This window comes from Scyliorhinus torazame, chromosome 7 (assembly GCF_047496885.1).
Source record: "Scyliorhinus torazame isolate Kashiwa2021f chromosome 7, sScyTor2.1, whole genome shotgun sequence".
Lineage (NCBI taxonomy): Eukaryota > Metazoa > Chordata > Chondrichthyes > Carcharhiniformes > Scyliorhinidae > Scyliorhinus > Scyliorhinus torazame.
Window position 1 is genome coordinate 253,709,429 of NC_092713.1, and position 205,540 is coordinate 253,914,968.

The 205,540-nt window shown below is 49.7% G+C and overlaps 2 protein-coding genes across 6 annotated transcripts in view; both read left to right on the forward strand.

Moving 5' to 3' along the window:
• The first annotated feature begins 1,475 nt into the window (after positions 1–1,475).
• On the forward strand, positions 1,476–137,650 carry LOC140426959 (glutamine--fructose-6-phosphate aminotransferase [isomerizing] 2-like). 2 transcript variants are annotated; one of them, XM_072512274.1, is made up of 19 exons: positions 1,476–1,586; positions 35,779–35,886; positions 41,385–41,489; positions 48,618–48,743; positions 55,339–55,397; positions 55,491–55,625; positions 56,452–56,513; positions 58,548–58,627; positions 62,299–62,419; positions 68,686–68,849; positions 87,450–87,545; positions 87,708–87,805; positions 94,157–94,277; positions 94,469–94,626; positions 96,810–96,924; positions 108,526–108,653; positions 113,472–113,639; positions 118,962–119,123; positions 136,898–137,650. In XM_072512274.1, the coding sequence occupies exons 1-19, from the start codon at positions 1,580–1,582 to the stop codon at positions 136,940–136,942; spliced, it is 2,058 nt and encodes a 685-aa protein (XP_072368375.1). In that variant the 5' UTR covers positions 1,476–1,579; the 3' UTR covers positions 136,943–137,650. The 2 variants fall into 2 exon arrangements, with proteins under 2 accessions (XP_072368375.1, XP_072368376.1); XM_072512275.1 differs by lacking the exons at positions 1,476–1,586; positions 55,339–55,397 and having other exon boundaries at positions 35,780–35,886.
• A 64,546-nt stretch (positions 137,651–202,196) lies between these two features.
• The window catches only part of LOC140426960 (mitogen-activated protein kinase 9), a 114,150-nt gene continuing 110,806 nt past the window's right edge, over positions 202,197–205,540 (forward strand). For 2 of the 4 annotated variants that reach the window (XM_072512278.1, XM_072512279.1), the window contains exon 1: positions 202,197–202,378. The gene's annotated coding sequence lies outside the window, so the exon portion shown is untranslated. The remainder of the gene's footprint in view (positions 202,379–205,540) is intronic. The other 2 variants (XM_072512280.1, XM_072512277.1) reach the window with 1 other exon arrangement.

Here is a 205,540-nt window from a genome sequence, read left to right on the forward strand (position 1 = left end):
GACCAGACGGGGTTTGTTAAGGGAAGACAGTTAGTGGCCAATGTAAGAAGGCTGTTATATGTGATCATGATGCCCCCGGAAGGTAGGGAGGTTGAGGTAGTGATTGCAATGGATGCAGAAAAGGCTTTTGATCGGGTAGAATGGGACTATCTGTGGGAAGTACTGGGACGGGTGGTGTTGGGACCTGTTGAGTTTGGTGGTGATAATTCCCAACCTGTCAAGCTGGGTGGTAACCATTGTTGGAAGACGTTCTGCATAGCAGCCAGACACCAATCAGTGGCACAGATGTTTTAAAAAAATTATTAATTGGGATGTGGGCTTCACTGACGAGGCCAGCATTTGTTGTCCATCCATAATTGCCCTTGAACTGAATGACTTTTAGGCTATTTCAGAGGACTGTAAAGAGTCATCCACATCAGTGTTTTTCAAGCTTTTTTGCCCAGAACCCATTTTTACCAACCGGCCGATTTTCGGTACCCACGCCGGCTGACCTTTGGGACCCACTCCAGCCAACCTTTGCGACCCACGCCGGCCGGCATTCGTGACCCACCATTTTCACTTCCTTTAATGCAAGAGGTGAGCCTGGCCTTATATTCTATAGTCTAGAATAGAGAAGAATTAGAAATGACCTCATTGGAACAGGTATTATTCTCTCAGGACTCTACAGAGCAGATGTAGAATGTACATTTTCCTCAGATGGGTGGATTACAGCCTGGGGATACTGTCTGCAAATTACAATGTAATGATTTTAGACATAGATGAGGAGGAATTACTTAACTCAAAGTATTGTGAATCTTTATAATCTCTAAAATTTACTCTCAAAGAGAATTCTGCAGGATCAGCCATTGAGCATATTCAAGACAGATGTAGGAAGACTGAATTGAATTTTTAAAAAATCTTCTTCTGGGTCAGGGTGCTGATGTCAGGAGTGGCCGGTGATACTCTCTGGGCTCCGGGCATGCACACTGATGAGCGGGCTTGCATGCACAGCACGTCCGCATTTTTAAAGCCGGTCGCGGGCTCGTTTCTAAAGCCGCTCGCAGGCGGCGTTTTAAAAAACTGGCTGCTGCGACCATTGCGCCTGAATTCCAGCGATCGGGAATACCGCGATGGATACCGCACCCTCCTGACACCCACCCACAGGTCGCGACCCCCACTTTGAAAATGCCCGATCTACATTGCTGTAGGTCTCGAGTCACGTGCAGACTAGTTAAGGATGGCATATTTCCTTCCCTTGAGGTGACCCAGAGTTTCATGGTAGCTTATCACTGATGAATAGCTTTCAATTCCAGATCTATATTTAAAATTAATCAATCGAACTTAAAATCAGCATCTCTGGTGGGATTTGATCCCTTGTCCCCAGAGCATTTAGCCTGGACAACTAGTCCAGTGACATTATCAATATGCCACAATCTACCCTGGTGTTGATATGACGGTCATTTCCACCAAGGGGCGGGATTGAGAGGAGGAGATAAATAAAAGCTCAGTGTAGGGCACACACGGAGTTAGTCACGCAGGCGTTTACCAAAGAGGTCTGGACAGTTTCTTGAGCTTCGGAGTTGTTTCCAATTAACTAACAATGTGCGGTGAGCGAAAATTAACTTTAAATTCTGTGAACGGGAGAACCTTGCCATGAAATCTTGATGAATGATCTCTCACTTCCTTCCCTCTTGTTTGTTTTCTTGGTTACGATGCAGTACTTAAGTTTTTTATTTAATAGTCTTGCTTTTAGCAGATGCACATGCTCTTGATTTTGTCGAGAAAACTTGGAGCAAAAAGTACTGCATGATTGATTTGATTTCTCGTCGAGCTTTCATTTTGTTATTTTTCGCATTTTGAAGAGATAGCAGCGGTAGTGTTTCTCACCAGGACTGATTGATCTGGCGTTCAGAGCTGTATTGATCCAGTCGTCTAAGATGATTTACCCTCCACCCCGCAGAAAAAGTTGCAAGACTGTTGAAATGAATAGAGATGGGGTATCATTTTCTAAAATAACAAAACTGGGGCAAAAGTTTTTTGGTACTGGTACAAAAAAAGCATGTTCTGTAAAGGAGTGTATTCGGTCATGTGTGGACGCAAATGAGGGTTCGTTACAAAAACATTTCCCTCAAAGCACCGAAAGAGCTTTCGAAATGAACGTTACAAAGCTACCTTTAACGTGGCCCCAAACGAGCTTAACTTTGGGTCCATTATGTTATAGGTTTCCTTGTTTCGAACATCGGACAGTATGATGAACTTTTGAATTATGTAAATCTGTATCGTTTTCGTGTCGTGCAAGGTCTGATTTAAACTACTTTGAGACCAGGTTTGAGTTTAAATCTGTTTGTAGACATGTACCTTTAGTATTTTTATAAAGTGATTTCTAGTTCTGTGAGCAAACGGCGCTCAAGGAAGTTGTCTTATAGAATTTACAGTGCAGAAGAAGGCCATTCGGCCCATCGAGTCTGCATCAGCCCTTGGAAAGAGCACCCTACCCAAGCCCACACCTCCACCCTATCCCCATAACCTAGTAACCCCACCCAACACTAAGGGCAATTTTGGACACTAAGGGCAATTTAGCATGGCCAATCCACCTAACCTGCACATCTTTGAACTGTGGGAGGAAACCGGAGCACCCGGAGGAAACCCACGCACACATGGGGAGAACGTGCAGACTCCGCACAGACAGTGACCCAAGCCGGGAATCGAACCTGGGACCCTGGAGCTGTGAAGCAATGGTGCTAACCACCATGCTACCGTGCTGCCCACTAATACTATACTTATACTATACATCAGTTTCCGAACGCTCATATTAAAATAAATAATTTATATCTATCAAAGAACTTTTCATGTTGGAAAGTGCTGAAGAATTATTTTTCAAATGCTGTTGGTGTTATGTAGAAAACACAACAGGCAGCTTTCAAACAACAAGATTCTGGAGAAGACGTATTAGATAGGTGACCATGTAATCTGTTTTGGTGTTAGTTGATGGGTAAATGATGGTTGGAACACTCGGAGAATCACTGCTGCATTACAACATTTTATGTTTTCTGTATGATTAATTTATCCCTCCCAGAAATCTTATATTTATTTTATTGAGTGCTGTGCTTTGGTTACTGCTATCAATTTTTGTGATTTATATTATAGCATTTTGGATGGTGCATTCATCCTGCTCACAATTTATTTCCAATAGTTGCCCATTATTTCAACTTCTATTGTTGTAAGTTCCTGTAACATTTACCATTCAGTTTTTGTATGTTAACCAATGCAAGACAGTTGCAAGATCTGGCTATTTGGTGGTGGCTTTGTAGAATTGCTTCCAAGGAACAGGCCACTCAAACCTTCGAGTCTGGTCCATCATTCAGTTGGATTATAGTTGATCTGTATCAGTTCAACTTTTGAAATTTGCAACTAACCTAACCTCAGCAACATTTTTAAGAGACTCTGGATTTCTGCCACCATTCCCAACATCACCCGTAAACATCCTAACTCTAATTCCCCATAACCACTATATTAGTCATAATAGGCTAGAATCCTTTTAAATCTAATCTAAAAGTACTTAACACAGGAGAGTTCATAGAAGTTCTGTGAACATCTGAAAAATATGTTCACCGTTTTGAGGCGAATCATTGTTAGGCTGCATGTTCTAAATGCTCTGAGGGAAGATGGCGTAATTGTTTTAGCTTCTGCCTGTGGCTTTCAATAATATTATAAAAATGTTTGACTTTATTAGTCATACTTTAAGTATCCTGAAGTGCAAATTGTTAATTAAACATTAAACTGATGGGCGAAACTGTGACGCAGTGGTTAGCACTACTGCCTCATGGCGCCGAGGACCTGGGTTCGATCCCGGCCTTGGGTCAGTGTCTGTGTGGAGTTTGCACATTCTCCCCATGTCTGCGTGGAACTCACCCCCACAACCCAAAAGATGTTCCGGGTAGATTGGCCACATTAAATTGCCCCTTAATTGGAGAAAACAAATAATTGGGTACTCTAAATTTTAAAAATAATTTTGATTGATGATGGAGAAATAATGTACTTCTTTTAATCTTGGTTATGTATTTAATTGAACACGTTAATTGAAAGTAAGTCTTTAGCTTTATCACCCAGATGACACTCCGCCAATAGATCTAGCCAATTGAATTTTAAAAATTTTAAAATGCCAATGGACTGAAATGATTTGGAGCTGATGAATGTTAGCATTGAACTAACAAAGAATTTGCAATTCTTAGTCAATTGGTCTTCACTTAATAAGTTAATGAATATTGTTTGAAGATGTTGGTTTCTAATGTGACATCAGTTTTTAAGTTCAATAATCTTCTAATTTTTTTCCGCCTAATTTTTCTGAATCTTTCTGAAATGCTGTTCGTCTGATCTTTATTGCTTGCTATCATAATGTTAAGCATTTTTTTCTACCTGAGGGGGAATGAAGATGATATGATCTTGGCTGCTGAAAATGTTATGGGGACACTGTGAGGTAACGGTTATATGCTTTTTGGTTGACTCAAATTATATTCTGCAATGATCAATTTGTGTCTAAGCTTAGCTCTAGTTTTACTGCCAGTAAACATGAATACTTCAGACAGTTGCAAGTTGTTGTTGTTGAGTTGTTTTGAATTATTTTAAGCAAGAGGAATAGATTTAGTTTTGGAACATGAAAATGCTACTATTAAAGCCGAGCATGTGCAGTTTCAATGTGAAAAAAGAATGCATGATTTGTTTGACTATAGGCCAGGAAATGTTAATCCAGTCTTTTGGCAGCACACTTTGAGACAAACTGTCTCAGAGAAGTGGTCTCTAGTGACTGGTAAGCCTTGTGGTTTGCATGATGTGGAGGAGCAAAATGAGGGTTCGTTGGAAAATGAAACTTTAGTCAGTCGAAGAATAAAGGTAGCATTGTAAGACAATAAAAAGGAAGGCTTAAAATTAGTCTTTTTGGCCACAAATGCTAGAGTCAATCCACAGTATTTCCCAGTTTGGTGATTATTTCATGTAAAAATTAAACATAGAACAAACAGTGCAGAAGGAGGCCATACGGCCCTTCGAGTCTGCACCGACCCCTTAAGCCCTCACTTCCACCCCATCCCCCTAACTCAATAACCCTATCTAACCTTTTTGGGTACTAAGGACAATTTAACTTGGCCAATCCACCTAACCGGCACATCTTTGGACTGTGGGAAGAAACCGGAGCACCCGGAGGAAGCCCACGCAGACACTGGGAGAATGTGCAGACTCCGCACAGACAGTGACCCAGCAGGGAATCGAACCTCGGACCCTGGTACTGTGAAGCCACAGTGCTAACCACTATGCTAATTTTCTATTTGCTCATTGTGTTACTCCAAACTAAAATGTGATTTGGGGAAAAAATATATCCGCAGTTATTAACCATCTGGACCTGAAATAAGTTATCCCTATTTGAAATAGCAAGTCAGTAATGGTAACCAAATGTTTATAATTTAAAAAAAATTCCTGAGCCCCTCACTGAATGAAGTCATTTTGCATGAGAGGAACAGTAGGATGATTTTTCTCCAGGACATCCTCCCCAGTTACTTGCAAACCAGTTCAAAAACTCTGCAAAAATATTTTGGCTAATAGATACTTTTTACATTGTTAAATATGATCCGAACACTTATTTACAATTTTACTTAAGTTAAGTAGTTATGTCAGGATATATAATGGGAAAAACATTGAAGAGATTTGACATACAAAAATATAAACAAATAGTTTTTAAAAATATACATTTTTATTAAAGCCATTTTATGTATGTACATGAAAATATCAGAAGACCAAACATAAACAGAAACAACATCCCCCGATACTAACACCCCAACCTTCCCCCAAACCACTATGCTGACCCCTCAATTCAGCTTGAAAAAAATCAATGAATGGTTTCCACCTCTGGGTGAACCTCTCTCCTCCGACCCCCTCCAGGCCAACTTGACGTTCTCCAAACGCAGGAATTCTGCCAGGTCACTCACCAGAAACCCCGCCTTCGGCAGCTCCGATGATGCCGGCATCCATCTCAGGGCTATCAGGGAGGCAAAGGCCAATACGTCGGCCTTTCTCACCACCTGGATTCCCAGATCTTCCGACACACCGTATATCGCCACCTCCGGACTCGGCGCCACCCTAACATCCAGAACCTCAGACATCACTTCCAAGAACCCCCTCAACCTCGCACACGCCCAGACATGTGGACATGATTCGGCCCGCCCTGCACACCACCCACACCTATCCTCTACCCTGCTGCAAAGAACCGGCTCATCCTCGCATCCGTCATATGCCCTATGCATCACCTGACGCTGAATGAGGCTTAACCTCGCACATTGCAATGACGTGTTCACCCACCGCAGACCCTGTTTCCATGTTCCAGCGCGCACCTCCCCACCCAACTCCTCCTCCCATTTATGCTTAATCACCTCCACTGGAACGCCCTCCCTCCATCAACTCACTGCAGATACCCTCCCATCCCTAATATCATCCTCCGACAACAAATTGTCCTGCAACACCGGAGGCGGCAGCCCCGGGAAGGACGGCACCTCCTCACAAAATCCTTCACCTGAAACCATTTCCTTTGGGCAACTCATATGTTTCCTCCAACTCCTCCAGACCTGCAAACTTACCCCCTATAAACAAGCCCCTAACGTACTCTATCCCCACCTGCTGCTATCCCCGGAACCTCGCATCCAGCCCCGCCAGCACAAACCTGCGATTATCATATTTCGGTGCCCACAACGACATGTCCTCTAATCCAAAATGTTGCCTGCACTGGCTGTGCACCCGCAAAGCTGAAACCACCACTGGGCTCACAGAGCACCGAATGGGAGCGAACAGATGGGGCGCCAAAAACAATGCCCTCAGACCCGTCACCCTATACGGCGCAACCTCCATCCGCCCCCACGCCAAACCCTCCTCCACAGCTCATTTCCTCACCATTGCAGTGTTTGCTGGCCAGTAATAATTCATCGAACTTGGCAACGCCCAACGCTCCTCACCTGCAGGGTTTTCCCTGCCCCACTCGCCTAAGCCTCATCACCACTGGCTCTATTGCCAAGGCGAAAAGCAAAGGGGAGACCAAGCACCCCTACCCCTGCCGTGTCCCCCTGATGTAGCTCAAAGTACCCCAAGCTCATCCTGTTCGTCCGGACACTTGCCATCGTTGCCCTGTAAAGCAGCTGGACCCAATCTACATACTCCTGGCCAAATCTGAATCGACCCAGTACCTCCAACAGACATGCCCTCTCCACCCGGTCGAAGGCCTCCTGCACATCCATTGCCACTATGCCCTCTACCCCCTGCCCCTCAGAGGGCATCGTAATAACATTAAGCAGCCTGTGCCCATTCGCCGACAAATGCCACCCCTTCAAAAATCAGGTCTGGTCCTCCCCTATGATCCCCGACACGCAATCCTCCATCCGTGACGCTAACACCTTCGCTAACAAGTTTGCATCAAATTTAAGCAATGATATTGGGCGGTATGGCCTACACTGCAGGGTCCTTCTCTTCCATCAAAATCAGGGAAATGGACGTCTGCTACAAGGTGGGAGGGAGCTCCCCCCTATCCCTTGCCTCATTATACATTCTCACTAGCAGAAGCCCCCAACTCCGCACAAAACGTCTTGTAAAACTACACTGGGAACCCATCTGGCCATGGGGCCTTCCCTGCCTGCATCGCACGAACACCATCTATCACCTCCCTCAGCCCGATTAGGGGCCCCAATCTCAGCACCCTCTCCTCCTCCACCCTAAGGAACTCCAACCCATCCAGAAACTGTCTTATCCCCTCCTCCCCAGGCGGAGGCTCCGACTCACACAGCCTTCTAAAGAAGGCCTCAAATACCACATTTACCCCCTCTGGGTCCAACACCACGTTACTCCTCTCATCCTTCACCCTATCAATCTCCCTCTCCGCTGCCTGCTTCCTCAGCTGGTGGGCCAACAGCCTACTTGCCATTTCCCCGTACTCGTGCACTGCCCCTATGGCCCTCCACAATTGCTCTATTGCCTTCCCTATGGACACCAACTCGGACTCCATCTCCTTTAGCAACCCCTCCTCTGGCGCCACCGAGTACTTCAGACCCACCCTCAGAATCTCATCTACCATCCTTTCTCTCTCCTCGCATTCCAACCTCTCCCAGATCGAAATAAGTTCACCCCTAACTACCGCCTTAAGTGCCTGCCACAGCATGGAGGCAGTGACCAATCCTGTATCATTTAGCTCCACATAGCCTCGTATGGCGGCCTTTGCCCTTTCGCATACTCCCTCATCCGCCAATAACCCCACATCCAACCTCCACTGTGGCTGTTGGGCCTCCCGCTGTGTCACCTGCAAATCCACCCAGTGTGGCGCGTGGTCGGAAACCACGAGGGGTGAATACTCCAAGTCGGCCACCCCCGCCAGCAGCGCCTTTTCCATCACAAAGAAATCGATAGTGAATACATCCGATGCACATGCGAGAAGTACGAAAACTCCTTCGCCCTCCACCTCCCAAACCTCCATGGGTCTGCCCCCCATACAATCCATGAACCCCTCAACTCCCTAGTCACCGCCGACATCTTTGATGACTTGGGAATCGACCGGTCCACCTTCAGATCCAGAACCATGTTAAAATCGCCTCCCTCATTATCAGTCGGTGCAAGTCCAGGTCTGGGATCCTCCCTAACACCCGCCTCAAAAGTCCACGTTGTCCCAGTTCAGGACATAAACATTCTCCAGAACTACCGGCATCCCGTCCAGCTTCTCACTGACCATCGCATATCTGCCCCCTGATCGGCCACAATGCCCTGCCTCAAATGCCACTTTCTTATTCACCAGAACCGCTACCCCCTTGTCTTTATGTCCAACCCTGAGTGGAACACCTACCCCACCCATCCCTTCTGCAGCCTCCTCTGGTCCCCCAACTTCAGGTGCATCTCCTGAAAAAACACAACGTCCGTCTTCAAACTCCTCAAGTGTGCGAAAACACGTGGCCGCTTAACCAGCCCATTCAACCCTCACACTTTCTAAGTAACCAGCTGGTTCGGGGGGCTCCCCGCCCCCCCCCTCCCCTGCCCTACCCTTTTTCCCCTTTTTATGCCACCCGACCCATGTCACGCACTCTCCCAGGCCCACCCCAAGATGTCCGTCACCATCTCTCCCTACCCAACTGCACCACACCAACCATCCCCTTGTCAGCAACCCTTCCCTTCCCCACACCCAAACAAAAAACCAACACATTCCCCCCCTCCCCCACATCCTCCTCCTGGTAAACCCCCACTTCACTCCTGTTAACTAGCCCACCCAGCTATCATGGTGGCCCCCGTCCGATGCATCTGACTACCCCTCACCCTCCCAACCCACCCCTTCAACCTTCCCAACAACCAGCAAACAATGAAAATCAAAAGTCGCACTCACCATCTCTGCTCCCCATTCATACCCTGTCCCAATCCACCCACCCAATGTGCCCCACACTTTACACAAAACTTCTCTCCAAAGTTCAATGTCCTCACACACCTTCCAGTCCACGGTCTCTTTCTTGCTTTTGGTGCGTCATCCACAAGCGGGCAGGGTACAAAATCCCGAACATCACCCCTTCTTGTAGAGGTTGGTTTTTATCCGATTATACCCGGCCCTCCACTTCACCAGCTCCGCACCCAGGTTCTGGTAAATCTGCAGCTCACTCTCCTTCCAGGTACACTTCTTGGTCTGCCTCGCCCACCTCCGGATCTTCTCCTCATCCAAGAACCGATGCAGCCTAACCACCATTGCCCTCAGTGGCTCCCCTACCTGCAGCCTCCTCGGCACCCAGTGCGCTTGATCCACCTCAAGGGGCCAGTTAAAGGCCCCCTCTCCTGTCAGCTTCTCCAACATGCTCACCACATACTTGCCAGCCTCCCACCTTCAACACCTTTGGGCTTCCCCACAATCCGCAGATTGTGCCTCCTGTAGCAGTTCTCTATGTCCTCCAGCTTCTCCCTCAGCCTTTTCTGGCTGCTCAACACCAACCCCATCTCCGCCTCCAGATTTCGAACAGATCTAACAACTAAAACTGGGAATCCGAGATGTTGTCGGCTCATCAGCAGCAGAATTGGTATCCAACCATAATTTGTCACATATGGCATATCCCCCACTCTACCATTACAATCAAGACAGAGGATTGACCCTGGTTCAATGAAAAGTGCAGGGGGCATATCAGGAGCAGCATCAGGCATAACTAAAAATGAGATGACAATCTGATGAAGTTACAATGCAAGATGAACTGCATACCAAACCGCAGAAGCTGCATGTGATAGACCCCATAGCAAACAAATCAGATCTAAGCTCTGCAGCCCTGCCACATCCAGTTATGAATGGTGGTGCATGATTAAGTACCTAACCGGAGGAGGGGGCGGCACAAATCACCCCATCCTCCATAATGGAGGATCCTATCAAATAACAGAGTAAATCATAGGCCGTCAAATTTACTCTGCCATAGCTGACCTTGGGGTTCAACTCCACTTTCCAGCCCACTCCCATGTTGACTTATATATTTTGATGTGAACCACAAGCTGTTTCTTATATTGACCGAATGACCACACAACTAGTGTATTAGTTCAAAGAAAGTTTATTGATAACACAAGACTTATTACTATATACAATCATACACACTACTACGAACTAAACTAGACCTAATAACGAAGATGACCTTTACTTAACTTCAGGGTGACTGGCTCTGTGCGAGATAAGGCCTTTATCTGTGTCTACGTGGGTCGGTTGGAAGTCTTCAGGTTCGTCTCGGCTAGGCTTGTCCTTCAGGTAGCGATCGCGGGTCCTTGAACTTGGCTAGTTGATATGGCACACAGGCCGGTCCAAAAGAGGCCATATTGTCGGTTTGCAGTTCTTCTTATCCCCTAGGCTTTTGCGCCATTTGGGGCGGCCCTAACTCCAGATCCAATAGATCGATAGGGTTTCGATCACCCTCATTGATCCTGGCCAATTAGGGGGCAGATACCTCGGTGGCTGGGAGGGTCCTAGTTACCATTGTCATAGGCACGTAGGCCTTTCCAAATAAGGGAAAGTGGCGCCAGTTAGTCTGCTACTGTTGTAACTCCTTGATTCAAACTCTATTGTCCTGGGGGAAATGATGATTGACTCCTAATGGATACAAGTTTCAGTCAAGTCTGGCTTCTTTGCACAATACACAAGGACTAGTCCTGTCTGTGTCCGAGCTGACCACATTTCCCATGGTCCTTTGCAGGTGGCCATTTTAGATGGCTACACCCATTCCCCATGAATCCCTGAGACCATGAATCTGTCCATTCCCACCTTAAATGTATTCAACAATGGAGTATCCATAACCCTCCAGGGTAGAGAATTCCAAAGGTTCACAACCATTTGAATAAAGTAATTTCTTCTCCTCAGTCCTAAATGAACGATTCATTACTCTGAGACTGTGCCGTGAGTTTTCACTAGGTTGGAAATCTGAAACGTTATGAGCAAGGAGTAGGACATTTGGCTCCAAGCCTGCTCCAGTTAATAAGATCATGGCTGTCTGATGGTAACATCAAATCTGCATCACACCTACCCCTTGCTTATCAAGAATCTATCCACCTCTGCCGTAAAAATATTCAAAGACTCTGCTTGCATCGCTTTTTCAGAAGGGAATTCCAAAGACTCACGACCTTCTGAGAAAATATTTTACCTCGGGGCTGTTGTCTGTAAAATTCACAAACTTTGACCAGTTTATTATTCAAACGTTTTACCCAGGTGCCCTTATTTGCGAGATGAACAAAGGACAGACTCAAGATAACAATTCAACCCAAGTTTATTTTCAAATACAACAAAACATCCCCCCCAAAAAAATAATTCCAACGAGGAAATGTCTAAGATTCTTAATACTATGCATGCTGATAAACTGGATCGAGCTGTGGGTCCAATCCTCTGACTCTTGGTCATCTCTAGTCCTTCGTCTGCGAAAGTGGGTCTCTCAAGCAGCTTCCTTTGTACTGTGGTCCACCGTTGAGTCTTCTCTGCCTCCTCTATCTCGATTCTTTGCTGGGGAGGATCTCTGGGTGCCTTCTTCTTATCCCCCCTCTTTGCGCCCTTCTGAACCTTCACTGACACCAGGAACTCCCCCCAGAGGTCCATCCTCAGGTGCGTAGTCTGCACATAACCTTATCCCATATAAGGACATCTAAGTGCCAGAAAGTTTGGCTTCCTCTGGTCAATCCATAACAATTGATCCATTTGAATGGGGCTGATTATCTTCCAATGTCCTGGGACAAGCCCAGATTTGCCCCGGCTGTCTGTCTCTGCCCAGTGTATTCTAACATGGCTGTTCAAATTCTCATCAGGCCTGTCTATGGTTCTGACTGTGGTCGTAACTTAAAGTATCTAATTTTATGTCAGGCCTAAAATTCAGGCCGTTGGCCATTTTACTACGGTCCGTCCTCTTGATCCAGTGAGCATCAGCGAGCCGGATCACAACTCTAACCATGTTCCCGGATGGGCAAGTATCAGAATCTCAAGCAAACGATCCTCATCCCTAACCCAACATATGTACATTTCATAGATATCATAACTAAAATACAAAATTAATTTGCTTATATTCAATTACAATGGTTGAAATACAGATAAATACAAAGAAAATAAATACATAAAACACAACAAATAAACTTTCAGATGTGAGAGTCCTTAATATACCCCTTGGCCACAGTGACTGATCATGGTTTCTACTTTCAGGCGCTGCATTCGTTCCTTTTTCCAGCAGACGATCAATAGTGAGGATGGTTGAATAAATACCATCCTCACACTCGTCCGTGTCTGGTGGGGTGAACCACATGTATCCAAGTTATTTTAGTGCGAATTGTTGGTCGTTGGTACTTCCTTCCGTTTCCATGGGCCTGCATCCTCGTGTCCATTCCAGGGTGAAGAATCCCAGGCAGCATTCCGCGAGTGTGTAATATATTCTGTAAAAGAGATCCAGGTAGCATTTGTTATTATTTCCAATATCTGATCCCTTTTAACTCCCACCGGATGCTGGCTCACGTTCCTACTGACCTCTTTTTATAACATTTCTGCCCCAAAATTTGAGCTGGCCAGGTATCCATGTTTAAATTTGCATCTCCTGGGGACGATGCGTTTTGGGGCTCACATCACAAGCTAAGGTCACGGCGTTTAAGGGGGTTGCTTTCCTGTATTGATGAGTCACAGCTTTTGCCATAAGCGGAAGGCATGGCGGACGAGAAGGCATGGCGGACGAGAAGGCATGGCAGGCGAGAAGGCATGGCAGGCGAGAAGGCATGGCAGGCGAGAAGGCATGGCAGGCGAGAAGGCATGGCAGGCGAGAAGGCATGGCAGAGATGGTGAAAATGATAGCCAAGGTTTGCCGACTTAGCAGCAGACTCGTTCTTAAATGATCAGACTGGAGGTGTGTCTAGAGGTTGTGGTAGGGGTCTATTCCGAATCGAAGTGGTTTAAGAACCCATGTTTAATCGGGTGGCTTTCCTGGCATGATGAGTTATAGCTTTCACCACAGGGCAGCGTTACACAAACGAAAGCCATGGACGAGAAGTGATGACAAAAGAAAGAGACGCAAAGAGGTGGCGAAGCAAAGATTCGCCGACTTCGGGAGAATGTAGAGCCGACTACGTTTTTGTATGATCACTATGGAAGGGGGTGGTGTGACTTCAGGTGACGTCTTGTAAGAGCACGATGCATGAAAAGTGGCTCCCAGTTGGATCTTTGTTTTAGATCCCATTTACCTGTGTTTTCAGGGGATTTTGATGACTACACACCTGTTGTAGGGTTAGAGAACTATTCTTCGACAGTGTCATGTCAAAACATCATAAAAGGGGCAGCACGGCGGCACAGTGGCTAGCACTAGTGCCTCACGGCGCCGAGGATCTGGGTTCAATTCTGGCCCTCGGTCACTGTCCGTGGGGAGTTTGCACATTCTCCCCATGTTTTTAACACGGCCTCTTTTTAACACCAAATCGGCGATTTTAAATGTGGATTTGGGGTTTTTACTTTTGATTGGTATGGTGTGTCGAGGTTGTTGATACATGCTTTATTGTTTGATGCTTTACTGTTTGACTGTTACTAATGCATAAAATGTTAAAAACTCAATAAAAATATTTTTAAAAATGGAAGGGACTCAGAGGGGAGGTGGGTCAATTAAATGGCTACCATCATACTGTACTCTAATAACATGCCGATAATTGATACCAATCTTATCGGACCTTGGAGCTCCAAAGTACAGTTTATTCATTGAGCAGAACTAGAGTCTGCTACTGTTTTTACCAGTACGAGTTTCGGGCAGAAAAGGCAGTGGAAGCCATCTTCTGTGAAATCAAAGGAAGAAGGAGTTATGGGTGATGTGAAAGGGGACAAGGGGCCTGTCCCAGAGCCTAAAGTTAAATACAAAACAAACACTTTATACTATTTTATTTACAATTAGGAACTGCAGAGTCCTGCATTCTTTCTGGGGTGGTGATTTTAAGTGGGCGGGCTCTGGCTCCCTGGGACCTGGTCTGGCACTGCCTTCCTATCTTAGCGCTGTACCAGATGCTTCCGGGGATCCATACGCCAGGTGCCTTCAAGTGTACGTGGCTTAATCACGTCTTGTTTCTTTTTCCTCCCCGACATTGACGAAGTTTTGCGTCTGGGGTCTGTTGGGGTGGGACTTGCAACAAGGGGTTAGGGTCCGGAATCCAGGGTTGGGGGCCCAGGACCGCCGCTTCAATTCCCTCTCGCGTTACGTGGTACTGGTGATAGATGTTTTGGGAGCCAAATGAAGGCATTTGGCTCACATGGTACCATCCGTCTTTCCTGGAATCCATCAGTACCTGGTAAATGGATGGGCCCATCTTATCTACCACCAGTTACGGTCCTGTGTATCGGGGGAATAGGAAGGTGCCTGGCTGGAAAACTTGGAGCATTACCTTCTGCCCAACCTCATACTCCATGGGGTTCCCCTTGCCATCAATGTATGCCTTACTTTATTTCTTTCTTTTACCCATTTTAACAGCTGCTGCCAGTTGTGCAGCTTGTTTTGACTGCAGTCTCATGGCTAAGGGCTGCAAGCTCGGGTTCGGATAAATCCAGCCCTAGCAGGGGTCAATCCTTCTCATTGGTTGCCCTGTCATAAGCACATGTGGAGTGAACCTGATAGAACTGGAGTTCCGTACCATCATGAGAACAAATGGCAGGACTTTGTTCCAACTATGGTTATTCTGCTGGATGGTCTTGCGGATCATTTCTTTGAGGGTGCAATTCATCCTTTCCACTATCCCACTGGATTGAGGATGGTACACTTCATCCTTTCCACTATCCCACTGGGTTGAGAATGATACGCAATGTGAATTTTTTTTTTTTTTGATTCCAAATAACCTCATTATCCATTGCATCACTTGAGCGGTGAAGTGAGTGCTTTGGTCCAAATCAATACTACAAGGGAGATCCCACCTAGTGAAGATTTGCTGCGCTCGGATATCTGCCGTGATGTTGGTCGTATTGGTTCAAGTGGCGAAGACTTCGATCCACTTGTTAAAAATGTCAGTGATGGCCTGGATGTATTTCATACCTCCTGTGCCAGGTGGTAGGAGACAGATTGTAATCAATCTGCAGATTTATCCAGGTGCCTTCTATGGGGCGGGTGTGTCTCCATTCTCCCTTGTGAGTATACTTGTCGCTATCATTTTGGGTGTAGACTATGCAGTTTTCGACGTAATGCCGCTCGTCTTTGTCTGGCCACCAGCACAATCCCTTAATTCGCTCACCTGATGGCACTGGCATCGTGGTTTTGATAAATAATTTGGTTGAGGTCCCGAGTTAGTACCACGTACCAGTCATCCTTAAGGACTAGCCCTTCTTTACAGTAATTGTATCCCGCTACTTATCAACTTGAATCTGTTTCAGGTCCTGTTTGCTGCTCTGAGCGTTTTTAAAAAAAATATATTTTTATTCTCCTTTTTCCACATTTTCTCCCACATTTACACCCATCAACAATAAACAATAATCAGCAAGATATGTCAATCCCCATAATAACAACGATCCCATCCGCCCACCAACCCCCAAACATCAGCCCGCATGTTTACATAAACAAATGACAAAAAGGAGTCCAGGATTACCCGTAGTCACCCTTAATCTACACAGCCCCCCCCCCAACTAATGTTCGATGTTATCCAGTTCTTGAAAGTGCATAATAAATAGTGCCCATAACTTGTAGAACCCCTCCGAGCTTCCCTTCAGTTCGAACTTAACCTTCTCAAGGGTCAAGTATTCCAACAGGTCCCCCCGCCACGTCAGGGCACTGGGTGGAGAGGCTGCTCTCCATCCCAGCAGGATCCGCCTTCGGGCGATCAACGAGGCAAAGGCTATGATATCTGCCTCCGCTCCTGTTTCCAACCCTGGCTGGTCCGACACCCCGAATATGGCCTCCTGGGGACCCGGGTCCAGTTTCACACGCACCACCTTGGAAATTACCCTAAACACCTCCTTCCAGTACTCACCTAGCTTTGGACAGGACCAAAACATATGAACTCCCCCTCCCCCCCGCAATGCTCACACACATCCTCTACTCTTTCAAAAAAATCGGCTCATCCTCACCCTCGTGAGGTGCGCTCTATATACCACCTTCAGCTGTATCAGCCCCAACCTCGCACATGAGGTGGAGGCATTCACTCTCCGGAGCACCTCACACCAGACCCCCTCCTCTATAACCTCTCCCAGCTCTTCCTCCCACTTTGCTTTGATCCCTTCCAGTGGTGCCTTATCCTCTTCCAGAATAGCTCCGTACACAGCCCCCTTCTCCAGTCCCCTTGTCGTCAACACCTCCTCCAGCAATGTGGAGGCCGGTTCCTCTGGGAAGCTCTGTATCTCCTCCCTGGCAAAATCCCGAACCTGCATGTACCTAAACACTTCTCCCTGCTCCAGCCCATACTTCGCTTCCAGCTCCCTCAATCCTGCAAACCGACCCCGAAGAAACAAATCTTTTAGCGTCTTAATCCCCTTCTCTTCCCATTTCTGAAAACTTCCATCCCACCTCTCTGGCTCAAATCTGTGGTTTCCCCCGAATCGGCATTTCCCTTGACCCTAAACCCAACCCGAAGTGTTGGCGAAACTGCCTCCAGATTTTCAATGAAGCTATTATTACCGGACTCCCTGAATATTTCCCCGGAGCTATCGGGAGCGGCGCTGTTGCAAGTGCCTTCAGCCCCGACCCCCTGCACAAACTCACCTCCATTCTGACCCACTGAGAATCAACCCCTCTGACCCAGCTCTGCACTTTCTCCACGTTTGCCACCCAGTAGTAGTACAACAGGTTCGGGAGACCCAAACCCCCTGCCTGCCTTCCCCTCTGTAGCAGCACCTTTCTCACTCTGGCCACCTTCCCTCCCCATATGAATGAGGTAATCCTTCCCTCAATCTCCCTGAAAAAAGACTTTGGCAGGAAAATCGGTAGGCATTGAAAAATAAACAGGAATCGCGGCAACACATTCATTTTAACCGCCTGTACCCGACCCGCCAGTGACAGAGGAAGGCCATCCCACCTTGCCAGATCGGCTTTCACTCTCCCCACCAAACTAGTGATGTTGTACCTGCGAAGCCTCCCCCACTCCCGGGCAACCTGCACCCCAGATACCTAAAATGAGTCCCTGCTCTACGGAATGGCAGCCCCCCCACCCCTGCCCCCAACCCCGGCCGAGACACCACAAAGTACTCACTCTTGTCCAGGTTCAACCAGTACCTCGAGAAAGACCCAAATACCCGCAGTAGCTCCAATATTCCTCCTATCGACGCACTCGACTCCGACACATACAGCAGCAAGTCGTCGGCATATAAGGACACCCTATGCTCTACCCCCCCACCCGCACTATTCCTTTCCATGCTCCCGAACCTCTCAATGCGATGGCCAACGGCTCAATCGCAAGTGCAAACAGCAGGGGGGACATAGCACATCCCTGTCTCGTCCCACGGTGGAGAGAAAAGTATCTCGAACTGATATTATTTGTGCGGACACTCGCCTTCGGTTCCTTATATAATAGCTTTACCCAGTTCACAAACCTTGGCCCAATCCCAAACCGCTCCAGCACTGCCATCAGGTACCCCCATTCTACCCGATCAAACGCCTTCTCGGCGTCCAATGCCACAACTACCCCTGTTTCCTTTCTTTCCGCCGGTGCCATAACAACATTCAAAACCCTCCTAATGTACGAAAACAGCTGCCTCCCTTTCACGAACCCCGTCTGATCCTCCCCTATCACCTTCGGAAGGCACTCCTTTAGCCTACCCGCCAGTCCCTTCGGCAACACTTTTACGTCCACATTCAGAAGTGATATGGGCCGATACAACCCACACTCCGTCGGATCCTTATCTTTTTTTATTAACAGGGAAATCGTTGCTTGCCCCAAGGTTTGCGGCAACACCCCCTTCCCTATCGCCTCCTCAAACATCCCCACCATCAGGGGTGCCAACCTATCCTTAAATTTTTTAATAATATTCCACCGGAAACCCAATCGCATCCTTTATCTCCTGCTCCACTATCGCTCCTTCTAATGTAGCCCTGTCCCCCTCCCCTAGCCTCGGGTACTCCAACCCATCTAGAAATTCCTGCATCTCACGGTCTCCCCCGAGTGGCTCTGACTTGTACAACCTCTCATAAAACTCCTCAAAAATATTGTTAATTAGCACTGGGGCCACCACCAACTTCCCTGCCCGATCCTTCACCTGAAGAATTTCCCAGGCCGCTGCCTCCCTCCGGAGCTGACCTGCTAACATACGCCCCAATTTATCTCCATGTTCATAAACTACACCCCTTGCTCGTCTCAGTTGGCGCACCGCCTTCCTGGTGGACAGTCGGTCGAAGCTCGCCTGTAGTTCCTTCCTCTTTTCCAGCTTCGCCGGGTCCCCATCCTCTGCATACCTCCTATCTACCTCCAACATCTCTTATTACCCTCTGCCGCTCCAACCTCTCCTCTTTATCCACCCTGGCCTTAAACAAAATTACCTCACCTCTCACCACTGCCTTTAGAGCCTCTCAGACGACTGCCTTCGACACCTCACCCGTACAATTGAAACCTACATATTCCTTAATTACCTTTTCAATTTTCTCACAGAACACTTGGTTCCCCAAAAGTCCCACATCCAGTTTCCACCCCGGTCTCTGCGCTGCCCCCTTCTCCACCATATCCACCCAATGCGGAGCATGATCTGACACTGCAATTGCAGAGTATTCCGACCCCTTGACTCCAGCCAGCAAAGCCTTCCCTACCACAAAAAAGTCGATCCGCGAGTATACCTTATGGACCGCTGAGAAAAACGAATACTCCTGTTCCCTTGGGTGCAGGAACCTCCAAGGGTCCATCCCTCCCATTTCCACCATTAGCCCAGCCAGCGCCTTGCTCTGAGCATGTTTAAGGTCTTCAACCTTAGTTTGGCCTACCATCACAACATTGGTCCATTCGGTAAGGAGAGGATGCCATGGTTTCCCCTCCCAGGCACCCTACTTGGACAATTCATCTGCCCTTATGTTCTCAATTGGGGAAGTTCTGTGGTGGGCCTTAACCTTAATGATGCTGTACTTATGTCCATGGGCAGTTTGAAAAATAAATTTAAGCAGGGGTGCAGACGGTAAAGGTTTCCCATCTGTGAATCCTCTAGCTTCCCACAGTGGCAGGGAGTCAGTTAAACTATTGCAGACCTACATGCTGTCCGAGTATATGTCTGCTGGCGTGGGGAACGGGTCAGGGTGGGCTGCTAGCTCTGCAGCTTGCGCGTTCATCTAGGTGGGAAACTTTAAGGCGATCTCACCCGGGGGCTTGCCTTGCTGGTCTTCTGAATGCCATACCCTGTCTTTGTGTACCCATCCTCCACTACAAAGGATCCGTCGACAAATATTTTTAGGGCCTGTTTTTCGGATTACCTGGATCTCCCCCTTTTGGCACAAATGGGCCCTTGGAATCAATTATTGCAGTGACCTGGCACTCCATGAGGCTCCCCTCCTTGGTTCAAGTTGTCGGTTAGGAAGGTGGTGGCTCGGGTACGTTTTACCAAAATGTTGTGGCCCTGGAGCATGAGCGTCCAGTGCGCTATACTGTTTTGGTTAACCGTCCCATCTTCAATCCGGCTGCCCAACAAAAGTGTTGGGGATGTGTTCCGTGAGAATTGATAATGGGTTAAGGCCAAAGATTTAGCTAAAACGTTGTGCCATCCAGGAAACCACTAAAAGGTAATTCTTGCACACTGAGAAACCCTGTTTGACTGGGTTAAGAGTCGGGAGATATGGGCCACCGGCCCTAGTCACCCGTGGCGCTCCTGCAGAAGTACGGCTGCAAGTGTACTTTCCGTGGCCGCTACTGACAGCACAAAGAGAATGTCTGGATTAGGTACTTGCAGTTCTGGGGCCTGCGCTAGGGCCTCTTATAACTCTTGATGTGTTGGGTGCTCTGTGTGTCCCATCAGTGTGAGTGTCTGCACCATGATATACTGGTGTATATTATGACAACTCTGAGGCAGCCTGTGTGTGGTGCTCGGTTCACTCCCATGGGACATTTTTCTTTAGCAGATCTGAAAGGGAGACCGCTTTGATTCCGAAATCATCATTGTGGTTTCGGCAGTACCCCACCAAGCCTATAAAGGAGCGCAATGAGCTCAAGTCCTTTGGCAGGGGAAGGCGTGTTACCGATTCGATCCGCTTACTTCTATTTCCTGCTTCCTCCTCTGTCACTCCCCAAGTATGAGACTTGTGATCTCATAATCTGGGCTTTCTTGGAGTTGAATTTTAGGCCTACCGTAGTGAGGAGATTCAACAATTTCTTCAGCAGTTTAAGATGTTTCCCCCCCCCACCCCTTGGTTTCGGACTGGAGGAGGAGATCATCTGCATACTGAACCAAACATTCGGGTTTGAAAATCCTTCCAGAACCTTTGCGAGTCTCTGAAATATGGAGGGTGAGTTGTGGAAGCCCTATGGCAAGCATATCCAAGTATATTGCTGCTTCTGAAAGGTGAAGGCAAACTTAGTGGAATCGGCCAGAAGCCATTGCAGCACCGTGAAATAATTGGCGTGGGGCCTGCCCCTACATGCCTTTGGAGCTGGTCACGACCATGAGGGTTGTGATCGGGGTGGTTCGGTTCCCAGCAATCGATCATTAGCCTCCATGACCCGTCCGGTTGTCTTACTGGCCAAATCGGGGAGTTATTGATGGAGGCAGCGGGGCACAAGGCTTCCTGGTGCAATAAACTGTTGATTACTTTGGCCACCTCCCTCTTGTCTTGTTCGGGGAAGCAAGACTTTCTTTGGGGTTTTGGATCGTGGCCTTCTATAATGACTTCCCCTATCATCCGGCCTCAGTCATGTTTGTGGCTTGCGAATGCCTGTGTGTGCTTTGCAAGGATTCCTTGTGCCCCAGGGTCATCTGTCATGTCGGTGGATTTTATCCATAACGCCCCGATGGTGGAAATCTTCTATGTAGTGCCCCAGAGCTACTTGTGTCAGTGCCTCATTTGTCTGGGCCATCAACCATATGCAGCAATTCACCGGGTCGAAAGGGGGATTATATTTTCGCATGAATACGGAACCTAGGATATGTTCTGATTTGGGGTGGAAGTTGACTAAGATGGCTGCGTGATAGCACACCAAGTCTTCCAATTTGAATTCTAATGAGTCCGTCTTGGACTCTTCATGTAAGTGTCCTGTAAAGCCACTTAACGTAATCTTCTTGCGGGTACAGGTGTTACCCAAATCGTGGAAGGAATCCTCCTGTGTCCCACAGGAACTTAACAGGGTGGCCTCCTACTTCACCTTGTACCAGGGTTCTCCTTACACGAGACCACTTAGTGGTACATACCCAAATCGGTGAGGTCTGGTTCGATGAGCTCCGGGCCTGCGCACTACTGAGGGGGCATGCATGCGTGGGACGGCTGGCATTCTGAAAGTTGGCCGCAGCTGACATTTTTAAAAGCTGGTCACAGCCGTTGGGCACTACGTCCCACAATTGGGAACACCGCGACCGATATACCGCGACCCTCCCGACACCCACCTGCGGGTCGCAATCCTATGTTTGAAAATGACTGTGCTAGAATATATGGTGACGATTAATATTTCCTTGAAGTGCATCAGTACCTGCTACCAGAAATTGAGGACCTGTTGCTGCTCTAAATGGAGGTAAATTATTCACAAAAGCTTGACCTATCACAGGCATTTAATTCAGTTAAGTGAGGATTCCAGGATATATACAACCATCAACACACACCGAGATCTGTAACAATACAAATGATTATCATTTGGAATTGTGCCATCACCAGCCTTATTCCAGCAGGCCATGGACAAAATACTGCAGGGCCTCCTTGGTGTAATCTGTTTCCACGATGAACATACACTTCACCAGAAAAAGAACACCCAACTGAACAATTCTCATTTGGAATCCAGCACCTTTCATGCACCATTCCATCTGTGGGTTTAGCCTAATCGCCTATTACAGAGATTTCATGTGGACTTTGTTGTACCACTTCTTGGATATATGTTCTTGATTGTGGTGGATGTCCACACAATGTACTCTCACGTTATTCCCATGAAGTTGACTACTCAACAAAGACCATTGATGCTCTGGATTGCCAGAGCAGATTGTGTCTGACAATGCATACAGTTCACATCCTATGAATTTCAAAAGTTCTTGAAAAACATTGGGATCAAGCAGATTCTCGCCTTGCCTTACCACCCATCCTCAAATGGTGAAGAGGAGCGCTTTGCCTAGACATTCCAAATGGCCATATTAAAGGGGAGGACACAAACCGATTGGAAGCTGAAGAAATTCCAATCGTGTATCGTAAAACACCACATTCAACGACAGGCGGATCTCCTGCCGAGCAGATGTTTGGAACACAACTGCATACCTGGATGGATTTGCTATATCCGGAATGATTGGTTCAAAGCAACTTGATCAAAAAAGGTTACATGGCAAGTAAACCAGCTCGTAAACTTAATCTGGATAAATCTGTTTGAGTCAGAAATGACTGTAGAACGCCAAAGTGACTTTTGGGAAGAATCTTCAAGCGCCAAGGAGCACTAACCTATGATGCTGAATGTTCATGTGGAATCTGGAAGAGGTACACTGACCAGATTAGATAAATAAAATTCAAGGAACAAAATTTCCAGGGTTCTTCAGGTCAGTGGAAGATTTCTGGGAAACACTGCTCCAGTTGGTGAAACCTGATTTGCATCGACTGCCGAACCTGTAGAACCTGTAGCTGCAACGGTTGAACTTGAACAGAAATAAGTGGATCAGCAAAACCTTCCATTTCCAAGCAAACCAATTGAGATACCTAGGCCAATTCCTTTCTAGAGCAAAGAAAATTTGTAAACGTGTGTGTGTTTTATTCATTGTTTAGAAGTGACAAAACACTTCTGATACTCTACTGTACTCCAGATGTGGGCTCATCTACTCTATCAAGCCCCGTCAGAATCTTGTATGTGTCAGTGAGAGCACCTCTCATGTTTCCAAACCAGAGAGAATATAGGCCCAATTTACTCCGATTCTCATCATATCTCAGTCCCCACATTCCAGAGACCAATTTAGTGAACCTTTCCTATACCGCCTGCAGTGCAAGTATATCCTTTCCTAAATGCGAGTCCAGAACTGCACACGGGATTCCAGATGACATCTCAACAGAACCCTATACAATAGTACTAAGATCTTTTTATTCCTTTTCCCCCAATCCCTTGCAATAAGGCCTGTCTGCCATTTGCCTTTCTAATTGCTTGCTGCACCTGCATGCCAGCTTTCTGCATTCTGTAAATGGGCGCATCCAAGTTTCTCGGAACATCAATACTTTAGAAGTTTCACAGCCTTTAAAACAAAAAGAAAATTCTGCTTTCCTATTCTTATGACCGAAGTGTTTAACTTTACACCTCCCTATATTATACTCCTATATTATGGCCATTGTGTTGCCCATTCACTTCACCTGTCCATATCTCTCTGCAGTCTCTCCGTATCATCCCCATAGTTCACCTTTCCACCTAGCTTGGTATCATCAGTATGGTTAGATGCATCACACTCTGTCTTTCCATCTAAGTTACTGGTTTAGCACAGTGGGCTAAATAGCTGGCTTGTAATGCAGAACAAGGCCAGCAGCGCGGGTTCAATTCCCGTACCGGTCTCCCCATACAGGCGCCGGAATGCGGCGACTAAGGGCTTTTCACAGTAACTTCATTGAAGCCTACTTGTGACAATAAAGCGATTGTTATTATTATTAAGTCATTAATATAGGTTTTAATTAGCTGAGGCCCCAGCACTGACCCTTGCAACACTTCACTATTCACTGCCTGCTAACTTGAAAAAGCCCTATTTATGCCCAGATTCTGCTTTCTGGCCATTAACTAATCCTCTATCCATGCTACTACCTGCAACCATGAGTCCTGAGCTTGCCATTAACCTACTGTGTGGTAGCTTATCAAATACTTTTGGAAAGCCAGCTATACTACATCTTCTGGTTCCCCTTTATCTACTCTACTAGTTACAAACTCGGAAAATTAATAAATTTATCAAACAGGATTTTCCTTTAGTAACCACGTTGACTTGTTCCAATTATTCTATGCTTTTTTCTAAGTGCATTGTTAAGACTTCCTTAATAATATATTCCAGTATTTTACAAACTGTTGCTGTTAAGCTAACTGGCCAGTAGTTCACGGTTTACTCTCTCACTCCTTTCTTTAAACGTAGTGTAGCATTTGCCAATTTCCATTCTAATGGGATAATTCCTGAACCAAGTAATTTTGGAAAGCATATCTAGCCCATCCTCTATCACTGCATTCATCTCTTTTAGAACCTTGGGGTGTAGGCCATCCTGTTGTGGGTATTTGTCTGACATTATCCCTTGAGTTCTTTGCCAATACTTTGTCTGTGCTCATATTCCTTAATTCCCTCTTGAGCCTCGAGGTTATTGTCTAATTCTGGCGTGAAACTTGTGTCTTTTACTTTGAGGACAGATACAAATTGTTTCTTCGATCCCTCCACCATTTCTTGATTCCCCATGATAATTTATCCTGCCTCTTATTCTAAAGAACCAATATTTACTTTACCTATTGTCTTCCTTTCTATATACTTAAAATATCTTACAAATGTGGTTTTGGTATTTCTGGCTAGTTCACTCATTCTATTTTTTCAATTTTTATCCCCTTTCTGATGGCTCTTTGGCCTAGTAAACACTCAATTCTCAGACTGCTTTTTATCACATTGTAAGCCTCTTTTTTAAAAATCTAATACTATCCTTAGCTACACGTCAGTGCAAAAGGCAATCTGAAGCATTTGCAACCATTTTCATATATGATGGTGGATAATTAAATAACTAACCAGAAGAGAACGCTCCAAAACAAAATTTTCCATTCTGAGATGATGGTGAACTCCAACACATCAGTACAAAAGACATTTCTGAAGTATTCGCGACAATCTTCAGGTAAAAACGTAAAGTGGATGATCTATCTCCGCCACGGCCCAAGATCCCTACCACTGCAGCAGACAGTCAAGGCAATTCGATTCATTCCATGAAGACTTGTGCTACAGAATTGGCTGTGCTTCAAACCGAATCTGTTCCAGTACACTTAAAAACACTGGCATCTACCTAATAATGTAGAAATCTGCCTAGATATGGTCTGTCAACACAATCAGGACATTATTGCATTATATGTATTTTATTGTATTGTGCATGCCTGGGCTTGTCCATGCTGGCTCCGCCTGTGGCTCCTCCAGGCTGGCTCCGCCTGTGGTTCCTCCAGGCTGGCTCCGCCTGTGGCTCCTCCAGGCTGGCTCCGCCTGTGGCTCCTCCAGGCTGGCTCTGCCTGTGGCTCCTCCCCTCGGGTTTATGTATAAAGGTGGCAAGTCTCCGCCTCCGACCCAGTTTGGGTCCAGAGGCAGGAGGCTTGCTGTTTAGTGTATTAAAGCCTCAGTAATGTTCATCACTCATCGTGTGTTATTGATGGTGTATCAATTTAATACACTAAACTCCGAAAGATGAACTCGTCACTCAAGCCTGATCGCTTGGAGCTAGACCCACAGGCAGCCGACGCTACAGAAAAAGTTTGAACACTGGCTAAGCTGCTTCGAGGCGTACCTCGCATCCTTCAACGAAGACCTCACAGACCTCCCAGAAGAAGCAGGTCCTCCACGCACGGATGAGCCCAAAAGTGTTTCCCCTCATCAGGGACACCCCCTCGTACACGGAAGCAGTAACGCTGCTAAAAGAACAATACGTGAAATCCATTAACCAGGTATATGCTAGGCACCTCCTCGCCATGAGACGGCAATGCCCTGGGGAATCACTCGCAGAATTCCTGCATGCCTTGCGCATCCTCTGCCGGAACTGTGACTGCCGGGCGATATCGGCTACCCAGCACGCGGACCTGCTGATCAGGGACGCTCATGTCGCAGGCATGAACTCTAACTATATCCGACAGCGATTGCTAGAAGGGGGGACACTCTGCCTCCCAGAGACGGTACAACTTTCCAACTCGCTGGAGGTGGCCTCCCAGAACATGGGGGCCTACACCTCCGACTGCGCGGCACCCTCGTGGGTGCAGCCATCAACCGACCCGGGTGCGACGCAAGCCTGCGCCACGCAGTGGCCTGCCAACGCCGGAGGCCCGAGGTGCTACTTCTGCGGCCAGGGTAATCACCCCAGACAATGCTGCTTGGCACGGAACGCAACTTGTAACGGCTGTGGGAAGAAGGGCCACTTCGCAAAAGCCTACCAGGCCTGATCCCCCCCCCCCCCCCCCCCAAATCTTCTAGGCCCAGCAGCGCTGCCTGCTGCGTGTCGAAGCCGTCCCCAGCTGCCACGCCACCCGCCATGTGCGACCTATGGGTGCCGCCATCTTTAATTTCGGCTGACACGTGCGACCCACAGGGGCCGCCATCATGGACACCATCGCCGCTGACTCCCGCCACGCGCGACCCATGGGGGCCGCCATCTTGGACGCCATCGCAGATGCCACCCGCCACGCGCAACCCATGGGGGCCGCCTTCTTGGGACCACTCCGCAGCCTCCCGGGAGCCCAGCTCACCCGACCGTACGCTGGCCGCTGCTACCTCCGACCGGCCTACCGACCGCCTTCTGACACTCGCCTCAGTCACACTCAACCAGTCCCGGCTGCACCACCTCATGAAGTCCACGATGACCGTCCGGATTAACGGCACGAGACAGCCTGCCTTTCTGACTCTGGGAGCACAGACAGCTTCATACACCCAGATACGGTAAGGTGCTGCTCCCTCCCCATCCTACCCGCGACCCAAAAAATCTCCCTGGCTTCCGTATCCCATGCAGTAGAAATCCGGGGGTTCTGTGTCGCGACACTTACAGCACAAGGAGTAGAGTACACTAACTTTAGGCTCTACGTCCTCCCCCATCTCTGCGCGGCCCTATTACTGGGGCTCGACTTCCAGTGCCACCTCCAGAGCCTTACCGTAAAGTTCGACGGACCCCTGCCCCCCCTCACCGTCTGTAGCCTTGCGACCCTTGAGGACCCTCCCTCTTCGCAAACCTCACCCCGGACTGTAAGCCCGTCGCGACCAGAAGCAGACGCGACAGTGCCCAGGACAGGGCCTTTATCAGGTCGGAGGTCCAGCGACTCCTGCGAGAGGGGATCATTGAGGCTAGTAACAGCCCTTGGAGAGCCCAAATGGTGGTCGTCAAGACTGGGGAGAAGCACCGGATGGTCATCGATTACAGCCAGACCATTAACCAGCTCGATGCGTACCCCCTCCCCCGCATATCTGACATGGTCAATCAGATTGCGCAATATCGAGTCTTCTCCACAGTTGACTTGAAGTCCGCGTACCACCAGCTCCCTATCCGCCCGGAGGACCGCCAATACACTGCCTTCGAGGCAGATGGCCTCCTCTACCACTTCCTCAGGGTCCCCTTCATCGTTACCTACGGGGTCTCGGTCTTCCAAAGGTAAATGGACCAAATGGTTGACAAGTACGGGCTGCGGGCCACGTTCCCGTACCTAGACAACGTCACCATCTGTGGCCATGACCAGCAGGACCATGACGAGAACCTCCGGCGCTTCCTCCACACCGCTAACCTCCTGAACCTAACCTATAATAGAGAGAAATGCGTCTTCCGCACAATCCGCCTGGCCATCCTCGGCTACGTCGTGGAACACGGAGTCCTAGGGCCCGACCCCTCCTGAAACTCCCCCTTCCCCACTGTCCCAAGGCCCTGAAGAGATGCCTGGGGTTCTTCTCGTACTATGCCCAGTGGGTCCCCAACTATGCGGACAAGGCCCATCCACTGATCAAATCCACCATATTTCCCCTGAGGCCCGACTGACCTTCAATCGCATCAAGGCAGATATTGCCAAAGCCGCGATGCACGCTGTGGACGCGTCCATCCCACCCCACTCAACCAGGCGGCAGGCCCGTGGCTTTCTTCTCCCGTCCCCTCCATGCCTCCGAAATTCGACACTCCTCCGTCGAAAAGGAAGCCCAGTCATCGTAGAAGCTGTGAGACATTGGAAGCATTTCCTGGCCTGCAGGCGATTCACTCTCCTCACTGACCAGCGGTCAGTTGCCTTCATGTTCAATAACACACAGCGGGGCAAGATCAAGAATGACAAGGTTCTGAGGTGGAGGATCGAGCTTTCCACCTACAGCTATGATATCTTATATCGACCTGGGAAGCTCAATGATGCCCCAGATGCCCTCTCCCGCTTTTTCCACTTCATCAAGGCTCGCAACCTGCCCTACTCCATCGAGGAATTCAGGTCCGTGACCAGGGACTGCCAGGTCTGCGCACTTCTCTCAGCCAGACCGACCACATCTGGTAAATGCCTCCCGCCCTTTTGAGCGCCTCAGCATGGACTTCAAAGGGCCCCTCCCCTCCACTGACCATAATGTGTACTTCCTCAACATCGTTCACAAGTACTCAAGATTCCCCTTTGCCACCCCCTGCTCTGACATGACCTCTGACTCCGTTATCAATGCCCTGCTCAATCTTTTCACCCTGTTTGGGTTCCCCGCCTACATGCACAGTGATCGGGGCTCCTCCTTTATGAGCGGCGAGTTGCGTCAGTTCCTGCTCAGCAACGACATCGCCTCGATCGAGGAAGGTCTGTGGGCTGATGCCCTAGCTAGGGTTAATTCCTCCTCCTCGTGTGCCAGGCTCAGCCTGATACAATTTAAGGTGGTCCACAGAGCGCACTTGACGGGGGCGAGGTTGAGTAGGTTCTTTGGGGTAGAGGACAGATGTGGAAGGTGCGCAGGGAGCCCTGCGAACCATGTCCATATGTTTTGGTCATGCCCGGCACTGGAGGGGTTCTGGAGACGAGTGGCGGGAGCAAGATCTCAGGTGGTGAAAGTCCGGGTCAAGCCAAGCTGGGGGCTCGCAATATTTGGAGTAGTGGACGAACCGGGAGTGCAGGAGGCGAAAGAGGCCGGCATTCTGGCCTTTTCGTCCCTAGTAGCCCGGCGAAGGATCTTGCTAATGTGGAAGGAGGCGAAGCCCCCCAGCCTGGAGGCCTGGATAAATGATATGACTGGGTTCATGAAGTTGGAGAGGATTAAGTTCGCCTTGAGAGGGTCTGCGCAGGGGTTCTACAGGCGGTGGCAACCGTTCCTAGACTATCTCGCGGAGCGTTAGAGGAAGGTCGGTCAGCAGCAACCTTGGGGGGGGTGGGGGGGGAGAAAGGGGGGACTGCCTGGGAGGGTGGATGAGCAAGAGATAACATGAAGGGTTGGGGAAACTGGCACGTGAGGGAGAGGGCCAGTGTACAAAGCTGTGTACATATATCATTTTGCCATGTATATATCTTGCTCTGCGCGATTTCTCTTTTTTGTTACGGGGGGGTTATTGTTTGTAAGGGAGAAAAATTGTGTTAAAATTTTAATAAATATATTTTTTAAAAAAGCAAAGGCATCGCCTCCAGCAGGACGACCAGCTATAACCCCCGGGGAAAAGGACAGGCGGAGAGTGAGAACGCGACGGTCTGGAAGGTCGTCCTTCTGGCCCTACGGTCCAAAACTGCCTCTCTGCACAGCTTCTCAAAACTCACTACCTCTCTCTGCATTTCTGCCCCCCCCAGCAATTACCTCCTCTCCCCAAGCTAAAAAAACAAATGATCTAGGCAGGCTGCAAAAGCACATTAACTCCCCAGAGACCTCCCCAATCAAACCACAGCCCATTAGCCTGGACTGAAATATACATTCCTTGTCAATTTTATCTGTTTCCTAGAAGCAAAACAAAATCCTTTTTAAAACACGCTATATCCCCCAGGTTTTCAACCCTTAAATTGCCCAACACTTAGAATCCAAAATTCCTAAAGTCTTCCAATCATCACAATTCCCCCCCCCATTAAAAACAATGAGCCAGCATTGTAAACAGATGGCTTCACTTTTCTAAAGCTCTTTTAACCGTACACATTTCTTAAGATTATATACAATATCATTTAACATTTTTCAACCGACAAACATCAACATGATGAATATAGTCTATTTTAGTCTTCTCACCATCACCATGTTGCAGTCGTGATCATAAATTTATTCACTCCTTGCAGCAAGAGAGATTTGCAAAGACCCGGGCAGCCTCCAAGATTGCATCCATATGGTTACACAACAAAAGTTTCATCAATAATTCAGTTATATAGCCATGCCCGGGAGTGGCAGTCTTCGGGGTATCGAAACACCCAGAGCTACACATGGGTCAGGGGGGTTGGCGCCCTTGCCTTCGCTTCCCTAATCGCACGGCGGAGAATCCTGCTCGGCTGGCGATCAACAGCACCACTCATAGCTGCAGACTGGCTGGCAGACCTGGCAGAATTTCTCCATCTGGAGAAGATCAAGTACACAATGTGAGGGTCAGGAGACGGCTTCCACAAAACGAGGGGGCAATTCGTCTGCCTGTTCAAGACCTGTTCGAGGCCAACAGCAACGAGGGAGGGAGGGAGAGATGGACAGATGGGTGAGAACAGTCAAGAACATACTACAAGGAGGTACAAAGGGGGAGGAAATTAGGAGGAAACCCAGGAGAACCACAGAGAGAAGCATGGAGGGGGAGGAGAGGGGGCAGGAAGCCCCCACGCCACCCCCCCACCCCCCAACCCAGAAGGCCTACAACAAAAACCGCAGAAAAGAGAACAGGAGCTCAGCAACAGAACATCCAGGGTGAAAGAGTGGGATACCGAGGAGGGGCAGGGAGGAGGCGGTAAGGGGGGGATGGGCAGAAGATATACCAAGAAACATGTATGTAAATAAGAAATTGTATAAAATTTAAATACTCTGTAAAATTGAAAAACGCCAATAAAAAACCCAATTCAGTTATATGTAGTTGCCTGGCCCAGCCAGCAAAATTCCTCACTTGATAGTAAGACAGGTTGTTGATTGATGCTGCAGCATTCATAATCAGTTCTTCACATGTACCAACTGTTTTGTATTCTGCTTCCTTTGGGGACTGTTGAGGATAGCCAAAAATAATTGGTAACATCTGGCGCATTCGGACACTTTGTATGCTGAAAGTTTGCTGAATATTCTGGCTAAATTTGTACCAGCGCATCAGCCTCCGGATTCGGTATTCCACCACTGCAGATACTCTGAAACGGTGAGACAATTCCAGCCTTCATCTGTCGTGTGTCACGACCATGATAGGAATTTGACTGCTCTTGGAGCTCCACAGTTCCTGCATTTTCTTTTGTTGCAATCTGTTGTTTAGTGTTTAACTCCCTCTGTTGAGATTATTGTTGCTCCTCCTCTCGTTTATGCAGTCGACTGCTGGTATGCTGACGTTCCTATGCGATTTAATACTGTATCTCCGTTTTCTCCCAAATCTGCCTTTTCAAGCTAGCTTTCTCTTCTGTGTAACCATTACTGATACCTTCTGCTCGATGAGGCTTCAAAGCAAGCTGCTCCGTAGCCTTCAGCTCTTCGTTAACTCTGTCAAGGAGTTCTGTTTGACATTTACATAAATCAGTCATCTCTGTTTGTACCTGTGCTAACTATAGGGGATTGAGTCTGTATGGATGTTTAATGGGAATAGCATTTCCTATATCTACATCATGCATAATTACTTTCGTATTTCCCAATGTATTCCCACATACAGCTCTGTGATTTAGTAACTCTATTAGGCCATTTTGATTTTCCTCCAGAAATTTATTTCAACTCTTTAATGCTTCCTCATTATTCAATTTAATTTGAGAAATGTCAAATTCAGAATCGTCTGGATTTATCTCTTCTCCCTGAGCTACAACGACTAACACGTCCTCCTTTTCTTCCTTCTCTATCAAAACACCTCTTGAGCATATTAACATGACACACGCGAGCATATTAATATGACATGCGAGTTTTCCTTCTGTCTGGCGTTCTTATCAAATAATTCACCTTGCTCAATTTTCTTTCAATTTGATGAGGCCCACCCACTATATCTTGTTCACCTACCATTGGTAATAATACGAGTACTTTCTCCCCACTAACCAATTACAAATTTTTGATTTCTTATCTGCATTTTTTTTCATGGCCTGTTGTGGCAATTTTAAATGTTTCCTAGCCAATTCACGAACCGTAGTTAATCTCTCCCTAAATTTTGACACATAGTCCAACAACGGAATCATAGAACCATAGAATTTACAGTGCAGAAGGTGGCCATTCGGCCCATGTTTGCACCGGCCTTTGGAAAGAGCACCCCATGCTTCTATCCCATCCCAGTAACCCCACCTAACCTAACCTTTTTGGACACTAAGGGCAATTTATCGTGGCTAATCCATGGCTAATCTGCACATCTTTGGACTGTGGGAGGAAACCGAAGCACTCGGAGGAAACCCACACAGACACTGGGAGAACGTGCAGACTCTGCACAGGCAGTGACCCAAGCCGGGAATCGAACCTGGGACTCTGGAGCTGTGATGCAACTGTGCTAACCACTGTGCTACCGTGTCTCCGACCACTGACTCATCAATTTCTCTTTGATCAATTTAAGTGGTCCTCTCACCTCATGACCAAAAAATAATTTGAGCAAACTAAATTTAGTTGATTGATTAGGTGCATCCCTAATTGAAAATAATACAAATGGAATTTCTTTATCATAATCCTGACTATAGGCCCTCAACATGGTCTTCAGAGTTTATTGTCATCTTTCTAATGCCCCTTATGATTCCGTATGGTACACCATTGAGTTGAATTGCTTTATTCCTAAGCTATCCATAACTTTTTTGAATCTGATTGATTGAATTTCTTATGGTAATCCATATCTTGTAAAAATAAATTTAGTTAACTCCTCTACAACCGTCTTAGATGTAATGTTTCTTAATGAAATTGCCTCTGGAAATCTAGTAGGCACATCCATTATGGTCAATAGATTCAGATCCCCACTTTTGGTTTTAGACAGGGGTCCCACGCAATGAGTTGGGACTCTCAAATGCTGGAATGGGTATTAAAGGTGCTGGTTTGATTACTGCCTGAGGTTTCCCTGTTATCTGACATGTGTGACATGTATGACAAAATTCAACTACAACCTTATGCAGTCTCGGCCAATAAAAATATTTTAAAATTTTTGCTAGAGTTTTCATTACTCCCAAATGGAGTACTGGAATCTCATGTGCAATTCACAAAACCTCTTCTATAACCCACTGGTAATGCCACTTGAACGTCTGCCCATTTCCCATCTGCTTGAATATGTGAGGTCTATATTTTCTCATTAAGACATTATTTCTAATGTAATAATACTCTGGGAGACACTCAGATTCCCTTTCCGTATATGCTTTCTGATACAATTGCTTTATCTCTGACTCTTTCTGTTCTAATTCAATCAACTCGCTTGAACTAAAGATGTATGCTTAATCCACCACCTGCTCTTGTTCTTTACTGATCAAACATGGTTTCTGACAACTGAATCTCGAGCCTTCCTATCGGCACTCTTCAAGTTCTCTTCCTCCTTGCTCAACCTGTGGCTTTGGGATCTGGTTACGACAATCAGGAAACACTCTAGGATACACTTCTTGCATCATCTCAGTTGCTTGACTTTCCACTGGCTTTTTAACCACAGTAGGCTTCACTCCCACCTGTGATCCAGCCAGATCATTACCTCGGATAAATTGTACCCCTGAAAAAGCTAATTTTTCTATTACTCCTACTATCACTTCATCACTTTTCACTGGACTCTCTAACCTTACTTCACATAGTGGCACACTACTGCTCTCACCACTAGTTCCACATCTTACCACCTTTTCTGACAATACTCCTTCCAAACTACATATCTCCTTATCTCTCACCATTAAAGATTGAATACTCCTGTATCCCTTAAGATCTTAATCTCCTTACCTACTCCACCTTGTACACACGAGTAAACCTTACCCTCACAGGTAAAATCCTTTAAAAGTTCTGGTTCCTGCTTATCCACCAACCCAAGAAAAGGCTGTATATTCTGTTGCACCTCTTCCACTGGGACAATGTTTTTTCCTCCCACTTTAATAAACCCCACTGGCTATCCTGTTTTACTGAGTCTGTCTTCCCAGACTTTCTTAAGCCACCAACATTGCGACTTCACATGTTCAACTTTATTACAATGAAAACACTTCAGTTTTCTTATATTCCTACGACTATCATAGATTTCCTTTTTACTCTGAGGCACACTCTCCTTAACATCACCCAACTAAACCTCCTTTCTGTTGACCACCTGTGAATTTCTCATTTCCCCAGTTTCTATCCTTCATGGATTGAAGTTGATGTCAAAAAACAAACTTTCCTTTATGAACGAATTCAAAATCATCGGCCATTTCTGCAGCCTGTCCAGCAGTTTTAACTCTTTTTGCCCTCCCACATGAGTTCTCACTACTATGAGAAGTGAATCTTTAAATTCCTGAAAAATAATTGTTTCCGTAAGGGCTTCATACATTTGGTCTATTTTTAATGCACCTATCAAAATTATTTTGTTTAATTCTTTCAAATTCTATGTATGCCTGACCTGGTTCTTTCCTTTGATTTCTAAACTTTTGTCTGTAGGCTTCTGGCACTAGTTCATATGCACTTAATATGGTTTTCCTCCTGCGCAGGGGTTCTACAGGCGGTGGCAACCGTTCCTAGACTATCTCGTGGAGCGTTAGATGAAGGTCTGGGGGACATTTGAGCAAGACATTTTTTTCTGGGGGACATTTGAGCAAGAAAACACATGAACGATCCGGAAAACTGACACGTACGGGAGGAATCCAATGTACAAAGTTCTGTATCATATTGATTTGCCATGTTCATGTCTCGCTATGTGAGCATTCTTTCTTTGTTGTTATGGGGGGGGGGTTGTTTGTATGGTTGAAAATTTTGTTTAAAAACTTTTAATAAACATATATATATTTTTTTTTAATGGTTTTCCTCACCTCATTATAATCCCTAGATACCTCCTCTGGTAGCGATGCAAACCATTCCCTCGCTCTACCTACCAACATTGTTTGAACCAACACTACCTTTGGGCAATTCAATTGTTTAGCCATTTTCTCAAATTAGATGGAAAATACCTCCACATCTTTCTCATCAAATCTTGGCAATGCTTGAATGTATTTAAACATATACCTACTATGTTTTTGACTAGTAAGCATTTCTGCCTCCTCTAGACCTTCCTTATCTTCTGCCTTTAACTCCAACTTTTAAGTTGATGTTCTCCTTGCAGTGTTGCATTGTAAAATTCTATTATTCCTCTTGAAGTCAAGATGAGAGACTGTCCATACTGTTAACTGGTAACTTAACTTGGTGCTTGCAATTCAAAATGTGGTTTTGTCAAAGTTTACTCAGAGAAGAATAGGTTATTTTGTTCCATGTTGTTTCGGGTGTTTGATTATTGTTGGTTTGAATAAGAATAATGTATTTTGCAGGGATCTTTGCATACTTGAACTTCAGAGTACCTCGCAGCAGGAAGACGATCTTTGAGATCTTAGTCAACGGCCTACAGAGACTTGAATACAGAGGATATGATTCAGCAGGTAAAATTTCAAAACATACAATTTTGAATACGTTCTTGTGTATTCTGATACATGCCCTGATACAAGGGGCTGGACTCTCCGGCCATTCAGCCCCTTCTCTGCAGTGCACCGTTCCCTGGCAGAGTGATTTACTACTCCCGCTGCTTCTCAATGGGATTTCCCATTGATGCCACCCATGCTGCCGGGATGCGCTGCCGGCAGGAACAGTGAATCACAACAGCTGGAGAATTCTGGTGAAGAAGTTTTAATTTTTGAGGCAGCAGCCGTCAGTTCGGGTAGTGTAACCAGGAGGACCTCAGTCCAGTGCAGGAAGAAGACCGATGACTCCACCGGGCTGCAGGGGTAAGTTGCCACCAGCGCTCTGGCATCAGTCCTGCTTCCGACAACCGCACCCCCCTGGGGTGGTGGCAAGATCGAGCCCCAGGACGTCCAGAGAACACCTAGAGGGGTCAAAGGCCACAGGGCATGAAAAACAGCAGGCTGCTTTTCTCTGATGCGTACCCTGGGGATACCCCTAGACCTAGCAACAGAACACAGATGCATAAGAATATTGAGGATCACTGAATGAGTACTGGTGGGACGGGATGGGGTGACCATTGTTAACGCGGGACAGTTAGGGTTTCGTAAGTGCACAATTAAAACATTCTACACCTCTTACATGCGAAGCCTCGTCACGTTATTCTGCATAGTGGGCTGACCTGCACCCCCACTGCTCGTTGCCCTCTGCTCCCCATGCTCTCCCCGGGCACAGTAGTCCCAGACCAAGAGCCTCCGATGCATACCACATGCTGGTGATGGGTGTGCGTGTGCTGTCAGAAGAAAGGCGGAAGTCAGACCATGGCTTAGATTGAGGAACACCAAAGCTTACCTCGCAACGCGTTATCATCATCCTCCTGCCTTGTATAGTGACCCGCTGACAGTGCCGACACAGGCCCATCACCCTGGAGTGATGTTGCATAGACCCGGGAAGAGTGAACAGGGTAGTTGGGGGGGGGGGGGGGGAAATGGGTGTGAGGTTGGGTGATGGTATGACAATGGGGGGAGAGGATCATTGGGGAGAGGGAGACTGGTGGAAGGGGTAGGGGATGTGATCATGAATGAAGACTCGTCCTCTGAGAAGCGGGCGAGGATGAGGGCCTCACTGGCCCTCAGTGCATGTTGGACCCTTGCCGCTGCCTGTCTTGCTTCCTCCTTGCTTCCCCCGGCGGCTCCCATAGGTCCTCCCCAAGCTCGTCCTCCAGCCCCTCCTGGGCCTGCCCCTCCTTGTTCTCCTTAGATGAGGCCACATGATTCTCTTAAGGTTAACATGCAGGTTCAGTCGGCTGGTAGGAAGGCAAATGCAATGTTAGCATTCATTTTGAGAAGGCTAGAATACAAGACCAGGGATGTACCTCTGAGGCTGCATAAGGCTCTGGTCAGACCCCATTTGGAGTATTGTGAGCAGTTTGGGGCCTGTATCTAAGGAGTGATGTGCTGGCCTTGGAAAGGGTCCAAAGGAGGTTCACAAGAATGATCCCTGGAATGAAGAGCTTGCCGTATGAGGAACGGTTGAGGACCCCGGTTGTACTCGTTGGAGTTTAAAAGGACAAGGGGGGATTTTATTGAAACTTGCAGGATACTGCGAGGTCTGGATAGAGTGGACGAGGAGGGGCTGTTTCCACTTGTCGGAAAAATTAGATCCATGGACATGATCTCAGACTAAAGTGATGACCCATTAGTACAGAGACGAGGAGGAATTTCTTCAGCCAGAGGGTGTTGAATCTGTGGAACTCTTTGCCGCAGAAGGCTGTGGAGATCAAATCCGAGTGTCTTTAAGACGGAGATAGTTAGGTTCTTGATTAATAAGGGGATCAGGGGTTACGGGGAGAAGGCAGGAGATTGGGAATGAGAAAACTATCACCCATGATTGAATGGCGGAGCAGACCCGATGGGCCGAGTGGCCTAATTCTGCTCCTACGTCTTATGGTTTTATGTCCATCATCCTCCAGCACGTTGCCCCGCTGCTGTGCCAGGTTGTGGAGGGCACAGCAGACACCACAAAGCAGGAAACCCTCTGGGTGGTGTACTGCAGTGCACCACCAGAGTGGTCCAGGCATCAGAACCGCATTTTCAACAGTCTGCACTGCTCGATTGGTAACATGGGCCTCATTGGCAGTTCTCCGCATCAGTGCCTGACCTCTGTACTGGCTTCATTAGCCAGGACCTCACCAGGTACCCTTTATCCCCCAAGAACCCATCCTGGGTGGCCCTCAAAGATGCCGGGGATCTCTGAGTGCCCCAGTATGTAGCTGTCATGCACACTCCCTGGGAAGTGTGCACATGTACATGATCCGGAGGCAGTGGTGGCACACGAGCTGAACATTCAGGGAGTGGAGCCCCTTCCTGTTAATGAAGGGTGCTTCCTGATGCCATTGATGCACGCATGTCGCCTTGCATGCACCGGTGCATACAGGGCATCCATGACTTTCGATATGCTGCACACATCCCCGCCCAAGCCCTGAAATGAACCGGTGGCATAAAGCTTCAAGGCTGCAGTCACCTTGACGGCCACCGGGAGAGGGTATCCTCCTCCATGGGGTGCCAAGTCTGCAAGGACAAGGCTCGAGGTGACACCCCATGTGCAGGGGGCTGCTGCACACCCTGCAGACCCGGCTGCCCATCAGACCAAGGAGAGATGCCCTTGTTGAGGCGGAGCCTCCTGCGGCACATGCTGTCCACCATCTCCTCAAACGATCAAAAACGCCTGTACACCTTGGGCCATTGCTGGCCTCCCCCATTTGATCTCTCCTTGGTCTAATGGGCTGCCGGGTCTGCAGCCCCCTGCACATGGGGTGCTGCCTCAAGCCTGCTTCGACGCTGCTGCCACCTTCTCTGGCGTCTGGTCGCCTCGGCTGCCATCAGCACCATGGGGGAAGCTTCTGCGGGGTCGGCAATACCACCCATATTGTTGTATCTGTAAGGAATTGGAGATGGTGAGAGACCAGCGATCAGTTATAGCTTCAACCCGGGACCCTCAAAGCCCCCAAGCCGACCCCACCCTGCACATGCACTCCGGCCATTGCAGGGGCCCCTAGACCCCGGACAACAAATCCTTGACAGGAAAGTTAGCGGGACCGAGCTCGGGTACCCTCCCCAGGTCTACACAAAACACTCTGGTCACAGGGATATCCCCAGTGCTGAAGCCTAGCTCTAGAGTGTTAGATTGTTGGCTGTTACCTCTGTGGTGCTGACACCTTTAGGGTCCAGGCAGCATGTCCAGGCCTCACAGTTTGATTGGACTGCTGGACAATAACACTCATTGAGACCTGCATGTGTACCCATGGGAATGCACTTGAGAGCTGTGAAGTGCTCACATAACTAACATTGCCAATTCCCTATGAGCAGCAGCCTTCAGTTGTGTAGCCAGAGGCTGCTGACGGTCAGAGGGAGTTAAAGTGTCCTACACTATATTACCATGAATAGGACTCTGTGCTGGAGGTGCTCTGTGGGACACTGGCAACAGCTGTAGTTGCCCCTGTTATGGATACACACAGTCTGGGAATGGCCTACAGGACCCACGGGTGCCCCTCATGCCCCCTGACCAGGCCCACCCCCCTTCCCCTCCCCAAGCACGTCCGGGCGGGGTCCAAAACCCGCCTACGGGAGTGGCCCGATTAGATCAGAAACCGATCGGCTGGCGCGGATACCAATTTCTGGCCTCTTGCGATCTACCCGGTTTACACAGATCCACGATAGGCGCAAAATGCGGCTGTTAGATCGTGCCCAATGTATGACTAGCTCAGGAAGTGTGGCATAAAGTAGGTAAATGTGGAAGCTTAAAAGGACTAACCCTTGCTGATGCTAATTCTGGATGCAAGCCAATCGATTGATAACCTTTCCTTTTCACTTTCTTCCACATATATAATTTATTTTCAACCATATATCTTCCAATTTCATCCCTTACCAGATTTTCACAATTCCCCTGACTGAACCCAAATGAGTCTTCATTCCTCGTCATGCCCATGTCAAATAATGCTGAGCTCATTTTCTGTTGCTTTCACTGCTATGTCTCTTTTTGGCCAGTCGACTTTCTGGCACTGCATTGATCCATCTTTTTATTGAAAGCTGTGATTAGATAGTGATCTCAGTTTCCCCACTTCCTAATTAATTTACATATACCTCCCTCTGAATTTGTGGCATTGTGTGTTCCCTGTACTAATTTCCACATCACCACAAGCTCACTGATGAAAAGTAGGTGCTGTTATTGTATTGCAAAGAAACCTACACTGTGCCAATGCTAAATGACAGCTGTCTGATAACTCTCCATGGACTGCAGACTCACCCCTGACCATCAAGCTATCACTTTCCAGCTTTCCAGATAACAAATGGCTTCATCCGTGGCGATCTAACCCCCCACTGCCCCTCACTAATCCAAGGCCTTAGCACCGTAGTTCCCATCCGGGGCAGCACGGTAGCACAAGTGGCTAGCACTGTGGCTTCACAGCGCCAGGGTACCAGGTTCGATTCCCCGCTGGGTCACTGTCTGTGCGGAGTCTGCACGCTCTCCCCGTGTCTGCGTGGGTTTCCTCCGGGTGCTCCGGTTTCCTCCCACAGTCCAAAGACGTGCAGGTTAGGTGGATTGGCCTTGCTAAATTATCCTTAGTGTCCAAAAAGGTTAGGAGGTGTTATTGGGTTACAGGGATAGGGTGGAAGTGAGGGCTTAAGTGGGTCGGTGCAGACTCGATGGGCCGAATGGCCTCCTTCTGCACTGTATGTTCTATGTTCATCACTGATCAATCTGGGTCTACCTCATCCCAAAGATAGACAAACAAGGTTGTCCTGGTAGATCGACTGTTGCAGCTATCTCATGTCCCAGTGAACTAATTTCTTCTTAGCTTGATTCTTCCCTTCACGCTCTCTTCACTCACTCACTCACACACACACACACACACACACACCCCCCCCCCCCCTTGTTCTCCTTCACAACAAAAGAAGTTGTGAAGGAGAACAACTGGAACAAAGAGTGTTCAAATCGACAGGGGCTGGTTTAGCACAGTGGGCTAAACAGCTGGCTTGTAATACAGAACCAGACCAGCAGCACGGTTCAATTCCCGTACCAGTCTCCGCGAACAGGCTCTGGAATGTGGCGACTAGGGGCTTTTCACAGTGACTTCATTGAAGCCTACTTGTGACAATAAGTGATTATTATTACGATGTTGGTAGATGAGGTGAGTTGGGCTGCTATTTGAATAAGAAGTGCAGAGAATGCAGATGGCCCGGGTGAGGTATGGAAGTGTTCGGTCGTTTGGGGGGTATGGGGGGGGAGGTTCGATGAGTGCATGATAATTTAAATCTATAGGACACAAACTCCAATGGGGTGAGACTGATCACAGTAGAAACAAAAATTATTTACAAGTTCTTTTTATCTGTTGCCTGCATAACCATGTACATGAGTTTATTCAGTAAAACATGATGTTTTGTTCTTTAACCTTTTGAATAACTGCTGTTTTGAATAACAGGGATAGCAGTTGATGAAGATAGTGGCAAAGATCATACAAATGGTGGATGTATTTGTATCTTTCGAAAAAAAGGCAAAGTAAAGGCCCTGGCTGATGAGCTTGATAGTAAGTGACCATGCTCTGTAAATTCTAGTTGTAGTAATTTGACAATACTTTGTGCTTGTATATTTTTTTTCTTTCAGCAGACAATGAATAACAGAAATTGAATTACGTTGATCACTCTTTCGGTCTAATTTTTATATTTTTTTGTATTTTTAGGCTCTTAAGGCATGAACTTTTTTGTCACAGAATTAAAAATAAAGTGAGCTTTATTTTTTCTTGCTGAATATTAGTCTAACCAATAAATATATGATATCAACATGTACCAATCTAGAAAACTAATAAAAGCCAACTGCCACAAACTTCTGTGACTGTTGTTGGCCTCATGACATAAAGATACAGGCCTCAAAATCAAGGTTTACAATAGTGCTGCATTTTGAAATTATTGAAGCAGGATTTGGGGCATGTCACTTATTTCCAAACATTGCCTGAGGGTATGTGCCCCAGAAACCTCACCAACCTGACCAAGGCAGGCCAGCAGCACGGTTCAATTCCCATACCAGCTTCCCCGAAGTTCCCATGAAAGCTGGAATGTGGCGACTAGGGGCTTTTCATAGTAACTTCATTTGAAGCCTACTTGTGACAATAAGCGGTTTTCATTAATGTCTGACTTGGTGCATTTTCAGATTTTTAAAGCCTACAGTATTTTTTTCATGACCATAACCATAATCTACCTACTTTGTATTGATTTCAAAATTCTGGGGCGGGATTCTCCCACAATTGCGGGGCGGCCCGTACCGGTGCCAAGAGCAGCGTGAACCACTCTGGCGTCGGGCCGCCCGGAAGTTGCGGAATCCTCCGCACTTCCGGGGGCTAGGCCGGCGCTGGAGGGGTTGGCGCCGCGCCAACCGTCACCAAAGGGCCTCCTCTGGCTGGCACGAGTTGGCGCATGGGCAGGACCGCCTGCGTGTTCTGACATGTGCAGAACCGCCGGCGTGTTTCCTACACATGCGCAGGGGGTTGCTTCTCCGTGCCGGCCATGGTGGAGCCTTACAGAGGCCGGCGCGGAGGGGAAGAGTGCCCCCATGGAACAGGCCCACCTGCAGATCGGTGGGCCCCGACCGCGGGCCAGGCCACCACGGGGGCCCCCACCGGGGCAGGATCCCCCAACGACCCCCCGAGGGCCCCGCTAACAGCCCTCCAAGCCAGGTCCCGCCAGGATGGACCATGTCTAATCCACACGGGTGGGACTGGCCGAAAACGGGTGGCCGCTCGGCCCATCGGGGACTGGAGAATTGCTGGGGGGGGGCGCTGCCAACGGCCCCCGACCGGCGCGGCGCGATCCCCGCTCCCGCCCGAAAACTGGCGGCGGAGAATTCGGCAGCCGGTGTCTGAGCGGTGGGGCGGGATTCACCGTCCCGGCGGGGGGTCAGAAAACCCGCCCCTGATGTTTCCAGAATAGAGACTGAAATGCTGAAATAAATCCATTAACGAACTTGCATCAAGAACCAATTTTCAGATCTCAGAAATCTTAAAACGAAAAGAAAATCTTAAAGAAAGTAAATAACGCAGCAACTCAGAAGTCCCTGAAGTTTTTCTGAGGAAAATGATTTTAGCAAATTGTTTGCTGTGCAACTTAATTGGGGAAATCGCTAAGTGCACACACTTTGATTATGCAAAATCAACCGGAAACTTTAACATTTTCTGTCTTCTTCATGCACACTGAGCTCAAGGGAAAAACCATACCTGGTTGCTTCTTAACTGCCTCCAGGCAAGCTTCCAAAGATCTGATTTGGTTGATATTGACAACCTGCAATCCTCTAGTCAAATAGGCTGATTTTCTTACAAAACTATTGAAATGAGGATAGATGATCAAAATGCCAACAATACATGTCCAAAATTAATCCCACTTTTCACTCTCTCCCATAGCCCTGCATCTGTTACTGCTTCATATATTATTTTGTTTTAAAGTTGCAATAATATCTGCCTCAGGCACACCATGTGACTGAATATTCCAACCTCCAGCAATCGCCCAGGTCACCAAATTTCCCATAGCCTCTTTCTTTATCATTTCAGTGACCATTTAAAATTGATTCCTCAGCCAATGGATGTTCACAAAGCACCGTATCAAAATGTTTGGTTAAAAAGTGTCTTCAATCTATTCTTTGCCTTCTCAGCTCCATTAACAGCATTCTGAATATCTCAAGTTCCATTTCATCGCTCTTCATCACCGAATTCCTGGTGCTGCTTTTCGGGCGGGGGCGGGGATCGCGCTGCGCCAGTCGGGGGGGGGGGGGGGGTTGGCAGCGGCCCCCCTGGCATTTCTCCAGGCCCCGATGGACCGAGCGGCCACCCGTTTCCGGCCTGTCCCGCCGACGTGAAATAGACAAGGTCCATACCGGCGGGACCTGGCTTGAAGGGCGGTTAGCAGGTTCCTCGGTGGGGGGGGGGGGGGAATCCGGCCCCAGAGGGTGTCCCCATGGTGGCCTGGCCCGCGAACGGGGCCCACCGATTTGCGGGCGGGCCTGTGCTGTGGGGGCACTCTTTCCCTCAGCGGCGGCCTGTGTAAGGCTCCGTGATGGCCGGCGCGGAGAAGAAACCGCATGCGCAGGAAACATGCCAGCGGTTCTGCGCATGCTCCAGAACAAGCTGGCGGTCCTGCGCATGCGCCAACTCTCACTGGCCAGCGGGGGCCCTTCGGCACCGGTTGGCACGGCGCCAACCCCAGCGGCGCCGGCCTAGCCCCTGGAAGTGCGGAGGATTCCGCACCTTCCAGGCAGTCCTTCGCCAGGGTGGTTTACGCCACTCTTTTGCGCCGGTACGGGCCGCCCCGCCCATCGCGGGAGAATCCCAGCCCTAGTTTTTAATTCCTGGTATCATGCTGGTAAATTCATGTGGTATGCTCTCAGGGCTGTTAAGTAATGGGTCAAGAGACATTGCAATTAGTTGTCTCATTTATGTTAAGTGTCCATTAATTGACACTGATATGTAAAGGGGCTTCAGGTGGCCTCTGTCAGGTGATGTATAGTTAAGAGTTTTGTGCAAAGTCTGTTGGAATGAAATAAATGTGTTGGTGAAAAGGGAACAGAAGTTTAGACTCTTCATATCACAGCAACTAAAACGTCTAACAAGGCAACATGCACTCTCCATATCCAGATGCTCAAAAAGTCACACAATGCTCTAATTGGCGTAATCAATATTTCTTACAAATCTGTTCTTGCTTTACTCTTGTACACTATGCCTATTTAATAAACCCAAAGTGCTGAAAACTTTTTACTGTTCTATAGTTTCCTGATTTATCCTTCTCTCCCTCCTTCACCTAAGGTGTTATATTGGTTACTCAGCTGTTCTATTACACAATCTATTACACAATTTGCATATTTAAGGAGGATTGAAAAATTGAGGCCAGAGTTTCTGCCACCTTCTCTCTCCCACTTTTTTAATGCCTCGGATCCATGTCATGAGCACTGGCTGAACTTGTACAGCTTGAATTTATTTTATAGTAACCAAATTATTTTTTTTAGTTATCTCCAACAATTGCATATCCTTTTTTGCACTCACATCCTTGCAAAAATATATTTAATATGTGAGGCCTTCACCTAGAATTAGGCATTTACACTCATTCTTCAATTATATCCTTTCTTTCACTATTCTTTTACTTTTTATCAGCTTTAAAAATATTATTTTCTTTTAGATTTTCTGCTAGTTTTATTTAAATTTCCTTTTACGCTATTACTCTGCTCCCTGCCCTCTTATATTCCACATTCCCTTTTCCTTAATCGTTTCAATTCCTTTATTTATCCACAGTATTTAATAGCTTGATGTAACTCCTTTTTTAACTTCTGGGAATATATTTATGTTTTATATATGTTTCCCGTATCATTTTTGACGGTTTTCCACTGCTGAACCTGTTTACCAAGTCTTCTGCTCAGGTAGTTTGGACTAGATTCTGATCTTGCCTTCACTTTGCCTTTTTCCAATTCAGTACTTTGAGTCTCATCAGTTCTTTGCCTCATTTTATTTTCTAGAACAAAATTTTTTTAAACTCCTTTCCGGGTTGAATCAAGAAAATCCTGGATGCATTCTTATGGTTTTTTTTGCCAATGTGTGATCTTCATTCTAATGTAGCTTGCAATGACTAAAATTGCCCCAGTGCAATTCTTGGTTATGGGCTCTCCTGCTATTCATCGGCCTTGTTGCGCTCTCGCACTAATGAAATGAAGCCACTGAATCGCGCCTTATATTTGCTACTTTCTGTTGTGTTATGCTGCTTCAGATAACACAGGCTGTTACTTGAGGCAGTCTTAACTAAAGGATGCTCCAGACTCTGAAATGAGTTGAAATATTCATAGAATTTACAGTGCAGAAGGAGGCCATTCAGCCCATCGAGTCTGCACCGGCTCTTGGAAAGAGCAACCTACCCAAGGTCAACATCCCACCCTATCCCAGTAACCCCACCCAACACTAAGGGCAATTTATCATGGCCAATCCACCTAACCTGCACATCTTTGGACTGTTTGGAGGAAACCGGAGCACCCGGAGGAAACTCACGCACATTAATGTTTTGTGTCCTTATGACTTCTTCAGACTTCGTTCCTTTTCTAGCATGTTCTGACTTTAGTTTAGATTTCCATCATCCACAATATTTTGATTTTGTTTTAGCATTTGAAAAAAAGTTTGAGATTCATGACCTGGTGACCAAAGTTTCAGTAGGGGAACATTTTGGGATTAGTGACCATAATTCTGTACATTTTCGAATACTCCTGGATAAGGACAAGAGTGCTCCTCGAGTGAGGGTGTTAAATTGGGAAAAAGCAAACTACAACAGAATTGTATAGTAAGTAATTAGAAAGGAAAATGGAAGGTTGGCCGCGATTGCAAGGAGAATGGAGTGAGAGCTGGGGCCTGTGGATTGGGAGCGGCTGGGGCCTGTGGGTTGGGAGCGGCTGGGGCCTGTGGATTGGGAGCGGCTGGGGCCTGTGGATTGGGAGCGGCTGTTTGTGGGTAAATTGACATTTGATATGTGGGAGTCTTTTAAAGACCAGCCGATTAGGCTGCAGGCCAGGCATGTCCCTTCAAAAATGAAGGACAGAAATGGCAGGATTAGAGAACCATGGATGACTGGCAAAATTGAGAGACTAGTCAAAAAGAAAAAGGAAGCATTCATGAGGTTTAAGCAACTAAAAACAGACAAAGCTTTTGAAGAATATAGGGAAAGTAGAAACAACTCAAAACGGGGAGTTAAGAGGGCTAAAAGTGGCCAATAAATATAATTGGCAAGTAGGGTGAAGTAAAATTCCAAGGCCTTTCATACATTTATAAAGAGCAAGAGGGAGAGTAGGCTCACTCGAGGACAAAGGAGGGAAGTTATTTGTGAAGTCTGAGGAAGTGGGTGAGATCTTTAATGAATACCTTGCATCAGAATTCACCAAGGAGAGGGACATGACTGATGTTGAGACGAGGAATGGGTGTGTGAATATTCTAGGACATGTCAGTATAATGAAGGGGGACGTGTTGAATATCTTAAAATGCATTAAGGTAGACAAGTCCCCTGGGCCGGATGATATATATCCCAGATTACTGTGGGAAGCAAGAGAGGAAATAGCTGGGGCCTTATATCTTTGCATCGTCTTTGACCACAGGTGACGTTCCAGAGGACTATAAGAATAGTCAATGTTGTTCCTTTGTTTGTGAAGGGAAGCAGGGATAATACAGGTAATTACAGGCCGGTAAGCCTGACGGGGAAGCTGTTGAGAAGATACTGAGGGACAGGATTTATTCACGTTTGGAAGCGAATGGACTTGTTAGTGATAGGCAACATGGTTTTGTGCGGGGAAAGTCACTTCTTACCAATTTGATAGTTTTGTGAGGAGGTGACAAAATTAATTGATGAGTGAAAGGCTGTGGATGTCATCTGCATGGACGTTTGATAAGGTCTCTCATGGCAGACTGGTACAGAAGGTAAAGTTACATGAGATTTGGGGCGTGCTAGCTAGATGGATAAAGAGCTGGCTTAGCAACAGGAGACAGCAGCAGTGGAAGGGAGTTTTTCAGAATGGACATCTGTAACTAATGGTGTTCCACAGGAATCCGTGCTCACACCACTTGTTTGTAATGTATACAAATGATCTGGAGGAAAATGTAGATGGTCCGATTAGCAAGTTTGCAGATGGACACTAAGACAGGTGAAGTTGCAGATAGTGAAGGGAACTGTCCGAGAATACAGCAGAATACAGATAGATAGATTGGAGAGTTGGGCAGAAAAATGGCAGCTGGAGTTCAAACCAGATAAATGCAAGGTGATGCATTTTGGAAGATCAAAGTCAGGTGTGAATTATACAGTAAATGGCAGAACCCTTAGGAGCATTGACATACAGAGGGATCTGGACACTCAGGTCCATGGTTCCATGAAAGTGGCAACGCAGGTGGATAAGGTGGTCAAGAAGGCAGACGGCACACTTGCCTTCATTGGCTGGTGCATTGGGTACACGAGTTGGTAGGTCATCTTACAGTTGTATAAAACTTGAGTTAGGCCGCATTTGGAATATTGCGAGCAATTCTGGTCGCCACACTTTCAGAAGGACGTGGATGCTTTGGCGAGAGTGCAAAGAAGATTTATCAGGATGCTGCCTGGTCTGGAGGGTGTTAAACTCGGATTGTTTTCATTAGAAAGATGGAGGCTGAGGGGAGAACTCATTGAGGTCTACAAAATTACAAGACGTATAGACAGGGTGAATAGTCAGAAGCTTTTTTCTAGGATGGAAGACTCAATTACAAGGGGGCACAGGTTCTAAGTGAGAGGGGAAAGTTTAGGGCCATTATGTGCGGGGAAAGTTTTTCACGCAGAGAAAAGTGGGTGCCTGGAAAGCATTGCCAGTGGAGGTGATGGAGGCAGGCACGATAGCAACATTTAAATTGTAAATTGATAGACAAATGAACGGACGGGGAATGAGAGATACAGATCGTTTGGGCAATAAGTAATAGGTCTAAATAAGGAATCTGAAAGCGCAGGCTTGGTGGGCCGAAGGGCATGTTTCTGTGCAGTAATGTTCTTTGTTCTTTCTCCCCCCTCGCCCAGCTTGTAAATAATATGGAATACTGTAGAAATTCAGTTGTGAAATAATTGCTTGACCGTCTCAATCATTTACATTTATGTATAAATACAGCATATGGTAAGCAATTATTTTGTTTCAGAACAAACATTTCTGGACTTTGACAAAGAGTTTGAAATACACTTTGGGATTGCTCACACTCGGTGGGCAACACATGGGGTTCCAAGCGAAGTTAACAGTCATCCTCAACGCTCTGATAAAAACAATGGTATGTATTTTTTTAAATAAACCTTTTATTGAGGTATTTATGGTTTTATAACAGCAACAGAAGAAGAAACAGTGTAAATACAATTATAAACATAGTGCAAAAGTCGTCTTCCTCTCTCACAGGTCCCACTTTTTCTAACCCCCTAATCAATGGTATGTGTTTTTAATGCATCAAAAGTGATGAGAAAAGTAAATATAATCCAAATAAATCGGCATATAAATGATTGGGTAGCAAATAAATTTCAGTAGAATGGTACAAGATTGGATTGCAGCCGAAATTAATTTAACCATTTATTAACTATTGCAATATCTACTGAAAGATTTTGCATTTTTTACTATTGGGTGATTGGGGTGCTGAGTACTTGGTTACACAGAGCTGTCATGATAAAAATGAAATGAAGAAAATAATTGTGACAAAAATTAAACCAACTTTTCTTACCTGGTATTTTAAATTTATTAAAACTTATTAATAATTAATCTTTATTTTTCATTTATTAATTCATGGGATGCGGGCATTTCTGGCAAGGCCAGTTATTATTGCACATTCCTATTTGCCTTTGGTGGTGGTCACCGCCACTACCTTAAACAGTTCCAGTTCACATGGTGAAGGTACCACAATGCTTGGTAAGGAGTTCAAGGACTTTGGTCCAGCAATGATGAAGGAAAGGTAATCAAGTCAATGTATGACTTGGAGGGAGACCTGGAGGAGATGGTGTTCCCATGCATCTCCTGACCTTGGCCTTCGTGGTGGAAGGGATCATGGATATGAGAGGTACTGATGAAGAAGTCTTGGTGAGTAGTTGCAATGCATCTTGTAGATGGCAAGCACTGCAGTCAAATTGTGTCGGTTGTAGAGGAAATGAATATTTAAGATGGTGAATGGGGTACTGATCAATTATTTGGCTTTGACAAAGGGTCATCTGGACTTGAAAGGCTAGCTCTTTTCTCTCCTTACAGATGCTGCTGAGATTTTCCAGCATTTTCTCTTTTGGTTTCAGATTCCAGCATCCGCAATAATTTGCTTTTGTTAATTATTCGGCTTTGTTGTGAGTAATGTCTAGGGCGGTGAGCTGTTTTTAAAAAAAAATGTTATTAGGGTTTTCTCAAAATATCAACAACAGAATGGAAAAGCAACCCAATAAAATTAAATACAGAACAAATTAAAACAACCCCCGTGCCCCCCTCTCCCCTATACATAAATAATAAATGAACACCCCGAGTTTAACACAAAGCAAACATAGCAAATATGTATACCCCCTCAGATCCCCCAGGGCAAATAAACAAAAATAAAGTTGAAACCCCCCCCCCCGGGTTGCTGACCATTGTCTATCGTTCTGCCAGGAAGTCCAAGAACGGTTGCCACCGCCTAAAGAACTCTTGTACCGATCCCCTTAAGGCGAATTTCACCCTCTCCAATTTAATAAACCCCGCCATATCGTTGATCCAGGATTCCACGCTTGGGGGCCTCGCATCCCTCCACTGAAGAAGAATCCTTCGCCTGGCTACCAGGGACGCAAAGGCCAGAATACCGGCCTCTTTCGCCTCCTGCGCTCCCGGCTTCCCTGCAACCCCAAATATTGCGAGCCCCCAGCCCGGTTTGACCCTGGATCCTACCACCCTCGACCCCGTCCTTGCTACGCCCTTTCAAAATTCCTCCAGCGCTGGGCATGCCCAAAACATATGGGTGTGATTCGCTGGGCTCCCTGAGCACCTAACACACCTGTCCTCTTCCCCCAAAGGACCGGCTCATCCTTGTCCCGGTCATGTGTGCCCTGTGCAGCACCTTAAACTGTATGAGGCTCAGCCTCGCACACGAAGCGGAAGAGTTCACCCTCCCTAGGGCATCTGCCCACGTCCCCTCTTCGATCTCCTCTCCCAACTCATCATCCCACTTACCTTTCAACTCCGCCACCGAGGCCTCCTCCTCCTCCTGCATCACCTGGTAAGTTTCCGAGATCTTCCCCACTTTAACCCACCCCCCGAGAGCACCCTATCCTGAGCTGTGCGTGGCAGCAGCCGCGGGAATTCCACCACTTGCCGCCTGGCAAATGCCCTTACCTGTAAATATCTGAAAGCGTTCCCCGGAGGGAACCCATACTTCTCCTCCAGTTCACCCATACTCGCGAATTTCCCGTCCACAAACAGGACCCCCAACCTTCTTATCCCTGCCCTGTGCCACCCCGAAAACCCTCCATCTATTTTCCCTGGGACAAACCGGTGGTTCCCCCGTATTGGGGTCCACACCGAGGCCCCAACTTCCCCCCTGTGCCGCCTCCACTGCCCCCAGAATCCTCATTACCTCCGGCATTCCCCCCACCGGGTGTGCCACATACAGCAGCAAGTCGTCCGCATAGAACGACACCCTATGCTCCTCCCCGCCCTGCACCCGCCCCCTCCAATTCCTCGACTCCCTCAGTGCCGTAGCCAGGGGTTCAATCGCCAGTGCGAAGAGCAGGGGGGACAGGGGACACCCCTGTCTCGTCCCTCGGTGCAACCGAAAGTACTCAGACCTCCTCTTGTTCGTGGCCACACTCGCCATCGGGACCTCGTACAACACCCACCTAACAAACCCCTCCCCAAACCCGAACCTCTTCAGCACCTCCCACAAGTACCCCCACTCTACCATATCGAAGACCTTCTCAGCGTCCATCGCCACCACTATCTCCGCCTCCCCCTCCCTCGACGGCATCATAATCACGTTCAGGAGCCTCCGCACATTCGCGTTCAACTGCCTCCCCTTCACTAATCCTGTCTGGTCTTCGTGGATCACCTGCGGCACACAATCCTCAATTCTCGTGGCTAAGACCTTCGCCAGCACCTTGGCATCTACATTTAACAGCGAAATCAGCCTGTAAGACCCACACTGCAGGGGATCCTTGTCCCGCTTCAGGATCAAGGAGATCAGTGCCCGGGACATCGTCGGGGGCAAAGCCCCCCCCGCCCCTTTGCCTCATTGAAGGTCCTAACCAGCAACGGGCCCAAACAGGTCCACATATTTCTTGTAGAATTCGACCGGGAAACCATCCGGCCCCGGTGCCTTCCCCGCCAGCATGCTCCCTATCCCTTTGGCCAGCTCCTCCAGCCCAATCGGGGCCCCCAATCCCGCTACCAGTCCCTCCTCCATCTTCGGAAACCTCACTTGGTCCAGAAAGCGGCCCATCCCTCCCTCCTCCCGTGGGGGCTCGGACCGATACAATTCCTCATAAAAGTCCCTGAAGACCCCATTGATGTCAACCCCACTCCAGACCACACTCCCTCCCCTGTCCTTAACTCCTCCGATCTCCCTAGCTGCGTCCCGCTTCCGAAGCTGATGCGCCAGCATCCGGCTTGCCTTTTCCCCATACTCCTAAATCGCCCATCTGGGCCTTCCTCCACTGCACCTCCGCCTTCCTGGTGGTCAACAGGTCGAATTCGGCCTGGAGGCTATGCCTCTTCCTAAGCAGTCCCTCCTCCGGCACCTCCGCATACCTCCCGTCTACCCTCACCATCTCCCTCACCAGATTCTCCCTCTCCCTCAGCTCTCTCCTCTCCTGGTATATCCGAACCTCCGCGTTCTCCCACCTGCTGCTCCTCTCTTTCTTGGCCCACCTGAGCACGCACTCCCGATCAACAAACCGATGAGCCCGCGGTGGCTCATTAGCCTTGGGCCTCCTCGCCAGCACTCTATGGGCCCCTTCCAGCTCCAGGGGCCCCTGGAAGGACCCCGCTCCCATCAGCAAGTTTAGCATGGTGATCACATAAGCCCCCACATCCGACCCCTCCAGCCCCTCCGGGAGGCCCAGAATCCGCAAATTCTTCCGCCTCGACCGATTCTCCATCTCCTCGAACCGTTCCTGCCATTTCTTGTGGAGCGCCTCGTGCGCCTCCACCTTTTCCACAAGGCCTAAGATCTTGCCCTCGTTGTCGGAGACCTTTTGTCGGACCTCGCGAATCGCCAGCCCCTGGGCCATCTGGGTCTCCAGCAGCTTGTCTATAGAAGCCTTCATCGGCTCCAGCAGGTCCGCTTTAATCTCCCTGAAGCAGCGCTGGATAACCTCCTGCTGCTCCTGCGCCCACTGCATCCATGCTGCCTGGTCCCCGCCCGCCGCCATTTTGCTCTTCTTCCCTCGCACCTTCTTTGGGTTCACCACCACTTTTTTAGTCGCCCCGCTCCTGGTCCAAGCCATACACTGTATATGTTGTATATTGTACATTGCATACATTGTATATGTTGTGTTGCCCTATTATGTATTTTCTTTTATTCCCTTTTCTTCTCATGCACTGAATGATCTGTTGAGCTGCTCGCAGAAAAATACTTTTCACTGTACCTCGGTACACGTGACAATAAACAAATCCAATCCACTGTCGGGGAACTATTGCAATCTCCTTCCCACACCGGGAAACGTCGAAAAAGTTCCGTTGGTGGCCCTGAAAAGAGCCCAAAAGTCCTTTTTCAGCGGGAGCCGCCGAATGTGTGACTTAGCTCCGCATAGCCGCAACCGGAAGCCCCGGTGAGCTTCTTGGGTGTGTTGAAGATAAGCTTGTCCAGGCATGTGGAAAATATTCCATTATATCCTGACTTGTGCCTTGCAAGTAGTCAGTGAGACTTTGGAATGGATAGGGTGACTCACTAGTTGCAGAATGGCCAGCCTCTAACCTACTCTAATATGATTTCCCTTTCATAAATCCAAATTGACTCTGTCCGTTCCTGCCAATTCCAGTATATTTGTCAAACATGATTTCCCTTTCATAAATCCAAATTGACTCTGTCCGTTCCTGCCAATGTTTTCCACATGCTCTGCTATAGAATCTTTTATAATGGAATTTTGCATTTTCTCCACTACTGATGTCAGGCTGACTGGTGTTTAATTCCATTTTCTCTCTACCTCCCTTTTTACATAGTGGGGTAAGATTAGCTAGCCTCCAATCTATAGGAACTGTTCCAGAGTCTATAGAATCTGTGCAGACGATCACCAATGCACCCACTATTTCTAGGGCTACTTCCTTAAGCACTCTGGGAGGTTTGCGGGAAAACTCCAGCATGGCACAGAAAAGTTGGCAATTCATCAGTGTTTGCTGCTTCCCGGAAGATTTGGGATATTAATTACTAGCCTTGTATGACTATTGGTAATCCAGATGTGGGTAATTGCATTTCTGACCTAGCTACAGAATGGTATCAGCAGAGCTTGGGGATAAGTTGCCTACATGCCTGTCCTGTCTGCCAAAGATAATGAATGAGATGAATAAAGCATAGAAAGGGAAAAGTAAATCTTTAATTTTTTTAAAGTACAAAGTTTTTTCAATATTAATTCTCTCCGAAGCCCTGCCTGGAAAATCTGAGTACAAATTGTAGTTTATCTTTCATTGGCCTGACATAAAGACAGCTAACCTGGCACTGACCAGGAAGTGAATCTTGGATCTTATTCGCTTGTGTGATGAGCATAAGGATCAATTGTGGGAAAAGTAATCTATAATTAAATAAGGGATTACGGAGCTATTTTGGAAGAGGAGAAGGCACCACTGGAAGGGATCAAAGCAAAGTGGGAGGAAGAGTTAGGAGAGGATATGGAGGAGGGGTTCTGGTGTGAGGTGCTCCGGAGAGTGAATGCCTCCACCTCGTGCGCGAGGTTGGGGCTGATACAGCTGAAGGTGGTATACAGAGTACACCTCACGAGGGCGAGGATGAGCCGATTCTTTGAGGGAGTGGAAGATGTGTGTGAACGTTGCGGGGTGGGGGGGGGGGGGGGGGGGGCGCTAATCACGTTCGTATGTTTTGGTCCTGTCCAAAGCTAGAGGATTACTGGAAGGAGGATTTTAGAGTCATTTCTAAAGTGGTGCACGTGAAACTGGACCCGGGCCCCCAGGTGACCATATTCGGGGTGTCTGACCAGCCAGGGTTGGAAGCAGGTGCAGAGGCAGATGTTGTAGCCTTTGCCTCATTGATCGTCCGAAGGTGGATCCTGTTGGGATGGAGAGCAACCTCTCCACCCTGTTCCCTGGCGTGGTGGGGGGACCTGTTGGAATTCTTGACTCTTGAAAAGGTTAAGTTTGAACTGAGGTTAAGGATGGAGAGGTTCTACAATTCATGGGCATTATTCATTATGTGCTTTCAAGAACTGGATAACATTGAACATTAGTTGGGGGGGTGGGTGGGAGGGTTGGGGGGAGGGGGGTGCCGTGTGTTAATGGTGACTATGGGTGATTCCTGATTCCTTTTTGTCATTTGTTTATGTGAACATGCGGGCTAATGTTTGGGGTTTGGTGGGAGGATGGGATCGTTGTTATTGATATGGGGATTGACATATTTGTTACTGATTATTGTTTATTGTTGGTGGTTGTAAATTTGGGAGAAAAAGTGAAAAAGGAGAATAAAAAATATTTTTGAAAAAAATTAAATAAGAGAAAATGTCCAGATTTCTGTCACTAGCATCCTGATGTCTCATGAAGATCAGTAAATCATTGGGTGAGGCATACAAGACAGAATTCATATCCTACGATTTTGATTCGCTAATGTGCTGCATGTTGTTGAGATTTAAACATGTTCTTATAACTTTGTAGAAGTGTAGATATGAAGGATTGATCGCTAACAGAATTAACAGTGCTATTTTTATGTACAGAATTTGTGGTAGTTCATAATGGAATTATCACAAACTACAAAGGCCTAAGAACATTACTGGTAAGTCAAGTTGTCTTAAACCGATTGGGAATTTAATGCACATAATGATATTTGTTCATTCTCATCTAAACTATATGGCCTTTTCCATTTTAGGAGAGTAAAGATTATGCATTTGAATCTGAGACAGATACTGAGGTGATTCCTAAACTAACTAAGTACATGTATGACAACAGAGAAAGTGAAGACATTAGATTTTCTACCTTGGTGGAAGGAGTTGTTCAACACCTGGTGAGCTGCAATTAATTCCGCTAAACAAAGCCTTTGAAAATTTTGTTTAAGGTAAATGGTAAAACATAATGGTTGCTTTAGAAGCCAGAGCATTCTGATTCATATACCCTCAAACACCATTTGTATATTTTATAATTGAATTTCATTACCTATAAGCTGGGCAGTGAAAATATTGGCATATTTTATGATTTAGACTAACATCAGATGACCCTTTCAAAATAACATACAAACAGGCCAAAGTATTTTTACTGAAATCGTATTGCATTTACTAATATCTAATTAGTATTGCAATTGACCAATTCTAAACAAAATTTGAAGCTGGCATCTATGACCATTGGACCATTTTTGAGATTAAGGTTGTGACTGTAATTTTAAGATGTGGTTTGGGCTACCATGCGTCCATGTCATTGTGGCTGTACTGACTATCTAATCAGAATGTAAGTAGATAACGGTCAAAAGTTTCAATGGGTTATTTATTTTTAAGTTCAAAGTTGTGCATTTATCTTGAATAGCTGTACAAATAGAAAATTTGCCGTGGGGTTTTGATTCAGCTACCTTTGGGACCTCCTGTTTCCTTAATGCTAATTACAAGGCTTCTATAGCTTTCTGGAGAATATTTTCCAGAAACTTCTAAGGACTTTTTACTTCGCGAATATTTCTCTGAATGTCAAGGAATTAATTTTTTGTTATTTTTTGCAGGATAGATCTGAACATTGTGCACAACTGTACTGAGAATGTACTCTTGATTTTCTCATAGCCATTTTATGCAGTGATTAAATCTGCCACTTTAATTAACGACAGAGTTTACATTTTATTTTATTTGCAGGAAGGAGCATTTGCACTTGTTTTCAAGAGCCTTCATTTCCCAGGTGAAGCTGTTGCTACTAGGTTAGTGAGTGGTTATATTCTCTGTATTAATAACTATTTGAGCTTCTTTGTCAGAACAATGAGCACTATTGCACTACCAACTAACTTGTTTTATAATTTCCATGTTTCTTTCTTGCAGCCTCTTTCGGAATGTTAATTTAAAGTGCTCATATTCTAATTGCTGTCTGTTGGATTGGGATCAGCACGAAGCAGCTCAATACTGAAATAATCAGATTTTGTATATGAAAACAGTTTTATTGTGAGAGATTTTTGAGTTAAATTAAAAAGTATGGCCATGGTCAATAATACTGTGAGCAGTTCCATTTTCTTTCCCAGCCAGTTCAAAAAAGGTTATGAATGGACCATATTCGACAAAACTTTAAATGCAGTTCTTGTACAAATTGAGGTTCCTTTCTAGCTGTTGCTAAAGAATACACTGGACACTTTTATGAGTTAAAGAGCAAGCAACATAAATTAACATTGAGCACTAAAAAATGTACTCAAATCAAGGGACTAGTAATTTTCTTCCAATTTAAATTCCCTGATTTATTATTAACTTACAAAAGCACCACTTTTAATGGCTATGGTGGTTGTCCAGATGGGCTGAGACAGGTGGCTAACTGTCCAACACTCAGCAGTGCGAGACACGGGAGATTTTAACTCCTGGGCCTAAGAAGCAAGACCAGAGAATGATAGATGGCCAGTAGGTGAACTTGGATTTTGGTTGGCAGGAGGACATTGCCAGAGTCCTAACAAAATGGCCTTTGGCAATCCGTTAAGTGGCTACTAGAGGGTTAGGCGACCAAGATATTATGGGAATGTAGAGAGAAATCTGAGGGTGATCCAATATTTTCTTGCAAAGCTCAGCAGAGAACCTCCCACATCTCAATTGGTGTTTACCACCAGGCTGGCATGGCAGGGAAACCATGATGGCTTCCTGATACTAGATTGGGTTAAGATTGCAGTCAAACCCAAAGACTCTGGGTGGGACTCTCCCACCCAGTCGCGTGTTTCTTGGCAGCAGGCAGCGGTGCGACGTTCACTGGCTGCGGGATTCCCTGCTCCTGCAACTGTCAATGGGAATTCCCTTTGAAGTCACCCCCTGCAGCTGGGAAACCCATGGGAGGGGGTACGCTGCTAGCAGGACCAAAGAATCCTGATGATATGACCAGCCAGAGAATTCCGGCCATTATCATATCCTAGTCTGCCAATTTAAAGCAGGACCCTCCTGCAGATATCCTGCCTACCCACTCAAAAGACCAAGGGTGGGATTTTCTGGCCCTTCATGCAGGTGGATCTTCCGGTCCTGCTGAACTTGACCCCTGTGATGGGTTCCCCGGTGGGGAGTGGGGAGAGCCATGCAAAAGCCCGTAGTCTTCGGTGGGACCGGAAGATCTCGCTAGTGGCCAGTAACTTGTTGCTTCAGCCGCATAAAAAGCCACCGCAGGAGGGGCCACAAAGTCCCAGTTCAAATTAAGAGGTTAAGTTAGTAAGCTTTTAACTGTCTCATGCAGGGGCAGTGCTAAAATTAATCCTAAAGTTTATATGGGCGAATTCCAAACCAGGCATTGCAATTACCTTGCATAAATGAACTGAGAAATTGATTTAACTATGTGTTAAAGGATTTTTGAAATGGCACTTCTCCCCATACAGCTTCAAGATGGGGAGGTAATGGCATAGTGGTGTTGTCGTTGGATGAGTAAACCAGAGACCCAGGGTAATGCACGGGTAATCACACCACATCAGGTGGTGAAATTTGCATTCAATAAAAATCTGGAATTAAAAGCCCATGAAACCATTGTCAATTGTCGTAGAAGTTCCTCTGGTTTACTAATTTATTTTAGGAAAGGAAATCTACCGTTCTTGCCTGCCCTATTTGTGACTCCAAACCCACAAGAAGAGGAGCAGTAGGAATATAGGACAATGTAGATATTGGATGAGAATAACATTTCATCATGTGAATTATTTGCTAATAGATTGATTCCAATTATGCTAAAATTTAAACCTGTAAATAAAATTCTAAACAAGAAAATTAATTTTTAAAATTTTCCTTAGGCGAGGAAGCCCACTGCTGATTGGTATTCACAGCAAGTGCAAGCTCTCCACTGACCAGATTCCAATACTGTACCGAACGTGTAAGTTGGCTATTAGTATATAGATCAGTCAATATCTGTTCTAAATTCTGCAGCTTTATCATATTCTTAATTGACCGCTGCCAAAAGACAAACAAGTAGGCTTACATTAACATTGCAATGAAGTTACTGTGAAAAGCCCCTAGTCGCCACATTCCTGTGTCTGTTCCGGTACACGGAGGGAGAATTCAGAATGTCAAAGTTACTTAACAGCACGTCTTTTGGGACTTGTGGGAGGAAACAAAATCTGATTTTTGTTTTAACCAGTGCTCGGAGGGTTTTCGGTAAATGGAAACACGTATGTTCGCCTGAAGCCAAAGCATCACGAATAATCAGAAATATAATTTACAATTAATTATAAATACTACAATCATTCATTGTAATTCCATTCCAAGATTAAACCAGTCTGGTGAGGAAGTTATCATAATTTATAAGCTTCCTCTTCAGCTTCATTGAATGAGTCATAACTAATTATGACAGCACGGTAGCACAGTGGGTAGCACTGTTGCTTCACCGCTCCAGGGTCCCAGGTTCGATGCCCAGCTTGGGTCACTGTCTGTGTGGAGTTTGCACGTTTTCGTCATGTCTGCGTGGGTTTCCTCCAGGTGCTCTGGTTTCCTCCCACAGGTCCCGAAAGATGTGCTGTTAGGTAATTTGGACATTCTGAATTCTTCCTCCGTGTACCCGAACAGGCGCCGGAATGTGGCGACTTTGGGCTTTTCACAGTAACTTCATTGCAATGTTAATGTAAACCTACTTGTGACAATAAAGATTATTATAAGATTATTATGATAATCAAATTGAAATTGAAAATAAACTTGATTTTCAGGATGTTCCAATTGCTACAGATATGTAGCTCAGTGGTTAGCACTGTTGCTTCACAGAGCCAGGTTCGATTCCTGGCTTGGGTCACTGTCTGTGTGGAATCTGCACATTCTCCCTGTGTCTGCGTGGGTTTCCTCCCACAAGTCCCGAAAGACGAGCTGTTAGGTAATTTGGACATTCTGAATTGTGGCGACGAAGGGCTTATCACAGTAACTTCATTGCAGTCACTTCATTGCAGTGTTAATGTAAGCCTACTTGTGACCATAAAGATTACTATTAATTACTGTAATTATTTTTGCCAAATATGTTCTTTTCTTTATTCATTCAATGTATGTGGGTGTCGTTGGCTATGGCAGCATTTATTGCCCATCTGTAATTACCCTTGAGAAGGTGGTGGTGAGCTGCCTTCTTGAACCATTGCTGTCAGTGTGGTGTCAGTCCACCCACAGTGCTGTTTGGGAGGGGGTTCCAGGATTTTGACCTAGCAACAATGAAAGAATGAGGATATATTTCCATGCAGGGTTGATGAGTGGCTTCCAGGTGGTGGTGCTCCCATGTGTTTGCTGCCCTTCTCCTGGACAGTACGAAGTCTTACAACACCATGTTAAAGTCCAACAGGTTTGTTTCGATGTCACTAGCTTTCGGAGCGCTGCTCCTTCCTCAGGTGAATGCAGAGGTCTGTTCCAGAAATACATATATAGACAAATTCAAAGATGCCAAACAATGCTAGGAATGCGAGCATTAGCAGGTGATTAAATCTTTACAGATCCAGAGATGGGGTAACCCCAGGTTAAAGAGGTGTGAATTGTATCAAGCCAGGACAGTTGGTAGGATTTCGCAGGCCAGATGGTGGGGGATGAATGTAATGCGACATGAATCCCAGGTCCCGGTTGAGGCCGCACTCATGTGTGCGGAACTTGGCTATAGGTTTCTGCTCGGCGATTCTGCGTTGTCGCGGGTCCTGAAGGCCGCCTTGGAGAACGCTTACCCGGAGATCAGAGGCTGAATGCCCTTGACTGCTGAAGTGTTCCCCGACTGGAAGGGAACATTCCTGCCTGGTGATTGTTGCGCGATGTCCGTTCATTCGTTGTCGCAGCGTCTGCATGGTCTCGCCAATGTACCACGCAGTGAGACCATGCAGACGCTGCGACAACGAATGAACGGACATCGCGCAACAATCACCAGGCAGGAATGTTCCCTTCCAGTCGGGGAACACTTCAGCAGTCAAGGGCATTCAGCCTCTGATCTCCGGGTAAGCGTTCTCCAAGGCGGCCTTCAGGACCCGCGACAACGCAGAATCGCCGAGCAGAAACCTATAGCCAAGTTCCGCACACATGAGTGCGGCCTCAACCGGGACCTGGGATTCATGTCGCATTACATTCATCCCCCACCATCTGGCCTGCGAAATCCTACCAACTGTCCTGGCTTGATACAATTCACACCTCTTTAACCTGGGGTTACCCCATCTCTGGATCTGTAAAGATTTAATCACCTGCTAATGCTCGCATTCCTAGCATTGTTTGGCATCTTTGAATTTGTCTATATATGTATTTCTGGAACAGACCTCTGCATTCACCTGAGGAAGGAGCAGCGCTCCGAAAGCTAGTGACATCGAAACAAACCTGTTGGACTTTAACCTGGTGTTGTAAGACTTCGTACTGTGCTCACCCCAGTCCAACGCCGGCATCTCCACATCATGGCTTCTTCTGGATGGTAGTGGTCATGGCTTTAGAGGGTGCTGTCTATGGAGCTTTGTTGAGTTCCTGCTGTGGATCTTTTGATGGTATACACTGCTGTTACTGTGGATGGTGGAGAAAATGAAAGTTTGTGAATGGGGTGAAAGCGGCACAGTGGTGCTGTGGTTAGCACTGCTGCCTACAGCGCTGAGGACCCAGGTTCGTTCCCGGCCCTGGGTCACTGTCTGTGTGGAGTTTGCACATTCTCCCCATGTCTGTGTGGGTTTCACCCCCCACAACCCAAAGATCCACCTCCCCAGGGGAGGTGGATTGGCCACATTAAATTGCCCCTTAATTGGAAAAAAGTAATTGGGTACTGTAAATTTATTTTAAAAAGCGAGAAGTGAATGGGGTGAAAGCGAAGCAGACTGTTTTGTCCTGGATAGTTTCAAGCTTCTTGAGTGTTGTTGGAGCTGCACTCATCCAGGCAAGTGGAGAGTATTCCATTATACTTCTGACTTGTAAATAGTGGACTGACATTGGGGAGTCAGGCGGTGAGTTACTCGCCGCAGGATTCCTCGCCTCTGACCTGTTCTTGTAGCCACAATATTTATCTGACTAACCCACTTCAGGTTCTGGTTCGTGGTAAACCTCAGAATGTTGACAATGGGGCGTTCAGTGATGGTAATGCCATTGAATGTCAAGGGGTAATGGTTAGATCCTGTCTTGTTGGATATGGTCATTGCCTAGCACTTGTTTGGTGCAAATATTACTGTTGTGATGTAGCTAATTTGTACACAGCGAGGTCCCGCAAATAATAATAAGATAAATGACCAAATAGATTGTTTTGGTAGTTGGGAGATAAATTTTCTCGGATAGCAGGAGAATTCCGTTAATGTTCTGTAAATTGAGCCTTGGGATGTTTTATCCTTACCCGAGGGGTTAGGCAGGTTTTTGGTGCAACATCTCCATCAGGAAGACTGTGTAATAGTAGAAATCTGTACAGTATTTAGAAATGGACTGCATGTTGCACTTGGAAACTTTCACAACAACATCTTGGATGGTGTAATACTATTGTGTCTTTGTCCCTTATGTTGAGAAAAGCTTTTTTCCTTTGTGCTTGTAGCAAAAACGCTCAACTAAATGATTTACTGAAGTTATTTTTTGTTATAGCCAAGAATAACAAAAATGAGGGTGCAAGCAAGGCACATCAAATTGAGACAAAAAATCTTAAGTGTCTGCATCCTACCGGAGAAGAAAAATCTGTTGAATTTTACTTCGCATCGGATGCAAGGTTTGTTCACATTTTTTAAAAACTCCACTTGTAGAGTGGAATTTAATGACACCTCGCGTAAAATGTGAGGAGCCATTCAAATGTTCATTGACGTAGGAAAGATCAGAATAACCTACTGGTGCGAGTGGCTGGAAAATTCCAGTTGTTTTTTGTACTGATGGTTTGCTGAAGACAACAACATTGTCTTGGCGTGCTAATAAGTCAAAAATTCAAATTATTGACCTGAAGCAAATTCTGTTTTTCTCTCCACAGATGCTGCCTGAGGTATTGAGTATTTTTGGCACTTCTATTTTTATTTCAAATTTCAAGCATCTGTACTATTTTACTTTAGCATTTGATTGTCTGGGTCATATTCTGCTTGATAACGGGTAGTGATTAGATCCTGCCTGAGTGGGATGATTTTCAGAGACCTAAGGAAAGCAGAGTTGAGACATGGACACACAGAGGAAAGAACCTGCTCTCTCTCCCTCCTGTTTTCTCCAGAAATGCTGTGAGCTGCTGTATTTCTGAAACTGCAGAGACCAGAATGAATCTACAGTGAAACCATTACAGGCTGCAAACAGGAGACCTGGATCTGAAAGCTTACTTTGAAGGAAGATCTGCTTAAAGACAATCATCTGAAACAAAGACACTTTTTCCTTTTACTTAGTATTTTCATCTCTTTTCTTTCTCTCTGTGTTTATCTGTCGTGCGTGTGTGTGTGTGTGTGTATAGAGAGTGGGAGCAAGTGAAAGTGGGGGATTAGGTAATAGTTAACCAGTTGTATTTTCTGCATATTTCATTATAATCCTTGTCATAAATATAAAATAAGGTGGTTGTAATTATTGGGCAGCCAAGGGCCAAAAACCTCTGGTATTTTTCTAAGAATTATTAGTTCATTCAATTGAGTTGCGATTCTGGGTAAAGGTGTGCTGGAATTGACTGACCGTGCCCTAGCCCAGGGTGTTGTAACATTGTAAAATAGTTTCGTTTTTATTCCTGCATGTCACTGTGACTTCTAGATGTTCACTTGGATAAATGAAATAATCTGCCTATACTGATTTTGTATAATCATCCTATTATCAGTTTAAACACCCAGATCATCTCAATCATCTTTTCGTCATTAAAATAATTAACCATAGGGCAGCACGCTAGCGCAGTGGGTTAGCCCTGCTGCCTCACGACGCCGAGGTCCCAGGTTCGATCCCGGATCTGGATCACTGTCCGTGTGGAGTTTGCACATTCTCCCCGTGTTTGCGAGAGTTTCGCCCCCACAACCCAAAGATGTGCCTGCTGGGTGGATTGAACACACTAAATTGCCCTTTAATTGGAAAAAATGAATTGGGTACTCTAAATTTATAGAAAATAAATAAATAAATAATTAAACAGCATCCATCATGGGCGGCACGGTAGCACAGTGGTTAGCACTGTTGCTTCACAGCGCCAGGGTCCCGAGTTTGATTCCTGCTTGGACCACTCTGTGCGGAGTCTGCACGTTCTTCTCGTGTCTGCGTGCGTTTCCTCCGGCTGCTCTGGTTTCCTCTCACAAACCCTGAAAGACGTGCTTTTAGGTGAATTGAACATTCTGAATTCTCCCTCTGTGTACCCAAGCAGGCGTGGAGTGTGGTGACTCTGGGCTTGCCACACTGGCCTCATTGCAGTGTTAATGTAAGCTTACTTGTGACAATAATAAAGATTGTGATTATCATTAGTGTTAGCAAGTGTAAACATAGCTTGCTAATATATTATTCACTGCTCTTAACCCATGGACTGATAAATCACATTTATCCAGCATTTTCTGTTTTTATACTAGTCTGTACTGGTTTGCTTTGAATGTGGCCTGGTTAACTATTCCGTAGAAATGTTTTCCTTGATTGGTGTGCCCCGTACGATAATCACACAAAACTAGTTTGCAGGTACAGTGAGTGTCTAGGAACACAAATGGATGTTGTTGTTTATTGTAAGGGGAATGAAATGTAAAAGTCAATATCTTTTGCTACAGTTGTATAAGGTATTGGTGAGTCTACATCTGGAGTACTGTGTCCAGTTTTAGCCTCCTTAATTAAGAAAGGACAAAATTGCATTAGACGCAGATCAGTTTAGGTTCACGCGGTTGATTCCTGGGACGAAAGGGTTTTCTTATGAGGTAAGGTTGGGCAGGTTGAGCCTATATCCATTGGAGTTCAGAACAATGACTGGCAAACTTGTTGACGTAAATCCTGTGGAGATATAACAGGGTAAATTCTGAAAGGACCTGTCCTCTTATGGTGAGACTGGAACTAGGGGGCCAGATTAAAAATAAGGGGTCTCCCATTTAAGATGGGGAGAAATTCTTTCCCTCAGAAGTTCGTGAGCCTGTGGAACCCTCTTCTCCAGAGAGCAGTACAGGCAGGGTCATTGAATTTGTTAAGGCTGAGTTAAACAAATTCCTGATTGACAAGGAAATCAGAGGTACAGGGAGCCGAAAGGAAATTGGAATTGATGCCACAATTAGATCAGCCAGGATTGGATTGGATTGGATTGGATTGGATTCGTTTATTGTCACGTGTACCGAGGTACAGTGAAAAGTATTTTTCTGCGAGCAGCTCAACAGATCATTAAGTACATGAGAAGTAAAGGGAATAAAAGAAATTACATAATAGGGCAACACAAGGTATACAATGTAACTACATAAGCACTGGCATCGGATGAAGCATGCAGGGTGTAGTGTTAATGAAATCATTCCATAAGAGGGTCATTTAGGAGTCTGGTGACAGTGGGGAAGAAGCTGTTTTTGAGTCTGTTCGTGCGTGTTCTCAGACTTCTGTATCTCCTGCCCGATGGAAGAAGTTGGAAGAGTGAGTAAGCCAGGTGGGAGGGGTCTTTGATTATACTGCCCGCTTTCCCTAGGCAGCGGGAGGTGCAGATGGAGTCAATGGATGGGAGGCAGGTTCGTGTGATGGACTGGGCGGTGTTCACGACTCTCTGAAGTTTCTTGCGGTCCTGGGCCGAGCAGTTGCCATACCAGGATGTGATGCAGCCTGATAGGATGCTTTCTATGGTGCATCTGTAAAAGTTGGTAAGAGTCAATGTGGACATGCCGAATTTCCTTAGTTTCCTGAGGAAGTATAGGCGCTGTTGTGCTTTCTTGGTGGTAGCGTCGACGTGGGTGGACCAGGACAGATTTTTGGAGATGTGCACCCCTAGGAATTTGAATCTGCTAACCATCTCCACCTCGGCCCCGTTGATGCTGACACGGGTGTGTAGAGTACTTTGCTTCCTGAAGTCAATTACCAGCTCTTTAGTTTTGCTGGCATTGAGGGAGAGATTGTTGTCGCTACGCCACTCCACTAGGTTCTCTATCTCCCTCCTGTATTCGGACTCATCGTTGTTCGAGATCCGGCCCACTATGGTCGTATCGTCAGCAAACTTGTAGATGGAGTTGGAACCAAGTTTTGCCATGCAGTCGTGTGTGTACAGGGAGTAGAGTAGGGGGCTAAGTACGCAGCCTTGCGGGGCCCCGGTGTTGAGGACTATTGTGGAGGAGGTGTTGTTGTTCATTCTTACTGATTGTGGTCTGTTGGTCAGAAAATCGAGGATCCAGTTGCAGAGTGGGGAGCCAAGTCCTAGGTTTTGGAGCTTTGATATGAGCTTGCCTGGGATTATGGTGTTGAAGGCGGAGCTGTAGTCAATAAATAGGAGTCTAATGTAGGAGTCCTTGTTTTCGAGATGCTCTAGGGATGAGTGTAGGGCCAGGGAAATGGTGTCTGATGTGGACCGGTTGCAGCGGTATGCGAATTGCAGTGGATCAAGGCTTTCTGGGAGTATGGAGGTGATGCGCTTCATGATCAACCTCTCGAAGCACTTCATTACGACTGAAGTCAGGGCCACTGGTTGGTAGTCATTGAGGCACGTTGCCTGGTTCTTCTTTGGTACTGGTATGATGGTGGTCTTCTTGAAGCAGGTGGGGACCTCGGAGTGGAGTAGGGACAGGTTAAAGATGTCCGTGAATACCTCTGCCAGCTGGTCCGCGCAGGCTCTTGAGTGCACGACCAGGGATCCTGTCTGGGCCCGTCGCATTCCGAGGGTTCACTTTCAGGAAGACCAATCTGACTTCGGAAGCTGTGATGGTGCGTATGGGTGAATTATGGGCTGATGGGGCACTCGCCAGCGGAGTGTTGGTTACCTGCTCGAACCGGGCATAGAATGCATTGAGTTCATCGGGGAAGGGTGCGCTGCTGCCAGAGATGCTGTTCGGCTTCGCTTTGTAGCCCGTTATGTTTAGTCCTTGCCATAACCGCCGAGAGTCTGTCTGTGACTCTAGCTTGGTTTGATATTCTCTCTTGGCATTCCGGATGGCTTTGCGGAGGTCGTACCTGGATTTCTTGTATAGGTCAGGGTCGTCTGCCTTGAACGCCTCAGATCTGTCCTTCAGTTGGGAGTCAATCTCGCAATTGAGTCATGGTTTCCGGTTGGGGAACGCACGTACTGCTTTCTTTGGCACGCAGTGGTCCACACATTTGCTGATGAAGTCTGTGACGGTGGTGGCATACTCATTTAAGTTGGTCGCTGAGTTCTTAAATATGGACCAGTCCACTGTCTCTAAGCAGTCACATAAGAGCTCTTCTGTCTCCTCGGACCAGCACTGCACAACCTTCTTAGCTGGATTCTCCCGCTTGAGTTTCTACTTGTATACCGGGAGAAGGAGCACCGTCTTATGGTCTGATTTCCCAAAGTGCGGTCGGGGGATGGAACGGTAGGCGCCCTTGATTTTTGAGTAGCAGTGGTCAAGAGTGTTGTCGCCCCTGGTGGAACAGGAGATGTGCTGGTGGAATTTTGGCAGTACACTCTTGAGGTTGGCCTTGTTGAAGTCTCCGGCCACGATGAACAAGGCCTCTGGGTGTTCTGTTTCGTAGTTGTTTATTACTGTGTATAGTTCGTCCAGCACCTTCCTCACTACTGCCTGGGGTAGGATGTAGACCGCTGTGATAATGGCTGAAGTGAACTCACGTGGAAGATAATATGGGCGGCACTTCACGGTCAGATATTCCAGGTCCGGGGAGCAGTAGGTCCAGGTCTGGGGATCTTGTTGAATGGCTCAAGGGGCCAAATGGCCTGATGCAGCTCCTAATTCGTATGTTTTATTCAAAGTAGGATTTGATACTACATGGGACTATTAGATAGTTAACTGTATCACTTCTCTTAAGCAGCTTATATTTGGGGTAAAAGTAAATTACAAAAGTGTTTTTTAAAAAAAAAAAAAGAAGTAACTATTGTGTTTGAAATAGTCAGTTTGGCTAAGGCATTGGTAAGCTGTTAAATCTGCTGGCTGTGGGTTTTGGGGCACACATTATGTAGGCTGATAATTAAATTAAGTTCTGAAGAAGTGCTGCATTGCCAGGGATGCTGTATTTCAGATAAGATGTTTAAATTGCGAGCCTATATATCCATCCAGTGATTTCATTACCTTGTAAGGTCCCATGGCACAATTTGAAAACGAATAAGGGTCTTTTGGTATCTAGCCAATGTTCTTCTCAATCAAATGACCAAAAGTGTGCTTATTTATTCATTATTTGTGGAATCTTTCTGTGTGGAAATTGACTGCAGCATCTGTCTACTTAACAGGGCTGACTTCCAAAATGTTTGATTGATTGTGAGGCGTTGAGCATGTACTGAAGATGTGATAAGGCACAACAGAAATGCGGTTTTCTTTTTTTCTTTCTCAAGTGGGCAAGGCTGTGACAGGCAGGAACATGACAACACCAACTTGCATTTATATAGCACCTTTAATGAAGTAAAACATCCCTAGGGCGGCCTGTGGCACAGTGGTTAGCACTGGGACTGTGGCGCTGAGGACCCGGGTTCGAATCCCAGCCCTGAGTCACTATCTGTGCACATTCTCCCCATGTCTTCATGGGTTTCACCCCCACAACCCAAAGATGTGCAGGTTAGGTGGATTGGCCACGCTAAATTGCCCCTTAATTGGAGAAAAAAATAATTGGGTACTCAAAATTTTTTTTTTAATGAAGTCAAACATCCCAACATGCTTCGTAACACAGGTGGAAATAGGTGCTACTTAAGAAAGGTGTCTTACTATTGTTGTGCTTTTACTAGGGAACATATAAAATGATGTGTCAGCAGATTTCTAATCCGGAAAAACTTTGAAAATATCAGTTGCTGTGATACACGTGCAGGAAATAGTAATTTATAAGTGTAATGTAGTTGTACATTTCTTCTTTACAATTCTTTATTATTAGAAAATATATCTCATCTATTCATAATTACAATACTAAATCATTCCTCAACAGTGCAATCATTGAGCACACAAACAGAGTTATATTTCTGGAAGATGATGACATTGCTGCAGTGAGTGACGGTTACCTCTCCATTCACCGTATTGAAACATCAGTGGGCGATTTGGCATCAAGAGCCATACACACTTTGCAGATGGAATTGCATCAAATAATGAAAGGTGAGAAGAGTGTACAAATGTAATTATAAATCCAAATCTTAAACAATGGGTGGAGATTTGTAGATGTGTTACAGTTTTTAAAAAAAATTTAGAGTGCCCAATTTGTTTTTTCTAATTAAGGGTGTGGTGATCCATTGTAATAGGAGATGTAAGGTAGGACCTGCACTACAGGTTCGCCGGTAGCTCTTGCCGGCTGGCTCCGCCCAGGGAGAACTGTATAAATATGCATGACCTCCAGTGCCCTGCCATTGCGCCAGCTGCAGCAGGAGGCCACGCATCTGACTGTAATAAAGCCACAGTTGTACCCAACTTTAGTCTTTGTGCAATTGATCATGCACCAATTCATTACAGTCAGATTTTCCACCGAATGGATATCCGAATTAAGCCCGATTACCGGCAGCTGGATCCTCACTCGCCCGACGTCAGGAAAGACTTTACTCACTGGCTAGCATGTTTCAAGGCTTACATCAACGCGGCGGACCCTGCGCCAATGGAGGCTCAGAAGATAAATGTCCTGTACTCCAGACTGAGCTCCAGCGTGTTCTCGTTGATCCAAGACGCCACGACTTACACAAAAGCAATGGAACTCCTCAAAGAACACTACGCGCAGAAGGCGAACACGCTCTTCGCCAGGCATGTACTTGCCACCCGCTCGCAACTACCTGGTGAGTCCAGCGAAGACTTCTGGCGGGCCCTAATTCCACTCCTCCGGGACTGTGACTGTCAGGCCGTCACAGCCGCCGAACATACAAACCTCCTCATGTGCGATACCTTCGTGACGGGTATTGCGTCGGACCGCATCCGAGAACAATTGCTGGAAGGGGCCACGCTCGAACTGGCGGAGATGAAAACCTTGACGCATCCCGTAACGTACAATCGTACCTCTCCCGCCGCGCTGCCCACCCTCCTACCCATTCCTACCCCTCCTGGACTCCGCCGATGACCTCGTCAGCTGGGGCCCTGCCTTCGCAATACGCCTGGACTCCGGGAGCACCAAAAGCTTCGTTCACCCAGATACGATAAGGCGCTCCCTCGCGGTCCACCCTGCCAATCAAAGGATCTCCCTGGCCTCCGGATCCCACTCTGTCCTGATCCGAGGCTTTTATACAGTCACCCTCATGGTCCAGGGTGTAGAATTTAGTAACTTCCGCCTCTATGTCCTTCCTAATCTCTGCGCTGCACTCCTGTTGGGCCTGTACTTCCAGTGTAACCTCCAGAGCCTCACCCTCAAATTCGGCGGGCTCTTACCCCCTTTTACCATTTGCAGCCTCGCGACCCTCAAGGTCGATTCCCCCCTCTCTTTTTGCCAATCTAACTGCGGATTGCAAGCCCGTTGCCACTAGGAGCAGACGGTACAGCACCCAGGACAAGACCTTCATCAGGTCCGAAGTCCAGCGGCTGCTTAAGGAGGGTATTATCGAGGCCAGCAAGAGCCCCTGGAGAGCCCAAGTGGTAGTGGTTAAAACTGGGGAGAAACACAGGATGGTCGTGGACTACAGCCAGACCATCAATCGGCACACGCAGCTCGACGCGTACCCCCTCCCACGCATATCTGAAATGGTCAATCAGATTGCGCAGTACTGGGTCTTCTCAACAATTGACCTGAAATCCGCCTACCACCAGCTCCCCATCCAGAAGTCGGACCGGCCATACACTGCCTTCGAGGCGGACGGTCGCCTCTACCACTTCCTTAGGGTCCCTTTCGGTGTCACAAATGGGGTCTCGGTCTTCCAAAGAGAGATGGACCGAATGGTCGACCAGTACGGTTTGCGGGCCACCTTTCCGTACTTAGATAATGTCACCATCTGCGGCCATGATGCCAACCTCGATAAATTTCTCCGCACTGCCACTCTTCTCAACCTGACCGACAACAAAGAGAAGTGTGTGTTCAGCATGACCCGGTTAGCCATTCTCGGCTATATAGTCCAAAACGGACTTCTCTGGCCCGACCCCGACCGCATGCGCCCCTCATGGAACTTCCCCTCCCCCACTCCCCCAAAGCCCTCAAACGCTGCCTGGGGTTCTTTTCCTACTACACTCAGTGGGTCCCAAAACTATGCGGACAAGGCCCGCCCACTGATCCAGTCCACCCCATTCACCCTCGCGGCCGAGGCACAACACGCTTTCGCCCGCAACAGAGCAGACATCGCCAAGGCTGGGATGCGCGCATTGGATGAGTCACTGCCTTTCCAAGTAGAAAGCGATGCTTCAGGCGTCACCCTTGCCGCCACTCCAGGCAGGCAGACCCGTGGCATTCTTTTCCCGCACCCTTCATACCTCTGAAATTCGACACTCATCCGTCGAAAAGGAGGCCCAAGCCCAAGTTGAAGCTGAGTGGCATTGGAGGCATTACCTGGCCGGTAAGAGATTCACTCTCCTTATGGACCAATGGTCGGTAGACTGCATGTTCAATAACACACAGCGGGGCAAGATCAAAAATGATACAATCTTGCGGTGGAGAATTGAGCTCTCCACCTATAATTACGAGATCTTGTATCTCCCCGGTAAACTCAACGAGCCCCCAGACGCCCTCTCCCGAGGTACATGTGCCAGCGCACAAGTGGACCAACTCCGGGCCCTACACGACAGCCTTTGTCACCCAGGGGGCACTCGATTGTACCATCTGGTCAAAGCTCGCAATCTGCCCTACTCCGTCGAGGAAGTAAGGACAGTCACCAGGGACTGCCGGGTCTGTGCGGAGTGCAAGACGCACTTCTACCGGCCGGACCGTGCGCGCCTGGTGAAGGCTTCTCACCCCTTTGAACGCCTCAGCGTGGATTTCAAAGGGCCCCTCCCCTCCACCGACCGTAACACGTACATTCTCAGTGTGGTCGACGAAAACTTCAGATTCCCCTTTGCCATCCCATGCCCTGATATGACATCTGCCACCGTCATCAATGCCCTCAGCACCATCTTCGCCCTGTTTGGTTTCCCCGCCTACATCCACAGTGACAGGGGACCCTCATTCATGAGCGATGAGCTGCGTCAGTTCCTACTCAGCAGGGGTATAGCCTCCAGCAGGACGACTAGCTAAAACCCCTGGAGAAACGGGCAAGTAGAACGGGAGAATGGGACGGTTTGGAGGGCCGTCCAGCTGGCCCTACGGTCCAGGAACCTCCCAGCCTCTCGCTGGCAGGAGGTCCTCCCTGACGCTCTACACTCCATCCGGTCACCATTGTGCACCACCACTAATAATACACCCCATGTTTTCACATTCCCCATGAAGTTCACATCCGGGGTGACGCTCCCGACTTGGCTCGCTGCTCCAGGACCGGTCCTTCTCCGTAGGCACGTCCGACTCCACAAGGCGGACCCCTTGGTGGACAGGGTTTACCTGCTCCACGCCAACCCTCAATATGCCTATGTTGAGTTCCACGACGGCTGCCAAGATACTGTCTCACTCAGGGACCTGGCACCGTCAGGTTCCACCACAACACCCCCCCCCCCCCCCCAACCAATGCGCCCCCACCTCCCACTGCGCCGCCAATATTGACCCCACCAGACCACCCCCCCTTTTCCGCACAAGAGGACGAAGAGGACTTCTGCACGCTCCCGGAATTCCCCAATGACTGGCCAGCATCAGCACTGCCACCACCGCCATCGGTGCCACCTCCACCACCGCGAGCACCGACTTCGCCGCCACCGTTACGCCGCTCCCAACGAAGCACCAAAGCACCGGACCGGCTGAATCTTTGACGGACTCCGGACCGTCAACATGGACTTTGTTTTCCCTACCACTGTACATAATTGCACTAATTGTATATAGTTTCACGTCACCCCCGCCGGACTCATTTTTAACAGGGGGTGAATGTGGTGATCCACTGTAATAGGAGATGTAAGGTAGGACCTGCACTACAGGTTCGCCGGTAGCTCCTGCCAGCTGGCTCCGCCCAGGGAGAACTGTATAAAAATGCATGACCTCCAGTGCCCTGCCATTTCGCCAGCTGCAGCAGGAGGCCACGCATCTGACTGTAATAAAGCCACAGTTGTACCCAACTTTAGTCTTTGTTCGTGCATCAAAGGGGCAATTTGGCATGGTCAATCCACCTACCCTGCACATCTTTGGGTTGTGGGGGCGCAACTCCACACAGACAGTGACCCAGAGCCGGGATCAAACCTGGAACCTCGGTGCCGTGAGGCAACAGGGCTAACCCATTGCGCCATCGTGCTGCCCGATGTGTTACAGTTTGCATGGACTAAACTTTGTTTTCCCTGATAAGGGGTCAGAATAAATTCATGTTCGCTCACATCATTCAATTAAATCTACCACTATTTTACTTGTACCAGTGGCGTACTTGACTGGAAATCTTTGGATTCACTTTCATGTTGTAATGCTGAAATAACAGCCATTGTTAATATTATAATGCAGGCAGTCTTTGGACTTATGGCACAATTGGTTCCTGAAAACTGTCTTAAGTCGAAGCGTGGTAAATTTTGGAACCAATTTTCACATAACAATAATGTTAAGTCAGGAATTGGTTCCTGAACCAAGCCTGATACCCTATTTTCACCAAAATAACCCAGAATTCTATACTCTATTATAAGAAGGGTAATATAGCATAGATTTATATTATAAAATATAAATTTTAAGAAAAAGTTTGGAAATACATAGATTCGCGAAGTAAAAATGCGTCGGAACAGCAACTGAGCAACTTGAGTCAGGGGGATGGGTGCGCAGAACATCATGCGCACGTGCGAATGTTTGAACTTGTACACTGTCATGGCATCGTAAAGTCAAAACTGACGATGTAAAGTCGAAACGGTGTCAATTTATAAACGTTGTTTATCAAGGATCGCCTGTAATAAAGCTACTGTTAGGATTAATTTCGATAAACTAATCATTTTTTTTGATGTATCAGGTAATAGAAACTTGATCCCAGTAAAGACAACATGAATTTGTAGCACTTCGGATTATCCTGTCTCTTTCTAATCTCTCCTCTGTCTTAATATTTCTCTTGTATTTTTATTGTTCTAACATATTTTCAATTAACTGTACCTTTCTAACCTTGCATTTTTCACTCAGATATGTTTTTGGACGTCTATAATATTTGTGCCTTTAGAGTGTTAGAGTTGCATCTTAGACATTATAGAAATAGAACTATAGAATACTACAGTGCAGAAGGAAGTCATTCAGCCCATCGAGTCTGCATTGACCCTCTGAAAGAACACCCTAGCTAGGCCCATTCCTCATCCTAGCCCTGTAACCCCATCAAATCTGCACATCTTTGGACAATCCACCTAACGTGTACATATTTGGCCTGTGGGAGGAAAGCGGAGCACCTGGAGGAAACCCACACAGACACGGGAGAACATGCAGACAGTCACCGAAGGCTGGAATTGAACTCGGGTCCTTGGCACTGTGAGGCACCAGGGCAACCACTGTGCCACCCCATAGCTGGCTTTTCATTATATTGTAAGCATGAGAAGGGAAGTACTGAATTAATAATAATGATAACCTTTATTGTCACAAGTAGGCTTACATTAACACTGCAATGAAGTTACTGTAAAAAAAAAAAAACCTAGTTGTCACACTCCGCCACCTGTTTGGGTACACAGAGGGAGAATTCAGAATGTCACCTAAGAAGCACGGGAGGAAATCGGAGCACCCGGAGGAAACCCACAAAGACACTGGGAGAACATGCAGACTCCGCACAGACAGTGAACCAAGCCAGGAATCGAGCCTGGAACCCTGGTGCTGTGAAGCAACAGTGCTAACCACTGTGCTACCGTGCCACCCATGCTGTTTACATGCAGTGGTGCGTATGATCATAATTGATGTCAGAACCTTGCAGAGGATTGTGAGAATGGATGTAGGGTGCACAGAGGCACCATGGACCTGGCAATTCAGTCACAGATGCTGTAGCCAATCGTGCCCCAATATGTTCGGTCCGTCAGCGTGGACTACCACCAATGGTAGGCACGAAGACTGAACCCGTACCCCATGAGGAGTGCCCTCAATCGCCAACGGTTCCCCAGTATAATAATAATAATTTTTATTGTCACACGTAGGTTTACAATAACACTGCAATGAGGTTACTGTGAAAAGCCCCCAGTCGCCACATTCCAGCACCTGTTCGGGTACACAGAGGGAGAATTCGCAATGTACAATTCACCTAAAAGCACGTCTTTCGGGACTTGTGGGAGGAAACTGGAGCGCCCGGAGGAAACCCACGCAGACACGGGGAGAACGTGCAGACTCCACACAGACAGTGACCCAAGCCAGAATTGAACCTGGGAACCTGGAGCTGTGAAGCAACAGTGCTAACCACTGTGCTGCCGTGCCGTTCTGATGAAGGGCCTCCGACCTGAAGTGTGAACTCTGTTTCTGTGTCTACAGATGCTTCCAGACCTGTTGATTATTTGCATCATTTTCTGTTTTATAATTTTGGAAGGAAAATTCTGTTCTGTGACAGTCCAACAAGAATATTGTTTGCTGCACAGCTCCGAGGCGGACTGCCAATGAAACACACGGTGCTGCACTGTGAGGCCCCTGCACATACCGAGAGGTGACTGTTGTGGGAACACCATGGGAACACCAATGAGAGCCTTGGTAGCTCTAAATTTGCTGATAGGCTCATTCAAATTTCTTGAGCCCATCAGCAAGCTACACAGAACAATATCGTGCTCTGATTGGTGAACTCCCCTTTAGAGCAGGAAAACAGTTTTCCAGACATTGAGAGATGGTGGAGACTTGTAGCAGTTCAGACACAGATCTCCTGAATTGGTGTGAAGTTTCTGAACTTTCATTAAGTAAAGATGCAACGCAGCAGCCCATTTTCTGGCATTCAGTCTGGCGGGTAAGGAGGCACTGGGCCAACGGCTGCTGAGGGGAGCAGTGGGATGATTCTCAACTTCCTGGCCAGGGCAGGCGGGCAAACCAACCAAAGCAAAAGGAACAGAGGCCACCAGGCCAGAGAGCTAGCAGCCAGGCAGCTATCCAGGAGCACGTGTGATCGTTGAGGCTTGTGGCCTGGCCATTCAAGCAAAAGCGAAGAGGTAAGCAGAGCAGCAGTCAGGAGGTGCGAAGAAGGCCAGGCCTCATGTCTCGGGGAATCAAGGAGCACTCAGGGGTGACTCACTCCGAGCCAGAGGCCAGCCACACAGCAGGGCTGGACAGCAACCGGACTGGGTGACGAGGGCGAGAGTGGGCAGAGGCCAGGCCAGATATCTAGCAGCCAGTCAGGAGCACGCGTGGTTGTCAAGGTTTGGGCCCTGCCACCCAAACTAAAGCGGAGAGGCGAGCAGAGCAGCTGTCGGGAGGTGCAAAGAAGGACAGGCAAACACTGGCGTTGTGTTTTGGGGAATTAGGGGCAGCGGCCAGAAGCAGTGGGGCAGCTTGAATAGAGCCAATGGCCAGCGTGATGGGGCTCGGCAGCAATCAACATCTTCTTTTGATTTTGCATGTTGAATTTACTGCCTTTATTGGTGTCAGTCATTTCTCACTCTGATCGATTGCGGTGTGTTGTGGTATCGGCTTGCCCTGGCCATTCCTCGGCATCGCAGCTTTCCCAAAAATTATTGCCAGCAACCAGTTACTCTTGTAGGATGTTGGCAGTGAACTCTGGCTCATCCTCACCACAATTCTCACAATCGGTTGTTTTTGCTTAAGGTGGCTTCACTCAACAGAAGATTCTTAAGACTTTTTCATGAATCGTTGAAATTAAGACCGATCATCCCCAGTCAATATGAAGAGACACTAACTATGAATCTGGAAGTCAAAAACTCAGGAAGTTGAAGACTATGCAAGAGGACAAAGCTAGGCAAAAAGGCAGTTTGTCACTTAGATTAAAAGGTTTAAAGTATTGAGCAGTGCCCAACCTACACATTCATCCTCAATAACAACAAAATGTTTTGGTGACTTGTTTGGTGAATTTGACCTGAATAAGATGTGGACCCTGAGATGGGAATGGAACTACAAGATACTGCTGAAGTGTATTGTTCTTCTGCTGCTGATGTGAGGGAAGAATCCTGAATACATTGCGTTATGACCAAAATGTGTTCCACTGCATATGATTGAATATTTTGTAATAAATACACCAGAGAACGTAGATAACATGGAAAATTTGAGAAAAGTGTTTGAGGCTCGAGGCCGAAAGCAGTTTTAAAGTCTTCATGAGTCCCATTTTCTGAGGGTGAAAAGAAATGGCATGACGGAAAGGAAAAATTAGGTTTTTTTTTCAGAAATTACTGTAATGTTTACAAATTATTCCCTGACCCTAGTAAAGGGAAACAATTTGTTGATGGGTACTCTAACTGGGAAAATGTTGGAAGAGATATTGTTTTTTTAAAAAAATATGTTTTATTGAAATTATTTTTCCCCAAACAACAATTTTTCCCCTCTTACAAAGCAAACGCAACAATAACAATACAGAAATTTTTAACAATACACAAGTAACAAAACCCCTTTATCTTTGACCTAAACTAAACTAACCCCCCCCCCCCTCCCCCCTCCCCCCCCCCCTCCCCCTGGGTTGCTGCTGCTGGTCATCTGTCTTCCCTCTAACGTTCCCCTAGGTAGTCGAGAAATGGCTGCCACCGCCTGGTGAACCCTTGAGCCGATCCTCTCAGGGCAAACTTTATCTGCTCCAGTTTAATGAACCCCGCCATATCATTTACCCAGGCCTCCAGTCCGGGGGGTTTCGCCTCCTTCCACATGAGTAGGATCCTGCGCCGGGCTACTAGGGACGTAAAGGCCACAACGTCGGCCTCTTTCGCCTCCTGCACTCCCGGCTCTTCCGCAACTCCAAATAGAGCTAGCCCCCAGCCTGGTTTGACCCGGGCCTTCACTACCCGCGAAATCACTCCCGTCACTCCCTTCCAATACCCTTCCAGTGCCGGGCACGCCCAAAACATATGTGCGTGGTTTGCCGGGCTCCCGCCACACCTCCCACATTTGTCCTCCACTCCAAAGAACCTGCTCAATCTTGCTCCCGTTATGTGTGCTCTATGTAGCACCTTAAATTGAATCAGGCTAAGCCTGGTGCATGAGGAAAAGGAATTTACCCTGCTTAGGGCATCAGCCCACATACCCTCCTCTATCTCCTCCCCTAGTTCTTCTTCCCACTTTCCTTTTAGTTCGCCCACCGACTCCTCCCCCTCTTCCTTCATCTCTCGGTAAATCTCTGACACCTTGCCCTCTCCGACCCACACCCCTGAAAGCACCCTGTCCTGTATCCCCTGTGTCGGGAGCAACGGAAATTCCCTCACCTGTTGTCTAGTAAACGCCCTCACCTGCATATATCTCAAGAAATTTCCCCGGGCCAACTTATACTTTTCCTCCAATGCTCCCAAGCTCGCAAAAGTCCCATCTATAAATAAATCTCCCACCCTCCTAATTCCCAACTGGTACCAGCTCTGAAATCCTCCATCCATTCTTCCTGGGGCGAACCTATGGTTGTTCCTGATTGGGGACCCCACCAGGGCTCCCCGCACCCCTCTCTGTCGCCTCCACTGTCCCCAGATATTCAATGTTGCCGCCACCACCGGGTTCGTGGTAAACCTTTTAGGTGAGATCGGTAGCGGCGCCGTCACCAGCACCTCTAAACTCGTCCCTTTACAGGACTTTCTCTCCAGTCTTTTCCACGCCGCTCCCTCACCCTCTCGGAACTTTCCCTGCCCACACGAAGCTCGTGATGCTCCTGTCTATTTTATTAAAAAAGGTCTTGGTGATTAGTATAGGGAGACATTGAAATACAAATAAGAACCTCGGGAGGACCATCATCTTAATTGCTTGCACCCTGCCCGCCAGCGATAGAGGCTGCATGTCCCACCTCTTGAAGTCCTCCTCCATTTGTTCTACCAACCGTGTCAGATTAAGTCTGTGCAAGGTTCCCCAGCTCCTAGCGATCTGAATCCCCAGGTATCGGAAGTTTCTTTCCACTTTCCTTAGAGGCAAGCCTTCTATCTCTCTACTCTGGTCCCCTGGATGTATCACAAATAATTCACTCTTCCCCATGTTTAGCCTATACCCCGAGAAATCCCCGAACCCCCTCAAAATTCGCATAACCTCTATCATCCCCCCCCGCTGGGTCCGACACGTATAACAATAGGTCATCCGCGTATAACGAGACTCTGTGTTCTTCTCCCCCTCTAATCACCCCTCTCCATTTCCTGGAGTCTCTCAACGCCATGGCCAGAGGTTCAATTGCCAACGCGAACAACAATGGAGACAGCGGGCATCCCTGTCTTGTTCCCCTATATAGTCGGAAATACTCCGATCTATGTCGACCTGTAACTACGCTTGCCGTTGGAGCCCCATAAAGAAGTCTAACCCAGCTAATAAACCCGTTCCCAAACCCAAACCTCCTTAACACTTCCCATAAATACTCCCACTCCACCCTATCAAATGCCTTCTCTGCGTCCATTGCCGCCACTATCTCTGCCTCCCCCTCCACTGGGGGCATCATTATCACCCCTAATAGTCGTCGCACGTTAACATTCAGTTGTCTCCCTTTTACGAACCCTGTCTGGTCTTCGTGCATCACCCCCGGGACACAGTCCTCTATCCTCGATGCCAGTACCTTTGCCAACAATTTGGCGTCCACGTTCAATAATGAAATGGGTCTATAGGACCCGCACTGCAACGGATCTTTATCCCTCTTCAAAATTAACGATATCGTCGCCTCCGACATCGTCGGGGGTAGAGTCCCCCCTTTCCTGGCCTCATTGAATGTCCTCACCATCAACAGGGCCAACAAGTCCATATATTTTCTGTAATACTCCACCGGGAACCCGTCTGGTCCTGGGGCCGGAAGAGATATTGTTGATCATGAAACTTCCAAAAGTTCTATTAAGGCTATGTGTGCATTCATTCAAAGATGTAAATTATCTGGAGGAATTGATTCTGCGTTATCAGCTCAGTTTGAAAGGGAGTGTTCTGACTGGAAAAAAGTGAAAAAGTGTCGCCAAGTTCGGTTGCTGTCCAGTCAAACTGCTATCTTCCATGGAACTGCCTCTCAGAGGACAGGATGAGTCATCAATGTCAAGTCAAAGAAGTCATTTTGTAGCCTGCCTTGAATATCTCCTTGAATTTAATGAGCTTCTCAAAGAGTATTTGAAAAGTTATCAATATTGTGGCACAGGGAAGACCAACTTTTTAACACACAAGACCGACGATGATTTCATCACTACAATGACAGAATGGCACGGAAACCAATTCATTGATCACGACAATGGCAGAGGGACTCGGAAACCAATTCATCAATGAAGTCAAAGATGCTAAACACTATTCCATAAAGGTTGATTCAGCACCAGATGTGAGTCATGTGGATCAATTAACATTAATTTTAAGATATGTGACCAGCAATGGTGAAGTTGTAGATCAATTTCTGTTTTGTCTAGTGACAATCACACACTTCTGAGTGCCTGGAGACAACAATTTTGAACATAATTTAAAATATAGCAAATATTATCATGGGCAGAGCTTTGATAATGCCAGAAAATATTCGGGTCTACAGTCACTCCATGAATTTAATCTGCAATGCAGCAGCTGAATCGTGAAGGCAACCATATATTTTGTTCACTTTGTTCAAAATTTGTATGCCTTCTTTTTGGTTTCCACGTCTGTAAAATATGCTGCAATCACTTGGAGCAGGCACATGGAAAATGTTTGACGATCAAAGGAATTTGTGACACCAGGTGGTCCGCTCGTGTTGTTCTGGCTTTATCGATATAAAGGAATGCTTATCAAACATAGCCATATCAAATTCAGAGATGCCACATGTGAAAGCTGAAGCAAAATCCTTGGCAGAGAAGTTTGAAAAGTATGAAATTGATGTTTTTACTGTTTTTAAGAAAGAATACATGCCCCTCTGATGATGAGAAGTATACAGGAAGTTATTTTTGGGTTAAACTAGAGACAATTAAATCACTTTTAATGGGACAGAGCAGATCATTATTGAGACTATCTGTGTTAATTGTGACACCGTAATGGTGCAATTGCAGAGTAGAAGTGAATCTCTGAAGAAGACTGTTGAATTATTTTGTGTGCTTTTCAACAAAAGTTTGGATGAGAATGCTAAGAGCTGTTGCAGTGAGAGATTCATTGAATTCTATTGGGAGGACATAGACTGAAATATTTTTGAAGATGAAATGAAACAATTCATTCATTTCATTAATAATGATGAGCTCTTTGCTTCGAGATCACCAGCTGATTTATACAGACTTCTACGTGATGGTTTGCAGGCATCCTTTCCAAATGTGAAAACCATTCTGAAGACCTTTTTCGCGATACCTGTCACAAATGCCTGCAGTGAATGTTCTTTCTCTGTATTGAAAAGAGTGAAAATTATCTGTGAAGTACAATGAGTCAAGAACATTTGACAAGTTCAGCAATGCTGACAATTGAAAATACATCCGTAACAGGATTTTACCTACAATGACGTGAGTGAAGAAAAAGTCATCTAACTTGCCATGGATTGCACACAACTGATGAAGAAAGAAAATCTAAAAAATCTGTCCCTCTGCAATGTTCTCCAGTATAAATTCTGTTCTTGAAGGGAACAAATGCTGGTCTGACATAATGACTAGTGGTCAGTTATAACTGGTGTGTAACGATCAATTAAAGAACAAAATCCTGTCAGACAGTTGCCAGCAAAGCCGCTGATATTACACTTGGACTGGACATTCCACTTCATTGGAGTATTTGCTCCTATACTGGACTTTTTTGAGCTGATTCTTTCCTACACTGGCCTGCAGTGCTGCAGTCATATCATCGGTTGATTTCTTGACCCTTTGCTCATCTACCAGTTCACATTTGCTCACCTCAAGGCACAGTGATCACAATATTGACCAACTTTAGCATCATGCTGACAACAGGTAGGCTTGGATTTCAATTTTCAATTAGTACAGGCTTATTAATGTCATAAGTTAAAGAGCACTACAGCAGTCTGTCAAGCAGTGATTTTTCATTTCTGTGCCTTGCATATTATGCATTTCAACTATTTTATCAACAGTACAGGCTTGTTGGCATAAGTCATTGGGCATTACAACAGTCTGTCTGAGCAGTGATTTTTTGTTTCTGTGCCTTGCATTGTGTGATCTTGGAGGGGCGGGGTCAAGAGGGCATTGATGGCGGAGATGACGTTATTGGGAGGGGCTCAACATCATTGGGGGAGGGCCGCCACAACATCAGGAATATGGGGTGAGATGGTGGTCCCCGCAAAGAGGGAGAGCATGGGGCTCCCAAAAGTGTGAGTCCACCTCTGCCACAGTGTTATAACCTGCCTACTTACCATTGGCTGGGGACTAATGACAATCCCACAATCCTGTGGGAGTATGAGCTTCCCCAATGAGGGGGGCGGAGAAACCATTAGTAAACTCCTAGTATAAATAAAGCTGGCCAGTTTAGGAACCAGCAGGAAGGAGTGTGGAGCAAGGGAAGTTGCTGCTGCTGTTATATATGTTATTGTAAATAAATGTTATTACTTTGTACCCTTAAAACTCGTGCTGGATTCTTTGTGGCCCTCACAAAACTGGCGACGAAGGTTAAAGTGAATAGCTGTCTACACTGCTGAAGCCACCCCCCTGGATTTTTGTTGGATATAGGTTGGAAGCTTTCTATTATACCATGCCTCTGTACGGATGTTTGGATGTTTTTGATGCTGCGCTGGAAAGCTGGAACCAGTACACACAACGGATGCGTTACTATTTCCGGGCAAACAGTATCACCGAAAACGAGCGCCAGGTGGTCATATTGCTCACCGCCTGCGGCCCGCATACGTTTGGGGTGATTAGGAGCCTTACGTACCCAGCTGCGCCGGACACCAAAACGTTTGATGAACTTGTGAATATAGTGGGGCAACATTTTAACCCAACCCCGTCCACGATAGTCCAGCGTTACCGGTTTAATACCGCTGAGAGGACCCCTGGAGAATCCCTTGCCGATTTTCTATCCAGGCTACGCAGGATTGCGGAGTACTGTGACTATGGTGAGACCTTGTCAGAAATGTTACGCGACCGTTTGGTTTGCGGTATTAACAATGCGGCCACCCAGAGAAAGTTGTTAGCTGAGCCAACATTGACTTTTCAACAGGCCATTCAAATAGTATTGTCCCGAGAGAGCGCAGAACGAGGAGTGCAGGAGCTACAGGGAATGGAAGTGCATGCCTTGGGGCGCAACCCCTTCCGTCCGAAAACGTCCCCCCGCACTCCTGCGGTACCTTGGGCGAGGCAACGTCCGGACCGACGCCAGTGGCCGTCGGACATTCCTCCCCGAAGGGAGCCTTCTCCAGAACCAATGGATGAGGAGCCTTGTCCGTGTCAGACTTGTAGGCGCCGACCCCGTCGCGGACGGCGGTCCTGGGGGCGCCAGAGGCGCCCTCGTTCCGACCGAAACTGGGACCAGCCCAGGGGCCGTACCTTCCGTGTGGATGAACCTGCGGCGACTACTCCTGAGGACATGGAGACGGAGGACGACTGCCTGCAATTGCATTGTGTGGCAGCTCCCCGTATGGCCCCCATTAAGGTGACAGTACGGGTCAATGGCCACCCGCTTGAGATGGAGTTGGACACTGGCGCAGTGGTCTCTGTGATCGCCCAGAGGACATTCGACCGCATCAAGCAGGGTATACAGACCCTTACATTAACCGACTCACAGGCCAGGTTGGCCACCTACACGGGGGAACCACTGGACATTCCAGGAACTACAATGACCCCTGTTGTTTATGGACGCCAGGAGGGGCGTTTCCCACTTATCGTGGTGCGCGGCCATGGGCCCAGCCTGTTGGGTTGGGACTGGTTGCGCCATTTGCGGTTGCAATGGCAGCACATCTTCCAAACAGTTTCTGAAGGGTTGACTGAGGTGCTAGGACGATACCCAGATGTATTCCAGCCTGATTTGGGGAAAATAAAAGGGGCCGTAGCCCGTATCCAAGTCTAACCAGGAGCCACGCCGCGCTATTTCCGGGCGCGCCCGGTGCTTTACGCCTTGCTCGAGAAGGTAGAAGGGGAGCTCACTCATTTGGAGAGTTTGGGTATTATCAGGCCCGTCCGTTTTGCTGACTGGGCAGCACCAATTGTACCTGTAATGAAGCCAGATGCCACAGTTCGCTTGTGTGGCGACGATAAACTTAGTGAATACGGCTTCCCGACTCGACCGATATCCAATGCCTCGCATAGAGGATCTCTACGCGAAGCTTGCAGGTGGACTCTCGTTCACAAAATTAGATATGAGTCACGCCTACCTGCAGTTGGAGCTGGACCCTGTCTCCCGACCATATGTAACGATTAATACACACTGGGGCCTGTATGAAAAGACACGGTTGCCCTTTGGAGTATCCTCTGCCTGCGCAATTTTTCAACGTGTTATGGAGGGCTTTTTGAGAGGTTTACCACGTATTGCTGTCTACTTAGATGACGTTTTGATTACAGGGACGTCGGAGCAGGAACATTTGGAAAATCTGGAGGCTGTCCTTGGACGCCTTTCGGAGGCTGGAGTCCGTTTACGTCGCACAAAGTGCGTATTTCAGGCAAAGGAAGTAGTCTACCTAGGTTATCGGGTGGACCGCGAAGGTTTGCATCCCACCGCAGAGAAGGTGCGTGCAATTCAACAGGCCCCCTCCCCGACTGACACTTCGCATCTTCGTTCTTTTCTCAGTCTCGTAAACTATTACGGGAAGTTCCTCCCGAATTTGGCAACTACGCTGGCCCCTTTGCACCTTCTGCTAAAGAAAAATCACACCTGGGTTTGGGGTCAGCCGCAAGAAACCGCTTTCCGGCGGGTAAAGCAACAATTGTTGTTGTCTGGGTTACTAACCCACTATGATCCTGGAAAGCCTTTGCTCGTCACATGTGATGCATCCCCGTACGGTATTGGGGCCGTCCTGTCCCGCAAGATGGAGAACGGGGCCGAGCGACCGATAGCTTTCGCCTCCCGCACATTGACTGCAGCGGAGAAAAAGTACGCGCTGATCGAGAAGGAGGGCCTGGCAGTGGTTTTTGCGGTGAAACGCTTCCACCAGTATGTGTATGGCTACCATTTCACTATCGTGACTGATTATAAGCCTCTGCTGGGACTTTTCAGAGAGGATAAGCCAATACCGCCCATTGCTTCCGCACGGATCCAGCGCTGGGCTTTGTTGCTTGCTGCATAGGAGTATTCTCTGGAGCACAAACCAGGTACGCAGATAGCAAATGCTGACGCACTGAGCCGATTGCCTTTATCGACCAGCCCCATGTCGAGCCCCAAGACCGGTGAGGTGGTTGCAACCCTAAATTTTATGGACACCTTGCCTGTCACGGCATCACAGATACGTGAGTGGACCCAGACAGAGCCAGTCCTGTCAAAGGTTTGGCACATAGTCCTGTATGGTGGGCAGCATAGACAGCTCCCAGGCGAGTTGCGGGCATTTTCCTCCAAGCTGTCAGAATTCAGTGTGGAAGACGGCATCCTCTTGTGGGGGACGCGTGTGATTGTCCCGGAAAAAGGCCAGGAGCTGATACTAACAGACTTGCACAATGGGCATCCAGGTGTGACCAAAATGAAATGTTGGCCCGGAGTTATGTCTGGTGGCCGGGCCTCGACACCAACATTGAGAAGGTGGCCCAAAACTGCTCCATTTGCCGTGAGCATCAGAAGCTTCCGCCGGCCGCGCCCCTACATCACTGGGAATGGCCAGGGCGGCCTTGGGCACGCTTGCATGCAGATTTCACAGGCCCTTTTCAAGGATCCATGTTCCTTCTATTAATTGACGCCCAGTCTAAATGGCTAGAGGTGCATAAGATGCAGGGGACAACGTCCTGCGCAACAATTGAAAAGATGCGTTTGTCGTTTAGTACGCATGGCCTCCTCGAGGTGCTGGTCACGGATAACGGCACTCATTCACGAGTGAGGAGTTTGCGAGGTTCACGAAGATGAACGGCATACGCCATATCCGCACTGCCCCTTACCACCTGGCTTCAAATGGGTTGGCAGCCATTCAAAAGAGGCCTAAAGAAGCAGTCTTCCGGATCAATGGACACGAGACTGGCTCCGTTTTAGTTTACGTATAGGACCACCCCCCATGTGGTGACTGGGGTAGCTCCCGCAGAACTCCTAATGGGCCGGAGACTTCGCACCCGCCTTAGTATGGTTTTCCCGGACATTGGCGCAAAAGTACGCCGCACACAAGAACGGCAGGGATAGGGACACTGGTGGTGTCCAGTGGGTTCCTGTTGTAATCTTTCGCCGAACGGGCCCTATATCTTACCAGGTGCAAGCCCAGGGTCGTCCCCAGTGCAAACATGTAGACCACGTTCGGTCCAGAAGACTATCCCCTCAAAAGATTCCCCGCCCCCGGAGCTCATTTCTACAGCCGCAGAGACCAGAGACAAGGGAAGGTAGTCCTCACAATCTTTCACTGGTGCCTCACTCGAAGCCTGCGCAGGTCGTTACAGAACCGAATGGAGATAGAGACGCTGACATGACGGAGGCAGCAGACTCTGACTCCGAGATGGAGACACAGGATGCATCAGAGGGGGAATCCTCGGGTCCACGGGCCATGGATGTACAACCGTTGCGCCGTTCATCACGGAAGCGCCGGTCTCTGTCTCGTTACACGCCGCATGCAGATGGTGTCCGGCCTGCGGCAAAACGAGTCCGACGCCCTCCTTCGCCAGGGTCTTCAGTGGATTCCTTTACTTTGGGGGGAGGGATGTTATAACCTGCCTACTTACCATTGGCTGGGGACTAATGACAAAATCCCACAATCCTGTGGGAGTATGAGCATCCCCAATGAGGGGGGCGGAGAAACCATTAGTAAACTCCTAGTATAAATAAAGCTGGCCAGTTTAGGAACCAGCAGGAAGGAGTGTGCAGCAAGGGAAGTTGCAGCCGCTGTTATATATATATGTTATTGTAAATAAATGTTATTACTTTGTATCCTTAAAACTCGTGCTGGATTCTTCGTGGCCCTCACAAAACACAGCTTAATAAATGATAACACTAAAACATTTGGAAATCATCGAATCCCTACAGTGCAAAAGGGGACCATTTGGCCATCAGATATGCACTGACCCTCTGAAAGATTACTCCACCCTATCCCATCAATGCTGTAACCTAACCTACACATCCCTGGACACTAAGGGGCAATTGGTCATGTCCAATCCACCAAACCTGCATATCTTTGTACCATGGGAGAAAACTAGAGCACCGGAGGAAACCCACACAGACATAGGGAGAATGTACAAACTCCACACAGATTGTCACTCGAAGTCAGAATTGAACCAGGGTCCCTGGTGCTGTGAGGCAGTAGTGCTAACCGCTGTGCCACCGTGCTGCCCTGGAGTTGTTGAATTATTGTCTAAATCCAAATTGGGCCAATTGCTAGGATTTTACTAAAGTAAGTTATCAACTTTTATTTTCCCAGCAACTTTCTCACCTTTGGCCCTGCTACTTAAAAATAAACTGTCCTTAAATTCCCAGTTTTGTTTAATTCGTCTTTTTAATCTCCTGGTGAATTGCTGATGTCATGCAGCTTTTTTGTTCTGCAAGCTAATATGTTATGATTTATTAGCAGTAATGTGAACAGGTTTGAGTGCTTTGAACATTTATTGAGGTAACCATTTTCAGATGTATCTCAAATATATTTTTGAGAGTAATCTGTGTGCAATTTTTTGATGCAGGCAACTTCAGTACATTCATGCAGAAAGAGATTTTTGAACAACCAGAATCTATCATTAATACTTTGCGAGGAAGAGTAAACTTTGAGACAAGCACAGGTAAAGTATTCTCCATGTTTGCATTTCTGAGGTAAAAACCAGTTTCAGTATTATCTGTGAACTTGTCAACAGAGGTTGACACAGTTATTAATCTTTTGAATGTGCAATTTTGAACAAACTAAGCTATATAGTGTTTTATAATAATTGATGTGTTTTTTACAGTTATGCTGGGTGGATTGAAAGACCACTTCGAAGAAATAAATAGGTGCAGGCGCTTGCTCTTGATTGGCTGTGGAACTAGTTACCATGCTACAGTTGCAGTAAGTTTCAACGTTCAGCATTATGCTGTGTAACTTCTTGAATGTAAGCTGCAGCTGCCCTTAAGAACACTGGGATGGATTCTTCGCACCCCGCGCCGAAATTGCATTTGGCGCCGGGGCGTAGAATCCAATTTCACGCCGAAATTGAGCCCGGCGCCAGTCCGGCGATTCTCTGGACCCTGAAAATCGGCGTGTTCGCGAGGTACTCTGTGTGGCTGGGGGACCATTGCCAAAGGCCTGCCCAGCGATCCTCCGCTCCCGACCAGCCGAGTTCCCAACGGCGTGGAACTAACATGCTATGGCCGGTCGGGATGCTAGCATGGCGGCTGTGGACTCAGTCTGCGGCCGCCCTGGTGGGGGCCGGGGGGGGGTGGGGCAGGGCAGATCGGACCGGTCAGATCTTCGGGTGCGCGGCAGGTTGGGGGGGCCTACATCTTGAACTGCCTCCATGGTCCGAGTCCGCCATGACACTCGGCGTGGCCGCTGGAGGCCGCCGCCGTGCACACCCGCGGACTCGAAACCAGAGGTGCGGGGGCCCGTATCTGCAGCTAGAGCTGCATGAATCACTCTGGGTCCCTGCTAGCCCCCTGCTGGTGAGTAAATTGGCTGATCTTTTTTTTAGGAAACTCCGGAGTGAAACACCAGCATTTTTATGCCGGTGTGGGGACATAGCCCCAATTTGGGAGAATCCAGCTCACTATCTTTAAGAATGCTATTTTACATTAACTATTTTGTTTAACTGAAAATTAAGTTAATTTGTTAAGTTTCCCTTCCCTTCAAATTAATATTGATGAGTCAAACATTTGACACTTTTGGAGGCCATTTTCAACTGATGATTGTCTATTTCTTGTCTCAAAAACTAATAGCCGAGTGCTTAAAATTGATGATGGGGTAAATTAGGTTGCCTCTTGGACATCCAAGGTCGACCTGATGAATCTTCAGGTTGCCTGTAAATAGGTATACAGCATGCAGTTTAGGCTTAGGCTGGTTACAGAATTTTGAGGTACAAATGGGAAGAGCCTGATTAACAACCAAATCGGTAATCTTCAAAGGCTGGTGGAAGTTCTCAGAAACACTCTGGGTCTTTTTTTTCAGGGGGATTTTATGAGGGAAGCTAGAGGGAGCAAAAATGCTTCTCGGATCCCACAAAAACACTGCAGTCTGCTGCTATGTTGTTTCCCTGCCTCCCAACATCAACAGTCCAGGTCTAGTTCCTCCGAGATAAAGGCACCATTTCTCCCAAGTTAAGGGGCAGCCCCCCCCACCCCCCGGACATCGTAACCCCCCCCACAGATGAGGGGAACACCCCCAACCCTTTACCACAGAGGGGCAACTCACACCCCCAACACTACACAGGAGACAGGGTAACCAACCCCCCCCACCCATCCTAGCTGGCGTCTGTCCCCTCCCCCACCACCAATCGCCGGCATCAGGCCCACACCAAAGTAACAGCACTTCACTATGGGGTTGCCAAGGACCACACCCCCTTCATGCCCCATCCTATGTTGGCGCTGCCCGGCACCGTGGTACTGCCAGGGTGCGCTGACATGTCCCCGACTTCTCAGGGGCTACTATGGCCTCCGAGGCCCCCCAAGTGTGGTCATAACGTCTGGTCTCCGTTTGTGGAGACCAGTAATGCTTCCCACCGGTGCCACATCACGCCAACACGTGGGAGCACGTTCACTTTTAAATGCAAGATAATCGGGTGCATGCCCTTGCTAGGCTTGAACTCGTTTACATCTGCTGGGTGGGCCCAGGAACATAGCAAACTGTTTGGCACGTGGTGCAAATCCCTTTTTCAGGGCTCTCCTGGTATTTTCCTGACATTTGCGCTGGGTGCAACAGGGTTCGGAAAATTGCCCCCACTCTTTACAGATGTCAACTTGCCTTATCAATAAAACCACCAGATTTAGCACTCTCCGGCATGGCAAGCTGCCTGCTAGTGGTCATTGACCACTGCCCAGCACATTCCAATTATGCCGATGAAGCTGATTGTGGAAATGGATCTGACCTTCTGATGCAGACATCAGCCAATGGCCTGTTTTGGACGGAAGTAAAAAATAGTTCTTTCAGCAGGAAAGAGCCTGCTATTCGGTGCAGTATTGATTCAGTTGGAATGGATGCTCACCCATTTGTATTTTATCCTTTCCTGAATTGAAAAGCTTATCCTGATCCTTATTATTTGCTAATCCTCCCTGCATGTTCTCCTTGTTCTTGGTACCTTTGATGTTCGGAACAGAAGAATTTAAATGAGTTGTGGGAATGGGGGGAGAGCTAAGCACCAAATTAATTTGAGATGACTTGAAGCAAATTGTCAAATCATCTGCTTAAGTAGGATTTTTTTAATAGTGCAAACATCTTGTGTAACTGACAGTTCCAAAAATTCATGCCCAGTTTTATTTGACTGGAAAAATCTGGCTCCTGAATTTCACTCTTGGGCGATCCCATGAATTGTAACAGCAGCAGAGGTGAGCAATTTTCTGTGGTTATCCAGGGTCTTTCTATAAAAAGTGCAACATATGATTGGAGCACTGCTTGAACAATTTGCACCACGTACCAGAAATAGAGGTTGAGAAGGGTGGAAATTTCTGTAAAGAGCTTTAAAAACATCATCTATATCTGCCCCTTAACTTGGAGAAATGGTGCATCACTGGGTGGGGGAGGAAAGCGTACAACCATTTTTAGGGCCCAGAATATGTGACTGAGCAGGTCAGTGCAATCACTGTAATGAATATGTCATCTTCCCAAATTAATAAGAATTAATACCCAGATGCAGTTTTCCAAGGAAAGTGAATTCTTAACTTTGAATGGATCATGGCGACTTGCCTGCAACGCCTTGCTTCCACTCGAGCACCACACAATCACGAGATTCTTATATCTCCTTTTTATGAACCCTTTGTTGTATCTATCACCACACAAGACAGGCCATGTTCTTACAAGATCCACCTTTGCGTAGAAAACATTTCCTTTATGTGGATTGGCTCATAAAAAAACTTACAAATCTATTTACAAGCTGACTGTTACATTCCTAATTGGAGAAACACAGTGTCAGAGTCTTGCTTCGGTAGGTTTAAGGAACCATTGGCACTTCATTGATGTCAATTGATTGCATGCCATGAAAGCCCACAATAGAAAGGAGTCATTAAACCATCTGCCCGATATAAAGGATGTAAAAGACCTCATGTCAAAGAACAAAGAACAAAGAAATGTACAGCACAGGAACAGGCCCTTCGGCCCTCCAAGCCCGTGCCGACCATACTGCCCGACTAAACTACAATCTTCTAAAAGAACACGTCAATATTCAATTAAAAAACAAGCCCCTTCTCCCAGTGTTCCAGCCAAATTTCATCCCTCAGCAGAATAGCTGTTCCTGGACTATGTAATTCGATGTTGTATCTGGGGTTTATACACCATAGTTGAACAAGGGTGTGCTACGATCTCAGGAGAGATGAGTAACTTTTTTTTTTAAATTGGAAATCTGAAAGTTCAGTTATATACAAAAAAGAATGTTGCCATAAGAGTCAAAGAAAGCAAACACACTGGGCGGGATTCTCCGTAGCCCGATGCCGAAATCATGATCGGCAATCGGGCGGTGAATGGATTCCGATGGCGAAATCGAGGCTGGTGCCGGTTTTACACAGCCACCCCCATTCTCCGTCCCCTCCAAAATGGCGTCATCGTGACGCGCGCTATTTCAGCGCCTTTGGCATATCATCGGCCGACTCACCCACAATGCTCCACCCCCGATGGGCCGGGTTCCCGACGGCGCGGGTCATGTGTGGTCTCAGCCAGCGTGCCGGACGGTGTCCAGCTCGGCCAGGATCCGTGCCACTGGCCGAGGGGGGATTCTGCTAGGGCTGGTGGGGCTGGCCAGAAAGTTAGCTGTGGGGACGCGGTTGGTAGGTTGGGTTTCCGCACAGCCGATGCCATGTTGTACGGCACAACTGGTGCAGGTCGTCAGCCGTGCGCATGCATGGCACGGGTCCCAGCCATTCTGCGGCCGTTTTCAGCACAATCCACAGGACTTTCACTCCGTGCCGGTGCTAGCCCCTCACCGGAATCGGTGAGGGGTCGGCGCCAAATTTCCTGTCATGAAAGTCCACGCATACTATACTGGCATCAATCTTAGTCTCCAGAACGGAGAGTCCAGCCCTATATCTCAGATAACCTCTTATCTAACACCCAGCACCAACATAAGTGAAACATGAATTAACGGTTCGATCCCGGCCCAGGGACACTGTCCATGTGGAGTTTGCACATTCTCCCCGTGTCCGCATGGGTCTCACTCCCACAACCCAAAGATGTGCAGGGTAGGTGAATTAGCCACATTAAATTACCCCTTAATTGAATTGAAAAAAAATGTCATAACTTCATTTGAAGCCTTCTCGTGACAATAAGCGATTTTAATTTCATTTCATTTTCATTAAAAAAAACGTGAATTAACAGGCACATTGCAGTCCATTAGCTATAAGTTACTCTAACACAATATGTTACACATTCGCTGGAAGATACAACAAAGATAGCTCTTACATATTAGGGCGACATGGTGGCATAGTGGTTAGCATTTCTGCATCATAGCATCAGGGGACCGGGTTCGATTCCGATCTCGGGTGACTGTGGGGAGTTTGCCGGTTCTCCTTGTCTCTTCGTGGGTTTCCTCCGGCTGCTCCGGTTCCCTCCCACAGTCCAGTGATGTGCAGGTTAGGGTGGATTTGCACATTAGAATGGCGTTGCAGGAATAGGGTGGGGAATTGGGCCTAGGTAGGGCGGTTTTTCGATGAGTTGGTGCAGACTCGATAGGCTGAATAGCCTTCTGCACTGTAGGGATTCTATGATTCTCTGAATTAGGTCATCAGTCCATACATTGAATATGTGATCAATATCAGTCACAAAATCCTTCAAAACTATCTTCCTCAAACAGTTGCAGCTCCTCTCCCAGGAACTGGCCTGATCCTGAGCCGTCAGCAGTGCTCAACCAACCCAAGTTTCCCCAGGCACAATCTTAACCTAAAATAGCACACATCTGCAGAACTGTCTCAATGTGGTCTGCATGGCATAGATCCACCAATGTTATCTTCATGTAACAGAAACATCTGCAGCAACTTATTCCGGATCTGATCTCTGTCATCTTTAGCTTGCCTATCCTGCACCATTGGCCTTGTCTGAGCTTGGATGGTTTTACATCTGTTTATATAGCATCAGCCAACCTATCATCATCCTAGGGGTTACCATTGGCTAAAAACTAAACTGAACTGGACAAGCCAGATAAATATTGTGGCTACAAGAGCAGACCTGAGGCTAGTAATCCTGCAGCGAGTAACTCTCCTCCAAGCCTGTCCACCATCCACAAGGCACAAGTCAGAATGTATTGAAGTACCCTCCACTTGCCTGGATGAGTGCAGCTCCAACAACATTCAAGAAGCTCGACACCATCCAGGACAAAGCAGCTCACTTGATTGGCACCCATCCACAAACATACACTCTCTATCCACCACGGATGAACAATGGCAGTAATGTGTACTATCTACAAGATGCACTGCACATTCAAAGCCAGGACTTTTGCCATCTAGAAGGACAAGGGCAGCAGATACATGGGAACACCACCACCTGGAAGTTCCCCCCCACACGACTCACCACCCTGACTTGGAAATATATTGGCAGTTCCTTCACTGTCACTGGGTCAAAATCCTTGGACCTCCCTGCCTAACAGCACGCTGAGTGTACCTGCACCATAGGGATTGCAGCAGTTCAAGAAGGCAGCTCACCACCGCCTTCTTGAGGGAAATTAGTGATGGGGAATAAATGTTGGCCTAGTCAGTAACACCCACATCCGGTAAATGAATTTTAAAGAACAGTTTTGGTATCCAATCTCCACTTCAATTTTAATTTCTTTAGAAACATGGGGGTGGAGGGGTCAGTTTCCTTTCTCTGTTTCCTCTCCATGTTTTCCATTTCAGTTTTTGTTTACAGTTTTGTTTTCAGTAAGGGCTACCTCAATAAATACAAATGTTGAAAACACAGGTTCCAGCAAAAGTGAATGATTTCTGAAAGCTTTATTTCAGAAAAAGCTTAAACTATGGTTAAGTATGAATATTTATGTAGAAAGGAATGGTTGCCTTTTGTTTTACAAATCCCAATGTTCTTTCTAAGTTGCACAAATGTGCAGCCACCCAAACGTTTGCACTCGGGCAACCCAGCCTCTCCAAGTTATGTGAGCGCATGGTCATGCAAGAAATTTAAAGGCTGCACACTGAAACGAATTACACATCAGAACAAAATTAGAGGGTAGGTTGCACATAACCAATGTACATTCTGTTTGATCATTATATCCAATATTCTTGGCCAATCTAGACTCGCCAAATACTGGAAGAACTAACTGAACTACCAGTGATGGTTGAACTCGCCAGTGATTTCTTGGACAGAAGAACTCCTGTTTTCAGAGATGATGTCTGCTTTTTTATTAGCCAGTCAGGTGTGCATTCAAACACATTTTTGGAAGTCTGATGTCTTTTATTATTTATTCAATAACTTCTAAGGACAATATTCTTTCTGCTATTCTGGAAAGATATGTTGAAATCTGCTTATCAAACAATACTCAATGTTATTCATTTGGAGTATAAAGTTATCTGTAGTTTTGCATCATGATCCGTTTCTGTTTAACAGGTGAAACTGCAGATACTCTCATGGCTCTGCGATACAGTAAGGATCATGGTGCTTTAACTATTGGCATCACAAATACTGTTGGAAGCTCTATTTCTCGAGAAACTGATTGCGGTATACATATCAATGCCGGGCCTGAAATTGGAGTGGCAAGCACTAAGGTTAATGAGTTCTTTCTTTTAAAATAAGCAGTGTTACCTTGCATTGACTCTTTGAGTACTTTAGAATTTTGTGATTGCTCAAACAACTCAAGTAATTGTCTATTTTCAGTATTGTATTATGTAAAGTAAAATAAGGTGTGGCAAGAAAATTGTTTTTAGCAATTAATCTGAATTGTCTCCTCTCCAACTTTAAATTATACTTTGAGCTGGTGCTCAATTTTCTAAAAAGAATTTCTAAAACCGTTTTAGAAACGGTTCTCCTGCTGCAGTGGACTGATAAACAGTGCACTCAAATGTACAATTGTGTCATACTCCTAGTAGGGAAAGGACCTGAACGGAACAGACACAGAGGGCCAGATTTTAATGTGAAGATGCACTGGTAGGTCCAATAGCACACGGAAAACCCAGAAATATGTTAAGTGGATCAGTAAGTGATTTTGTAACTCAAGCAACCCATTCTCGTTTTACTTTCAGGTTTTGTGTGAAATCAGTGACTCATTCATGGGATGTGGCTAGGCCAGCATTTATTGCCCATCCCTAATTTCCCTTGAGAAGGTGGTGGTGAACTGCTGCCTTGAACTGCTGCAGTCCGTGTGGTGTAGGATTTGCATGACATGATCTCAAATCCAGTTTGTAGAGGGACCACACAAGCGTGCAAGTTAAAGGAATTGGAGTTGGCCGTCAAAATGTTAACTCTGTTAATGCGGATGCTTCCAGTTCTGATGAGTGTTTCCAACATTTTCTCTTTTATTACAGATTTTCAGCAGCCACAGCATTTTGCTTTTATTATAAGATTTAAGGAATTTTCTTTGAAGGCATTGTTTTGTTATGCTCTTGACATAACATAAGCTGCTTCCTTGATGTGCACTCTGACAAAGGAAAGTTCAGACTTGGAGATAACAACATGTTTATTAAACTATTAACAATTCTCCTACTTGGATTCGACGCTACTGTTAATCCTGCTATAGCTACTCAGACTGACAAACCAGTCTGCTACAATTCACGTGGTGGGAGTGATGTTCAATCAACCCTGTGTCTGTACTCACTGAGTGTCCCCACTGGAAAGAGACTGAGCATGTGTGATGTGTCCTTTTATATGGATTGGTGTAATGCCCTCCTGTGGTCGTGTCACCTCTGTGTGTATCGTGACTGCCCATTGGTCGTGTCCTATCTTACTGACCTATTGGTTGACTGCCTGTGTGTCATGTCTCTGGTGTTCCCTCTAGTGTCTAGCTAGGTGTAGTGTATGTACATTAACCCTTTGTGTACTTACAGTGATGTATATCACCACAGGCATCTGATGATATTCTAAGGCAAACAGGCAGAAACATTTTTCATAATTACTTTTCAAGCAGGAAGAATTAAAGAATTAGCTCTGGTGTAAAGAAGAAGCCAGTAATCAGCAATGTTTTCCTGCTGAGATCATGGAAATGCTAATGATGGAATAATTGAAAATGTTTTTTTTGTAAATATTATATATTTTTACTTACCACTTGGATGGTTTAAAAAGAATGACAAGCCAATCCATAAAGAATTTTGTACAAAGTTGAAATAATCTAGCTCCCGTGTTTTATTCCTAGCCTTTTTCCAGACTACAACAGTCTCTGTTATAAATGCCCTCTGCTGGGGTTTCATGGTGAACTTCTTCATTGAAACATTTGTGTCCAAAATCAAATACTTCAAAGAAGGAAACTGTGGGAAACCCAGAGAGCAAACAATATTCTTGATGAGGTAGCCATTCTGCAATTCTGAGGGACTGATCAATCTTCTCTCTTTCCATTCCTAAAGTGTCTGTTAATTTTCTCATGTTTTCAAATCTGAATAATGCACATTTTGTAATTAGGGTTAACATGGTAAGAACCACTTATAAGCAAGTCAGCAATTAGATTTCTCAAATAGGCATTGGCTATTTTCGAAAAAAAACACATATATTTTACTCGTTACACAAGCAGGACTGTAAAGAATGCTGCCACATATGTCTAGATTTAAAATGAGCAATTTGTGTAAAATGTAATGATTAATATCGAACATTTACAGTGGGAAGGCTCTGGTGTCATCCCCATACCACCACTATAACATTAAAACTTTGATAATTCCAAGGAGTTATATAAACGGTTCCTAAATATATTTAATGCAACATTCTGAAACTTTTGCTAATTTGTTTTATCCTATCTTCTTTACAGGCCTACACTAGCCAATTTGTTTCCTTGATTATGTTTGGGCTCATGATGTCTCAGGATCGTATCTCCATGCAGAAAAGGAGAAAAGAGATCATTGCTGGACTCCAGTTTCTACCAGGTAATTTTCATTGTATGCCAAACTAAGCATTGAGCATTTATTGGAACAGTGTTTGGTAATTGATGAGAAATACTTAATGAAGTATCTTCTTATTTTACCTTTGTAAATAAAATATTGTACATTTCAAAATGATAGTTTCCCGTGTCACTTGATTTAATTTCTTAACTCTTTCTTCTTTTGAAATTTTAAATAATAATACCCTGATTTTAACCTCATGCCACACTACCAGAAGAATGTGGAGGCTTTGGAGAGGGTGTAGAGGAGGTATACCAGGATGTTGCCTGGTCTGGAGGGTGTTAGTTATGCAGAGAGGCTGAATAGACTTGGACTGTTTTCATTAGAACGACGGAGGTTGAGGGGCGACCTGATAGAGGTCTGCGAGATTATTAGAGGCATGGATAGAGTGGATGGGCAGGCACTCTTCCCAGGGTGAAGGGGTCAGTCACTAGGGGGCATAGGTTTAAGGTTCGTGGGGCAAAGTTTAGAGGAGATGTACAAGGCAGGATTTTTTACACACAGGATGGTGAGTGCCTGGAACGCGTTGCCAAGGGAGGTTGTGGAAGCAGATACATTAACAGCGTTCAAAAGGCATCTTGACAAATACATGGATAGAATGGGTATTGAGGGATACGGCACTGGGAAGTGCTGAGGGTTTTGGCCAAGTGTGGTATCATGACTGGTACAGGCTTGGAGGGCCGAAGGGCCTGTTGCTGTGTTCTTTGTAAAAATAAGATTGTGGGGATTAAATAAGTTTTTGCTATGAACTGGTGCAGTCCTGTGCTGTAGGTGCACCCTCTCTGCTATTAGTGAGCGAGTTCCCAAGTTTTGACCCAGTAACAGTGAAGCGATGATATATTTCCAATTCAAGTCAGGATGGTGAGTGCCTTGGAGGGGAACTTCCAGGTGGTGATGTTCCCATGTATTTGCTGCCATTGTCTTTCAAGATGGTAATGGTCATGGGTTTGGAAAGTGCTGCTTAAAAATCCTTTGTGACTTCCTGCAGTGAAACTGGTGGATGGTACACATTATTGCAGCCGTTCATCGGTGGTGGAGGAAGTGAATGTTTGTAGAAGGTGTGCTGATCAAACGGGCTGCTTTGTAGAGTTGAACTTCTTGAGTGTTGTTAGAGCTGCTCTCTTTCAGGCACGTGGAGGGTATTCCATCACACTCCCCACTTGTGGCTTGTAGATGGTGGACAGACTTTGGGGTGTCGGGAGGTGAGTTATTTGCCACAGGATTCCTAGCCTCTGTCCTGCTCTTGTAGCCACGGTATTTATATAGCTAGTCCAGTTCAGTATTTGGTCATTAGTAAACCCCAGGTCATTGATAGTGGGGGATTCAGCGATGGGAATGCCACTGAATGTCAATGGACAATGGTTAGATTCTCTCTCATCGGAAACAGTCATTTTCTGGCATTTGTTTGGCGCAAATGTTATTTGCCAGCCCAAACCTGGATATTATCCAGGTCTTGCTGCGTTTGGACAGTATCTGAGGCGTCGTGAATGATGCCGAACATTCTAAAACCAACCGTGATCATCCCTACTTCGGAAGGTCATTGATGAAGCAGCTGAATGTTGGGCCTAGGATATCACCCCGAGTTCTTGGAGCTGTTCCTTTATTCTGCAAATTGAACATTGTCCATGAGATCTCTTAATTCTGGTTTCGCATTTTGTCTTTCAATCAATTCCAGTCCTGTCTGTCTGTCATTGGTTGTTTATGATAGACTTTGCATGTCAAATCCCAGTGGGTGCAAATTTATGTTTCTACGAATATGTACAGCAGACTCATGACCTTTGCTTGATGAATGCCTTTCATGTAGTCTAATTCCATCCATCTTCCTGATTCTTCCCCGTGGAAAAAGCTCTGGATATTCTACTTTCCACACTAATCTTGCAGATCAAGCTCACATCATCATTGTACCGGAATATTTCCCTCAGTTCTACATGAGTCTTGTCTCTAGATTGTTGAGATTCTACTATTTCATTCAGCCACTCTCCTTTGAACATGAGGGAACATTTTTTCTTAGGATTTCCCAAATTGTTGGCTGTTAAAAGGATGTGGCATAAGCAGTCCTGATAGACACACTTAATCCGATAAAATCTCATTATATGCAGATGAAACACTTATGAACCAGTTGACAGGTTACCCTACTATAAACCACTTAAACTGAAAAAAATGCTACTGTTGAATGGCTAGGAGTTATGTAACTAAAGCTGGTACCCTGCACAAAATGGCAGAACATGACAGCAGGATTACAGCTTTTAGATGACGTGAGCACATCCAGAAACTTAGTCTGTAAAAAAAAAAAATGCTTGAGTTTACTGAACAAAGATGGTAATTTTTAAAAAAAATTTAGAATACCCAATTCATTTTTTCCAATTAAGGGGCAATTTACGTGGCCAATCCACCTAGCTTGCACATTTTTGGATTGGGGGTGGGGGGGCGAAACCCACGCAAACACGTGGAGAATGTGCAAACTCCACACGGACAGTGACCCAGAGCCGGGATCGAATCTGGGACCTCAGCGCCGTGAGGCCGCAGTGCTAACCCACTGCGCCACCACGTTGCCCAAAGATGGTGATTGCGATGTCCAGAACAAACTGTTAACGACTCACTCAATAAAGCTTAGAAATGTTAACTGGCAGTTACTAAATACAGTATTTTGTAAAGGGCCACTCGCATTCACAAATTTGGGGAACAGTAAATACTGGGTGCGATTCTTCCAAAAAGTCTCTAAGTGTGGTAGCGAGCGGGAACTGCCGGCGCTCGTCCCAGCAAGACCGTCAGCGCAATACAACGTGAATTGGTCCACTTGAGGAGGCCCCACGAGCTTCATGCTGCAAATGAAGGCTTACCAGCCAATTCGCCAGGACTGCACTCACCAGCCCTCCCACTAACAAGGTCGAGCAGCACTTAAACTACTTTTGCACAGCCAACCCTACTCAGCTCGCAGCCGTAGCACTGAGACGACTGGTCCCACGAATCGGAGATGCAGATTTAGGGAGATGGTCGAGGCCAGGGGGGGATTTCCTGTTTCTCCCAGGGTCCCAGAGGGTGGCAGTGGCCGTCAGCTTGGGCAGGGTGACCAGGAGGACTGGCACCCAGTCGTAAGCCGATCAATGGCCTACACCAGGCCACACGGGTAAGTTGGCAACACCCCCCACCCACCCCATGAGCCTGCACCTGGCACTGCCCCCCCTGCCCAGCACCGTGCCGCACCCTGGCCCGCCCATGCTGCCCCCTCCACGAAACATTCTCCATCCCCCCTACCCAACCACACCTCCTTCACCCTCCAGAATTCCACGCCCACGCGAAACCATGTGTGCCCTATCTCTGTCTCCGCAGGAGAAGCTGTCCCACAATTGTCAGGAGAGGGCCCTGACTGGTGGCAGCGTGCCGGATGTTAGAATCCCCACCAACTTCGAGGAATGGGCCCTGGAAGTAACGGGGGTGGCCGAGGACAGAGCGGTTACTAAAGCGGAGGTCAGCACATGCAACAGAGGTGAGGATCCACCAGCCTCACCCAGATAGACTGTCAAACGTGAATTTTTATTGCCATCCTGAATGACCCATTCCTTCCACTCACCACATGTCAATTCTCCTGCAGGTCCTCCAGCCGACGGTGCCGGCTCATCCAGGGTTGTTTCTCCCCGACCCCATGAGACCACCTTGGAGGAGAGCTCCGAGGATGCCACCATCGATGCGTCACAGCTGTCATCCCCATCCTCCACCAGCGCAGAGATACGTACCTCGATGGACAACATAGTGAACAGGCCTCTGGGGCACATTCTGGTGAGCACCACACAGTTGCTGATGCACATCAGGTGGAGGCAGTACACCCAGGCAAGATAGCAATCCGACGTCTGCTGGATCCCAGGACACAGCTATGTCCCAGTCAGATGCTGAGCTTCTGGAACAGGTTTACACGGAGCTGACGCAGACGTTAGGGTGCGGCCGGCACATTCAGAGGGAGATGTCAACAATGCTCCTCAAATCCATAGCCGATTGAAGAAGCTCTAGAGGCTAAGACGCAGGAAATGTCGCCGGCACTGCTGCCGACCGTAGTGGAGAGCCTGGTGCATGACGTCGGCAGCATTAGTGGAGGTGTCCCAGGCGTGGTGCAGTCGGTGGCGGCCATGGTCTCGGGCCTCAGTAGACTATCGATGGGGATATGACCCAGTACCAGACGGACATTGATGAGGCGCTGCGGGACATGTCACAGTCTAAGATGGGAATGGCTGAGGCATTGCAGAGCATGTCCCAGTCACTGAGGAGCATCACCGAGGGCTTTGACACCATGGTGCAGACATTGAGGAGCTGCCAGGACTGGCAGAGCCAGATGACGCAGGGGCAGCTGTGGCTGAGTCCAGCTGCCCCTCCATCCCGAGGTGAATCCCAGGGCACCGACTGCGAAGAGGGAGTGCTGTATGCAACCTGGACCATCTCGGAATGGAGATGGTGGTCACCAACTCCCCCCCCCCCCCCCCCCCCCCCCCCAGCCCCCCCATGTTCAACCCCTCCGAGACGGCGCATCTCGCAGTCAGCACCCAGAAAAGGGCGGCATGGCTGTGCATATGCCACCAAGTGCGCCGGGGCACTCCGGCCCCAAAGGACATTCACCAGGGTCATCGAAGGCCACGGGACGTGGTGAGCAGCTGGCTGCCCCCACCTCTGATGTGCATCCTGGGGCCAAACCTAAACACAGGGATAGAGCAAGGAAGGTTGAGCACGTCAAGGATCACTGAAGCACTAGGGGAAGGGGGAAAAGAGGGTGGGTGGATAGGGGGTAAAGGGGCAGGAGTGTGCATTGGGGGATGGTGAGGGGGTGGTGGGTAGAATGGGGCGGCAACATCAGGAGAGTGGGAAAGTGTTGGGCATTTGTGAAACAATAAAAACCCTTCACCACAACCTTAGCCCATCTCTCCAAGCATCCCCCCCCCCCCCCCCCCCCCCCCGCAGCATACCGCGTGCTGATGATGGGTGTGAGCGAGCACTCAGCAGACAGGAAGGGGCCAGGCTATGGCATAGAATGAGGAGCATCAACGCTCAATTCCCTGCAGGTTATCATCAACCCCCACCCCTGCCCTCGACAGTGACCCGTTGACATTGCCAACACAGTCCCAACACCCTGGAGTGATGTAACAGAGACCCTGGAACCTCCCTGGCCCTCCGGGCTTACTGGAATGTTAGACCCTGGAGCCTCCCTGGCCCTCCGGTCTTACTGGGTCCTCTGGTTCCTCCCTGAGATCGCCCTCCAGTCCCTGCTGCCCGGTTATCTTGATGGGCTTGCTCCGTGTCAAAATTTATGTAGTTTTCTCGTCCTCCTCGTCGGAAGTGGCCACATTTTCCTCATCCCCGACCTCCAGCACATCGCCCCGCTGCTGTGCCAGGCTATGGAGGACACAGCAGACCACCAGAAAGCAGTCAACCCTCCGGGAGTGGACTGCAGTACACCAGAGCGGTCGAGGCATCAAAACCGCATTTTGAACAGTCTGATGCGCCGCTAAATGGCAGTCTGGGTTGCCACTTGGGCCACGTCTCGGTCCTCCGCATCGGTCTCTGGCCTCTGTACTGGCGTCAATAGCCAGGTCCTCAGCGGGTATCCCTTATCTGCCAAGAGCCAACCGGCCTTCCTGGGATGGTCCTGGGAAGAGGTCGGGGATGTCTGACTGCCCAGGATGTAACTGTCGTGCACGCTCCCTGGACAGTGTGCACACATATGCATGATCTTAAGGTGGTGGTCGCACACAAGTTGGGACCCCTTCCTGTTAATCTAGGGCACTCCCAGATGGCCTGGTGCGCACAAGGCAACATGCGTGCAGTCTATCAGCCCCGGGACCTGGGGCATCCTGGCGAAGGAGGAGAATCCTGCTGTCTGGATATCTTGTTGGGCTTGCTCCGTGTCAAAGTTTATATAGTTTTCTGCCCGGGCAAACAGTGCATCCGTGACATTTCGGATGCACCTGTGCACTGTGGCCTGTGAGATCCCACACAAGTTCCCCGCCCACCCTCATCCCCCCATAAGTCCTGGAAGGATCCTGAGGCGTTAAAGTTCAGGGCTGCAGTGACCTTGACGACACGGAGAACGGGGGTTCTCCTCCTCCACATGATGGAAGTCTGCCAGGACATGGCACAGGTGCTGCACTTTCTCCTTGTTGAGGCAGAACCTCCTGCTGTCTGTTATCTGCTCGAATGACAAGAGGCGCTTGTGCACCTTGGGCTGTCGCGGGTCTCACTGTGGTCTGTTGGGCGGCCGGGTCCTCAGGGTGTGAGGCACGGTCCAGCACATGGGCTATTGCCTCAAGCCTCTGTTGACGCTGCTGCTACCGTCTCTGGTGCTTGGCCGCCTGTCCTGCCGGCAGCACCATCAGGCTTGTCCAGCAGGGTGAAAAATACCACCCATACCGTTCAATATCTGTAGAGAATTGGGAGAGGGTGTGAGACTGACAAACCGCGTTGGCTCCCCCCCCCCCCCCCCACCCCCACCCCCACCCGGAGTGCCCTGTCCTGCCCACAAATGCCGCAGCATGGCCCTCCCGCACACCAGACCCTGTACTCCTGACACCCGCGCGTAACGTTACCTGAACCAAGCGCTGGTCCCTCATCGTTGCACTCGCCCACCCTCCGGCCGGGTACATGTCTCCGGTGCTGGGATCCAACCCCCGGGTGTTCGCATCTTTGCTGCTGCATGTGAATGTTGCCTCTCGCACTATTCAGGGAGAGTGACCAGGCATCACGGTCTGATTGGAATGCTAGGCAATAACTCCCACAGGATAAATGGGGGGCTCACCCAGGGGAACGATTTGGGATGTGTGAAGTGCTCCCTTAACTGCGATTGCCAATTCCCTGTTAGCAATAGCCTTCAGCCACACCACCATAATCCTCCACGGCCAGTGTGAGTTATGGGTGGTCGGAGGGGCAGACGGGCAGTAACCGGGGTTGTCCCTGGAACGGGTACACAGGATCCAGAGGTTGGCAGCCTTGTGCGGTTGCCCCCACCCCCTTCTCAGCACAGGGACAGCAAGCCCAGTGCCCCCTTGCTCATTGCCTGTGAGCAAAGATGGCTACTCACCTCCTCTGCTCTCCGCAGAAGCCCTTGCAGAAGGTTCACGTTTTTTTAATAGGAGTACTAATCGTAGCCTGCGTAACCACTTGCTGGGGAGGTCACTGGATCACGGGAGGCTGTTGGATGTGGGCTGGCTTCCATTAATTGTACAGAAATAGAGCTTAAGTAGTGATTATTGGTTTCTCGCCGTGCTATGATGGGATCGCGATTTCGCCTACGGGAGCAGGCCGGTTGCATCGCAGACGGTTTGCTGCCCGGCACGGTTCTCGTTTTTGGCCACTTCCGCTATTCACTGGCCTCGTCGTGCTCTTGCTCGAGCGAGACGAGGCCACTGAATCACGCCCACTGTGTTAGTCCGTTTTGATTTTTCTCTGAAACAGAGGAGACCATGGACTGACTGCGTTAACACCTCTGCCTTTTGTACGATTCTTGCTGCTAATAGGCTCACTGATGAAATGGAGCTGAGCCGATAATAGCAGGTGTGGGGGCGAAACAGTCTGTTATTGGAAGTGCAACAGAAACATGCGTGACAATGCATTAGCCTGAGCACTGGAGGATGTGCATGACCATCCAAAAGTCCCTCTCACTGACCAGACAACTCCTGGCCCAAAGTCGATCCTTCTTTGACAGTCCACTCCTGGCCCAAAGTTTCCCCAATGCTGACTGGACCACCCTGGCCCGAAGTCTCTCCCTTACTCACTGGACCAACCAAATTCTGTCATTTACTGACTGGATCTTTGCTCACTGGATCATCCCCACAGTTTCTCTCTCGTTCACCTGACCAACCAAATTCTGTCCCACGCTGACTAGACCTTTATATTTTCCCCGTCATTAGGCCACCTCTACATTCTATTCCTCACTGATCAAACCCTCCCAGTCCCTCCCTTGCTCACTGGACCACCCTCATAGTCTCTTTTTCACTGACAGGACCACCTGAATTCTCTCCTCATTGACCAGACCCTCGCAGTCTCTCTCTCGCTGACCTGGGCACCCCTACAGTCTCTTCCTTGCTGACCAACTGCCGCAGTCTCTCCATCACTCACCGCACCCAAAGTCTCCCTCCGTACTATTGCCACTCTGGTGTTCAGACTTATTTGCCATCACTCACTTTCTTGCTGTTTCTCCCCTGTTGTTGTTCCAAGAGGTTGAGTAGTGAGATGCTGTTGAGTCTTTTAACAGCTTGTGAGGGAAACAGCCTGTGGTTAGAGGAGCTGTGGGAAAGTGAGGGATGATGCATTAGTCTGAGCACTGGAGATTCTGCGTGGACGTAATAATTAAATGTGTGGCACTTCATAATCAATTGCGCAGCCATGCAGGCCCACTACTTAGAGGGAACATAGGTGCCAAATACACTCCATGAACTGATCCTTAAGGTTACCATGCCAATTTGATTTCTCCTTTCTCGATGAAAATTAAGATCCCCTTTGATTATTGCAGTCTCTTTCTTCCAACCACCATTATTTCTTGATGTCTACTCTGTCCTTCACTGCAACTACTGTCAGGAAGCCAACAACACTCTCTCTAGTGACTTCTTTATTTTCCACCCCAAACTATCTACATCTCTGAGCGAAGGGCATTTTGTACTACTGTACTGAACCTGTCCAATTACCCCACCTCCCCGTCCTTTCTTCCTTCCAGGATTGCAAATAGTCTTGAATGTTCAACTCTTGACCTTGGTGACTTTACAAACGTGGGCTGGATTTTCCGGTCATTCTTGCCAGTGGGATCTTCTGGCCCTGCCAACAATGAACCACCATCCCTGCAGCGAGAGGTGGATTCAATGGGAGATCCATTGCTGGGGGGGGGGGGTACTTGCTGGAGCGGTTGGGGAGGGTTTAAACTAATATGGCAGGGGGATGGGGACCTATGTAAGGATTCAGAGCAAGGGTAATCAAGAACAAGAGAAAAAGAGTAAGAAAAGTGATAGGCAGAGAAATCAAGGGCCAGAATCAGATAAGGACCAAAAAATAGTGGGGATGGGACAAGGAACATTAAAAGCACTGAAGGATTTGTACCTGATCGTGGGGAGCATTCAAAATAAAATGGATGAATTAGTTGTGTAGATAGATGTAAAGGGGTACGATATAGTTGGGATTACGGAGACGTGGCTCCAAGGTGACCAAGGATGGGAACTCACCATTGAAGGCTATTCAGTTTTTAGGGAGGCCAGACAGAAAGGAAAAGGTGATGAAGTTGCATTGTTGATTAAAGAAGATATTGATACAATATTGAGGAAAGCTATTGGCACTGATGATATGGAATCTGTATGGATGGAGTTGATAAACGCCAAACGGCAAAAAACATTTGTAGGGGTGGGATACAGACCACCAAACAGCAGTGGTAATGTTGGGAACAGCATTAGACAGGAAAGCAGAGATGCATGTGATAAAGGAACATCTGTGATTATGGGTCACTTTAATCTGCATATAGATTGGGTGAGTCAAATTAGTCACAGTACAATAAAGGAGGAATTTCTGGAGTGTGTACGGGATGGTTTTCTGGACCAACACATTGAGGAACCAACAAGGGAACAGGCCATCTTAGACTGGGTGTTGTGCAATGAGGAAGGATTAGTTGGCAGTCTATTAGTTATGAGAGAATCCTTGGGAATGAGTGACCTTAATATAATAAGAGTTCTTTATCAAAGAGGACAGTGAGGTAGTTGATTCTGAGACCAGGATCCTGAACCTCAATAAAGATAACTGTTGGTATAAAGCATGAACTGGCTATGATGGACTGGGAAACATTTCTGAAAGGGAGGACAGTGGACTGGGAATAACAGGCATTCAAGGAACGAATAGGTGAACTCCAAAAGTTGTTTATTCCTATTTGGTGCAAGAGTAGAGAGGGAACTGTGGCTAAAACATGGTTTACAATGGAAATTAAAGATAGTATTAGATTCAAAGATGAGGCATACAAATTAGCAAGAAAAAAATAATAGACCTGAGGATTGGGAACAGTTTGAAGTTCAGCAAAGGCGGACCAAGGCATTGAATAAGAAGGGGAAAATAGAGTATGAAAGTAATCTAGAGGAGAACTTAAAAACTGACTGTAAACATTTTTATAGTTATGTAAAGAGAAAAAGATTGAAAAAAAAACATAGGCCCCTTCCAGTCAGAAGCAGGGGAATTCATAATTGGGAACAGAGAAATGGCTGAAGAACTAAATGCGTACTTTTATATTCACAAAGGAAGACATGAATAATGCTATCGGAAGTCCTGAGAAACTCTAGTTTCAGTGAGGAGCTGAAGGAAATTAGTATTAGTAAAGAAATGGTTTTGGGAAAATTAATGGGATTGAAAGCGGATAAATCTCTAGCGCCTGATAATCTTCATCCCAGAGTACATTGAGAGAGGTGGATACTCAGTGAGATCTTGGTGTCCTCATGCATCAGTCACTGAAAGTAAGAGTGCAGGAAAGAAAGCAAATGGTATGTTGACCTTCATAGTCGTGAGGGCAGCACGGTAGCATTGTGGATAGCACAATTGCTTCACAGCTCCAGGGTCCCAGGTTCGATTCCCGGCTTGGGTCACTGTCTGTGTGGAGTCTGCACATTCTCCCCGTGTGTGCGTGGGTTTCCTCCGGGTGCTCCGGTTTCCTCCCACAGTCCAAAGATGTGCAGGTTAGGTGGATTGGCCATGCTAAATTGCCCTTGGTGTTGGGTGAGGTTACTGGGTTATGGGGATAGGGTGGAAGCATGGACCTTGGGTAGGTTGCTCTTTCCAAGAGCCGGTGCAGATGCGATGGGCCAAATGGCCTCCTTCTGCACTGTAAATTCTATGACAGCGAGAGTAGTTGAGCACAGGAATAGGGGAATAGGGATATTTTACTGCAATTGTACAGGGCATTGGTGAGGCCACACCTGGAGTATTGTGTGCAGTTTTGGTGTCCTTGTCTGAGGAAGGATGTTCTTGCTATGAAGGAAGTGCAGCGAAGGTTTACTGGGCTGGCGGGATTGTCAAATGAGGAGAGACTAAATCGTTAGGATTATATTCATTGGAGTTTACAAGAGTGCGAGGGGATCTCATAGAAACTTGTAAAATTCGAACAGGATTAGACCGAGTAGATTCAGAAAGAATGTTCTGATGATGGGGGAGTCCAGAACTAGGCGTCATAGTTTGAGAATAAGGGGTAAAACTTTTAGGAGTGAGGTGTAGAGAAATGTCTTCACCCAGAGAGTGGTGAATCTGTGGAATTCACTACCACAGAAAGTAGTTAAGGCCAAAATGTTGTGTAATTTCAAGAAGGAATTACATATGGCTCTTGCAACGAAAGGAATCAAGGGATATGGGGGTAAGGCAGGATCAGGGTATTGAACTTCATGATCAGCCATGATAACGAATGGCAGAGCAGGTTTGAATGGCAGAATTGCCTCCTCCTATTTTCTATGTATGTTTCTATGTAAAGTTCTTGTAATATTTAGAAGATAAATGCTTGTGATCAGCTGGATGTAAGATGTAGTTACTATTAACCCTGTAGCTACCTTCATTTGTATTATTAACCTGTCATAATTATTCTCACATGAATTCTCTTAGACCTGATTAAAGAAGTGTTATCCTTGGATGAAAAGATTCAACTACTAGCCCGTGAGCTGTTCCAGCACAAATCACTCCTAGTCATGGGTCGTGGATATCATTATGCTACATGCCTAGAAGGAGCTTTAGTAAGTAGACCCTCCACAAAAGCCATCCTTGATTTCTCTTCATGATGAAATGCAATATTAGACTCTGGTGTTCTCTAGATTCTTCAAATTACGTTCTGTATTATCATCTTCCCTTCCATTATTTAAATTGCTTGAATCTTTCTCGAAGGGAAAAGCTAATCTACATAAAACTGACTGCTTAGGCTAGAAGTCTAAGATTGAATTATTTGAAGAGAATTAGGTAGTTACTTTAGAAAATGTTGCTTTTGATTGATTCACAGGTGTGGTCATTGCTGCAAAGGCAATTGTCCATCCCTAGTTGCCCTGGAGTAGGTGGTGGCAAGCCATTTCTGTGAATAGAACTGAGTGGCATGCGAGGCCATTTCAGACGAATGTTAAGAGTCAACCACATTGCTGTGAGTCTGCAGTCACACATAGGCCAGGTTGGGTAAGGGCAGCAGATTGCCTTTCCATAAGGACACAAATGAACTAGATGGGTTTTTGCAACCATCTGGTAGTTTTGTGGTCACTGTCAAGCACTTAAACTGGTTGCTGATACTAGTTTTTTATTGCAGATTTCACAAGGTGTACTAAATTAAATATATTTTTAATTGAATTAAATTCTTCAGCTGCTGTGATGGGATTTGAACTCCCATCTCCAGATTATTAGTCTAATAACAGAAGCACCATGCCCAATGGAAGAACATGTAATTGAAATAAATTAGGCTGCTGGCACAGCTACTGAGCTAAATACTTTGTTTTTGTGCTGCAGCACTGTTTGGAATCCTGATTCCTCATAATGGACATACATCATTTAAAAAATATTATGTTAACAGATAGGTGAGAGCTTAATAACCTTTTTTAAAATTGTGAGTCTTGCATAATTAATTTTATTAGTTCTCCGTTACAACTACTTACACCCATGATTATTGTCCTTTTTGCTCTTTTGATATTTCTTGAAAGTTACCATTTAATTTTTATACGGCTGCCAGTACAGTTATTTATTTCCTGGGATAGCTTAAATATTTCTGCTCGACCGTTGGGTTTTTTATACTGCATTATTTAGATGCTGAGGACTTGATGTTGCTCTTTTCTGCCCCCTTAAGTTTCACACAAGGATTTTTTTTTTTAGCATTGTAAAATCTAATTTTTAAAGAAGTTTTATTTGATTCCCATCGTTCAAAATTCTTTCTACATTTTACATCCACATCTTTTTCCCATAATCATTTTCGGGTCATAAAATATATTATTCAGTTATCATCAGAACCCAACTTTTGCCTAATTGCTGAGTTCTATATCTGATATATTATTCTGTTTCACTGTCAGGAACACAGTGATTTCCAGTGTGAAATGGATTTTACTTTCATTCCATCTTTTTGATTATTATTGATCTGTCCGTGCTGTCATGGCATCTTTTAAATCTAATATACAACAATCGAATATAAATAACTTCCCTCCCTCATACCTTCTTGCCATAAACCTGCTTATTGTAACAACTACGAGTGAAAATTTGTTACTTGCCTTTATCACTAACAGCTACCAGTATTGTTTTTGCCACCTTTCATTCCGTTCCTATCTCTCAATGTTTATTATATATTGCCAGTCCTTGACCTAGTTTATTAAGTTTATTCTGTCTATTCTTAACTTTATCTCTTCGGCATTTTATCTTCATAACTATTAGTTCTAGTCTTTTATGCAGCCTCTCCATATCAATATCAAAAATGCCACTTTTATCTCTGACATTCTAGAAAAAAAACAACCTGTATTTTAACTTTAACTTTCCTTAACTCAGTTTGTAATTATTCCCCATAAACAGATGTATATGAATTGCCTGCAATTCTATTGCACCTTTTTATTAGATCAGGGATGACTTGTACTTCAATTCCATTAATTTACCCTTGCTTCATGCCACTTGATACCCTGAGCTTAAAAAAATCAGTCTCTGCCTTGAATATTTCAATTGCCACAGTATCCATAGCATTTTGGAGAGAGCATTCCATATTTGCACTACCCTTTGTGTGAGAAAAGGCCTCCTGATTTAGCTCTAACTTTTATACTTAGCCGCCTTGTCTTCGATTTCCTCCGCCAGCGGGTAGTTTCTCTGTAACTACCCAATCGCATCCCTTTGTAATTAAACACAAGAGAATACAAACCACATTTATTGGTCATGGGCTCAGATTTTCATGTTTGAGGCAGGAATCCAGAGTCGGGAAATTTCCTATCATTGCAATCCCAACTCCTACCTTGGGAGTGTCGATTGACAAGATTTTCATCGAGAGGAGATAGATGACTGGCACGAGGCTGCCAGGTTAAAAAACCTGACTACATTTGCAGAGACATTGGTTCAGTTCTGGAGATCAGTGTAAGGCACCCCCTAGCCCTTATATCCTGCATCCATCTTATCTCCTCACTTCCTCATCCAACCATCGCCTTACATCTCTCACCCCAAATGGGCGGCACGGTAGCACAGTGGTTAGCACTGTTGCTTCACAGCGCCAGGGACCTGGGTTCAATTGCCGCTTGGGTCACTGTCTGTGCGGAGTCTGCACGATCTCCCCGTATCTGTGGGTTTCCTCCGGGTGCTCCGGTTTCCGCCCACAAGTCCCAAAATACGTGCTTGTTAGGTGAATTGTACATTCTGAATTCTCCCTTGGTGTACCCGAACAGGTGGCGGAGTGTGGCGACAAGGGATTTTCACAGTAACTTCAATGCAGTGTTAATGTAAGCCTATTTGTGACACTAATAAAGATTATTATTATTATTATTAAATGTCCCCTAACCCCAATAATCCCCGACCACTGAATTGACTGACACAGTATTCACTATAAACAGAACTCATGAGTGCTATTATAAAATTTGGATTCAGGCTCATAAATCTGCCAAAACAAACCTTTCTGGAAAGCCACTTTAAAAACCACTATCCTCCTCAAAAAGCTTCTACATCTATCAAAATAAACAAGTTCACATTCCTCAGAACAGTGGTGTAAACATTCCCACTTGAGCAGAATCCATTAGAGTCTTTGAAGATAATCAGAAACTCAGCAATCTATCAGAGTTTTGAAACATCCAAACAGATGGCTGAGCTGAATTTCCAAGAAAAAGTAAATGCAATGGAGACATTTCACAACCCGATCTGGATTTCAGACTGGCTATCCTTTCAATATTATACAATACAGAAAAGCACTTTATCCAGAGGATGATATATTCTAATGCATCTGAAGACTTTTCCACTTTCACAATGATATTCATTCCCTTGGCAGTTGTCAGAAATAACAATCTGTCAACCACATTATTTAATGGTTACCGACTTTTCGAATAAAAGCACTATTATTACTGTCGTAAAAATATTGTTTATTCTGCAACATTTTATCATGCAATGAAGCAAGAAACAGCTTTTGTACTGACCGTGCATGCAGTTCCTGCCTCCAAACCATGGTTCATCCCATGGTTCACAACATCTTTCTGGTTGTGTATTTATGTTGCCTACCAAAACCGCCCCTCCTTCAAAACTGCAGAAGTTTGATAATGGCCACTTGCACAATGGTGCTGGCAACACCAGGGCAGCTGCATGTGGCATCCCAATCCAGCCTTTTTCATGCACCAATAAAAATTTCCAGCTTCATAAATGGGGGCTGGAATATTCGATCCAGGCCTACCTGTCACACTTCAGCCCAGTGCCAGGATAGGAAAATCTTGCCCATGGTTTCGTAATTTAATCTTTTAATAATAATAATAATAAGCTTTATTGTCACAAGTAGGCTTACATTAACACTGCAATGAAGTTACTGCGAAAAGCCCCTAGTCGCCACATTCCAGAGTTTGTTCGGGTACACAGAGGGGGCATGCAGAATGCCCAATTCACATTACAACACGTCTTTCGGGACCTTTGAGAGGAAACCGGAGTACTCAGAGGAAAACCACACAGACAAGGGGAGAACGTGCAGACTCCGTACAGACTCCGTACATTCCCAAGGTGGGAATCGAACCTGGGACCCTGGCGCTGTGAAGCAACAGTGCTAACCACTGTACTACCATGCCCCCCTTATGCCCTAATATAATTCTGGTGCTCTTGCAGTGTACCACCGACAAGGAATTAAGTCTTTCCTGAGGTTGAAGTGCCCAAAACGCTATACAGTACTCAAACTGGTATCAATTACAACATTGTTTCCTCACTTTTATATAACAACTCCCTTCAGACAAAAAACAATATTTCCTTAGCCTTTTTGATTTATTTTTTGTACCTCTGTACAAACGATAAAGTGATATGTAGAATAAATATCTAAATCCCTTTGCTCCTCCACAGCTCCAAGTATCTCCCGTTCTGAAAATATTCTACAAAAGCAATATATTGCAGATACTGGAAATCTGAAACGAGAACAAAAATTGCTCAAAAAACCCAGCAGGTCAGGTAGCATCTGCGGAGAGAAACAGACCCAATGTTTCAGGCCAATGACCTTGCATCAGAACTGAAAATATTCTGATTTGTGTTTCCTAGATTTGAAATGGATAACTTCACATTTCCCCACATTAAATTTAACCTGACATGGTTTTGACAAATCACTTAATCTTGAATAAGTTATATAACTTTCTAATCACATATACATAGCTTTGCCTCTTAAAATTGTACAATCTGCAAATTTACATATTTGTTTATCAGTCTTCAAAATATATGGTGAAAATGCCAGTAAAATATTCAGGTATCAACAGTTGATTTTATGAATAAACTATTCCCCATTCTGACAATTTCTAGGTTTTTTTTCTAGATACAGCATTCTCTGAAACATTGATTGCAGGAATACATTTTAATAGTAATTAATTTTATTTATGCTATATTGACAGAAAATCAAAGAAATCACTTACATGCATTCTGAAGGGATCCTGGCTGGAGAGTTGAAACATGGTCCTTTGGCTTTAATTGACAAAATGATGCCTGTTATAATGATTGTCATGAGGGATCCATGCTACACCAAGTGTCAGAATGCTGTTCAACAGGTCATTGCACGACAGGTACAGCTATAATTGCTATATTTTGCAGTAGACTTAGTATTGCATTTGAGGTGACAGTACTAATTTAGTGCTTTGTATGCCATCCTGTTCAATTGATGGAGTAAAATATTACTTGAACAGATAAATATAGTAGACTTTTAACTTTTTGGTCATGACTAAATCCAGAATGATGTTTTTGCATTGTTATGAAAATTTGAGCCCATAATTAACTTGGTATACTGGATAAATGGTTTAGTAACCCATCTGTGTGTAATTTTGGGTAATGGGAAGAGAAACTAGATTTGATTTTGTATTCCTGTAAATGTGAGCTAGCTTAAGCATTACTTCAGACATTTGCAAATGTGATGTATTTGTATCGTGTAGCTACAATTTACTGTGACTACAAAACACATTAGCATATTATACTTTGGACTAAAATTGTCTTCTTCAAAACCAAAAGCAGCAATTGGTTTTGGATGTTTATTTTTAAACCTAGTTATTGCGTGTATATTATATTTGACTACAACTGAGAAATGACTTGTATGTACTCATTGCAGAAAATTGTCTTGTCTGCCTCACAATACCAGAAACATTTCTGCTGTGTGCATTACATACTTGGAGGAGGAGCAGGAAAATACAATGTGATTGCACAAGTGTGGTATTATAGGTATTACAGTACCCGAGAGGCTAAAGCACCATTGGTCGAATCTGTATGCTTGCTATTGGCCAGAGTGTACAATAGCTCCGCCCTGATAGGTGGGGTATAAGAACCCGTGCTGCCCCAGCAGCCCTCATTCTGTACCTGAGCTGCTGGGGGAAACATCTAGCTTATTAAAGCCTTCAATTGGACTACAACCTCGCTTTAGTGGTCATTGATCGTGCATCAATTTAATAAGCTAGATTTTTAAGACGAAAGGATGGAGCTCCGAATTAAGCTGGAGTGTCTGCAACTCAGCCCCCACGTGGCGAACTCAGCGGCAATCTTTAAGCACTGGCTGGCGTGCTTAAAGGGTATCTCGAGACGGCTGAAAACGCACCCATGGGAGAGCAGAAACTGCACGTCCTGCACTCGAGGGTGAGCCCGGAGATTTACACCCTCATCGAGGAAGCGGAAGACTTTGATGCAGCAATTGAGCTGCTAAAAGGACACTGTATTCGCCCGGTAAACCAGGTCTATGCCCGGCACCTGCTTGCAACAAGGCGACAACCCCCGGAGAATCGCTGGAGGAATTCTACCGTGCACTCCTGGTGCTGGGAAGAAGCTGCGGCTGCCCGCACGTTTCGGCGAGCGAACACACGGAACTCTTAGTCCGGGACGCTTTCGTGGCAGGTATGCTTTCGTCACAAATCCGCCAGCGCCTGTTAGAGAAGAACACCCTGTGTCTCAGGGAGGCACGGGCCCTTGCAGGCTCCCTGGACGTGGCCTCCAGGAACGCCTGCACCTACGTTCCCGACTGCGCGGCAGCCCCCTGGGCAGCGTGGAACCCCACAGCGGCCGACTTCGAGACTTCCCCCGTTCCCCCACAGGCCTGCGCTGCAAGGCGGCCTGGCAACCCCGAGCGACCCCGCTGCTACTTTTACGGGCAGGCCAAGCACCCCTGCCAGCGCTGCCCGGCCCGCGCACCCACCTGCAAGGGATGCGGCAAAAAGGGCCATTTTGTGGGGGTATGTGAGGCCCGAGCGGTGGCCGCGGTCTCGAGCGGCGAATGCGGACCGCCACCACAAACTTCTCCACGAGCCCCGTGCGGCCAGCGGTCGCCGCCACCCCCATATCCCAGGGCCATGTGCAGACCCCGGGTGCTGCCATCTTGTTCCGCGGACGCCACGCTTGATTGATGGGTGCCGCCATTTTGTGCACCCCCCGGCCATGTGCGACCAATGGGAGACACCATCTTGGATGAACCCCCAGGACCCCAGCTCGGCCGACCACACACTGCCTGAACAGAATTCCCAACTACTGCGATTGGCGTCGGTGACCCTGGGTCAGTCTTGACCTCGAACACTCTCAACCGCTACGACGACCGTTTTCATCAACGGGCACGAGACGTCCTGCCTAATTGACTCTGGGAGCACGGAGAACCTCATACACCCCGACACAGTAAGGCGCTATTCCCTCCTCATCCACCCTGTTAATCAAAAAATCTCACTGGCCTCCCGTTCCCACTCAGTGGAGATAAAGGGGTTTTGTGCAGCAAACCTCACAGTCCAGGGAAGGGAGTTCAAAAATTTCCGTCTGTACATCGTTCCCCACCTCTGCGCGGCTACACTCCTGGGTTATGACTTCCAGTGTAACCTTCAAAGTCTGACTTTCCAATTCGGCGTCCCTATAACCCCCTTACTGTCTGTGGCCTCGCGACCCTTAAGGTCGACCCGCCTTCACTGTTTGCGAACCTCACCCCGGATTGCAAACCCGTCGCCACCAGGAGCAGACGCTACAGTGCCCAGGACCGGATCTTTATTAGGTCAGAGGTCTAAAGGCTACTGAGGGAAGGGGTCATTGAAGCCACTAACAGCCCCTGGAGAGCTCAAGTAGTGGTGGTAAAGACCGGGGAGAAGCATAGGGTGGTCATCGACTACAGTCAGACCATCAACAGGTTTACGCAGTGGATGTGTACCCTCTCTTCCGCATATCTGACCTGATAAACAGGATCGCGCATTATAAGGTCTTCTCCACGGTGGACCTCAAGTCCGCCTACGACCAGCTCCCCATCCGCACTAGTGACCGCAAATACACTGCCTTCGAGGCAGACGGGCGGTTCTATCACTTCTTAAGGGTTCCCTTTGGGTCTCGGTCTTCCAGCGCGAGATGGACCGAATGGTTGACCGGTACGGTTTACGGGCAACATTCCCGTATCTCGATAATGTCACCATCTGCGGCCATGACCAGCAGGACCACGGCACCAACCTCTGAAAATTTCTCCAGACCGCTAAAATCCTTAATCTAACATACAATAGGATAAATGCGTGTTTAGCACCGACCGTCTAGCCATTCTCAGCTACGTAGTGCGAAATGGAGTTATAGGCCCCGACCCCGAACGCATGCGCCCCCTTATGGAGTTCCCCGTCCCTCACTGCTCTAAGGCCCTGAAACGCTGCCTAGGGTTTTTTAGCTACTACGCCCCGTGGGCCCCCAACTATGCGGACAAGGCCCGTCCCCTGATCCAATCCACAGCTTTTCCCCTGTCGATGAGAGGCCCGCCAGGCCTTCAGCCGCATCAAAGCAGACATTGCAAAGGCCACGATGCACGCCATCGACGAGTCCCTCCCCTTCCAGGTCGAGAGCGATGCGTCCGACGTAGCTCTGGCGGCCACCCTCAACCAAATGGGCAGACCCGTGGCCTTCTTCTCCCGTACCCTCCATGCTGCCGAAATCCGCCACTCCTCAGTCGAAAAAGAGGTCTGGGCCATAGTAGAAACATTAACTGGCCGGCAGGAGATTCACTCTCCTCAATGACCAATGGTCGGTTGCTTTCATGTTCGATAATTCACAGCGGGGCAAGATAAAAAATGACAAGATCTTGCGGTGGAGGATCGAACTCTCCACCTACAACTACGAGATCTTGTATCGTCCCGGGAAGCTAAACGAGCCTCCCGACGCCCTGTCCCGCGGCACATGTGCCACCGCACAAGTGGACCGCCTCCGAGCCCTCCACGAGGACCTCTGCCACCCGGGGGTCACTCATTTTTTTCCATTTCATCAAGACCTGCAACCTGCCCTACTCCATCGAGGAGGTCAGGACAGCCACCAGGAACTGATAAATCTGCGCGGAGTGCAAACCGCACTTCTACCGGCCAGAGAAAGCACACCTGATAAGGGTTTCCCGTCCCTTTGAACGCCTCAGCATGGACTTCAAAGGCCCCCTCCCCTCCACCGACCGCAACACGTACTTCCTGAACATGATTGACGAGTACTCCCGGTTCCCATTCGCCATCCCCTGCCCCGACATGACCGCCACCACCGTCATCAAGGCCCTCCAACAGTGCATCTTTGCACTGTTCGGTTTTCCAGCTTACATACACAGTGATAGGGGGTCCTCCTTTATGAGCCACGAACTGCGTCAATTCCTGCTCTGCAAGGGCATCGCCTCGTGCAGGACGACCAGTTACAACCCCGGGGTAACGGACAGGTAGAGAGGGAGAACGGAATGGTCTGGAAGACCGTCCTACTGGCCCTACGGTCCAGGAAACTCCCAGTCTCCCGCTGGCAAGAAGTCCTCCCGGATGCCCTCCACTCCATCTGGTCACTACTTTGTACAACCACCAATCAGACACCTCACAAACGTCTCCTTGTCTTCCTTAGGAAGTCCTCCTCCTGGACCTCGCTCCCGACCTGGCTGGCAGCACCCGGACCCATCCAGCTCCGAAAACACGTGCGGGCACACAAGTCGGACTCGTTGGTCGAGAGGGCCCATCTGCTCCATGCTAACCCCCAGTACGCCTACGTGGCGTACCCCGACGACCGACAAGATACGGTCCCCCTACGGGACCTGGTGCCCGCTGGAACTCCATGCACATTCCAGCCACCAGTCCCATCCTCCCCTTCACCACAGCACCTTACAGGGGGATCGGTCCTTCCGCCGCCCCCGTCTAGGCCCACCCACCGACGCACCCCGCAGGCGCTCCCTTCTCAGGTCAGCCGTTTTCCCCACCAGCGCTGTCTAGGGATGATGAAGCTGCCATGGAGATCAAAGCCACGCTCCCGGAGTCACAGACGCCCGAGCCTCCACCGGAGTCACCACCAAGGCTCCGACGATCACAGAGGACAACCAGGGCCCCCGATCGACTGATTGCTTCATTTTAACTGTAATCTGTAAATATAAACCACCAAATGTACATAGCTACCAGACCTGTAAATAGTTACTAAACACTGTATGGAGGTATTATGGTACCTCCATAATTAATTATACCATGTTGTTATGTTTTGTAGTTTCTGGCCACCACCCCCGCCGGACTTTTTTTAACAGGGGGTGAATGTGGTATTCTAGGTATTATGGTACCTGAGAGGCTGAAGTACCATTGGTAGAACCTGTATGCTTGCTATTGGCTAGAGTGTATAATAGCTCCGCCCTGATAGGCAGGGTATAAGAACCCGTGCCTCCCCAGCAGCCCTCATTCTGTACCTGAACTGCTGGGGGAAACATCTAGCTTATTAAAGCCTTCAGTTGGACTACAACCTCGCTTTAGTGGTTATTGATCGTGCATCAACATGTTGATTGAATTTCTTGAAAAGGTTCTGCTTCCAGATCCTCATTGTATTCTATCTTTATCATTGGTATTTCATTAGGATTTTTTTATTGGTGTCAAAAAATAGTTTGTTTAATAATTCTAATCTCTTTGTTTTAGTGCCGCCCAATAATACTCTGTGCAAAGAATGATGAGGAGAGCAGGAAACTTGGATTCAAAACTATCGAAATTCCACATTCAGTTGACTGTTTACAGGGAATTTTAAGTGTAATTCCACTTCAACTCCTTTCTTTTCATTTGGCTGTTCTTCGAGGATATGATGTGAGTGGATTGTATATCTTAAGATGTGTTGACTGTATAACACAATTGTTTTTTTTTATTAAATATTTTATTGAGGCATTTATAATTTTAAGATCCAACATACACAAAAAACCCACACTAACATACCCAACCCGCTCCCTAACCATAGACCCTAACTCCCCATACATTAGAGTTCCGACCCTTATTCGTCACTTCCATGCCTCCCCTTTCCCGCACCGCCTCTCTCCCCCCCCCGGCTCCCGGATTTTCTGACACTCTAAATATTGCCACCTCTGGACTCGGAGTCACCCTCCCTTCCAGGACCTCTGACATGACATCCGAAAATCCCTGCCAAAATCCCCTCCGCCTAGGACACACCCAAAACATATGTACATGGTTTGCAGGACTTCCCACACCCGTCCTCCACCTTCTCAAAAAAAACTACTCATCCGGGCCACAGTTATATGAGCCCTGGTGACCACACTGAATTGGATCAGGCTAAGCCTGGGACACGATGAGGATGCATTGACTCTCCTCAGGGCCTTCTCCCATAACCTGACTTCCAACTCCCTCCCAGCTCTTCCTCCCACTTCCTCTTCACCTCCCCTTTGGAACCTCTTCCCATTCCCCCTTTGGAACCCCTTCCCACTCATATATGTTCCTCATATATTTCCGAGACCCTCCCCTCCCCGACCCCTGTTTTTGACATCACCTTATCCTGTAGCCCCCCCTAGTGGGAGGCGAGGGAAGACTAAATTCCGCATTTGTAAGTACCGGAATCCATTCCCCCCCGGCAACTCAAACTTCTCCTCCAAGCTCAGGAAACCCTCCTCAATGAAGAGATCTCCAAATCTCTCAATCCCTGCCCGCAGCCACCTCCTGTAGCCCCCATCCAGCCCCCAACAGAGCGAACCGGTGATTGTCACAGATCGGTGACCTCACCAATGCCCCCTCCTGTCCCATGTGCTGCCTCCATTGCCCCCACACTCTTCGGGTTGCTACTACCACTGGACCTGTGGAGTACCAAGCCGGCGAGAAAGGCAGAGGTGCCATTAACAAAGCCTTCAGACTCGTGCCCTTGCAAGATGCCGCCTCCACTCACTCCCACACCGACCCCTCCTCCACTACCCACTTCCTAACCATTGATATATTAGCTGCCCAGTAATAATAAAGTTCGGAAGGGCCAAGCCCCCCCACCCCATGCCCCCGCTCAAGAAGGAGCTTCTTCACCCACGGGGCTTTCCCAGTCCATACAAAACCCGAGGTCGCCGTGTTCATTTTCCTAAAAAATGCCTTGGGAATGAAAATTGGAAGACGCTGAAACACGAACAGCAATCTCGGGAGGTCTGTCTTTTCACAGTTTGTACCCTCCCGCCAATAACAGCGGGAGCACATCCCACCTTTGGAAGTCCCTTTCATTTGCTCTATCAACCAGTCCAAATTTAATTTATGAAACTGACCCCAGTCCCTTGCCACTTGAATACCCAGGTACCTAAAACTCCATCCCACCATCTTAAACGGCATCTACCTCCGTCTCCTCTCCTGCCCCCTTGCCTGGATCGTAAAAACCTCACTCTTGCCCACTGAGAACCGGCCAAATTCTTCCAATATCCCCATAATTCCTGCAATCCCCATAATTCCTGCAATCCCCCGCCCCCCCCCTCAATGGTCAGTTATGTAAAGGAGCAAATCGCCCGCATAGAGCGAGACCCTGTGTTCCGCCCCTGCCAAATGTTTGATGCTCACAGCGCCATTGCCAAAGGCTCTATGGCTAGAGCAAACAGTGAGGAGAGTGGACACCCCTGTCTCGTCCCCCGACACAGACTAAAATATTCTGATCGAACACGGTTTGTCCTCACATTCGCCACCTGTGACTGACACAGCAACCGGACCTAATCTACAAATACCTGCCCAAACCCAAACCCTCCCAGGATCTCCCACAAATATTTCCACTCCACCCTATCAAAGGACTTTTGTGCATCCATGGCCACCACCACCTCAACCTCGCACCCCTCCGCTGGCATCATTATTACATTAAGGAGCCGCCTAATGTTGGACGTCAGGTGTCGTCCCTTAACAAATCCTGTCTGGTCCTCCCCTATTACCCCCAGAACACAGTCCTCTATACGTGTGGCTAAGATCTTTGCCAGCAATTTTGCATCCCCATTTAGCAGAGAGATTGGCCTATACGACGCACAGCTCTCCGGATCCTTATCCCGTTTCAAAATAAGGGAAATCGATGACTGCGATAATGTTGGGGGGAACACTTCCAGCTCCTTTGTCTCATGGAAAGCCTTTACCATAAGTGGCCCGAACAGCCTGGAATACGTTTTATATAACTCAATCGGGTATCCGTCTGGTCCCGGGGCTTTGCCCGATTGCATCACCCCCAACCCGTCTATGACCTCCCCAAGCCCGATTGGGGCTTGCAACTCCTCCACCAACTCCTGTTCTATCCTCGGAAACTCCAGCCCCCCCAGAAATTGCTTCATCCCCTCCTCCCTGGCTGGGGGTTCCGATTTATACTATTTACTGTGAAACTCCCGAAACACATCATTCACTCCCGCCGGATCCGGAACCACCTTCCCCCTGTATCCCTCACTTTCCCAATCTCTCTCGCTACCTCGTGTTTCCTTAGCTGGTGCGCCAGCATCCTGATAGCTTTTACCCCATATTCATAAACTGCCCCCTTTACCCTCCTCAGCTATCCCTCTGCCTTACCTGTGGACTGGAGCCCAAATTCTAGCTGAAGTTTCTGATGCTCTTTCAAAAACCCGTCATTCGGAGATTCCACATACCTCCTGTCCACCTGTAAAATTTTGCCTTCCAGTCTGTCCTGTCCAACTCCGTCCGCTCAGCATTCTCCTTATGGACCCGAATTGAGATGAATTCCCCCCTGATAACCGTCTTCAGTGCCTCCCAAATCACCCCCGCTGAAACCTCACCCATGTCATTGATCCTTGTATATCCCCGAACGGCCTCCCTCACCCGCTCACACACCTCCTCCTCCGCTAGCAGCCCCACATCCAACCTCCATTACGGGCGCTGGGCCTTTCCTTTGTTAACTTGCAAGTCCACCTAGTGTGGGGCGCGGTCTGACACCACTATTGCTGAATATTCAGCATCTAGCACCTCAGCCAGCAGCGTCTTATCCATAACAAAAAAGTCTATCCGGGAATACACCTTATGCACGTGGGAGTAGAACGAGTATTCCTTACTCCTCGGCCTCCCAAATCTCTACGGATCGACCTCCCCCCCCCCCCATGCGCTCCATGAACCCCCGGAGCTCCTTCGCCATAGCAGATACCATCCCAGACTTAGAACTCGACCGGTCCAACCTTGGATCCAGGACCGTATTGAAACATCCCCCCCATAATCAGTCGATGTAAATCTAGGTCCGGGATCTTCCCCAGTACCCGTCTAACAAAGTCAACATCATCGTTCGGGGCATATATATTTACCAATACCACAACCATTCCCTCCAGCTTCCCACTAACCATAACATATCTACCCCCCGGGTCCGCTTCTATATTCCCCACCTCGAATGTCACCCGCTTATTAACCAAGATTGCCACCCCCCTCGTTTTAAAGTCTAACCGAATGTTCCACATGACCAGTCTGGTCGGGGGGCACCGTGCCCCCCCTTCCCCTGCCGACCAACCATAACCTCCTCCTAGGCCAGTCTGCGACCCATGTCCCGCACCTCACGTGGCCTGCCCTCGGGAAACTACCGTCACGAACCCACCTCCTCCTCTGCTTTGAAAGTCCCTTCCCCATCAGCAGTATAATGCCCCCCCCCCCACATCGATCTTCAGCTCACCCCCCACTTTGCTTCCGTGAACTAGCCCGCTCAGCTAGCCTGGCAGCCCATGGCGCCTAGTACCCTATCCCCCACTGATTCCCCTCCCCCCACTCTTAGTGCAAACAGTCAAAACAAAGGCAAGAAGTAACAACAAACAAACAATCTTTCCCAAGGTCCGAACACAGAGACCCACCACTCAGCCCTGAACAAAGAACTGTAAACCAGCTTAACCCCAAACGGAACAGAAAAAAACGAAGGAAACCCAAACACCAAAAACCCAAAGTTTTTCACAGTGCAATTCATGCACTCCAGTTTTCATGCATTCCATCAAATTTCATGGTCCTCCTTCTCCTGCCAGTCCATTCTCCTTCATGAAGTCCACTGCCTCCTCCGCCAAGACGGTGCAGCTCCCGCCCTCCATAGGTCACCCATAGGCGAGCCGGGTACAGTAGACCAAACTTAACGCCCTTCTTGTACAGGACCGACTTGACCTTGTTAAAGCTCGCCCCCCTCTTCGCCAGCTCTGCGCCCCAGGTCCTGATGCACACGAATCTCGATGCCTTCCCAGGTGCATCGCCTCGTCTCCCTGGCCCACGTCATGATACATTCCTTATCCAGGAACCGATGCAATCGTACCACCATCGCCCTCAGCAGCTCGCTCCCCTGGGGCTTGCGCATCAGCGCCCTGTGGGCTCGATCCACCTCCAAAGGTCAGTCAAAAGCACCTTCTCCAGCATCTTCCCAACATATGCACCCGCATCCGTTCCTTCGCTCCCGTCTGGCAAGCCCATGATCAGATGTTCTGCCTACAAGAACAGTTCTCCAAGTCCTCCACTTTCTCCAGAAGTCGCTTCTGCTGGTCTCGCATCAGTCCCATCTCTGTTACCATCGAGGTGGACTGTTCCTCATGCTCCCCCACCCGCTCCTCCAACCTCTGGATCGCCTGTCCCTGGGCTTCCAGTCTCGTCTCCGCACGGTCAACCACCGCCTTGATCGAGTCCGCAGCCTGGGCTAGGTCCTCCAAACTTCCCTTCCGCTGCTGGGTGAACTTCTCGTTCAGGAAGCTCACCAACTGGTCCATTGACCACTGAGCTGGCAGGGCCAGATCTGCCCATCCGCCATCTCCGCGTGTGTTGTCCGATCCTCACTCGCCTCAACCAACTAGTTTGCTTTTTTCCAGGCATTTCTGGTCTGCTCCATAAACTAGGGGTCACTCTCTTTTGCTCTCACTTCTACATCTTTTTCCTCCAAAATTCCTGCTACAAACTGGCGTGATGACCACAAAAAGACCACCATGAGCGGGAGCTGCCAAATATGCGACCACACTCTCCATGGCCGCCACCGGAAGTCTAAATAACACAATTGTTAATCACTGAAGTGAAAATATCCATAAATTCTCAAAAGTACCATTCTGATTCAAACTTACAACTTTTAAGCTCTACTTGAAACCTGGGGTAATAATGGGTCCATGAGTGGATTTTATGGAGAAAGGGGATTTTGCGATTCTCAACATGGGCCGGGATTCTCCCTTCTGCGAGACTAAGACCCCACGCTGGCAGGAAAACCGGCTCCAACGACTCTGGCGTCATCGGCCCCCCCAGGTGAGGAATTCTCATCTTTCTAGGGGGCTAGGTGGACGCCGGAGGTGTTGCCGCCACTCCAGCCGGTGCCGAAGGGCCGGCGTGATCTCGCGCATGCACGGAACGGCCGGCGTGATTCCACGCATGCGTAGACCGGCCGGCGTATTTTGGCGCATGCGCGGGAGGTACTCGTCTCTGCGCCAGCCCCTGGGCAATCTGGCAGAGCCCTACAGGGGCCCAGCGTGGAAGAAAGAAGTGCCCCCATGGAACAAGCCCGCCGCAGATCGGTGGGCCCCGATCGCGGACCAGGCTCCCGTGGCCCCCCCCACCGGGGGTCGGATCCCCCCGAGGACCGCCCCCGCATACTCACCTGCCAGGTACCGCCGTGTGGGACCTGAGTAACCCACGCCGGCGGGCCTGGCCAAAAATGGAAAGCCGCTCGACCCATCTGGGCCCGGAGAATCGCTGTCAACGGCCCCCGACCGGCGTGGCGGGAATCCAGCCCTGCCTGAAAATAGGCAGCAGAGCATAGAGCACCCGGCGGCGGGGCGGGTTTCGCGCCTCCCCCTGGGGATTCTCCGACCCGGTGCAGTGTCGGAGAATCCCGGCCATGGTTTCTGGAAAAAAAGATCATGTTTTATGAATTTGGTTGAATTCGTCAAGAAGTTTACTCAGTTGCAGGATCAAGGTAGCCCCTGTAGCCACTGTACATTTGGGTAAGAAAAATGTCAAGCACGTGTACATCATGCAGCGTTCTCAATAACTTGTTGAGCCGGTGTCTCAGTTAATGAACCACTAAAGGTTCATGACTTGTCATGAGGTTATAGCAAAAGCAAATCTTCTATTATACATTGAAGACAATACAATATTAAACAATAATGTTTCTCTCTTTGCCTCTCTCTCTTTTTCTGTCTGTCTTTCCCTCGTCACTTGTTTTTCTCCGACCATCCACGGGGATCTTATTATCTTATGCTCAGGAACTTCCTTATATGTACAGGAATATTGCTGGTATTTTGTGACCTAAAAGCTCCATTGATTATCCTAACTGATAGATTGGCTTAGCTGGACAAGCAGCATAATAATAATAATAATCTCTATAAGCGTCACATGTAGGCTTACATTAACATTGCAATGAAGTTACTGTGAAAAGTCCCTAGTCGCCACACTCAGTCGCCTGTTTGGGTACACAGAGGGAGAATTCAGAATGCCCAATTCACCGAACAACATGTCTTTCGGAACTTGTGGGAGTAAACTGGAGCACCCGGAGGAAACCCAAGCAGACACGGGGAGAACGTGCAGACTCCGCACAGACAGTGACCCAAGCCGAGAATCGAACCATGATCCCTGGTGCTGTGAAGCAACAGTGCTACTCACTGTGCTGCGCTGCCACCAGTAGAGAGTTTAATCTTCCTGTTGCTTTTTCAGCTGGGAGTAACCCTGTTTATTTGGTGAATGGCTTGAAGAAACTGATTTTTTAAATATATTCTTTCATGGGATATGGGCTGGGGTAGAATTTATTGCCATACCCTGATTGCCCTTGAGAAGGTGATGGTTGTGGTGATGTGCATCAATGTAAATACATGTAGACCAGCTGGACACTAGAGGGAGCACCAGAGACATCACACACACCCACTAAACCAATAGATCAGTTAGATAAGGCATGACCAATGGACATTCACGATACACACAGAGGTGACACGACCACAGGAGGGCATTACACCAACCCATATATAAAGGACACCACACACATGATCTGCCTTCTTTCCAGTGGAGACAGTCAGTGAGTGCAGACACAGGGTTGATTCAATATCACTCCCACCACGTGGATTGCAGCAACTGGTTAGTCAGTCTGGGTAGCTATAGGAGGATTAGCAGTAGTGTCGAACCTGAGTAATAGAAGTGTAAATAGTTTAATAAACGTGTTGAAGTTATCTCCACGCCTGAACCTTCCTTTGTCAAGTGCGCCACAAGGAAGCCGCTTATGCTACACCTAGAGCATAACAAATCATGGTACCAGAGGTGAACTGTTTCAATCTATATAGCCATACCTCAGCGTACAGTGACAACCAGCAACGATACCCAGGCAAGATGTTCGAGATCCGGGTTCCGCAGCAGCTCCAGTGCCACGGCGATCTCCGCGAAAACTGGCGGGCATTCCGGCAAATGTTTGAAATCTTCCTGGTAGCAGCCGACCTACAAGACTTGGCCGATGCTGAAAAGTCAGAGCTTCTGCTCACCATCGCCGGTGCCAGAGCAGAAGAAATCTTTTAAAAATTCAAGTTCTCCAAAGGGCAAAAGAGGAGCAACTTCCAGGCAGTCCTGGACAAATTCGGCAAATACTGTGAGGAAAACACACTCCAACCAGCAAGAAAAGGTAAGAGAAGCGCCAGTACTCACCACGAGGCCGAAATCCCGGAGCAGAGAATAATTTTGATCGACGGCCATCTATCTAAAGGGACTGCAGTTGCGCGAGAAGCGCACAGAACGGGAAGGTCAATTTGCGCATGCGCGAGACGGCGCGCATGCGCAATCACGGAAACAAACCCCGGTACAGGAACAGCGATCGCGTCCTACGTATGATGTCACATGCGTCATGACGTCAGAGGCCCGGACCACGCCCATTTAAAGTGGAAATGTCCCAAATCAAAAAAAATCTTTTAAAGCCGTAAAACAACCTTCCTTCACCTGGAATGATAGCATGATGCCTCAAATTGAACCAGGAAATGAAATTAACCTCTGAAGAACCCTGCGACAAGCAGTTACCTACGCCCAAACTGATGATTCCGACCTTGAATACTTCAAAACCGACCTTTACATTTTCTCTGGACCACGCGAGCCCAATGCCAGCTCCGACACAAAACGTGATGATGTGGTCTTGGAAGACAACGACTCAGACAAACCTTTCACCTTGGGAGGCTACCCCAGTACCAAATCCGATCCGCAACTAGACGTGTTGCACATTGACGATCCCGACGACGAGTTCTTCGGATTTGAGGATCTTCAGCCCAGCAGATATGACATCCCGACTCGTGAGTGCAGGATTATGCTGCGGCCTGACACCAAGAGACAGAGCGGTACAATCCCACAGAGAATGGCCTGCTGCCACACAGAGCGTGGTCCACACACCACTCAGGGTTCCCGACTCTACAAAAGAAGACATGCAAGACTCCACACCGCAGTCCTTGCATGAACAAGAAGGGACTCCAGTGTCACAAACCTCCACAGCGAGCTCGTGGACAGACTCCACAATTGCAGAAACGCAAGACTGCAGAGCGCAGTCCTTGCACGAACAAGAAGTGACTCCAGTGTCACAAGCCTCCACAGCGAGCTCGTGGATAGACACCATGATAGAAGAAACGTAAGACTCCAGAGCGCAGTCCTTGCAGGAACTAGACCATGAAGGTCCAGCAACCTCCTCTGACCAACTAGCAGCAGACACTGCAGGTCTACCACACTCCAGTGCACAGCAGGACGACCATGACAGTCTATCATGCTACAGTGAAGAACAATTCGATGATGACAGTCCAAGCCCAAATGAAGGACAACAGCAAGACAATGACAGTCCATCCACATTGTTTGCACCACCAGATGAAGACTCTGACAATTTACCTAACCCAAGTGAACAACAAGCAGCTACTGAGGCTCTACCCATGGTATGTGAGACGAGTGACGACAGCATCCCACTTCCCATACAAGATGTGCAAAGTGACAGACCTCAGCTAGTGTGTACAGAGGCACTTGATGATAACTGTGAGACCACTGGTGACTCCAATGACACCACGATACTTCCACCCTCATTCGCTCGAACCTCTCCACAAGTCAATGCATTCCTGCATGTTACGACTCCAGATGTGCAGCTTCAAGAAATCTCAGCTGACTCCAGTGAACCTGACTTCTGACGGGGAGCATCAACAAACCAACACTGACTCAGTTAAAACAGACCAGACTCCAGATGGGGAGCAACCAAACGCCGACTCTGATTCACGCAAGCCGGACTTTACTCCAGACAGGGAATGCCGCAACCTCAATGATGGCACACTCAGGGTGACAGCAGATGCCACAACGACAGGAGATGGATCACTTAACGATTACACTGGGTCAGTAATAAGCAGTGGCTACAGTCCAAGAGGAATACACCAATATTCACCACTGCTATATCCACATATTTTTTCCACACCAGCAGTGCAGCCAATGACAGCTCATGCTGGACAAACCCAGTATTCAGGCATGCAGCAGCCAGCAGTCTATGCAGCATATTCTCAAACAGGCCAGCACTACGGATTGCCCACTAATGGAATCAAAACAGAAGGAGGACTACCGCAAGCGCAATCTGCACTACAGACTGGATGCCTTAGTTACAGCCCAGGATTTGCTGCACCCCAGCCTGGCCAAACGGCATATTCCTATCAGATGCAAGGTTCTAGTTTCACACTATCACCAGGCATTGATGCGAGCAGCAATTCTGTTTCCAATTCGACAAGCTTCAACGGTTCTCAGCAGGATCACCCTTCCTGCACAGCACGTGGCCAGAACCAGTATGTACAGTCTTATCCAACTTCAACATATGGCACATCCGTGACCTCGAATTATACTGTTGATGGTACCTCTTCAATGTCAACACCTTATCAGCTACAAGATGCCATCCGACAGCACCATCACAAACATCGAAAATGAAAGGGATTCCAAATCAGACAGCAAAGTGATTTGACCACTTCTTGGTTCCTGTGGCACAGGGACGTTGATGGCGTTCATAACCAAGAGAGACATTTGACCATGATGATTGATGGTTTATGGACTCACACGAATGATTTGGACTTATTGTTTAATCACTGTTCCCATGACTTGCATATACCTTAACTTGTCTACCTGTTTTTGTTCAATTTTCTCAAAGTGTACAGAAAATATGTAACATACAAAAAAGGGGGGATGTGGTGATGTGCATCAATGTAAATACATGTAGGCTAGCTAGACACTAGAGGGAGTACCAGAGACATCACACACGCATACACCCAACCAATAGATCAGTTAGATAGGACACGGCCAATGGACATTCACGATACACACAGAGGTGACATGAGCACAGGAGGGCATTACACCAACCCATACATAAAGGACACCACACACATGATCTGCCTCTTTCCATTGGAGACAGTGAGTACAAACACAGGGTTGATTCAATATCACTCCCACGACGCGGATTGCAGCAACTGGTTAGTCAGTCTGGGTAGCTATAGTAGGATTAGCAGTAGTGTCGAACCCGAGTAATAGAAGTGTAAATAGTTCAATAAACGTGTTGAAGTTATCTCCACGTCTGAACCTTCCTTTGTCAAGTGCACCACAAGGAAGCCGCTTATGCTACACCAAGAGCATAACAAATCAATGGTGAGCTGTCTTCTTGAACTGCTGCAGTCCAAGTGGTGTAGGTACACCCACAGTGCTGTTAAGAAGGGAATCTTTGTGGCCTTGGTCTTCAGCATCAGCTTCAAAGAGCAATACAGCACAGCAACAGGCCCTTCGGCCCTCCAAGCCTGTACTGGTCATGATACTACCCTTGACCATAACCCTCAGCATTTCCTAGTGCTGTATCCCTCTATACCCATCCTATCCGTCTATTTGTTGAGATGCCTTTTGAACGCCATTAATGTATCTGCTTCCACAACCTCCCGTAGCAGCACGTTCCAGGCACTCACTACCTCTGTGTTAAAATATAATTTTTAAAAACCTACCTCGCACACCTCCTCTAAACTTTGTCCCGCGGATCATAAATCTATGCCCCCTAGTGACTGACCCCTCCACCCTGGGAAAGAGTGCCTGCCCATCTACTCTATCCATGCCCCTCATAATCTTATAGACCTCTTTTCAGGTCACCCCTTAACCTCCGTCGTTCAAATGAACACATTCCGAGTCGATTCAGCCTCTCCGCATAGCTAAAACTCTCCAGACCAGGAAACATCCTGGCAAACCCCCTCTACACCCGCTCCAAAGCCTCCATATCCTTCTGATAGAGTAGCGACCAGAATTGTGCGCAATATTCCAAGTGTGGCTTACCAAGGTTCTATACAACTGTAGCATGACTTGCCAATTTTTATACTCGATGCCCCGTCCAATGAAGGCAACCATTCCATATGCTTTCTTGACCATCTTGTTCATTTGTGTTGAGCTGTATGCCCAGATCTCTCTGACTTTCTATATTCCTAAGAGTTTTTCTGTCCCTGAGAATTCTCTCCAATAATTGACCTACTACTGACGTGAGGCACACCGGCCTATAGTTTCCTGGATTATCCCTGCTACCTTTCTTAAACAGCGGTACCACATTAGCTATTCTCCAGTCCAAGGACGGGGCCCCGTTGGGGGGAGGGGCGATGGGAGGCCCGAGGTGGGGGAGCTGAGATTAGGCCGCAAAAGGGAGCTGCGCCAGAGAGGACGGGGCTGGTTTGATGGAAACACAGGCTTTTTCCCGCGCTAGGGAAGGAAGGGGGCAGGATCGGGGGGGAAGGGTGGTGTTGGAGAGGAGCGCCCTCTGATGGACAGGAGGGAGGGGGGGGGGAGAGACTACCACACTAGGGGGTCGATGGAGTGGCGGGAGCGCAGCAGGAGTCAGCTGACTTACGGGAGTGCTATGGGGGGAGCAACGCAGCTAGGGGGGGGGGGGGGACCTAGCTCTGCGGGGGGGGGGGGGGGGACTGGGTTTCTGCTGCATTGGCCAAAGGGGAGCTGGAGCTCGGAGAGAGAGTTGGGGCGGGGGTCTGCCGCTGGGGGGAATGGAGAGTGCAGGAGGCACGGGCACGTGGCTGGCCTAGGAAAGGGGATGGCTAATCATCAGGGGGGAGGGGCGGGAAGTCCCCTGATCCGGCTGATAACTTGGAATGTGAGAGGCCTGAACGGGCCGGTCAAGAGGGCCCGTGTGTTCGCGCACCTGAAGGAACTGAAAGCAGATGTGGTTATGCTCCAGGAGACGCATTTGAGGGTGGCAGATCAGGTTAGGCTGAGAAAGGGGTGGGTAGGGCAGGTTTTCCACTCTGGGTTGGACGCAAAGAATCAAGGGGTGGCGATTTTGGTGGGGAAGCGGGTGTCGTTTGAGGCGCTGAACATCGTGGCAGACAATGGAGGTAGGTATGTGATGGTGAGTGGTAAGCTGCAGGGGGTGCGGGTGGTATTAGTGAATGTATATGCCTCGAATTGGGACGATGCCAGATTTATGCGGCGCATGTTGGGCTGAATTCCAGACCTGGAGGCGGGAAGTTTGATAATGGAGGGGGCTTCAACATGGTACTGGATCCAGGATTGGACCGCTCCAGGTCCAGGTCGGGTAAGAGGCCGGCGACGGCCATGGTGCTGAGGGGGTTTATGGACCAGATGGGAGGAGTGGACCCATGGAGGTTTGTCAGGCCGGGGGCCAGGGAATTTTCTTTTTTCCCCATGTCCATAAAGCCTACTCCCGGATAGACTTCTTCGTTATGAGCAGGGCACTAATCCCGATGGTGGAGGACACTGAGTATTCGGCCATAGCCATCTCAGACCATGCCCCGCATTGGGTGGAGCTGGAGCTAAGGGGGAGAGGGACCAGTGCCCGCTGTGGGCTTGCTGGCGGATGAGGAGGTGAGCGGGCGGATCCGGGGGTACATTGAAAGCTATCTAGAGGCCAACGATAATGGGGAGGTGCAGGTGGGGTGGTCTGGGAGGTGCTGAAGGCTGTGATTAGGGGTGAGCTAATCTCCACTAGGGCCCACAAGGAGAAGGAGAGGAAAGAGAAGGAGAGATTGATGGGAGAGATTTTAAGGGTGGATAGGAGGTATGCAGAGGTCCCCGAGGAGGAACTACTCAAGGAGCGACGAAGCCTCCAGGCCGAGTTCGACCTGTTGACCACCAAGAAGGCAGAGGTGCAGTGGAGGAAAGCGCAAGGGGCGGTGTATGAGTACGGGGAGAAGGCTAGCCGGATGTTGGCACACCAGCTTCGGAAGCGGGAGGCAGCGAGGGAGATTGGGGGAGTTAGGGATAAAGGGGGGAACACGGTGCGGTGGGAATAAATGGGGTATTTAGAGACTTTTATGAGGGGCTGTATAGGTCTGAGCCCCTGACGGAGGAGGGGGGAATGCGTCGATTTTTGGATTGACTGAGTATCCGAGGGTGGAGGAGGAGCAGGTGGCTGGGCTTGGGGCACTGGTAGGGCTGGAGGAGCTGACTAAGGGGCTGGGGAGTATGCAGGCGGGGAAGGCCCGGGTTCCCGGTGGAATTTTACCGGAAGTACAAGGACCTGCTGGGCCCTCTATTAGTGAGGACTTTCAATGAGGCGAGGGAGGGGGGGGGCCCTACCCCCGACGATGTCCAGGGCGCTGATCTTGAAGCGGGACAAGGACCCATTACAGTGTGGGTCGTATAGGCCAATCTTTCTCCTCAATGTGGACGCGATACTGTTAGCGAAGGTGTTGGCTACCAGAATTGAGGACTGTGTCCCGGGGTGATTCACGAGGACCAGATGGGTTTTGTTAAGGGAAGGCAGCTGAATACCAATGTGCAGAGGCTCCTTAACGTAATCATGATGCCTGCAGTGGAGGCGGAGATAGTGGTGGAGATGGACGCGGAGAAGGCCTTCGATAGGAGTGGAGTGGGGGTACCTCTGGGAAGTGTTGAGGAAGTTTGGGTTCGGGGAAGGGTTCATTAGTTGGGTTAGGCTACTTTACGAAGCCCCGGTGGCGAGTGTGGCCACGAATCGGAGGAGGTCGGAATCCTTTCGGCTGTACCGGGAGACGAGGCAGGGGTGCCCCCTATCCCCCTTGCTATTTGCATTGGCAATTGAGCCTTTGGCTATGGCTCTAAGGGAGTCCAGGAATTGGAGGGGGCTGGTCCGGAGGGGGAAGGAACACCGGGTTTCGTTGTATGCCGATGACCTGTTACTGTATGTGGCGGACCCAGTGGGGGGGATGCCGGAGGTGATGCGGATCCTCAGGGAGTTTGGGGACTTTTCCCGGTATAAGCTCAACGTGGGGAAGAGTGAGCTCTTCGTGGTACACCTAGGAGACCAAGGAAGGGGGATAGACGAGCTTCCACTGAAGAGGGCGGAAAGGAGTTTTCGGTACCTGGGGTTCCAGGTGGCCAGGAGCTGGGGGGCCCTACACAAGCTCAACTTGACGAGGCTGGTGGAGCAGATGGATGAGGAGTTTAAAAGGTGGGATATGCTGCCACACTCCCTGGCGGGTAGGGTACAGGCGGTGAAGATGACGGTGCTCCCGAGGTTCCTTTTTATATTCCAGTGCCTCCCCATCCTGATCCCTAAGGCCTTTTTTAAGCGGGTCAGTAGGAGCATCATGGGATTCGTGTGGGCGAAAAAGACCCAAAGGGTGAGAAGGGTGTTTCTGGAGCGGAGTAGGGACAGAGGAGGGTTAGCGTTTCCTAATCTGTGTCGGTATTAGTGGGCTGCCAATGTGGCGATGATACGCAAGTGGGTAATGGAGGGGGAGGAGGCGGCGTGGAAGGGGCTGGAGATGGCGTCCTGTGTGGGCACGAGTCTGGGAGCGCTGGTGACAGCGCCGCTGCCGCTCCCGCCGACTATGTACACCACGAGTCCGGTGGTGGCGGCGACTTTGAAACTTTGGGGGCAGTGGAGACGCCACACGGGTGAGGTAGAGGCTTTGGTTTGGTCCCCGATCCGGGAGAACCATCAGTTCGTCCCGGAGCGAATGGATGGAGGGTTCCTGAGCTGGCACAGGGCAGGAATTAGAAGGATGGAGGACCTGTTTTTAGATGGGACGTTTGCGAGCCTTGGGGCGCTGGAGGAAAAATTCGGGCTTCCCCCCGGAAATGCCTTCAGGTACATGCAGGTAAGGGCGTTTGTAAGACGGCAGGTGAAGGAGTTCCCACTGCTTCCAGCATTCAGGATCCAGGATAGGGTGCACTCGGGGGTGTGGGTCGGAGAGGGCAGGATCTCGGCGATCTACCAGGAGATGCAGGAGGAGGAGGAGACCTCGGTGGAGGAGCTAAAGGGTAAATGGGAGGAGGAGCGTGGGGAGGAGATAGACGAGAGTGTGTGGGTGGACGCCCTGGGTAGGGTTAATTCTTCCTCCTCTTGCGCCAGGCTTAGTCTGATACAATTTAAGGTTCTTCACAGAGCGCTTATGACAGGGGCGAGGCTGAGCAGGTTCTTTGGGATGGAAGACAGGTGTGGGAGGTGTTCGGGGAGCCCAGCAAATCACACCTACATGTTCTGGGTGTGCCCGGCGCTGGATGGGTTCTGGAGGGGTATTGCGATGACGGTGTCTAAGGTGGTGAACACCTGGGTTAAGCCGAGCTGGGGGTTAGCACTATTTGGGGTATCGGACGAGCCGGGAGTGCATGAGGCGAAAGAGGCCGGTTTTCTGGCCTTTGCGTCCCTGGTAGCCCAGCGGAGGATTCTGCTACAGTGGAAGGATGCGAGGCCCCCGAGCGTGGAAGCCTGGATCAGCGACATGGCAGGGTTCATTAAATTGGAGAGGGTAAAATTTGCCTTGAGAGGGTCTGTGCAAGGGTTCTTCAGGCGGTGGCAACCGTTCCTAGACTTTCTAGCGGAGCGTTAGGAGGTGGTCAGCAGCAGAAGCAACCCGGTGGGGGGTGGGTGTACTTTGTGTTTTCTACTGTGTTTATTATTGCTTAATGGGGGGTTTGTATATTGGGGGAATTCGTGATGTAGTTGTAAGATGTTTATGTGTTCTTTGTTTTTCTTTTTTCTGTAAGGGGGGGGGGGGGGGGTTGTTGAAAATATGTAAAAATTTGAATAAAAATATTTCTTTTTTTAAAAAAAAGCTATTCTCCAGTCCTCTGGGACCTCACCTGTCGCCAATGAGGATACAAAGATGTCAGTCAAGGCCCCAGCAATTTCCTCCCTTGCTTCCTTCCGTATTCTGGGGTGAATTCCATCAGGCCCTGGAGACTTATCTACCTTAATGTCTTTTAAAACACCCAATATCTCTTCCTTTTTGATGTCAACATGACCCAGACTATCTGCCACAAAGTCCTTTTCTTTGATGAACACTGATGCAAAGTACTCATTTAGTACTTGCCCATTTCCTCTGGGTCAACACATAGATTCTCCCCACTGTCATTAAGTGGTCCAATCCTTTCCCTGGCCACCCTCTTGCTTTTTACATGTAAATAAAAAACTTTGGGATTCACCTTAATCCTACTTGCCAAGGACTTTTCATGACCCCTGCTAGCCCTCCTAATATCCCGCTTTCTTTATACTCCTCCAGGGTTTTGACTGTCCCCACACTTTTTAACCATACAAAAGCCTCCTTTTTATTTTTGACAAGGTTGACAATATCCCATGTTATCCAAGGTCCCTAAACTGCCCATACTTATCCTTCGTTCTCTCAGGAACTTTCCTGAATCCTAATCAACTGTTGCTTGAAAGACTCCCACTTGTGCGATGTTGATTTACCCTCCAACAGCCACACCCAATCCAAATTCTTCAATTCCTGTATAATGTTATCGTAATTTGCCTTTCCCCAGTATAGCACCTTAACTCGAGGGTTACCCTCATCCCTGTCCAGAAGTACCCTAATACTTACGGAATTGTGGTCACTACTCCCAAAATGTTTTCCTACTGAAACCACAACCACCCGTTCAGGCTCATTCCCCAATACCAGTTCCAGTACTGCCCCTTCCCTAGATGGACTATCTACATATTGTATTAAGAATCACTCCTGGATACACCTTCCAAACTCTGCCCCATCCAAGCCTCTAGTACTAAGTGAGTCCCAGTCAATACAGGGGAAGATAAAATCCCCTCCCACAACAACCCAGTTACTTTTGCCCCTATCCAAAATCTCTCTACCTATCTGCTCCTCTATCTCTCGCTGGCAGTTGGGGGGGAGGGGGCTGTAATAAACGCCAACCATTGTGATTGCCGCCGCCTTGTTCCTGAGCTCTACCCAGATTGCCTCATTCAGCCCTCCGAGGTGTCCTCCCGCAGTACGGGTATAATATTTTCCTTAACCAGTAATGCTACTCCCACAGCAGTTTTACATCCCCCTCGCTCCTGAAGCATCTATATCCTCCCAACATGCAACTGCCAATCCTGTCCTTCCTTCAACCACGTTTCTCTGATAACCACAACATCATAGTTCCAAGTACTAATCAGTGCTCTTAAGTTCATTTGCCTTACCTGCTATACATCTGGCTTTGTAACAAATAAACATCAGACCACTGCGTTTGAGCAGACAGGGTGGTGTTGTTGTTCTCTTATTTTTGTTCTCTATTTCCCCTTCAGTTATTACACCTTCTAAGCTAACGCTCTGATTCCCACACCACTGCCATACTGGTTTAAATCCTCCCAAGTAACTAGCAAACCTCCCAGCCATCAATTTTGTTATCTCCCCTGTCTGAAGAAATTACATTTTTACTGTAAGTGTCCATTAACAAAATTTAATTTCTTCTTTTAGGTTGACTTTCCTCGAAACCTGGCCAAGTCTGTCACTGTAGAATGAAGACTGCAAGCATTTTAAGATTGGTGTTCTGACCAATCTTTTATATTCTCTCAGTTTGTTTTCTTCTTACAAAATGTGAAAGCTTAACTAAATGAAGTTAGCTAATTGGGACACGTGCATTGATTTAGGTTATGCATATATTGCATATTTGATTTTAAATCTATATAATGTTATACATAGAAGGAATACATTTCTAAATACCTCATCCTTGATATCCTAACAATGGAGAATCTACATCCCATTTGTGGAGCTGTCTTGGTTTAAAAGTGGAAAGTGAACTGATGTTTACACAAGCTGTGTAGAATGAATCTACTTTTGTGCAATATTTACAGCTACAGAAAAACCTACCTAAGATCATTTTTTGTACCTTCATGGTTTTTAGATTATCTATGACTTTTACAAATTATCACTTTAATTTTTTTGTTCATTGAGGGTATCTGCAGTGATCATGTTCATATTGTATATCTATATATTTTCTGGGTTGAGGGGATTTATTCAAGTTCATGAATGAAATAAAGGATCAAGAATGAAATGATTTTACTGTTAGTTTTACAATTGCATGTATTGAAGTTATGCTTTCTTGATAGTTTATTTTTAAAAAAATATTAAGAAAATTATGATATGCATTGCTTTGCGCCTAAGACTATGTAAGATAAGCATTGCTTTTGAAAATTACATTGAAATTAAAACACAGCAACAGCCATTTGACCCACTGGGTCCTCATTGTTGTTTATCCTCCACACGAACCAGTTCTAATCCCATGTGCCTGCATTGTTGCCATATTCTTTTATCTTCGTTCAGTCTGATCTATTCTTTGGGGGCAGCACGGTAGCATTGTGGATAGCACAATTGCTTCACAGCTCCAGGGTCCCAGGTTCGATTCCGGCTTGGGTCACTGTCTGTGCGGAGTCTGCACATCCTCCCCGTGTGTGCGTGGGTTTCCTCCGGGTGCTCCGGTTTCCTCCCACAGTCCAAAGATGTGCAGGTTAGGTGGATTAGCCATGATAAATTGCCCTCAGTGTCCAAAATTGCCCTTAGTGTCCAAAATTGCCCATAGTGTTGGGTGGGGTTGCTGGGTTATGGGGATAGGGTGGAGGTGTGGACCTTGGGTAGGTTGCTCTTTCCAAGAGCCGGTGCAGACTCGATGGGCCGAATGGCCTCCTTCTGCACTGTAAATTCTATGAAATCTAAAAGTTTGATATGGTGTCTGCTTCAATCACCAACTCCAGTGATGTATTCCATAACTTTGCCACTCTAAGAAAGTTTATCTTGTCTCTGTGCTAAATTTCTTGCATTTAAGCTCATATCTATCTATATTGTCGTGTTCCAGATCCCTCAATCATTGGAATCATCTGTTTCTTTCTGTTACGTCCTCCCATTTCACACAAGTCCATAATTGTTTTAATGGGAACAAACCAATATTTCTAAGTCTTGCTTCATATTTCTATTTCCTCATACCTAGCAGAAACCTAATCTGTGTGGTGCCTGAATGTTCTTTGCTAAAATGTGGGGTCTAAAGCAACTGTGGTCCTTTATTAAATAGATTCACCATTACTTGTTGACTTTTATATTCTCTTATCTCTTTCCATCAAACCAAGTATTCAATGAATTTTTAATGGTCTTATTTACTTGATGTGCTGCTTTTAATTTCTTACGAACCTGAGTCCACAAATGCCTCTGCTACTCCACATCACTCGTCAAACCCCTTTCATAGCATAAATGTATAACCTCACATTAAGTTGTTATTGAATTGCAGCTGTTATTTTTTTCCAAATCCACTACCTTTTCAATGATCCTGGGAGCTTCATTTTGTCCTCCGAATTATTTATTTAATTTGATTTGATTTATTGTCACATGTACCGAAGTACAGTGAAAAGTATTTTTCTGCAGCCGAGGAATGTACACAGTAGGTACATAGTAGACACAAGAATAATCAACAGAGAACATTGACAAATGGTACATCAATAAAACAGTGATTGGTTATAGTGTGGAACAAGGGGCCAAACAAAACAAATACATGAGCAAGAGCAGCATAGGGCATCATGAATAGTGTTCTTACAGGGAACAGATCAGTCCGAGGGGGGGTCGTTGAGGAGTCTTGTAGCTGTGGGGAAGAAGCTATTCCTATGTCTGGATGTGCGAGTCTTCAGACTTCCGTACTTTCTGTCTGATAGAAGGGTCTGGAAGAAGACAATGCCTGGGTGGGAGGGGTCTCTGATAATGCTGTCTGCCTTCCTGAGGCAGCGAGAGGTGTGGACAGAATCAATGTGGGGGTGGCAAGTTTGTGTGATGCGTTGGGCTGAGTTCACCACAGTCTGCAGTTTCTTGCGGTCTTGGACTGAGCAGTTGCCATACCAGGCTGTGATGCAGCCGGATAGGATGCTCTCTATCACACATCTGTAGAAGTTTGTCAAATTTCTTTAGTTTCCACAGGAAGTAGAGATGTTGGGCTTTCTTGGCTGTTGCACCAACGTGACTAGACCAGGACAGACTGTTGGTGATGGTGACCCCCAGGAACTTAAAGCTATCGACCATCTCCACTTTGGAGCCATTGATGCAGACGGGTGTGTGTGTCGTGCTGCGCTTCCTGAAGTCGATGATCAGTTCCTTGGTCTTTCCAACATTTAATGAGAGGTTGTTTTCGGTGCACCATGCAACCAAGTGATTTATCTCCCTCCTGTAGTCTGATTCGTAGTTGTTTTAGATACGGCCCACCACAGTCGTATCATCCGCACACTTATAGATTGAGTTGGAGTTAAACGTTGCCACACAGTCATGGGTGTATAGGGAGTACAGTAGAGGACTGAGCACACATCCTTGCGGGGCTCCGGTGTTGAGGACTATTGTGGAGGAGGTGCAGTTGCCTATCCTGACAGATTGCGGTCTGTTGGTGAGGAGGTCAAGGATCCAGGTGCACAGGGAGGGCACTATGCTTTACATTGATAGGTTTTAGATTATTATGCATTACCTAGGAAATAATCACATTGGGTTGTTGTGGTGGGTGATTTTAACTTTCCCTATATTGACTGGGACACACTTACTGCTAGAGGCATGGATGGATCAGAATTTGTAAGGAGCGTCCAGGAGGATTCCTTGAAACAATATGTAAATAGCCCAACTCGGGAAGTGGCCATATTAGACCTGGTGCTGGAGGATGAGCTCGGCCAGGTAATCAAAGTTTCAGTAGGAGATCATTTCGGGAACAGTGATCATAATTCTGTAAGTTTTAAGCTGCTTATGGATAAGGACAAGAGTGGTCCTCAGGTGAAGGTTTTAGACTGGGGGAAGGCTAATTACAACAGCATTAGGCAGGATCTGGAGAGTGTTGACTGGATGAGGCTGTTTGAGGGGAAAATCAACATCCGACATGTGGGAGGCTTTCAAATGTCGGTTGATTAGAATTCAGGACCGGCACGTACCTGTGAGGACGAAAGAAAAGGTTGGCAAGTATAGGGAACCCTGGATAACGAGGGTATTATGAACCTTGTCAAAAGAAAAGGAAGCATTTGTCAGGTCTAAAAGGCTAAGGACAGATGAAGCCCTTGAAGAATATAAAGAAAGTAGGAAGGAACTTAAGGTAAGAGTTAGGAAGGCTAAAAGGGGTCATGAAATGTCACTGGCAAACAGGATTAAGGAAAATCCTAAGGCGTTTTATACATATGTAAAGAGCCAGAGGGTAGCCAGAGAAAAGGGTTGGTCCATTCAAGGATATTGGAGGGAATCTATGTATAGAACCAGAGGAAATGGGCGAGATACTAAATGAATACTTTGCCTCAGTATTCACCAAAGAGAACGACTTGGTTGATGAAGAGTATAGGGTAGAGGGTGTAGATATTCTGAATCATGTTGAGATTAATAAAGAGGAGGTGTTGGGCATCTTAAAAAGCATTAAAGTAGATATCATAGAATTTACAGTGCAGAAAGAGGCCATTCAGCCCATCGGGTCTGCACCAGCTCTTTGAAAGAGCACCCTACCCAAGGTCAACACCTCCAACTTATCCCCATAACCCAGTAACCCCACCCAACACTAAGGGCAATTTAGCATAGCCAATCCACCTAATCTGCACATCTTTGGAAATAAATTCCCAGGGCCTGATGGGATCTACCACAGAATACTGAGGGAGGCAAGGGAGGAAATTGCTGGGGCCTTGACAGTAATCTTTGTATCCTCATTGGCTACAGATGAAGTTCCAGAGGACTGGAGAGTAGCCAATGTTCTTCCATTGTTTAAGAAGGGCAACAGGGATAATCCAGGAAAACTATAGGCTGGTGTGTCTTACGTCAGTGGTAGTGAAATTATTGGAAAAGATTTTTAGAGACAGGATTTGCTCACATTTGGAAACAAATGGACTTATCACTGATGAACAGTATGGTTTTGAGAAGGGGAGGTCGTGCTTCACTAATTTGATCGGATTTTTCGAGGAAGTGACAAAGGTGATAGATGAGGGACTCATGGTAGACTGGTACAAAAGGTGAAGTCACATGGAATCAGAGGAGAGCTGGCAAGTTGGATACAGAACTGGCTCGGGCACAGAGGGTAGCAGTAGAAGGGTGCTTTTCTGAATGGAAGGCTGTGACTAGCGGCGTTCCACAGGGATCAGTTCTGGGACCTTCGTTGTTCATAGTGTATATAAATGATTTGGAAGAAAATGTAGCTGGTCGGATTACTAAGTTCACAGACGACAAAAATTGGTGGAGTTGCGGATAGTGAAGAGGATTGTCAGATGATAGAGCAAGATATTGTAGTCACCTAAATTGGCCAACTCCCGATTTAAAATGGCGAACGGCAAAGGCTGATGGGAAAGTCAGCCAACAAGACAAAAACCAGCAGCTGCAGGTTTGCTGTGTATTTACCTCTGCAAAAACCAGACAACATCGATACCAGCGGCCATCAGCATAACAAAGTGAACAGCCATCTGCATACTGATGAGCAATCCCCGGGAACAATAAGTAACATTTTGACACACAAAGCAAAGCCAGACTCCTCGGCGCCAGCAGGAGCCAAAACAAAGGAGGCGAATGAGCACCTCAAGACCGCCCATCGATCAGGGAACCGCTCCAGTATTGGAGAAAATCGAACCAAGCGATTGGGACAAAGTCCAATCACTTGGGACCAGGTACAGGGTCCGCCCCGAAAGGCGGGAAGCCCCCGGAGACTATAAGAATTGAGCCCCAAGTTCAAATCACTCTCTTCTTCGCTCTCTTCATGCTCTTCTTCCTGCCCGGGTCACCCAGCAACAACGAACCAACATTGACCGTGACCGGTGCAGTGACTCCAGTGATCATCGAACTCGTAAGTCTTAATTCAATGCTCGCTACGAGATGGGCGCTCCTAGCTACCAATCCGTACCAACTTCGAATCCCGCAGACTCAGAACCCGAACGAAAGGCCATTTGTTCCCCTGACCTGGTGGGCCAGTTCAAAGTTAAGTATAGGCCTGTTAGTTGTAGAAGTAGCTTAGACGTAGAATTTGTACATGAGTAGTGATTACTGTGTATAATAAATGTGCTGTGATTTAAATCTTACTAATCGGTGTATTGGATTATTGATCATTACTCGGACTTGAACCTTGTGGCGGTATAAATATACCTGGCGACTCGAGAGCAAAGGTAATAAAACAGAGCAATTGAACTAAGGCAAAGTTAGCAACAATATAAATTGGTTGCAGTCTTGGGTGGAGAAATGGCAGATGGAGTTTAATCTGCACAAGTGTGAGGTAATGCATTTTGGAAGGTCCAATGCATGTAGGAATTACACAGTAAATGGTAGAACACTTGCGAGTATTGACAGGCAGAGAGATCTGGGCATGCATGTCCACCGATCACTGAAAGTGACAACGCATGTGGATAAGGTGGTCCAGAGGGCAGGCGGCATGCTGGCCTTCATCGGTCGGGGCATTGAATATAAAAATTGAAAGTCATGTTGCAGCTGTACATGACCTTAGTTAGGCCTCATTTGGAATATTGTGTACAATTCCGGTCGCTACACTACCAGAAAGATGTGAATGCTTTGCAGAGGGTACCGAAGAGGTTTACTAGGATGTTGCCTGGTATGGAGGGCATTAACTATGAGATGAACTCGGTCTGTTCTCACTGGAACGACAGAGGTTGAGAGGTGACCTGATAGAGGTCTACAAGATTGAGTGACATAGAGTGGATAGTCAGATGCTTCTTCCTCGGTTCAGAGAGTCGAGTACTAGGGGACATAGGCTTAAAGTGCGTGGGGAAAAGTTTAGAACAGATGTGCGAGGCAATTCTTTTTACACAGAGGGTGTTAAATATATGGAACACGCTGCCGAAGGGGGTATGGGAGCAGGGACGATAGTGGCATTTAAGGGGCATCTGGACTAATATATGAATAGGATAGGAATGGAAGGATCCGGACTCTAAGTGTATACGGTTTTAGTTTAGGCTGGTACCAGGGTCGGCGCAGGCTTAGAGGGCCAAAGGGCCTGTTCCTGTGCTGTATTGTTTTTTCTTTGAGTTATTGTTGACATGACAAATTTCCTTAGTTTCCTGAGGAAGTATAGGCGCAATTGTGCTTTCTTGGTCGTAGCGTCGACGTGGGTGGACCAGGACAGATTACTGGTGATGTGCATATCTAGGAATTAAAAGCTGTCAACCAACTCCACCACGGCACCATTGATGCAGACAGGGGTGTTTGCTTCCTGAAGTCAATGACCAGCTCTCTAGTTTTGCTGACGTTGAGGGTTAGATTGTTGTCGTTACACCACCCCACTAGGTTCTCTCTTTTGCTCCTATACTCTGACTTATCGTTGTTCGAGATACGACCCACTACGATCGTGTAGTCTCATAACATTGGGCGACAAGGTAGTACAGTGGTTAGCACTGTTGCTTCACAGCGCCAGGGTCCCAGGAATTTTTTCCATTCCGGCTTGGGTCACTGTGCGGAGTCTGCACATTCTCCCAGTGTCTCCGTGTGTTTCCTCCGGGTACTCCGATTTCCTCCCACAAGTCCCGAAAGACGTGCTTGTTAATCGAATTGGACATTCTGAATTTTCCCTCTGTGTGCCCGAATAGGTGCCGGAGTATGGTGACTAGGGCATTTTCACAGTAACATCATTGCAGTGTTGATGTAAGCCTATTTGTGACAATAATAAAGATTATTACTACACCGGAAACACGGTGGCCAATTTGCACACAGCCAACTCCCACAAACAACAATGTGATAAGCAATAGATAATATTTTTGTAATGTTGATTGAGGAATAAATATTGGCCAGGACCCCGGGGATAACTCCTGCTCTTCTTTGAAAAGCGCCATGGGATCTTTATTACAACCCAGCAGGCAGACCATTTGAAAGATAATACTTCCGACAGTGGAGTGCTCCCTCAACTGCATTGCCATGTTCGCCTTGATTTTTGTGCCAAGCTCTGGACTGGGTCTTGAATCCAGAATGTTGTAACTGATGAGATGAGGGAGCTACCAACTGAGCCACAATGACGCTCATAATGTCAGGAATCCTAACTTGAACAAAGGTGCAGGCAACACATCTCCACATCATTCTACAAACAAGAGGACAGAAACTACAAGATGGGTCTTGCATGAGTATTATTTAAAGAACCAGGCTTCTAAAATGCAAATAAGGTTATGGTATTTTTGGAACCTTTTTGATTGCAATGTGTATGATACTACACTGTTTGGGGGTGTTGTGCTGGATTTTTCCAGGATGCGTTGCACTATCCTCAGAGGGCAGAGGAGTAGGTGACCTGTGTGCATAAAGACTGCAACAGGTATGGGGGGAGCAGTGCCAGTGCCCCTGGGTCTGCACCATGATAAAGGATGGTGCAGAGGCTGCAGAGAGGGGAAACTATCCCCCATCAGCTTGGACGAGCAGACAGCAGCATTGAAGCCACTCGGGCCAACTCTATTATCATGCAATAAGGTAGATATATGAAGTTGTGTGGTGCCCGCCCCAATCTGCATAGGTGAAGGCATTGTGAACCCACTTGCTCAAAAACCATTCTAATCCAATTTTTAACTTCAAATTTGTAGTAAAGTTTTCACATAGTAATGGGCTAGTTTATGAATTAGATTATTTTACAAAAAGGATCATTTGCAGAACCAAACATTTATAACCTACCAGGTTAGCTAGACTTCTGTGCAAACGGCAGGTTAAAATAGCAGAAACTGCTAATGAGTTGTCAAGCCAGCAGAAACTTGCCTTCTGCTTTTAACTCTAGTGCATTTATTGACATGTTAAATGATTAATTGGAGTGAGGAGGCAGAGGGATTGTGCACTGGCAGGCAAGGAAGCCTTTAACTACTAAAATTTGACAGCTGCTTCCTTGTCTAAGTGAAAGGGTGGTCACTGAGAGTGCTATGTGACTAGACAGCCTATCACCATCCAGCGCTACAAGAAAACTTGCTCTTATTGGCCTATTTCATGACAGTAATAATTTTTGAAATTGATTGGTTTCTCCTTTCGATATGGTATTTTCCGGTCACATGGCGGCTACCAGGTCCGCAGATACCCTGGAGACCCTTCACAGACACCCAGGGGTCTGTAGATTCCAGCTTGGGAACCACTGATCTACTTTAACCCCAAAGATTTTATTCACCAATTTATTTTAGCAAGTTCATAATTTAGCAAATGTGCATAATTGAAGTAGGATTAAGAAAGATGTTGCAAACAGTTGGGACTCGTGCTGTGTTAATATCCACCACATGTTTGAATGAGACGAAAGTAAATGCTTGATCATCAGTTCTGTAGAATAAATTGTTAGGCCTGGTCATGCAAATTGAGAATATTGGCCTCAATCTTCCAAGCAGCCGGTGATTGAGTTTGCCAGGTCAGGGGAGTAGTCAGGTTGGGGTGTGGGAGGGAAGGGGGCAAATTTCAGGTTGGGGTGTGGGAGCGAAGGGGGCAAATTTCATGTTTGGGATAGTCAGGTCTTGGAAGAGCGGAGGGTGGTCATCAAGTCTGGCATGAAAGTAGACAAGTGATCTGGGATAGTTGGATGGTCGAGGGTCACATTGGGAACGTAGTTGGGTGGAGGGTAGCATCAGGGTTGGTCAGGGGGTGCGATGTGGGGGTCAGTTGTGGAGTTACCCAGGTGTTAGATTAGGCTTTAATCTATTAATATTTCCTGAGTAATTATCTGGGTAGGTACTGCAGTACTGTTCCCAGAGAGTCCCGGCGAGCAGAGAAATTACCTCTCGGAAGTTTAAACTTGCCAGATAATTTCCACATCAGGAATTCTACAATGTCCTTACACCCATCTCCAGTTGTACGATTCAGAGTCCAAAATATTTGTCCCTCTATGTTGGATTTGTCACAACCTTTTTTGGGATGTTTAACAATTAGAATGTACAATTATCACAACATGCAATTGTAGAAAGATAATTTAGCAAAGATGATTAGATAGGATTGCATTCTGCGGGCGGGATTCTCCGAAAACTGGCGCGATGTCCGGGACCCGGCGCCAGAAACGGCGCGGATCACTCCGGCGTCAGGCCCCCACAAACAACGCAAATTCTCCGGCCCCGAATGGGCTAGCAGTGGCGTGACGCCATTCGCGATGGCATTACCCAACATGGACGGGGACGCCGTGCGGCGTGACGGCTCAAAAGACGGGCCCCCCCCCCCCCCCACCCAGGAAGACCCGACAAGATGGCCGCCCGCCGCGCAGCCCCGAGGTTCCAGGACCGTGACACTGAGGCGCTCCTGGACGCAGTGGAGGAGAGGAGGGAGTCCCTGTACCCTGGACACGGCCGCAGAGTTGCCCCACGCCTCAGCGGCGTCTGTGGAGGGAGGTGGCAGAGGCCGTCAGCGCTGTGGCTCTGACACCACGGACAGGCACCCAGTGCCACAAGAAGGTGAACGACCTCGTCAGGGCAGCCAGGGTGAGTCCCCACCCCCTCCCTGCCCAATGTGCGGCCCCCCCCCCCCAGGTGAAACCAACCCTAACCCTAACCTCTGCACTATACGCGCAGCCGATGGCGTGCATTCATATACCTGTCTAACACTGTTGCCCATTACTCCTGCCACCCACCCGCCCCCACAGGAGAAGCACGCACAGAACAATAGGGAGCATGAGAGGACTGGAGGGGCCCAGCTGATGAGAGGCCACTCACCGTACATGAGGAAAGGGCCCTGTAACTGGCTGGCGGACCTGAGGACCGGGGGGTTGCCGATGCAGAGGTCGGGGGCCCACCAGCAAGTGAGCCACCGACAGCCCGTCCCCATATCCCCCCTCCCCCATATCCCCCCTCCCCCATATCACCTGATCACCGCCTGGAGTCTAACCATGCATGCTTCATTGTGTATTGCAGGAGCAAACATCGAGGCATCCATCCCCGCAGATGCCGACTGCCCGCATGATGCTCCAGGGCGACCACGGGATACGGAGAGACCCGGACCCTCTGGCACGCAACGCCCGCAGGATGCCCCAGGGCGACCACGGGATACGGAGAGACCCGGACCTTCTGGCACACGACGCCGGCAGGATGCCCCACGGTAACCACGGGAGACGGAGAGACCTGGAGCAATAGGGAGACGACTCCCCCGTCTCGTGCGGGTGCAGCGACGCAGGCATGTGCCACCCCGCGACGAGGGGGGCAGCCACAGGCCCCCGTCACAGCCAAGCCACAACACCACTACCCAGAACAGTCCTACCAGGACACCCCCTACCCAGGACACCCCTACCCAGGAAAGCGAAATACAGGACAGTGACACAGAGTGGATGGGTGGAGACGAACCGCCACCCCAAAGTACCATGGACTCAGAGTCGGACGATGCGCACGACACAACGCCACCCCTGTCTCCAACACCCTCCACCATCGCAGAGACACTCACCTCGGTTGGGCACTTTAGTGCTGAGGCGTCTGGTACACTCACTGGTGCGCACAACACAGCTGTACAGGTACAGCAGGTGGAGGTAGGAGCAGCAGAGGGGCCGGGAGGTCGGAGGGCATCCTGGCGCAAGCGAACATCTGCCGCCCAGATGGATCCCGGGTTCCTGGAATTACCACACCCACCCATAGCCCCAATGCAACCACCGAGCCTGGGACGAGGGTGACGGTCGGCTTGCGGCGGCTGCGGTCGCAGGTGGAGGAGTCCACCCGCGTCCAGGAGCTGGGAGTGGTGCCGGTCATGCGTGCCACCCAGGCCGACACCGCACGGGTGGCGTCCACGGTGGAGGCAATGGGTGCGATGGTGTCAGACATGGGGAGCAGTATGCGAGGCCTGGGGCTTTCCGTGCAGGCGGCGTCTGCAGCCAAGGACATGGCTGCCCTCTCACAGGAGGCCATGAGCCAGCAGCCGATGGCAGAGGCGCTCAATGCCGTGGTCCTGTCTCAACAGGCCATGGCCCAGTCTCTGCAGGCCATGGCCCTGTCTCTGCAGGCCATGGCCCAGTCTCTGCAGGCCATCGCTGAGGGCATCGGCGCCATTGCCCATGTGCTAGCTGGCGTCGCACAGTCACAGACAGGGATGGCCAACTCCCTGAGCTCCATGGCTGCAAACCTGCAGACCCTTTCCGATACCAGCACGGGCCTCCAGGACTGGCAGCGCCAGATGTCGGAGGCGCGTCGGATGGCCGGTCCGTTCACACCCCCGACCCATGTAGAGGCCTGGGGCCTATTGGGCACCCCGAGGGAGGAGGAATTGCTGGCGCCCATCCCTGGCCCCCCTGCAGGGGAGGTCCAGGAACACTGCCAGTCCACCCGATGCACCTCAGACTCGCCGCCCCCCCCCCCCCCTCCATCCCAGGTGCATCGGGTGGGCAACGAGCAGGACAGGCTGGCAGCTCGCAATCCCAGTCGCCCGGGCTGCAGCCTGGCCCATCTAGGCCAGGACGCCCCAGGAAACGGTCGCCAAAGGGATCCTGAGTCAGAGGGCAGGAATCGCAGGAGTCCACCTCCAGTTCTGCTGTACCGTCTGGGGAACCACGTAGACGTAGTCAAAGGCCCGTAAGGCCAAACAATTAGACACTGAGTAAGTTGGCACAGATGCAGGGCACAGACGAGTTTTAGCGGCTAGGGCACGTGTATAAACTGTTTGTTATTAAAATCACTTTAACACCTACAGAAGCTGCCTTTGTGCTCTGTCCGAAGCGTGCGGGGGTGTCATGTACATTGAACGCCAGTGTGTGTGTGAGGGGTGGTCTTACGTCGGCCTCAGGTGAGTCTGCCCCCTTCGCCCTGGGCCGCCCTCACCAGCCCCCCGGACAGAGGACGGACCGTGCGCTGCAGTGTCACAGCCGCATGCAGTGATGGTCCGGGTGGATGGTGGTACTGTGGCCATGGGTCAGACATCGTCCAACGATGTGGAGCCAGGAGTTCATCGCAGAGCAGGTTGTCATCATCCTCCATGGCCTGCAATAGACACGCTTCCACCGGTGCCCGTGAGAGCCTGGCCATCGTGCCGCAGGTGGATATGCAATGGAGGGGTGGTGTGCATGCGGGTGGGGTGGGTGTGGTTGGGGGCGGTGAGGGTGAAGGCTGGGTGGATGGGTGGGGGGTGAGGGTGTTCGGGTGTTGCCGTGGTGTGCGGTATGTGGCCATACGCGCCGATTCCCACGCCTCCTAGTCAGTGAACCGGGCAGCTATCAGCCTGTCCCGAGCCCGCTGGCCCAGCCGGTAAAGGTGGACAGCCACCCGCCCATTTCTAGCCCGTCTGCCATGACCATTGCCCCCATCCCCCTTATCTGGGAGGACTGCGCCTCTTCCTGCTGCTCCTCCACTCCGCCCTCCTCTGCCTGCAGAACATCGCCCCTCTGCTGGGCTATGTTGTGCAGGACGCAGCACACCACAATGATGCGGCCGACCCTATCTGACCGATACTGGAGGGTGTCCCAAGAGAGGTCCAGGCACCTGAAACGCATTTTGAGCACGCCAAAGCACCTCTCTATCATACCCCTTGTCGCTGCATGGGCATCATTGTAGCTGTTCTCCGCGTCATTCTGTGGCCTCCATTTCGGCGTCATCAGCCACAACCGCAACGGGTAACCCCTGTCGCCCAACAACCAGCCCCTCAGCCGGGGGTGGCGTCCCTCGTACATGCCGGGGATATAAGACCGCGACAACACGTATGAGTCATGTAAACTTCCCGGGTACCGGGCGCAGACGTGTAGGATAATCATGCGGTGATCACAGACCACCTGGATGTTCATGGAATAGGTCCCCTTCCTATTGGTGAACACGGTCCTGTTATCTGCAGCTGGCCGCACGGCGACGTGCATCCCATCGATCACGCCCTGGACCATGAGAAGCCCACGGCCCGGGCATCCTGGCTGGCCCGGTCCACAGGGAAGTGGATGTAGCGGTCCACAATGGCGCCAGGTGTGCCAGCAGGTGGGAGATGTGTGCCACAGTTTCCCGGCTCATCCGGAGTCTCCTCCTGCATTCCCGGTCCGTGAGGTCCTGGTACGACAACCGGGGCTGGTACACACGGGGCCTCCTCGGGTGCCTCCGTTGCCAGGGCGCCGCGACGTCCTCCTCACCCTCCTCGTGTTCCTCCTCCACTACGTGCTCCCCCTGCTCCTCCTCCTCGTCATGTCCGGTGGGTGTCCCTCCAGCCTGGGCGGCTACCGCCTGCCCCTCTGCAGCATGCTCCTCTACGGCAGCCTGCGCCACCTCTCTGGCATGCTCCACCTCCTCCTCCTACAGGGCAACATAGAGAATAGCGGCTGCCGCCATGGCGGCCAACATCGCTGGCTGATCAGAAAACATGACGGCCTGCGGGGGCGGGGTGGGGGGGGGGGAACAACGACATGTCATCATTGCCCGTACACCCCCTCCCCCAGCCAGGTGGCATGGGCTGCATGGGCGCGACTGTTGGAGGATGGCACTTGGCCAGGCGGACAATCTCCCTTGCCCTCGCACCCCCCCTCCCCGGCACTCACCCCCGCGTCCTCGGCATTCATCCCTCCGTACCCGGCACTCACCCGCCCCCCCCCGTACCCGACACTCATCCCCCCGTACCCGGCACTCATCCCCCCGTACCCGGCACTCACCGCCCCCCCCGTACCCGGCACCCACCACCCCTGTCCCCGGCATTCACCCCCCCCGTACCCGACACTCATCCCCCTGTACCCGGCACTCATCCCCCCCGCTCCCCTCGCCGGCACTCCCCCCCCCCCCCCAACGGCACTCACCCCCTGTTCCCCGGCACTCACCCCCCCGTCCCCGGCACTCCCCCCCCCCCCCCCCCGTCCCCCCCCCGTCCCCGTCCCCGGCACTCACCCCCCGTCCCTGGCACTCATCCCCACCGTCCACCTCGCCGGCACTCACCCCCTCGTCCCGAGCACTCACCCCCCCCGTCCCTGTCACTCACCCCCACCCCCCACCCCCCCCCATCGCGCACACACTCACACACACCTCTCCCGCACACACACAGACTGCGGCCACGCCATCACCTCTCCTGCGGCCACCACCCAGGCCGTGACTTACCTCCACGCTGGACGGCGTCAACCATCAGCACTGGTTGACGCCGTTAAAAAGGTATTTTGATTTACGCCGACATGACCCATGGTCACGTCGGTGGGACTTTCAGCCCATCCAGCCGGGAGAATATGGGCAGCCCCGGAGTCCATTGTCTCGCGCCCGCCCCTGCCATTCTCCAAGGTGGGTGGCGCGATTGACGCCCCGCCAACTTTTCACCGTTCGGAGAATTCGGCGGGCGGCGGGGGCAGGATTTACGCCGCCCCCCCGCCCCCCCCCAGCGATTCTCCGACCCGGCCGGGGGGGGGGGGGGGGGGGGCGGGGGGGTGTCGGAGAATCCCGCCCTGCATGTTTTTGACTATTAAGTCATTTCTGGTGGTCTTTGCTCATGTTGCCAAATTAGGCAAGATGCAATAGGTGTCAGTGTATTTAAATTTGGACAATGTTGCAATTTTCTGTTATACATAAAAATTAAAATGTAACTAAAAACTTGCATATACATATCCTATCCTTGTAGAGGGTACACAATTGTGGAAAATTGGACAGTGGAATTTACATAGCATTAAACTTTATCTTCATAATTGAAAAAAGTAAAACTAGTTAATACAGAACCAAAGACGCAATAAAATTAGCCATAGCGTTTACTTGCAAGCTAGATTGTACAATAAAGCATAAGAAATATATTAACACAGAAACCAGTTTAGGGCTACATTTGGGTCACTGTCACGACCCCCTGGGATAGTGTGTGGTCAATTCTAGCCTCACGTGACCCGGAGTTGCAACACAAGTGAAATTATTTGAAAATACCGGAGGACCTTGGCTGAGCCCAATAAACTGCAGTCACCAGGGGCGAAATTCTCCGTTATCGGCGGAAACTCCGCCAATCGGCGCAAAAAACGGCGCAAATCCCACTTGCGTCACGTCATAAAAATGGGCCGATAGTCTGCGGCCCGAAATGGGCTAGCAGCGACGAAACGGGATCCGCGCTTGCGCAGTGGTTCACGCCGTGCAGCGTCATACGCGCTGCACGGCGTGACGGCTCATAAGGCTGCGCAGCTCCCCCCCACCCGACCGGAACACCCGACCGCAACACCCGACTTGATGGCTGGCCGTCGCTCAGCCCCGAGGTTCGAGTCACGCGATGTGGAGGCGCTCCTGGACGCGGTGGAGCAGAGGAGGGACGCCCTGTATCCCGGGCATGGCCGCAGAGTTGCCCCACGCCACAGCCGGCGTCTCTGGAGGGAGGTGGCAGAGGCCGTCACCGCTGTGGCCCTAACACCACGGACAGGCACCCAGTGCCACAAGAAGGTGAACGACCTCGTCAGAGCAGGCAGGGTGAGCCTCCCCATATCCTCCCTCCCCATATCCCCCCTCCCCCATATCCCCCCTCCCCCATATCCCCCCTCCCCCATATCCCCCCTCCCCCATATCCCCCCTCCCCATATCCCCCCCTCCCCCATATCCCCCTCCCCCATATCCCCCTCCCCCATATCCCCTCCCCCATATCCTCCCTTCCCCATATCCCCCCCTCCCCCATATCACCCCTCCCCCATATCCCCCCTCCCCCATATCCCCCCTCCCCATATCCCCCCTCCCCATATCCCCCCTCCCCCATATCCCCCCTCCCCCATATCCCCCTCCCCCATATCCCCCCTCCCCATATCCCCCCTCCCCCATATCCCCCCTCCCCCATATCCCCCCTCCCCCATATCCCCCCTCCCCCATATCCCCCCTCCCCCATATCCCCCCTCCCCCATATCCCCCCTCCCCCATATCCCCCCTCCCCCATATCCCCCCTCCCCCATATCCCCCCTCCCCCATATCCCCCCTCCCCCATATCCCCCCTCCCCCATATCCCCCCTCACCCATATCCCCCCTCACCCATATCCCCCCTCACCCATATCCCCCCTCCCCCATATCCCCCCCTCCCCCATATCCCCCCTCCCCCATATCCCCCCTCCCCCATATCCCCCATATCCCCAAGTGAATCCAGCCCTAACCTTAACCTCTGCAATGCACGCGCAACCGATGGCGTGCATTCATATACCTGCCTAACACTGTTGCCTTTTACCCCTGCCACCACCCCCCCCCCCCCCCACAGGAGAAGCGCGCACACAACAATTGGGAGCATGTGAGGACTGGAGGAGGGCCCGCTGATGAGAGGCCACTGACCGTACACGAGGAAAGGGCCCTGGAACTGGCTAGCGGACCTGAGGACCGGGAGGTTGCTGATGCAGAGGTCGGGGCCCCACGAGCAAGTGAGCCACCAACAGCCCGTCCCCATATCCCCCCTCCCCTATATCCCCCTCCCCGTATCACCTGATCACTGCCTGATGTCTAACCATGCATGCTTCATTGTGTATCGCAGGACCAAACGTCCAGGCACCCATCACCGCAGATGCACACCGCCCGCAGGATGCCCCTCGGAGACCACAGGAGACGGAGAGACCCGCACCCTCCATCATGCGACGCCCGCAGGATGCCCCTCGGAGACCACGGGAGACAGAGAGACCCGCACCCTCCAGCATGCGACGCCCGCAGGATGCCCCTCGGAGACCACGGGAGACGGAGAGACCCGCACCCTCCAGCATGCGACGCCCGCAGGATGCCCCTCGCACACCACGGGAGACGGAGAGACCTGGAGCAACAGGGAGACGACACCCCCGTCACGTGCGGGAGCGACCACCCAGCGATGAGGGGGGCAGCCACAGGCCCCCGTCACATCCGAGCCAGGACACCACTACCCAGGACACCACTATCCAGGACACACCTACCCGGGACACCACTACCCAGGACACCCCTACCCGGGACAGCACTACCCGGGACAGCACTACCCGGGACAGCACTACCCAGGACACCCCTACCCGGGAAGACGAAATACCGGACAGTGACTCAGAGTGGATGGGTGGAGACGAACCCCCACCCCAAAGTGCCATGGACTCAGAGTGGGACGAAGAGCACGACACAACGCCACTGCTGTCACCAACACCCTCCACCATCGCAGAAACACTCACCACGGTTGGGCACTTTAGTGATGAGGCGTCTGGTACACTCACTGGTGCGCACAACACAGCCGTCCCGGTACAGCAGGTGGAGGTAGGAGCAGCAGAGGGACCGGGCGGTCGGAGGGCAGCCCAGGCCAAGCGAACATCTGCCGCCCAGATGGATCCCGGGTTCCTGCAGTTACCACACCCACACATAGATCCGATGCAACCACCGACACGGAGACGAGCGAATAGGGTGACGGGTGGCTTGCGGCGGCTGCGGTCGCAGGTGGAGGAGTCCACCCGCGTCCAGGAGCTGGGAGTGGTCCCGGTCATGCGTGCCACCCAGGCTGACACCGCACGGGTGGCGTCCGCGGTGGAGGCAATGGGTGCGACGGTGTCAGACATGGGGAACGGTTTGTGAGGCCTGGGGCCTTCCGTGCAGGCGGCGTCTGTGGCCCAGGAAATGGCTGCCCTCTCACAGGAGGCCATGAGCCAGTACCAGCGCCAGATGGCAGAGGCGCTCAACGCCATAGCCCAGTCTCAGCAGGCCATGGCCCAGTCTCAGCAGGCCATCGCTGAGGGCATCGGCGCCAGTGGCCATGTGCGAGCTGGCGTCGCACTGTCGCAGACAGGGTTCGACAACCCCCTGGGCTCCATGGCTGCAAACCTGCAGACCCCTGTCGATACCAGCACGGGCCTCCAGGACTGGCAGTGCCAGATGTCGGGGGCGCGTCGGATGGCCAGTCCGTTCACATCCCCCACCCATGTAGAGGCCTGGAGGCCATCGGGCACCCCGAGGGAGGAGGAGGTGGTGTGGTCCGTCCCGGCTCCCTCTGTAGGGGAGGTCTCGGTACACCGCGACACCTCGGACTCCCCCCCTTCCGTCCCAGGTGCATCGGGTGGGCAACGGGCAGGACAGGCTGGCAGCTCGCCATCTCAGTCGCCCGGGCCGCAGCCTGGCCCATCTAGGCCAGGATGCCCCAGGAAACGTCCGCCAAAGGGATCCAGTGTCAGAGGGCAGGAATCACAGGAGTCCACCTCCAGTTCTGCTGTACCGTCTGGGGAACCACGTAGATGTAGTCAAAGGGCCCGTAAGGCCAAACAATTAGACACTGACTAAGTTGGCACGGGTGCAGGGCACAGATGAGTTTTAGGGGCTAGGTCACGTGCATGAACTCCTTTGGTTATTAAAGTCAATGTTACACCTACCGAAGCTGCATTTGTGCTCTGTCCAAAGTGTGCGGGCGTGTCATGTACATTGAGCGCAAGTGTGTGTGTGACAGGTGGTCTTACCTCAGCCCCAGGTGAGTCTGCCCCCTTCCCCCTGGGCCGCCATCAACATCCCCCGGGCAGAGGATGGGACCGTGCGCTGCAGTGTCACAGCCGCATGCAGGGATGGTCCGGGTGGATGGTGGTACTGTGGCCATGGGTCAGACATAGTCCAACGATGTAGAGCCAGGAGCTCATCGGAGGCGGGTTGTCATCATCCTCCATGGCCTGCGATAGACACGCGTCCACCCGCAACTGGGTGAGCCCGGCCCGTTGTGCCGCCGGTGGATCGGCAATTGGGGGTGGGGGGGTGGTGTGCATGCGGGTGGGGTGTGTGGGGTTGGGGAGGGGGGTGAGGGTGCTGGGTGGGTGGATGGGTGGGGGGTGTGGGTGGTCGGCTGTTGTCATGGTGTGCGGTCTGTGGCCATACAACCCGATTCCCACGCCCATCTAGTCAGTGAAGCGGGCATCTATCAGTCTGTCCCGTGCCCGCTGGGCCAGCCGGTAACGGTGGACAGCCACCCGCCTGTGTCTACCCCGTCTGCCCTGACCATTGCCCCCCATCCCCCTCATCTGGGGAGGACTGGGCCTCTTCCTGCTGCTCCTCCACTCCGCCTTCCTCTGCCTGCGGCACATCGCCCCTCTGCTGGGCTATGTTGTGCAGGACGCAGCACACCACAATGATGCGGCCGACCCTATCTGACCGATACTGGAGGGCGCCCCCAGAGAGGTCCAGGCACCTGAAACGCATCTTCAGCACGCCAAAGCACCTCTCGATCACTCCCCTTGTCGCTACATGGGCATCATTGTAGCGGTTCTCCGCCTCATTGCATGGCCTCCGTATAGGCGTCATCAGCCACGATCGCAATGGGTAGCCCCTGTCGCCCAGCAACCAGCCCCTCAGCCGGGGATGGCGTCCCTCGTACATGCCGGGGATGGATGACCGCGACAACATGAATGAGTCGTGTACACTGCCTGGGTGACGGGCGCAGACGTGCAGGATCATCATGCGGTGGTCGCAGACCACCTGTACGTTCATTGAATAGGTCCCCTTCCTATTAGTGAACACGGCCCTGTTCTCTGCAGGTGGCCGCACGGCGACGTGCATCCCATCGATCGCGCCCTGGACCATGGGGAACCCGGCAACGGCAGAGAAGCCGACGGCCCGGGCATCTTGGCTGGCCCGGTCCACGGGGAAGCGGATGTAGCGGTGAGCCATGGCATGAAGGGCATCTGTCACTGCCCGGATGCACCGATGCACCGATGTCTGCGATATGCCGGACAGGTCCCCACTCGGTGCCTGGAATGACCCCGTTGCATAAAAGTTCAGGGCCACCGTAACCTTGACGGACACGGGGAGAGGGTGTCCCCCGCCAGTGCCACGCGGTGACAGGTGTGCCAGCAGGTGGCAGATGTGTGCCACGGTTTCCCGGCTCATCCGGAGTCTCCTCCTGCATTCCCGGTCCGTGAGGTCCTGGTATGACTGCCGGGGCCGGTACACACGGGGCGCCCTCGGGTGCCTCCGTTGCCGTGGGGCCGCGACGTCCTCCTCCCCCTCCTCGTCCTGTCGGTCAGGTTTCCCTCCAGCCTGGGCGGCTGCCGCCTGCCCCTCTGCGGCAGCTGCGCCGCCTCTCTGGCATGCTCCTCCTCCTCCTCCTCCTCATCCAGGGCAACATAGACATGAGCGGCTGCCACCACGGCGGCCAACATCGCTGGATGGTCTGAAAACATGACGGCCTGGTGGGGGGGAGGGGAACGATGACATGTCATCATTGCCCATATCCCCTCCTCCCCCCAGCCAGGTGGCATGGACCGCATGGGTCCAACTGTTGGAGGCTGGCACCTGGCCAGGTGGACCAACTCATTTGCCCTCCCATCCCCCACCCCGGCACGGACCCCCTCCCCAACCCCCAACCTCCACCCCAGCACGGACCCCCAACCCCCAACCTCCACCCCAGCACGGACCCCCCCCCCCCCCAACCCCCAACCTCCACCCCGGCACGGACCCCCTCCCCAACCTCCACCCCAGCACGGACCCCCCCCAACCCCCAACCTCCACCCCAGCACGGACCCCCTCCCCAACCCCCAAACTCCACCCCGGCACGGACCCCCCCCCAACCTCCACCCCAGCACGGTCCCCCAACCCCCAACCTCCACCCCAGCACGGACCCCCAACCCCCAACCTCCACCCCGGCAAGGACCCCCCCCCCCTACCCCCAACCTCCACCCCGGCACGGACCCCCTCCCCAACCTCCACCCCAGCACGGACCCCCCCCCAACCTCCACCCCGGCACGGACCCCCTCCCCAACCTCCACCCCAGCACGGACCCCCCCTAACCCCCAACCTCCACCCCAGCACGGACCCCCCCTCCCAACCTCCACCCCGGCACGGACCCCCCCCCCCAACCTCCACCCCAGCACGGACCCCCCCCCCAACCTCCACCCCGGCACGGACCCCCTCCCCAACCCCCAACCTCCACCCCGGCACGGACCCCCTCCCGGCACTCCCCCGGAGCCCAGCCTACTCTAACCACCCCCCCCCCCGCCGCACACACACACAAGCCGAGACACACCTCTCCTCACGCAATCAGTCTGCGGCCACGGCATTTCCTGCCCATAGCCAACCCCCCAGGCCGTCACTCACCTCCTCGCTGGTCGGCGTGAGCCTGGAGCACCGGGTCACGCCGATGAAAAGGAGGTTTGATTGACGTCGACGTGAACGGTCATCACGTCGACGGGACTTCGGCCCATCCGGAAGGGAGAATATCGGCAGGCCGAAAATCGGCTGCCTTGTGCAGACCCGTGACATTCTCCGCGGCAGCGGCGCCATTAACGCCCCGCCGACTTTTCTCCCTTCGGAGACTTCGGCGGGGGCGGGGGCGGGATTCACGGCGGCCAACGGCCATTCTCCGACCCGGCGGGGGGTCGGAGAATGACGCCCCAGATTTGTAAATTTAACATTAACAACCGTTTATTATTTAACAGTAATATAATTAAACTAACAAAAACGTAATTGACTACCTAATCCCCTTTTTCCAACTCGCTCCACTCTATTCACAGTCAGACACACAATATAGAGGGAGAGGGAAGAAAAATAAGAATAAAATAATAAGGATAAAAGATCTCCGACGCAGGTGGATAGTTTCCTGTTAAAGTCTTTCAGGACTTCACAAGCTTTTGCTTTGATGCTTCTTCTTTCTAAACTTGAGAGGGTGTCTACTTTCTTTGTTGATTCAAGAACATTTCAACTATATAGTAAAGATGGTCCAGTCCCTCATATGTTCGAACAGTTCAGCAGTCCTTTACTTCAGATAGAGAGAGAGAGAAAGTTCCTTCTTCATTCTAGGTCGAATCACTTTTGACCAGCTCTCAGAAGCCATCCTGCAGGAACCAATCACTGACTGGTGTCAGCCAACCCACAGGTTGCCTGCCATAAAATCGTACAGACTGCCTCAAAAGCTGTTCCTTAAGATTCCCTCAACAAGTCTGTATTCTCCCCTCCAAAAAAAACGTCCTGGAACACACTGTACTGACTAGCATGCTGCCTTAGCTTAGGTTTAGTGCTTAAAGAAGCATTCCAATTATGAATCCATGGACCAAAAATAATACAAAACAAATGGGAACAAAGGGAAATCAAAAGGAAGGACTCTTCAGGCCGTGATTTAATGGCCGCATTACACTTAAGCGAGAGCACGACAAGGCTGTTAAATCGTGGGAGAAGTCAAAATTGAGAACTGCGCGGAAGCCGATCTGCTTACAATGTAATCGGCCTGCTCCCGTTGGCGAGATCACGATCCTGCCGTAGCGCGGTGAGAAACCATAATCACCACTTAAGCCCAATCTCTATACAATTAAAGGGTGCGACTCCTATCTAACCCCCTCCCCAGCAAGTGGTCATGCAGGCGTCCATTCGTACACCTTTTTAAAAATGTGAAGCTGCAGGAAGGGCTGCTGCGGGGACACAAGGAGGTGAGTAGCCATCCTCGCTCCCGCCCAGTGAACGCGGGGGCACTGAGGTTGCTACCCTGGTGCTCGGAGGGTGGGGGACCTCCGAGGGGGCCAGCCTCAGTCGGTGTGGGCCACCATTGGTCGGGGGGGGGGGGGGGTCAGAGGGTGTTTCAGCACCCGTGGGTCTGCCATGCCAAATCCTGGATCATGTGGTTCCATTTCAGGGTAACCCCAACCCCTTCCCGCCTGCCCCACCGACCACCCATAACTTCCACTGACCGCGGAGGTGTCTGGCTGTACGGTTGAAGGCTATTGCTAATTGGGAATTGGCAATCGTAGCTAATCCTGGTGGCTCCCCAATGTCTGCAGCACAGTGTCGACGCCCTCAATTAAGCTCCTCAGTAAATGGGACATTCTCCGCAGCGTGTCGGTAATGCCCACCTGTGATGCGGACACGTTCCCCTGCGACTGGGACACGTCCCCCTGCGACCGGAACATGCTCTGCAGCGCCACGACTATGCCCATCTCAGACTGGGACATGCCCCACAGCGTCTCATCAAGATCTGCCTAGTGCTGGGTCACGTCCCCCCCCCCCCCAGCAGCTGGGACACGTTGTCCAGGCGCTCAGCCATGACCATCACCGACTGAGCTATGCCTTGGAAACCTTCACTCATGCTGCTGACGTCGTGCACTAGGTACTCCACTGCAATCGCCACCCTAGCAGTGTTGGCCTCTGTGCCATGCATTGCCAGCGCCATCTCCTGCTGGAAGGTCGCTGACATCCCCCTAGCATCACCTCCGGCTGAACATGGTCCAGAGGCTCAGTATCAAGCTGGGTCCTGGGATCCAGCAGACCTATGACTGCTGTCTCGCCTGGGTGTTCCTGGCTCCACATTGAGTCTGAACCAACGCACAAAAAATACCTGACCTGTCGACCTAATCCCATTTGCCAGCACTTGGCCCATAACCTTGAATGTTTTGACGTGCCAAGTGCTCATCCAGGTACTTTTTAAAGGATGTGAGGCAACCCGCCTCTACCACCCTCCCCGGCAGTGCTTTCCAGACCATCACCATCCACTGGGTAAAAACGTTTTTCCTCAAATCCCCCTTAAACCTCCTGCTCCTCATCTTGAACTTGTGTCCCCTTGTAACTGACCCTTCAACTAAGGGGAACTGTTGCCCCCTATCCACCCTGTCCATGCCTCTCATAATCTTGTACTCCTCGATCAGGTCGCCCCTCAGTCTTCCAAGACTAGCCAACCTCTCTTCATAACTTAGATGTTCCATCCCAGGCAACATCCTGGTGAATCACCTCTGCACTCCCTCCAGTGCAATCACATACTTCCTATAATGTGGCGACCAGAATTGCACACAGTACTCCAGCTGTGGCCTCACCATAGTTCTATACAACTCCAACAAGACCTCCCTGCTTTTGTAATCTATGCCTCGATTGATAACACAATTGACCCAGAAGCCTTTTTGATCACTCTATCAGCCTGCCCTTCTGCCTTCAGAGATTTATGGACAAACACTCCAAGGTTCCTTTGTTCCTTGGAACTTCCAGTGGCAGGCCATTCATTGAATATTTCCTTGTCACATTACTCCTTCCAAAGTGTATCACCTCGCACTTTTCACCTTCGCAAATGCCCATTTGACTATCCCGTCTATATCGTCCTGAAACCCAAGACACTCGACCTCACTCTTAAGCACCCGGCCAATCTTTGTGCCATCTGCAAACTTACTCCTACCCCCACATGTCATCTATGACGTTTATATAAATGACAAACAATAGGGGACCCAGCACAGATCCCTGTGGTATGCCATAGGACACTGGCTTCTAGCCGTAAAGCAGCCGTCTGTCATCACCCTCTGTCTCCTACAGCTACGTCGATTTTGAATCCACCTTGTCAAGTTACCCTGTATCCCATGTGCGTTTGCCTTCTTTATAAGTTTCCCATGTGGGACCTTGTGGAAGGCTTTGCTGAAATCCATGTAAACTACATCAATTACACTATGCTTATCTACACCCCTGGTCACATGCTCAAAAAATTCAATCAATTTGTTTGGCATGGTCTCCCTCTGACAAAGCCATGCTGCCTATTCCTGATCAAATCGTGCCTCTCCAAGTGGAGATAGATTCTCTCCTTCAAAATTTTCTCCAATAGTTTCCCTACCACTGACGTGAGACTCTCTGCCCTGTAGTTCGCTGGCTTATCTCTACAACCTTTCTTCAATAATTGGAGCATTTTAGCTGTTCCCCAGTCCTCTGCCACCTCCCCCGTGACCAGAGAGGAATAAAAAATCTGGGTCAGGGCCCCTGCAATCTCCTCCCTCGCCCCCCACAGCAGCCTGGGACACAATTCATCCGGACCTGGAGATTTGTCCATTTTTAAGTCTGCTGACACATCCAATACCTTGTTGCTCCCTATGAAAATTTGCTCAAGAATCTCAGTCTCCCCGAGTTCCATATCTACCTCCTCATTCTCTCGGGTCAAGACAGATGTCAAGTATTTGTTCAACACCCTACCAATGTCCTCTGGCTCCAAGAACAGATTTCCCTAATAGGCCCTACACTTTCCCTGGTTATCCTCTTCCCATTGATATACTTATAGAATATCTTGGGATTTTCCCTACTTTTACCAGACAGAGATTTTTCCTATCCCCTCTTTGCTCTCCCAATTGTTTTCTTAAGCTCCATCCTGCACTTTCTGTATTCCGCTAATGCCTCTGTTGATTTGCTCCCCTTGTACTTGCTAAAAGCCTCTCTTTTCCTTCTCATCGTGTCTCTGGTCATCCATGGTTCCCTGGGCTTGTTCCTCCTCCTATTACTCTCCCCATTTCCTTTTTGACCCCCCCCCCCCCCCCCAACGGCTCTTCTGTAGATTTCCCCACAAGCAACTCTTTCTAGTCTACCTTGGCCAGATCCTGCCTTCTTTTACTAAAATCTGCTCTCCCCGAATCCAAAAGCTATCTTTGCAACTTGTCTATTTCTTTGTCCACAACGAACTTGCGTGCATCAGCAACAACAACCGTGTGATGCTCAGCAGAACATGCCCCAGAGGCCTAACCGCTACCGTTGCCCACAGAGGTGTGTCTCTGCACTGCTAGAGGGTGGGGATGACAGCTGTGATGCATTGTTAGTGACATCCTCAGAGCTCTCCGTGCTGTTCTCACCACCATCGAATAAAGATCCTGTGGGAGAATGGACATGTAGTCAGTGGGATGGGTCATTCTGTAAGGCATTAACAGCTCACGTGTGACAGGTCTTCTGGGTGGGGGCTGGTGGATACTCACCTTTGTGTCAGACGCCAACCTCCACGTTGATGACAGATCTGTCCTCAGCCACCCCCATGACCTCCAGGGCCCATTCCTCGTAGGCAGTGAGGACTGTGATGTCCCGCACCCCGCCGCCCATCTGGGCCCTCTCCTGTCTGTTATGAGCCAACTTCTCCTGCGGGGACACAGAGGAGGCATCATGAGCTGCATGCATCGTTCATCGTGGGGATGGGGGTGGGGTGTGAGGGTAGCTTTGGTTGTGGGCGGGGAGAGTTGGGGAGACGACCCATATGTGGGGCCGCTGCCAGGCACGTACTCGGGGGTGGGGGGGGGGGGGGTGATCGGGGGTCATCCGTGCAGCCCAGTGGAGGTCGTTGATCTTAAGGCACTGGGTGCCAGTCCTCCTGATCACGCACCCCGAGCTGACGGCTGCTACCTCTTCCTCCCAGGCAGCACTGGCTGCCCTGTGGCTGACCCTCTGACCCAGCCAATAACCGCCCTATCAGTCTACTATCCCTCATCAGCAAAATGATGGAAGGAGTCATCAATAATGCTATCAAGTGGCACTTACTCATCAATAAGCTGCTCATGGATGGACGTTCAGTTTGGGTTCCGCCAGGGTCACTCAGCTCCTGACCTCATTACAGCCTTGGTTCAAACATGGACAAAAGTGCTGAATGCCAGAGTTGAGGTGAGAGTGACTGACCTTGACATCAAGGCAGCATTTGACCAAGTATGGCATCAAGGGGCTCTAGCTAAACTGGAGTCAATGGGGATCAGGGAGAAAACTCTCTGCTGGTTGGAGTCATAATTGGCACAAAGGAAGATGGTTGTGGTGGTTGGAGGTCAATCATCTCAGCTCCTGAACACCACTGCAGGTGTTCTCCAGGGTAGGGTCGTAGGCCCAGCCATCTTCAGCTGCTTCATCAATAACCTCCTTTCCATCATAAGGTCAGAAGTGGGGATGCTTGCTGATGACTGCACAATGTTCAGCACCATTTGCGACTCCTCAGTTAATGAAGCAGTCCATGCCCAAATGCAGCAAGACCTGGACAATATCCAGGCTTGGGCTGACAAGTGGCAAGTTACATTCGCACCACTCCGACAAGATAGGATCTAACCATCATCTCTTGACATTCAACGGCATTACCATCGCTGAATACCCCACAATCAACATCCTGAGGGTTACCATTGATCAGAAACTGAACTGGACTAGCCATATTAATACTGTGGCTACTGGGGCAAGTCAAAAGCTAGGAATCCTACGACGAGTAACTCTCCTCGTGACCCACAAAGTCTGTCCACCATCTACAAGTCACAAGTCAGGCGTATGATGGAACATTCTCCACTTGCCTGGATGAGTGCGGCTCCAACAACACTCAAGAAGCTCGGCACCATCCAAGACAAAGCAGCCCGCTTGATTGCTACCCCTTCCACAAACATTCGAACCCTCCACTACCAACCAACAGTGGCAGCCATGTGTACCATCTACAAGATGCACGGCAGTAACTCGCCAAGATTCCTTAGACAGCACCTTCCAAACCCACAACCACTACCATCCAGAAGGACAAGAGCAGCAGATACCTGGGAACCCCACCACCTGGAGGTTCCCCTCCAAGTCAATTAACAGCCTGACTTGGAAATATATCGCCGTTCCTTCAATGTCACTGAGTCAAAATCCTGGAACTCCTTCCCCAACAGCACAGTGGGTGTACCTACACCTCACGGACTCCAGCGGTTCAAGAAGGCAACTCACCACAACCTTCTGAAGGGCAACTCGGGATGGGTAATAAATGCTGGCCTAACCAGTGACGCCCACATCCCGTAAATGAATTTTTTAAAACCCTCTGGGGAACAGGGCATCCCGTCTGACCTCGACTGCATCCAATAAGCTGCCCAGGTTGGCATCCTGAATCATGGGGCTGGTCTTCTTTGCGGCATGGCTGCATGTTCATTGGTTGCCTGTGCAGGATCAATTTAAGTGCTGATTTCTCTTGTAAGCGGGGGGGCTGGTGAGCACGGTCCCGGGGAATCCACCAGTGGGACCATCTTTTGCGGCGTGAAACTTGTGGGGCCTCTAAGTGGATCAATCAACATTTATAGCGGTGATGGTCTCGCCGGGTCGAGCATCGGGAAGCTCGCGGCAGATCCCGCTCGCTGCCACACTTGGGGGTTCCTGACAATCACTAAATATAAATAATTTAGCGTCTTTTTATCATTTGGGCAGATGTAATTTGAGCAACATGGTGGCACAGCGGTTAACACTGCTGCCTCATAGCGCCAAGGACCCGGGTTCAATTCTGACCTTGGGTGACTGTCTGTGTGGAGTTTCCACTTTCTCCCAGTGTCTGCGGGAGTTTCCTCCGGGAGCTCAGTTTCCTCCCACAGTCCAAAGATGTCAGGGTTAGGTGGATGGGCCATGCTAAATTACCCCTTAGTGTTCAGGGAGGGAGCCTTGTTAGTGTGCTCTTTAAGAGGATCGACGGAGACTCGACAGGCCGAATGGCAACCTTCGGCACTGTTGGAATTCTGTAATACTTCTATGATTCTATGTGTGTGGGATTCATGGGCCAAAGGTCCAGAATGTACAATGGGAGGCCTGAACAATTTTGAGAGTCAGGGCCTGATTTAAACAGAACCAGTGAGCCTCCCAGTCCAATAGTACTTCCCCATGCAATTTGCAAAATTGGGCTGGTGTCATATTGGACAGCCTCTGGGCTAATAGTTATACAGATTCATTTACTGAGAGTAGAGGAATGTTGGCCATTGCAAATCAGGGTGGCAACAGTCACCTGTGGGCTTGGAGGAAGACAACCTTTGATGCCAGCTGATTGTGGAGTGGTAAATCCCTTTGAGATCCTAGCTATCCACTCGGACCCTGATTCCAATTCGCCTGTGGCAGGCAGTGCATCAGGTAACTATAAACCAATGTCAGGAAGATGACAGGGAGGCAGAAAACCAGCTGTAAATTTAACACTTCCTACACTAACAGGTTTCCATCAAGTAAAAGGAATTTAAATCCCCCAAAATCCCTCTCCAATGATTCTGGGGCAGAATAAGCAGTCTTTCATAGAGTTAATTGCACAGCTGTATTTTTAACACATGTTGAATCTACGGTAGGCAGGATGCATAGACAAAAGTAGAAATTATAGCACAAGGTTTATTTTGAACGATTACAATGGGCGGGATGCTTTCAGCCCAGGCCGGGGCGGAGAATCACCGGGACGGGTGCGAATTGCGCGACGCCACCCCAACACCGGTCCGCCAATTCTCCGGAGAGTGGAGAATCGGCGCCATTGGCGTCGGCGCGGCGCCAGACGGGGGCTGCTCTACGCAGCCCCCCCCCCCCCCCCCCCCGGCAATTCTCCGCCTGGGATGGGCCGAGCGGCCGCTCATAAAATCCGAGTCCCGCCGGCGCCATCCACGTGTGGTCTTATCCGGCAGGACGTCGGCGTGCATCCATCCGGGTGCGACCTGGTGGGGGCGGGGGGGTGGTGGTGGAGGGGGGTCCGTCCCTGTGGGGGCCTCCGCTGTGGCCTGGCCCGCGATCGGGGCCTACTGATTGGCGGGCCAGCCTCTCGGGCTGAGGGCCTCCTTTGTTCCACGCCGGCCCCTGTAGCCCTACGCCCTGTTGCATCGGGGCCGGCGCGGAGAAGGGACCCACCGCGCATCCGCGCAATCACACCGGTCCCACCGCGCATGCACGCATTTGTGCCAGTCGGTCTGCGCATGCGCAGACCCGCAGTGCCTATCTGACGCCAAGATCGGCAGCTGGAGCGGTGTGGGTCACTCCAGTGCTGTGCTGGCCCCCTGTAGGGGTCAGAATCGCTGCTCCTGAGGCCATGTTGACGCCATCGAGAAAGGCGGCGGCGTTTACGCCGGCGTCAACACTTAGCCTCAGGATCAGAGAATCCCGACCTAGATTCCTCCACTCCCCTAAATGTCTCCTTCTTGGACCCTGCAGCTAGGCCGAGGTTTTTACAAAACTGAGGCTCTCCCTGTAAAGTGGAAACCCCGCCCCTTTAAAGGGGAATGCCTGCCTGTCTTGAAGGGGAAATTCATATTCCGGAGAGGTCATGGAAAATCGTATAGTCCTGATCCCGGGATCTCCATTGGGGTTATAACAATCCACCCCCCACTAAGTCCAGAGCAACGTCCACATCCATGAGTAAGTGCACGAGGCCTTTCAACCATTTCGCCTGTGTATGGTGTGCAGGCGGCAACCTCGCGGCGTCAGGTGGTGTATATCGGACCGGGGAATGCATTTACATGACGAGCATCTGGGTGATAGCGGCAATACTGGCGCATCTGCAGGAGCTGGTGCGGGCACCTCCAGCAGTGGGAGAATGTCCATCTCGGTTTCCGACTCGGAGCTCGGCAATTCTTCGTCCGGCATCTCTGTCTTCAAACATTACCGCTGAATCCTCAGCAACCGGTGGAGCTGGGGGCGTTTGTGCTAACAGGGGTGGCCGGGGCAGCGTCTGAATCAACGGCTGATACAGCAGGAGTATCCGGCACGCAGCTTCGGTGATGGTCCACATGGCGATTAGCCGCGCTGCCCTGTACCCGTGTTTGATAAAAAAAGGACATGTTTTCACAAACATGACTTCTGGGATCCAAGCGACCCCTTCGCTGAAGTTCCAGATGTGTACTGCATCTCCCGGTGCGAACCCACGCAGTGTCCTGTGGCGTCCTGTGTCTGCCTCTGTTTGGTCCTGAACGTGGCAGACCTGAACAAGACTGAAACGGGTGCAGAGACAGCGACCCATCAACACCCCGGCTAGCGTGAAGCCCGTCGTGGCACGTGGGATTGTCTGGTAGCAGAATAAGAACCTTGCTGAGCAGGTCTCCCAAGATCCCGATGTTTGTTTTTTCATGTCGAGCTTAAAAGTTTGCACTGCCTGCTCGGCCAACCCATTCGAAGCTGGGTGGTATGGGTCAGTCCTCACGTGACGGATCGCGTTGCTGCAAATTCCGCACTCGGAAAAGCCGTACCACTGTCCGATACTAGCACTTTGGGTATGCCGTGTATGCTGAAAATGTGCCGGAGTTTCTCTATGGTGGCCCAAGCTGTGGTCGGCTTTATCTTGAGGACATCCATCCACTTTGAGTGGGCATCAATGAGGATGAGGAACATTGCCCCCTGAAAGGGGTGTGCAAAGTCGATATGGAGGCGAGACCACGGATGACCTGGCCATTCCCACAGGTGGAACGGGGCTGCAGGTAACTTCTGGTGTGCCTGACACTGGATGCAACGCTGGGCCACCTGCTCCATGTTTTCCACACGCAGGGGAAATCCCAAAAGGCAGGCGGGTGCATTCATATAGCCCCCTGTGCGTGTTCATAGAACATAGAACATAGAACAATACAGCGCAGTACAGGCCCTTCGGCCCACGATGTTGCACCGAAACAAAAGCCATCTAACCTACACTATGCCATTATCATCCATATGTTTATCCAATAAACTTTTAAATGCCCTCAATGTTGGCGAGTTCACTACTGTAGCAGGTAGGGCATTCCACGGCCTCACTACTCTTTGCGTAAAGAACCTACCTCTGACCTCTGTCCTATATCTATTACCCCTCAGTTTAAAGCTATGTCCCCTCGTGCCAGCCATTTCCATCCGCGGGAGAAGGCTCTCACTGTCCACCCTATCCAACCCCCTGATCATTTTGTATGCCTCTATTAAGTCTCCTCTTAACCTTCTTCTCTCCAACGAAAACAACCTCAAGTCCATCAGCCTTTCCTCATAAGATTTTCCCTCCATACCAGGCAACATCCTGGTAAATCTCCTCTGCACCCGCTCCAAAGCCTCCACGTCCTTCCGATAATGCGGTGACCAGAACTGTACGTAATACTCCAAATGCGGCCGTACCAGAGTTCTGTACAGCTGCAACATGACCTCCCGACTCCGGAACTCAATCCCTCTACCAATAAAGGCCAACACTCCATAGGCCTTCTTCACAACCCTATCAACCTGGGTGGCAACTTTCAGGGATCTATGTACATGGACACCTAGATCCCTCTGCTCATCCACACTTTCAAGAACTTTACCATTAGCCAAATATTCCGCATTCCTGTTATTCCTTCCAAAGTGAATCACCTCACACTTCTCTACATTAAACTCCATTTGCCACCTCTCAGCCCAGCTCTGCAGCTTATCTATATCCCTCTGTAACCTGCTACATCCTTCCACACTATCGACAACACCACCGACTTTAGTATCGTCTGCAAATTTACTCACCCACCGTTCTGCGCCTTCCTCTAGGTCATTGATAAAAATGACAAACAGCAACGGCCCCAGAACAGATCCTTGTGGTACTCCACTTGTGACTGCTTTGCTGAAATCCATATACACCACATCAACTGCTCTACCCTCATCTACCTGTTCAGTCACCTTCTCAAAGAACTCAATAAGGTTTGTGAGGCATGACCTACCCTTCACAAAGCCATGCTGACTATCCCTGATCATATTATTCCTATCTAGATGATTATAAATCTTGTCTCTTATAATCCCCTCCAAGACTTTACCCACTACAGACGTGAGGCTCACCGGTCTATAGTTGCCGGGGTTGTCTCTGCTCCACTTTTTGAACAAAGGGACCACATTTGCTGTCCTCCAGTCCTCTGGCACTATTCCTGTAGCCAATGATGACATAAAAATCAAAGCCAAAGGTCCAGCAATCTCTTCCCTGGCCTCCCAGAGAATCCTAGGATAAATCCCATCAGGTCCCGGGGACTTATCTATTTTCAGCCTGTCCAGAATTGCCAACACCTCTTCCCTACGTACCTCAATGCCATCTATTCTATTAGCCTGGGGCTCAGCATTCTCCTCCGCAACATTATCTTTTTCCTGAGTGAATACTGACGAAAAATATTCATTTAGTATCTCGCCTATCTCTTCAGACTCCACACACAATTTCCCATCCCTGTCCTTGACTGGTCCTACTCTTTCCCTAGTCATTCGCTTATTCCTGACATACCTATAGAAAGCTTTTGGGTTTTCCTTGATCCTTCCTGCCAAATACTTCTCATGTCCCCTCCTTGCTCGTCTTAGCTCTCTCTTTAGATCCTTCCTCGCTACCTTGTAACTATCCATCGCCCCAACTGAAACTTCACACCTCATCTTCACATAGGCCTCCTTCTTCCTCTTAACAAGAGATTCCACTTCCTTGGTAAACCACGGTTCTCTTGCTCGACGCCTTCCTCCCTGCCTGACCGGTACATACTTATCAAGAACACGCAGTAGCTGATCCTTGAACAAGCCCCACTTATCCAGTGTGCCCAACACTTGCAGCCTACTTCTCCACCTTATCCCCCCCAAGTCACGTCTAATGGCATCATAATTGCCCTTCCCCCAGCTATAACTCTTGTCCTGCAGTGTATACTTATCCCTTTCCATCATTAACGTAAACGTCACCGAATTGTGGTCACTGTCCCCAAAGTGCTCTCCTACCTCCAAATCCAACACCTGGCCTGGTTCATTACCCAAAACCAAATCCAACGTGGCCTCGCCTCTTGTTGGCCTGTCAACATATTGTTTCAGGAAACCCTCCTGCACACACTGTACAAAAAAACGACCCACCTATTGTACTCAAACTATATCTTTTCCAGTCAATATTTGGAAAGTTAAAGTCTCCCATAATAACTACCCTGTTACTTTCGCTCTTATCCAGAATCATCTTCGCCATCCTTTCCTCTACATCCCTAGAACTATTAGGAGGCCTATAAAAAACTCCCAACAGGGTGACCTCTCCTTTCCTGTTTTTAACTTCAGCCCATACTACCTCGGAAGAAGAGTCCCCATCTAGCATCCTCTCCGCCACCGTAATACTGCTCTTGACTAGCAGCGCCACACCTCCCCCTCTTTTGCCTCCTTCTCTGTGCTTACTAAAACACCTAAACCCCGGAACCTGCAACATCCATTCCTGTCCCTGCTCTATCCATGTCTCCGAAATGGCCACAACATCGAAGTCCCAGGTACCAACCCATGCTGCCAGTTCCCCTACCTTGTTTCGTATACTCCTGGCATTGAAGTAGACACACTTCAAACCACCTACCTGAACACTGGCCCCCTCCTGCGACGTCAAATCTGTGCTCCTGACCTCTATACTCTCATTCTCCCTTACCCTAAAACTACAATCCAGGTTCCCATGCCCCTGCTGCATTAGTTTAAACCCCCCCAAAGAGCAATAACAAATCTCCCCCCCAGGATATTTGTGCCCCTCAGGTTCAGATGTAGACCATCCTGTCTGTAGAGGTCCCACCTTCCCCAGAAAGAGCCCCAGTTATCCAGAAATCTGAATCCCTCCCGCCTGCACCATCCCTGTAGCCACGTGTTTAAATGCTCTCTCTCCCTATTCCTCATCTCACTATCACGTGGCACGGGCAACAACCCAGAGATAACAACTCTGTTTGTTCTAGTTCTGAGCTTCCATCCTAGCTCCCTGAAAGCCTGCCTGACATCCTTGTCCCCTTTCCTACCTATGTCGTTAGTGCCAATGTGGACCACGACTTGGGGCTGCTCCCCCTCCCCCCTAAGGACCCGGAAAACACGATCCGAGACATCACGTACCCTTGCACCTGGGAGGCAACATACCAAACGTGAGTCTCTCACGCTCCCACAAAATCTCCTATCTGTGCCCCTGACTATAGAGTCCCCAATTACTAATGCTCTGCTCTTCTCCCCCCTTCTCTTCTGAGCAACAGGGACAGACTCCGTGCCAGAGGCCCGTACCCCATGGCTTACCCCTGGTAAGTCCCCCCCCCCACAAGTATCCAAAGCGGTATACTTGTTTCTCAGGGGAACGACCACAGGGGATCCCTGCACTGACTGCTTTTTCTCAGTCCCTCTTACAGTTACCCACCTATCTCCAATCTTTGGTGTAACTAATTCCCTGAAGCTGCTATCTATGACCCCTTCTGCCTCCCGAATGATCCGAAGTTCTTCCAACTCCAGCTCCAGTTCCCTAACTCGGTCTTGGAGGAGCTGGAGATGGCAGCACTTCCTGCAGGTAAAATCAGCAGGGACACTAACTGCATCCCTCACCTCAAACATCCTGCAGGAGGAACATTGCACTCCCTTCCCTGCCATTCCTCTAATTTTCTACCAAGATCTGGCTAACAACTAAATTAAATTTTTTATAAAAAATAATAATAATATAATAAAATATGGTACTTACCTCAGACCAATGGGTTTTATTATTAGGTTAGAGGAGGAGGGCGGGTGGGAGACACTACACGTGTAGTGTCTCGGGTTTCCTCTCCACCAGAATTTATTGGTGAGGGTCTTCCCATGGTTACAAAGCGTCTGGACTCCAGGACCAACTGAAGGTAAACGTGACTCATGTCGAGTTTCGTAAATGTGCACCCGCCGCTGATTTTCGTATACCGGCTGGATGATGCCCAAGTTCTCCATCAGGTCCAAGTCGGCGTCCACCTTGGGTTGTAAGGCGTACGGGACATGACCAACGGAGTATACTTCATCGTCCATTACTTCTTCGGAGCGAAGAAACTACGACATCTTCTTCGGAGCCTTCAACATGTCATCAATGAAGATGAATACCTCACCAGGGGTAAGCCATAGGGTACGGGCCTCTGGCACGGAGTCTGTCCCTGTTGCTCAGAAGAGAAGGGGGGAGAAGAGCAGAGCATTAGTAATTGGGGACTCTATAGTCAGGGGCACAGATAGGAGATTTTGTGGGAGCGTGAGAGACTCACGTTTGGTATGTTGCCTCCCAGGTGCAAGGGTACGTCTAGCCTCAAACAGACCACTGTTCGCAGCAAACTACCCAGCCTTCAGGTGAACAGCAGCCACAACACCACACAACCCTGCCACAGCAACCTCTGTAAAACATGCTGGATCATCGACATGGATACTACCATCACACGTGAGAACACCACCCACCAGGTACACGGTACCTATTCATGTGACTCGGCCAACGTTGTCTACCTCCTACGCTGCAGGAAATGATGTCCTGAGGCATGGTACATCGATGAGACCATGCAAATGCTACGACAACGGATGAACAGACGCTACGCAACAACCGCCGGCAAGAGTGTTCCCTTCCAATCGGGGAAGAGTTCAGCAGTCAAGGACATTCAGCCTCCAATCTTCAGGTAAACATTCTCCAAGACGGCTTTCAAGACACATGACAATTTAGAATCGCTGAGCCAAAACGGGTCGCCAAGTTCCGCACGCATGAGGACGGCTTCAACCGGGATCTCGGGTTCATGTCACATTACATGTAACCCCCACCATACTGTCCGGGTTTGCAGAATCCTATTAACTGTCCTGGCTTCAGACAATTCACACCCCATTTACCTGTGATTATCCCTCACTCCACTCACAACTTTTGTACCTGTAAAGATTTGTTTACCTTTAAAGACTCGCATTCCGACCATTCCTCACATTTCAATCTGTAATTATCTTGCAATTGTGTCTCTCTCTATATATGTCATTCACCTGAGGAAGGAGCAGTGCTCCGAAAGCTAGTGTTTGAAACAAACCTGTTGGACTTTAACCTGGTGTTGTAAGACTTCTTGCTGTGCTCACCCCCGTCCAATGCCGGCATCTCCACATCATACATATGTTGTGTTTGTGAACCTGCCTCAACTTTTCCTGATGAAGGAGCAGCACTCTGAAAGCTTGTGATTTCAAATAAACCTGTTGGACCTTAACCTGGCATTGTGAGACGTCTTTCTGTCCCCACCACAGCTCAGTCCCGGTATCTCCACAACATGGATTCTTGAAGTCATTGCTTTTGGTATAAGCAACAACTTTTTTTTTCTATATAATGTTAGAGTTCTTCTGATTGCTCAAAGTTGAAAATTAGCTCAAATAAGTAACAAGAATTGTGAGAAACACTGAGACAACTATTCAGAATTAGTTCAGCTAAATAACTGAGGGTTGATGTAATTGGAGCCTAATTTCCAATTGGTGTCAGCTTGGTTGAATGAGTTGCATTTTGATCATAAAGTTGTGAGTTGGAGCTCCATAACAGATTTCAGGATGCAGCGAGGCAAACTTTCAGTATAGTACTATAGAAGTACTGTCTTTCACATGAAATATTATATTGAGGCCCTGCTTGCCAGTTCAAGTGAACATAAAAGATCTCATGGCATTATTCAAAGGATTCCCTTGTAATGAAGTTGTCCTGACATCCTGGCCAGCATTCATTACTCATGCTATCACAGAATCATAGGACAGAATATTACTGTTCCTAGCCAGCATTGGGAGGAGGGGAGGGGGGGTGGGGGTGGGGGGGGGGGGGGGGGGGGGAGGTGGAGCACATCACTCTGCTTGACCCAAAGACAGGAAAGGGGTTGGGATGCCTCCAACACTGGCCCTCTTTTGAGATCAGGCACCCCCAAAAGTTTGCTCGCCACTGGGTGCTTCCTCCCTGTCTGGCCTTGTCATCACAACCCCCAGTCCCCCTCTCCCCATGATCCAGGGACCCCCCCCCCTTCCACCCCTGCCGTGGGACCCCACAATTACCCCCATTGTGACATCTGGGATGTAGAATCTGGGGACTGTTTGTAGTCGCCATTATAACCACCATTCCTGGTGGCACTGCTGGGACTACAGAGCTGCCAGCCAATCACCACAGTTAATATTATGGTCGCAGGTTGGTGGGAGGATTTGCTTTTCAAAGGTTTACCTCCTCATCTGACGCTTTGATGTCACAGAATCATAAAGCACAGAAGTAGACAATTCCACCCATTGCACGAGTGCAAACTCTTTAAAGAATTATCCGATTAGCTCCACTTCTCCATCCTTTCCACATCACCCTGCAAATATTTTTAAAATACTGTATATTTCTTAATCCCTTTTGAAATTCACTATTAAATCTGCTCCTGGCAGTATTTTCTAGATTACAATAACCTGGTGCATTAAAAAATAACCTGGGCCGTCATTCTCCGACCCCCCAGAGGGTCGGAGAATGGCCGTTGGCCGCAGTAAATCCCGCCCCCGCCGGTTGCCGAAGTCTACGAAGGGAGAAAAGTCGGCGGGGCGTTAATGTCGCTGCTGCCGCGGAGAATGTCACGGGTCTGCGCAAGGCAGCCGATTTTCGGCCTGCCGATATTCTCCCTTCCGGATGGGCCGAAGTCCCGTCGACGTGATGACCGTTCACGTCGACGTAAATTAAACCTCCTTTTCATCGTGTGACCCGGTGCTCCAGGCTCACACCGACCAGCGTGGAGGTGCGTGACGGCCTAGGGGGTTGGCTCTGGGCAGGCAATGGCGTGGCCGCAGTCTGAATGCGTGAGGAGAGGTGTGTCTCGGGTTCTGTGTGTGTGTGTGCGGCGGGGGGGGGGGGGGTGGTTAGAGTAGGCTGGGCTCCGGGGGAGTGCCGGGAGGGGGTCCGTGCCCGGGAGGGGGATGGGGGGGGGTCCGTGCCGGGGTGGAGGTTGGGGGGGGGTCCGTGCCGGGGTGGAGGTTGGGGGGGGGTCCGTGCCGGGGTGGAGGTTGGGGGGGGTCCGTGCCGGGGTGGAGGTTAGGGGGGGGGGGTCCGTGCCGGGGTGGAGGTGGGGGGGGGGGGGTCCGTGCTGGCGTGGAGGTTGGGGGGGGGGTCCGTGCCGGGGTGAGGTTGGGCGGGGTCCGTGCCGTGCCGGGGTGGAGGTTGGGGGGGGGGTCCGTGCCGTGCCGGGGTGGAGGTTGGGGGGGGGGTCCGTGCCGTGCCGGGGTGAGGTTGGGGGGGGGGGTCCGTGCTGGGGTGGAGGTTGGGGGGGGGGGGTCCGTGCCGAGGAGGGGGATGGGAGGGCAAGTGAGTTGGTCCACCTGGCCAGGTGCCAGCCTCCAACAGTTGGACCCATGCGGTCCATGCCACCTGGCTGGGGGGAGGAGGGGATATGGGCAATGATGACATGTCGTCGTTCCCCTCCCCCCCACCAGGCCGTCATGTTTTCAGATCATCTAGCGATGTTGGCCGCCGTGGTGGCAGCCGCTCATGTCTATGTTGCCCTGGATGAGGAGGAGGAGGAGGAGGAGGAGCGTGCCAGAGAGGCGGCGCAGGCTGCCGCAGAGGTGCAGGCGGCAGCCGCCCAGGCTGGAGGGACACCTGACCGACAGGACGAGGAGGGGGAGGAGGACGTCGCGGCCCCACGGCAACGGAGGCACCCGAGGGCGCCCCGTGTGTACCGGCCCCGGCAGTCATACCAGGACCTCACGGACCGGGAATGCAGGAGGAGACTCCGGATGAGCCGGGAAACCGTGGCACACATCTGCCACCTGCTGGCACACCTGTCACCGTGTGGCACTGGCGGGGGACACCCTCTCCCCGTGTCCGTCAAGGTTACGGTGGCCCTGAACTTTTATGCAACGGGGTCATTCCAGGCACCGAGTGGGGACCTGTCCGGCATATCGCAGACATCGGTGCATCCGGGCAGTGACAGATGCCCTATATGCCATGGCGCACCGCTACATCCGCTTCCCCGTGGACCGGGCCAGCCAAGATGCCAGGGCCGTGGGCTTCTCTGCCGTGGCCGGGTTCCCCATGGTCCAGGGCGCGATCGATGGGATGCACGTCGCCGTGCGGACACCTGCAGATAACAGGGCCGTGTTCACTAATAGGAAGGCGACCTATTCGATGAACGTACAGGTGGTCTGCGACCACCGCATGATGATCCTGCACGTCTGCGCCCGTCACCCAGGCAGTGTACACGACTCATTCGTGTTGTCGCGGTCATCCATCCCCGGCATGTATGAGGGACGCCATCCCCGGCTGAGGGGCTGGTTGCTGGGCAACAGGGGCTACCCATTGCGATCGTGGCTGATGACGCCTATATGGAGGCCACGCAATGAGGCGGAGAACCGCTACAATGATGCCCATGTAGCGACAAGGGGAGTGATCGAGAGGTGCTTTGGCGTGCTGAAGATGCGTTTCAGGTGCCTGGACCTCTCTGGGGGCGCCCTCCAGTATCGGTCAGATAAGGTCGGCCGCATCATTGTGGTGTGCTGCGTCCTGCACAACATAGCACAGCAGAGGGGCGATGTGCCGCAGGCAGAGGAGGGCGGAGTGAAGGAGCAGCAGGAAGAGGCCCAGTCCTCCCCAGTTGAGGGGGATGGGGGCAATGGTCAGGGCAGACGGGGTAGACACAGGCGGGTGGCTGTCCACCGTTACCGGCTGGCCCAGCGGGCACGGGACAGACTGATAGACGCCCGCTTCACTGACTAGATGGGCGTGGGAATCGGGTAGTATGGCCACAGACCGCACACCATGGCAACAGCCGACCACCCACACCCCCCCACCCATCCACCCACCCAGCACCCTCACCCCCCTCCCCAACCCCACCCACGCCACCCGCATGCACACCACCCCCCCCATTGCCGATCCACCTGCGGCACAACGGGCCGGGCTCACACAGTTGCGGGTGGACGCGTGTCTATCGCAGGCCATGGAGGATGATGACAACCCGCCCTGCGATGAGCTCCTGGCTCTACATCGTTGGACTATGTCTGACCCATGGCCACAGTACCACCATCCACCCGGACCATCCCTGCATGCGGCTGTGACACTGCAGCGCACGGTCCCGTCCTCTGCCCGGGGGATGTTGATGGCGGCCCAGGGGGAAAGGGGCAGACTCACCTGGGGCTGAGGTAAGACCACCCCTCACACACACACTTTCGCTCAACGTACATGACACCCCCGCACACTTTGGACAGAGCACAAAGGCAGCTTCGGTAGGTGTAACATTGACTTTAATAACCAAAGGAGTTCATGCACGTGCCCTAGCCCCTAAAACTCATTTGTGCCCTGCACCCGTGCCAACTTACTCAGTGTCTAATTGTTTGGCCTTACGGGCCCTTTGACTACGTCTACGTGGTTCCCCAGACGGTACAGCAGAACTGGAGGTGGACTCCTGTGATTCCTGCCCTCTGACACTGGATCCCTTTGGCGGCCGTTTCCTGGGGCGTCCTGGCCTAGATGGGCCAGGCTGCGACCCGGGCGACTGGGATGGCGAGCTGCCAGCCTGTCCTGCCCGTTGCCCACCCGATGCACCTGGGATGGAAGGGGGGGGAGTCCGAGGGGTCGCGGTGTACCGGGACCTCCCCTACAGAGGGAGCCGGGACGGACCACACCACCTCCTCCTCCCTCGGGATGCCCGATGGCCCCCAGGCCTCTACATGCGTGGGGGATGCGAACGGACTGGCCATCCGACGCCCCCCCGACATCTGGCGCTGCCAGTCCTGGAGGCCCGTGCTGGTATCGACAGGGGTCTGCAGGTTTGCAGCCATGGAGCCCAGGGGGTTGGCAAACCCTGTCTGTGACAGTGCGACGCCGGCTTGCACATGGCCACTGGCGCGATGCCCTCAGCGATGGCCTGCAGAGACTGGGCCATGGCCTGCTGAGACTGGGCCATAGCCTGCAGAGACTGGGCCATGGCCTGCAGAGACTGGGCCATGGCCTGCTGAGACTGGGCCATGGCCTGCAGAGACTGGGCCATGGCCTGCAGAGACTGGGCCATGGCCTGCTGAGACTGGGCTATGGCGTTGAGCGCCTCTGCCATCTGGCGCTGGCACTGGCTCATGGCCTCCTGTGAGAGGGCAGTCATTTCCTGGGCCTGCATGTTCCCCATGTCCAACCGTTCCCCATGTCTGACACCGTCGCACCCATTGCCTCCACCGCGGACGCCACCCGTGCGGTGTCGGCCTGGGTGACACGCATGACCGGCACCACTCCCAGCTCCTGGACGCGGGTGGACTCCTCCACCTGCGACTGCAGCCGCCGCAAGCCGCCCGTCACCCTCTTCGCTCGTCTCCGGGTCGGTGGTTGCATCGGATCTATGTGTGGGTGTGGTAACTGCAGGAACCCGGGATCCATCTGGGCGGCAGATGTTCGCTTGGGCTGGGCTGCCCTCCGACCGCCCAGTCCCTCTGCTGCTCCTACCTCCACCTGCTGTACCGGGACGGCTGTGTTGTGCGCACCAGTGAGTGTACCAGACGCCTCATCACTAAAGTGCCCAACCAACCGTGGTGAGTGTTTCTGCGATGGTGGAGGGTGATGGTGACAGCAGTGGCGTTGTGTCGTGCTCTTCGTCCCACTCTGAGTCCATGGCACTTTGGGGTGGGGGTTCGTCTCCACCCATCCACTCTGAGTCACTGTCCGGTATTTCGTCTTCCTGAGTAGTGCTGTCCCGGGTAGGGCTGTCCTGGGTAGTGGTGTCCTGGGTAGTGGTGTCCTGGCTCGGATGTGACGGGGGCCTGTGGCTGCCCCCCTCGTCGCTGGGTGGTCGCTCCCGCACGTGACGGGGGTGTCGTCTCCCTGTTGCTCCAGGTCTCTCCGTCTCCCGTGGTGTGCGAGGGGCATCCTGCGGGCGTCGCATGCTGGAGGGTCCGGGTCTCTCCGTCTCCCGTGGTCTCCGAGGGGCATCCTGCGGGCGTCGCATGCTGGAGGGTGCGGGTCTCTCCGTCTCCTGTGGTCTCCGAGCGGCATCCTGCGGGCGTCGCATGCTGGAGGGTGCGGGTCTCTCCGTCTCCTGTGGTCTCCGAGGGGCATCCTGCGGGCGTCGCATGCTGGAGGGTGCGGGTCTCTCCGTCTCCTGTGGTCTCCGAGGGGCATCCTGCGGGCGGTCTGCATCTGCGGGGATGGGTGCCTGGACGTTTGGTCCTGCGATACACAATGAAGCATGCATGGTTAGACATCAGGCAGTGATCAGGTGATACGGGGGAGGGGGATATAGGGAGGGGGGATATGGGGATGGGCTGTCGGTGGCTCACTTGCTAGTACGCCCCCGACCTCTGCATCAGCAACCTCCCGGTCCTCAGGTCCGCCAGCCAGTTCCAGGGCCCTTTCCTCGTGTACGGTCAGTGGCCTCTCATCAGCGGGCCCTTCTCCAGTACTCACATGCTCCCTATTGTTGTGTGCGCGCTTCTCCTGTGGGGGGTGGGGGGGGGGCAGGGGTAAAAGGCAACAGTGTTAGGCAGGTATATGAATGCACGCCATCGGTTGCGCGTGCATTGCAGAGGTTAAGGTTAGGGCTGGATTCATTTGGGGATATGGGAGAGGGGGGATATGGGGGAGGGGGGATATGGGGAAGGGGGGGATATGGGGGAGGGGGGATATGGGGGAGGGGGGATATGGGGGAGGGGGGGATATGGGGGATATGGGGGAGGGGGGATATGGGGGATATGGGGGAGGGGGGATATGGGGGAGGGGGGATATGGGGGATATGGGGGAGGAGGGATATGGGGAGGGGGGATATGGGGGAGGGGGGATATGGGGGAGGAGGGGATATGGGGGAGAGGGGATATGGGGGAGGGGGGATATGGGGGATATGGGGGAGGGGGGATATGGGGGATATGGGGGAGGGGGGGATATGGGGGATATGGGGGAGGGGGGGATATGGGGGAGGGGGGATATGGGGGAGGGGGGATATGGGGGAGGGGGGATATGGGGATGGGGGGATATGGGGGAGGGGGATATGGGGGATATGGGGGAGGGGGGATATGGGGGAGGGGGGATATGGGGAGGCTCACCCTGCCTGCTCTGACGAGGTCGTTCACCTTCTTGTAGCACTGGGTGCCTGTCCGTGGTGTCAGGGCCACAGCGGTGACGGCCTCTGCCACTTCCCTCCACAGACGCCGGCTGTGGCGTGGGGCAACTCTGCGGCCGTGCCCGGGATACAGGGCGTCCCTCCTCTGCTCCACCGCGTCCAGGAGCGCCTCCACATCGCGTGACTCGAACCTCGGGGCTGAGCGACGGCCAGCCATCCAGTCGGGTGTTGCGGTCGGGTGTTCCGGTCGGGTGGGGGGAGCAGCGCGGCCTTATGAACCGTCACGCCGTGCAGCGCGTATGACGCTGCACGGCGTGAACCACTGCGCAAGCGCGGATCCCGTTACGTCGCTGCTAGCCCATTTCGGGCCGGAGACTATCGACCCATTTTTCCGACGTGACGCAAGTCGGATTTGCGCCGTTTTTTGCGCCGATCGGCGGACTTTCCGCCGATAACGGAGAATTTCGCCCCTGATCTCCCATCTGGTTCTTTTATCAATTATCTTCACTCATCCTCTGGTTACTGATGCTCCGGGCACTGGAAAAAGTTCCCATTTATTTTGTTAATTCCCTCATAATTTTTGACGCCTTTATTTAATGTCCTCTTAATCTTTGCTTCAAGGAGAATAATTTAAATTTATGAACATCTGGAATAGGAGCAGGAGTAGGCCATTCGGCCCCTTGAGCGACAGTCACACGAGGCTGGAATTGAACCCAGGTCCCTGGAGCTGAGGCAGCAGTGCTAACCACTGTGCCACCTTGCCGCCCCATTACGAGAATGCCATGTAAATCACCACTGCATTACAGGCAGGTACGTTATTGGGAGCAATAATGTGTCAGTCCACAGCACATGGTGAGATCTTTGCGATGCAGTCAATGTCATCTCCTGCATCAGTGTAAAATGGTGTGATTATTTTGAACTCAGAACCACAAGACAAAACACCCTGAACTCCCAAATTTTCTGCAACATGCAAGACTTCCTATCATGAATTTGATGTTGTAAGATGAGCACTAGGAAGTATAAGCTCAGTGAGGGATTTGGAACATACAGATATGATTGACAAATCGCTCTTAAGCTTCAGGAAAAAGAGATGGTGGATCAATACTCCTCCAATTAAACAGGGAGAATTGGTAGAAGCGCAAAGGGTGGCAAAGATGCAGAATGTACTCCGAGTGGCTCGGTAGCACCACTACCGACCGAGCTGGCTGAGTTCAAAAGGACCTGTGGCAGATGATAAGGGAACTAACAAGAGGGAAAAATCTAATGTGCATCGGTGGTGGAGGAAGTGAATGTGTGTGGATGGGATGCCAATCAAGAGGGCTATTTAGTCCTGGAAGGTGTCAAGCTTGTTGAGTATGTTGGAACTGCATTCATCCAGGCAAGTGGAGATTATTCCATCACGCTCCTGATTTGTGCTTTGTAGATGGTGGAGAAGCTTTAGGGGGTCATGAGGTGAGTTATTCACTGCAGGATTCCAAGCTTTTCACCTGCACTTGTAGCCACAGTATTTACATAGTTAGTCCAGTTCAGTTTCTGATCAGTGGTAGCCCCCACTGATAATGGGGGATTCAGTGATCGTAATGCCATTGAATGTCAAGGGGGGAAATGGTTAGTTTCTCTCTTGCAGGAGATGGTCATTGTCTGGCACTTGTGTAACATGAATGTTACTTGCCATTTGTGCGGTGGTGTTACTGGGTTTCAGGGATAGGGTGGAAGTGTGGGCTTAAGTAGGATGCTCTTTCCAAAGGACAACGCAGGCTTGATGGGCCGAATGGCCTCCTTCTGCACTGTAAATTCTATGATCCTATGAACCAGATGGGCACAGATCAAGGTTCTGGACTACATGTTGAGCAATGCATTTTTTGTAACATTCGATTTAAAATGTACTTTTTTAAAAACAAATTTATGAATGAAGTATATTTTTAGAAAAGGAATTGTGAGATAAAAACAATATTCAGTTCAAAGCTGAGGCCTTTCAGTAAAAACTTTAATGAAAGCATTAAAAACACAAATAATTTGATGAATAAGTTTATGATGTTTTGCAAAATATGGTCATTTGGTTATTTTGTAAATTAAAACGTACATTTACTGAGATATTTTGGTAGATGAATGTTGATCCTGCTGTGCAACACTGCCATCTACTGGCCCAAGCATATAATTTACAGTCACAAAACTGGGTTCTCAAAAGTCGTCACCTGAATTTTCCTTTTCCAGTAGCTGCTAAGTCTCACAGCACATAACGTCCGATGATTGCACGTGATGCAAAACCTGGAAGTTAAGTTGTGCTTCAATGGGCCCTGGAGGAGCACACACTGATGATCCCGCCAGGCCACTTTGTGGAGGACAGGAATTTATAATTCGGACGTTTGAGCTGATTGTCCAGAAGTTAAAATGATTTTCATACCAATTCTCTGAAAGGTGATATTAGCAGGCACACCGCCAGGTCAGGAGATGCCACATCATTAAATTATGAAAACAACAGATTGCTTTTTTGTTTAATGTGGCAATCAAAAACCATCATGGCCCAAATCTTCTGGGGAGTGGCAGTCATTGTTGGATTGCAGCTCCATATGATCGTTTCCACTCCTTGATGATATTCTGTATTTCTTGCCAGGTCTTCTGAGCCATGCTTCCCCACGAATGCAGAACTCATCATCCATCGGGGAGCTTCATTGCAACACGGTACATATGAATTAGGAGCAGGAATAGGTCACTCATAGGTTCGAGCCTGCTCCTCCATTCAATAAAATCATGGCCGGTCTGATTGTAACCTCAACTCCACATTCCCGCCTACCCCCAATAACCTTTCAAGCCCTTGCTCATCAAGAATTTATCTTCTGTTAAGAATTGGGGAAAATTAAGGTTGCAAAATGAAATTGGGATGAAAGAAAATAAAAATGGCCGATGTCTGAAGAGAGGGTGAGATGCAAATTAGCGTGTCAGTAAGAAAAGCAAGTGTTTACCAAGATGATTGGAGAAAATCAAATGGGGGTATAGAAAGGATAACTTCAAAGTGGAGATATGCCAAAAGCGAACTCCATAGGGTGGATAACACCAATGCGAAAGAAAGGTATATCCATTGCACAGTAACTGCAGAAAAGGGGAGGCAAATACAGATACAGCTACCATCGGCCACACCTAGCTGCAGAAACAGTTTCCCAAAGCAAAGTTGTTGTTAGACAGGCAGCTGGTTAAGATCAAAACTCGAACCGAGCAGATTTCACCCCTGCTGAAACTGAAGACACTTTTCCCAAGCATAGCACATAACCTGTGCATGGTAATTATTTGCTGCATTTAGCTCATAATTATATAATATTGGATGTTGTTCGGGAACAAAGGGGCTTTTCAAAGTTCAGGAATTATAGGATGGGGACCAAGAGGTAATTTCATGTAATTTCTTGATTAATAGGGGGATCAGGGATTATGTGGAGAAGCCAGGAGAATGGGGAAGAGAAACATAACAGCCATGATTGAATGGTGGAGAAGACACGATGAGCCAAATGGCCTAATTCTGCTCCTATATCTTATGGTCTTAAGGTCTGATACCATGTACATGTAGCCACCATGTACTTAAGTGTTGTAGTGTATTATAGTTCTCCTTATTGTGTGCTTTTTATGTACAATTAATATATATTCTTTATTAATTGTTCACACAATGACTGGAATATTCCTCTGTGGTTCACACATTTTCTCACAGCACACCAAATTGAAAATATATACCACTAAGTACTGCTGTTCCAAGTTACCCTTCTGGGTTTGGGATACTCTCGAATTTAATATCAGTAGGATCCTTAACAAATGTGGGGGCTCGTCCAGGATTTCAAAATGTGGAGAAAGGGTTATTGGATGCTGATTAGTAATAATTTGGGGGAAATTTTAAAACATGGAAAGAGAGTTACTGGATGCTGAATAGTATAACTTGATTTGGAGTTTATTGTTAAATGGTGGGATCTGTGACCCCTTAAGAAACAGTAAGTTACTGTGAAGTATATTGTATGGGTTAGAATCCCAATTGGCATTGGGAATTGCTAAAAGTTTTCTGAAGATGGAAGATGCTTGGTTTACAGAAAGTAACCGAAAGTCAGTTAACTAAATTGGCAGATAAATTGGAATTTGGATTATCCGCAAGAATAAGGAAAGCTGAGAATATTGGAAGCATTTAAAATTGCAAGGATTGCCTGATGGACCAAGTTCTCCGAAAAGTGAGTCAATTGAATTGACTAAAATTCAATTGCAAAAACAAAATAGAAATTAAAAACTTGAACTGGAGTTGCAGGAAAAGTGAAAAGAAAAGGTCAAGAGAAGTGAGAAATTGAGCTTTTCAAAAGGAAATTGAGATGAAGAAACTTGACATGGAAATGGAGAAGATAGCAATGGCAGAAAGAGAAAAGGAGAAAGAGAGAATTTTAATTTAAATTGTGGGCAGTTAAACCATTAGTGCAAGTTGAAGAAGGAAGTAGTTCAAGACATGAACCGAGTGAAGAGATGTTTAGATTTGTACAGACAGTTCAAAAATTTGAGGAAAATGATATGGAAGCATTCTTTATTTTTTTGGGAAAAAGAAGGAAGCGAAACAGATGAAAGCCAAAATAAATTTGGACATTACTCCTACATAGTGGATTGGTAGGTAGAGCTAGTGAGGTGTATGCATCATTGTCGGAAGCGGTATCTATAGATTATGATGCAATAAAGAAAGCATTCCTTCGTGTGCACAAGCTGGTTCCTGAAAAATATAGGCAGAAATTTTGAAACACAAGAAAACAATCTGGACAAACTCATACTGAATTTGTGAGAGCGAAGCAAAAAAAATTTCATCATTGGAATCGGGCGTTGACGATAGAGAAAAAATGTGAAGGGTGATTCAATTAGAAGAATTTAAAGATTCACTTCCTTTGCTATTAGGATGCATATGTTGAGGAGCAAAATGTTAAAACTGCTAGACAGGCACCAGAGAACCAAACTTTTTTCCCGTCAACCTTTTAAACCAAAGGATATAAAGTAGGAAGGAGAAAAACAAACAAATAGTCAACAGAGAGATGGAACAGTTGGGAATGGTCAGGAAATTTCACCACAGATCAACAAGGAAGGTGCTGAGGGTAGCAGTGACATTTGGAGGCCTAAGTATTTCCATTGTAACAAAGTGGGACATATTAGGGCAGATAGTTGGAAATTAAATGAAAGACCAGTTGCAGTAGTAGGAAATGAAGCATCTGAATAATAAATGGCTGTTAAAACTGTAGCAGTAGTACAGATGAAACATGCTCTTTTAGAATCAATGAGAAAGGGGGATCAGTCACAAGATAGTTCAGAGAATTATTTGAGTACTGGTGAAGCAGGTCAGGAGGTTTTGGATGTTTTGTTTCAAAGGGAGAAGTTTTTCCTTGCCTATACAGATTACAAATGTAAGAGATACAAGAGCAGATCAATCATTGATAGTAGCTAATGATACAATTTGTATTCCAGGAAGTATTATGGAGGAAGAAGCATTAATATGGGGTATTAATGGAAGGGATGAATCAATTTCTTTGTGTAAAGTTAATTTTAAAAGTAATTTTGCAAATACAATTGTTACGGTGGGAATTATTCCTAAAATATATATTGGAGGAATAGATTTCATCCTATATAAGGGTCCAGGTTCGATTCCCAGCTTGGGTCACTGTCTGTGCAGAGTCTGCATGTTCTCCCCATGTCTGCGTGGGTTTCCTCCGAGTGCTCCCTTAAGTCCCAAAAGACGTGCTGTTGGGTAGTTTGGACATTCTGAATTCTCCCTCCATGTACCCGAACAGGCGGCGGAATGTGGCAACTAAGGGATTTTCACAGGAACTTCATTGCAGTGATAATGTAAGCCTACTTGTGACACTAATAAAGATTATTATTAATAATGGTTTCGTTGGTGGTGACAGTAATGTGATGACAACTGTATTGCAACAGATAGTTAATCGTGATGACCTTAACAAATTTTTGTCAACTACTGGAGGAAAATGAGATACTTACTGCAGATAACAAGCAATTGAAAGAAAACCTAATTAACATAGAAAATCAATGTTCACAGAGAAAAGAAGAGTTTGTTTTGTGAGGGCCACAAAGAATCCAGCACGAGTTTTAAGGATACAAAGAAATAACATTTATTTACAATAACATATATATATATTCAGCAGCAGCAACTTCGCTTGCTGCTCACTCCTTCCTGACTGGTTCCAAACTGGCCAGCTTTATTGATACAGGGAGTCTGCTAATGACTTCTCCGCCCCTCTCATTGGGGAAGCTCATACTCCCACAGGATTGTGGGATTGTCATTAGTCCCCAGCCAATCGTAAGTAGGCAGGTTATAACATCCCTCCCCCCAAAGTCCAAGGAATCCACCGAAGACCCTGGCGAAGGAGGGCGTCGGACCCGTTTTGCCGCAGACCAGACACCATTTGCACGAGGCGCTGGATCGGACGGCGTGTAACGAGATGGAGACCGGCACTTCCGTGATTAACGGCGTAACGGTTGTACATCCACGGCCCGGAGGCCCGAGGATTCCCCCTCTGATGCGTCCTGTGTCTCCATCTCGGAGTCAGAGTCTGCTGCCTCCTTCATCTCGGCGTCTCTATCTCCACGCGGTTCTGTAACGACCTGCGCAGGCTTTGAGTGAGGCACCAGAGGAAGATTGTGAGGACTCCTTTCCATTGTCTCTGGTCTCTGTGGCTGTAGAAATGAGCTCCGGGGGCGGGGAATCTTTGGAAGGGATAGTCTTCTTGACCGAACGTGGTCTACATGTTTGCGCTGGAGACGACCCTGGGCTTGCACCTGGTAAGATATAGGGCCCGTTCGGCGAAAGATTACACCAGGAACCCACTGGACACCACCAGTAAAATTCCGAACGAACACTGGGTCACCGGGCGCAAACTGCCGAATCGGCCGATGCCGAGACAATCCCTGTCCCTGTCGTTCTTGTGTGCGGCGTACTTTTGCACCAATGTCCGGGAAAACCATGCTAAGACGGGTGCGAAGTCTCCGGCCCATTAGGAGTTCTGCGGGAGCTACCCCAGTCACCGCATGGGGGGTGGTCCTATACGAAAACAATAAGCGAGCCAGTCTCGTGCCCATTGACCCGGAAGACTGCTTCTTTAGGCTTCGTTTGAATGTCTGCACTGTGCGCTCCACCAACCCATTTGAAGCCGGGTGGTAAGGGGCAGTGCGGATATGGCGTATGCCGTTCATCATCATGAACATCGCAAACTCCTCACTTGTGAATGGAGTGCCGTTATCCGTGACCAGCACCTCGGGGAGGCCATGCGGACTGAAAGACAAACGCATCTTCTCAATTGTTGCGCAGGACGTTGTGCCTACCATCTTATGCACCTCTAGCCATTTAGACTGGGCATCGATTAATAGAAGGAACATGGATCCTTGAAAAGGGCCGATGAAATCCGCATGCAAGCGTGCCCAAGGCCGCCCTGGCTATTCCCAGTGATGTAGGGGCGCGGCCGGCGGAGGCTTTTGATGCTCCTGGCAAATGGAGCAGTTTTGGACCACCTTCTCAATGTCGGTGTCGAGGCCTGGCCAGCAGACATAACTCCGGGCCAACATTTCATTTTGGTCACCCCTGGATGCCCATTGTGCAAGTCTCTTAGTATCAGCTCCTGTCCCTTTTCCGGGACAATCACACGCGTCCCCCACAGGAGGATGCTGTCTTCCACGCTGAATTCTGACAGCTTGGAGGAAAATGCCTGCAACTCGCCTGGGAGCTGTCTATGCTGCCCATCATAGAGGACTATGTGCCGAACCTTTGACAGGACTGGCTCCGTCTGGGTCCACTCACGGATCTGCGATGCCATGACAGGCAAGGTGTCCATAAAATTTAGGGTTGCAACCACCTCACCGGTCGTGGGGGTCGACATGGGGCCGGTCGATAAAGGCAATCGGCTCAGTGTGTCGGCATTAGGTATCTGGGTTCCTGGTTTGTGCTCCAGTGAATACTCGTAGGCAGCGAGCAACAAAGCCCAGCGCTGGATCCGAGCGGAAGCAATGGGCGGTATTGGCTTATCCTCTCTGAAAAGTCCCAGCAGAGGCTTATGATCAGTCACGATAGTGAAGTGGCGGCCATACACGTACTGGTGGAAACATTCAGCGCTCAGACCACTGCCAGGCCCTCCTTCTCGATCTGCGCGTACTTCTTTTCCGCTGCAGTCAATGTGTGGGAGGCGAAAGCTATCGGTCGCTCGGCCCCGTTCTCCATCTTGTGGGACAGGACAGCCCCAATACCATACGGGGATGCATCACATGTGATGAACAAAGGCTTTCCAGGATCATAGTGGGTTAGTAACCCAGACGACGACAATTGTTGTTTTACCCGCCGGAAAGCGGTTTCTTGCGGCTGACCTCAAACCCAGGTGTGATTTTTCTTTAGCAGAAGGTGCAATGGGACCAGCGTAGTTGCCAGATTGTGGAGGAAATTCCCGTAATAGTTTACTAGGCCGAGAAAAGAACAAAGATGCAAAGTGTCAGTCGGGGCGGGGGCCTGTTGAATCGAGCGCACCTCCTCTGCGACGGGGTGCAAACCTTCGCAGTCCACCCGATAACCTAGGTAGACTACTTCCTTCGCCTGAAAGACGCATTTTGTGCGACGTAAACAGACTCCAATCTCCGAAAAGCGTCTGAGGACAGCCTCCAGATTTTCCAAATTTTCCTGCTCCGATGTCCCTGTGTCAAAACGTCATCTAAGTAGACAGCGACACGCGGTAAACCTCTCATAATGCATTGAAAAATAGCGCAGGCAGAGGATACTCCAAAGGGCAAACGTGTATCTTCATACAGGTCCCGGTGTGTATTAATCGTTACATATGGTCGGGAGGCAGTGTCCAGCGCTGGGCTTTTTATTGTCACCTTAATGGGGCCACACGGGGAGCTGCCACACAATGCAGCTGCAGGCAGTCGTCCCCCGTCTCCATGTCCTCAGGAGTAATCGCCGCAGGTCCATCCACATGGAAGGTAGAAGGGGAGCTCACTCATTTGGAGACTTTGGGTATTATCAGGCTCGTCCGTTTCGCTGACTGGGCAGCACCAATTGTACCTGTAATGAAGCCAGATGCCACAGTTTGCTTGTGCGACGACTATTAACTTAGTGAATACGGCTTCCCGACTCGACCGATATCCAATGCCTCGCATAGAGGATCTCTACGCGAAGCTTGCAGGCGGACTCTCGTTCGGGATGCAGGGTCCAGCTCCAACTGCAGGTAGGCATGACTCATATCCAAATGAGTGAGCTCCCCTGCTACCTTCTTGAGCAAGGCGTAAGGCACCGGGCGCGACCGGAAATAGTGCGGTGTGACTCCTGGTTTGAATTGGATACGGGCTACGGCCCCTTTTATTTTCCCCAAACCGGGCTGGAATACATCTGGGTATTGTCCTAGCACCTCAGTCAACCCTCCAGAAACTGTTTGGAGGATGTGCTGCCACTGCAACCGCAAATGGCACAACCAGTCCCGACCCAACAGGCTGGGCCCATGGCCGCGCACCATGATTAGTGGGAAACACCCCTCCTGGCGTCCATAAACAGCAGGGGTCATCATAGTTCCTGCAATGTCCAATGGTTCCCCCGTGTAGGTGGCCAACCTGGCCTGTGTGTCGGTTAATGTAAGGGTCTGTATACCCTGCTTGATGCGGTCGAATGTCCTCTGGGCGATCACGGAGACCGCTGCGCCAGTGTCCATCTCCATCTCAAGCGGGTGACCATTGACCCGTATTGTCACCTTAATGGGGGCCACACGGGGAGCTGCCACACAATGCAGCTGCAGGCAGTCGTCCCCCGTCTCCATGTCCTCAGGAGTAATCGCCGCAGGTTCATCCACATGGAAGGTACGGCCCCTGGGCTGGTCCCAGTTTCAGTCGGAACGACGGCGCCTCTGGCGCCCCCAGGACCGGCGTCCGCGACGGGTCGGCGCCTACAAGTCTGACACGGACATGGCTCCTCATCCATTGGTTCTGGAGAAGGCTCCCTTCGGGGAGGAATGTCCGATGGCCACTGGCGTCGATCCGGACGTCGCCTCGCCCAAGGTACTGCAGGAGTGCGGGGGGACGTTTTCGTACGGAAGGGGTTGCACCTCAAGGCATGCACCTCCATTCCCTATAGCTCCTGCACTCCTCATTCTGCGCTCTCTCGGGACAATACTATTTGAATGGCCTGTTTAAAAAGTCAATGTTGGCTCAGCTAACAACTTTCTCTGGGTGGCCAAACCAAACCAAACGGTCGCGTAACATTTTTGATAAGGTCTCACCATAGTCACAGTACTCCGCAATCCTGCGTAGCCTGGATAGAAAGTTAGCAAGGGATTCTCCTGGGGTCCTCTCAGCGGTATTAAACCGGTAACGTTGGACTATCATGGATGGGGCTGGGTTAAAATGTTGCCTCACAGGTTCATCAAACGTTTTGGTGTCCGGCGCAGCTGGGTACGTAAGGCTCCTAATCACCCCAAATGTATGCGGGCCGCAGGCGGTGAGCAATATGACCACCTGGCGCTCGTTTTCAGTGATGTTGTTTGCCTGGAAATAGTAACGCATCCGTTGTGCATACTGGTTCCAGCTTTCCAGCGCAGCATCAAAAACATCTAAACATCCGTACAGAGGCATGGTGTAATAGAAAACAACTTCCAACCTGTATCCAACAAAAATCCAGGGAGGTGGCTTCAGCAGTGTAGACAGCTATTCACTTTAACCCTCGCCGCCAGTTTTGTGGGGGCCATGAAGAATCCAGCATGAGTTTTAAGGATACAAAGAAATAACATTTATTTACAATAACATATATATATAATATATATAAACACAGCAGCAACTTTGCTTGCTCCTCACTCCTTCCTGGCTGGTTCCAAACTGGCCAGCTTTATTTATACAGGGAGTCTGCTAATGATTTCTCCGTCCCCCTCATTGGGGAAGCTCATACTCCCACAGGATTGTGGGATTGTCATTAGTCCCCAGCCAATGGTAAGCAGGCAGGTTATAACAGTTTGCAAATGAAAAAAGAGAGAACAGATGAGAACAATTGAGAATCAGTCAGGAAACATGGAACGATTGAGGATTTGAACAGTCTAAAGCATTTTTTTTCAAACCTTTTTTCTGGGGACCCATTTTTACCAACTGGCTGACATGCTGGCCAACCTTTGCGACCCACAGCGCCCGAACTTCGCGACCCACCATTTTCTCTTACCCTTAATGCGACAGGTGAGTCCGTTTGGTCCTCATGATCTCACTTGCTTTGTAATTCAATGTTACATTTATGTATGGGTTGTTCATCAGAGGCCTGAAGCTCACACCAGCGCTGCTTTATCCTGCTGAGGACTTTCCTGAGAAACTCTGTCCAGCAGATTCAGTTGTGAGGCCTGTTTGTGTCTCTGGCGCTCTCTTCCTCCGTCCAAAACGATCCCTCTTCAGTTCTTCACACAGTTCTGTTGCTTGCTTGCTGGCAGCTACAAAATGCTGGAAGCTCTCCTCAGTAATTTTGTGCCCAGGGGACGTGATGTCAGTATGCAAGGCGTGTGACCTGCTCTCTACCCCCCCCCCCCCCCCCCCCCCCCGCTTCTATCCTGCTCCTGGAACAGCGGGCTGACATACTGAGGAGGCGTTCTGTCCTGCTGGGCTCCGGGCCTGCGCACGACTACATCCTGATGAGGGGCATGCATGTGCGGGATGGCCGGCATTCTTGAAAGCCGTTCATGCCGGCACTTCTTCCCGCGATTGGGAACGCCACAACCAACCACCACGTGACCCTCCTGACACCCGCCAACACCCCATCCACGGGTCGCGACTCTGAGTTTGAAAATGACTGGTGTAAAGGATATACTTGAAAAAGCAAACTCAGGAAAGGCTGATCTTCAGTTAAAACTTGGTGAACTTCAAGCATCAGAAGTATTTATGAAGTATCGTGGAAAATGCCTTGAACAAGGGAAGGAGGTTCTGGTAAATCAGAATGATTGGTTGAATGCAGAATCAAAAAGCAATACTGGAGAACTGTTGGAACATTGTCCTGAAAAGAAGAATGAGATTTTAAAACTTCAAAGCAAAATGGAAGAAATTAAGAAGAAGATGAATGGTAATTCCAAAGTTGTTCCTGTGAATAAAAACACATTGTTGAATACTGATATAGTTGTGCAAAGAACTGATTCAAGTAATATTACTGATGCAAAGAAGTCAGTGATGGATATCAAGAAAACAAACCCAGGTACATGCAAAATTGGAAAGTGCAAATTGCCAACCAGAAATATGGAAATTGCCAAGTGATCTTTATGAGTCAATGACCAGAGGCACTGATTTAAAAATGCTTGTTGGTGATACTGCACAAGATGTAGTAGTTGAAAGAAAGGCAAGAGAACAGTTTGCCAAAGACCATTCAAACTCTACTGAGAACTGGACTGAGATAGCTCGAAAATTGAGAAAAGGTTGAAGGATGAGAACGAACTTTGAAACTTCAGACAGAGGAAATGATTGACATGACTCAAACAGACTTGAAAATAACTCATTTGAAATGGGACTGGGAGAAACAACAAGATTACTGATGCACTATCAATTACGACGAGACGAGAGTAGAATGTAATCGAGGCTTTATTACACAGAGATGTGTGGCCTCCTCCAGCTGCTGCCGAAATGGCTGCAGTTCGGAGAGCACACACATTTATACTCCGCCTACCGGGCGGAGCCAGCAGGCAGGGATCTACCCCCCGTACCTGTAGTACAGGGGCCTTACCGTAATACCCTCGTATGCAGTGCAGTATATACAATATAATACAACAGTGGTGACTACCACATTCACCCCCTGTTAAAAATGAGTCCAGCGGGGGTGGTGGAAAACTATTTACATACAGGTTGTCATTAAAATTTCAGAGACGGTTACAAATTTAGACGGTCGGGCGCCTTGATCCGTCGTTGAGAGCGCCGCAGTGCTGGTGGCGAGTCAGGCGTCGGCTTGGTCATCGGTGACTCCGGGAGCGTGTCAACATCCTTTTCATCCCCGGGTGGGACTAAGGGGAGGATGGATTGTCCTGGAGCGGGGGCTGTGGTGGGGTGCGCTGGGGAAGGGAGGGTGGCGCTGGGGCAGGTGGGAGGGGAGTGTGGGGTCCCAGCTGGTGCCAGGTCCCTGAGGGTGACTGTGTCTTGGCGGTCGTCGGGGTACGCTATGTAGGCGTACTGCGGGTTTGCGTGGAGTAGCTGTACCCTCTCAACCAACGGGTCCGCCTTGTGGAGCCGCACATGCTTGCGGAGGAGAACGTGTCCTGGAGCTGCCAGCCACGTTGGGAGCCAATCCCCGGAGGCGGACTTCCTGGGGAAGGCAAAGAGACGTTCATGGGGGGTTTTGTTAGTCGCCGTGCACAGGAGCGACCGAATGGAGTGAAGGTCGTCGGGGAGGACCTCCTGCCAGCGGGAGGCCGCGAGATTTTTGGACCGTATGGCCAGCTGGATGGCCTTCCAGACCGTCCCATTCTCCTGCTCCACCTGCCCGTTTCCATGGGGCTTGTAGCTGGTTGTCCTGCTCGAGGCAATGCCCCTGTTGAGCAGGTACTGGCGCAGCTCATCGCTCATAAATGAGGATCCCCGGTCGCTGTGGATGTAGGCGGGGAAACCAAACAGAGCGAAGATGGTGTTGAGGGCTTTGATGACGGTGGCAGACGTCATATCGGGGCATGGGATGGCGAAGGGGAATCTGGAATATTTGTCGACCACATTGAGAAAATACGTGTTGCGGTCGGTGGAGGGGAGGGGCCCTTTGAAGTCCACGCTGAGGCGTTCAAAGGGGCGGGAGGCCTTCACCAGGCGCGCATGGTCTGGCCGATAGAAGTGCGTTTCACACTCCGTGCAGACCTGGCAGTCTCTGGTGATAGCCCTGACTTCCTCGATGGAGTAGGGCAGATTGCGGGCCTTAATGAAGTGATAAAAGCGGGTGACCCCTGGGTGACAGAGATCGTCGTGCAGGGTCCGGAGTCTGTCCACTTGTGCGCTGGCACATGTACCTCGGGACAGGGCATCGGGGGCTCGTTGAGCTTACCGGGGTGATACAAAATCTCGTAAATAAAGGTGGAGAGCTCGATCCTCCACCGCAAGACCTTAACATTTTTGATCTTACCCCACTGTGTGTTGTTAAACATGAAGGCAACCGACCATTGGTCTGTGAGGAGAGGGAATCTCCTGCCGGCCAGGTAATAATGTCTCCAGTGCCGCATTGCTTCAACGATAGCTTGGGCCTCCTTTTCGACGGAGGAGTGCTGAATTTCGGAGGCATGGACGGTGCGGGAAAAGAATGCCACGGGCCTGCCTGCCTGGTTGAGGGTGGTGGCCAGAGCGACGTCTGATGCATCGCTCTTGACTTGGAAGGGGAGCGTCTCGTCGACCACGTGCATCACGGCCTTGGCGATGTCGGCCTTGATACGGTTGAAGGCCTGGTGAGCCTCGGCCGTCAGTGGGAAACCGGTGGAGTGGATGAGTGGGCGGGCCTTGTCCGCATTGTTAGGGACCCACTGGACGTAGTACGAAAAGAACCCCATGCATCGTTTGAGGGTCTTGGGGCAGTGGGGAAGGGGGAGATCCATGAGGGGGCGGATGCGATCGGGGTCGGGTCCTAGAACTCCGTTCTGAACCACATAGTTGAGGATGGCTAATCGGTTCATGCTGAACACACACTTCTCCTTGTTGTAGGTTAGGTTGAGGATTTTGGCAGTGTGGAGAAATTTGGAAAGGTTAGCGTCGTGGTCCTGCTGGTCATGGCCGCAGATGGTGACGTTATCCAGGTACGGGAAAGTGGCCCGCAGTCCGTACCGGTCAACCATTCGGTCCATCTCCTGTTGGAAGACTGAGACCCCGTTAGTGATGCCGAAGGGAACACTAAGGAAATGGTAAAGATGGCCGACCGCTTCAAACGCGGTGTACGGGCGGTCGGCCTTACAGATGGGGAGCTGGTGGTAGGCAGATTTCAGTTCCACTGTGGAGAAGACCCGGTACTGTGCAATCTGATTGACCATATCAGATATGCGTGGGAGGGGGTACGCATCGAGCTGCGTGTACCGATTGATGGTCTGACTGTAGTCAACGACCATCCTGTTTTTCTCCCCTGTTTTCACCACTACCACTTGCGCTCTCCAGGGGCTGTTGCTGGCCTCGATGATATCTTCCCGCAGCAGCAGCTGGACCTCAGATCTGATGAAGGTCCTGTCCTGGGCACTGTACCGTCGTTGGCGGGATTTGAGAGCTGGGGGCGGATGGGTGGAGCATTGCATCGAGAAGCCTGGTGATGTTGATACCCCAGGGACAGGTCCATGACTGGCTAGCTACTGCAGTTCCCCTGAGATTTCATTCCCACTTCCCAGTTGCCCATCTTTTAATCACTCTGCTACAGATCAGCACTTTATCCTCTTACCAAAATTGTGCAATAAAAGACACGTTTCCCCCCCCCCCCCCAAATCAATGCAAACTATGCAACCACTCTTCCGATATCCCAAACTGAACTGTTCACCCATCCGTATTCCCTTAGTGTCTGTGTAGAATATGCCTTTTGCCCCAGTGACAACAGCGTGACTGCTAAAAGACTGCTGACTTTCACTGGGAGAGGCTACAGATGGATCTTACAGGATGCCTTCGAGACTGGGTTTTGAAGACCCGACTTCAGACTGCACCACCTTGGCGTGTGGATCAGCAGTCTGGGCTGGGTGGCTGAGAGACAACAACAAGGGCATTGACAGGGTGGAGTCATCCTGAGAGAAGATAGTAGGTTCATAAATTACAGTGCTTGGATTGGACCTCAGAAATCCTACTAATGTGCTGAGCCCAGGCTCCATGAAGGCCTGGATGACCCTTTGAGCACTGGCATCTGCAGCCATCATGGCAGCAGTCTGAACCTTGGAGGTGCCAGGTTTGGGTTGCAAACAAGCAGGAATTTCATAACGTGAGTCTGAGTTTTGCTGCAGCTCTGAGATGTTGGGTAGATTTTACTTGTACGATAACAAAAGCTGAGATATTGGCCACCAAGCACTGCTTTAAAGCTCGATCCACAAGTGCTCTCATGGAGTCAGCCATCCATATAGGAAAGAATGGGCTCCACGTTCTGCATCAGTGTGTGCCAAATTGATGCTGGACTCGTCCATGTTCTTTGACAATGACAGTAGGCTCCCTGGCAATGCACCAAGCTTTTTTGTGTGCACACCCGTCAATGTTCTTTTGTATGTTTCCCCCATCAAAGTCCTCGTCTGAGTCCCTGAAACAGAACTAAGTTACGACCTGCCCTCTTGCAATGCTCCCTTTCTCCTATCCTTCTTTGCAGATCCCTCATGCCCAGTAATTCAATATGTGCTCTTCTTGCATCTATTCTACCCTATAATGTACAGCAGATAGTATCTGAGCTACATATAAAGTGACAGTGCTCTTCATCGGGGTCTTCAGTTGCCTATGCCCTGCTGAGAGGCCCGTGGGAGGCTTCTCCCAGCACCTACCAGCCATGCTGTGCATCCATTCGGGCACGACGCGTCTGGTAGATTGAACCCCTAGTTTGATGAATAGAAGGAATCATCTCCTGGTAGACACATTTCTGTCACACCCAGGGGTGAATGACTGGAGACCAATTGTTTGCCAGGAAGAAACATTCTGGAGGCCAATATCAGAAGGACCATTGCGCAAAGAACTGATGAATGAGGATTAAACTGGAATGATAGGTTAGGTGGATTGGCCATGCTAAATTTCCCCCGAGTGTCCAAAGATATGCAGGTGAGGTGGATTGCCCATGATCAATGGCTACGGGGATAGGGCAGGGGAGTAGGCATAGTTCGGTGCAAACACAATGGGCTGCATGGTCTCCTTCCGCCACCAGGCACTGCTTTAAAGCTCAATCCACAAATGCTCTCATGGAGTCAGCCATCCATATAGGAAAGAATGGGCTCTACGTTCTGCATTAGTGTGTGCCAAATTGATGCTGGCCTCATCCATGTTCCTTGACAATGACAGTAGGGGAAACATACAAAAGAACATTGTCAAAAGAACATCCGCTTGTAGGGATTCTATGGATCTATGGATAGGAGACAACGATATAAAGGAGTTGTGGTTGGAAGTTGTGGAACTATCAGAAACAGGATTCACTGAAGTGGGCACGGTGGAGGAGGGGGGATGGTTGATGCGACCATCAATTCACACGAGACGGAGAGTTGAAGTGAACAGTGGTTTTAAATAGCTAGAACTGTGACTGCCTGTGACTGCTCTGTACTGAGTGCCGCCTACAGGCTGCAGATCTATATACCTCCCCCGAGGGAGCGGAGCCATAGGATGAGCCCACAAGGGTAGCAACATAATACAATGTAATGTAATGTAATACAATGGTGGGCCACAGGCGGAGCTCACAAGGGCATAAACATATTACAATGTAATGTAATACAATGGTGAATGGTAGCAGTAATACATTCACCACATTCACCCCCTGTTAAAAATTGAAGTCCAGCGGGGGTGAAGTGGGCTCACAGGTTGAGTCTGTCCGGCACCTTGATTGTTCACTGCGATCGCCCTGAGCTCTGATTTTGCTGCGGGCACGGGTGTTGAACACGTTGCTGCGGGCACGGATGTTGACTCCGGGAGCGTGTCTTCTGGAGCTTCATCCCTGTAGATCGGAGATAGGGGGAGGGGGGGGGTGTAGAACATGTAGGGGCGGGGGTGGTGTTTGGTGTAGGGTGGGGGTGTAGGTGATGGTCGCAGGGGAACCGGCGGGTGCCAGGTCCCGGAGGGAGACTGTATCTTGTCGGCCGTCGTGGTGCGCCACGTAGACATACTGGGGGTTGGCGTGAAGGAGCTGGTCCCTCTCGACCAGGGGGTTGGACTTATGGCTCCTCACGTGCTTTCGGAGGAGGACAGGCCCCGGTGTCATCAGCCCGGACGGAAGCGAGACCCCCGAGGTGTTTTCCTGGGGAAAACAAATAGGCGGTCATGAGAGGTCTCATTCGTGGCTGTGCAAAGGAGTGACCTAATGGAGTGGAGCGCGTCGGGGAAGACCTCCTGTTAGCGGGAAACTGGGAGACTACTAGACCGTAGGGCCAGGAGGACGGCCTTCCATACCGTCGTGTTCTCCCTCTCCACCTGTCCGTTTCCCCGGGGGTTGAAACTGGTAGTCCTGCTCGAGGCGATGCCCTTACCGAGCAGATACTGACACAGTTCATCGCTCATAAACGAGGAGCCCCAGTCACTGTGGACGTAAGTGGGGAGACCGAACAGGGTGAAGATACTATGCAGGGCCTTAATGACGGTGGCCGCGGTCATGGGATGGCAAAGGGGAAATGGGAGTACTCGTCACCGATGTTAAGGAAATACGTGTTGCGGTCAGTGGAGGGGAGGGGCCCTTTGAAATCGATGCTGAGGCGCTCAAAGGGGCGGGATGCCTTCACCAGGTGGGCCTTATCCGGTTGATAGAAGTGCGGCTTACACTCCGCGCAGATTTGGCAGTCCCTGGTCATGGCCCTGACCTCCTCAGTGGAGTAAGGCAGGTTGCGGGCCTTGATGAAGTGGAGAGGCCAGGTGACCCCTGGGTGACAGAGGTCATTGTGGATGGCCCGGAGTCGGTCATCTTGCGCGCTGGCGCATGTGCCGCGGAACAGGGCATCTGGGGGCTCGTTGAGCTTCCCTGGACGATATACAATGTCGCAGTTATAGGTGGAGAGTTCGATCCTCCACCTCAAGATTTTATCATTCTTGATCTTGCCCCGCTGTGTATTGTTGAACATGAAGGCTACCGACCGTTTTTTGGTGACGAGGGTGAACCTCCTACCAGCCAGGTAGTGCCTCCAATGCCGTACAGCTTCCACAATGGCTTGAGCTTGTTTTTTGACTGAGGAGTGTTGAATCTCGGAGGCATTGAGGGTACGGGAAAAAAAAGCTACGGGCCTGCCTGCCTGATTAAGGTGAGCGGCAAGGGCGACCTCTGACGTGTCGCTCTCTACCTGGAAGGGGATGGACTCGTCCACCGCGCCCATCGCGGCTTTGGTAATATCTTCCTTGATGCGGCTGAAGGCCTGGTGGGCCTCAGCCGTCAGTGGGAAGATATTGGCTTTGATCAGTGGGCGGGCTTTGTCTGGGTAGTTAGGGACCCACTGGGCATAATACGAAAAGAACCCGAGGCATCTTTTCAGGGCCTTGGGGCAGTGGGGGAGGGGGAGTTGCAGGAGGGAGCGCATGCGGTCGGGCCCTCGGACTCCGTTTTCCACGACATAGCCGAGGATGGCCAGTCGGGTTGTGCGGAAAACGCATTTCTCCTTCTTATAGGTGAAATTGACGGCTTGAGCAGTTTGGAGAAACTTCTGAAGGTTGGCGTTGTGGATCTGCTGATCATGGCCGCAGATGGTGACGTTGTCCAAGTACGGAAATGTGGCCCGCAGCCCGTACTGGTCCACCATTCGGTCCGTCGTTTTTTGGAAGACCGAGACCCCGTTGGTGACGCCGAAGGGGACCCGGAGGAAGTGGAAGAGGCGGCTGTCTGCCTCAAAGGCCGAGTAGTGGCGATCTTCCGGGCGGATTGGAAGCTGGTGGTATGCGGACTTCAGATCTACCGTGGAGAACACCCGGTAGTGTGCAATCTGATTAACCATGTCCACTATCCGGGGAAGGGGGTACGCATCGAGTTGCGTGTACCGGTTTATGGTTTAGCTGTAGTCTACAACCATCCCGTTCTTTTCCCCGGTCCTGACGACCATCACTTGAGCTCTCCAGGGGCTATTACTGGCCTCGATGACCCCCTCCCTCAAGAGCCGCTGGACCTCTGACTTGATAAAAGTCCTGTGCTGGGCACTGTACCGCCTGCTCCTGGTGGCGACGGGTTTACAGTCGGTGGTGAGGTTCGCGAAGAGCGGGGGAGGAGCGACTTTAAGAGTCGCGAGGCTACATACGGTGAGAGGGGGTAGGGACCCGCCGAATTTCAGGGTCAGGCTCCTGAGGTTGCACTGGAAGTCCAGTCCGAACAAGAGAGGAGCGCAGAGGTCGGGGAGGACATATAGTTTTAAATTGGCGTACTCGGCGCGCTGTATCACGAGGTTCGCGACACAGTACCCCCGGATCTGTACCGAATGTGATCCGGAAGAAAGGGAGATTGTTTGCGGGGGAAATTTGGAGAGAACAGCGCCTTACCGTGTCTGGATGTACAAAGCTCTCCGTGCTCCCAGAGTCAAACAGGCAGGGCGTTTTGTGCCCATTGACCCGGACGGTCATCATCGAGTTCCTGAGGTGCTTGGGCCTTGACTGGTCGTGGGTGACAGTGCCGAGCTGCGGGTAGCTGGCGTGGTCGGAGGTGTTGGGGTGGTCCCAACATGGCTGCCCCCGTCGGTCGCAAGTGTCGGGCGGCGTTGAAGATGGCGGCCGAAATGGCAGCCCCCATGAGTCGCACATGTTGGGTAGGGTTAAAGATGGCTGCCCCCACGGACAGCACGAGGCTGATGACGCGTCCGAAGGGGGGCAGGCACGCCGCCACGCTGCGGGGCCTGTGAGTCTGAAAGTCGAGCCTGTGATTTGGAAGATTTGGATCTGGCCAGGCAGACTTTGGCAAAGTGTCCTTTCTTGCCGCAGTCGCTACGGGTCGTGTTCCAGGCTGTGCAACCCTGCCGAGGTGCTGGTTCTGGCCGGAGAAATAGCAGGGCAGCCCCCCGGGTTAGGCGGGCAACCGCGCAGCACAGGCCTGGGACACCCTCTGGGCGGGTGTCCACGAGGGGATCGCGTGGTCAGAGGGGAAAGCATTGAGGCTCTGAAACGCTACTTCTAAGGAGGTGGATAGTTTTACCGTCTCTTCTAGGTCGAGGGAGCCCTTTTCGAGCAAGCGCTGTCTGAGTTAGTTGGACCAGACTCCAGCCACATAGGTGTCCCGGATGGCGAGTTCCATATGCTACGAGGCCGTGACGTCCTTATAATTGCAGTTTCGAGCGAGTACCTTCAAGTCGCGTAGGTATTCCTCCAGCGATTCCCCGGGGCGTTGATGACGAGTGGTGAGGAGGTGCCGCATGAACACTTCGGTCACCGGCCTCACGTACTGCCTTTTCAGGATTGCGACCGCGTCTGCGTACGTGGTCACTTCCTCGATCTGCACGGAGATTCTGTGGCTCACCCGGGCGTGGAGGAGACTCAGTTTCTGTTCCTCGGTGACGGTGGGCGAGGAGGAGGCGGCGGGGTAGGCCTCAAAACAGCGGAGCCAATGCGAAAAAATTCCTTTGGCTTCTGCTACCTGAGGGTCAAGTTCCAGTCGATCAGGTTTGAGGTCTGCTTCCATAGCGATATTGTAGCTGATTAAATTGATGCGACCATCAATTCACGCGAGACGGAGAGTTCAAGTGAACAGTGGTTTTAATCAGCTAGAACTGTGCCTGCCTACGACTGTACTGTACTGATTGCTGCCTACAGGCTGCAGATCTATATACCTCCACCGAAGGGGCGGAGACATAGGCGGAGCCCACAAGGGCACCAACACAATTCAATGTAATGTAATGTAATGTAATACAATGGTGAATGGTAGCAGTAAAACATTCACCACAATGGTGAGAACACCTGCGAAAAATCAATCTGCAGTAAGAGAGCTGGTACTGCAGCACACCTGGAGGTCAATATGGGAGGTCCAGTATCTCAGCCCACTCTGGTTCCCTCTGTAATGTTTACATATGCAAACAGCTGAAGTTTTCCCAATCACTTCGTATTTATATCCTTGAGATACAGACAGTGCAATTTCCTGAAAACACAGTTAGGACAGAGACTTTCGCACATTCAAACATCCCGAGTGCACTCTCAGCCTGGCAGACCGCAAAGTCCCGCCTCCCTAATGCGGTGATTGGCTGGACTGTCTTCCTGTTGCAGCCGGAGCGAGCACGCCATTGGTGGGCGCCGCTGTCAGTCAGGTTGCGGTGACGCGCTGACGTCGGCCAGAGTTTCGCTGCGGCTCTCGAGCGACCATGGCAGGCGCGCGGTGACAGGTCGGCGGACAACCTCGCAGCTTGTCCCCGGACCGCACTCACTCAGCCTGACTGCCGGGCCCACCGCTCCGCTCACAAACCCTGCGACGTGACTCTGCCTGGGCGGCCGATGTGTTGGGGGTAAGTGCTGATTGAGAGGCCGCCATTTACCCAGTCTGACTGAGGCCTCGCTGACCCATTGCCGAGCCGCTGCCGCCGCCCCATCTCCCACCCGTCCGACACCCACTGACCGCCGCTCACTGAGAACCCAGCAACCTGGCCCGATAACCGGACAGCGAAGCAGTAAGAAACCCTCACCCATCACCCCCCTTAGAATTCAGCCCCAATTCCACCAACGCACTCCACCCCCCCCATCTTCTCCCCCCCCCCATCTTCTCCCCCCCCCATCTTCTCCCCCCCCATCTTCCCCCCCCCCATCTTCTCCCCCCCCCATCTTCTCCCCCCCCCCATCTTCTCCCCCCCCCATCTTCTCCCCCCCCCATCTTCTCCCCCCCCCATCTCTCCCCCCCCATCTTCTCCCCCCCCCCCCATCTTCTCCCCCCCCCCCCATCTTCTCCCCCCCCCCCCCCCCATCTTCTCCCCCCCCCATCTTCTCCCCCCCCCCCCATCTCTCCCCCCCCATCTTCACCCCCCCCATCTTCTCCCCCCCCCATCTTCTCCCCCCCCATCTTCTCGCCCCCATCTTCTCCCCCCCCCATCTTCTCCCCCCCCCCATCTTCTCCCCCCCCCCATCTTCTCCCCCCCCATCTTCTCCCCCCCCCATCTTCTCCCCCCCCCCATCTTCTCCCCCCCCCATCTTCTCCCCCCCCCCCATCTTCTCCCCCCCCCATCTTCTCCCCCCCCCCCATCTTCTCCCCCCCCCCATCTTCTCCCCCCCCCCATCTCTCCCCCCCCCCCCATCTTCTCCCCCCCCCATCTTCTCCCCCCCCCATCTTCACCCCCCCCCCATCTTCTCCCCCCCCATATTCTCCCCCCCCCCATCTTCTCCCCCCCCATCTTCTCCCCCCCCATCATCACCCCCCCCATCAACTCCCCCCCCATCTTCTCCCCCCCCATCATCTCCCCCCCCATCTTCTCCCCCCCCCACTTCTCCCCCCCCATCTTCTCCCCCCCCATCTCTCTCCCCCCCCCAACTACACCCCCCCCAACACCCCCCCCCATCTCTCCCCCCCCATCTTCTCCCCCCCCATCTTCTCCCCCCCCATCTTCACCCCCCCCATCTTCACCCCCCCCATCTTCTCCCCCCCCCATCACCCCCCCCCATCTAAACCCCCCCCCATCATATCCCCCCCCATCTAACCCCCCCCCAACTTCTCCCCCCCCCAACATCACCCCCCCCCATCTTCTCCCCCCCATCTTCTTTCTTCACCTCCCCCCCATCTACACCCCCCCCACTTCTCCCCCCCCATCTTCTCCCCCCCAACTCTCCCCCCCCATCTTCTCCCCCCCATCTTCACCCCCCCCCATCACTCCCCCCCCCCAACTCTCCCCCCCAACTTCTTTCTTCACCACCCCCCCAACTCTCCCCCCCCATCTTCACCCCCCCCAACAACACTCCCCCCCATATTCACTCCCCCCCCATATCACACCCCCCCAATTCTCTCCCCCCATATTCACTCCCCCCATAACACTCCCCCAAAACACTCCCCCCCATATCACACCCCCCCATATCACACCCCCCCATCTTCTCCCCCCCATCTTCAACCCCCATCTACAACCCCAACAACCCCCCCCCACAACACCCCCCCCCACTCACCCCCCCATCTCACCCCCCAACTCCCCCCCCATCTCTCCCCCCCATCAACTCCCCCCCATCATCTCCCCCCCCCAACATCTCCCCCCATCAACACCCCCCACATCTCCCCCCCCACTTCTCCCCCCCACAACTCCCCCCCCAACTTCTCCCCCCCCAACATCTCCCCCCCCATCTTCTCCCCCCCCCACAACTCCCCCCCCCTCAACACCCCCCCCATCTTCTCCCCCCCATCTCTCCCCCCCCCATCTTCTCCCCCCCCATCTTCTCCCCCCCCCATCTACTCCCCCCCCCCATCTACTCCCCCCCATCTACTCCCCCCCCATCTACACCCCCCCATCTACTCACCCCCCCCATCTACACCCCCCCATCTACTCCCCCCCCATCTACTCCCCCCCCCATCAACTCCCCCCCCATCTACTCCCCCCCCCATCTACTCCCCCCCCAACTACTCCCCCCCCCCATCTTCTCTCCCCCCCATCTTCTCCCCCCCCCATCTTCTCCCTCCCCCCCATCTTCTCCCTCCCCCCCCATCTTCTCCCTTCCCCCCCCATCTTCTCTCTCCCCCCCATCTTCTCTCTCCCCCCCATCTTCTCTCTCCCCCCCCATCTTCTCTCTCCCCCCCCATCTTCTCTCTCCCCCCCCATCTTCTCTCTCCCCCCCCATCTTCTCTCCCCCCCCCCCATCTTCTCCCCCCCCCCATCTTCTCCCCCCCATCTTCTCCCCCCCCCCATCTTCTCCCCCCCCTCCCCATCTTCTCCCCCCCCATCTCTCCCCCCCCCCATATTCTCTCCCCCCCATATTCTCTCCCCCCCTCTTCTTCCCCCATCTTCTTCCCCCCATCTTCTTCCCCCCATCTTCTTCCCCCCCCTTCTCCCCCCCCATCTTCTCCCCCCCCATCTTCTCCCCCCCATCTTCTCCCCCCCATCTCTCCCCCCCCATCTCTCCCCCCCCCATCTTCTCCCCCCCCATCTTCTCCCCCCATCTTCTCCCCCCCATCTTCTCCCCCCCCCATCTTCTCCCCCCCCCCCATCATCTCCCCCCCCATCTTCCCCCCCCCATCTTCTCCCCCCCCATCTCTCCCCCCATCTCTCCCCCCCCATCATCTCCCCCCCCCCATCTTCTCCCCCCCCCCCATCTTCTCCCCCCCCCATCTTCTCCCCCCCCCATCTTCTCCCCCCCCCATCTCTCTCCCCCCCCCATCTTCTCCCCCCCCCCCCCCATCTTCTCCCCCCCCCATCTTCCCCCCCCCCATCTTCTCCCCCCCCCCATCTTCTCCCCCCCCCCATCTTCTCCCCCCCCATCTTCTCCCCCCCCCACCCATCTTCTCCCACCCCCCATCTTCTCCCCCCCCCCATCTTCTCCCCCCCCCATCTTCTCCCCCCCCCCATCTTCTCCCCCCCCCCCATCTCTCCCCCCCCCATCTTCTCCCCCCCCCATCCCCCATCTCTCCCCCCCCCATCTTCTCCCCCCCCCCCCCCATCTTCCTCCCCCCCCCCATCTTCTCCCCCCCCATCTTCTCCCCCCCC

Excerpts from the sequence above, each read along its gene's own strand:
- LOC140426959 (XM_072512274.1), top strand. Across the intron at positions 96,925-108,525 it reads TGGACTCCAGTTTCTACCAG|ACCTGATTAAAGAAGTGTTA; the intron begins GTAATTTTCATT and ends GAATTCTCTTAG. Across the intron at positions 108,654-113,471 it reads CATGCCTAGAAGGAGCTTTA|AAAATCAAAGAAATCACTTA; the intron begins GTAAGTAGACCC and ends CTATATTGACAG.